The sequence below is a fragment of the Oncorhynchus gorbuscha genome, linkage group LG11 (assembly GCF_021184085.1).
Source record: "Oncorhynchus gorbuscha isolate QuinsamMale2020 ecotype Even-year linkage group LG11, OgorEven_v1.0, whole genome shotgun sequence".
Taxonomy (NCBI): domain Eukaryota; kingdom Metazoa; phylum Chordata; class Actinopteri; order Salmoniformes; family Salmonidae; genus Oncorhynchus; species Oncorhynchus gorbuscha.
This window is the reverse complement of record NC_060183.1, coordinates 49,051,039-49,290,023: the sequence shown is the minus strand read 5'-3', so window position 1 is coordinate 49,290,023 and position 238,985 is coordinate 49,051,039. Positions and strand designations below refer to the sequence as shown.

The following is a 238,985-nucleotide window of genomic DNA, read 5'->3' as shown; positions in this document are numbered from 1 at the left end:
ACCATACCCAGCAAAAAGAGACTGTACCTACGTTAATGTTCATACTGTTTCAGGATGTGAAGTAGCATGTAAGAGAATAATACTGGTTTCCAAATTACATTTCAGTTATGCTTCAGTGGTTATGCATATTGAGTTCTTGTTCATGGGAGAGGGGAAGATGTAGTAGGATGTCCCTTGTGGGTATCCGTTAGTAAACATGCTGGAGCCAGAACCTCGTTGTCGTGCGTCCTTATTTTAGATAATACTACACTGGGCATTGGTAAATCCAGAACGTTGTCAGCTTGCAAATTCAGAGCGTTTTGCTGTCTGAGCGTTAAGAGCACACTGAACGTGCTGGCCGAGGAGTAATGTTGATCCGAGCTTTCAACGGCAGTTAAGAACCCAAGCTAACTGGCTAACGTTGGCTAATTAATTCCAGACACAAATGAAAGAACACCTCACTCTGACCATTTCTCACCATAGCAGAGCTGTGGCGACTAACTGTGCTGCTGGCAACAATTTGTTTTTTTTTCCCCCAGAGGTTTACTGACACCGGCCATATTCAACCGTACGTGAGAGTGCTCTGAAATCGGAGTAGATAACCAGAATTAACAATGTCCATTGAAACGCACAACGACTATACCACTTAGCTATGAATGATGTGAATAATCAAGTCAATAAATGTTGGTTAGTTAGTTACCAGATAGTTAATATACTGCCTGACAAGTTCGATGCATTAGTATCTAACTAACGTTAGGTTAGCTAACATACCGGCACATATTGCTGTAATGCTATTCAGTTCGTAAGGTTAGCGTAGCTAACAAATTGTCAGACAACATAACGTGTAACTTATTTGAAAAGTCATTACTTTATAACATTGCTCAACATTTTCTTAACATTTGTCAATAGTTAGTTCAATGAATTTGTATTCGCTCTCATCAGACTTCGGTTGCATATTTTCTGCCATTTTCTTCAAATCTGAAAACATTGTGAAGCCACGCCCATTATCGGAAGAATTGCATTATGGGCCCTAAAATTACGGAAATAGTGTCCTCTGCGTGTGTACTTCGTATTTTGGGGAATTTAGTACGACATATGAGAACTTTTGGCATACTAACTATATCCATACTATGACCAATAAGCATACTATATACTCAATTCACGTCACAAATAGTGTGGTTAGTATGAGTATTCGAACACAGCTAATGTTTCATGTGAGAACGAGGCAAGTCTGATGCTGAAAAAGAAAGGAAATTATTGCCTACATCACCCATATTTTCTTTTTGCAAAAAAGTAGTATGTAGTTCCAGTAGTTAACTAGAGCAAAAAAGTAATTAACTCAACCAAGAATCGAATTTAGTTCAATTATCACCAAGCTACGGCAAATTTGTGTTTAATTACAAGTTGAACTACATAGTTCACTACTCGTACTCCCCAACACTGTTAATGTTAACTTCTTCCAGTGTGAAGTAATTGGTAGCTTGGTAAACTATATTTTCATAGTAGCTTCCCCAACACTGAACTTTACCCTAACCTTGTTAACCATAATCCTTGCCTTAACCATTTTAAACTTCAATGGGATAACGTCAGAGTTGAGATGTCCCAAGGATACCATGCTAATGCACAGTTGCAATAGCTAGGAAGTAATGCTAAACTAAAAAACACAGTACAGTTTAATCACTAAACAAATATTGTCGATTTCACTCTACTGCTCTTATGCAATTATGTACACAAGCTATAGGACTTTGGCTATACAAAAGAGAATACGTCTAGGTTCTTATAATATCATGCTTTTTTTGTGAACTAGGGTGAACAGTTATCCTTGATATGAGAGTAGCTAAACTACACTACAAAGGAAAGTAGCTGACTACTTTGAAACAAGTGAGGTGGCTATTGGTTAAGCATAATAATTGTTCATTTTGTGATAAAAGCACCACCCTTGGCACAGATAGATTTGTGTATAATTAAAATATTTACATGTTAATAGTTCAGTTGTTCACGCAAATTACATATTGGTCAGACTGTTATGATAAGATCAGACTTGAAAGGGTGGAGAACCATTTTTACAATGGAAAGCAGTAGGGGTAGCACAGATTTTTATTGACTTCCCTCTCTGGGAAAGCAGAGGGGAACATTTGACGATGCAAAATGTTTGCAGCATGTGCTATGCTCACATGCTTAAGCTAGTGCAGTGCCAATGTCTTCATCAAATAGCATCAGAATCAGTAATGTAGTGGTTAAAAGTAGCTCGGTAAACGCTGGTTGTCGTTCAATGTGAATAAGGTACAGGGATGTAAACTGGTGAGGGTCCAAAAAGGTGACAAAAATGTGCATTAAATTAGAAAATTTTCAGCGAATAACAATTACATAAAACATATTTGAACTATCTTAATACTCTGGAAACATGTTTATGGTAGGCTGGCATTGCTTCATGGATTACGTGGGTCGAATTTAATCCACAGAAGTGTATTGTGCCATATCACAAAGTGTTACTCTACTCATGTGCGGCTGGATTTTCAATTTCTGAAGCGGGCCTATAGGCCTAATTGTTTGGCAAGACAGCTGTACATGGCTGCATCTCACTGTAATAGGATGTCGGCTATATTTTGGTTATTTCATTCTCCATTCACCTTTTGTTTACTGCGTTTGTTTACTGTTAATGTAACTACCCTACATATAGATTGTGTCATGAATGTATCTATCTGATATTTTGTTTACTTGGCCTACTTGGTTCCACTATTTTGTTCTGTTTGCGTTCATTTGTTTGCATTCGATGTTGCCAAAATTCTAAACCAAACTGCTATTTATTATTTTTGTTTGCATCAATGAATAACTAAGCTACTACTTTCAGCATTTAGTTTGCATTATTTTAGTAAGACAGCTGTGTGTACGGTTGCATTCACTTAGGGTAATTCACCTATTACAAACAGCCTATCTATCTTGTAGCCTATATTCATTACCAAAATGGCCTAGCTTTAGTGTGTAGGGCGCTGTCCATTCGTCTGATACAGTGCAGTGAAGATAGGCTACAGATTTAAGTCATTAAGTCATCTTTGATCCACCTCTACGCAGACAATACCATTCTGTAAACCTCTGGCCCTTTGTTGGACACTGTGTTAACTAACCTCCAGATGAGCTTCGATGCCATACAACTCTCCTTCCGTGGCCTCCAACTGCTCTTAAATGCAAGTAAAACTAAATGCATGCTCTTCAACCGATCGCTGCCCGCACCTGCCCACACCTAGCCGCCTGTCCAGCATCACTACTCTGGACGGTTCTGACTTTGAATATGTGGACACCTACAAATACCTAGGTGTCTGGTTAGACTGTAAACTCTCCTTCTAGACTCATATTAAGCATCTCCAATCCAAAATTAAATCTAGAATCGGCTTCCTATTTCGCAACAAAGCATCCTTCACTCATGCTGCCAAACATACCCTCGTAAAACTGACCATCCTACCGATCCTCAACTTCGGCGATGTCATTTACAAAATAGCCTCCAACACTTCAACAAATTGGATGCAGTCTATCACAGTGCCATCCGTTTTGTCACCAAAGCCCCATATACTACCCACCACTGCGACCAGTATGATCTTGTTGGCTGGCCCTCGCTTCATACTCGTCGCCAAACCCACTGGCTCCAGGTCATCTACAAGTCTCTGCTAGGTAAAGCCCCGCCTTATCTCAGCTCACTGGTCACCATAGCAGCACCCACAAGTAGCAATGGCTCCAGCAGGTATATCTCACTGGTCACCCCCAAAGCCAATTCTTCCTTTGGATGCCTCTCCTTCTGTTCTCTGCTGCCAATGACTGGAACGAACTGCAAAAATCTCTGAAGCTGGAGACTCTTACCTCCCTCACTAGCTTTAAGCACCAGCTGTCAGAGCAGCTCACAGATACTGCACCTGTACATAGCTCATCTGTAAATAGCCCATCCAATCTACCTCATCCCCATACTGTATTTATTGATTTATTTATCTTTCTCCTTTGCACCCCAGTATCTCAACTTGCACATTAATCTTCTGCACATCCTACCATTCCAGTGTTTAATTGCTATATTGTAATTACTTTGCCACCATGGCCAAATTATTGCTTTACCTCTCTTATCCTACCTCATTTGCACATGCTGTATATAGATTTTTCTACTGTATTATTGATTGTATGTTTGTTCATTCCATGTGTAACTCTGTGTTGTTGTATGTGTCGAACTGCTTTGCTTTATCTTGGCCAGGTCTCAGTTGCAAATGAGAACTTGTTCTCAACTAGCCTACCTGGTTAAATAAAGGTGAAATACAATTTTAAAAAATAATTTTGATATGAGAAACATATACCATTATTCATTGAAGGGTGGTAATGTTAGATAACTAATGTTAATAACCTTTTTGTGTAATAATTTTTGCTATTTAAACATACCTGCAACTATAATTTTCTTCTCATCAACTATAATTGCAGCATTATTTATATAACTCAGGTTGCTTACCTCGAGTTGCATTCCAAATTTCCCAGTCAGAAACAAAGTTTGTTGAATGGAGTGCATGATGGCACAGGCACCAGAGAAAGTAATATTAGTGAGCACACAGTGGGAGAATCACACGGATTGCCTATTTTGAAATTAAAATCTTGAATATCCTCAAAAAGGGGCAAGTTTGTACCCCTGCAGGTAATGCTCCCTATATTTTTTATGCATTTTTCCACTATAGGTGGGTAAATGCTTGCAAAAAATAAAATAAAAGGTATATAAACAGGGTTTTCGTGCGTTTCCCCTCTACTACACCACTAATCAGAACATTCCCTCCCTTGTTTGGGGCCACATGCTAAAGGCTGGATAAAATAAATAAATAAACATATCCTGGAAGGAGTAGCTTACCATATTAACTTTGATGCAGGAGTAAACAGCACACGGCTGATAGGAATGACTCCTGGGTCCCCAGGGGGAAAATCTGTGATGGCCCAAAATCTGAATCTTGTACATCTACCTCTCTGTCAAATTTGGTGCTTTTATCATCAAATGAACGATCAGTGTGGATATTTGAGTTTAGCCTCCCCCCACTACACTTAACAACAAATACTGTAAGATTTGAATAAATATTAGTCTGAGCTGAAATGTAAGCTGACAAAGAAGGGATGTGACTCCAATGCAGATCAACCAGAAGGAGAATTGTCTATTTTCATAAAATGCATATCACAATTGCTTGAGAAATCATAATCTCTGCCTATCAAGTTGCAGTGATAAATTGTGATAAATAAAATTGAGATAAATAAAAAAGTATACCAGTCATTTAAGGACCCAAAAAATGACAGCTATGCAATATAGATTGCAAAAAAGTTGGGAAGAGATTTTCAATGTACCGATTCCGAGGCACATGGTTATAAACCGACACGCAAAAAAACACCGGATTCAAAACTTTAATTTGTTCAATTATAATTATTATACACAATTCTTGCAACCAATATAACTTTTTATATATATGTATCCCCATATATGGATACAACCGTCCCAGCTATGCAGATTTTGCTGCGAAGAGACAGAATCATTAGACCATTTGTTTTGGTACTGCCCATATGTAGCTTGTTTTTGGTTGCAGTTCCAGGAATGGTTGAAGAATTGCAACATTTACCTGGAGCTAACTCTGCAAAAAGCACTGCTGGGTGATTTGAAAAGTCATATTCAATTGATCAATAATTTAATAATACTTTTAGCAAAACAATGTATCTTCAATTTACAATCTGTAGAAACAATGAGAATAGAAAGGTTCAGAACTTTTGTGAAACAGCACAGCACAGTTGAAAAATATATGGCAAATATAAATAAAAAATGGATGGTGTTAAGAGGTAAATGGGAGGGGTTGAGTGGAGCTGAAGGGTGGGACTAAAAACAAGATAACTTATGTAAAATATACTGTGTCCGTAAAATGTGTATAGGTTCAGAACTTTAGTGAAACAGCATAGTTAAAATTATATGGCAAATAGAAATCAAACTGGATGGTCTTCAGAGATAGATGAGAGGGGTTGAGGGTATCTAAAGGATGGGATTAAAAACAAACAGGGGTGATAGGGTTAGGGAAAATAAGAAAGGAAAATGTATTTGACAAAATATATATAATGCAATTTCATTGATGGAAGCTACAATCTATCTACGCCCTAAAATTTATATATACAGTACCAGTCAAAAGTTTGGACACACCTACTCATTCAAGGGTTTTTCTTTATTTTTTCTATTTTCTACATTGTAGAATAATAGTGAAGACACCAAAACTATTAAATAACACATATGGAATCATGTAGTAACCAAATAAGTGTTAAACAAATCTAAATATAATTTATATTTGAGATTCTTCAAAGTAGCCAGCCACACTTTGCCTTGATGACAGCTCTTGGCATTCTCCTAACCAGCTTCATGAGGTAGTCACCTGGTGTGCATTTCAATTAACAGGTGTGCCTTGTTAAAAGTTAAGAAAAACCCTTGAGTGAATAGGTGTGTCCAAACTTTTGACTGGTACTGTATAAAAAAAAAGAAGTTGCAGTCACGGGAAGTAACGCATTTTTTATGAAGAAAAAATAATCTTAATGAAAATGTGATTTTGAAAAAGATAGGCCTACTCCACTGCGGTCATAACAGTGATTTTAGAATGAGTTCAATTAGGCCTCCCACATGCTATTGGAAAATGTGGGTCTTGCCCATTTTGAGTTTGTACAATCTATAACATTGCACTTTATTGCGTGGGATGCTGCCATGAAGGCCGTCATTGTAAATAAGAATTTGTTCTTAACTGACTTGCCTAGTTTACATTTTTTTTATTAAGAGCCACACAACAGAACACTTTTCATCAATGAATCATGAGGTTACAGTGTAGGTCGATGATTGACAGGTTTTCAGGATGGGGCTGGGCATGACGATGGGTGTTACCAAAGCGCCACCCTCTGATGCTCCATAAAGACTAGCATCCGAAATGTATAAATGCGTATATAACGGCTCTTGACGCAGTCAAACTCTGATTTTACAGGAATATAACAGACTAAACGGCAAGCGTACGTTAATATAAATTTTTTAATTTAGTTATATAAATATTTTAAAATTCAAACCACTCGTTTTCCGTGATTGTTCGTTTCCTGATCCCGCGCGCGCTACTGAGCAAGTTATGCGCGGGCTGAACATGTCCTAGTCTTCTTCAACATTGACAACTAACATGTGGTAAGTTAAACTTGTCATTATTTTTTTTAATAGTGCGGTTTTAATTGGTAACTAACGTTTTCGTAACGTTGGTTACGTTACTGTGACTGATATTTTTGTAAATAGCTTGCCGGCTAACGCTAGCAAACGTTTGTTCAATCATGACGATACTAACTAATATTAACAAAAAAAGTGTTCCTTCACATTGACCGTAACGTTACATCGTAAGGATTATAAAGTCAGCTACCGAACTATACTTAGGTTAATTGTCATTCATTTATAATAACGAAGCGTCGCTAACAATAGATAGCTAAACTTAGCTTTCTAGTATAGCTTATATGGCGGGTATTGACTATTACATTGGTAAACCTAGTTAGGTAGACGACTGGCAATCGCTAAGGTGAGGTGGCTACGAACATTCGACATCGCCGGTCATGTTGCGATGCGAGTCACGATTGAATGAATTCTGACACGTGCTCTGTGCGTCGTAGTTAGAATTAGATGTCTCTGCAGTTTTAACATTTTACCAACTTTAGATAACTAACGTTGTTACCCATGTTAAATGTCTAGGCAATAGTTATGAACTTCACGATACCCGATGTTGAGTGCGGAGGCGATTCGTTTTTTGACGGAGTGTAACTTTAGCCTACCTCTGACTATAATTGAGTCGGTATCAGTCGATACTTTAGGCAGGCAGGCCGGCCTGTATGTAAATTATTGCATTACTAACGTGTAGCTCACTACCTATGTTTGTCCTGTGTAGTTGCAATATTATTCGTTGGGTGCTGCAATCCGTATATATATATATTTGTGTTTTTTTTCAAATCTACAATTTTACACGACCTCGGCTAAAGGAGCCGGCATTATTTAACGCAGAATGGACAGCCCAGTCATCGCACGGCGCAATTTATAAGGTCACAAAGTTATCAAACTACGGATTGCAGAACCCAAAGAAAATAACTCCACTAGACACAGGACCAACAGGGGTACAAGTTAACGTTACGTATTAAATAATGGATATGTTTTACTGCAAGTATCGACTGATACCGACTCGGATGTAGTCGGAGGTAGCCTACACTCCGCCAAAACTCACCGCCTCCGAAGTCAACTCCATCGGAGTTGCGGTCCCATTGTGGAGTTGCGAATTCTTGGCTATCTAACGTTAGATGGCTAGTGTTATGTTGCATTGTCATGTATACATTTTTCTGCTACGTTACAAAGAGTACATTGTCAATTTCTGTTATGTTGTCTAGCTGCCTTTGGTTAGTCTCATCCTGCGACATTCACCCCCAAAATGGCTTCCTTATTGCATTGTCTTCAGGCAAGACAGACTGTATCTAGAGCGGTACCCATTCAGTCATTGCATGAAACATCCTGGGAACGACGTTGCCTCAATTGCACACATGGTAGCTCACCAGCTCATTTAGCTAAGTAGCGAGCAATGTTTTGGCGTTAAAGGGTGTTTTTCTTTTTTGTTCACTGAAATTCTTATTGAATGACCTGGCCACACTTTAATTTCAATAGAAGTGGATATGGTCAGGCTCCAGGTTTGCTATTGCTTCTACTGCTGTTTTGAGTAGTGTTGCAAAATGGTTAACCATGTGTGTTTCTTTCTGGTTAGTGGAACCCTAGTTGCTGTGGTAGGATTTGACCATCATATATTTACCTGCAGCTGGTCTCTGATTTTAAGATTGTATATCAATTAAAGATCTGAGGTACACTGTTCTTGCTTTGTGAAGTTGGAAGAAGGGATGTTTACTTAAGTTAGACATTTCTCCCTCTTATCTTTCAGGATGTTCTGTCATTCACCTACAGTGACTGAACAATGTGTCTGTTCAGTCTGTATGATTGCCCAAAGCCAAATAAACCCTAACAAAGCTAGTAAAATTACAGTATAGCAATACTTCACACTTTACCTCAACATTAATTTATTGTTGTTCAGTCAGGGACAGCACATAGGCTACTCTCAGTAGGTTCGGTTAACCCTCAACCTTGAGGGTTAGGGTATACACACATTAATACCTCATTTAATTTTTCTGTTAGCAAATATCACACTTGATATACATTCCCTTATCGTGACATCAATCTTTAGAGTAATCAATCACGCACAATGGTTTCGACAACTCTTGCCACCCTTACCCTGGTGGGCACCACACTAGGGATCACGGCCCAGGTCACTGGTGAACCGCTGACAGACTACATGTGGCTTCTCATAGTTGGCTTTATCATCGCCTTCATCCTAGCCTTCTCTGTGGGGGCCAATGACGTGGCCAACTCGTTTGGCACGGCAGTGGGCTCTGGAGTGGTCACCTTGCGGCAGGCATGCATCCTGGCCACTATCTTTGAGACCGTTGGATCTGTGCTTCTGGGAGCCAAGGTCAGCGAGACCATCCGCAAGGGCATCATTGACGTGGACATGTACAATGGCTCCGAACACATGCTTATGGCTGGCTCTGTCAGTGCCATGTTTGGTGAGTGAAACAAATTATTATAATACCATTTTGTAGGTAAGAAAATTATTTATTTCAATTTGGACATCTTGTGTATGGTTGTACTATGATGTAACTGAAATGGAGCTGGAACTGTTTAAATGGTCAAGTTGGCTTTTATGCTGCTTCTTAGGTTCTGCTGTATGGCAATTGGTGGCCTCTTTTCTCAAGCTGCCCATCTCAGGGACCCACTGCATTGTTGGTGCTACCATTGGCTTCTCTCTGGTGGCCAAAGGTCAACAGGGGGTCAGGTGGCTGGAACTCCTTCGGATTGGTGAGTCAGCAGCTTCCGTTGACCACGGCTTACTTTGTGATCCCCGTAGGAAAATTAACAGCTTCTATTATGTGCAATGTTTTTATTCAGACAACTTTGTACGAGTAATGCAAATGTGTGGTGTTCCTGAGAGCACTATGCAATGCTAATTTTTGTAATCTCCACAGTTGCCTCCTGGTTTCTCTCCCCCCTTCTGTCTGGCATCATGTCAGGTGTCCTTTTCTACTTTGTTCGTATGTTCATCTTGCACAAGGTAAGCTGACAAATCTGCTTCTATCTAAATCTAGATGTTCTTAAATTGTAGGAAGCTTCTAGTTGAAAATGGTTGTAGTCTGTGCCAGACCATAGATGTCCCAGACATCATAACAAGGTCATTATATTAAACAAATAAAGACACTCCTTGTTCTTTGGACAGGGGTAATATTCGCAGTGTAATCTCACAGGCCATTATGTTAGATAAAATGTACTGACACACCTTCTATTCTGCCATCAAATTTAAGCTGACAGTACAATGGGGAGCATGGTGTTTTTGATTTCTGTTTGTCCCTATGTAGAAAGACCCGGTGCCCAATGGTCTGAAGGCCCTGCCTGTCTTCTATGCTGTCACAATGATGATCAACCTATTCTCAATCATCTTCACTGGAGCTCCAAGTGAGTATCGTTGTCCCAGTCTACCTTCACCATGCATGCCTGCCTACAGCCTAAAATAATCTGCTCCCTTAGCCAGTCGGATACCTACACTTTTTTCAAGACTGAAACGGACTGCTTACTGTTCTCGGAGAAGGCCTGTTATTTTAACCTTTTGTGTTTTGGGTCTTTTCTTGAATGTATATGTCATCATGACATAATTAAATTACAGAGAAGAGCACTTCACAACAGGGAGCTGGAAATAGGATTTCTCTTTATTCTTGACGACAGTGTATGTCCCTTTCCCACACAGAGGAAGAAAAGTGGAAGTAAAGAGGTTAACTCTGCAACTGTGTGTCCTTTGCCTCTGTCAGTAGTCTCGTTGAGTAGGGCCATATAAAATCTGCGTTTCGGACAGACTCCAGACCTTAAAAATATATAAAGTATGTGTGTATTAATCAAGAGAAACAAAAGGCAACAGTGATTTGTATTTTCCTGTAACTTTCTGAAACCGCAAAAATGCCCCTGTCGTCGTGTTGTATGTCTGGTCTATACTTTGTGTAGCGGTTAGTGACAATGCTAATGATATCTGTCTGTTGGTAGATGGAAAGACATTCCCCAAAACTCACAATTAAATGTTAGCTACAATGTAGCATATGCCTACATAGCAGAATGAAATCATGATTACTTGCATCAATCCTTTGGCTATTTGTTTTGTAAACTCTGCAATCACGAGTGCTATAGAAACACTGCTAACCAAACAACGGTCTCTAGCTGGTACACATTTGCATTAAAGGGTAATTACACCCACATTTCTTAGCTATTTCTTTCCTTTCTCAGACACAAAGTAGTTTACTGATGTGGTTTAAGCATTGGTGTGGACTTAGTTTGTTCTATTAAAGTGTGCTTTCTGGGAGCAGAAACCTGGAAGAAATTGATTTCATAGGACCCTAATTGAGAGCACTGTGAATATTAAGGTCTGTTATATTGTTCACTTTTTAGCTTTGAAACTCTAATTAAATGAGCAACTTTTGCTCCTTGTTTTCTTCTACCTACAGGACCGAACAGTTCAAGAATTCAACTGGTCTGGGCCATTAAATGAAGGCTACAGGCCAGAGTATGACTTGATGTGTATATACGCACATCTGCACACCCACTCAGAGGAGACCACATGCACTCACTCACATAATGTACTGTTGTCAGTCACACCTACATGTGAGTGTACTGTACATGGGGACCTTTTACTCTGGGGTACCTCACATGAAGTTCCATACAGAGATTGCATTCCAGGAATTCTGCTCAATATATTCCCACACAACTGAGAAGAGCTCAGGGAGTGATTAATTGGAGAACCAGATATTACATAATGACATGTAGGCCTACTGTATTAACACACGTGCTGAGGAGGATGTATCTTTACACATACTAGCACACTTTTAGACTCTGGCCACTGCCTGTAACTGGAGCTGGCTTATTACGAGGCTAATCCTGATCTTTAGCCACTTGGTTGGTTAGTCACTCACTCATGTTATAAGCACCTGGATTAAGAATTCAAAACAAGATGAGTCCATGATTAGCCCGTTCCCCCACTTCCCTTTTTTTCCACAATTCATTCAGGTGCATTGTATCCAAATGGGTTGTACTATTTCAGAACACATTTCAACTGTCCTCTTGTGAGAATCTTTTGAACCACAGAAATCACAGGATAAGTAATGGATTATGTCACCTTTTTTTGGCTGTATTTGGCTCCGGAGTTGTTTAACAGTAGTATAGTGGTGACTGATCCGCTAGTCTATAATACAACTCCATTTAAACTCAATGGGTGAAGTGGAAGGTGGCCAAGACTGGGAACTGTACATTTCTTTTCCTGTTTTAGAACTCTGTTTCTTTTGGTTTAACATGGTGGTGTGAAGGCAATCCTGCAAGCGCGTTCCTATACACAATATAGCCAATCTTAGTGCCAAAGAGCTCAGTTGGAATGGGTCAAAAAAATGACTGCATCTCAGGCCTGAGACTTGAGGTCAAGAGTGGATCATTTATAGAAGAGTTCTTGGTGTTCCACACCTTGTAAATCACCCAAGTTATTTTAGCACAGCTCTATTTAGTCATTAGGAAGCTGTACTATAGAATGCTTTGCTGACAGAGGAAAGGGCAGTCACCATTTTATGAGCATGTCAACATTTAGCCTACGTTTGATTTGTAGAACCAACCAAGCAAATACTGGTCCCCTCTAGTTAGAGAATCAAATATATTTCTTCACTCACTTGGATAACCTGCCTGGCCTTCACTACAAACTATTCACTTTCAAACAGTGGACACATCCCATGTCCCTACATTTCAATATGCTTTAGCTAGAAGGCTAATTTTCTGCTTCGGTTACCCTTTGGAAAACAAACAGTGGGTGGCTTGGTTGCTTAGGTTACACTAAACAATTGGGAAAATGGAGATGACTGATCACAGTGGAGCAGCTGAGAAGAATGGGTTTAATAAACTGAACTCAGTATACACTGCATGCCAGAAATACGACAGTCTCTAAATGTCAATGGTACATCTTGATAATGCATATTGCCTGTTTACACCGATTCAACTTTTTGGTGGTGCTTAATAAGCGGACACCAGTTCATTATCTGAGTAAACGGCAATTGAGAGATTAGTTTATAGTTTTCTGTGGTATATGGCCCTTCAAATTACTGATTTTAGAACATGATAGATTCTGATAGGCAAGCAATGCTAAATGCAACTGAAATAGTTTGAGTAGCCTACTTTTATGTTCATATAGTTAGGAAAAGTTGTGCTTTGACTTTTTTTATTCTGGTTACTTTTTAGTTTATCAACATTGTTTATTCTACTAATGGTAGGAGTGACACGAACTGGGACCATAAAGAGGATAATTGGCCAAAGCCACCCATCCCAACTATACAATTAACGGTCATGAGTGCTGGGGCTGAAATGCTCTTGGGGGAAAAACGACTAACCATATTATTGTGTAATGTATGCCACAGGATACAAAGGTTTAGAAGGGAGGGGTTTGGAACGCAGCAGTTGTTAAATTCCACTTCCTGAGACCTCCATTATTCATCCCACTGGACGGAGTGGTGTAGACTTGCCCTTTTTTTGTGGGTGTGTTTATTACGACTGGCCTGTTGCTAGTTTTTTTAGCCTATTATAAAAACATCTCTGGAAATGTAATTTACTATAGGTCATCAACACGTACTGTCAACAAATGTCCCTCAGCACATACTGAATAATACATACTCCATTCTCCTCTTTCAGGGACATATTTTTGCCCACTGTTAATTTGGCACCAGCCACTCCCTCCTACCCCACACACATGTCTACTGGCCATACCTGTTTTGGGCTGTCCCACGGTCACTGAGTCATTCTAGACTAGTCTAATGGAAGAAGCCTCCGCTGTTCTTAGAAGAAAAACATTCTAACACCCCTTCCCATTTCCTCTCCTCTGCCTCTCCCCTCCTGGAGGGGGTGAGTTTGTTGCGTAACTAAATACTCATTGCTCATGTGGCACAGCCTGCAGGCTAGTGCTGCAGCATGTGAGGATGAGTCAGTAGACTACACAGGAAAGAGCATGATGGACTCTGCCCTTCAATGAACACCACGATGAGACACCGTTATCTCAGGGCCCTGGCCTTCCATTTCCTTGAGTTTTTCGCATCCCAGCATAGTTCATTTTTATTAATGCGCGGTCAAGGTAACCGCAAACGTGTAGCTTTAATTTTAGAGTGACACTTTTGTTATTTACTCTGTCTATGTTGCTGACTCTCCAACACGTCGTTTGCTGCTCCCCCCCCCCCCCAAACACTATCGCTCGCAGTCTTGGCACACAGATGTCTGTTGTGCTACTTGCGAACACTTAGGCTTCCTTCTGTTTAAGTCCTCTCCTAAACTTTTAAGGCACTCGCTGTGAGAGGAGCATGTGAATGCGACATCCCTCATCATTCACATGGTCCTCACCCACAGCATTGTGTAACTGTTCAGATCTATTGGCACGCTACCATGCCATATTTAACTGGAACATGTGCCACTTGCTGTGGCCCATTCTTGTAGCTAGTGGTGAAGGTGTGTGTTTTTGGGTGATATTTTCCCCTGGAAATATGACCATGTGCAATGAGTAGATAACCATGGATGTCCAAGGAAGCTTTCTAGCATTTCACCAACTTTTAAAATGTTTTTCTCTGTACTCAATGTTAATTTGTTATCCTAGTGAATCATTCTTTACTGTTACGGTTGATATTGTATAATTTAGAAATGTTTTTTAATGTGAATATTTATAATAGGAATGGGCTACTGTAATTCTACCAACTATAGATGAGGAGCCAGGTCCAGATAAAATATTAGTCTGAAGACTTACTGTAAACCTTTTAGAAAGGTAGCTTCTGCTGCCTTGTTTTTCAAAACATCTTTCCTCTTTCTCCTGTCTGTCACTGCTTGGTTACTCCAGTGCTTGGATTTGACAAGATCCCATGGTGGGGCACACTGCTCATCTCGTTGGCCTGTGGTGTGCTGACCGCCCTGTTGGTCTGGTTTATAGTTTGCCCACGCCTCAAGAAGAGGATTGAACGTAAGTACATTTTCTTTCCCCTTAAGTTTGGCACACCTCTTACAAAGCTGCTAATTTATGGTTTTATTTTATTAGAGAATTTGAAGTATTCCTTTCACAGTCTTACCTGGAAAATATGTTTGCTTGGGTGCTGTTAAACTGCTGCCTTACATTTGGGCACGGAAAGTGTCATAGGGATTAATACTGCATGTGTCTGTGGCTTCAACCATTCACGCTAAGGTTTTAATCCAGCAAATAGATTCAGGGTTGCAGATATGTTGTTTTACACTAATTCTGTGTTCTGGCTTGTCTTGGAAGTACTCAAGTCTGATCTTTTAAAAACAAATCTGCATTGAGCTTAAAATGCAGTGTGATAATTGTGCTGGTCAAAAGTAGACCTGTCTATTAATAGTGAAAAGGAGTCTCATCACATGATCTGAAATCCAGGATGAAAAAGTTAACCCTTTTCTTAAATATAGCCTCCCTTTGAATGGGTACAAAAAATGAAAAGTTAAATTTGATATTGTCTGTATTTTTATCTTAACTTCACTATGGGGCCAATGGTGGGTCTTGTGAAAGGTTAATACATTTGCGGCTGATGTACAGCTGAAATATCCGTGATAGATCTGTCTGGTAGGGTCCTATTCTACTAAATCGAGGCGCTTAATTGGTTCATAGTGATCCACTCATTGGCCTTTACCTCAACTAGAATAGCCATGGGTTGACTTAAAGTATTGACGTGAAGTTGGCACTGAGTCACAGGGTTAAGACTGCAGGTGACTACTGACGTGGCTCAAGTCGAAAACAAACTGCTGCCGCCTCCACTCCTGTCCTAACTAGTTTGGATGACGCAATCAGGTCAACTGGCTAGATAGCAGACCAAACCGTTCTTAGGACTCACGAGGTGGACAAGTCATACAGGATACATCCACTTTCAGACCTTATCTACATAGGTCTACATGTAAAGGTTTTAGTCAATGGCACAATGTAAATATGCTAAAATTAGTACAGTCATTGGCCCTTTTTACCTGTTCTTATGAACATTTTGTCTCTCTCAAATTTGAATGCATTTACCCCTATAGTAAATGCTTTTGTTTTTTCTCAGCTTAAATGTTGAGGTGTATACGAACCAAATGTGCATGTTTCCTCACTGTACCGTATTCGTTTTTGGTCTCAAGCCCAGGCAGTCTAACGCCACTCTTCCTCCAGGAAAAATCACGTCTTCCAGCCCCTCTGAGAGCCCCCTGATGGAAAAGAGGGAACTGAGGGAGGGGCCTGTACCCTGTACCATCCTGAAGCCTGTCCCTGAGGAGCCCCCTTCACCCCCCTCCCCTGCCTCCCACGCTGACCCAGACACTCTCTCCCAGCCTCCCCAAGAGGAGCGCAGGGTCACCTTTGGCATTGGAGATTCTGATGATTGTGACAAGGAAGGCAAGGAGTCTGAGACCAGCAATGGTGAGTCATGGCGGAGGTTTTGGCTGCCTTGGTATATCGGTTGGGAAAAGTTAGAAAATGGGATAAATATTCTGTGAATACTAATGGTAATCCACGACTGACTACACTATTGTTTACTTTAAAGTCTGTTTTTAATCAGTCCCAAAAGTGCAGTTCAGCAAGGATGTGCAGTTCAGCAACGGCCCGGCCCACATCCCCAGTAACGGTTACAGCCAGTACCACACGGTGCACAAGGACTCCGGACTCTACAAAGACCTGTTACACAAGCTCCACCTTGCCAAGGTGGGCGACTGCATGGGCGAGGCAGGCGACAGACCCATTCGCCGCAACAACAGCTACACCTCCTACACCATGGCCATCATCGGCATGCACGGGGACTTTCGGCCCAAAGAGGGCGAGTTCCACGCCAGCGAGGACAAAGGTACAGAGAAGAAGCGTGTACGCATGGACAGCTACACCAGCTACTGCAACGCTGTGGCTGAGCACGGGGCTCCTGAGGGCCTGGGGGAGGCAGAGGTGACTCTGGAGATGGGAGAGGAGGACGCTGGCAGCAGCCGCAGCTCTCTTGAAGAGGATGGCCATGACCATGACCGCCCAGAGGTCTCAGAGCTCTTCAGGTTCCTCCAGATCCTCACAGCCTGCTTTGGCTCCTTCGCCCACGGGGGCAACGATGTCAGGTAGGGAGATGTTCCATCTTGGATGATTTGTCAAGATGAATAGTCATTTTTATTGCTGTTTAAGTGTTTTTGGACTAGTAGTTTGGTTGCTGCTTGTATGTTCATGTAGAGGAACTTTTTGTACTTGGTTTGTATTTGCGTAACCTCGTCTCTTCTCCTGCAGCAATGCCATTGGTCCATTGGTAGCGCTGTGGCTGGTGTACAATAGTGGTTCTGTGAACTCCAGTGCCCCTACACCCATCTGGCTCCTGTTGTATGGAGGAGTTGGCATCTGCCTCGGGCTCTGGGTGTGGGGTCGCAGGGTTATCCAGACCATGGGAAAGGACCTCACCCCAATCACTCCCTCCAGGTATGAACCAGACTGACAAATCCAAGTCAGTCAAATGGCACCTTTACAACATAACATTCCCCACAGACCTGAGACTTGGACAGACAACCAACCGTTCACTCAATTCTGCATTTCTTTTCCTTGCAGTGGTTTCAGCATTGAACTTGCCTCAGCCCTGACCGTTGTGGTTGCCTCCAACATTGGCCTGCCTGTCTCCACCACCCATTGCAAGGTAAGCTGTTCAGCCTTGGACACGGTGGTCTGACGGGGAGGAGGGCTGGGTAATGTGGAAGGCAGGGAGCCGTAAACGGGATGTCTTCTTTTTTGGCAGTTCAAACTGGTTTTAATTTCCACTTTAAAACACTGAAAAGCAAGATAAAAAACAGAATCCAGTCAGCTACTGTTAGGGGGAGTGTTGTCCATGTCTTAATGCGCCATGGTTCCTAAGTGTTTAACAAAGGTCAGTGCGTCAATCGTGTGTGTGTGTTGCCAGGTTGGCTCTGTGGTAGCGGTTGGCTGGCTGCGCTCCAGGAAGGGTGTGGACTGGCGTCTGTTCCGGAACATCTTCATGGCCTGGTTTGTGACTGTGCCCATCTCTGGTCTGATCAGCGCTGCCATCATGGCCCTCTTCTTCTATGTTATCCTGTAAGCCCAGGGCTTCCTGCACCCCACAACAGGGGAGGAGAAAGAACAAGCGCCCACTCGCACCAGGGGAGAGGTGGAGTGAAAAGGAGAAGTGGTTGTAAAGGCAATTATATGCCCCTAACCAACATACCCGAAGGTAGAAATACATAAAGAAGAAATGTTAATGGAAAAAAGGATGTTGTGATATTGGCCTGTGGTTTTTGGTTGCGTCATTCTCAACCTTAAGTGATGGTTGTTGGTTCCGCCAGATTACTTCCAATGAGACATTAATTTTTCCGACTTCGCTGTATTTTTTTGCTTTTCAATGCTCATGATCTTGTAAATAACTAATCAAAGCATTTTTTGATTCTCCACTACTTCCATTTGTTTTATTGTGTAATTATGTACATACTACCATGTTCCTGTTCTTTAAAAAAAATCTTATTTTACAAGTTCGTATGACACAATTACAATGCAGTATTTGCCAATATTGAAAGATCTTTCTCCTGACCTACATATTAAAAAATGCTCAAAGTAACCTAGAATAAGCAGTATTTTTAGGTTGAAAGTGAAGTTATTGGGTGTTCTCCACCTTTACATGCCATGTCAAATGTGTTTGCGTGTCTTTGTCACTAAGTTTTAAGAATTGTGTGTGGAATTGGTTTTCCTCATGTGCAGGTGTGCTTGTTTTCCCCTCGCCCTTTCCTGATCGAACAGTTTGACTGTCATTCAGCCATTCAACAGAACCCTAGCCTGTAGAAGTACAAGAGACTATGCGCAAGCCCCTCTGAGCTGATTGTCTCAACTTGTTACAATGGTCCCTCAGATTTTCCTCTATTTTTTTGGTTATTTATTGGCTTAGCATTTATTCTAATGCAATAGATTGCTTTGTCAGACTACCTAATTTAACTGAAACGTGCTCAACATGAAACCAGACTGAGTAGAATCCTTTGTTCCCCTACTTACATATGCTCTTTGAGCACAGAGCAGGTGTTACGGGACCTGACCTCACCTAGGTCTTACCACACTGGCTGGTGGGACAAATGATAATTTATTCTTTGGGAAAATGGCACATTTTTCTAAGTAATGTTTTGTGGTCTGAAACAGTCACACTTTCACATGGCTAGTTATTTTAAGTACAATTGTTTTTAAAGGCATTGTTTTGAACAATCTTGTACCATACATCAGTATATATTCTGAGTCAGCTTTGGCATTATTCATGGTGATAGCGGACCTCTGAACATGAGGTTACCTGAACAAATTTGCTGGTGGAATGTTGGTGAGGGGAAACACTCAAATGAAAAGACCATATATTACCTGTTAAACTTGATTGCATCAAACTAGATGGTGCAATGTGTTAGTTCTGCTCAAGCCTTCTGTAGTCTTTGTTTTGCAATTTAACGTCAGAATTTTTACTTCCCTGTACTCATGCTCTGTGGAATGTACACTTGCATACACATCGAGTTACTCTTGCCACACCCTCTCAGCTAAATGTTTTTATATCTGGTTGATGAGATTAGTGTGGCAGGTTGCTACCCTAAACCTGGTTTGGGGACCTTGACTAGAGGCTCTGTTAGAAAAGGGGGGGGGGGCGTGCTGTGATGCCACTGAGCGTTGCATAGATGCTTTAGTTGCCTTGGTTTTTTTTAGGCACCAAAGAAAAGACTGGTTTGTTAAGCACAGACAGTACTCAGACTGGACAAAGGAAAATAAATACAAATTGAAAGCTATTGCCTTGTATTTTCATTTTCTATCTGTATTTAAGTTGTAATGTGCTTTGAAAGACTCACTTCTCATAAACCATGACCAGACCTATTGCATAAGGATAGTCACACAGCAGTGTAATAGAATGTTAAGATGTTTCTCTTTATTGACAGTAAACTGTTCGGCTGCAGTGTTCCTCTGGTTCTGTAATGGGTCTGCAGGCTCCGCCTCCTCACATGATGCCTCCTGCAGGCTCACTCTACCTCAGCTGTGATACAGAGAGTGAGAATTGCTTCCTTTAGGTTCTGACCATCACACACGTGTCCTACTCCCCCAGGAGTCTCAACGACACGTATGACTCATCAACCAACCCCCATCGTCTCCTGACCTGAATCATTCTAGCAGTGAAAAGTAATTGATACAGAACATTTGGGCTCTTTTTATGCCCAGTAAAGTGAATGTAAAGGGTAACCCCATGATCGAGAAACTAGTTGTAAATGATTACAATACATAACCATTTATTTTCAGGGATCAAGACCCAAAGCCTTGAACATCTTGGTCATGTTCTGTTATAATCTCTACCCGGCACAGCCAGAAGAGGACTGGCCACCCCACATAGCCCGGTTCCTCTCTAGGTTTCTTCCTAGGTTTTGGCCTTTCTAGGGAGTTTTTCCTAGCCACCGTGCTTTTACACCTGCATTGTTTGCTGTTTGGGGTTTTAGGCTGGGTTTCTGTACAGCACTTTGAGATATCAGCTGATGTACGAAGGGCTATATAAATAAATTTGATTTGATTTGATGGACTGAACATGCAGACAATGACCTTGGTCCTATATTTTGTCCAAAATGTGCCTTCGTTGACTCCTACAGGCTAGGAAAGGAACGGTGCATCTCTGGTCCATAAATAACCCAGGACACAGTAGATGATGCAGAACTAATCAAGCACATATGAGCATCTGGGGATAGGTGTCTTAAGAGTGCCCTGGATTTCTGTCCTAGAAAGTCTAAAAGCAAGGGGGCCAATGTTCAAACAAACAAATGTCGCTTCTGCTTTCAATGTCCTAGAAGTTGTGCAGTAAAACCTAGCACTTGTAGTTGAACTAATTTGACTAGTTTATTTTGTGACTCGTTCTAGGACAGTCTCCATGGAGTGTTTTGGTCATGAGGCTACTACTAAAGTGGTTTTCCCCATGAACTTACAGAGGAAATCTTGACCATATAAAGAATGCTTGACAACCGGTGTAAAACGTTTATTTTTTACAGTGACTCAGACTGGCTGGCATAGTTCACTTTTTTCACTGTCTTTTTGCAAAAGTAGCTTGTTAACTATTTAACATATGATGTTGATGTGCTCACTACAAAGCACAGTTTTTAGGACAACAAAGACGTCATTACTTGTTTGCATGAGTGTAATAACATGTTTTCACTGCCAGGATGCTATTATACAACTGTGGTAAATTTGTGCTTACTGTGTGTTGTAAGATTTCAGTTTCAACAGACTGTAACTAGAGGGTAAACCGATGAAGCTCATTCCTTACCCGTCTATTTCATCCCACTTGGGACAGTCTTTTCTGAATCAAGTTAAACCCCAGCATCCTCACATTTTATGAGTGGAAATATTCAACAGCTAGAGCAAACACATGCAGGCACACACACATTTTAATGGAACATGGATACTAGAGGGGTCAAATTAGGAAATTATCACCTTTGTCTCAAAAAAACCATTGTCAGTTGTTCAAACTATGACATGTACTAACAAGTAGATATCGGTCATATCCTACCTAAATTGCCCATTTCATTGGCTTCAACGTCGGCTTCAAGGTATTCTAGGAAGGGACAGAAGACTTTAAAATCGTATTTTTAACACTAAATGTAATACCAGTGAGTGATAGGCTAGTATTGGTTTCAAATGTGTTGTGGATATTTTGTGTTACATTGGATACAATCATCTTCACTGAGTAACTTGAGAAAACATGAGACTCATACCTGTAAGGAAAAAGGTAACCCAAGGTTATGAGGGTATATGTGTTTTTACATGACACACTATATACAGTGCCTTTGGAAAGTATTCATACCCCTTGACTTTTTCCACATTTTGTTACATTACCGTCTTATTCTAAAAATTGATGAAATAAAAAATTAAATCCTTAGCAATCTACACACAATACCCCATAATGACAAAAAAAAACTTATTTCCATAAGTATTCAGACCCTTTGCTATGAGCTTCGAAATTGAGCTCAGGTGCATCCTGTTTCCATTGATCATCCTTGAGATGTTTCAACAACTTAATTGGAGTCCACTGGTGGTAAATTCAATTGATTGAACATGGTTTAGAAAGGCACACACCTGTCTATATAAGATCCCACAGTTAACAGTGCATGTTAGAGCAAAAACCAAGCCATGAGATCGAAAGAATTGTCCTTAGACGGCCGAGACAGGATTGTGTTGAGGCACAGATCTGGGGAAGGGTACCAAATGAAAATAGGTTTGGAACCACCAAGACTCTTCCTAGAGCTGGAGGAAACCTGGCACCATCCCTACGGGGAAGCATGGTGGTGGCAGCATCATGCTGTAAGGATGTTTTTCAGCGGTAGGGACTTGGAGACTAGTCAGGATCAATGCAAAGATGAACGGAACAAAGTACAGAGAGATCCTTGATGAAAACCTGCTCCAGAGCGCTCAGGACCTCAGACTGGGGCGAAGGTTCACCTTCCAACAGGACAACAACCCTAAGCACACCGCCAAGATAACGCAGCAGTGGCTTCGGGACAAGTCTCTGAATGTCCTTGAGTGGCCCAGCCAGAGTCCGGAATTGAACCCAATCGAACAGCTCTGGAGCGACCTGAAAATAACTGCAGCAACGCTCCCCATCCAACCTGACAGAGCTTGAGATGATCTGCAGAGACTAATGGGAGAAACTCCCCAAATACAGATGTGCTAAGTTTGAACCGTCATACCCAAGAAGAATCAAGGCTGTAATCGCTGCCAAAAGTGCTTCAACAAAGTACTGAGTAAAGGGTGTGAATACTTATGTAAATGTAATATTGTGATGTTTTTGCTTCGTTATTATGGTGTATTGTGTGTAGATTGATGTGGGGAAAAAAAAACGATTTATTCACATTTAGAAAAAGTAAAGGGGTCTGAATACTTTCCCGAAGACACTATATACAAAAGTATGTAGAAACCCCATCAAATTAGTGGATTCGGCTATTTCAACCACACTCAATGCTGAAAGGTGTTAAAATGAGCACACAGCCATGCAATCTCCATAAACAAACACTGGCAGGAGAATGGCCTTACTGCCGCACTCAGTGACTTTCAACGTGGCAGCGTCATAGGATACCACCTTTCCAACAAGTCAGTTTGTAAAATTCTCTGCCCTGCTAGAGAGGTCCCGGTCAACTGTAAGTTCTGTTATTGTGAAGTGGATACGTCTAGGAGCAACAATGGCTCAGCCGCGAAGTGGTAGGCCACACAGCCTCACAGAACGGGTACAGCGTAAAAATCGTCTGTCCTCGGTTGCAACACTCACTGCCGAGTTCCAAACTGCCTCTGGAAGCAACGTCAGCACAATAACTGTTCAGTCAGTATCTGACTGAGCGGGAGCTTCATGAACTGGGTTTCCATGGCCGAGTAGCCACACATAAGACTAAGATCACCATGCGCAATGCCAAGCTTCGGCTGGAATGGTGTAAAGCTTGCTGTCATTGGACTCTGGAGCAGTGGAAATGCATTCTCACGCTTCACCATCTGGCAGTCCGACTGACAAATCTGGGTTTGGTGGATGCCAGGAGAACGCTAATCTGTCCGAATGTATAGTGCCAACTGTACAGTTTGGTGGAGGAGGAATAATGGTCTGGGGCTGTTTTTCATGGTTCGGGGCAGGCTAGGCCCCTTAGTTCCATTAAAGGGAAATCTTAACGCTACAACATTCAATGACATTCTAGACGATTTTGTGCTTCCAACTTTGCTGCAACAGTTTGGAGAAATCCATTTCCTGTTTCAGCATGACAATGCCCCGTGAACAAAGCGAGGTGCATACAGAAATGGTTTGTCGAGATCGGTGTGGAAGAACTTGACTGGCCTGCACATAGTCCTGACCTCAACCCCATCGAACACATTTGGTGATGAATTGGAAAGTAGACTGTGAGCCAGGCGTAATCGCCCAACATCAGTGCCCAACCTCTCTAATGCTCTTGTGGCTGAATGGAAGCAAGTCCCCGCAGCAATGTTCCAACATCTAGTGTAAAGCTTTTTCAGAAGAGAGGAGGCTGTTATAGCAGCAAAGGGGGGACCAACTCCATATTAATGCCCATGATTTTGGAATGTGATGTTCGACAAGTTTGTCGAGTATGTGATGTCCACATACTTTTGGTCATGTAATGTATTTTGTTAAAGATTAAGAGGTAAATACTCGCCATCTACATCCTCATCAGACTCGGACTCTGTTGGAAAACAGGAGAATTAGGCTTATACATATACCTACATGAATCTGAAATATATAATTTTTGTAATCTACAGGTGTGTCTTTGAACACCATGCATTCAACCCTTCCTTACCCTCATGGTCTGCATCAACGTTTCTGTCTCTGTCTGCTGGAAAACGACAGGAGTAAAGTTATGTCATCTGAACAAACTAAGCAAAAACCACATGCCCATCAATAACAATTTTTTTTCCTGTGAGTTTTGTAATAACATGTGCCACATGCTCTTACCCATGTCCTCCTCCTGAGTGGAATTCTGCTCTGTAATTTTTTTAAAATTAAATAAATTATGACACGGCACACATTTACAAAATCGTATGGTAAATCAAATTTTATCTGTCACATGCTTCGCAAACAACAGGTGTAGACTAACAGTGAAATGCTTGCGGGTCCTTTTCCAACAATGCAGAGTTAAAGATGAAAAAATAAAATAGAAAAATAGAAATATGGTTGATTAATAAGTATGCATATGCATACAGCAGAGTACAGTGCTTACCAGTATTTTCATCTTGAACAGGCTCTACAGTAGACATATGAAAAATAACATTTGTTAAAAGAAAACAAGAGGTCAAATCGTACTATTTCACAATCAATAGGCCAAATGCACAAAAAGACAGATAATGGCTCTGATGTCCCCTTATTTGTTTTTAGAAGGGTAGGATTCCCTTACCCAAGTAGCATATATCTGCACTATTTGCATCCTCTGTAGATGGAAGGAAATATGGATATGATTGTTCCTTCATCGTATTAATTCAAATGAATACAAATTATATGGCAAGGCAATTTCAGACAGGTCATAGACTTAAATCATTGCCCGTGTCACTGTCTTACCATTCATTTGCGCTGCTTCGAACTCCTCAGGGTCTGAGGACAGAGAAATGCAGGGAAATTATTTTTGCTTAATGCAGAGAGAGAAGTATAGTCAAATGAATTTCAGTTGTTACGATAAGGCAGTTGCTCTGCATGGAGCAGAAGCTCCTTTATCTTTGAGATATGGATCATTGTACCTCTCCTTTGCAGGTCACTTAGCTGCTCCAGCCCCACCGGAAAAAGTCAAAAACCTATATGAGTTGACAGGAATGCACTCAACATCATCATCATTATCATCCTCATTGTCATCATCCATAATGGGCTTCCTCACCATCCTCTGCAAATGTTCCTTTTTTTCTGCCGATTCCAGGGATGCAGTGAGAGCTGGGGATGTCAGAAAGCAATTTATTATCACATTTTAATATTATATTATATTATCCAACACAAATTATATGTGATTATATCCCATGTTATCCATCAAATGTAAGGATTCAATAGAAACCCAATCACATAAAAATAGGCTATAGGCCTTATTTATAGGCCTTATTTACATTACCATTGCATAATACAACATGAAACAGCATTCATCTCAGTACAATACTTCATCAAATGACACAACTGAGGGATATTTAAACACATATATTGGACATGTTATGAAATTAAGAATATAAACCACAAAATGATCATACCAGTATGGAATCCTGTTGCGGCCAGAAAGAGGAATATGGGCACCTCGACTCTCATCTTGGCTCTGTGGTTGGTTATAGTAGGTGTTATAGGGTCAGTCCAAATTGGGTATTGTTTTTTTGTCGACCAGTGGCCCTTTTATACCGTCTCTCTCATCACATGCTTTGCATGGACAGGCGGCTGTGGTACCATTGTCCCTACCTACCTGTGGGCATCTGGGTGGCATATCCCAGCCACAACACAACAGACGTGTCATTATTCTGGGTGTGAATGCCACCCATTGTCAGCTTCTCTGTCAGATGCCCCTTTATTTGGGGTGCTGGTGTGTGATTGGAAGGGGAGGGTGTTTGTAGGACGGTCTGTCCATGTTGTCAAAAGCATACAATTTCTTTTCTGGAATAAAAATATATTTTTATTGTGTATCATTGACACTGTGTTCTGATGTGGGGTACAGACCACCTCAGAGACACAATTCATCCGTTGTGCACAGACCTGTTATCATTTTTGGAACAGAGCATTCTGTTTTCATTCTAATTTGTTTGGGAAGAGTCAATGACATCTGTATGACATTTGAACACCTTAATAATCTCTCACAATATCATTGCTACTGTACCTTTTTTCAATAGTTTTATGTAGCAATGTCATGTTTACTTTTAGTGACCAATTTCAAAATATAAAGCAACTTTCAAAACATAGTTTACAAGGCGACCAATTACTTCACACTGGAAGATATAAAGCTACCCTTGAGAAATTGTTACTTTTAAAAAAGTATTTCACTACATCAAAACTACCTCATGAAAAATGAGATCTTAAATCTTTAATGTCATATAATACAACGTTATGAAACATGACTTCAAGAACACATCACTCTGGAGTCAATGTTAACAATGTAATGAGATCAGTGTTACAACCAGAGTGAGTGTGTGTTGACTTAGATTTAATGGGTAGTTCAAGTAGTTCTACTACCGAAAACACTACGTTGATTTTAATTTTGTTAACTACTGCCAAGCTAATGCAGAATGTAGTTAAATTACTAATTGAACTACATGTAGTGGAACTACCCCACAGCACAGGGCAAATGTCGTTATCTGCAAATAAGAAAATGTGGTTTGGGCTTTCAATGTCCAGTTTGTTGAAGAACATGTGGCTATTTGCACCTTTGGGGCCTGGCAGAGCATGTATTGCTTAATTAAAGATGACATTCATCACTTCAGTGTGTTATCTCTTTATTCTGAATGTAAACATTGATTTCAAGTATCCTATTTACAAAACAAAACAAAAAAATGGACAAAACAAGATTGAAGGCATTTAATTTTTCCTGGAAATCCATAGAAGACCATGTCAAATAGAGCATAAAACACATCGCAATTACAAACTCTGATTTCAAATGTGTTTACAAAAGCTTGCATTTCCGTGCCAACATTTGGGAGTCAAATCAGCTGATTTCAAAATACTGTCCCTCTTCAATCAATATAGTTAATGTCTAAACGTATGGGAATTTTGCTGTAATAGTCATATTATTCTATATATCAAAGTGCACCATTTTCTATGGTTGTACAGTATCTAACACATTATCAAACGCACAGAAACCCTAAAAACCTCAAAAAGTGTGTTAGAAAGGCTAAACCAACAACGATTATTTTCAGAGTCATTCTAGACAAATTACAGAGATGTGAAATTAACCTCCCAGAATAGAATAGAATATTTTCTGAAGGATACTTGTCACTCACAGTAAAAATAGATGTACTTTGTGTTCTTATATTTCACTTTGGTCACAATGGAAGACTAGTTTCATGGCACAATTTGCTCATCACATAGATGCCATAAACATACCAAAAACAGAGACTAAATATTTTCTGAAAGTAGAAAGGAGGATTCCCAGATATAAAAACCATTGCTTAGTAATTTAAAAAAAGGCACAATTTAGAAATATGTAAATAGACTACAGTACATTTTCAAATGACATCAAATGATCAGTGCGAATAGGGGTTTGTTCTTCATGGGTGTATTCATAATTGTATAACACCAAAAACTTTGCAATTATCTGTTGGCCAATTTTCCTTGCAAGAACTATTCAATTGCACAACCGCTTACATTTCACCAACCAATTTGCTTTACAACCTTTTCAACACTACGCCAGAGGTAGAGAGCTTGAGACGCAGCATGAAGACATACATGGGTCTAGAGGAGCCACAGGGTACATTATCCAGATGTTTTTGAAACATATAGAAACGCAGAAATTTAGCAACACCATCTAGTGCAGATATATATGTGAAAGCCCAATGCATGCATGTATTAAACAATAATTGTACTTTTACCCTGCAGTATAGCATAGCTATTGTCACAGTGATCATTCTATTCAGCACAGTATAAGAATATCTGATGAAAATGATTTGCTAATGTTGCAGTTGATTTATTTCAGTTGAATTTTTCAAATCAAAATATATCAATATAGTGGGTCAATGGATATAGCTTCATAATTGGGCAGAGCACCCAATACTACTGTTCACGTACGCAGGAGTGTTTTAGTGTGAAATATCTCTGACTGATATTATTGCTTTATATTATTACTTTTCTCCACCATTGTTGTCCCTCCCTCCCCTTTCAAAGCTCTCCTCTCAGACGTGTGTGGAGGTCCTCCTGGTCGACTCTGCCCACCTGGGAGTTCCAGCGGTGATGTGCCAACAGTGCCAGGTTCCTGGCTGAGATGGCGCTCATCTCCATGGCGCTGGCTGCCCACTCCACAGCGTTCAGGTAGTACAGGCGCTCATGGAGGATGAACGGAGGGGTCCTACGGTGAGGTGGATTATAAGCGGGGTACGCCAGCCACTTAGTTTCTGAGGTGGAGTCCCATGATAGGAACATGTCCCGGAGCTGCTCCTGGGACAGAGGCTGAGGAGAGAACACCTTCCACACCTTGCTCTCGCTGGCTGGCGGGCGTGAGTAGCTTGGTGGGATGTGAACAGGGTCAATAGAGCTCAGGCTGTTGATGATGGAGCCCTTGGTGTCTGTGGTGAGAACGTCTGACACACTGAAGGTAGAGGGCTTCTCAGAGGTCCCCAGGTAGGACACATTGAGGAGGCCGTGGACCAGGGTGGTGACAGTCTGGTGGTAGCGCCCAGGGTATTGGGAGGGGATGGGCGGGGAGAAGCCTGCAAAGGTGATGTCAGACTTTCCCTGATGGAGAGGTGTGGCCACAATCACTATGTCATACAGGGAATGGGCGGAGCCAGAGTCCCCAACATAGTTTACCTCATAAAGACTGGCTGTGATACCTGTGAACAGGAAAGAGAGACTGAAAAGATTTGGCATGGGTCCTCAGATCCTCAAAAAGTTCTACAGCTGCACCATCGAGAGCATCCCAGTTGCATCACTGCCTGGTACGGCAACTGCTCGGCCTCCGACCGCAAGGCACTACAGAGGATAGTGTCAAAGACCCCAGCCACCCTAGTCATAGACTGTTCTCTCTGCTACCGCACGGCAAGCAGTACCGGAAGACCAAGTCTAGGAGGTCCAAAAGGCTTCTTAACAGCTTCTAACCCCAAGCCATAAGACTCCTGAACATCTAACCAAATGGCTACCCAGACTATTTGCATTGCCCCCCCTTTTACACTGCTGCTACTCTCTGTTTATTATCTATGCACAGTCACTTTAACTCTACCTACATGTACATATTACCTCAATTACCTGGACTAACTGGTGGCAGCGCACATTGACTCTGTACCGATACCCCCTGTATATAGCCTCTATTTTTTACTTAACACTTACTTTTTCTTAAAACGGGATTGTTGGTTAAGGACTTGTAAGTAAGCATTCCACTGTAAGGTCTACACCGGTTGTATTCGACACGTGACAGTTGCAGCTCTTGAAACCGGTGCACCTGGCACCTACTACCATACCCCGTTCAAAGGCATTTAAATATTTTGTCTTGCCCATTCCTCTGAATGTGGATTTAACACGTGACATCAATAAGGGATCATACTGCTCTTTCCATGACATAGACTGACCAGGTGAATCCAGGTGAAAGCTATGGTCTTTTATTGATCTCACTTTAGTTATATTGGCCCAGAGAGCATGTACCTGCTTTAGATGGTCGCAACTTGACAGCGATAGCGGTGACTCGTGCTGGGATGAGCTCGGCCTTGCTGTGGTACAGGAGTCCTGAGCACACCTTCTTATTACCTCCGTCCACTGCCCACAGGCCTGGGTCTGCCCCTGCTAGAGACACCGCCCCTGGAGACAACATCACACCACACATTTCACAAGGATTAGTTCAGTTTCCTTATGTTTTCTTTTTTTCCCTTTTAGCCCCTTTTTCTCCCCAATTTCTTAGTATCCAATTATTATTAGTTACTATCTTGTCTCATCGCTACAACTCCCGTACGGGCTCGGGAGAGACAAAGGTTGAAAGTCCTGCGTCCTCCGAAACACAACCCAACCAAGCCGCACTGATTCTTAACACAGCGCGCATCCAACCCGGATGCCAGTCGCGGCCGGCTGCGAAGGAGCCTGAGCACGAACCCAGAGTCTCTGGTGGCACAGCTAGCGCTGCGATGCAGTGCCCTAGACCACTGCGCCACCTGGGAGGCCAGTTTCCTTATGTTTTCAAGATAAAAAAACATTTGATTGGATGGCCACATAAGAGCACTCAGAACCACTTATCACATCACCTTGGTGTGCATTTATTTTTGTTACCTAAAAACCTACCCACAAATCCATTGATGCGGACACTTTGGCCATAGTTCACACGGGTGACAGGTGCCACAACGTCGTTGAGGAAGCTCTGAGAAAAGCCCTCCCCCAACATGGCCTCCTCCAGTGTCTGATTGGCTAGTGTGAGGAAATCATCACCACCCATTGCATGCAGGAGCTTCTCCACACTGGTGAAGGAGTAGCCAAACTGCTGGTACTGGTAGATTCTGGAAAAACAAGAACCAAAACATCACATACTTACAATTAGCACTCTTCTCTCATTAATGATTTTCAAATGTTTTGACTGCTGAGTTGTAAATAGACAGGTAGCAGAACCTAAAGTCTCACCTCATGAACTTATCAAGAACACTTTCCACCCACATCTGCATCCGCAGGAAGTTGAACCCGTACCGCCAAAGCAGGCGCAGGAAGTTCACAATAAACCAGTTACTCTCTTCAAAGATGAGCTCTTTTCCATTGAAGATGGCCATTTTTCCAGGGACATCTCGCCTCTGGGAAAGGCCTAAGAGAAACAGGGGAGAAATAAAGATGTGTGTCATTAGACTGTCTGTGCATGTATACTGCACTCTTTCAAGAACAAGCAAGTGTATATCTCACAAGCCAACATGTCTCACCTAGTCTTTCAAGGAAGTGCTTCATGTGCAGATTTAGAGGGTGGATAACTGCGCCCCCCGTCTCATACTCATAGTCCCCCATGTTGTGGGTGGCCAGTCGTCCCCCCACAGTGCCTGGCTCAAACACATCGATCTTCACCGCTGCCCCAAACTCCTGTCTCAGGAAGTAAGCTGTTGCTGTGCCACCGATGCCCGCTCCAACCACAGCTGTTCATAGAATCAAACCGCAATGTCATTAGAAGTCCAAGGGGAGTAAAATGAACAATTCATAAGTGAAAGCATGTGTGTCATGTAAATATGTGTAATGTGAAATAGAAATGCTCTCTGGGCCAATATAACTAAATTCATGGAGATTTGTGAACACACCTATGCAGAACTGATGTACTACTGCGTAGCCACACAGCACTGGGTGCCATTGACAATGGAATGTGGAGTCTGGACTAAGATTGGTTTACCTATCCTCTTGGGTGGATCTTTGACTTCTGGAGCTGAGGCTAGACTCCTCTGTCCAGCTTGAAAGAGCCCCAAGAACAGGAGTGCCCTGATTGACATGGTCCTTGAAATCATCATGGGTATTCAATTCCTTCCAAGAAAGGTTATCTGAGTCGAGATCAAAAATAAAATGTTCAATTACAAAAATAACATAGGCTACACATTCACACCTGATCAGTAGTCAGAAACATGTCACTTTAATATGATTGTGTGAATTGCTGGGTCAATCAAGGACAGACAGCAGACTGCTGTTGGTGGTGACATGTGTACTATCAGTGTGTTAATCTCTCTGGGTCAAAGAGCAGCACACTTGATCTTTTGAGGAGCAGTCTTTCATTGTGATTGGCATTTTTTTTATTACTGTTTGATATCTTAAAAACATAAATGATATCACCCCTCTTGGTTATTTGGCTAAAATCAGACAATTAAAAAGGTCTGATAACTGATAAGTGTACACTGCTCACCATTTCAAATGTCAGTAGAGGTGAAGACTTCTCAAGGAGTTCACAATCAAGTTTTACTAGCTACGAGTTTACAAATGATTTTTAAAACGAAGCAAGCTATTTACTTATCTAACTCGTAATTTGGTCAAATAAGTCGCTGAGAAACAAATGTAGATCCCGCACAGTGTTGTACATTTAAAGTTAGGACTTCAAAGCGGAGACTTCGGTCACGTCGGTACCATATTGTGAACCGGAAATTACCAAGCTAATTCCGGAAGCTGGAGTGGATGTGACGTTGTTTGTATTAGAACGAAGAAGCATGCATTCACGGAGGTGACCTTACGTTGAAACAGTAATGTGACAAGGCTTCTAATCTTGCAATAACTTACTATATGTAGATGGTGTGGCTGTTATTCAGCTGTGCATCGTAGCTAAACGTTATCTTCTAACAGTTCAGTTTAAATAGTCACTACTGAGAGCAACATTTGAGATGGCAGAGGCACATCAAGCTCGTGTACTGAAAACCATAGAGGATATGGTTCAAAGTTTAGAACGGTACCACATTCGCAAGATGCAAGTAAGTGGTCATGTAAATGCAATTTCAGCTATGTTCAATACATCCAATATAATCCAGTATATTGTGCAGTGCATTATCTACAAATCACCCTCTCTTTTTCCATGCATACATCATTTGCAACCTGTAATTGTCAACACTTGGGCTTATCAGGTGCCCAGTTCAAATCTTTCTTGTGCATAATGTACCAAGGGTCTCATGTTCAAGTGCAGTGCAGAGTGCTGCGAGCGCTCCGTAGACTCCATGTCACAGGTGCACAATTGTATTGAACGCTGCCACACCCCTCTGGCTCAGGCCCAAGGACTAGTGACCAATGAACTGGAGAAATTTCAGGTGAGTATTTGTTTTAGTTGCTAACAACTTGAATATCTTGAGACAGCCGATACAGAGAATGTGTAACTTGATTGTGATTATTTCTCTGACTCCCCATGCCCAGGACCGGCTGACCAGGTGCACCATGCACTGCAATGACAAGGCCAGGGACCTGTTGGACTCTGGAGCCAAGGAGCCAGCTGTGAGGGCCCTGATGGAGAACTGTGTGGGCAGCTGCGTAGACGACCATGTCAACCTGATCCCAAGCATGACACACAGACTCAAAGAGAACCTGAACTCTATTCCACAGTGAGAAGGGGAGAGCGTACTGCAGATGCACGAGACATCTTGGGCTACAGTGACAAAGGGGTTCATAATGTTCTCTGACTGTAATAACAGCAAGGAAGTCTAAACCATTGGAAATGCAGTGTTTCCCCTATATGCATTTGTATAATAATGCAGATGTATGCCCAAGGAAGACCCCATAACCCCCCTCTCCACACTAAATGCTAGAAAAAATTCGAGGCGAAACACTGAAATGACAGATCCAATGCCTCAGTGAGGGAAAGGGACATGTGGGGTTTACAGCTTGCAAGGGTGAGATTTGAGTCCATGTCAGCGAGGGTGGTGGGGATATACCGCTGCTCAGTCAGAAGAAACTACAGATCCCTTGCAAACTGGTTGGCCTACATGTTTGTGTGGAGCACTTACTGTTTATTGGTTTAACTTAGACCAGAGACATGCCAGATGAATGTTCTCAGCAGGCCTGTGACATTACAGAATTGTCTAACATCAAAATACTGCTATGTGAACTGTGTGTGAGGGTAATTTATTACATTTCCTGATAACCTAGCTGTTGTATGATTGTCTTTATTCTGCCTCAGTGACTGTCTTCTTAATATCTGCAACCCGTTCTGTGATTCTCCTCAGTTTTTATATAAAAATGTCAACAATGGCAAGAAGGGTGGAATTGCATTGGTAATATCTTTCAGCCTGAAATTCTTATTCTAGCTGTGTCTTTTGGCAATTAATAAAAGTGAATAGTAATGCAACACACACATTATACAGCTTTTGAAAACACCAGTTTTAATAACTAACCATGTACAGCATAGTGAAACCTGTATAATGTACAAATGTATGCAGACACTAATGGTGAACTAATTGACAGCATTTCAGTGAGGATATTACAGCACAAGTTAGTCATATGTACAAGATACATGGTATACACTGTCCAACAAAATGCTTACTTGCAGGTTCCTTCGACAATGCAGCAATACGAATAGTACGATATGAATGACTGCAAAGTGTAAAGGTAAGACCCCACTGTTGAGGAAACTGACAGATCAGTAAACTTTTGTCAAAGACTGCCATGCCACTTTGGTCCAAAATAATCTTACAATACATTAAGGCAGGTATATTACAATTATCCAAAATGTAGACTAGAAATTAAAGTAATTTTGAAAGTTTAAAAGCAGCACCATATTCTGCCATAGGTATTTGAAATTCACATCTAATTCAGACCCACTAGTGGCCAACATACTCAATTAGCAATACTGTATGCGTTAGTAATTACATAAGAGGATAGTAATGGATGTACAGAACTAGTAACTGATCATTCCCTGGGAGAGATGACCATGGTCACACTTCTGATAGCACCACAGCCCACTGGTGTGGACTATTCATTGGCAGTGTACATTTCTTTAATTAAAAAAAGCCAAATAAATAATATAAAAAGGCATATCAAATGAATGAAATCAAATATTAACCATGACAACTGAAGAACAATTAATATTTTTGTAAAACAACATACCCCAAAACACAATAGATTGGGCTAAAGAGCATGCAGATGCCAGGGTTGTGTGGGGTAGAAGCTGTGGGCCACAGCCTGTGGTCAGAGAGGGGACTGGTTGAGGGTGTGGAGCTGATATCAGGATACACTGCGGGCACTGCTCTCTGGTTCAGGGGCATCAGGACGGCGGTCCATATGAGGAGATGTGTACTGGAAGTTACAGCACACGTAGAGGGGGAACGACAAGAGCCGACTGTCCAGGTTCATCACCACATACTCCTGGAAAAGGAACAGGAACAGAATGTAAGTTACAGCCATAATTGTTTCATCCGTTTCAGGCAATACTTGAGACCAAGGTGTTCATTTCAAGAGGGGAGGAAAGTTTCAGAACATGGATTGTGTGTGGTCTGACTGACCTGGTCTTTCTCCAGGGTGAGAAGCTGGTAACCAGTGGATCGACTACACACCAGCTTCCCACTGTTATCAAAGGAGGCCAGGCGTAACCTGAACATAGACGAACAGCGAATGACAGGTGAGGGCTAGTCCTGATAGAGCACAGGTAAATCACATGGCAGTTACACAGAACATAATTATACCATTACTACTACATACATAATGCATTGCCAACCTTTGAAATCTGTAGCTGTCCTATGCATGTTGTGCTGATCACAGCCTAGGTCCTGTCTGCAGCGGGGAACACTAACCTGTATGCTAGATGCCTCCGAGGCTGCAGACTCACAGCTCCCCCACATGGCTGGCTCAGTGTATTCCTCTTGAACACTATGAAGCGGTTGGTGTAGGTCACTAGCAGGTCAAAGCCAAAGTTGAAACCTGTCCACCGCCAACAGTACTAAGCAAGAATAAAAAGTTAACATCCTGTTATTTTATCTTTGCTTTTAAGTGCTTATTATATGATTCAGAATAAATCATAAATGATTTCCTTATTACACAGAGACTAATGGTTTGACTCACATCTCCATCTTTGGTCAGTTTCCTGCCACACCTCATACTGCTTGACTCAAACTCCTCCTTGTTGGCATCCTGTGGACTACAAACACACGTCTTACTAGAGAAAGAAATAGTAATGTCGTCTTTTTGTAGGCACCAACTCTGCCATGGTTCATTGGACAATGCCTACGTAGAAATTAATGTATTTTGGTTAAACGTGGAAAATAAGGTCTGTGGTATATGTTTTGTTCTGTGAAATTATCTTCGTCAGCTAACGTCACTTTGTGAATTCTGAAGCATTTATGTAATAAAAAAAACAAAGCACATAAAGGTCATAATGAATAAAGCTCTGATTATCTCAGAGTTTATTCCAAAACCCTATTCTTTCCCCATTAATTTCCGCCATAGGGACGGCCGAACGAACCAGAGGTAATTAATTTCCGGGTTTTAGGACTACAAGCTGTCGAGCTCTATTCTAGCGGAAATATATTTTCAGTAACTGAAAGTGGCAGATTGGCATTAATGTTGTCATGTTGCTGGTTTGGAGCTCCAGTTCTCACCCATTGTCATTGTCGTGCTCCGTCCGTAGCATGGCAAACCACTGGCTCTTGTACACAGAAGTCAGCCAATCTGTGGTATGAGGCGTTGTACAGAGTAGATCAAAAATTACTACAAAAACAGTTAAGTGAATGTGAAACATAAACCACTAGCCATTCATCAACCTTACCGGGTGGGAGAATATTGTCTCTCTCCAGGATGCGTGCAGACGCCAGGTCGTTGATGATGTATTGAAGGCGCACATGTCTGAAGACTGGAGTAAAGGGAGCGCCGTCCTCTGTTTTTAAGAAGGGCTCCTCCTCTCCCAACTCTGCAACAGCATGCATGTATGGTTCATTAGAAAAGACTGGTCAGTCAGCGTCTGTCTATTCTACAATCCCTTGTTCAGATAGGCTTGTAGCTCACTGTGACATGCACTGTGGAACAGAACGTACCAGTTCTACGTTTGCAAAGCCAGGTGTCAGCGTCAGCCAGCAGTTGCTTGATGGGACCGTCCCAGGATGGATTGAGCTGCAGGAACATCCACTGAGGAGAGGCAGAGTTACAAAGAGAGGGTATGAATGAGAACAAAAGAATGGGGAAGGGGGAGGTAAATCAACGGTCTTCCTTACAGTAGACAGCCCAAAACGCTGCAGTAGTACCTTTTTCAGGGCTGTGTAGACGTCCATCTCCACCTGCATGACGAAGAGGTCAGACGACTGGATCAGCGGTTCCATCACGTCCGCTCTGCAGATACAGCACACACCCTGCTCACTGACCACACAACACGTAGCCTCTATTACCAGTATGTACAACAGTTCTTGTGCTTACGTTGCTTCCAGAGGCAGCTTGGAACTCGTGGAGTGACTTACAGTTGACCGGGGTAGCTCTAGCAGGGCACAAATTTGATGAACTGACTTGTTGGGAAGGTGTCATCCTATGACGGTGCCACGTTGAAAGTCACTGAGCGCTGCAGTAAGGCCATTCTACTGTAAATGTTTGTCTATGGAGATTGCATGGCTGTGTGCTCAATTTTATACACCTGTCAGCAACAGGTATGGCTGAAATAGCCAAATCCACTAATTTGAAGGGTCCACATACTTTTGTATATATAGTGTATAAGCCTTAGGGAAGAATATGAAAACATTAAAGAGACGCACCCTAGCTCCTTCATCAGGTCAACATTCTGATGGGTCATGAGGTTATTGAGGAGCCATTCCTGACACCTGCAGGAGACACACAAGCATAAGCATGTAGAGAGCGAGACAAAAATAATTAAAATGTGTAATATTATTCAATAGGAGTGTAATGATGGGGCTTACTTCTTCATAACAGAGTCCAGGCCGTAGATGCTGGCAGAGGAGTAATAGCCACACACAGTCTTGACACTGACGTTCTCTTTCATTGTCTCGCCACATTGCTGGATCAGACCATCCTGCAAAGACACAAAGGCATGGCTTTGACTATCTATTATCATTCAGAAAATTCCATTCCAGCAACTTTCAACTCACACATATCACCATCATCACTACATTGTATACAGTTACATTCCATGTAAAATATACTGAAGTGTGATAATGACCATCTACTGACCAGTTGGAGCATACAAGCTGCTGCTAGGATACTGACCACCCTGCTGGGCTTGATCAGAACATCATCCCGGTACAGAGATCCAAACACTACCTGCAGAGCTAAAAACACACACAAAAGACAAATGTGTATAGTAACTGCAAAAAAGAAGTTCAGTGACATAAACAAAGCGATGTGTAGTATTTTATTCCTGACAGAAGTATTGTAGTACTCGAGTCCGACTCGAGTCCCGATTTTCATGACTTGTGACTCAACCATTAGTGACTGGGATTCTCCTTTCACGTGACTTGTATTTGCACTTAGACTGGCTACTATGATAAGCAGAATTTTAGCAGCATTGGGTGCACATATCTGCAAAGGTTCTGTTCTCTAGCAGTGGGAAGGATGCGCCACACCCGACACACGCAGTCGACATCAGCTGGTGAGCTGCAGGGCAGCAAGTGATGATTGTGGGCAGACAAGCAGCAGGCTCCGCTTCGATCATTGGCTAAGCGACACATCGCGCAAACGACTGTCTTGCACCAGTCAACTGTTTAGCTTTGCCTGGTTAAGAAACACAAAGTGCTTTAAGAAATTGAAAACAATACTAGTATCGAGTTTTAACTTGTGACTCGACCATTGATGACTCGGACTCCAGTCATAGGGACCTCTAGACTCAACATGGACTCAAGGTTTAGTGACTCGACGACAACAACACTGCCTGACAGTGACTTAAGTCCTCACCCTCTGTGTCGATGTTCTGGTCTGGGATCTCTAACGGTATGACCATCATGTTGGACTCCTTCCAGGATCCACTGAACATGCTGGAGAAATACCCCGACTACATAATTGAAACACAGGGAGGAGAGAGGGAGTGGAATGAGTCATAGGCATTGGCGTTGTTGAGACTTCAGTGTGTAGTGTACACAGAACAGTGCACTAACCTGGCACAGGTAGACTTTGTGCAGGTTCCACTCCTGCCCAAGGGCACAGATGCGGATGTCACTGTTCTCGCCGTTCAGGAACAAGGTCTGATAGATGTACTTAGAAGTGCTCTTTAGCTTCTTCCTGTTACAATTCCAAAACAAACCAGCAGAGGGCAGGTCAAGGTTAGAAACAGGCTGGCCATATGAAAGACGTGTGAATACCTCGCCTGTGCTGTGAAGGGCTCTCTACATAGTCTACGCAAACAGAGTAGACTGCGTCGCGTTCCAAAAATTCTGCCGCACACATGTACGTGGAACTATGTAGAGCATGCCGCAAACGGGGCTCCGTTTGTATAGACCTTTAGTGTGTTTTTCTCTTACTCTGTTTTGCTGTGTGTGTGTGTCACCTGTGTTCATGAAGTTGCGTGTGGCTCTTCTCACCTCCGTGGTGTGTCCAGTAAGGCATCTTCCTCATCAGGCTCACTGTCACAGTCACAGTGTGCAGTCCGTTTCCTCTTTCTGCACTCGCATCCATGCTTGCCACTGGCACATGCAGTCTCAACTGCTTCCTCCGGATCCTGGGAGGAGGCCTGCATGCGGCTGCCCAGGGTGCCCATCTCTCCCCTGCACACTACACTCAAAACAAGACCGTCAGCATGGATGAATTGTAATTCACAAGCTTCCCTACTCAGGGGTAAACTAGATTAGGTCACTTTTTTGTTGATGAGTAACTATTTCTTAAAGTTATCTAGGTTCAGACCTGGAGAAATTTTGCAGTTATTTATATACACTACATGACCAAAAGTATGTGGACACCTGCTCGTCGAACATCTCATCCCAAAATCATGGGCATTCATATGGAGTTGGACCCCCCTTTGCTGCTATAACAGCATCCACTCTTCTAGGAAGGCGTTCCACTAGATGTTGGGACATTGCTGCAGGGACTTGCTTCCATTCAGCCACAAGAGCATTAATTAGGTTGTGCACAGATGTTGGGCGATTAGGCCTGGCTCGCAGTTGGCTTTCCAATTCATCCCAAAGGTGTTCAATGGGGTTGAGGTCAGGGCTCTGTGCAGGCCAGTCAAGTTCTTCCACACCAATATCAACAAACAATTTCTGTATGGACCTTGCTTTGTGCACTGGGACATTGTCATGCTGAAACAGGAATGGCCTTCTCCCAAACTGTTGCCACAAAGTTGGAAGAAAATAATCGTCTAGAATGTCATTGTATGCTGTAGCGTTAAGATTTCCCTTCAAGGGGTTTAGCCCAAACCATGAAAAACAGCCCCAGACCGTTATTCCTCCTCCATCAAACTTTACAGTTGGTACTATGCATTGTGGCAGGTAGCATTTTCCTGGCATCCGCCAAACCCAGATTTGTCCGTTGGACTGCCAGATGGTGAAGCGTGATTCATCCCTCCAGAGAACACATTTCACTGCTCGAGTCTACTGGCGGCTAGCTTTACACCACTTCAGCCGACGCTTGGCATTGCGCATGGTAATCTTAGGCTTGTATGCGGCTGCTCGGCCATGGAAATCCATTTCATGAAGCTCCTAACGAACAGTTATTGTGCTGATGTTGCTTCCAGATGCAGTTTGGAACTTGGTAGTGAGTGTTGCAACCGAGGACAGACAATTTTTACTCGCTACACGCTTCAGTACTCGGTGGTCCCGTTCTGTGAGCTTGTGTGGCCTACCACTTCGTGGTTGAGCTATTGTTGCTCCTAGACGTTTACACTTCAATAACAGCACTTACAGTTGACATTGGCAGCTCTAGCAGGGCAGGAATTTGCCTAATTGACTTGTTGGAAAGGTGACATCCTATGACAGAGACACGTTGAATGTCACTTATTTCTTCAGTAAGGCCATTCTACTGCCAATGTTTGTCTATAGTGATTGCATGGCTTTGTGCTCGATTGTATACACTTGCCAGCAACGGATGTGGTTGAAATAGCCTAATCCAGTAATATGAAGGAGTGTCCACATACACTATATATACACAAAAGTATTTCGAAAGCATAAATGATAAACATAATTAAGTCCTGTCCTCTGACAACAACAATACTGCTGTAGCTAACTGCGGTAGCTAGCTAACAACCTCAGGCACTGTGTCCAGCTATCATTGTTTTTGTTGTTGCCACAGCTCCTTAGCTAGCTACCTACACAACACAGCTAGCTACTTTAGCGTACGACCGGGTAGCTAATAAATGTAATAGCTAGATAATTTACAATATACAGAAACGTAACTTACCTGATATATATAACAAGGCAAACCCGTCGTCTAGCAAGCTTTGTTGACAATTAATTTAAACACGCCTAGCTATGTTGCTAGCCAGCTCAGCTGTGACAGGTCACAGACGTAATTTATCTACTGTTAGCTAGTAAAGTATTTAAACAACAAGCCTTCTCAGCTAAAAAAAAATTGGGACAAAGAGGTAATTTAGCACCAGATATTGTGGAGCTAGTTAATCCGGCCAAATACGATCTACCAATAGCCTGAACATCATTAGCAATGTTTAAAATTATATTTCAAGAACCATTCTCAAATTGTCTTCCTATTTTCCATAGGTAAAACGATGCAGATATACCACAGGCTCACAATTTGTCTTCTTCTAGCCTGCTCACTATGATGTGCCTCACACGCTTCGGCGCATTATTGCCATCTACTGTACTATAGGTGATATGCAGATTTGGACAAGCTAACTGTTGCTAGCTAGTGTGGGAATATGTTTATATTGGATTATTGTTCAACCATATTTATATATTTAAAAAATGTGTATGTGACCAATGAACAATCACAGAAACAATGCAATGTTATTTCAGGAGGTAATTTAGATTTGTTTTATTAACCATCTACAAAGACCATTCTCATCCCAGCCGCTGTCGTCATATCATTTCCAGATCCCCACTAGCAGTAGTATGTGTCTCGTGAAAAAAAAGACGCTGAGCACGGTTTCAGGTTCCCAGACAGCCTTTCTTTGAACACGGGCTGACACGTACCCAACTGTTTACTTGTGTTGAAAAAACTCCCTAGGAAAAGGAGGTACCTTTTTCTGCTAGGTTGACATCCCTGTCCATATATCTAGTGTTTTTTGTGGTTGCATAACCGAGTCAAGTATGGAGGCAGGGGTGTGCGACAATGCTGCTGCAGGTATGTAACAATTGTTGCTTTGCAGCTCTGCTTTCAGTAAATTGTTACACTGTTTATAGCAAGGTGAGATTTAGCTTGAGTAATACGTGAATTATGGTACGTGCAACATACGCAATGAGTTTATAATCAGGATAAACAATTAAGTGTTTATATTTATATTAATTGCGTCTTATGGTTTATAGTGCATTGTGGAATTTACATACAGTACACAACACATACCTATTGCATTTTTGTGAACAGTAGGGTAAAGATGTTTCTCTTATGAAGTGTGAATTGGCTTAGGTGCTCCTTTCATTGAGTAGTCTTCAGAACAGGGGGGACTCTTCTGGGAGTAGTGATGAAGGGACCATGGACAAAGGACACAGCACCAACTGCAGATAGGGTAGTGGAAAGTGAGAGCAGGATGAAGCATCTGTTTGGGTTTGAGAAGGAGGACCTGTCCTCCTGGCATCACCTGGTGTATCTCCTAAACCGCCTGACTGACCCTGCTTCTCTGGGCATCTTCCACTTCCTGTTTGGTGAGCTGTCAGTCATTTTCACTAAGCTTAGTTATCCTGAGTCAAAAGGGCTGCGGGATCTGTCATTTTAATTTGTGCCTGAGAATGCTTTAGCCAACCTGGACTACAAGTGCCTGGATGGGGCTCCCGTGTGCCGCTTCCCTCTTCAACTTCCTGCAGCCGCTGCCTCTTGATTATATGTACCTGGTCTATGTGATGATTCTCTTTAGTAGGTCAAGTTCTGATTCAGTGATTAGAACAGCAACTGTATGCTATCCCCTTTGTGTGTGTGTCTTTTAATGAGAGCATCAATGTTCAATTTCCATGTTTGGGTCTTCTTTATGGGTGCTGTGGGAATCATGCTGGGCTGTTTCTACCACCTCTCCTGTCTCATGTTCATATCCACCTACTGGTACACCTTCTTCCTGGACAAAACAGCATGGAACAACCACTCTTACCTTTATGGCCTCATTGGCTTCCAGCTGACATTCATGGGATGCCAATAGATATTGGTGAGTAGTTAACCTCTTATGAAACCATTGTACTAAAGAGCTGTTAGGTATAATATATTTGGTTGATTGACATTCTTTTTTTTCTGTGTGTGTGTATATGTGTGTGTGTGTCAGTGTATGCACACTTATGTACATACGGTACCAGTCAAAAGCTTGGACACACCTAATCATTCAGGAGTTTTTCCATTCTTTATTATTTTCTACATTGTAGAATAATAGTTAAGATATCAAAACTATGAAATAACACACATGGAATTATTTTGCAACCAAAAAAGTGTTAAACAAAAATATATTTGAGATTCTTCAAAGAAGCCACCCTTTGCCTTAATGACAGCTTTGCACACTTTGACAGCTTTGCACATATGCTGAGCACTTGTTGGCTACTTTTCCTTCACTCTGCGGTCCAACTCATCCTAAACCATCTCATTTCAGTTGAGGTCGGGTGATTGGAGGCCAGGTCATCTGATGCAGTTCCAGATGGGATGGCGTATCTCAGCAAAATGCTGTGGTAGCCATGCTGGTTAAGTGTGCCTTGAATTCTAAATAAATCACAGACAGTGTCACCAGCAAAGCACCCCCACCCCATCACACCTCCTCCTCCATACTTCACGGTGGGAACCACACATGCGGAGATCATCCGTTTACCTACTATGAGTCAGTTGGAACCAAAAATCTCACATTTTGAATAATGTGCATTGCTCCTGTGTTTCTTGGCCCAAGCAAGTCTGTCACAGTTGGGAGTCACTGAGTGTACTGTCAGCTAAAGTTATTTCCCAACTCTACGGGTTACCAGAATAATTGCTCAATCAGTGTCAACACTGCTATCCGTCAGCACCAAACAGTAGCGTAGACTAGCTTGAGTCAGCAGAACGATGGGAGTTGCAGAGGGGTGTGGAACGAGGCTTTGTAGAAGTAAAACTGGTCCATACATTCTGCTGTCCTGATCTGGAGTACAGTTCTGTTTTTTATTTTACCTGTATTTAACTAGGCAAGTCAGTTAAGAACAAATTCTTATTGTCAATGACAACCTAGGAACAGTGGGTTAACTGCCTTGTTCAGGGGTAGTAGAAAGGGATCTTATACTGTCCCTTATAATATTCCTTACATACAGCTGAAGTCAGAAGTTTGCATACACCTTCGCCAAATACATTTAAAGTCAGTTTTTCACAATTCCTGACATTTAATCTTCGTAAAAATTCACTGTTTTAGGTGTTAGGATCACCACTTTATTTCAAGAATGTGAAATGTCAGAATAATGGTAGAAGGAATTATTTATTTCAGCTTTTATTTCATCACTACGTCAGTGGGTCAGAGGTTTACATGCACTCAATTAATTTTTGGTAGCATTACCTTAAATAATTTAAACTTGGGTCAAACGTTTTGGGTAGTCTTCCACAAGCTTCCCACAATAAGTTGGGTGAATTTTGGCCCATTCATCCTGACAGCTGGTGTAACTGAGTCAGGTTTGTAGGCCTCCTTGCTTTTTCAGTTCTGCCCACAAATTTTCTATAGGATTGAGGTCAGGGCTTTGTGATAGCCACTCCAGTACCTTGACCTTGTTGTCCTTAAGCCATTTTGCCACAACTTTGGAAGTATGCTTGTCCATTTGGAAGACCCATTTGCAAAAAAGCTTCAACTTCCTGACTGATGTCTTGAGATGTTGCTTCAATATATCCACAAAATATTCCTACCTAATGATGCCATCTATTTTGTGAAGTGCACCAGTCCCTCTCTCATCAAGCACCCCCACAACATGATGCTGCCACCCCTGTGCTTCACAGTTGGGATGGTGTTCTTTGGCTTGCAAGCCTCCCCCTTTTCCTCCAAACATAACGATGGTCATTATGGCAAACAGTTCTATTTTTGTTTCATCAGACCAGAGGACATTTCTCCAAAAAGTACAATCTTTGTCCCCATGTGCGGTTGCAAACCGTAGTCAGGCTTTTTTATGGCGGTTTTGGAGCGGTGGCTTCTTCTTTGCTGAGCGGCCTTTCAGGTTATGTCGATATAAGACGCGTTTTACTGTGGATATAGATACTTTTGTACCTGTTTCCTCCAGCATCTTCACAAGGTCCTTTGCTGCTGTTCTGGGATTGATTTTCACTTTTTGCCCCAAAGTACGTTCATCTCTAGGAGACAGAAGGCGTCTCCTTCCTGAGCGGTATGACGGCTGCGCGGTCCCATTGTGTTTATACTTGCGTACTATTGTTTGTACAGATGAACATGGTACCCGTTCAGGCGTTTGGAAATTGCTCCCAAGGATGAGCCAGACTTGTGGAGGTCTACAAAGAAATGTCTTAGGTTTTGGCTGATTTCTTTTGATTTTCCCATGATGTCAAGCAGAGAGGCACTGAGTTTGAAAGTAGCCTTGAAATACATCCACAGGTACACCTCCAATTGACTCAAATGATGTCAATTAGCCAATCCGAAGCATCTAAAGCCATGACATTTTCTGAATTTTCCAAGCTGTTTAAATGCGCAGTCAACTTAGTGACCAGAAAATAGCTGTGCAGTAATGCTCCCCATTCAACCTGACAGCTTGAGAGGATCTGCAGAGAAGAATGGGAGAAACTCCACAAATACAGGTGTGCCAAGCTTGTAGTGTCATACTCAAGAAGACTCTAGGCTGTAATCGCTGTGCTTCAACAAACTACTGAGTAAAGGTTCTGAATACTTATGTAAATGTGATATTTCAGTTTTTAGCTTGGTCATTATGGGGTATTGTGTGTAGATTGATGAGGGGTAAAAAATATTTAATAGAATAAGAATTAGAATAAGACTTATAACAAAATGTGGAAAAAGTCAAGGGGTCTGAATACTTTCCGAAGGCACTGTGTGTGTATATTGAGTATACAACAAATTAAGAACACCTGCTCTTTCAAGACAGACAGCCCAGGTGAATCCATGATCCCTTATTGATGTCATTTGTTAAATCCACTTCAATCAGTGTAGGTGATGGGGAGGAGACAGATGCACAAATTATTTTAATTTTATTTTTACGTCTGCCATTCAAAGGGTGAATGGCCATTACATAAAATTGAAGTGCCTTTGAACTGGGTATGGTATTAAGTGCCAAGCGCACCAGTTTGTGTCAAGAACTGCAGCGCTGCTGAATTTTTCATGCTCAACCGTTTCCTGTGTAGGAAGAATGTTGGCTGAATGGACATCCAGCCAACTTGACACAAATGTAGGAAGAATTGGAGTGAACATGCACCAGCATCTCTGTGGAACGCTTTTGACACCTTGTAGATTCCATGCCCCAATGAATTAAGGCTGTTCTGAGGGCAAAAGTGTCGGGGAGTGCAACTCAATATTAGGAAGGTGTTCCTAATGTTTGGTATGTTCAGTGTGATATATACTGAACAAAAATATAAACACAACATTGCAACAAGTTCAACGATTTTCCTGAGTTACAGTTCATATAAGAAAGTAAATAAATTAAGCCGTAATCTATAGATTTCACATGACTGGGCAGGGGCGCAGCCATGGGTGGGCCTGGGATGGCATAGGCCCACCCATTTGGGAGCCAGCTCTCAAACAATCAGAATGAGTTCTTCTCCACAAAAAGACAGACTGAAAGAAAGAGACAGAAATACTTCTCAGTGTCACCAGCTGTCTGGGTATCTGGTCTCAGATGATCCCGCAGGTGAAAGAAGCTGGATGTGGAGGTCTTGGGCTGGCATGGTAACACATGGTCTGCGTTTGGACGCACTGACAAATTCTCTAAAACCAAGTTATGATGAACATTAAAATCTCTGGCAACAGCTGTGGTGGACTTTCCTATAGTCAGCATGCTAATTGCAAACTCCCTCAACTTGAGACTTCTGTGGCATTGTATTGTGTGACAAAACTGCACATTTTAGAGTGGCCTTTTATTGTCTCCAGCACAAGGTGCACCTGTATAATGATAATCCATCCACCGGACAGGTGTGGCATACCTAGGTAAATGAGAAATGCTCACTAACAGGGATGTCAAAAATATAAACACAACATGTAATGTGTTGTTTCAAGAGCTGAAATAAAAGATCTATGAAATTTTCCATATGCACAAAATGCTTATTTCTCTAAAATTATGTGCACAAATGTGTATATATATATTGCTCTTTGACCTCTGGCTATAATGGCCTGTATGGGTACTCCTGGAATATGATGGTTCACTCTCGCTCCCACCAGCATGTCAAGATCACCTACCAAGATGGAAAAACAGGAGAGGTTGGATACCTCAACCCTGGGGTGAGCCACTGAACCATAACACCAATATAGAGTCATAGGAAAGGTCAGAAAGCAAAAGTGGAAAACATGGGGAATGTGACACTGAGGAGTATAAGCTCAAGTCGATTCATTAACCATTCAACATCCCATCTGAACAATGATGGCACTCTGGGTCTGATTTTAAGTGAACTACATACAGAGTCATCAGCCCTACATACAGTAGGACCTCAGATAAGAACACGTTGTGAATGGAGGTCGCCCATAATGTTCATTCATTCACTTAACACCTTTCTAGAAAATATTGATTGCGTACATCTTATTTAATTATGAACTTTTCTGTGACAGTATCTGGGAGAAGGTGGATCTGAGTACCTCATACTGCAATACTCATGAAGGTGTTATGACTGGTTCCATAAAGGTGTTGTGAATGTCTTATGTATACCCCATACATGTGGTGTTCATGTTTTGTGTGTGTGTATTTACATGTTCTGAAATAGTTCTGTGGTGCACCTGTAGGTGTTCACTCAGAGTCGGCGGTGGAAGGACCATGGGGACATGCTAAAGCAGTATGCCACCTGCCTGAGCCGCCACCTGCCTCACTACAACATCTCTGACCCAGAGATCTTTGACATCTGGGTGTCCATCAATGAACGCTTCCAACAACGGTACAACATAGCCTTTTTGTGATCTTTCACATCCTCCACATGGATAGAAATGTTCTTCGCAGTTTGGTCTTAGAATTCTCTTTTCCCTTCAGTTAGGATCTTTGACCCCCATGTGAACATTGTGAAGGCAGACTGGTCACCATTACGCCCAAATCCATGGCTCTGTTGGTGGACCTCTCTCCCTGGAGGACAAAATTTCAGGAGATAAGAGGACTCTTTGGACAACCAGAGTCTTCATCGCAGACTTCCCAGGTTCGGGGTCTCCCCCTCTCCCTCATTGTTTTCCATTGAGAGTAATTATATTTTAGTCATTTAGCAGACTCTCATCCAGAGCGACTTAGTGCATTCATTTTAAGATAGCTAGGTGGAACAACCACATCACAGGCATAGTAAATAGACCTTTACTCAAGGTGAGGAAGGAGGGGGATTATTTAAGATACTCTTTGAAGAGGTAGGGTTTGAGGTGCCTTCAGAAGATCGGCAGGGACTCGGCTATCATAGCTTCATGGGGAAGCTGGTTCCACCATTGAGGTGCCAGGACAGAGAAGAGATTGTACTGGGCTGGGGCTGAGCTGGAGCTGCCCTACTGTAGGAATGGGAGGGCCAAGAGTCCAGCGGTGGTGTAGGGTTTGAGCATAGCCTGAAGGTAGGGAGTGGCAGTTCCTCTTGCTGCTCTGTTGGCAAGCAGCATGGTCTTGTAATGGATGCAAGTTTTGCCTGGAAGCCAGTGGAATGTGCTGAGGAGCGGGGTGACATGGGAGAACTTGGGAAGGTTGAAAACCAGGAGGGCTGCAGCGTTATGGATAAGTTGCAGGGGTTTCATGGCACAAGCTAGGAGCGAGTCACTGCTTTGATGTTTGTAGAGAACGACAGGGTGTTGTCCAGGGTCACACCAAGGTTCTTTGCACACTCAGAAGCTGACACTGTGGAGTTGTCAATCGTGATGGAGAGGTCTTTGAGCGGGCAGGCCTTCCCCGGGTGGAAGAGCAGCCAAGTCTTGTTGAGGTTGAGGTGGTGGGCCGACATCCAAGCTGAGATATCTGCCAGGCACGCAGAGATGGGTGTCGCCACCTGGGTGTCAGAAGGGGGGAGAAGGAGAAAAGTAGTTGTGTCATCCTCATAGTAATGATAGGAGAAACCATGTGATGATATGACGGAGCCGAGTGGCTTGGTGTATAGAAAGAATAGGAAAGGGCCAACATGGTGATTACTGATTCCTCACCCAAAGTACATTTCAATCCTAATCATGCATGTGTTTGTTCGTCTTGCCTCTAGGTCTCCACCTAGATAACTATGTCAGTGAGGACCTGGGCAACACCAGTGTGCAGGTGCTGCAGGGCCTGCTGAATGTTAAGATAGTGGATGAGAAGGAGAACTACACGCTCCAACCTGGAGAGCAGAAGCAGGTATGCTCCTTCATCACCCTACCTGCTTCAGCCAGCCTGTAATAACACCCTTCAATGGATGACAGCTGTACTGTAGTCATTATAATGGTGTGGAACTTACTGCTAAACACAAGTTTCAAATTCCAGTTGCCATGATGTTGTTAGGAGTACTCATTGTATGTGTGTGTGAGCAGCTTCCTGCTGGGGCTGAGGAGCCGTCCTGCTACATGTACATCTACGGCAACTCCACAGAGGCAGCGCTACAGAGGAACTTCACTAAGCTGTTTGAACTGCAGGAGCGGGTCCGCAACGGAACAGGTCAGGGCTTAAATATACAGCGCATTCGGAAAGTATTCAGACCCCTTCGCTTTTTCCACATTTTGTACGTTACAGCCTTGTTCTGAAATTGATTCAATGAATGTTCCTTAAAAATATACACGCTACCTCACAATGACAAAGCAAAAACAGTTCTTTGTGTGACATTTTTGCCCCTTTTATTAAAAATAAACATACCTTATTTACATAAGTATACAGTCTACCTGTGGTCAATTCAATTAATTTTGAATTGAGCCATGAGGTTTGCCAAACGGCCAAAAGGCACCTAAAGGACTCCCAGACCATGGGAAACAAGATTGAACTATTTGGCCTGAATGCCTAGCGTCACGTCTGGAGGAAACCTGGCACCTTCTCTACGGTGAAGCATGGTGGTGGCAGCATCATGCTGTGGGGATGTTTTTCAGCGGCAGGGACAGGGAGACTAGTCAGGATCGAGGGAAAGATAAACGGAGCGAGAGATCCTTGATGAAACCCTGCTCCAGAGCACTCAGGACCTCAGACTGGGGCAAAGGTTCACCTTCCAACAGGACAACGACCCTAAGCACACAGCCAAGACAACGCAGGAGTGGCTTCGGGACAAGTCTCAATGTCCTTGAGTGGCCCAGCCAGAACCCAGACTTGAACCCGATCAAACATCTCTGGAGAGAGCTGAAAATAGCAGTGCAGCAACGCTCCGCATCCAACCTGACAGCGCTTGAGAGGATCTGCAGAGAAGAATTGTACAAACTCCCCAAATACAGGTGTGCCACGCTTGTAGCGTCATACTCAAGAAGACACGAGGCTGTAATCTCTGCCAAAGGTGCTTTGAGGTGGCGAATCGCATCTCTGCATGTCTGGCAGACATATCAGTGTGGATGACGGATCACCACCTCAAGCTGAACTTCGGCAAGACGGAGCTGCTCTTCCTCCCGGGGAAGGACTGCCCGTTCCATGATCTCGCCATCACGGTTGACAACTCAATTGTGTCCTCCTCCCAGAGCGCTAAGAACCTTGGCGTGATCCTGGACAACACCCTGTCGTTCTCAACTAACATCAAGGCGGTGGCCCGTTCCTGTAGGTTCATGCTCTACAACATCCGCAGAGTACGACCCTGCCTCACACAGGAAGCGGCGCAGGTCCTAATCCAGGCACTTGTCATCTCCCGTCTGGATTACTGCAACTCGCTGTTGGCTGGGCTCCCTGCCTGTGCCATTAAACCCCTACAACTCATCCAGAACGCCGCAGCCCGTCTAGTGTTCAACCTTCCCAAGTTCTCTCACGTCACCCCGCTCCTCCGCTCTCTCCACTGGCTTCCAGTTGAAGCTCGCATCCGCTACAAGACCATGGTGCTTGCCTACGGAGCTGTGAGGGGAACGGCACCTCAGTACCTCCAGGCTCTGATCAGGCCCTACACCCAAATAAGGGCACTGCGTTCATCCACCTCTGGCCTGCTCGCCTCCCTACCACTGAGGAAGTACAGTTCCCGCTCAGCCCAGTCAAAACTGTTCGCTGCTCTGGCTCCCCAATGGTGGAACAAACTCCCTCATGACGCCAGGACAGCGGAGTCAATCACCACCTTCCGGAGACACCTGAAACCCCACCTCTTTAAGGAATACCTAGGATAGGATAAAGTAATCCTTCTCACCCCCCCCCTCCCCCTCCTTAAAAGATTTAGATGCACTATTGTAAAGTGGCTGTTCCACTGGATGTCATAAGGTGAATGCACCAATTTGTAAGTCGCTCTGGATAAGAGCGTCTGCTAAATGACTTAAATGTAAATGTAAATGTGCTTCAACAATGTACTGAGTAAAGGGTCTGAATACTTATGTAAATGTCATCTTTTTACAATTATTTTAATACATTTTTAAAAATTTCTACAAACCTGTTTTTGCTTTTATTATGATGGGTTATTGGGTGTAGATTGATGAGGGGGAAAAAAACTATTTAATTTAATACATTTTAGAATAAGACTAATGTAACAAAATGTGGAAAAAGTCAAGGGGTCTAAATACTTTCCGTATGCAGTGTACATACAAATGGAACTAACACACACAATAGGAACTAGCACGCAACACAAAGGAAGTGCTAAGCCAGTGTTACCCAACTCTCATCATCCTGTACCCCCAACAGTACACATGTTCGTTGTAGCCCTGTACAAACACACCTCATTCAACTCATTAAGGGCTTGATGATGAGTTGACAAGTTGAATCAGGTGTGCTTGTCCAGAGTTATAATAAAATGTGTACTGTTGAGGGTACTGGAGGACCAGGGTTGGGAAACACTGTGCTAAGCTAACACATTGTCTTGCCCCCACAGAAACAGAGCCCCTGCTTCCAGAGCTCCTGCCTCCAGAGCTCCAGCCACTCATCACTGGAGACAACGATGAGGGGTCAGAGGTCAATGTGTCGGATCCCGTCATCCGGCTGTTTCTACGCCAACAGTGACGAAGTAAGGAAGTGAAGAGGCACAGGGAAGCCAACATGGTCGAAAGGCTGAACCAGTTTACTGTGAAAGTACTACATGCTGCGGCAAACGTGAGTGTTTTTTTTCATTGCAACTACCAAAACCCATGACAAAACTCGTACTTATGTCAATGTCCTTGTCCACAAACAATTTCCCCATGAGGATTATAGTCATTATCCTGTCTTCTCTTAAACCCATGCGATTCCTCCACTTTCCACTGGTATTGTGCACCAGCTTGGCGCGTTTCTATGTTTTGTAGTTAAAAGGATAAAGAGAAGCGTTTCCAATGACATCATCGGTATGCATCATATGATTTTAACCAATTGTCTACAAATTTGTTGTCACTTATCCTTTTTACTACAAAACATAGAAGTGTGCCATTTTCACATACATTACATGACCAAAAGTATGTGGACACCTACTCGTCAAACATCTCATTACAAAATCATGGGCATTAATATGGAGTTGATCCCCCTTTGCTACTGTAACAGCCTCCACACTTCTGGGAAGGCGTTTCACTAGATGTTGGAATATTCCGTTGGGACTTGCTTCCATTCAGCCACAAGAGCATTAGTGAGCACGGGGGCATTGTCATGCTGAAACAGGAACGTGTCTTCCCCAAACTGTTGCCACAAAGTTGGAGGCACATAATTGTTTAGAATGTCATTGTATGCTGCAGTATTAATATTTCCCTTCACTGGAAATAAGGGGCCTATCCTGAACCATGAAAAACAGCCCCAGACCATATTCCTCCTCCAAACTATACAGTTGGCACTATGCATTCGGGCAGGTAGAGTTCTCCTGGCTTCCGCCAAACCCAGATTTGTCCGTCGGACTGCCAGATGGTAAAGCGTGATTCATCACTCCAGAGAACGCTTATCCACTGAGTCCAATGGTTGAGAGCTTTACACCACTCCAGCTTACGCTTGGCATGGTGATCTTAGGCTTGTGTGTGGCTGCTTTTGGCCATGTAGTGTATCTTAACACCTCTTCTTCAATTTTCACCTAAAATGACATACCCAACTCTAACTGCCTGTAACTCAGGACCTGAAGCAAGGATATGCATATTGTTGATACCATTTGAAAGGAAACACTTTGAAGTTTGTGGAAATGTGAAATTAATGTAGGAGAATAACACATTAGATCTGGTAAAAGATATTTATTTTTTTGCACCCTTGTTGAAATGCAAGAGGCCATAATGTATTATTCCAGCCCAGGCACAATTTAGATATTGGCCACTAGATAGCAGCAGTGCATGTGCAAAGTTTTAGACTGATCCAATGCACAGCTGTTCAAAACGTTGTATCAAGACTGCCCAAATGTGCCTAATTGGTTTATTAATACATTTATGTCCTGGGATTATTTTGTTGTTGTTACTTACAACCTTATGCTAATCACGTTAGCTCAACCGTGCCGTGGGGGCACCGATCTCGTCAAGGTTAATGTTCAGATGGTGCTGGAGATTAAGTTAAAAACATTTGGAAATTGAATTCTATTTAAATGTAGACATTAGCATTTTAGGAAGGAGTACATGTCATAGATTGTAAATATAAGGAACATATCTTTGAGGGTACCATGAGCTCTGTGTTGTAGGTTTCTGATGACAGCCATAGCTATGGGTAACCTGGCAGTAGGCCTCCCTCCACCATGAAGGAACCAGAGACAAATCAGGACGAGGTTGGCCACGATGAGCTCTAGGAGTATTGTGTGTGTGTGTGTGAGAAAATGTATTAGTAAATTAATTAAATGTGTTTGAATGACAGCGAGAAGATGCTAGACTGTCAAGTTTGTTACAAAAACAAAGTCAGAATTATCAATTTTCCATCAATTAAATCCAAATAGACCTTCACAAAAGGTATCTCTTTGCTATGCCTAACTTTTAATGAGGTCATTTGATTGAGGGTAATAATTTTGTTTACTTGATAGGTACCTACACAGCTAGCAAGAATAAAATGTTATTCACAAGAAATTCATTAAAAGGCTTAAAAGCAATACAAATAAAGTTGTCTAGTAGTGGTGTAGCTGAACTTCATATGCTAGCTTTACTATGAAACCTATGGTATCAATGTTTGACTTGTCACCATTTGCATTCCGAAATGCAGCTGGTACTTTTCTAATAACATGATACAATATTCACATTCTCAGTGTTTTTTGAACTTGAACGCTCATGTAAGTTTCAGATTTTGGGTAAACCTTAAAACGGGGGAAATGTAAAAAGTTTCATGAATATGTAGTCCACACAAATGCCAGGAAGTTTCACTCATTAGTTGAGAAAAAAAGAGAAACCGGTATTGAAGTGTCATGCTTTATTGCGGTCTGTCTTAATCATGATATTTTACAGATTACTGTGCTCTGCCTAAAGTGCTACAGTACAACACCACAGTGTCATTAATGGTAGGGTGTCATGGCACAAGATACATACTGTACAGGACATACATATGCTATATACACAAGATTTAAAAAATAATAATTAAAAATCATTGGATTTGTTAACACCGGGCATGCTTTTCTCAGTTGAAGTGGACAATTCTATACATGGGTTAGTTTAACAAATGAAAAATGATTCGCTAAGTGTGCTAGTGTCCACCTGGTCTCAATTCAGAGAACACATTGGATAGAAATAAAGGATGGCAGAGAATTCTAGTCAATAGAATGCCCAGACCATCCTCATATTTTAGAGTATCTATAGTATTAACCATCCATAATTGTCTAACGAATGACAAGTGCAAAGTAAATGTTAGACCAACTAAACTCTTCAAAAAAGTATCCACTGTGAAATACGCACTGTGGAACATTACAGCACCGCTAACAGTTTAGCTCTGGAGTGCTTCAGTCGCTAAGTTGGATCAAAACTCTGGCATTTTTAAATGGCCCTTTGTTGTAGGTTTACAGCAGCAGTCCCACGTTCAGAAAGAGCAACAATGAACCACATTGTTCTTCTTTACAATAGAGACACACTAAGATAAGGCAGACAAACAAAATGCATCTTATTACACAGACAAGTTCAGCTTCCCTTTTTATATTTCAGCTTTTTAACCACGCATTTGATCGGTTGCCCTTCATTAATTCATAGCTAATATAGAGTTAAACCGTTTGACCTATTAAAGGTTATTTCATCAACCTATCACAGTGTAAAACCGCGAGGTCTCACCTTCATTTTAAGGGAAATACCATTAGTAGATGCATACAGCCTGCTGGTCCATAAGGCTGAGTCTATATGCATATGCCTTAGCTCCATTTACATTAACGGGGTAGTGTACCTAATAAACTTTGAATGTCAGTATAGTATTCATTTTATATATCTGTATCCATGAGTTTCTAGTGGATAGACCAATAGTTCAAGAGAAAATAGCCTCGTTAATGGAAAAAAGCATATTTCATATTAAACACCAATGTTGTTCACTAAATTGATGGTTAACATTTAGGATAATCTTTGACAGCGTTGTCCTAATTTTTTATTTTAAATGTGATAAGGCCACACAGAAGGCCAGAGATTAGACACCTGTGATAATCTGATGTACCCAAATGGGTAGTAGATTAAATAAAATCCTTGAAAATTACCAAATTCTGGTAGTTTACTGGTAACTTTTAAAATGTTCAGTAATATACCCTCCCTTTGCAACCATGTTACAGTAGTGTTCATCTTTGAGTAACAATACTTCCGAAAAGGCATCTCTCATCAACATATCCATTAATGCTGGGAAACAAACTACAAAATGACTATGAATAGATAAAAATGGTATATATCCACACACACACAACTTTTAGAATAATGTTCACAAAATTGAGACGCTTACAAGTTGTACATTTCTGAGTCATCCCTTTGTCGTCAAGAGTTAGTAGTAAGTCCTCCAAACTGGCATACAGTAACTCTACCTTGGTTGAAGGTCTGGGTAAAATATTCCATGTATCACTCCTTCTATGACAACATTTGAAAATGTATCTATGAAGAGAAAAAAAAGTCAAACTGATTTGTTCTATAAAATATTGCATTTCCCCTTCAAATGATTAGCTGTTGTATTTACATAATTAAATATTACATAAAGAGATCTCACTTTAATATTGCAACAATATTGATTGTCTATTCATGGGCAGTGTGAAGATGTGTAAAGATATGTTACCGTGGGTGGATGGGAGCAGGTAGGGGTCTCGCTGGTAGATCATGGTTGGCTGATGGGTCAGTTTACTACAGAGAGACCAGGGAGGAGAAGGAGAAGTCAAGGGGGTTAAGGATCACAAGCCTGATAAAGCCAGACCTCTGACAACATTATGATGAATAGTTAGCTATTTTGACATTATACTTTGGAATTGACCTACATCAAACTACTATAAACTAAATAAACTATACAAAAGGTAAAATCCACTAATTCACACTGTTAAATAACACTCATATGTGAGAAGAATATTATTTGAGAACAAATGTTTCATTTTGGCGTTTATAACAAGGTTGGTAGAAGCATAAGAAAAATCGCTGTGGAAATCCGTTGCAGCTCAAGTCGATTACAAAATCCACAATGCAACGCTCTGACTAACGGCTAGAAAACGTAGTGACACACAATAATACCAAAGACAATATCAGTATGTAATGGAGCTAGTTAGCTGTAAAAATCGCCTAAACTGCACTACCAATTTAGGAGTATACAATCTCACCATGTTCAACCTGCATTCCCATTGCCTTTCTATAATATCTCTGGCAACTGCACCATACAATGCACCCTGGACCAAAGAAGCAGACAAATAGGAAAAATGTGCTAGACCCTCGATTAAAATACAAATATCTCGAGGTAGGAATATCACTAAAATATGGTCAATGGCTCACTTGAGAGAAGACATCTTCCCGAGTTATGAAATCAGCTAGTATTGAAATCGGACAACGTATGATATAGGTTTTCGCAATCTAAAAGTGGTATTCCTGTTAAATTCCAGTGTAGTGAGAGCAACTATTATGGTGCTACGTAATACCGGACGGATTTCTGCCTGTTTGAACGGCAATAACACAGATACACATGAAAACATTAAATGACACAGGGAATTGATAGGAACAAATACAATATAACATTCAAAATGGATGAACCTTTCAAAATCACTTAACAAACCTTGACTCTTCAGATTCCATTTCAAATGACCTTTAATGAAAGAAAAACATACAAGATTCAGAATCAGTTTGGTGATTTTTACATAAAGGCAGGAACTCTATTCTTGCGGAGAGGAGAGATGTTCTATATAGGGCACACTGTATAAAAACTCACCCACAGCTTTCTGTTTTTGGCAGCGAGGGAAAGTGGCGGATGTTGAGGAAATCCAGGAATATCTTTGGGAGAACTTCATTCTCCATAATTATAGTCTGTTAAATAACAGACACAAGAAACAAAAGCAAATGGAAGTTGGGGGGAAAAAATGTAATTGTACCATTTTAATGAGCTGTATTTATACAAAATATGGGTTTGAGGAAATGGTCCGTGTAAACCTGTAGGTGTTCTGCATTACCTGTAGGTAGAGTTCCAGACCATGTCTTCTCTGCTCCAGAACTTTGGGAACCCAGTTACGTACATGCTTAGAGGGGATCTCAGGCAGCTTTATGCTCTTCTTCAGCTGAAAGAAGCAAATTTCAAATTGAGCATAGTCACAGGGCATGGATTAGGGTAGAGGAAAAATTAAAAGCCTAGCTCAAGCCTAATTCCAGCCATTATGATTTTCATATCCTTCACCCATAGACTAAGGCTATTCCACTAATTATCACCCCACTAACCTAGTCCAGCCGTATAACATTGTTGACAATGATGGCTCAATATATGTTCTGAAAGTATTGTGGGTTCAGTTCTTGCATCAGGAATATACACTATATATACACAAATGTATGTGGACACCCCTTCAAATTAATGGATTTGGCCATTTTAGCCACACCCGTTGCTGATGGGTGTATTAAATCGAGCACACCACCATGCAATCTCCATAGACAAACATTGGCAGTAGAATGGCCTTACTGAAGAGTTCAGTGACTTTCAACGTGGCACAGTCATTGGATGCTACCTTTCCAAAAAGTCAGTTTGTCAAATTTCTGCCTTGCTAGAGCTGCCTCTGTCAACTCTAATTCAAATTAAAGTTTATTCATCACATGCGCCGAATACAACAAGTGTAGACTTTACCATGAAATGCTTACTTACAAGCCCTTAACCAACTGCACAGTTCAAGAATAAAATATTTACCAAGTAGACAATAATAAATAGTAACACAATAAGATTAACGAGGCTATATACAGGGGGCACCGGTACCGAACCAGTGGTAGAGGCTAGTTGAGGTAATCTGTACATGCAGGTGGGAGCGAAGTGACTATGCCTAGGTAACAACAAACAGCGAGTAGCAGCAGTGTACAAAAAGGGGGGGTCAATGTAAATTGTCCAGTGGCAATTTTATAAATTGTTCAGCAATCTTATAGCTTGGGGGTAGATGCTGTTGAGGAACATTTTGGTCCTAGACTTGGCACTCCGGTACAGCTGGCTGTGCGGTAGCAGATAAAACAGTCTCTAACTTGTGTGACTAGAGTCTCTGACAATTTTATGGGTTTTCCTCTGACACCGCCTATTATATAGGTTCTGGATGGCAGGAAGCTTGGCCCCAGTGATGTACTGGGCCGTTTGCACTACCCTCTGTAGCACCTTATGCTCAGATGCCGAGCAGTTGCTACACCAGGCTGTGATGCAACCGGTCAGGATGCTCTCGATGGTGCAGCTGTAGAACCTTTTCAGTCTCCTGAGGGGGAAAAGGTTTTGTCGTGCCCTCTTCACAACTGTCTTGGTGTGTTTGGACCATGATAGTTTGTTGGTGATGTTGACACCAAGGAACTTAAAACTCTCAACCCGCTCCAGTACAGCTCCGTTGATGTTAATGGAGGCCTGTTCGGCCCTCCTTTTCCTGTAGTCCACGATCAGCTCCTTTGTCTTGCTCACATTGAGGGAGAGGTTGTTGTCCTGGCACCACACTGCAGGTTCTCTGACCTCCCTATAGGCCATCTCATCGTTGTCAGTGATCAGGCGTAGCTACCACTATTGTGTCGTCAGAAAACTTAATGGTGTTGGAGTCGTGTTTGGCCACACAGTTGTGGGTAAACAGGGAATACAAGAGGGGACTAAGTACACACCCCTGAGTGGCCCCAGTGTTAAAGATCAGTGTGGCAGATGTGTTGTTGCATACTCTTACCCCCTGGGGGCGGCCTGCTAGGAAGTCCAGGATCCAGTTGCAGAGGGAGGTGTTTAGTCCCAGAGTCCTTAGCTTAGTGATGAGCTTCGTGGGCACTATGGTGTTGAACGCTGAGCTGTAGTCAATGAACAGCATTCTCACATAGGTGTTCCTTTTGTCCAGGTGAGAAAGGGCAGTGTGGAGTGCGATTGAGATTGCGTCATCTGTGGATCTGTTGGGGCGGTATGCAAATTGGAGTGGGTCTAGGGTGTCCGGGAGGATACTGTTGATGTGAGCCATGACCAGCCTTTCAAATTACTTCATGGCTACCGACGTGAGTGCCACAGGGCGGTAATCATTTAGGCAGGTTACCTTCGCTTCCTTGGGCACAGGGACTTCTTGAAACATGTAGGCATTATAGACTCGGTCAGGCAGAGGTTGAAAATGTCAGTGAAGACACTTGACAGATGGGCCACGCATGCTTTGAGCACACGTCCTGGTAATCCGTCTGGCCCAGCTGCTTTGTGAATATTGACCTGTTTAAAGGTTTTGTTCACATCGGCTACCGAGAGCGTTATCACAGTCATCCAGAACAGCTGTTGCATTCGTGCATGCTTCAGTGTTGCTTGCCTCGAAGAGAGCATGACAGACATTTGTCTGGTTTGCTTGCGTCACGATTTCCCTTTGTAGTTCGTAATAATTTTCAAGCCCTGCCACATCCGACGAGCGTCAGAGCCGGTGTAGTAGGATTCAATCTTAATTCTGTATTGATGCTTTGCTTGTTTGATGGTTGGTGTGAGGGCATAGCGGAATTTCTTATAAGTGGCTGGATTATTCTCCTGCTCCTTGAAAATGGCAGCTCTAGCCTTTAACTTGATGCGGATGTTGCATATAAGCCATGGCTTCTGTTTGGGATATGTACATACAGTCACTGTGGGGACGTCGTCGTTGATGCTCTTATTGATGAAGCCGATGACGGAGGTGGTGTATTCCTCATTGCCATTGAATGAATCCCGGAACATATTCCAGTCTGTGCTAGCAAAACAGTCCTGGAGTGGAGCATCTGAGTCATCTGACCACTTCCGTATTTAGCGAGTCACTGGTACGTCCTGTTTAGTTTAGTTTTAGCTTGTAAGCAGGATCAGGAGGATAGAATTATGGACATATTTGCCAAATGGAGGGTAGGAGAGAGCCTTGTATGCATCTCTGTGTGTTGAGTAAAGGTGATAGATTTCTTTCTCCCCTGGTTGCACATGTGACATGCTGGTAAAGATTTGGTAAAACTACATTAAAGTCCCTGGCCACTAGGAGCGCCGCTTCTGGGTGAGCATTTTCTTCTTTGCTTATGGCCTTATAGAGTTGGCTGAGAGCGGTCTTAGTGCCAGCTTTGTTTTGTGGTGGTAAATTGACAGCTACAAATAATACAGATGAGAACTCCTTGGTAGATTGTGGTCTACAGCTTGTCATAAGGTACTCTACCTCAGGCGAGCAGTACCTCGAGACTTGTTTAATATTAGACATCGCGCACCAGCTGTTTTTGACAAAAGAAGACACACCCCCACCCCTCATCTTACCAGAGGTAGCGTCTGTTCTGCCGGTGCATGGACAATCCTGCTAGCTCTATATTGTCCTGCTAGCTCTATATTGTCCGTATCTTCATTCAGCCACAGTTTAAATGTCCTGTTGGTAGGATCATCTTAATTGTAGGTCATCAATTTTATTTTCCAATGATTGCACGTTAGCGAGAAGAATGGAAGGTAGTGGGAGTTCTCAGGATGCCCGATCTGCGTCCTCTTTTCTGGCGTCTTTTCTTCATGCAAAAGGCGTAGTTCCAGTTAAAGCAGGATATCCTTCCCGTCAGACCCGATAAAGGAAAAAGTTTATTCCAGTCCGCGGTGAGTAATCGCTTTTCTGATGTCCAGCAGTTCTTTTGAGTCATAAGAGACGGTAGCAGCAACCTTGTGTACACAAAACACACAAAAATATTACAAATAGCACAATTGGTTGGAAGAATGTAAAACATCAGCCATGTTCTTCGGCGCCATCTTAGAATGGCGTGTTATTGTGGAGAAGCGTTCTCTGGAATGATGAATCATGCTTCACCATCTGGGTTTGGCGGATGCTAGGAGAATGGCACCTTTTATTTGATTTATTTTTTATTTTATTTTACCTTTATTTAACCAGGCAAGTCAGTTAAGAACATATCCTTATTTTCAATGACGGCCTAGGAACAGTGGGTTAACTGCCGAACGACAGATTTGTACCTTGTCAGCTTGGGGGTTTCGAACTCGCAACCTTCCGGTTACTAGTCCAACGCTCTAACCACTAGGCTACGCTGCCGCCCCAATGCATAGTGCCAACGGTAAAGTTTGGTGGATGAGGATTAATGATCTGGGGCTGTTTTTCATGGTTTGGGCTAGGCCCTTAGTTCCAGTGAAGGGAAATCTTAACGCTACAGCATACAATAACATTCTAGACGATTCTGTGCTTCCAACTTTGTGGCGACAGTTTGGGGAAGGCCCTTTCCCGTTTCAGCATGACAATGCCCCTGGGCACAAAGCGAGGTACATACAGAAATGGTTTGTCAAGATCAGTGTGGAAGAACTTGACTTGCCTACACAGAGCCCTGACCTCAACCCCATCGAGCACCCTTGGGATGAATTGGAACACCGACTGCGCCCAACATCAGTGCCCAACCTCACTAATGCTTGTGGCTGAATGGAAGCATGTCCCCACAGCAATGTTCCAACATCTAGTGGAGAGCCTTCCCAGAAGAGTGGAGGCTGTTATAGCAGCAAACGGGAGACCAACTCCCTATTAATCCCCCATGATTTTGTAATGAGATGTTCAACAAGCTGGTGTCCACATACTTTTGGTCATGTAGTGTAAATCAGTCAGTGGTACACAAACTCACTATTTTATGCAGATTATGGAATTCACTGTAGCGTTTCTCCACTGTATGCTGTCTACCATTCATTAGTACCTCAATTTTAAAGACCTGGTGATGAAAAGAAAGTGATCATGGTTAGGAAATGTGAACGTATAGAGAGATATGCCTTGAATCAATTCACAATCGACAGTCATGGCCACTTAAAATAACATTTTTCAACACAATACATTAAATTACACCAAACTGCTCTTTAGTAACTTTGCTATCCTGTCAGTGTTATCGTCAAAAACGTTTTTACTGTCTGTAAAATTGGTGAAATAGAATGGATCGCGCCAACCGGGTCTTCTCTACTCTCACTCGGTCTAGTCACGTTAAATAAACGTTAGTTGACAGCATTGGTTGACAGTTTGCCTTGAGTCGCTAACAATACTCAAAGTGAATAAATATGCTATTGGTTTGTTTTCAACCATTTGTTGTAAATTTACAATGTTAGCTATGATTGTTGTTTTTCGGAAGCTTACTGGTGCATACATTCAATATCTTACCGTGTAACCTTTCTCCATCGGATTGTCCTCTGAACGGAACGATGGAATGGAAATCCTGACGTTATGCATTTTGGCAAAACAAACCCGAACCTAAATGCATAAAATCCCGAGTTATATATTAATTTGCAGACACATAGATGGGCTTTGGTAGCTAGCTACGGCTAGTGTTGGAATGAATTCTTCTTCTTGTTTCTGTAGAGTATGGAAGAGGCAAATAAGTCCACTGCTCCCATCTACTGGGGTGGAAAGTTATTACAACACGAGACGACCAATATGTTTCTAAAATCAATCAACTGCATGAAAAATCCATATTTTTGAAAAACAAAATCACAATGAATGTCAATGATTTATTCAAGTAGATTTCCTGGAATACATCAAAACGTTGCAGTTATCTTCTTTCATTGCATAAATATCAAACAGGATAAAAGAGACCGCTAGCAGACTAACCATAAGCACAAGCATTTCACAACACAACTAATGTTTTAGAGCACGGGCGCAGTATGTACTTGCTTATATCTAATCATTTTCCAACCCTTAGGGTCATAAAAATATTATATAGTTGTAAACATACAGTTGAAGTCAGACTTTTACATACACTTAGGTTGAAAGTCATTAAAACTCATTTTTCAACCACTCCACACATTTCTTGTTAACAAACTATAGTTTTGGCAAGTCGGTTAGGACATCTACTTTGTGCATGACAAGTATTTTTTCCAACAATTGTTTACAGACAGATTATTTCACTGTATCACAATTCCAGTGGATCAGATGTTTACATACACTAAGTTGACTGTGCATTTAAACAGCTTGGAAAATTCAGAAAATGTCATGTCTTTAGAAGCTTCGGATTGGCTAATTGACATCATTTGAGTAAATTGGAGTTATACCTGTGGAAGTATTTCATGGCCTACCTTCAAAATCAGTGCCTCTTTGCTTGACATCATGGGAAAATCAAAAGAAATCAGCCAAGACCTCAGAAGAAAATGTGTAGACCTCCACAAGTCTGGTTCATCCTTGGGAGCAATTTCCAAACATCTGAAGGTACCATGTTCTTCTGTACAAACAATAGTACGCAAGTATAAACACCGTGGGACCACGCAGCCGTCACACCGCTCAGGGAGGAAATGCGTTCTGTCTCCTAGAGATGAACGTACTTTGGTGCAAAAAGTGAAAATCAATCCAAGAACAGCAGCAAAGAACTGTGAAGATGCTTGAGGAAACAGGTTATCTATATCCACAGTAAAACAAGTCCTATATCGACATAACCTGAAAGGCCGCTCAGCAAGGAAGAAGCCACTGCTCCAAAACCGCCATATAAAAGTCAGACTACGGTTTGCAACTGCACATGGGGACAATGATCATACTTTTTGGAGAAATGTCCTCTGGTTTGATCAAACAAAAATAGAACTGTTTGGCCATAATGACCATCGCTATGTTTTGAGGAAAAAGGGGGAGGCTTGCAAGCCGAAGAACACCATCCCAACCATAAAACACGGGGGTGGCAGCATCATGTGGGGGTGCTTTGCTGAGGGAGGGACTGGAGCACGTCACAAAATAGATGGTATCATGGGGCAGGACAATTATGTGGATATATTGAAGCAACATCTCAAGACAATCAGGAAGTTGAAGCTTGGTTGCAAATGGGTCTTCCAAATGGATAATGACCCCAAGCATACTTCCAAAGTTGTGGCAAAGTCAAGGTATTGGAGTGGCCATCACGAAGCCCTGACCTCAATCATAAAGAAAATTTAGGATACAAACCTGACTCAGTTACTCTGTCAGGAGGAATGGGCCAAAATTCACCCAACTTATTGTGAGAAGCTTGTGGAAAGCTACCCGAAGTGGTTGACTCAAGTTAAACAATTTAAAGGCAATGCTAACAAATACTAATTGAGTGTATGTAAACTTCTGACCCACTGGGAATGTGATGAAAGAAATAAAAGCTGAAATAAATCATTCTCTCTGCTATTATTCTGACATTTCACATTCTTAAAATAAATTAGTGATCCTAACTGACCTAAGACAGGGAATTATTACGAGGATTAAATGTCAGGAATTGTGAAAAACTGAGTTTAAATGTATTTGGCTAAGATGTATGTAAACTTCCGACTTCAACAGTACAAGCTACTAATCGCAAGCAAATGTATATAATAATATTAACAATAACAGGGTGAAAGGGATGAGATGTTTGATGATATGTTTGACATAAAATGATGAGGGAAATGGCATGGTTGAAATCTGCATCTTACTATGCACATTCTGTGCTCTTAAAGCAAGCTGAAGAAAAATTGCATACAATGTGGTGCTGAATATTGTGTAATTGATATGTAAAAACAAGCAATTTCTCACTTGTGAGCTTTGAACGTCTGAAATTCCATTTATTTGATTTACACCATTTAAAACATGTCTAAACTATTGTAATGTAGTATAATGAAACCTATAAATGCAATTATTACTTTATTGCACTTATAGAATGGCTTGAGAAAAACATGTTTAATGAACCTGAAAAACAAAGGCCAACTTAACAAGAGTATGACCATTCTTACACATTTTCAGTTAGCCATGCGTGTCCACATTTTGTTCAAGATGTTTTCTTGGCTGTCATGGAGTTTTTACAGAAATGCTTCAGTGGTTTGGTGAATTACTTCCCCATCTTAATATCTGAGAAGAAAAGAAGAAAGCATTTCGTCACACACAGCATAATATATCTTGTAATGTGAGTTATGAGAAATCACGTGTTGAAGCATCATGGGCCCGTTTCCCAGACCTATGCCTAGTCCTGACTCCTGCACTAAAAAACATGCACAATAGTTTGTAGAATGAGAGAGTTTTAAGACTCACTGTGAGATGTGACATCCTGAAACATAGGCATAGTTGCCAGTATAGCGAACTTCACAGCGCACAATGTTGTTGCTGTAGTCAGACTCTGGAACCTGATAGCTGGGGTTCACACTGATCTAAAAGACAGAAAGAAAGGGATGAGAGTACAAATGTTCCATATTTCAAAAAGACAATGAAAATGTGGTCTAAAACAGTTGCAGAGTCGTAACAGGGGACGGATAAACATTGATTCCGAACACAGTCAAGGATTTTCAAATCAGCCTTTTTGCTTCTCAGAGCTGTTGTTTGAATACCGTGGGACACGTTGTTCAGCACCAAAGTGCCAATAATGTCATCTGTTTTTGTGACAAACCTTCAGGACGTAGTTCCCAGGTTTCACATCTGTAATATCGATCCACTGGCAGTCGATGTCTGCGTTATAGGTATCATAACATCCTGGACTCAGGCCCTATGATTAGAAAACAGTAAGCAGCCCTCTCATGCCATTACAGACAAGAGTATTCATCTGTAAGTAAGCATCTCTGCTGGATATCATAGCCTGGTTCTGAACAGCCATACAATCTACAGAAAAATAGTAAAAGTTGGATGTCCCTTTTGATTCGATTGGTCAACATGACATAAAGCAACACGTGTTGTGTCGGTAACCTGGGTGTGTGAGGTGCAGGCAAAGCGTCTGTAGTAGCCATAGTCACAGGAGCTGTCCTCCAGGCAGAAGCTGGCCTTGTGTCCCTCAGCCACACTCCTCCCACCTGAATCCAGCAGGTCATAGTGGCTGAACTCATCCATGCTGTGGTAATGCCTGGAGAGAAGCAGGACAATGGAGTTTGATCAGTGTTTAAATAACTGCTTCAATCACTTTGGCTGGCATTAAATCAAACATGTAGGTAGAAAACTGAGAAAATAATGTTGTTCCAATGCAGAGAAATACATCAAATCAAAGTTTGTCACGTGCGCCGAATACAACAGATGTACACCTTACAGTGAAATGCTTACTTACAGGCTCTAACCAATAGTGCAAAAAAGGTATTAGGTGAACAATATGTAAGTAAAGAAATAAAAACAGTGAAAAATAACAGTAGCGAGGCTACATACAGTAGCGAGGCTATAAAAGTAGTGAGGCTACATACAGACACCGGTTAGTCGGGCTAATTGAGGTAGTATTTACATATAGATATGGTTAAAGTGACTATGCATATATGATGAACAGAGAGTAGAAGTAGCGTAAAAGAGGGGTTGGGATGGGGGCACACAATGCAAGAAGTCCAGGTAGCCATTTGATTACCTGTTCAGGAGTCTTATGGCTTGGGGGTAAAAACTGTTGAAGCCTTTTTGTCCTAGACTTGGCACAGTACCGCTTGACATGCGGTAGTAGAAAGAACAGTCTGACTGGGGTGGCTAGGGTTTTTGACAATTTTTAGGGCCTTTTTCTGACACCGCCTGGTGTAGAGGTCCTGGATGTCAGGCAGCTTAGCCCCAGTGATGTACTGGGCCGTACGCACTACACTCTGTAGTGCCTTGCGGTCGGAGGCCAAGTAATTGCCGTACCAGGCAGTGATGCAACCAGTCAGGATGATGCTCTTGATGTTGCAGCTGTAGAACCTTTTGAGGATCTCAGGACCTATGCCAAATCTTTTTAGTTTCCAGAGGGGGAATAGGCTTTGACGTGCCCTCTTAATGACGGTCTTGGTGTGTTTGGACCATTCTAGTTTGTTGGTGATGTGGACACCAAGGAACTTGAAGCTCTCAACCTGCTCCACTACAGCCCCGTCGACAAGAATGGGGGCGTGCTCTGTCCTCCTTTTCCTGTAGTCCACAATCATCTCCTTAGCCTTGGTTACGTTGAGGGATAGGTTGTTATTCTGGCACCACCCGGCCAGGTCTCTGACCTCCTCCCTATAGGCTGTCTCGTTGTCGGTGACCAGGCCTACCACTTATGTCGTCTGCAAACCTAATGATGGTGTTGGAGTCGCACTTGGCCATGCAGTCGTAGGTGAACGGAGAGTACAGGAGGGGACTGAGCACGCACCCTTGGGGGGCTCCAGTGTTGAGGATCAGTGTGGCAGATGTGTTGCTACCTACCCTCACCACCTGGGGGCCGCCCGTCAGGAAGTTCAGGATCCAGTTGTATTGGAAGGTGTGTAGTCCCAGGATCCTTAGCTTAGTGATGAGCTTTGAGGGTACTATGGTGTTGAACGCTGAGCTGTAGTCAAGGAATAGCATTCTCATGTAAGTGTTCCTTTTGTCCAGGTGGGAAAGGGCAGTGTGGAGTGCAATAGAGATTGCATCATCTGTGGATCTGTTTGGGCGGTATGCAAATTGGAGTGGGTCTAGGGTTTCTGGGATAATGGTGTTGATGTGAGCCATTGCCAGCCTTTCAAAGCACTTCATGGCTACGGACGTGAGTGCTACAGGTCTGTAGTCATTTAGGCAGTGCTTTGTGCTCTTGGGCACAGGGACTATGGTGGTCTGCTTGAAACATGTTGGTATTACAGACTCAATTAGGGACATGTTGAAAATGTCTGTGAAGACACCTGCCAGTTGGTCAGCACATGCCCGGAGCACACGTCCTGGTAATCCGTCTGGCCCCGCAGCCTTGTGAATGTTGGCCTGTTTAAAAGGTCTTACTCACGACGGCTCACGACTCACGACGGCTCACTTAGTCGTCTGGAACAGCTGATCCACTCATGCATGTCTCAGTGTTGCTTGCCTCGAAGCGAGCATAGAAGTGATTTAGCTCATCTGGTAGGCTCGTGTCACTGGGCAACTCGCGGCTGTGCTTCCCTTTATACTCTTAAAATTGTTTAAGCCCTTCCACATAAGATGAGCGTTGGAGCATGATTCAATCTTAGCCCTGTATTGACGCGTTGCCTGTATGATGGGTCGTCGCAGGGCATAGTAGGATTTATTATAAGCTTCTGGGTTAAAGTCCCTCATCTTGAAAGTGGCAGCTCTACCCTTTAGCTCAGTGCGAATGTTGCCTGTAATATATAGCTTCTGGTTGGGGTATGTACGTACAGTCACTGTGGAGACGACGTCCTCGATGCACTTATTGATAAAGCCAGTGACCGATGAGGTGTACTCCTCAATGCCATCGGAAGAATCCCGGAACATGTTCCAGTCTGATAGCAAAACAGTCCTGTAGTGAAGCATCTGCTTCATCTGACCACTTTTTTATAGACCGAGTCACTGGTGCTTCCTGCTTTAATTTTTGCTTGTAAGCAGGAATAAGGAGGATAGAGTTGTGGTTGGATTTACCAAATAGAGGTTGAGGGAGATCTTTGTAAGCGTCTCTGTGTGTGGAGTACAGGTGATCTAGAATTTTTTTACCCTCTGGTTGCACATTTAACATGTTGATCGAAATTTGGTAGAACTGATTTAAGTTTCCCTGCATTAAAGTCTCTGGCCACTAGGAGTGCCACCTCTGGGTGAGTGGTTTCCTGTTTGCTTATTTCCTTATACAGCTGACTGAGTGCGGTCTTAGTGCATTTTATACGGTTACAGGTACAGTCAATGAGGCTGAGACAAACAAATCAGTTGTACAAAAACAAGCTGCAGGATGTAGGTCGATGTACCCCATACTTGATGTTGGTACAGTATGTGACTTACTTCAGAGTATAGCTATGAGCTGAGGTAATGTGAAATGCAGACTTCTGTGGAATCAAGATACTTTTGAATGTATTCATTAAGACAAGGTTAGAGACTTTTCCCTCTGAACGTTCTGGCTACACATCCAGCATCACATTCCTCATATGCAGCAGAAGTTATGGGTTGGAGTCAACTATTTTGAAGTGGAAATTGGAGTCAAAAACATTGACAGACTTTTGCTTTGCTATATATTGCCAGACAAATCTGTCTGATGAGATCAGTATGTTGCTGACCAAAATATGGACATTAATCCACTCTGTGTGAGAGAAGAAATAAGAAAGAGTGAAAGAAAAGTGTTTGTGTAAATGGCAGACAGAGATGGAGACAGAGAGACACACATTTCCAGAGCAAGGTGGAAAGGCATATAGACAAATAGACATTGAGACTCACTGGTGACAACTGTGCCATTCCCAGGAGTAGCGGGGTCTGCTTGGCAGGAAGTCAGCCGTCCCCTGGTTCTTCACACGTTGTGGGAACCTCAGCAGCATCCGGGTGTCATAGTCTCTGGCGCTGTAAGCCGAACTGCCCCCCCAAAACAACAATACACTTGAATACAGAACTGAATACACTTTGGACACAGAATAGGATTGAGCGCATTTATAAGCCATATACACTACCTCCTTTTTAGGAAAGCGTATGATCTTACATTTCTGGGAAAGGTTTGGAAGAGGGAGGAGTGGTTCCTTTCAAAAAGGATATGGCTGTTTGGGTTAGTTTTGATAATGAGTTTACAGTCTGGGCTAGTGATGATTTTTCCATGTAAACTGCAGAGCGTTTAAATGTTTTGTTGAATTCTACCACTCCACCCAATTGGTGGCAGGATTCTATTTATCCACAAAATGCATCCCACTGGGCACACCATGTCATTTCAACATGGACATTTGGGTAATATTTCATTGATGTTGATCAATGAGATTTCAACCTTTATTCACCCACTCAAAAATACAAACAGAAGTTTGCTGAGTTCCCAATGTTTTATCACAATGCTTTCAACCATCTATAAGCACAACCAAATTCCAATAGAAAAACAATGTTTGATTTTTGGTTTAGTTGTCACTTAAATGTGCTATCACTGCACTTTCAACCATTTAAAGGCACAACAGAGTAAAATGGTAATACGGTAATACAATGTCAGTTATTACAACAACTTAAAGGGACAGTTCACCCAAATTGCAAAATGACACATTGGTTTCCTAACCCTGTAAGCAGTCCAAGGACAAGGTATTACAGCAATTCATGCTTTGGTTTAGTGTCCTTGGGACCGATATAACAGTGCCATGACTTGAATGGGATTTGTGCAACAAATGTTAAAATGTTAGCATGTGGAAACAGTGCCAGGGAAACTAAACCAAAGCATGAATTACTTTCATCATGATTGCTGTCATAGACTTACCTTTTCTAAGTCAAAATCAGTTTGAGTCAAAATGCAAGCTGAGATATAACGCTAAGATGTTTTATTTTACATAACTTAAAAAACGTAAGCCTATGACACATTAACCTATTAAAAACAGTAAAACAGTTCTGTAGCAATGAGGTTTGTGCATTACGCTATAGGCCCAATACATTATCACTGCATATTGGCTTTGCTTGAAATGTCCTGCCAATGCGTTGTAGTTCGCACAATTAAAAAAAATTACATATCAAATTTGAGGTAGGCTATGTGATCACATTGGTAATAGATCAGTTGTTGTATTACTTGTGAGGCACAGCTGTGTGAGCGTACATTTGAATATTTACTGGGCTGATGATGCCTGCATCTGATGGTCAGTCTCAGTGGAGGGAGAGAGTAGGAGACTGGAGTCCGCCCCTCCGCTCTCCTTTGCTGACACTGACCAAAAAAAGTGTGTCTTCCAGCTGATAGCGAAACTCAAGTCCCACCACATTATTCCTGCCTCATACACAAATTCATGGTGTTACTCCTATGAACAGCGAAAGTTAAATATTAATCTAATAATAACGCAGGCCTATCTATCCACTTTCCTACTCATTACAGCTGCGGTGTTGGTTGTACTGCGAGTGGAAGTAGGAAGAGCACGCATTTTGATAGCCTATAAAAGTGTTGGATAAAAAGTGTTGACAGTGCTGAGTAAGAACTTAAACTCACTCAAAAGAGCAGCTATTTGCTGTGTTCGTTGACAGTCTCTCTCTAGTCATGGTTTTAAAAGATTTGTAATCTAAGTGACAATTTTGCTGTAGCTTTCTTTTAAGCCTGCTAATTTACTGCAGACATGGTAATCGTGAGCCATCCGATTGGCCAGCGGTAGGCCTATAGTGCACTTGATTTGTTCTCTGGGCCTGCTGAGAAGGTACAGTTTGTACCTTCAGACACATGAAATGGTTCAACATTGGATCACTTCACCTATCCGGAGCGCAGGGAAGCTGAATTGGGTGCATCTACCGCCAAGAGCTCGAGACAAATACAAAAAAACAGGAACCTAAGGCGTTATCTTTGTTGTTGTTTTTTACAGAAATATTTGGCAATCGATTAGGAATGCCTTGGATCGCGATCGACTGGTTGGTGACCACTAGCTTACATGGTAAGAGAACCAATATGCAATTTTGTAATTTGGGTGAACTATCCCTAATAGCACAACCAAATGACCTGTATAGCAGTTGTGATTACATTAAAAGTACATAGTGCAAGGGATCAATACTGTTCAAGATTATTACAGCAATTGTGAAGGTCAGACCTACGACCTTTGCATGATTATCTCGAACATGCACACCTATGATTACATAAGACATTTATAGTTACAGTAGGCTAACCTCAATGTGGTCATGGATGTATTACTCATTTTAAGGTAGAATAAATACTGTTACATTAGTTTGTAAGAGTCTCAATTTAAGGCTATTTCCTGTATTACAAAAATATTATTGAATTGTGTCTTGTTGACAACACTACCAAATACCAACATTTAAAGGATATCTAATGCTTGGATAGTTTAATCTGAGCCACTGGCTTAATCCTATTCTTTATCTTTTATTTTTGGTTTACTTGGAGACTTGAATCCAACATGTAATTTGTTAACTTGTCAAAAAGTTAATAGGCTTTTAATGTATTGCAGAAATTATATTGTGTTGTTGTCAACAAATTCCAGTATGTCTACAAATTAATCATTTATATGTTGAAGTCACGTCTCCATCTCAACCAAGAATCACAGTTAAAGAAAATGAATCAAATCAAATCATACTTTATTTAAAGTACATTTAAAGTTTGATTTCATTTGAGTTAGTCCTATTCACCATTTTGGTTGCGATTAAATTATTAATTTGTAAACAAACTGCAATTGAAGGCAGAATAGATTAGTGGCAGATATGGAACTATCCAATCAGACGATACATCTCCTTCAAATGTTGATATTTAGTTGCATTGACAACCAAACACAATTCAATATCCAGTTTGTCTCCATCTCAACCAAAAATGTAAGTTAAAGAATAGGACTAAATCTAATCAAACTTTAAATGCACTTTAAATTACGTTTGATTTAGTACTATTCTTTAACTTTGATATTTGGTTGAGATGGAGACATGAAACCAACATATTAATGATTAACTTGAAGATTAGATTTGAAATCAACAAATGCTTAAAACCCTTGGCCTATATACACTGAACAAAAATAAAAACGCAACATGTAATGTGTTGGTCCCATGTTTCATGAGTTAAAATAAAAAATCCCTGATTTTCCATATGCACAAAAAGCTTATTCAGCTCAATTATTTTGCACAAATGTGTTGACATCTCTGGTAGTGAGCATTACTCCTTTGCCAAAATAATCAATTTACCTGGCAGGTGTGGCATATCAAGAAGCTGATTAAACAGCATGATCATAACACAGGGGCACCTTGTGCTGGGGACAATAAAAGATCGCTCTAAAATGTGCAGTTTTGTCAGAAAACACAATGCCACAGATGTCTCAAGTTGAGGGAGCATACAATTGGCATGCTGACTTCAGGAATGTCCACCTGAGCTGTTGCCAGATAATTCAATGTTAATTTCTCTACCATAAACTGCCTCCAACGTCGTTTTAAAGAATTTGGCAGTAGTCCAACCGGCCTCACAACCGCAGACCACACAAGCCCAGTACAGCCCATTTATACTTAAGTAAACTGACACTTAAATATATTTTTAGCAATTACATTTACTTTTGATACTTAAAACGAATATTTTTACACGTTTACTTGAGTCATTTTCTATTAAGGTATCTTCACTTTTACTCAAGTATGACAATAGGGTAATTTTTCCAACTTTGAAATTACATGAAATTAGATTCAACCAGTTAGCGCCCAGTGGGATGTGTATGCTGCTCTAGGGTAAACCAAAACCGCAAACACTCAAGTGTTACGATTCACACACATTCTGACTCACAAGTTGTTGGACAATAACCTTCTTTAAATCCCATAGAGTTTGTTCCAATAATACCTTGACAAGCAATTCTCTTCGTTTGCACATCTGAGGTTGTACATTGGAACTCTCTGGACATATACGGAGGCTTGAATGTAGTATGCGTCTGGTACAAGATCAGGCAGACCTAGAGGGGATGCATTTGTTTTAATCACAAATTATTGTTATATCAAGAAAAAACTGACACAGACCGTATATTTTTAATCTTTTTACAGCTACATGTGGGCTACTGGACAAAATATTCCGGCACTGCTGCAAATGCATTCCAAATTCCAACCCTTCAAACACGCTGTCCAATAGTCCAGTCTTACCGTTCTGATGGTACCTTGTGCCATATCCAGGTCTCTCTCTGCGCCTGGGACTCTCGTACACGTCATAGTAATTGTAGTAAGGATTATCTGAATCTGAATCGGAGGTCTTGTATGGGTTGTAAGGATCATCCCCTGCCATCACGTCTTCTCTTCTCGGCGAAGGGGACGGTTTGTCCTGTGTCCCATTCGTCGTGCCATTTGCCTTAGTTTCTGCATGGCCACTTGGATGGACATCCTGATGCTGGTGCCCCTGTCCCCTCGGGGGCTTTGGAACTTGAGGTGGTAGCCAGCGCGGGCGCGCTCCTGCACGGGACACTGTGTGGGTAGACGAGAGAGACGGTCTTGAGGAGTCAGAAGGCTTGTTAGCTTCCCCATCTCTAATGATGGTGACAGGTCTCTCCTGCTCTTTATTGGCGCCTTTTTGCTTTGGTGGTCGATATTCCGAGCCGTGACTCAGAAGGCTAAAAACGTTACCATTGTGCGCCCATTGTATTGTCTGCCGTATACCTGGCACTTGGTTATTTACTTGTCTCGTCTCTGGTGGATGCCGCTGAGATTGGACAGTTTGCAGTATCCAAATTAATAAACATACGTGCCCACACGCATAAAAAATGCCAAATTTACACGCGCCCATAATACAATTAGTTCAACTAAATAGATGACTAATAATTACAAATATTTTAATTTCTGTGGTCTAGCATTTGTACTTTGAAACTAAAGTACATTAAAGTAAGTCTAATTTACACCAAATTAAATCCTGAAAAACTTGCACCAGTATTGCTATGTTCGCCACGCAACCTCACATCGTTCTGTTCGGAGTTTTGCAGATGCGCTAAGAGTGGGGAGGAGTTGAACATTTGAAGTTTCTAATTCGGTTTTTAGACAAGCCCGGTGCTCATGTAATAAATAGACAGAAAGGCTACTTGACACCGGCCCTCCAAATGGATCTGCTCCAGAGTTGGATAACAGAAAACCATGTGTTATGGTTTTTCTTGCACTGTCTGAAGTTATATAACTGTCTGACATAAGGCCTTGTGTAATGTAATTAGAAAGAGGTGAAGATGTGTAGCCTAAATACTAACCATGGAGTAAAATGTCAAATATTCAGCATTTATAAATTAAATATGAATGTTTAATTTTCTTTTAGATACATTTATCTAGGATACATAGTGGCTCAATGAATCAACATTTCAACTGGTCCCTCAGTAAATACCTATGTCACCCTGATATATTACAAATACGTATATGTTGAGACCTAGCTGGGTAATCAAAGTGGAATCACTGATGTGTAGACTTTCCTAATGACTGCTTCTGTCTTGGAAAAGCACATCACAGTCACAATGCCTTTCTGCAATTACCCCACCTAGGAATAGAAATATCCTGGGAGAAAACACCGCACACACACACACAGTATTTTATAGTCAGACATTAGTTGGGAAGATTCTGATGGCCTTTTATTCATAGTATGTGATAAGAAAATAAATTCCTCTGCCAGATCAACAAAATCTTATGACAAATAGCACTTACTCTGTCAGATGAACTCTGACGAAAGTGCAACCCATTGTACCAAAATCTCAGCACATCAACTTTCTCATAGGAGGAGCTCTGAAATGTAAACAGGAATGCATGATGGGTTTACATGTCATTGGAACATCCACTCCCAAGTTCCATAAACCTAAACTGAACAAAATATTCCAGTTATAGTTTTCCAATACCCTCTTTCTTTTTGGCCCTTCTTTGGCAATGTGATTATCTTATTTTCAAGCTTTGCAATATGATTTTATGTAGCAGTTATTTTATGCAATAAACACATTGAGGTCTGTGTGTTCTTTCAATTGGGAGTGTTTCATTGTGGCTTCTGGTTGCAGTATGACCACGTTGACCCCTAAAGCCCTGGACAAATCTAAACCTTTACTCTTCTCCTGCAGTATGCCAATGAAAACACGTCCCTGTTGTTAACACTAGGCCTAGGGACATAATACATGGTTGGGAAATCTTAATCAATGGTTTTCATTTCTCTGTCTAGCCGTCTTTATACGACTGACCACAGTAGCCACGACTGCACTGCAGTACCAGATGAAAAAACATTAGAACACAACACAATCTAATCTCTCAATCCACAGCCAACACTGCTGTACACTATCAAAATACACAACGTACAATGTACACTAAGAATCCTGAAACTAAGGGAGCAATGTTATATCCACACGTGACACTAGGGGACAGATTGTAGCAAACCAATATAATGTTTATTTTTATTTTTTTATCTTTCACAGTTTTGTAATATGAATGTTTTCCATTGGACACTGGACACTTTCTATTAGTCATTAATTCAACAGTATTGCACATTGCAGATTGATTAGTCTATGTGTCCACAAAGCTCTTTTCATCAACCACAGAGCGCTAAGAACCTTGGCGTGATCCTGGACAACACCCTGTCGTTCTCAACTAACATCAAGGCGGTGGCCCGTTCCTGTAGGTTCATGCTCTACAACATCCGCAGAGTACGACCCTGCCTCACACAGGAAGTGGCGCAGGTCCTAATCCAGGCACTTGTCATCTCCCGTCTGGATTACTGCAACTCGCTGTTGGCTGGGCTCCCTGCCTGTGCCATTAAACCCCTACAACTCATCCAGAACGCCGCAGCCCGTCTGGTGTTCAACCTTCTGAAGTTCTCTCACGTCACCCCGCTCCTCCGCGCTCTCCACTGGCTTCCAGTTGAAGCTCGCATCCGCTACAAGACCATGGTGCTTGCCTACGGAGCTGTGAGGGGAACGGCACCTCAGTACCTCCAGGCTCTGATCAGGCCCTACACCCAAACAAGGGCACTGCGTTCATCCACCTCTGGCCTGCTCGCCTCCCTACCACTGAGGAAGTACAGCTCCCGCTCAGCCCAGTCAAAACTGTTCGCTGCTCTGGCCCCCCAATGGTGGAACAAACTCCCTCACGACGCCAGGACAGCGGAGTCAATCACCACCTTCCGGAGACACCTGAAACCCCACCTCTTTAAGGAATACCTAGGATAGGATAAAGTAATCCTTCTCACCCCCCCCCTTTAAGATTTAGATGCACTATTGTAAAGTGACTGTTCCACTGGATGTCATAAGGTGAATGCACCAATTTGTAAGTCACTCTGGATAAGAGCGTCTGCTAAATGACTTAAATGTAAATGTAAATAAAAAGACCAAATATCTGAAATATGGAAAGCATTTGTTTTTAACCTCCTAAAATTATAATAAATGAACATTGTATTTTTACATAGATTGGCATAGAGTTTGTCATTGACCTAACACTGTGGAAAAATCCAACGTTATAGAATAGGCCAGCCAGTAGTGAATTCTAAAAGTCTGCTTTGCACATCTGCTTTCCGACAAGCGTCACATGACTTCACATCATCCCTTGTGTAAGCTCTCTAAAGGCAAATCAGAGCCAAGAGGCATTATTTGACTTCCCTAAAATGTGCCCTCCAACCGTCTTGGAATTGAATAGCAGACATTTGATCCCGTGAAGTGGAGTAGCCATTGGATTTAGTTCAATCTAAAATAAGCAACAAAGACAACTATGGGGATAAAATGAACTATTTACATTTACAGGGCTCTCAAAGGGAACAGTACACTTACTGAAAAAATAGGCTTCTAACAAACAGTTGTGGCAAACCTTTGGCCAATTTGCAGCAAACTCAGTACAAATATGCAAATTAGATCACATAGAACTTTAAATGAACTTGCTTCTCACAGAGAAAACTAAACATACTAAACGTACAAAATATACTAAACAACTTATTCAATGTCTTAACAGATACAAATAAATCCAATACAACTTGAAGTCATCAGCATGGTAATGCAGAAAAGAGCAAATACTGGATCTTCTCCACATAAATTGACCGTAGGATGTTTAAAGGGGCAATTACAGAATTTACATGAGCCAAGTGATAACTGAGCAATAGCTTTCAACCAATGGAAGTTTAAAAGATAATTAACACTGAAATAATTCAAACAGAAAATTCCAACCCTGTTCAGAACTATTGACTTTTGAGTGAACTTGAACTTTGAACCCTTTCGTCCAAAACTTGAAAGCATGCACTGAAACATTCAGAAAACACAAAAGAAAAACACAATTAGAATACTGAAAACATTTTTTATTTTGGCATCTTAAAAGGTAGATTCAGCAGCTAATGAGCGGGTTCGGCTTTTGAAAAAACAGAGTCAGCTGTTACGAAGTTACTTTGGCGTTGGTATGCTTCTCACTGAAACTAGATTTCTATATATTTTTCAGCAAAGAAACAACGTTTCTGCCGTTTACAAATGCTATATAAACAAACGATGTAGCTAGCATAAACTGGGACTTAGGCCTACTAAATCTCCCTTTAAATGTGTGGCCAACTGTTCCTAAGGAAGGCACAGTATACACGATTTTACTCCAGCCAAGCCTCAGCATAATTGGTTCAAACTAATCAACTAATTATGATAATCAATCTAGACTGGGGACTTCATCATTAAGAGACAGTTGTCTACTAGTTGTCTTTGGTTCCTGACTCAGGTGTATAAGGCTTGCATGGAAGAAAACCAACCAAAAATGGTGTTATGCCTAATATGGCAATTCAAAAATGAATGTATGATAGCTTTCATTTCAAAGCCATGTGTGCAAGAAGCTTTGACTTTGAACACATCATTCTCTGTCCTCAGATTGATTGAAGGCCAAAAAAACGTTTTGTCTTGTAGCTGATTGCTTCTAGCAAGAGAGAAGGAACACATGATCAAGATGTGCTAGCTACTAGTTCAAAGCAATAAAATATCTAAATTGTTACAAAGAATAAATGTATTGGCTACATTTATGAGAATAACACATGCATTTGCATTCCTTACCGAGCTTGAAGAGGACACGCTCATTTATCACTCAATAAAAGCGTTATGAGGGACTGCACCACAAACATCTTTCCAGGGAGTTGATGCAGCCTCTTCCAACACAACGGGTAGGTGTATCCATCTGCAAAAAGTAAAGTCTTGCTTTGACGTCAAATCAGCTCATATTGTTGTAACTGTTGTGCTAGCTAACATGCTACTGAACAGTGAAACTAGCATATTGATATCCATATTGGCATTAAAAGACAGAAACGTATTCACCTAAAAATAAGTGTTTACGCAAATCATTAGTTAGCTATCACATTAATTGTGCAAAAAAATACGATAGCTAACGTTAGATAAAAACTGGTATCAACAAAATGTGTTTCACTCTATACCATAAAACATGACATTGCTAACTGGGGATCAATTAGACAACAATGTTTTTGTTTATAGTTTAATTACGTTAGACACTCACCTGAACACTTTGATAGGTAGCAAGCTAAATAGTTTGGTTTCCATTTTCCAAAATATTTTTCTAATCTCCCTGATTGGTCATTAACGGTTACTTGTCTTGGAACTCATGTGTTCATCAGAAACGGCTTATGATAACCAGTTTGCCTCTAGTGGCAATAAAGGTTTGCCGCAGATTCACCAGTAGTGGCAAACATTTGCAAACTTGGAATATTTTGTGGCACACTATTTACAGTGCCTTCAGAAAGTATTCACACCCTTGACTTTTTCCACATCTCGTTGTGTTACAGCCTGAATTTTAAATTGATTAATTTGAGATGTTGTGTCAATAGCATACACACAATACCCAATAATGCCAAAGTGGAATGAGTTTAGAAAGTTTTACAAATTAATTTAAAAAATCAACAGCTTAAATGTCTTGAGTCAATAAGTATTCAACCCCTTTGTTATAGCAAGTCTTAACAAGTCACATAATAAGTTGCATGGAGTCACTGTGTGCAATACTGTTTAACATAATTTTTGAATGAGTAGCTCATCTCTGTACCCCACACATACAATTACATTTAATGTCCCTCAGGCGAGCAGTGAATTTCAATCACAGATTCAACCACAAAGACCAAGGAGGTTTTCCAATGCTTCGCAAAGGGCAGATAGATCAAAAAATAAAAATAAAGTAGACATTGAATATCTCTTTGAGCATGGTGAAGTTATTATCAATACAGCCAGTCACTACAAAGCTACAGGAGTCCTTCCTAACTCAGTTGCCAGAGAGGAAGGAAACTGCTCAGGGATTTCACTCTGATGCCAAACAGTTAGAGTTTAATGGCTGTGATAGTTTTTTCCTGAGCATGGATCAACAACATTATAGTAACTTCACAATACTAACCTAAACGACAGATTGAAAAGAAAGAAGCCTGTACAGAATAAAAATATTCAAAAACATGCAGCCTGTAAAACGGCAAAAAAATGTGGCAAAGAAATAAACTTCATGTCCTGAATACAAAGCATTATGTTTGGGGCAAATCCAACACAACATATAACTGAGTACGACTTTTCATATTTTCAAGCATGGTGGTGGTTGCATCATGTTATGGGTGTGCTTGTCATCGGCTAGGACTATGGAGTTTTTTGGGATAAAAATAATGGAATAGAGTTAAGCACAGGCAAAATCCTAGAGAAACCTGGTTCAGTCTGCTTTCCAACAGATACTGGGAGACTAATTCACCTTTCAGCAGGACAATAACCTAAAACACAAGGCCAAATCTATACTGGAGTTGCTTACCAAGATGACATTGAATGTTCCTGAGTGGCCTAGTTACAGTTTTGACCTAAATTTCCTTGAATATATATGTCAAGACTTAAAAATGGCTGTCTAGCAATGATCAACACAAAACTTGAAAGAGCTTGAAGTATTTTTAAAAGGATTATGTGCAAATATTGTACAATCCAGGTGTGCAAAGCTCTTAATAAATATGTACTCAGAGTTACAGCTGTTATTGCTGCTGAAAGTGATTTTAACATCTATTGACTAAGGGGTGTGAATACTTACATAAGACATTTCGGTATTTCATTTTCAATACATTCTAAACATCTATACATCTAAAAACATGTTTTTCCGTTTTCTTTATGGAGCATTATGTGTTTTTTTTAAATTCAGGCTGTAAAACAACAAAATGTGGAATAAGTCAAGGGATATGAATACTTTCTGAAGACACTAATTTGGAGCAAATTTGCAACAAACTTATGGGAGGTTTGTCACAACAATTAACTTTCCTGTCTTTGGAAAGTACATCAGTATCAAATTATGTTAATTGAAAAAACAAAAGCAGCCTCGAAAGACATGTAAACAATGGTAAATATGTTTCATTGTTCTCACTGGAGCAGGCTAGTACTCTTATCAACGTGGTTTTCCATTCACCTGTTAAAGCATTCAAATATAAAATGTGTCTTTTTCAGTTAAGTTATATATGCTATAGATTTATTATAAGTAGAGTCCTATTTCCAGTAAACCGAACAGATGGTCTATCTTTCCAGAGAGAAAGGAGGAAGGAAATGTTGATTAGTCATTTGAACAGGATTTGATTAGTTGGCTGTAATTGCCAATACTTTTGATTCAGCATACCAATAGTTCCCCAAAAAGTGAAAATATGCGTAGTTGTTTCTGGGTTGGTCCCTCTGTTCAACCGACCAGCAGAACCATCTGTACTGGCCACGGTTGTTTTTTGAGTATTTTTTTAAATCGCTCCATGCAGACTCCTCTGGTAAGGGCAGCACAGTGTTCCTAGCCAGTGGAACCACATATGCAAGCCATTAGCCAAGTTCCTTTGTCCACGTGGCTTGAATTTTCACTTTCCGACAGACCGCCTTGTGGACACGCTACGAATTATTCAAAGACAGCCACTTCTAAAAATGATTGTATAAGAATCTTCTGTCAGCAGTTGGAAATGAGGCAGCAGGAGCTGACATCAACTGCATCCCAATATCTCAAGCAAACAACTTCAACTGGTAGATCAGAGCCAGCTTGGATATAGGCTGTGGCAGAAATATACCAGTGTTTGATTTTTTTTTTCACCTTTCAATATCAAGACAAAGATATCTCACTGGGCAAAAACTGGTTGAATCAACGTTTAAATGTAATACAAAATAATATATATGTATATGTGTGATGAGTGAAAAACTTGAGACATCACTGTAAGGGAATGCATTTTTTAAAATCCAACTTTTAACCTAAATCCAATGACATGGTTAAATGTTTTACATTTTACTTTGAAATCACTTTAGTTGATAACTCAGACAAAATATAAATCAAAACTAGACATTAACATTATGATTTGCTCTGCTTAGTATGGGCTGCTTAGTGGTGATGATACTATTATGTCTTCCTCCTGTCCCTCACATACACCCCAACACAGTTTATTATTTTCCTCCCTCAAGTATTTTATCCAGTCACCGTTTCCCAATCCACATCCCCTTTGTAATATCAGTCAAATTATCTTGTGGTCATAACATAATTTCCAACACCAAGTATTTGAAACTAGGCTTCCACTTCTATACTGCAGACAAATAAACATCAAGATTGACCATTTCTATGTTTTTTCTTTCATAAACTGCTGGTTTCAATTACTCAACTCAATTTAAGAGTATAGAACTGCATCTTGGCAGCACACACATATACACATACCACAGGCTACGTGGCATTCTGCACGTGTAGGCTTCTAAATATCAGTAGGCCTATACACAGCATCCAGGAGGAGGAGCCCCTAACTGAGGCAGAGAGGAAACTCAGAGACCCCCACACTGTACTACCCCAGCCCACAACGGCACTGGAGCTGCTAGTTTCATTCCAACTCCATAATGATCAGTTCTTTTCAACCTCTTAAAGTCTGGCATCTGAAATACATGTGATTTTTGAATGTTGGCAAATACTAAACGTGTAAGGTAATGATGTCTCATTAAGTTATCTTCTTCCCAGGACAATCACCATAAACTGTGTGCATTGTCTGGGTAATATGGAAGCAAAGATTCAAAGAAATGGACAGGATGTAGTAAAATCAAGAAAGACATGTGAGGGGGGAGAGCGATATAACAGAGAAGCCAGGTCAGAATGTTAATCTGAAGCAAAATTACACTTAAATATATTTCAAGTTTCCTTTTTGTTGTCCTGTTCAGTTCTATAACTGCCACTGCATTAGCAGTGGTCATAATTTGCGGTCACTACAGCTCACTTCACCAAAGCTTATGAATAGCACACCGGCACCATCTACTGGGCATATAATATATTGCAGCCAACCAGCAAACAGGTGGTGGCACTTTATTTAGGAAGTTATTGGGTGTACAACACTGGCATTTATCTTGTGGAAGATGTTGCAGGTACCAAACAGAGAACCAATGGTATCTTGGTGGACATTTTACAGAGCAGTTGCATTTTAAAAGACCTACAAAACATTATTTGTGTGTCTCTAGTAGTGTTGTCTCGCCTTGTATTGAGGACGTGTAGAATATGTTTATGTTCTCCTCTGACCCTTGGCTTGCAGTCAGAGGCACATCCAAGAAACACGTTACGGACAGAAAGCTAAACGACAGGTAGCTTTAATCGTCATGCATGTCTTGCAAACACAGTGCCTTCTCACCCACCCTAAAACAAATCCAGTGAAATTGTACATGAAACACTGTACAACTACTATTTGAACACAGCCTTGACCTTCAACAAAGAGTAGCCTCTATCAATCAGAAACTGTCCAGGTAGGAGGAAGCACATTTTCCTTTCTTTCAAGGCTATGTACGGGATAGAAACAACAAAATGCAAGTTCAGGGCATAGGTACATTCATAGCTATCCTTTATAAGATATGATGACCAAGGAGGAAAACTCCAAAATTGAGCTGGACAACAGTGGAGGTAAAATAATATAGGAAAATCTATCAGTGTAGGTCAACATTGAAAATAATAATTTGTTCTTAATTTAATCAAGGATCTGGCTGTTTTTTTGTACCATCATCTTTGAAATGCAAGAGAAAGTCGATAATGTATTATTCCCACCCAGGCGCAATTTAGATTTTCCACTAGACGGCAGCAGTGTATGTGAAAAGTTTTAGACTGGTCCAATGAACCATTGTATTTCTGTTCAATTTTGCATCAAGTGTCACGGCAGATTTCCTCCTCTTCCTCTGAAGAGGAGGTGTAGCAAGGATCGGACCACTATGCAGCGTGGTAGGTGTCCATGTTATTTAATAAGAAAACTCAACATGAACACAAATACAAAATAACAACGTGAACTGGCAACGAAACAGTCCCGTGAAGTATAAACACAGGAAACGGTCACCCACAAAATACCCAAAGAACATGGCTTCCTAAATATGGTTCCCAATCAGAGACAACGATAAACACCTGCCTCTAATTGAGAACCAATCTAGGCAACCATAGACTTACATAAACACCTAGACTAGAAAACACCCCATAAACATACAAAACCCCTAGACCAGACAAAACACATAAATCCCCCATGTCACACCCTGACCTAACCAAAATTATAAAGAAAACAAAGATAACTAAGGACAGGGCGTGACATTAAGACTGCCCAAATGTGCCTAATTGGTTTCTTAATACATTTAAGTTCATAACTGTGCACTCCTAAAACATTAGCAATGGTATTCTTTCACTGTAATAGCTACTGTAAATTGACAGTGCAGTTAGATTAACAAGAATTTAATGTTTCTGCCCATATCAGATATGTCTATGTCCTGGGATATTTTCTTGTTACTTACAACCTCATGCTAATCACATTAGCATGTCTGGTCAATTCAATCTGGTCAGAACACCTGTTTCACATTAGAACACGGAATTCTCTGCCCGGAGAACCGACACCCTCAACGTCCACAGTGCCTGGAGAAGCTTTACAGACCCTGGTGAAAGTTTGTCGTTTGTGAAGTCCAGGGATGGCTGATGTGCAGTGAGTCTCCATCCCTAGCAGGGTCTCCTGCAAGTTTGAAGAATTCATTGACCAAGTACTCATTTGCTAAATCCTTGCAGAACTCCCCGTTTGCAGACTGGCCCCCCCAACCAGACAGCAGATTACTTGATGGGCAACCAGCAACAGCCACAAACTGAACACTCCCATGACACGCACAGAACTCTGCTATTACATACTTCACTAAACTGATCAATGCACACAACACATAGCCCAGGGACCTTAGAAACAGCTACTTAAGAACTCTGAAGATGTGTTTGGTTAAGCTACCACCCCAAACCTTAGCTGTATTCGAATACTCATAATAACCGCAGTATTTGTGACGTGAATTGAGTATATGGTATGCTTATTGGTCATAGTATGGATATAGTTAGAATGCCAAAAGTTCCCAGATGACGTACTAAATACTCCAAAACAGGAAGTATGCATGCAGTGGACTTCCGTGCTTTTAGGGTCCATAATGCAATTCTTCAGAAAATGAGCGGGGTTTCATAACTTTTCAGATTTGAAGATAATGGCAGAAAATAAGTCCGACGGCAGCGGATAAAAGTTTAGGCTACTCCTTGGATTTTTGCCTCGGAATGAATAAACACAAAAAGTAACAAAAGGTGTCGGCCAGCTGGACAGAGATGGCGGAGGGCTGCTGGATGGCGTTGCTGCTGGGCCCCTGGGATCCGGGGGGGCCTCACTTCAGGGGAATCTAGATCTAGAAAGGAATACAGAAAAAGAGGGTGATTTTTAGAAAGAGGGGTCGATGGGTTATTATCTGAATTTGAACCAATTACCTTGTTATCCTGGTCTGACTGCTCCGCCTCCTGTTCCGGCTCCTGGTTCTGGTCCTGCTGTTTGGTGTTAAGTTGGTCTCACAATCCAGGCTTGGAGGTTGAGTTGTGGGAAACGTTTGCAGTTGATGATACCGTTGGTCTTACGATTGGGGATCATGAAGGGGTTACTGGTGACTTTTAGAATGCCAGTGTTGTCACACATGATCCGAGCTAGAGAGGCACAACTAAGGGCAGCTCTCTGTGCCGAGGTAAAGACGCCTGGGTTTTCATACCACAGCCTGTGGATCAACAAGCATGATGAGGACATGAAACACATTCATACTCTGACTGACAAACAACCACTCCCTCACACTCACATATGCATGCTTGCACACACACAGCTGTCTCCCTGGCGAATCCTCTGGAACTGGGTGGCTATGAGGCAGGCGAAGAGAGGCCCGACGCGGCCTCCTCGTACAAAGGGTTCAGCCACGCCCCCCATCCACACGTCAATGTTAGCTGGTGTGCCGTAGAGCTGCAGTAGTCTGCGGGCCAAGTCTTTGTTGTTCAGAACCACAGCCAGCTGAGTCTGGTTCGTAGGAGTTGAGAGTCCACAGAATTTACGCCAAGCATTGTAGCCTAGGTTGGGTGACAGAAAGAAAATAATTAGTGCATGGAACAGATTGATAGAGCTATATTGAGGAAGAGAGAGAGATGAAGGACATTTTAGAGTTGGTGTTTACATGCGTAAAGGATAAACTGTAATATGAGTATAACGGTATAGATGTATTTATCTGTGGTATCAGTATAGTTTGTAGAGGGGATAAGGCAGGTATGTACCAGGCAGGCCATGGTCGCGTCCACGCTGCATGTTGAGGGAGCCCAGGTCCAGAGCCAGGTGTTGTACGAACTGGAAAAGTCTCTCCCTCAGAACGTCCACCATCATGTGATCCTTGGTGTTCAGCTTAGCAGGCCGACCCACCAGACCTCGGATCAGAGGGTCGATGCCACCTGAAAAAGGACAGAGAGAGAACTGAATATTTAAATGTTTATCCTTTTGTACCATCAATTGAAAGCAGACTCTCCTGTGCCGCACACGGGCGCTGATCGGAAGACCGGGATGCAGCTGTCTCGGCCAGTGGGCAAGCGTGGGTCTCTGGGAGGAATCTGGTCATGGAGGAAATAGCAGACGTTAAAGACCTAATAATCCATGGACCATGGATAGAAAAGGGCAAGATATACAGAGATGGCTGTATAGTCGTTGTGCTGTAAGTCAAGGCTGTGGGATGTGATGGTGAAAGTGATGACTGACCTGGATGGGGAAACAGGGTTCGGAGTGTTCACAGCTCTCATCACAGTCCAGGCCGTTGCTGTAGGAGCGAATGCTGGGGGAGAAGGGCGTGAACGTTAGGTCATGGTCGTTCCACTGCCCAAAGAGGGTGACCATGTGTGTGTACTTGCTATCACACTTAACACCAGCATCATTAGTTGCCAGGATACGGTTAGAGACCTGCCTTACCTGCAAACACAAACGGAAGGAGAGAAAGAGGGCAGAGGGAGAAGGATAAATACAATTATGTTACTTCATACATAACTTGTGGTAACATAGTAGCAGTTATTCCCACTATATTTTTTGTCATCATACCAGAGGGAACATAAAGTTGTTGAAGCGTGTGTTTCGGTCCCAGCCTTTGGGTCGAGAGATCCAGAATGCCAGTCTGTAGCTCAGTTGGTAGAGCATGGCGCTTGTAACGCCAGGTTAGTGGGTTCGATCCCCGGGACCACCCATACGTAGAATGTATGCACACATGACTGTAAGTCGCTTTGGATAAAAGCATCTGCTAAATGGCATATAATTATTATTATTATTATAGATCCCATCGTCATACTGAGCAGGCAGCCAACGAGTGAAGGGTGTATTTGAGGCTCCAAGACGAGGGTACTTCCTGATAAGCATGAAGAAAATACACAGAAACTTCACTTGAGAAACTCAAGGAATATGGCTACATCTCCTGAGGCCTATGCACTCAGCCCACCTCAGACATAGTGTACACTAACATGAACTTCCCCTTACATTCCACTCTCCACAACTTCTATGTGCAAGGCTTTCAGATTGTTGCGTGAAGTATTAAACCCGCCATGCCCTGGTGCTCTTACAGGTTGTTGCAGATGCTAGTGGCTGTGCGGTACTTGTTAATGTTGGGTGTGGTGTGGCAGGAGGGTTTGCTGACACGAGCTGCACAGCCAGTTACCCGGACGATGGTGTCTAGCTCCTCAGGTGTGAGCAGGTCTGAGAAACAAGAGAGAGGGATAACAAAGACTTGTACATGTACTTATTACAACGGTGCGTGTCTATATCTGAGTGAATATGTATTCTGAATTCCTCACAGAGTGAATGTGTGTGTATGTATGACGGTGTGTATTACTGACCTGTTGCGATGAGCGAGCGTTTGTGCAACCTGTGTGTGCTGTGGATTTTCTCATGGATCAGTCTCAAGGTGTTCTCCAGGTAGTCTGCAGACCGTACAGCAGAGCATGTGGCCCTGGCAGGCTGCTTCAGGAGATGCAGGACATCTGAGGGCCTGTTGAACTGCCCACGCACTCTCTCCAGACTCCTGACAAAAAGATGAAGTTATGAACAGAAACATGCTCCTGAAGTTGAATAAAATCTCAGTACAGAGGCAGATTTAGTACTAATGCCATAGAAATGTAATTAAATGTTTAACAGATGCCCCTCTTCCCTTCATCAAAAATAAAATACAAATCTGAAAAATGTAAACGTTTTACTGAAAAATTACATGGTTATGGCAAAAGTTCAGTCCTAATTCTTCCATTGAAAAGATACACAGCTTCCTCTCTGATTGTGACAGAACTATACCTCTTTTCGGCTCCCTCAAGAGGCTAGTATTTCTTGATTAGGTTGCTCAGTGTTGAAATAAGAAGTTAACACGAGGGTCTATCATTTTTTTTCTCTAGCCTCACTTTTCATTACATCTGTATGGCCTAATCATTAGAAATGATGAGAAATTGAAATGATTAAAACCATTGTTTTCTAAAGGAAATACAAAAGTAAAATAAATACAAAATAAAGAGGAATAAGAAAGACTTCCCTAGTGCAAATCCATCTGTTCGAATGAGTGAGACAATTATGCTAAATGCACACAGTGACACTAGTGCTGCCATCTACAAAGACAATTGTCAGATTCACTCACTTTTCTCTGGAGTACTTGTAAGCTTCATCTACGAGTCTCTCTGCCTCCTCCACTGAACTTTGAATGAATGGGCTACTCAAGCTTTCCTCTGTAGACAGATCTGGCTGGCTGAACATCAGGCACAACCCCAATGCCAGGAGGGAGGGAAACGGCTTCATCTCTGAAAAACAAAAAGGGGTTCATCAGATCATCTTTTGAAAAACCATGCTGCACTCTGAAATGTCATGTGGCCCGTAGCTGTTTTTCAGATTGTGTGAGAGAGAACTTTTCACAAAATAATACTTTTACACAATATTAATAACAGATTCATAGCACATGGATCAGAATTACCATGTATAACAGAGAATAAAATGGAACCTGATTAATAGACAAGATTGAAACATACTGCATAAAAAGTGTATACAATTGTCTTACCTTTGTTTTAACCACTGTGGTTGTGAAGTCTTGTTGAGAAGTCAACACTTGCCTGAAGATTAATAACTATTCTATTTATAGATAATTTTGCAAAGCCTCGCCTCCTGTCATCTGTCATTTCTGAGGTGTCTGAATTATGCACAGTGCCTTCAGAAAGTATTCATACCCCTTGATTTATTCCACATTGTGTGTTACAGCCTGAATTAAATCTACAATCTGCCAATCTACACACAATAACCCATAATGACAAAGTGAAAACATTGTCACGATCGTCGTATGGAGGGGACCAAAGCGCAGCGTGGTGTGAATACATTCTTTATTGAATGAAGAACACTTAAACAAAAAACAACGCAACGATTAAGATGAACGTGACCGTTATATAAACACTGTGCTAACATGCAACATAACATAGACAATAACCCACCAAATACCCAATGAAGATGGCTGCCTAAATATGGTTCCCAATCAGAGACAACGATAAACACCTGCCTCTAATTGAGAACCAATCTAGGCAACCATAGACCAACATAAACACCTAGATGAAAACAACCCAATAAATCTACAAAAACCCCTAGACAGTACAAACACCCTAGAATAAGACAAAACACACATATCACCCATGTCACACCCTGACCTAACCAAAATAATAAAGAAAACAAAGAATACTAAGGTCAGGGCGTGACAATACGCCCCCACAAAGGTGCGGACTCCGGCCGCAAAACCTAATCAAAAGGGGAGGGTCCAGGTGGGCCTCTTTCCCGGCGTCGGCTCGGGTGCTGGACGTAGACTCCACTCCACCTTAGTCTTAGTCCGCTTTTGTGGCCTCCGAGGAACGGCGACCCTCGCCGCCAACCTAGGACTGGCAACCCTATTAAAGGGCCCCACTGGACTGAGGGGCAGCTCCGGACTGAGGGGCAGCTCCGGACTGAGGGGCAGCTCCGGACTGAGGGGCAGCTCTGGACTGAGGGGCAGCTCCGGACTCGAGGGGCAGCTCCGGACTCAAGAGTAGCTCCTGGCTGGCTGACGGCTCTGGCAGCTCCTGGCTGGCTGGCGGCTCAGGACAGACGGGCGGCTCTGGCGGCTCAGGACAGACGGGCGGCTCTGGCGGCTCAGGACAGACGGGCGGCTCTGGCGGCTCAGGACAGACGGGCGGCTCTGGCGGCTCAGGACAGACGAGCGGCTCTGGCGGCTCAGGACAGACGAGGCGCACTGTAGGCCTGGTGCGTGGTGCCGGCACTGGTGGTACTGGGCCGAGGACACGCACCCCAGCGCGAGTGCGGGGAGGAGGAACAGGGAGAACTGGGCTCTGGCGACGCACAGGAAGCCCAGTGCGGGGGGCTGCCACCGGAGGGCTGGTGCGTGGAGATGGCACCAGATCGACCGGACCGAGAAGGCGCACTGGAAATCTGGAGCACCGAGCCTGCCCAACCTTACCTGGTTGAATGCTCCTCGTAGCCAGGCCAGTGCGGCGAGGTGGAATAGCCCTCACTGGGCTGTGAAGGCGAACCGGGGACACCAAGCGTAAGGTTGGTGCCATGTATGCCGGCCCGAGGAGACTCACTGGAGACCAGATGCGTAGAGCCGGCTTCATGGCACCTGGCCGATACGAGGAGCTGGAATGTACTGCACCGGGCTATGCACACGCACCGGGGACACCATGCGCTCCACCGCATAACACGGTGCCTGCCCGGTACAACACCCTCTCTCTCCACGGTAGCAGGTCTCCTACCTGACTTCGCCACACTCCCCGTGTGCCCTCCCCCAATAAATTTTTGGGGCTGCCACTCGGGCTTCCAGCAGCTCCGCTGTGCCGCCTCCTCATACCGGCGCCTCTCTGCTTTCGCTGCCTCCAGCTCTGCTTTGGGACGGCGATATTCCCCTGGCTGTGCCCTGGGTCCTTTGCCGCCCAGAATCTCCTCCCAAGTCCTTTGATTGCTGCTGCTGTCCGTTACCACGCTGCTTGGTCCATTGTTGGTGGGTTATTCTGTCACGATTGTCATATGGAGGGGACCAAAGCGCAGCGTGGTGTGAATACTTTCTTATTTATTGAATGAAGAACAAGAAGAACACTTAAACAAAAAAAACAAAAAAACAATTAAGACGACCGTGACCGCTATATAAACAATGTGCAACATAACATAGACAATAACCCAAGAAATACCCAATGAAGATGGCTGCCTAAAAATGGTTCCCAATCAGAGACAACGATAAACACCTGCCTCTAATTGAGAACCAATCTAGGCAACCATAGACTAACATAAACACCTAGATGAAAACAACCCCATAAATCTACAAAAAACCCTAGACAGTACAAACACACTAGAATAAGACAAAAACACACATATCACCCATGTCACACCCTGACCTAACCAAAATAATAAAGAAAACAAGAATACTAAGGTCAGGGCGTGACAAACATGTTTTTAGAAATGTTTTAAAATGTATTGAAAATGAAATATTAGAAATATCGAATTTACATACAGTAAATATTCACACCTCTGAGTCAATAATTTGTACAAGCACCTTTGGTGCATCTGTTAGTCTTTTTGGGTACGTTTTTAAGAGCTTTGCACACCTAGATTGTTATTATTTGCCCATTATTTGCCCATCACTTAAAAATGTTGCAAGCTTTGTCAAGTTGATTGTTGACCATAGCTAGACAGCCATTTCAAGTCTTGCCATAGATTTTCAAGCAGATTTAAGTCAAAACTGTAACTAGGCCACTCATCAACGTTCACTGTCGTCTTGGTGACAAGCATAGCCACAATATCATGCAACCACCACCATGCTTGAAAATATGAAGAGAGGTACTCAGTGATGTGTTGTGTTAAATTTGCCCCAAACATAACGCTTTGTATTCAGGACATGAAGTTTATTTCTTTGCCATATTTTTTGCAAGTTTACTTTAGTGCCTATTTGATCATGGTATTTGATTCCCTGCAGGATCATTGTCTTGCTGTAGCAAGCTGGCTCAAATTAAGATCCTACATCTATGTATGGCTTTAGTCTGTTGTCATCATGCTTTTGCTTAATGTTGTTTCCACACAGAAACTTTTACTTGAGAAGGGAAGTAAGAACATTAACTCTTAACATGACTAAGGTAATTAACATGACTACGCTAATTAACATATATAAGGTAATTAACATGACTAAGGAAATGAATATGACCAAGGTGATTAACATAAGGTAATTAACATGACTAAGGAAATGAACATGACCAAGGTGATTAACATGACAAAGGTAATTAAATGATGACCGTAATTTACATGACAAATGTAATTAACATGACAAAGGTAATTAAATGATGACAGTAATTTACATGACAAATGTAATTAACATGACAAAGGTCATTAGCATGACTAATGTCATTTGAAATAAAACAGCCACACCAATGCTTTGGACCTGGTTAAGAAATTGAAACATGTCCACCCTGATTTCAGAGAGTGACACTTATTGATGTTATCATATGGAAGGTGCCAAGACTTAGTAGTTTCATCATTTGGTAATGTTACATTAGCCTAGACTCACAGGGGTATTCAACTCTTACTCTACGAGGTCCAGAGCGTGCTGCTTTTCTGTTCTATCTGATAATTAATTGCACCCACCTATTGTGCCAGGTCTAAATCAGACCCTGATTAGAGGGGAACAATGAAAACAAGCAGTGGAACCGGCTTCGAGGTCCAGAGTTGAGTTTTAGGGGTAGAGGATACTTTGCACCATCACACATGAAGAAGAATTTATGGTATGTAGTATGCCATGTCTTTTTTCAACCCAAGATTCTATCAGTATAGAGTACAAGAGGTCAACACACCATGAACATAATGTAGCTATCTTAGTTATTAGTGATGCAAGGGTTGACTCATAACCCGCAGTCGGTCAGGTTTATGGTCATGAAATATTATGTGGATGAAGGGCGGGTGGGTGGCGGCTGGGTTGAATAAAGAGAAAACAATACCTTTAAAAAATCCATAAATGTATAATTTTTAGGCAATTTATAGGCTACATTGAGGTTTGGCATTAGTACGTAAGCCTACGCATTATTAGGGCCTAAAGGCGTTGAATGCTTTCCAGTCTAAACAGTTCAGAAGAGATTGTACATATATTATGATGACATGTGACATTATTGTTCGTTTAGGACTTCAGGCACAAACCATTTTTTCTTGGACCAACCCGAAGTCGGTAGATGAAGTCTAAGACCATTTCTCTGCTGATTGGTGAACAGTAGGGTTCCTTAAGTAAAATCTTTATTGTCATTCAACGAGAGATGACTCATTTTCATGCACATTTCTAATTGAGAAATACTGCACATAACATCTTAGGTGTAAAATTGAGCGACTAAGATCTCTGCAAAAACATCAAAATTAATGACAGATTTCTTGAGTAGGTTAGATGAATTATGACATCTCAAAATAGAAAAACAATACTATTGCCGCTTTTTTCTCTCTCGGGAGTATGCTAGCACACTCCTTGGGTTTGCATTGCTGACTTCGGCTAGCCGCCAGCCGAACTGAAGCATGCCTTAAATGTAGGCTATGTGCACCAAATATCCTACATGCAAATCGCCAAACGCTTTAGGGCACATATGTCAGAGTCAAGGCCCGCGGGCCACATCCGGCCCGCGAGAAGGTTTTTTACGGCCCCTGGGATGATCTTGATTTATTATTAGAACCGGCCCGCAGACCGCAGCAAGCCGGCAGCCCGCAGATCTTTTACACGCACCAATACTACATTTCCCACAATGCAACGGTGACGCACCGAGCAGTAGGCTGCTTCATTTCAATATTTATTGGCACAGCAGTTGTCAGCATCACAGTAAAATTAACTTTCAGATACCCATCAAAAATGGCAAAACGGTAGGTGGACACTGAGAACCGGGGGTTTCAAACAAGGTGGGAGTCGGAGTATTTGTTCACGGAGGTAGCTGGAAAACCTGTGTGTCTTCTGTGTGGAGAAAGTGTGGCGGTACTGAAAGAGTATAATCTGAGACGACATTATGAAACGAAACACGCGGACAACAACCATTTACGGAGGGGGATTTCATCAAAAACTGCATGATTAAAGTTTGTGACGAAGTTTGCCCAGAAAAAAGGCAACTCTTTTTAAATGTGAGTCTGAGCAGAAACACCATTGCCGAGAGAGTAGACCAGTTGTCCATCAATCTAAAAGAGCAGCTTGTGAAAAAGGGAAAAGATTTCATTGCATATTCCTTGGCTGTGGATGAGAGCACCGACATTTCTGACATTGCCCAGTTGTCAATTTTCATCCGCGGAGTGGACTCCAGCCTAAGCGTGACAGAGGAGTTTTTGGCTTTACGTCCTATGCATGGCACAACTACGGGGCATGATTTGTATGAAGAGGTGTCAAGATGTGTAAATGAGATGGAGCTGCCTTGGGAAAAACTCGTGGGTTTGACAACCGACGGAGCACCTGCGATGTGTGGACACAGGAGCGGACTGGTGGCGAAGATACGGGAAAAGATGCAAGAGGAAAACGCGACAGGTGAGCTGACAGCTTATCATTGTATCATACACCAGGAAGCGTTGTGCGGTAAAGCCTTGAAAATGGAGCATGTAATGAGCATCATCACGCGCACAGTTAACTTTATCAGAGCCAAAGGTTTGAATCACCGCCAGTTCAAGGCATTTCTGACGGAGTTAGAAACGGAGCATGGTGATTTGCCTTATCACACAGAGGTGCGATGGCTAAGCCAGGGAAAGGTGCTTCAAAGATGTTTCGAGCTTCGTGAGGAGATTTGTCTGTTCTTGGACAGCAAAGGGAAAGACACAACACAACTCAGAGACGAAATGTTTCTGTGTGAAATGGCTTTTCTGTGTGACATTACGAGTCATCTGAATGCAATGAACTTGCAGCTGCAGGGTCGGGATCGTGTCATCTCTGATATGTACAGTACAGTGAAGGCATTTAAAACCAAACTGACTCTGTGGGAGACGCAGATGCGGAAAGAAAATTTGAGCCACTTTCCCAGCTGCCAGACCATGAAAGAGAAGCTCTCTACCAGTGCGTTCCCGAGCGCACAGTTGGCTGATAAAATAGGTATGCTTGCCGCTGACTTTCGACGCCGATTTGCTGACTTTGAAGCACAAAAAAGCAGGTTGGAACTGCTCGGTAACCCATTTGCTGTTGACGTGGAAAGCTCACCACCAAACCTCCAAATGGAGTTGATTGACCTCCAATGCAATGATGCACTGAGGGCAAAATATGCGGCAGTGGGTGCTGCGGAGTTCGCCCGTTTCCTCCCCGACACAATGCCCCAGCTGCGCATCCAGGCTGCTCAAACGTTGTCTATGTTTGGCAGCACATACCTGTGTGAACAACTGTTTTCTTTGATGAACTTGAACAAAACATCACACAGAAGTCGACTTACTGCTGAACACCTCCACTCAATTCTGAGGATTTCCTCAGCTCAGAGCCTTACCCCGAACATTGATGAACTTGTGGAAAAGATGGGACACCACCAAGTATCACCCTCAACCTCAAACAAGTGAACATTACTGTGCAATCACATATTTAGAGTTTTTACTCAGTTCAAGTTTAAAAGTTAAAGTTTAATATTTGTTTTCACTGCATGTTACTTCTCCTTAAACAAAGTGTTGTTTTTGATTAATAGATTTTTGCACTTTATTTTATTGTATTTCAATCCAATTATATTTTAAAAATATTTCAGTTGAGTGGATGATAGAAAATTGCTATTATTGTTTTTTTCTTTGAAGTAAATTTAGCCCACTTTTGCTAAAATAGAAAATATAGGCTACTGATGGTGCCTTGAATACCGGTTTCTTTCATTTAATGTTCATGTTATGGGGATTTTTATATAAAGGAAATTTGTCTTTTGTGTCTGTTGAAAATTAAAGATTACTGACAGAGCCATAAGAAAATATTGCTTTATTTATCTGATCATATTGGAATATATTTGTTAGGTTTTCAGTAGGTTCAATTAGGTTCACTAGACTATATGCGTCATTTAAAAAATTTTCAATGAACATTCGAACAGTCCGGCCCTCGGCTTGTAGCTAAATTTTTTATTTGGCCCTCCGTCCATTTGACTTTGACACCCCTGCTTTAGGGAATGGTGTCACGGCTTTCTTCTGTTGAAGGAGAGGCGGACCAAAACGCAGCGTGGTTATTGTGATACATCTTTAATGAAGATGATAAATGAACAATATTCAAAACAAGAAATGTGAAAAACTGAAAACAGCCCTATCTGGTGTAACAAACACAAAGACAGGAACAATCACCCACAAAACAGGCTACCTATATATGGCTCCCAATCAGAGACAATGACTAACACCTGCCTCTGATTGAGAACCATATCAGGCCCAAACACAGAAACAGACAAACAAGACATCCAACATAGAATGCCCACTCAGATCACACCCTGACCAAACAAAACATAGAACATACAAAGCAAACAATGGTCAGGGTGTGACAAATGGGCAGAAAAAGTTCAAGTTGATCAAGAGGGGACAATGTCAGAGTTTAATTCAATAATAGAAAAGCTGTGAAATGGAGAGTTAAAAATAAAGAGAGGGAATGCCATGAAAGTGATATTTGTAGAATATTTGGTGAAGTGGTAAAAGAGATGATAGCAGTGCCAGCTATGTTATATGTGATGGTTGTGAGGGCTATACAAAGTATACAGTCACAACAGGAGGACTTCAAATAGGCCTATGGCACATCAAGGGAACTGTATGTAGGGGACCTGTATGTAGGGGAACTGTATGTAGCCTACTGTTCAGATGGGTTAAATGGAAACTGAAATTTGGACACTGACTGTAGGTCTATAACCTCTCACATTGCCTTAATATTAACTCCTGCAGAATTATACATTTCTTGCATAAAATTATACACCAAATGCAGGCAAAATTTGGAAACCATTTCTGTATGGACCTCGCTTTGTGCACGGGGGCATTGTCATGCCTAAACAGGAAAGGGCCTTCCCCAAACTGTTGCCACAATGTTGCAAGACCAGAATCGTCTAGAATGTCATTGTATGCTGTAGTGTTAAGATTTCTGTTCACTGGAACTAAGGGCCTTAGCCCGAACAATGAAAAACAGCCCCAGAACATTATGGTTCCTCCACCAAACTTTACAGTTGGCACTATGCATTCGGGCATGTAGCGTTCTCCTGGCATCTGCCAAACCCAGACTTTTACACGGTATGCATTTCCACTTCACAATAACAGCACTTACAGTTGACCGAGGCAGCTTCAGCAAGGCAAAAGTTTGACTAACTGACTTGTTGGAAAGGTTGCATCCTATGACAGTGCCACATTGAAAGTCACTGAGCTCTTCAGTAAGGCCATTCTACTGTCAATGTTTGTCTATGGAGATTACATGGCCGTGTGCTCGATTTTGTATACCTGTCAGCAATGGGTGTGGTTAAAGTAGCTGAATCTGCTAATTTGAAGAGGTGTCCATGTACTTTTGTATATATAGTGTATATAAACCCTGGATTGTTGATGCTATGTATTGGCCAGTGAGAGGCTTTGAAGGTACCGATTGGTCTTATTGGCACCATAGCCGCGAGAAGTAGGGGTGATGAGGGTGCTCCAGCACCACCTAAAAAATGTGAATTACAAAATTATATATATATTTTTTATTAATTATTTTAAAGTAGTGCACTGGGCCTTTACTAGTTCTGTACTAGCAGACCAGCATAGCTTCTGTAGCATGAGATACTTTTTTGTCAGCACCCCTCCTCAGCCGGTGAGAATTATGATTTTTTTAATCGCATCACCCTCAGTCCCAAATTATATACAGTGCATTCGGAAAGTATTCAGACCCCTTGACTCTTTCCACGTTTTGTTACATTACAGCCTTATTCTTTAATTGATTAAATTGGTTTTCTCATCAATCTACACACACCCTATAATGACCAAGCAAAAACAGGTTTTTAGAAATGTTAGCCAATTTATTTAAAAAACTGCAATATCACATTTACAAAGTATTCAGGCCATTTATTCAGTTTGTTGAAGCACCTTTGGCAGCGATTACAGCCTCGAGTCTTCTCGGGTATGATGCTACAAGCTTGGCACACCTGTATTTGGGGAGTTTCTACCATTAGTCTCTGCAGATCCTCTCAAGCTCTGTCAGGTTGTATGGGGACTGTTGCTGCACAGCTATTTTCAGGTCTCTCCAGAGCTGTTTGATCGTGTTCAAGTCTGGGCTCTGGCTGGGCCACTCAAGGACATTTGTCCCGAAGCCACTCCTGCATTGTCTTGGCTGTGTGCTTAAGGTTGTTGTCCTGTTGGAAGGTGAACCTTCACCCCAGTCTGAGGTCCTGAGCACTTTGGAGCAGGTTTTCATCAAGGATCTCTCTGTACTTTGCACCGTTCATCTTTGCCTTGATCCTGACTAGACTCCTAGTCCCTGCCGCTGAAAAACATCCCCACAGCATGATGCTGCCACCACCGAGATTCACTGTAGGGATGGTGCCAGGTTTCCTCCAGATGTGACACTTAGCATTCAGGCCAAAGAGTTGAGTCTTGGTTTCATCAGACCAGAGAATCTTGTTTCTCATGGTCTGAGAGTTTTTAAGTGCCTTTTGGCAAATTCCAAGCAGGCTGTCATATGCCTTTTACAGAGGAGTGGCGTCGGTCTGGCCATTCTACCATAAAGGCCTGATTGGTGGAGTGCTGCAGAGATGGTTGTCCTTCTGGAAGGTTCTCCCATCTCAACAGAGGAACTCTAGAGCTCTGCCAGAGTGACCATCTGGTTCTTGGTCACCTGCCTGACCAAGGCCCTTCTCCCCCGATTGCCTAGTTTGGCCGGCGTGCCAGCTCTAGGAAGAGTCTTGGTGGTTCCAAGCCTCTTCCATTTAAGAATGATGGAGGCCACTGTGTTCTTGGGGACCTTCAATGCTGCAGACATTTTTTGGTACCCTTCCCCAGATCTGTGCCTTGACACTGTCCTGTCTCGGAGCTCTATGGACAATTCCTTCCACCTCATGGCTTGGTTTTTGCTCTGATATGCATTGTCAACTGTGGGACCTTATGTAGACAGATGTGTGACTTTCCAAATCATGTCCAATCAATTGAATTTACCACAGGTGGACTCCAATCAAGTGGTAGAAACATCTGACGGATGATCAATGGAAACAGGAGGCAACTGAGCTCAATTTTAAGTCTCATAGCAATTGGCCTGAATACTTATGTAAATAAGGTATGTCATTTATTTTTTGCAAACATTTCTTAACACAACGTGCCTTTGGAACACAAGAGTGATGGTTGCTGATAATGGGACTCTGTACACCTATGTAGATATTCCATTAAATTATCTGCCGTTTCCAGCTACAATAGTAATTTACAACATGAACAATGTCAACACTGTCTTTCTGATCAATGTTCTGTTATTTTAATGGACAAAAAATAGCTTTTCTTTCAAAAACAAGGACATTTCTAAGTGACCACAAACATTTGAACAGTAGTGTACGTCTGAAAACTAATAGAGCGAGATACTGAGGTCCAACCACCATAGCTGCTGTCATTTTAGTTGTACCGCATATATAGACGATAACTTAATTGGCAACTTGCTGTAAAACTGATACAATCACTGCCTTCAGGAACTGATATGCATGGTTTATTACTGTGAAATAAAGTTATGGCCAGACTGGACATTCAGTGACGACCGAAAGGAATGTCTTTGTTCAGGGCCAGTCGAAAACAATTCCTCTTTATTTTGAGCAAAACATTGTGGAGCATACAAGAATGTCAGTGTAGGAGCTCCTTGAGTTTTTATGCTCCATGCAACTCGAACTACATAAGGTGTGTAAACAACCCTTTTGTATAGTGGTGGGTTAGGTCTATTTTGAATTCATGATTTGGTCTCACATCAAAGGTCCATAAGAGATTCTCCCCATTAGCAAATACTACAAATCAATACACTTCAAAGAACATCAGGCATCAAGTGAGACATATCCATTCATTGTAATATCTTATATCCTTTGAAGTTCATACTCACTTTGCCTTTAATTCAATATAATTCAGAGAAAAAAACAGAATATCCTGCCATGTTGGCATTGTTACTTGACATGATGTCACATCAATGGTTTATGACCTTTCTGGAACTGATTGTCATGTTTTGTCTTATTTTGTCTTGTCATTTTGCTTTTCCCTCTGTTCGTTTTCCCCCTGCTGGTCTTTTTAGGTTCGTTCCCCTCTTTCTCTCTTCCTCCCTCTCTCTCTTCTCTCTATCGCTCCGTTCCTGCTCCCAGCTGTTCCTATTCCCCTAATCAATCATTTAGTCTTCCCACACCTGTTCCCTATCTTTCCCCCTGATTAGAGTCCCTATTTCTCCCCTTGTTTTCCGTTTCTGCCCTGTCGGATCCTTGTCTATTGTTCACCGTGCTGTGTCTGTGTATCGCCCTGTCGTGTCGTGTTTCCCTCAGATGCTGCGTGGTGAGCAGGTGTCTGAGTCTGCTACGTTCAAGTGCCTTCCCGAGGCAACCTGCAGTTATGATCGAGTCTCCAGTCGGTTCTCGTCATTACGAGTGGAATTATGCTTTATGATTGTAGATTTACTTTACTGGATTAAAGACTCTGTTTTCGCCAAGTCGCTTTTGGGTCCTCATTCACCTGCATAACAGAAGGATCCGACCAAGAATGGACCCAGCGACTATGGATTCTCTCTACTCTACTCTCGAGTTCCAGGGAGCGATGCTCGGCAGACACGAGCAGGAATTGTCTGCTGCTCGGCATGCCGTTGAGACCCTGGCCGCTCAGGTCTCCGACCTCTCAGGACAGTATCAGAGTCTTCGTCTCGTGTCACCAGCTACTTCCGGTTCTTCCGAGCCTCCGGAACCTAGGGTTAATAACCCACCATGTTATTCTGGGCAGCCCACTGAGTGCCGCTCCTTTCTCACCCAGTGTGATATAGTGTTCTCTCTCCAACCCAACACATACTCAAGAGAGAGAGCTCGGATTGCCTACGTCATATCACTCCTTACTGGTCGGGCTCGGCAGTGGGGCACAGCTATCTGGGAGGCAAGCGCTGAGTGTACTAACAATTATCTGAACTTTAAAGAGGAGATGATAAGGGTTTTTGATCGCTCAGTTTTTGGGAAAGAAGCTTCCTGGTTCCTGTCTTCCCTATGTCAAGGTAATCGATCCATAACGGATTACTCTATAGAGTTTCGCACTCTTGCTGCCTCCAGTAACTGGAACGAGCAGGCGTTGCTCGCTCGTTTTCTGGAGGGACTCCACGCTAAGGTTAAGGATGAGATTCTCTCTCGGGAGGTTCCATCCAGCGTGGATTCTTTGATTGAACTCGCTATTCGCATTGAACGACGGGTAGATCTTCGTCACCGAGCTCATAGAAGAGAGCTCGCGTTAACTGTGTCTCCCCTCTCTCCGACACTACCGTCTTTCCCCACTGACTCAGGTGTTGAGCCCATGCAGCTGGGGGGTATTCGCATCTCGACTAAGGAGAGGGAACGGAGAATCACCAACCGCCTCTGTCTCTATTGCGGTTCCGCTGGTCATTTTGTCATTTCATGTCCAGTTAAAGGCCAGAGCTCATCAGTAAGCGGAGGGCGACTGATAAGCGCTACTAGACGGTCCTCTCCGTCAAGTACCTGTACTACCTTACCGGTCCATCTACGCTGGACCGGATCGGCAGCTTCCTGCAGTGCATTAATAGACTCTGGGGCGGAGGGCTGTTTTATGGACGAAGCCTGGGCTCGGGAACATGACATTCCTCTCAGACAGTTAGGGAGCCCACGGTCATGTTTGCCTTGGATGGTAGTCCTCTCCCCAGTATATTATATGAAACACTACCTTTAACCCTCACTGTATCTGGTAACCATAGTGAGACCATTTCTTTTTTGATTTTTTGTTCACCTTTTACACCTGTTGTTTTGGGTCATCCCTGGCTAGTGTGTCATAATCCTTCTTTTGATTGGTCTAGTAATTCTATCCTTTCCTGGAACGTTTCTTGTCATGTGAAGTGTTTAATGTCTGCTATTTCTCCTGTTTGTTCTGTCCCCTCTTCTCAGGAGGAACCTGGTGATTTGACAGGAGTGCCGGAGGAATATCATGGTCTGCGCACGGTCTTCAGTCGGTCCAGAACCAACTCCCTTCCTCCTCACCGGTCGTATGATTGTTGTTCTGATCTCTTCAAGAAGCGTTTTGCATCCGCTCCTATCCTTGTTGCACCTGACGTCACTAAACAGTTTATTGTTGAGGTTGACGCGTCGGGGTGGGCGTGGGAGCCATTCTGTCCCAGCGCTCCGATACTGACGATGGGGTCCACCCTTGTGCGTATTTTTCTCATCGCCTGTCACCGTCGGAACGTAACTATGATGTGGCTAACCGCGAACTGCTCGCCATCCGTTTAGCCCTAGGCAAATGGCGACAGTGGTTGGAGGGGGCGACCGTTCCTTTTGTCGTTTGGACTGACCAAAAGAACCTTGAGTACATCCGTTCTGCCAAACGACTGAATGCGCGTCATGCTCGTTGGGCGTTGTTTTTCGCTCGTTTCGAGTTCGTTATTTCTTATTGCCCGGGTACTAAGAACACCAAGCCTCATGCTTTATCCCGTCTCTTTAGTTCTTCTGTGGCTTCTACCGATCCCGAGGGGATCCTTCCTGTTGGGCGTGTTGTCGGGTTGACTGTCTGGGGAATTGAGAGACAGGTTAAGCAAGCACTCACGCACACTGCGTCGCCGCGCTTGTCCTAGTAACCTTCTTTTCGTTCCTGTTTCTACTCGTCTGGCTGTTCTTCAGTGGGCTCACTCTGCCAAGTTAGCTGGCCATCCCGGCGTTCGGGGTACGCTTGCTTCTATTCGCCAGCGGTTTTGGTGGCCTACTCAGGAGCGTGACACGCGCCGTTTCGTGGCTGCGTGTTCAGACTGCGCGCAGAAGAAGTCTGGTAATTTTTTTCTGCTTCTGCTCCTGGTCTTGCTGGGTCTCAGTCTGTTCCCTGCCATCGCATCTCTCCTGTTCTTGTTCCTGCCCTTGCTGTGTCTCAGTCTGTCCCTAGTTGTTACTCTCCTGGCCTGTTTGGTCCTGTTTGCTCTAAAGCTTTCAGTTCTCTACCCGTGTCTCATTTTTGTTTTTTAGAGTAGTACCCTAGTTTCCCTTTTTATCGTTTTTCGTTACGGTCCTGAGGAGAGGAGTTGGGTTCTTTCTCGGGACGTGCTGGACCGTTTGTGATCTATGATTTCCTCCGTTGCCGCCAGTGTTCCTCCTCGAGAGCGCCAGGAGGCGCTCGGTGAGTGGGGGGGTACTGTCATGTTTTGTCTTATTTTGTCTTGTCATTTTGCTTTTCCCTCTGTTCGTTTTCCCCCTGCTGGTCTTTTTAGGTTCGTTCCCCTCTTTCTCTCTTCCTCCCTCTCTCTCTTCTCTCTATCGCTCCGTTCCTGCTCCCAGCTGTTCCTATTCCCCTAATCAATCATTTAGTCTTCCCACACCTGTTCCCTATCTTTCCCCCTGATTAGAGTCCCTATTTCTCCCCTTGTTTTCCGTTTCTGCCCTGTCGGATCCTTGTCTATTGTTCACCGTGCTGTGTCTGTGTATCGCCCTGTCGTGTCGTGTTTCCCTCAGATGCTGCGTGGTGAGCAGGTGTCTGAGTCTGCTACGTTCAAGTGCCTTCCCGAGGCAACCTGCAGTTATGATCGAGTCTCCAGTCGGTTCTCGTCATTACGAGTGGAATTATGCTTTATGATTGTAGATTTACTTTACTGGATTAAAGACTCTGTTTTCGCCAAGTCGCTTTTGGGTCCTCATTCACCTGCATAACACTGATTATGGCTTTATTGCAGTACAAAGCATTACTTAGGAACAAGTAGTTTTCCTGGTGCACTACTAGTAGTGATCACCACTAGGCACATACCTTTCATCAGACCAGCAGAGAGCGTCACTTCAGCCCTCTGCAGCCAACCTCAACCGAACACAACATCCAAGCTGTGGCAATAACATCATATGGCACCGAGGTGCTGTTGAAGAGGCTAAATTGTCCCTAATTGAACCTACCACCAGCATTAGTCAATGATGCTCCTATGCATCTGTGGTGAGTTAAGAGGGTCTACACCAGAAGTGAATGGTTATTTGTAGGAGAAATGTATATGGTAGAGGCAATTCAACTTGGAATGTACTGAGTGCAGGTACTGAGTGCAGATGATCATATGTTGGCAGGCACTGATAAAGGTGGAGAGCTGTGGATTAGTGAGGAAGGGGTTACATATTAAGTATATTAAGTTTGAAGTTGTCCATGAGATTTAATAGGTTAATTTAGAACCTAACACTTTCAAGCATTCAGTCAGGGATGTCTAGTTGTAAATTAGTTTTGTTAGAGGATCCACATACTAAAATTACAGCTTCTATTGAATTGGGACCAACATTACATTTGTACAACTCAGTTCCGCAATACCAACGAGAATACAAAGAGCTTATCACACTTTTCTGTCAAGCTCTGATTGGTTAGGGCTTTATGTGGCAGGTGGACCCTGTCTATACCCCAGTTCTACGGTGAGAGGGTATTCATTTTTCAAGTAGAGTCTTAAAGGGAGAGTCTGACTTATGATGGCATTTTTCAAGCTTGTATTCGTTGTCTTAATTGCTTACCAGAACACAGGTACGAGTCCGCTATACAATTGCACACATTTTATGTGGTTAACTCTATGAATGTGATGTTATAGCATTTTTTTATTCAATGGACATTATTGACATATAAATTAATGTTTCTATTAAATTAAAAATGTAATTAAAATGTATAATCTTGTTCATGAGACTTTTAGAACCATAAATGGAGTGCTCAATTATTTAACAATGTTTTAATATTTCCACAGCTCTGGCGAGGGTTGTCACTGGGGAGGAAACACAAAACGCCTGGGACAAGCTGAACGTAAGAACTATTGTTATTTTGTAACAATGATTCCCCCATTTAACCCCCAAAATATAGCCTTAGTGTATGCAACATATTGTGTGTATGCAACATATTGTGTGTATGCAACATATTGTGTGTATGCAACATATTGTGTGTATGCAACATATTGTGTGTGTGAAACATATTGTGTGTATGAAACATATTGTGTGTGTGCAACATATTGTGCTGCCTACTGTAGGTTCAAAGCAGAAAGCTAACAAATATGGAGAGAAAAAACATAAATGTGTATTACTGGGAGAAAATTACCAGATAATGTGCCTCTCTCTCTCGCTCTCTCTCTCTCTCGCTCTCGCTCTCTCTCTCTCTCTCTCTCTCTCTCTCTCTCTCTCTCTATCTCTATCTATCTATCTATCTATCTATCTATCTATCTATCTATCTATCTATCTATCTATCTATCTATATATATATATATACATTTGTATATATCTATCTATCTATCTATATATATATATATATATATATATATATATATATACATTTGTGTATATATATATATATATATATATATATATATATATATATATATATATATATATATATATACATTTGTGTATATATATATATATATATATATATATATATATATATATATATATATATATATATATATATACATTTGTATATATATATATATATATATACATTTGTATATATATATATATATATATACATTTGTATATACATATTTATATATATATATATATATACATATTTATATATATATATATATATATATATATATACATATTTGTATATATATATATATTTATATAAATATATATATATATGTATATTTATATATATATATATATATATATATATATATATATATATATATACAAATATGTATATATATATATATATACAAATATGTATATATATATATATATATATATACAAATGTGTATATACACATGTGTATATATATATATATATATATATATATACATATTTGTATATATATATTGTATATACATATAATTCAAGAAATATACAGTAACAGTCAAAAGTTTAGACACACCTACTCATTCCAGGTTTTCGCTTTATTTGTGCTATTTTCTACATTGTAGAATAATAGTGAAGACATCCAAACTATGAAATAACACATATGGAATCATGTAGTAACCAAAAAAGTGTTGAACAAATATATTTTATATTATTCAAAGGAGCCACCCTTTGCCTTGATGAGAGCTTTGGACAGTCTTAGCATTCTCTCAACCAGCTTCATGAGGTAGTCATCTGGTAGTCACCGTTTAAATTAACAGACGTGACTTGTTAAAAGTTCATTTATGCAATTTCTTTCCTTGTTAGTACGTTTGAGCCAATCACTTGTGTTGTGACAAGGTAGGGGTGGTATACAGAAGATAGCCTTAATTGGCAAACGACCAAGTCCATATTATGGCAAGAACAGCTCAATTAAGCAAAGAGAAATGACAGTCAATCATTACTATAAGACATGAAGGTCAGTCAATCCGGAAAATTGAAAAAACGTTGAAAATTTCTTCAAGTGCAGTCGCAAAAACAATCAAGCACTATGATGAAACATGCTCTCACGAGGACCACCACAGGAAATGAAAACCCAGAGTTACCTATGCTGCAGAGGATAGGTTCATTAGAGTTACCAGTCTCAGAAATTGCAGCCCAAATAAATGCTTCACAGAGTTGAAGTAACAGACACATCATCAACTGTTCAGAGGTGACACCACCAACAAAAAAGACCAAGAAACAGGATCAATGGACATTCGTCTGGTGGAAATTTGTCCTTTGGTCTGATGAGTCCAAATTTGAGGTTTTTGCTTCCAAAAGCTGTGTCTTTGTGAGACGCAGACTAGGTGAACGGATGATCTCCACATGTGTGGTTCCCACCGTGAAGCATGGAAGAGGAGGTGTGATGGTGCTTTGCTGGTGACACTGTCAGTGATTTATTTAGGATTCAAGGCACACTTAACCAGCATGGCTACCACAACATTCTGCCGCGATATGCCATCCCATCTGGCTTGCGCTAAGTGGGAATATAATTTGTTTTTCAAGAGGACAAGTACCCATCACACCTCTAGGCTGTGTAATGATACCTCCAGGCTGTGTAATGACACCTCCAGGCTGTGTAATGACACCTCCAGGCTGTGTAATGACACCTCCAGGCTGTGTAATGACACCTCCAGGCTGTGTAATGACACCTCCAGGCTGTGTAATGATACCTCCAGGCTGTGTAATGATACCTCCAGGCTGTGTAATGATACCTCCAGGCTGTGTATTGATCCCTCTAGGCTGTATAAGGGCTATTTGACCAAGAAGGAGAGTGATGAAGTGGTGCATCAGATGACCTGGCCTCAACAATCACCCGACCTTAACCCAATTGAGACGGTTCAAGATGAGTTGGACTGCAGAGTGAAGGAAAAGCAGCCAACAGCTCAGTATATGTGGGAAGTCCTTCAAGACGGTTGGAAACGCATTCTGGGTGAAGCTGGTTGAGAGAATACCAAGAATGTGCAAAGCTGTCATCAAGGCAAAGGGTGGCTCCTTTGAAGAATATGAAATATTTGTATAAAGACAAAGAATTGTTTAACACTTTTTTGGTTACTACATGATTCCATATGTGTATATTCCAATTTCATTTCTGTATTCTTGTAAAAGAATAAGGTAGAAAACAGTAGGTTTATACAAGACAGGGAAATGTTTTGCAACACGAAAGAACAGTTAATCAAAATCAAGCACTGCTTTTCAGGTGGTACATTTTCAGGAATAATATAAATGTCCACTTATATACTGAGTAGAATAAATGGAGGTCTTTTCCTCAGTATCCCACCACAACTTTGTGTTAGCATTCTTCTCTTTTCCTCTCCTACGCTCAGAAATGGGACAGCTGCCAGGACTGTGCCCAAATAATTGAACTCCTTACAGTCCTTCTCTCCAATCCAGACATTCAGGTGAATATATCAGCAGAACACCCCTGAACCATACATTTAATAATTCCTAAAAACACCCATAACCATCAGATCACTACTATTTGCATTATGATGTCCATTCACCTGGTTCAGTTTTGGTTCCTGGTTGTCGAAGTAAGGTTGAGGATAGAGTCTTGAGGTTTCTTTTGAGCAAACCAGAAGGAAACACAGACTTTCAGTTCCTGATATGGTTTTCACCTGTAACACCCCTATAACGGCCATCTCAAACCCTCATTCTACACTAGAAGTGGTACAGTGTGTGTGCGTTTCTGTTCTGCACTGCTGGGGTATTAGAGACACCCTGTTTTCTATCTAAACATGAAAAGAAACTACTAAGTATTTTACTGTAGCTTTTGATACTTTCTTTAATATGTGTTAATGATTACAGAACACAATAAATATACTTAATGCATCTCAAAGTGATTTCAGGATCTTTCTCAACCTCTGCCACTCCTCCATCCCCAGACCAAGATCAGGAGCGAGCTGGAGAAACTGTGTGACCACATGCCAGGTCCTGCAGCACCTAAACTGTGCCGGGAGCAGGTGGATAAGAATCTCCCACTGTCCTTCGCCTTCTTGACCAGCTTCGCCGTAAGTGTTAGTGGGAGGTTGAGAAAGATCCTGGTTTGTACTTCTTCAAATAATTCTGACTGAATGAGCCTAAAGCTTCTCTCCTCTCCCACAGAAACCAGCTCAGGTGTGCTCCGTGTTGGGACTGTGTGGCTCCCAGTCAGAGGGCCAGCAGCATGACCTACTGAACAATCACATTCAAGACACTCTGAAGTCAGCCATGACAATGGTGAGACAGAAAGAACAAGATGAATGCTCTCCCTCTCTGACCTATTCTGTGTCCTGCTGACTGTTTTTGTCTGTCTGAATCTGAATGTCTGTCTTCATCTTGTTTTCTTTCTGTCTACCAGGTGCAGTTCTCACCACAATGTACGTTCTGCGTTTATCTCATCAAGATACTGAAGAATATGCTGCCAAAAGTAAGGCATGCATTAGAAATACAATTACTGTAGTGATTCCATTTATTTAAGGCATGTGCACACACTAACACACACATTCCCTGTATTGGTTTCCCCCCCCCAGATGGCTGTGATTGATATGCTGGGAAAGGTGTGTGGCATTCTGCCCTCATCTTACAGAGATCAGTGTGAGAACCTGATAGAGAAGTATGGTAAGATGCTGATGGACATGCTCCTGAGCTACATCAACCCTGAGGCCATCTGCACCCTCATTCAAGTCTGTCATGGCATGGAGACGCTTGTCAGTGGTGAGTTGATTACCACTTCCTCGTTAAGCTCTGCTGCCCTGCACCACCGTATAGTCACTTTTCTCTCTCTCTTTCCATTTCCTCTGTTTGAAATGACTTTCTCTCAGAGAGTGCTCCTCTGTCTGACTGTGACTCCTGTCTGACCCTGGCGGTTTTGACTCATATACAGCTGGGCTCCAATGCTTCAGAGCTCCAGACCGCCTCCTTCCTGGGCTCTGTCTGCCAGCTCCACCCCAATGCCCTCCCCAAGGTCAGCTCTGCCCTCTGGTCTACATCACCCCTCATCTCACGCCTTATAGAAGCCTCTGGGCTCATGTCTTATTTCTCTCTTTTCAGTGTGACGGCTTCACCAAGCTCCACGGCCACCAGCTTAAGGGGGTTCTGGGTAAACCAGAGTCTGCCCTTAATGTGTGTGAGGTGTGTCATATTTAGAGTCACTCAACTACATACTGTAACGTAACATGAAAGTCACTTAAATCCACATTTCTATGGGTTGGGATGTACTGTAAGAGTAACTGGAGACATTTGTTTCTCAGAGGGTGGGGCTGTGTGGGGGAGTGAGAGAGGACCCATGCATTCTGGGCACCAGCTACAGGTGCAGAGACCTCAAGACCGCCCTGGAATGCGGGGTAAGGCCACCAAACAAACCATTTTATTTGACCTTTCTTTTAGCAGGGAGTCCCATTGAGACTAAGGTCTCTTTCTCACTACATACATTACACAATATAAAATACAAAAAGTCTAGTACTGATTTCGTAACAAAGGTGTTTAAATCTTGCTATACAATTTGTCTCATGCAGACAGTGTCCTTCTGCCAGAAGTTTTTGTGGAAGTAAGAACCTTCACCCAGCACCTACTCACAAAGTGGACGGTAAGTTGACAAACAATATTTTGTTTCAGAAAAACTTGTTGCAACACACAACTCCGGTAAATGTGGGTCCACTCTCTTTTCAGACTTACAATCCCAAGATTTAGAGCCTGCAGCATTTGCTACGATGAATGATCCCAAAGCTGTCAACATCAAATTGTAAAAACTTGATATTTACTGTGTCAATATCAGAGAACATGTCCTGCAGACATGGAAATTGATTGCACGGAGTATTTTGCAATGATATTTTATAAAGCTCTTTTGTCCTTTTATCTGCTGTACACTGTATGAACTCCACAAAGCAAGTCAATGAATTCCTAGGGCTGGGGATTTATCACGAGATCAGTCAAGATATTGAAACTAGACATTCTTTATATTTGCTGTAAAGGTGGCCTAGAAAAGGTACTGGGGAAATGATTAGATTAAACTAGGGCTGAGATGTTGACACACCAACGATATGAAGAACTGACTTGCAACGTGTATGCTTGCGATTTTGGCTGTACATGTAGTCATAAAATCCTTCTCAAATATATTGGTGTTCATGCCCATTCTCCTCATTACCGAAATGTTAAATCAGGTGTGATCAAAGCTAAACAACTATATGAATTTACTCAAATAATAAAAACAGTTTCCTTTACAGCGACTGACCCTTGTCTAAATGGTGCAGTGCATTCCAAACACTGTACATTACATTGTCCTCATTAGGGACATTGTCCTCATACCTCTCCCAATTCAGTTGCTTCGCTGTTACATTGCCCATGGACGTTAGTGCTGCAAGAGTAGCATGTTGACCAGAACTATTTTTATTTTTTTAAAGACACTTACATACAGAATGCTAGAATATACTTTTATTCAGACTTCCCATGTGGGACAGCGTTTCTTTTGGAAATGGAACGTTTGAGAAAAGGGAAGGGGTGTTTCGGGGTCAAGAGACAGGCTATATCACATGTAATGGTTGGGGATGGTTAGCAGTAGGCAGGGTTTGGGTGGTGAGGGTGGGAAAAGACTAGAAAAGGCACGTTTTCACCTTCAGTAACCAGACTGACAAGTAGTGAAAATAAGACCCAGTCCACATAGACCCAGAGAGCATTGTAAACAAGGCCGGTTTCTCTGTACAACACCAGCCAGACTTTTGCTTCCATCTGTGGGCCTATGGGAACAAAAATATTACATTTGTTTTACTTCTGGGAGGTCAGTCATCTCAAACCCTCGTCGCTGAAATGTAAATAAAACTGGCGAATGCTTAGAGCACCACCTTGTGGCCGCAACCCAAAGTTTATATGTAGAATACTTCTAAAGACAGCCCCTCATCAGGAGTGACAAGCTGAGTTTCTCTGTAACCACAGTCTGAGGGGGAGTGCCTCACATTACATCTTCAAGTGACAAAGAACGAGATAGAGAACTAGAGACATGGAAGGTTCATCCCAACAAGCCAGAGGTCATTAGCAGCTTCTGACTAACACATCAGAAAACATGGTCTGAAGGGATTACACTTCCAAACAAGGTACCATATTTTACCACTCATATTCCTCTTCACCGGTTACATTTTTGGTCACGTTTAACAAAATGGCAAAAAGTTCTCAATTTTTATAATAGCTAAGGGGGACAAGAGTTGCATCCTAACTGCCCAATTACTCCTAGCAATCTTCAACCCTAAATGTGCCATGAATTATTTGACCCAATGGAGAAACATTGGGTGGGGGTTAGGTACAGAGAGGAGGGAAGGGAAATAGTAGAAATAGTATTTCAGCTAATTTGTCAGGATAATAAAACTAGCATTCCAGTCGGTGTCTATGGAAGGCAGCCACTGTGCAGTAAATCAACTCATTTTGGAGGAATTTCTCCTGCGACGGCTGGTGTGACTATTTCCTTGTCTGTTCAGATCGCTCTCCTGAGTGCAACCGCTCATGCGCCTTCAGAAGACGTGGTAACTTTAAGACCTTTCCACACTGGTCACAGGGGTAGTCTTTAGCTAACATTCCACTCCTTGGCACATGACATGGAGTACAGGGAGTGGATTAGCTTAAGATATGGGTAGACAGGCTAGGGTGAGAATATATTTCTGTGAAGTCAAATCACTACAGAACATTTCGAGGGAAAGACAGGGAAATGGAATTCAAGGAGTATGCAAGCAGTTTCAAGTGGGTAAAGAGGGGACAGAGGTGTAACATTTTTCAATAAGGGAGTAGATAGCGTTTGGGGGGGGGGGCATTCTTCCCTCCCAGAGTGTGTTGGTTTTTCTGTAGTACACCTACAGCTCTGGGTGGGAAGGTTGGGGTTCAGTATTTGAGCTTTTTGGGGACCTCCCAAGGGAAGGCCTCCCGCCCAAAGTGGCCATAGGCAGCGGTCCGCTGGTAGACAGGCTTTTTCAGGTCCAGCTCCCTGGAACAGAGAAACACAGTAAGGTGTTGGGTAAATAAATAAATGCATAGATTACCAGAGGGCAAACCAAGCTGTGTAACATCACCATTTAAATGTAGAACCCATCGGCCAACGAGAACCAGCTTTGACCCCATGGGACCCCTTGCTGATAAAGTGTTGCCGACGACCACCATTGTTCCACACTACCTGACAATGACACCAGGGCGGAGGTCAAAGTTCTTCTTGACAATGTCCAGCAGCTCCCTCTCGCTCTTCTGGGAAGTCCCATAGTGGAAGATGGAGATGGACAGGGGATGGGCCACTCCAATGGCATAGGCTACCTGACAACACAGTCACTTATTAACAAACAGGATCAAGATTTACATGACAGGTAATTATAACATATGCTACCTTTACTTTTCATCTCATTGCGATGCATAACAGCTAGAAAGTGAATGACTCTTATATAGCATTCAAAACCTGACTCCACAAGCTGAAGACCACAAAACAAAAGGCAAACCAAACCGTTAGGTAACAGCCATTAGCTCATTCCTCACCTGGACCAGTACACGCTTGCAGAGCTCAGCCTTCACCAGGGACTTGGCCACCCAGCGGGCAGCGTAGGCAGCAGAGCGGTCCACCTTAGTGTAGTCTTTCCCAGAGAAGGCCCCTCCACCATGGGCCCCCCAGCCTCCGTAGGTGTCCACAATGATCTTACGTCCTGTCAGGCCAGCATCACCCTGTGAACAGGAGAGGAAGAGTAAGCCAAGTAGCCCAGGACAGCCGTGGAAGTGTGTATCTTGTGTTGATAAAAAGAGTGCCTACTTTTTAAAATCTGACAGATAATGTACCTACTTAATCACATCTAAGGATAGATTTTTTTTCTTCCTGTACATTGTCTATGGGTCTAGAATACATCTCACCTGAGGACCTCCGATGACGAAGCGGCCACTGGGCTGCAGGTGGTAGATGGTGTCGTCGTCCAGGTACACGGTGGGCACCACTGCCTTCACAACCTGATCCTTCAGCGCGTCTCGCATCTCATCCAGGCAAATTACCTCGTCGTGCTGCACAGACACCACGACAGTGTGCACACGCACTGGAAGCATGGCCCCACGGTCCTGCCTGTACTGAACAGTCACCTAGAGAGGGGGAGACGAGGTATGAAATGTAATTCAAAGTGTACAAGCATGTCTTACAAGGTAAGGCACAAGGATATCTGCATACGAGTTGAGATAGCTGTGCCTCAAGTGCCTGAAAGGACTGCTTTATAACATACTTCTGGACAAGGAATTTCCATGAATTGTTTTGTGAACGTAGCCGTAAAGGGTTGCCCTATCACCCGGGGCAAGAGACCAGAGGGGTTGTACAACTTGAGCCTGCTCATTTGCCCCATTGGTCAGGAGATATATTTTTTAAACTTGATTACAGCCAAAATGCAAAGAATTCCACTAGACTGTTTTCTGGTTCCACCCCTGTGTACGGACATTTTTTATTTATATATTTTTTATAAATAGATGTCCTTTTCTCGCCAAGTGAACATAATCTTCTGGCAACCAAATAAATACACCCGCCTTGCCCAATTGGTGAGTGCATTTCAGACCTTAACCCATAAGAGTCTAAACCAGGAGCTATATGGAATGGTTATGGTTATACCAAGGATCATTTTGCTATTTGATTTAGAATTGTAAGACTCCTTTAAGTATATATACTTTTTAAATATATAAAAAACTTATTTGATGAAAAACTATTTATGGCCTTATTGCCATTAGCCCATACCAAAACCTTGAATAACAAATTCACTAAATGGAACAGATCGTCCCCCCAAAAATGTTCTGAAGAGTCTGTCCTATATCTGAGAAGTAGAAGATCAGGAATGTTTAAAATATATATATATATATTTAATTTGTTTTTTAAATACATGTATTTAACCCCTTATTTTTGGCACTAAACAGTCTAGGCAGGGGGTTCTACTAAGCTATGTAGAATTGCTTTAAGAAGGTCATACCAAGGACAATTTTGCCATTTGAATTTGAAATGTCAATCCCTACCGTTCTTTGTGTATAGACTGCGGTGCTGAATCTAACCTGAGTTTTGGAGTCTGGTCTCAGCCAGGGCAGGGTTCCGTTGCGGCGCAATTCAGCCATCTTGGCATTGAGTTTGTGGGCGAGGACAATGGTGAGGGGCATACACTCCTCAGTCTCATCAGTGGCATAACCAAACATCAGACCCTGTAACGCAAAACACAGTCAAGCACTTGGTGTGGAGACTAAAACCTTAAACACTGATATGCAATTGCGCACAAGGTCCAGTCGATTAGTCACTGACTCACAAACGGTCAACGACAAGAGCCTTCTAACCTGGTCTCCAGCCCCCACATCCTCCTCTTTGCGGTCCAGGTGAACACCCTGAGCGATGTCAGGGGATTGCTGCTCCAGGGCCACAAGGACGTTGCAGGTCTTATAGTCAAAGCCTATGGGAAGTGAATAGAGTCAAACCTCAGTGTTACTTACTGTCTGTATATCTTTTCCAAAGCTAACCCTGTGACTTCTTAAAACCATGTATTCAATTCAATGAAATCAGAGCAAATTTGCCATAATACCCTTGGATGAGTCATCATAGCCAATCTGCTTGATGGTGTCCCTGACGACCTTCTGGTAATCTACGTTGGCCCTGGAGGTGACCTCCCCTGCCAACAGAACCATCCCAGTCTTAGCGACAGTCTCTGAAAAGATGCAGACAGAAAGAGAAAGCACATGAGCAAAAGACTGGGGACAGATGGAGTGAAATCAAGTGAAGGAAAGTGGGTGAGACTAAGGTAAACATGTGCATTAGCTAACTAGGATGGGGGAGGGGCAAAGTAAGGGCATGTTACAGCATCAGACAGTGCAACATGGACAAACCTATAGAAACATTTTCTCTGTTTATAGATGTGATTGATCCTTACCACATGCCACTTTGGCATCAGGGTCCTGCTTGAGATGCGCATCAAGCACAGCATCGCTGATCTGGTCACAAAGCTTATCTGTCAAACAAGAGAAACAAGAGTTATGGGGTGTACCCTGTAGCAAAATAATATCCTGCTAAACAATTCCCCAGACAGGTTATACCTGCAAAACCAAGACCCGTATGGACCAAACTTGCAACACAAGCCAGACTCCGCAGCCAAGTATACAGTGCATTCGGAAAGTATTCAGACCTCTTGACATTTCCCACATTACAGCCGTACTCTAAAATGGATTAAATTGTTTTTCCTCCTCTCAATCGACACTCAATACCCCATTATGACAAAGCAAAAACAGGTTTAGACACTTGTCAAAAAAACTGAAATATCAAATTTACAGTTGAAGCACCTTCGGCAGCGATTACAGCAGCAAGTCTTGTGGGTATGACGCTACAAGCTTGGCACACCTGTATTTGGAGAGTTTCTCCCATTCTTCTCTGCAGATCAAGCTGTGTCATTGCACACCTATTTTCAGGTCTCTCCAGAGATGTTCGATCGGGTTCAAGTCTGGGCTCTGGCTGGGCCACTCAAGAACATTCAGAGTCTTGTCCCGAAGTCACTCCTGCGTTGTCTTGGCTGTGTGCTTAGGGTCATTGTCATCAGTCGGAGGTCCAGAGCACTCTGGAGCAGGTTTCCATCAAGGATCTCTCTACTTTGCTCCATTCATCATTCTCTCAATCCTGACAAGTCTCCCAGTCCCTACCACTGAAAAACATCCACATAGCAGGATGCTGCCACCATGCTTCACTGAAGGGATGGTGCCAGGTTACCTGCATACGTGACCCTTAGCATTCAGGCCAAAAGGTAAATCTTGGTTTCATCAGACAAGAGAATTTTGTTTGTCATGGTCAGAGCCCTTTAGGTGCCTTTTGGCAAACTCCAAGCAGGCGGTCATGTGCCTTTTAGTGAAGAGTGGCTTCTGTCTAGTCACTACCATAAAGGCCTGATTGGTGGAGGCCTGCAGAGATGGCTGTCCTTCTGGAAGGTTATTCCATCTCCACAGAGGAACTCAGGAGCTGTCAGTGACCATCAGATTCACCTCCCTGACCAAAGCCCTTCTCCCCAGTTTGCTCAGCTTGGCCGGGCAGCCAGCTCTAGGAAGAGTCTTGGTGGTTCTAAACTTCTTCTGTTTAAGAATGGAGGCCACTGTGTTCTTGGGTAAAATCAATGCTGCCAAATCTCTGTTGTACTCTTCCCCAGATCTGTGCCTAAACACAATCCTGTCTCAGAACTCTAGACAATTCCTTTGACCTCATGGCTTGGTTTTTGCTCTGACATGCACTGTCAAATGTGGGACCTTATATAGACAGGTATGTGCCTTTCCAAATCATGTCCAATTCACCACAGGTGGACTCCAAGTTGTAGAAAAATCAAGGATGATCAATGGAAACAGAATGCACCTGAGCTCAATCTAGAGTCTCATAGCAAAGGGTCTGAATACTGGTTTTTCTTCATACTTTTGCAATAATTTCCCAACCAGTTTTTTCTCTATGTCATTATGGGGTATTGTGTATAGATTGACGAGAAACAATTAAATAATCAATTTTAGAATACGACTCTAAAGTAACAAAATAGGGAAGGCGTCAGAATACTTTCTGAATGCACTGTATGAGCGACCGCTGCAAAGTCCTACAGTTGCCACATTCCTAACAGCAATACATTCACACCCTGGCCTGCAGCCCTGCAGGGAGACAGGTGCAGTTATTGGATCAAGCGTCTACAAGACCTCACAACACCAGCACTATGTTGACTTTATCATGTGCGCTGTATCATTAACAGTGACCGCTTTCTCAAAGCAGTTTCTTGTGCCAAAAGGTACATGAGACAGGCTGCCCACAGTTGCACTGCAGTCCCTGGAGAAGAGCCCTAGGCCTATATTAAGAATGGAGATAAGGCTAGATAATCATCTGCAATGAAGCGGTCCTCCTCCCCCATATGTGGAGTGAGTACGGCACTTAAACTGGCATTGGACAGCTGTAGCCAGAACACCTGGTTAGCTACTGTAATGCAAATGTAAATTTAGACTGACTTAGCATTAGCAAAGAAAAAAATGCGAAAACAAGTTTCAAAAAAAATATTTAAAAAGAAACCTTGTTCACCTAAGTACTCAAACCATTTGCTACAAGACTCGAAATTGAGCTCAGGTGCATCCCGTTTCCATTGATCATGCTTGAGATGTTTCTACAATTTGATTGGAGTAAACCTGTGGTAAAATCAATTGATTGGTCATGATTTGGAAAGGCACACCTGTCTATACAAGGTCCCACAGTTGACAGTCATGTCAGAGGAAAAACCAAGCCATGGGTTCAAAGAAATGTCCGCAGAGCTCCGGGACTGTAGGCACAGATCTGAGGAAGGGTACCAAAACATTTATGCAGCTTTGAAGGTCCAAGAACACAGGGGCCTCCAACAAACTTAAACAAAAAGTTTTGAACCACCAAGACACTTCCTAGAGCTGGCCAACCGGGCAAACTGAGCAATCGGGGGAAAAGGTCCTTGGTCAGGGAGGTGACAAAGAACCCGATGGTCACTCTGTGGAGATGGAAGAACTTTCCAGAAGGACAACAATCTCTGCAGCACTCTACCAATCAGGCCTTTATGGTAAAGTGGCCAGACACCACTCCTCAGTAAAAGGCACATGACAGTCCATTTGGAGTTTGCCAAATGGCACTTAAAGGACTGCCCATGAGAAACAAGATTGAACTAATTTGCTTGAAAGCCAAGCTTCACATCTGGAGGAAACCTGGCACCATCCCTGACAGTGAAGCATGGTGGTGGCAGCATTATGCTGGTTCTCACATCAACACCATTACCCCAGAAATCCTAGACCCCACTCCAATTTGCATACTGCCCCAACAGACCCACAGATGACACAATATCTATTGCACTCCACACTGCCCTTTCCCACCTGGATAAAAAGGAACACCTATGTGAGAATGCTATTCATTAACTACAGCTCAGGGTTCAACACCATAGTGCCCTCAAAGCTCATCAACAAGCTAAGGACCATGGGACTAAACTCCCTCTGCAACTGGATCGTGAACTTCCGGATGGGCCACCCCCAGGTGGTAAGGGTAGGTAACAACATTCACCACACTGATCCTCAACACAGGGGCCCCTCAAGGGTGTGTGCGCAGTCCCCTCCTGTACTCCCTGTTCACTCATGACTGCATGGGGTGGGGGGGGCGCACAACTCAAACGCCATCATTATGTTTGCCGATGACAACAGTGGTAGGCCTGATCACCGACAACAACGAGACAGTCTATAGGAGGTCAGAGACCTGATCGTGTGGTCCAGGACAACAACCTCTACCTCAACGTGATCAAGATAAAGGAGATGATTGTGGACTACAGGAAAAAGAGGACAGAGTACACCCCCATTCTCAATGGGGCTGCAGTAGAGCAGGTTGAGAGCTAAGTTTCTTGGTGTCCACATCACCAACAAACGAACATGGTCCAAGAACAGCAAGAGTTGTTTAGAGGGCACGACAAAAACCTATTCCCCCCCCAGGAGACTGAAAAGATTTGGCATGGGTCCTCAGATCCTCAAAAGATTCTACAGCTGCACCACCAAGAGCATCTGGACTGGTTGCATCACTGCCTGGTATGGCAAATGCTCAACCTCCGTCAGCAAGGCACTACAGAGGGTAGTGCGAACAGCCCAGTACATCCCTGGGGCCAAGCTTCCTGCCATCCAGGACCTCTATACCAGGCAGTGTCAGAGGAAGGCCATAATTGTCGAGGACCCCAGCCACTCTAGTCAGACTGTTCTCTCTGCTACCACACGGCAAGCAGTACCGGAGCACCAAGTCGAGGGCCAAGAGGCTTCTAAACAGCTTCTTCCCTCAAGCAATAAAACTCCTCGAAAAACCTACTCAAATTGTTACCCAGACTATTTGCATTGCCGCCACCCCCCCCCCTCCAATCTTGCAACCTTACAGTTAACTAGTCCAACGCTCTAACCACATGCACTCCACGAGGAGACTGCCTGTTACGCAAATGCAGTAGAATCCAAGGTAAGTTGCTAGCTAGCATTACATTTATAAAAAACAATCATAATCTCTAGTTATAACTACTAATCCAGGTTAGCAGGCAAAATTAACCAAGTGAAATTGTAATTTCTCTTGCGCTCATTGCACGCAGAGTCAGGGTATATGCAACAGTTTGGGCTGCCTGGCTCATTGCGAACTAATTTGCCAGAATTTTACATAATTATGACAACATTGAAGGTTGTGCAATGTAACAAGAATATTTAGAGTTAGGGATGCCATCAGTTAGATAAAATACCGAACGGTTCCGTATTTGACTGAAATAATTAACGCTTGGTTTTCGAGATGATAGTTTCTGGATTCGACCATATTAATTCGTCCTTATGTAAATAAGGCCTAAGTTTGTTTGATTCTCATGAATTTGCTAAAGTGTCTAAAATCCTGTTTGCTTTGTCATTATTGGGTAGTGTGTGTAGATTGAAGGAAAAAAACAATTGTGTACATTTTAGAATAAGGCTGTAGCATAACAAAATGTGGAAAAAGGTGTGAATACCTTCCAAATGACCTGTATTTCTATGCTTTGGTTATGTACACAAGCTTCAAACAACTTAACATAAAAGTATTTTCCATAACCAAACATATTGTAAGTGGTTTAGATGGTATAGTGATTCACTATACTTGCTTTTTTTTGTCAAACTGAAACCAGGCTAACTATTAGAATAGTAGCAACCAGGAAATGGCAGAGCGACTTTAATAATACGTTTGAGTTATTTTGGATAAAATTCCTCTCGTTTTAATTCCCACTAACGTAAGTTGAAATTGAACTGTTTTAAACTTCTGGCTTTCCACTATATTGTGTTTTTGTGCAGCCCAATATAATAGGGTAGGGTGTCCACTCCCACTGCCCAGTGGGCACTACCAAGACATATGATTCTTCATGTTCTGAATCATTCAGTGTGGTCTCAACATTTAATTACAATCATATCCCAAAAGTCTGATTTCATAACCTAATATATACAATAAGCACCAGTTTCCTGAGTGGTGCAGCAGTCTAAGGCAGTGAGAATTTTTAACGTTGTGGTGACTGTCTGCAAAATTGTTTCCGCAAAATTGTTTCCGCCGTCGCAAAAAGACAAATATCTTGACAAACTGAATTAAATGTAAATGGTACTGTGCTCCATTGACATTTCACAGAAATATGCTTGCATTTGTAAAAAAAAAAGGAATTTCATGTGCATAATGTGAAAAACATATACTAAAATACTACATGCGCTGTATCAAAATCAATATCTATGTTATCTGTATATTTGTTATGTTCTCCAGATTCGAGAAGATTAGTTCAGCCGTAAACCTGTCCATTTATCCTTAATTCTTGCGCAGCATCCAAGCCTCACTGACATAGTTTCCAGAGTTTTGACCACTTTTCTCTAGTTGGCCTCCATTGATTTAGTCACTAATTTTAACCATCCTACAAGGGTAAGAACACCATTACCATTTGAACGGATTATGGTAGAGACATGCAGTTTGGACCATTGGTTTTCTTAGAGTATCTACACAATAATCGTTTTTAACATTGTTCAAAAGATGCGTTTTTGAACGGATATCCTAAATAGGGAGCAATGTTGCCGTGTAAATACACCAGCGTTATTATGTTACGCGGCCCAATGCTTCTGCCATTCAAAATGTCACCGACAACTGAACCGCACTGTAATGAACTAAGATACACAACGGCAGTACTGACCGTTTGAGAGCTCAGCTTTACCCAGTGACCAGATAACAACAACCTACTGTACTCATCACGCGCAGTCGTGAAAGATGTGTCACTAACCGGCTCTGTCTATTGATGCAACACCGGTGTTCGACTCGGGCAAATGTACGAACACATGTACTGTAAGAAACGAATATATAAAAACAATATGGCATACATGTTCCGTTTTTCAACGAACGTGCCGTGCCACCTATCAGAGGTGGTTTAACAATCCAGACAAGTAATTTAGTGACCTACTTTTCTGGATTAGCATTATCGACTACTAGCTAGCTAGCTTGACACCACATGCTAGGGCAAAGGCATCCTGCGTGGCCTGAACATAAACTGGAAAGAAATGGGTCTGACCCTATCGCGTGTTCCCCATTCATAACATCGTCCGTCTCAAAGACCAGAAAATGTGAAAACATTGTCAATTAACTAGCTGGCGAGCCATACAAACAGTATATTAAGTAACGTTATGCGTGTTCGTAAAAATGACTGGCACCCATTTTTTAGCACTTTGTTACTGTAGTTGTTACTGAATCTACGCCATGACCTTGTCGAAAAATAGAAACTAGCGAACGTTGCCGAGCTAGCTAAAATAAGACCGAGGCATTGCAAACTCACCTGGATGACCTTCTCCAACAGATTCAGAGGTGAACAAAAAGCAGTCATCTTCAATGAGCGAGTTATGGAAACCATTCAATTGCCGGTTCATTTTAAAGGAATTATTTGCCGAGCTATAACTAGCTACCTAAAATGTGTCAACTGTGGTTTAACAAAATATGATTTCTGATATTAATTATAATTCCCAATAAACAAAAAATACCATTACCAGCCTCTGAAGACTTGTTATTTGGCCGATATTCTCGGAAAAACAAATTGGTGGTGTTGGTATTTATCCTTTTTCCTTTCGTCTTCTTCTTCTTCTTCCGGATTGGGTTGGCGGATCGCATTCAACTTTCAAGGTGCATACACTGCCACCTACTGGAGTGTAAGGCCAGTCACAGCCTAACTACATAAAATCATCTTCTTTAATCATGTTCCTCTAAGAAAGTAAAATAGAGCTCCTAGACACCACTTTCCTCCACCACTACACCACCCAAACCCCAATCCAGCCTCTCTAACCCTTTCACACAGTCGCTCCCTATCTACATCATACAATTCACAAATATCAACACGTGCTCCACCGTTTCCTTCTCTAAACACTCATCACACAGACCTGTTTCATGTCTCCCTATCATCCACAACGTGGCAATCAAACCTGTACTCCCAAACCATAGTCTACTCCACACAACGTCCTCTCTAGTACATCTCATACTGACCGATGCATGCAATACAATTGCCTCCCCTTACTACTAGTGTCCCATTCCCTGCCAACGATTGAGCCCGTTTGCCCAGATTAAGCACTTGACTTCCCTACGACCAAGTGGGACCTGAATAGCACAGGAGGTTGATGGCACCTTATCTGGGAGGATGGGCTCGTGGTAATGGGTGGAGCGGAATGAGTGGAATGGTATCCTGGTTTCCATGTGTTTGATGCCATTCCATTCGTTCTGTTCTAGCCATAATAATGAGCAGTCCTCCCCTCAGCAGCCTCCACTGGTTCATACCCAGCTTCTTGCCTATTCAACATGCTAAATTCCATAAAATTATGTCATGGCTTTAGAAGCTTCTGATAGGCTAATTGACATAATTTGAGTCAATTGGAGGTGTACCTGTGGATGTATTTCAAGGCCTACCTTCAATCTCAATGCCTCTTTGTTTGACATCAAGGGAAAATCAAAAGAAATCAGGTAGGTACCACATTCATTTGTGCAAACAACATTAAGCAAGTATAAAAACCATGGGACCACGCAGCCGTTATACTGCTCAGGAAGGAGATGCGGTCTGTCACCTAGAGATGAACGTACTTTGGTGCGAAAAGTGCAAATCAATCCCAGAACAACAGCAAAGGACCTTGTGAAGATGCTGGAGGAAACAGGTACAAAAGTATCTATACCCCACAGTAAAACGAGTCCTATATCGACATAACCTGAAAGGCTGCTCAGCAAGGAAGAAGCCACTGCTCCAAAACCGCCACAAAAAAAGCCAGACTACGGTTTGCAACTGCACATGGGGTCAAAAATCACACTTTTGGAGAAATGTCCTCTGGTCTGATGAAACAAAAATATAACTTTTTGGTCATAAAAACCATTGTTATGTTTGGAGGAAAAGGGGGGATGCTCGCAAGCTGAAGAACACCATCCCAACCATGAAGCACGGGGGTGGCAGCATCATGTTGTGGGGGTTCTTTGCTGCAGGAGGGTCTGGTGCACTTAACAAAATAGATGGCATTATGAGGAAGGACAATGATGTGGATATATTGAATAAACATCTCAAGATATCAGTCAGGAAGTTGAAGCTTGGTCGCAAATGGGTTTTCCAAATGGACAATATCCCCAAGCATACTTCCAAGGTTGTGGCAAAATGGCTTAAGGACAACAAAGTCAAGGTATTGGAGTGGCCATCACAAAGCCCTGACCTCAATCCCATTGAAAATTTGTGGACAGAACTGAAAAAGCATGTTCGAGCATGGAGGCCTCTATCTCTACTCAGTTACACCAGCTCTGTCAGGAGGAATGGGCCAAAATTCACCCAACATATTGTGGGAAGCTTGTGGAAGGCTACCTGAAATGTTTGACCCAAGTTAAACAATTTAAAGGCAATGCTACCAAATACTAATTGAGTGTATGTATACTTCTGACCCACTGGGAATGTGATGAAAAAAATAAAATATGAAATAATTCTCTACTATTATTATGACATGTCACATTCTTAAAATAAAGTGGTGATCATAACTGACTGAGTTTAAATGTATTTGGCTAAGGCGTACGTAAACTTCCGACTTCAACTCTATTTACAAAAAAATATATGTGGGATTGGAAATGATGCAGACAATTACGTTGATGGGATCCATAATCTATCTGCAACATTAAAGTTGATCTCCCGCAAAATAAAAAATCCTAATAACATCAGAAAAATTTGGAACATAAGTAGGTTACACCGAACATTGTGTGACAGACTGTGTGAAAAAGAAGAAGCTGACCAGGAGATGGCATTTACAGTTCTATATTAACCTTCTAGTTTGCTGAAGATATGACAATGACTTGAACCTCACATGTGCAATATGAAAATATCTAGATCATTGTGACAAAACCTGTGGACTCTTTGCACATAATAATTATGAGCTGTCCAATTGAATGTTCTGTGATAATGATAATACAAAATCAAGTCTCTTTTTCATGTTGATCATTTTATTTTCTTCAGACTCCCTCACACAACCAATGTTTCAACAACCAAAACAAACCACTAAACCATTAGAAGTCTTAACTCTGAAAATAAGACATTTTTTTCTCAAACATGTACAGTGCTACACATATACACACACAAGATGGGAAGATCCAGAAACAAACCACTTTAATAGAAATTGGAGCTTGGGAGTATAGAAAGACAGATATAGTACCACACCAAGTGATCCAGGCCGATAGGTAGAGCATATTTACAGACATCCCTTCAATTTACTATATAACAACAATAATGTACATTGCAGATTTACTCTTGCTTTGGTTTTACATTTGTGTACATACAGTATTGATACGAGTCTGTATAGCACTTGGGGTAACGCTTAAACTTTTAGCGATTTGGACTAGCTCCCTACAGGATGGAGTCACTGATAAGTAGATTGCTCTTAGATGTAAATTGATATTTAGGGGACTTTGAGCAGTTCTGGACCGATTCCGAACAACATTTTTTTGTACAGAGCGCTCTGTGAACGGCACAACATAAATCGCTGTGAACTCCGTGAAAGCTCTGGTTGTCTCCGCCCTCAGCTGACATTCAGTATGTGAAATTGCATGTGAAACGGATAGCCTAGCGATTGCAGATAAAGCAGTCTCATCTCGCTGTAATGTTCTCAAGTGGATTTAGAGCTCACAACATGAAAAAATACAAAATTATTTCGTAGAATTGAAACAATGTCACTTTCTCTTGGTCACATAGGGACGAAATCACTTTGTGCTTAAAGCTGGCGTCACGAGTCTGCTGGAATTTGAATGGCGTCTCTGCGTCTCTCAGAGGATGTTGGGGTGAAAAGTCTGTCGTCAATTATTTGAAATGGTGGCAATTTTGTATGCTCATATTTATTTTAGTTATAAGGTGAAATCTTAGAGTAAGTCGCTTATAATTTAATTGTTACTATATTTTTGAAAGCATTTCAATAATTAAAATCCATATTTCCCCACTTTTGTTGAATAGGAAAACAAATACATACATATATATAAATATATGATGTTTCATATTTGCACTGTGTACTTGAGCTTGTATTATTGTATCCTCCTTGTATCCTCAGCTAAGCATTAGCTGGTATTGTTTATGGCCCTCTCATAATAAATCATTACTTTTGGGTATGTTGGGTATATTTAGACGGAAATCTACATTTTGACATTACATTTAACAGGTATTAAGAAATAGAGACAACTGGTTGACCAACATGTGGAATGTTGTAAACTACAACTCGTACAATGCACTGCTTTTATGAGTGCAGTGACAGTGTGAGGTCAGATCAGCATAGAAATAATGGACCATATCAGCTCTAGATACTATCATCATATGGTGTTTACTGGCCCTCATTTCAACAGTCTTATCTTAGGGCTAGATTCAATCTGTATCGCAGAAACAAATTTAAGGGTAATTTTCTATTGAGCCGACATGCAGCGTTTTCCGTGAACAGTCTCCGTGAAAGCGGGAACATTGCCTTTAAATTTCGAGCTGTAATGCGGATCTTCCACAATAATTATTCGATATGGATTGAATTCAACCTTTAATGTCTCTGCATATTCATGACCCCACAGATAGTGTTGGTTGGGCTCCTCATAAACTTGTCTCTCCAGTCTTGCCTGGTGACCTGCCCCCTGTGGGGGTGACCTGAGTTGGTCTATGCTCCCCCAGGATGGCAGCGATTAGAGCCTCTGGGGCTGAGACCCCACCTCCAGGGGACACAGGGCTGCGGGGGGAGAGCGGGCTGATGGGCGATGGCAGGGTGTCCTGGGGGGACACCAGGCGCTCCTTCTTAGCAGCAGAGCAGGGCGAGCGGCTGCTTGGGAGCCCCTCTAGGGGACGAGGGTGCAGGCTGAGGCTCTGCAGGGAGGGCATGGGGGTGTTGGAGTGAGCAGGACTGTGGCTGCGGCGGTGGCGATGGTGGTGTTTTATTTTTCCAGGGCTTGGGCTGCGGGAGCTTGCAGGGGCCAGCAGGACCAGTGTGCTGTCATCCTCCGAGCTGACGTCAGAACTGTCTGAGCAGCATACTGTTGTGGCTGTCGGGCTGCGCACAGGAACATGGATCTACAGGAGATGGACGAAGTTTGGGTAAGAGAAAAGTGTGGTAGGGAACAAAATTAGGAGAAAAGTAGAAATATCCAGCAGAACTGAATGGCAGACAGCAACTGCTTTATTCTCTGTTCATTGAACAACACAGGAAGGAAAACGTCAGGAAGGGTCCTGACCTGAAAGGGCGATGTCACACCGATAATAGTGTTCATGTTATTACTGTAGAAACCCAAAATGTATTCCCCTGCATCCCTGGGTAAATCCTCCTCTGTAAATGTCACCTGAGAGAAAGGGGAAGAGAGTGAAGAAAACTACAAATAGAGAAAATGGAAACATAGTCAGTGGATGTGTGGATAAATGTTTTCTCATCTCAATGGATGTCTGAGGTTAAGTTTGTGGGAGTATGTTTGTCAGGCTTTGTACCATACCTGTGACCCATGATCTGCTTTGGCCCACACATATGTTACATAGTCCTTGTGATGTTTGAACCCAACCTGTGTAGACAAATCACAGACTTCAATTGACCATGGAACAATTATGCATAGCCCTAATAAACTATAGATATTGTGTGAGAGAAAATATTAAATCTCACTGCCTTGAAGTTGAAGTCACAGTTACCTTGTATATTGCAACCCAGTCCCATGAGCTGCGCTGGACGTTGGACATCACAGTGAACCTGACTGTAGCGTCAGAAACCTTAGTCCACTCCTTCACATACTCTAACGTTACAAGAGGAAGGTCCACTTTAAATGGGAACTGAGGGAGAGAGCATGAGAGTGAAAAATAAACTGAGATAGAAAGATCATTTCAGAGGGTGATTCTTATGTGATGACTTTCTAAGGCTATAATGTAACAGTAAAGGTTTTTCACCATATCTGGATAAACATCAAACATTGACTGCTGGGGTGAGAGTCCAGGGGTCACAGGGAGGTTGGACTTACATGTAATGAGAAGACAGCAGAGACAGGCTTGTGATCGCTGCAGGTGTAGCCCATGTGACTGCGGTAGGAATGTTGCACCACCTTGGTTGCCCCACCCAGCCAAGAGGTCAGGCCATGCTGCAGCGCAGCATTGTGGGTAGGAACAGGGGAGCCCGTACAACGCAGACGCCACAGGATACGGTCTGTCCATGCTGGCTTTCGCTTCTTACTGCTGTGAGAGGAACAGAGAGAGAGAGATAAGTGGGAATTGGAAGTCAGTGAATCCTTCAATAGAGGTGTTAATATGAAACCAATAACTTGACAACTGATTTTGCTGCACTCATTATGTCTAAGGCCTAGCTACAAGGTCTGTAACCTGATTTGATGTGTGCATAAATGTGAGAAGTAAGCGTATGTAACCAGGTGTTGAATGCATGTACCCAGGATACAGAAACCTTACCTTAGGTTCAGGGTCACCTCAGTCATGACTCCCATGGTCAGCCAAGCTGATTAGTATATGTTCAAAGTGGTAACCCAAAATATAATTAAAAGAAAAGAAAACTACAAAGAATGTATGAATGTTTACGTATATATATATATATGTATATGGGTATATGTATGTATATACCCCAAAAATATATGGTGCATTGGAAATGATGCAGACAATTACATTGATGGAAGCAAGAATCTATCCGCAATATTAAAGCTGACCCCCAAAAAAAAAAAGAAAACTACAAAGAGGCACGCCTAAAATAAAGAGGCTAACTAACACAAAACAACACCAAACACTGACAGGCTGAGAAGCATCTGGTCACACACACACACACACACACACACACACACACACACACACACACACACACACACACACACACACACACACACACACACACACACACACACACACACACACACACACACACACACACACACACACACACGTCATCCTTATTGCTCACACCCGTCAACTTCTCCAGGCTTCCTGGCAGAGCACAGCCCTTGACCCGGTTGGTGCTGCCACCTGGGGATGGAGTGTGGACGTGTATCCTGGTGGTGCGTTGCCTAACTGTGTCCTAACACTAAACTACCCCTTATATCATAGCAAGTCATTAAAAAGGGAGCGTCACATCAATCACACACCATTTATTGCTCTACACAGTATCACATACCTGGTGTCGTATGTGTGTGTCCCCACATCAAACTTATATGTGGGGGGGAATTTGAGAGGGCCTTCTAAGAAGCCGTCTAAGATGGACTCACTGTTTTTGGCTATGTTGAGCTGCAAAACAAACATGTGAGAATGAAGAGAAAGAGAGCAAGGGAAAGAAAGACATAGACAATACAATTGAATCATCAAAATAGTTTGCTTGACTTGATGCAGCCACTGTGATTGAATATTTTTGGGTGTATGTTCATTTTTGTTGGTGCTATAGCTATCTCTGCTGATAATTAACCAACAGTCATTATTTTCAAAGATAAACATGACTTCCATTTGGTACACTGTTTTCAAAGATAAACATGACTTCCATTTGGTACTCTGTTTTCAAAGATAAACATGACTTCCAGTTGGTAACATGACTTCAATTTGGTACTCTGTTTTCAAAGAAAATTCAATTTGGACTCTTTTAAAAAAATGTAAAATAACTGACAGATTTCTCACCTGGTCTCTCTCCCACAGCAAAGGTAGTTTATTGCTGTCAATGGCACTCTTCACCACATGAATGTCATAGTCCTCTATGCGGAAGTTAAGATCTCCAAACCAGAACACCACGCTGGGAGAAGAACACAGGACCATTTCACCACTCTATGAGCCAACAACTGATCATCAGAACACCAGGCTCAAAGATGTCGCCGGAGGGTAGGGCTGCCGTCTTATAGGCTCTTAAGCAACCATGCTATTTTGTTAGTTTTTCCGCGTTGTTCGTAACTTGTTTTGTACATAATGTTGCTGCTACCGTCTCTTGTGACCGATAAAAGAGCTTCTGGACATCAGAACTGGGATTACTCACCTCAAATTGGACGAGGAGTTATTCTTCAATGAGTCGGACGCGAAGGATATACTACGAACACCCGACCAGCCCCAGATCCCTGTGATTCGCTGGAAAAGGAAATGTAGGTTTCGCGGAAAGAGATCAGGATGCCTTGTGAGGATCAGGCGACGAGTGGCTAATCTGCCCTTGCCTTCCATTATGCTAGCTAACATTCAATCGCTGGAAAATAAATGGGACGAACTGAAAGCACGTATATCCTACCAACGGGACATTAAAAACGGTAATATCTTATGTTTCACCAAGTCGTGGCTGAATGACGACATTAAGAACATACAGCTGGCGGGTTATACACTCTTTCGGCAGGACAGAACAGCAGCCTCTGGTAAGACACGGGGCGGTGGCCTGTGCATATTTGTAAAGAATAGCTGGTGCATGATATATAAGGAAGTCTCAGGGTTTTACTCGCCTAAGGTAGAGTATATCATGATAAGCTGTAGACCACACTATCTACCTAGAGCGTTTTCATCTGTATTTTTCATAGCTGTCTACAAAACACCACAGACTGAGGCTGGCACTAAAATCACACTCAATGAGCTGTATTCCGCCATAAGCAAACAGGAAAATGCTCAGGCGGCGCTCCTAGTGGCCAGGGACTTTAATGCAGGGAAACTTAAATCAGTTTTACCTCATTTCTATCAGCATGTTAAATGTGCAACCAGAGGGGAAAAAATTACAGACCAGTTTTTCTCCACACACAGAGACACGTACAAAGCTCCCCCTCGCCCTCCATTTGGTAGAGCATGGCGCTTGTAACGCCAGGGTAGTGGGTTCAATTCCCAGGACCACCCATACGTAGAATGTATGCACACATGACTGTAAGTCGCTTTGGATAAAAGCGTCTGCTAAATGGCATATATTATTATTATTATTATTTGGCAAATCTGACCATAACTCTATCCTCCTGATTCCTGATAACAAGCAAAAATGAATGCAGGAAGCACCAGTGACTCGGTCTATAAAAAAGTGGTCAGATGAAGCAGATGCTAAACTAGAGGACTGTTTTGCTAGCACAGACTAGAATATGTTCCCGGGATTCCTCCGATGGCATTGAGGAGTACACCCCATCAGTCACTGGCTTTATCAATAAGTGCATCGAGGACGTCGTCCCCACAGTGACCGTACGTACATACCCCAACCAGAAGCCATGGATTACAGGTGACATTTGCACGGAGCTCAAGGCTAGAGCTGCCGCTTTCAAGGAGTGGGACTCTAACCCGGAAGCTTATAAGAAATCCCGCTATGCCCTCCGATGAACCATCAAACAAGCAAAGTGTCTATACAGGACTTAGGAAAAATCGTACAACACTGGCGGATGTGGCAGGGCTTGCAAACTATTACAGACTACAAAGGGAAGCACAGCCGAGATCCTGCCATCCATGACCTCTATACCAGGCAGTGTCAAATGAAGGCCCTAAAAATTGTCAAAGACTCCAGCCACCCTAGTCATAAACTGTTCTCTCTGCTACCACACGGCAAGCGGTAGCAGTCCAAGAGACTTCTAATCAGCTTCTACCCCAAGCCATAAGACTCCTGAACAGCTAATGGCTACCCAGACTATTTGCATTGCCCCCACCCCACGCTGCTGCTACTCTGTTATTATCTATGCATAGCCACTTTAATAACTCTACCTACATGTACACAATTACCTCAATTACCCCCCGCACATTGACACATTGATTCTGTACCGGTACACCCTGTATATAGCCCTGCTATTGTCACTTACTGCTGCTCTTTAATTATTTGTTATTCTTATCTCTTAATTTTTTAGGGATTTTCTTAAAACTGCATTGTTGGTTAAGGGCTTGTAAGTAAGCATTTCACTGTAAGGTCTACCTACACCTGTTGTATTCGGGGCATGTGACAAATAACATTTCATTTGATTTGATAATTATGACCAGGAGTATTTCCTGACCACACATGACCTAACCACCTGACCTGACCACCTGACCTTGACCACATGAAAAAAACTACTTGATTTAAAAAAAAAAAGTGTGAAACTTTACTTGAAACCCAGTTTCATAGCACGTTATGACACGGGCATAACCATGTCATAACTTGTCATAATCTGTCATATCGTTCTAACATTGTCATGACATATTTTTACACATATATTGCGTTATTTTATGGCTGGTTATGACACCTACATAAGAGTGTCAAAACCCATATTTATTCAAAATATTTTTTTCCCTGCCAAGACGTTTCCTTTATTTGAAAGTTTGTTTCTTAAATCATTTGTTGTTGTAATTAATGTTTTTTCATCATATTTTAAATAACTTGTAGAAAATACACTTTATGACACTGTCATGAAGCATTATGACCACCCTGTGTCACTTTACTTAGACTAAGAAAATACACTTTATGACACTGTCAAGAAGCATTATCACATATATCCTCTCTAGGTTTCTTCCTCAATTCCTGCCTTTCTAGGGAGCTTTTCCTCGTCACCATGTTTCTACTGTACATCTGCATTGCTTGCCTTTTGGGGTTTTAGGCTGGGTTTCTGTATTAGCACTTTGTGACATCTGCTGACGTAACATTTATAAATACATTTGATTGATTGAGATAGGCCTGTCACGTAAATGCTCTTATGTCAGTCATCAGTCAAAAAGAGGATGTCTTGTCCTGCTCCTGAAATATACTCCTGTATTCATCCCAGTCATCAGCAACAGTGCATTGGGGTAGGTGAACGTCTGATATCAATGGGGTGCGCATATACAATGCTAATTTAATATGGTCCAAAAAATAATAATGATATAACATAAACATACTGTTGACATGTAGGATGTGGTGTAATGGAATGTTTTGCCTTGTGTGGTAGGTTATGTGGGTTTTACACTCTTATGTAGGTGTCATAACCAGCCATATAATAACTACTGTGCTTGGTTTTGTGGGTTTTGACAGTCTTATGTAGGTGTCATAACCTGCCATATAATAACTACTGTGCTTGGTTTTGTGGGTTTTGACAGTCTTATGTAGGTGTCATAACCTGCCATATAATAACTACTGTGCTTGGTTTTGTGGGTTTTGACAGTCTTATGTAGGTGTCATAACCAGCCATATAATAACTACTGTGCTTGGTTTTGTGGGTTTTGACAGTCTTATGTAGGTGTCATAACCTGCCATATAATAACTACTGTGCTTGGTTTTGTGGGTTTTGACAGTCTTATGTAGGTGTCATAATCTACCATAAAAAATGCAATATATGTCACAACAGGTCTAAATATATGCTATGACAGGTTGTCAAGTAAAACGTCACCAAAAAAACTCCCATAGGTGGTCAGGTGGGATAAACTCCTGGTCCTAGACATACTGTTTACATCAGCCCTCTCCAATCAAAATGACCCACTCGTGGTCCAGCACACCCGAGGCGGTCCCGCCCTCAAACTGCTGTTGCTGCAGAATGCTTCCAAAGTCCTCCATGCGCTGCTCCAGGTTCCGCATGTGAGCCGGCAGATGACAGTTCAGAAAACACACCGGGTGGCCGAACATCGTCATCCTCGCACTTACACCCCCTTTATTACCCTGGGGGAGGGGAATAGAGAGAGAGTATGAAAATGTAACACACACTGATGGATAAAAGATGGATGCTCTACCAGCCTTTAATCAAACATCCACTGTGATAAGGATGAAAGGACAGGTGGCATTTTGGTATCGTCTGCATCAAAGAGCCAGACAGTCCTGCTGCACTGACCTCAGGGAGAAGGAGACTGCTCTGACAGCCAGAACTGATGCTGACATCAACACGCTCAGGAAGGTCACGCACGCACACGCATGCACACACACACACACACCTCTTTTCTCTCTCCCTGGCATATTAACATATTTTGATGCAATTTAAAAGCTACAGTGCATTCAGAAAGTATTCAGACCTCTTAACTTTTTCCATATTTTGTTACGTTACAGCCTTATTCTAAAATGGATTACATTTATTTATGTCCTCATCAATCTACACACAATACCCTATAATCACAAATCACAGTTTTTAGAAAGTTTTGCAAATGTATTAGAGATAAAAAACAGATACGGTATTGACATAAGTATTCATACCCTTTGCTATGAGACTCAAACTTGAGCTCAGATGCATCATCTTTCCATTGATCATCCTTGAGATGTTTCTACAACTTGATTGGAGTCCACCTGTGGTAAATTCAATTGATTGGACATGATTTGGAAAGGCACACACCTGTCTATATAAGGTCCCACAGTTGACAATGCATGTCAGAGCAAAAACCAAGACATGAGGTCGAAGGAATTGTCCATAGAGCTCCGAGACAGGATTGTGTCGAGGCACAGATCTGGGGAAGGGTGCCAAAAAATGTCTGCAGCATTGAAGGTCCCCAAGAATACAGTGGCCTCCATCATTCTTAATGGAAGAAGATTGGAACCACCAAGACTCTTCCTAGAGCTGTTCGCCCGGCCAAACTGAGCAATCGGGGGAGAACGGCCTTGGTCAGGGTAGTGACCAAGAACCCGATGGTCACTCTGACAGAGCTCCAGAGTTCCTCTGTGGAGATGGGAGAAGCTTTCAGAAGGACAATCATCTCTGCAGGACTCCACCAATCAGTTCTTTATGGTACAGTGGCTAGACGGAAGCCACTCCTGAGTAAAAGGCACATGACAGCCCGCCTGGAGTTTGCCAAAAGGCACCTAAAGGACTCCCAGACCATGAGAAACAAGATTGAACTCTTTGGCCTGAATGCCAGGCGTCACGTCTGGAGAAAACCTGGCACCATCCCTACTGTGAAGCAAGGTGGTGGCAGCATCATGCTGTGTGGGTGTTTTTCAGAGGCAGGGACTTGGAGACTAGTCACGATCAAGGGAAAGGTGAACAGCTCAAAGTACAGAGATCCTTGAAGAAAACCTGCTTTAGAGTGCTCAGGACCTCAGACTGGGGAAAAGGTTCACCTTCCAACAGGACAACGACCCTAAGCACACAGTCAAGACAACGCAGGAGTGGCGTCGGGGTAAGTCTTTGAATGTCCTCGAGTGGCCCAGCCAGAGCACAGACTTGAACCCGATCAAACGTTTCTGGAAAGACCTGAAAATAGCTGTGCAGTGACACTCCCCTCCAACCTGACAGAGCTTGAGAGGATCTGCAGTGAAGAATGTGAGAAACTCTTCAACTACAGGTGTGCGAAGCTTGTAGCATCATATCCAATAAGACTCAAGGCTGTAATCACTGCCAAAGGTGCTTCAACAAAGTTCTGAGTAAAGAGTTTGAATACTTATATAAATGTGATATTTAAGTTATTTTTTAGAAATTTGCCAAAATTTCTAAAAACCTATTTTTGCTTTGTCATTATGGGCTATTGTGTGTAGATTGAAAAACAACAACAATTTAATACATTTTAGAATAAGGCTGTAACATAACAAAATATGGAAAAAGTCAAGGGGTCTGAATATTTTCCGTATACACTGTACGTATTTGTGAACAAGGGTTTTTGGACTCTACATTTAACAACAAGCTCCTATTTTAGAGCAGGGGTTGCCAGGGTGACACTCACCCAGTAGCCCCCGAGGCCTGTGCGTGTTTTCTCTGTCTGCAAACCCCTCAGAAATGGAAGATGACAATATTTTGAGAACACCAGCAACAGCACCCCCTGCATACGCTGGGACGTCACCTATAGCGATAGAGGGGGAGGTGAGAGCGAGAGAGAGAGAGAGAGAGGGAGAGAGAGAAATAGAGAGTAACTGTATCCACAGAGATTGAGACAGTGACTGGCCTGGCACAACATTGCGAGTTAACTCTTTACTGACCATCACATATCCAAATCGACTCAGTGTGTCCATGCAGAGTTCACTCCACTGGTCGGTGAAGAGAGCGTCCTTCAGTCGCTTGTTAATCATAGAGTTCACTTCCTGTAGCCTGAGTGGGGAGGAAGAGAGGGAGAACAACTCATAACTCAGTGGGAGGAGAAGAGGAATAAGGAGAATGTTTGGATGATTAGATGAGGTGACATCAGTAGTAGATGAGAGATCAGAACAGTGATAGAGGTATGATGGAGGAGACATTGAATGCTGGCACCGTTTTGATTGGAGCAGAAGCTCACCCAATGATAAACATGTCTGTGCTCCCATCGCCAGCATGCGGCCCAAACAGAGAGCTGATGTCATCAGGAGGAAGAGCAGAGCCCACATTCCATGTGACAATGTGAACCCTATCAGAGGACGACACAGGGGGTAATGCACATCCTACATTATCAGTAAAACTACATACATTAGTTAAACTTTATATACACTACATGCCCAAAATTATGTGGACACCTGCTCGTCGAACATCTCATTCCAAAATCATGGGCAGTAATATGGAGTTGGTCCCCCCTTTGCTGCTATAACAGCCTCCACTCTTCTGGGAAGGCTTTCCACTAGATGTTAGAACATTGCTGCGGGGACTTGCTTGGGCGATTAGGCCTAGCTCTCAGTCAGCATTCCAATTCATCCCAAAGGTATTCGATGGGGCTGAGGTCAGGGCTCTGTGCATGCCAGTCAAGTTCTTCCACACCGATCTCGACAAATCATTTTTGTATGGACCTCGCTTTGTGCACGGGGGCATTGTCATGTTGAAACAGGAAAGGGCCTTCCCAAAACTGTTGCCGCTAAATTAGAAGCACAGAATCGTCCAGAATGTAATTGCATGCTGTAACGTTAAGATATCCCTTCACTGGAACTAAGAGGCCTAGCCCGAACCATGAAAAACTGCCCCAGACCATTATTCGTACTCCACCAAACTTTACAGTTGGCACTATGCATTGAAGCAAGTTGCGTTCTCCTGGCATCCTCCAAATACAGATTTGTCCGTCAGACTGCCAGATGGTGAAACGTGATTCATCACTCAAGAGAACATGGTTCCACTGCTCTAGAGCCAACTCTTGGCATTGCGCATGGTAATCTTAGGCTTGTATGCGTCTGCTCTGCCATGGAAATCCTAACAAACAGTTCTTGTGCGGACGTTACTTCCAGAGACATTTTGGAACTTGGTAGTGAGTGTTGCAACCGAGGACTGATGCTTTTTATGTGCTACGCACTTCAGCACTCATCGGCCCTGTTCTGTGAGCTTGTGTGGCCTACCACCTCGCTGCTGAGCCGTTCTTGCTCCTGGACATTTCCACTTCACAATAACAGCACTTACAGTTGACCGGGGCAGCTCTAGCAGGGCAGAGATCTGACGAACTGAGTTGTTGGAAAGGAAGCATCCTATGATGGTGCCACGTTGAATGTCACTAAGCTCTTCAATATGTGCCATTCTACTGCCAGTGTTTGTCTATGGAGATTGCATGTCGGTGTGCTCGATTGTATACACCCGTCAGCAACGGGTGTGGCTGAAATAGCTGAATCCACTAATTGGAAAGGGGTGTCTACATACTTTTGTAGTGTAGATTTGAAATCTTAACTGTGCAGTAATGTAATTATTGTGCAATAATGTATAGCTCAATGTTAAGTGTTGAACCCATACTGTACTCTTACTTGACTCAAAATGTCAAGTGACCAGTGAACATATTATAGCCAATCCCTTGACCCTAGGGTAAATGGAGACTATAAACTGCACCTACAGGAACAATCCAATCTAATATCAGTAAAAGTGGTTGTGAATGAACAGAAGGGGAGAGAGAGAGAGAACTGTCTGGGACCTCTGTCAAGGAAATGTGCAGCCTGTATGCATTCTGTCTAGTTCAGATGGTTCTTACTGAGATGAATGGCATTTGATTCATATGACACATTCTGGCTCGTATCAACCCATCATCCTGCAAATGGCTTCTATACCGGAGGCTGGGTTCTGCCTAGCTCGTGTGCCATGCCAAGGACGGAAAGAGAGAACAATCTCCATGGAGACAACAACATGTTACTGTATTTAGTCAGGGAGTAGAACAAAAACTTTAGAACAAATGTAATATACGGTGGGCATGCTACTGAAATAGTACTTGGCGTCATCATTCGTGATCTGTCTCACCTGAAGCCGTAATCTGTTTCTCCTTCAGTCTTGTCAGTCTGTAGCTGGTTCTTCACAGCGCCCCCAGGGGATCTGGTCCCCTGGGGTTGTGGACTGGAGCCTGGTTTGGGGCTGAGGCTGGATGGCGGGGTGAGGCAAGGCTGAGGCAGGTTAGGCTGTGGGATGAGGTAAGACTGGCTGGTGTAAGGCTGAGTGCTATGAGGACTCTGAGGACTGCGGGACAACTGGGAAGACTCTATGGGGGACTGGGACAGGGAGATGGGGCTGTGTGGTCCAGGAATGCGGTTTGGAATAAAGGCCTTATCCTTCATATCAGCCTCTGGACCTCTGGAGGAATTCAGTGCAGTAGGTCTGGGACGGCTGATGTTGACTGGAACTGCAGCACTGGACCCAGGCTGTACATGCTCCGGCCTCACCGGGTCTAGCATCTCACGTACACCTGAGGCCTGAATTGGACCCATTCCTGGGAGTTTCCCAGATCCCATTATAGGACAGGTCATAGAGGTGTCCAGGGCTGTTGGCTGTAGGGGTAGAGCAGGTCCTGGAACAGCATTCAATCCAGGTTGTCTAGAGACTCTTGCTGGATCTATACTGCTTTGTTTCTGCTGCATTTGATCCATCAACCTGATTAGTAACCACAAATCATGTGGCAGGGATGGAAGAGCGTTTGTTAGATAAAGAGATTGAACAGATGGGAGAGCAATTACAAGAGAGAGGAATGTGCAGTCTGCTGAGCTGGTTGTGTAACCGATGCAAATGTAGAATGAGAAGATGAGAGACCTGTGTTTGTTTTTCCTTCACAACCCCTTCCCTCATCTCCCTCTGGTCACAGACTGTCTCCATCTAACACCGAACCCTGTGGCCTGACTGGGAGGGGGAATTGGCATGGAGCCAGAAGGGGGTGAGGGAACTGGCTCACACCGAGTACCTGTCCACCTCCTGTCCCCCAGTCCCCAGACATCACAGCTGACATCATAACCATACTAAACCATAGGCAGTCGGTGGGAACCAACTTTCTACCCCAATCCATGTCTACTTTCCTGTTGCTTAGCAACACATTTCAGTCCCCTAGTCCAACCCCCTTTCTATCCCATTACTCCCTGCTCCATTCCCTCCTTGCATCTTCCCTTTCAACTACTGTATGTTATGGAGGGGAAGGGTGGGCTTTTCTACTCTTCAAACTAATCTATCGTGCCCCTCCGCCTCAGAAAATGCAGGTAGAGCAATGTATATCTCTAACACACACACTATGTGTGGCAGCGAGAGTCTCAGACAGAACACTAACCCACTGCAGCAGTAGATATAGCACAAGAACACAATGGGTCACATGACATTAAGTAGGCTACATAGTAGCCCTCACTCTATGAGAATCAGCCAATAAGATGCCAGTGACAGCAAGAACAGCTCACTTACCAAAACATATTGTTTGTCCGCCAACCTCCATAAATTAAATACCTCCCCTGATTTATTCAAGACATTCAGAGGTGGCTCTGGAAACGGAAGGGTACATGTGACCACTTGAATGTGCAAGGGTAGCCTAAACATAATAGATTGGTTGTGGTCATGGAAGGTGTGTCACTGTCAATAAAGCAATTTATTGGAAAGAAAAAAGCCATCACAAATGTTGTTGTTAGTGGCTATATACATGTTGATTCAGCCAATGAATGGACAGCCATCGATCACATGACACCAATCATTACTATGTGAAGACTCAATAGCACATTGAAGCCAAATGGTGTTGGTTAAGATGGCATCTCATGGATACATAACATGCACAGTTTGAGGTACTCCAGGAAGTGCGGTTGCAGGCTAGCTCAGTGCTACCCTTTCTCATTGAGTAACTCAAGTTGAAGGTGGCTGGGGTACTGCAGGCTGCTGTTAGCAATTCAATAATCCTTATCATTTATCTTGTGTGCAATTTTGAAATAAAATCGGTTGAAGAGCATACATCTGGTGTATTAGAAGCAATTACGTACCATGATTGTCTTTGATTTTTTTCCCCACAAAGATTGCCATTTTTTTCCATTCACTACAGTGTTTGCTGACAATGCCTGTAGTACCGTGGTCGGCCTTGAACATCCGTGGCTTCAATGAGAGGGAAGCCACGGAATCCCTCATTCTCCCCTGGAAGCCCTTGTTATCCCCTAGTTTCAGAAGAGGTGGAGTCATATAGGTGGACTACAAGTGACCTACAGCAGCTGCAGGAAAGCCTGTCCCTTTAAGAACTCAGTGATGATGTCACAGCTATCACAAGCTGGCAGAGTGTTTAGTTCATTACCAAGCAGAGCTTGCCACCTACAGCTGTGAACACAACTCTCAGTTTTGGACATTATTTATTTTATATTGCAGACGAAATCCTGAGAAAATCCAATCAGGAAGTGACTCTTATTTTGAAACCCCTGTCTTTCTATGCATCCCTATTGACCATTGAAAGGGATATGAACCAGATTCCTTTTCCCGTGGCTTCCCTAAGGTGTCTACAGCCTTTAGACATAGTTTCAGGCCTCTATTTTGAAGAATGAGCGTAAACGACTACATTCCGTAAGTGGCCAGCTGAGGGCTCTGAGTGATTGTTGCGTAAAAGACAGAGGTAGTCATTTTTCCTCTCGCTCCTACTGAAAAGCCAATTGTCCCAGTTGATATATTATCGAATAGATATTTGAAAAACACCTTGAGGATTGATTATAAAAAACATTTGCCATGTTTCTGTCAATATTATGGACATAATTTTGATTTTTTTCCCAGCGTTGTTGTGACCATTATTTCCGGTGGATTTCTCAACACAAGGTGACCAACAAAAGGAGGTATTTTGGGTATACAAATAATCTTTATGGAACAAAAGGAACATTTGCTGTCTAACTGGGAGTCTCGTCAGTGAAAACATCCGAAGATCATCAAAGGTAAACGGTTAATTTGATTGCTTTTCTGATTTGTGACAAAGCTTCCTGCTGCTAGCTGGACATAATGCTATGCTAGGCTATCGATAAACTTACACAAACGCTTGTCTTGCTTTGGCTGTAAAGCATAATTTCAAAATCTGAGATGACAGGGTGATTAACAAAAGGCGAAGCTGTGTTTCACTATATTTCACTTGTGATTTCATTAATATGAATATTTTCTAGTCATATTTTTGGACCGTTGCGCTATGCTAATTAGTGTAGTTGATGACAATTCTCCCGGATCCGGGATGGGTAGTTCCAAGAGGTTCTCCAATCAACATTAAAGAATCCTAAACTGAGGAACTGTCTCTCTCACCATCACTCTAATAGGAGTACAATCTCCATAACTTCACCTACTCAATCACTGAATAAATTCCAGAGGCATCATCCTCTAATTCATGGTCCTTAGAGTTGGATTGAGTAAACAACCTGAAGATATGGATCCGACACATACGGACCCATCCAATAAAGACATCCCCCTAGCTCACCTGGGTGATTATGCTGTTGAATATCTCCCCACCACTCAGGCACCCCCATCAGTTGGACGAAGGAGTAGTTGAGCAGACATCCGATCAGAGAGGGGTGCTATCAGATCCAGATAAAGTGCCAGCTTATCAGTGAGGCGCTTCCCAGATCTATCCCACTTCCAAGCAGCTATGTTGGAGGAAAGAATGAAGCTCATGGAGTTTAACGCCAGCTAGAGCAAGATCACAACGTCGACGTCGTGTCGACGTGTAGCAGCCGAAGCCAGAGAAGCTCAGCGACAACAGGAAGAAACTCAGCGTCGACAGGAGGAAGCTCATCGGGCCGGAGAAGCAATAGCTACACAATTGAACAGGCAGCAGCATCTACAGAAGGTAGCTAATGAGCTAGATCTAGCCAAGCTTGTCACATCCTTTCTTAAAGAAAGAGATGAAGGTGTTGATGCAGCCAGAACCCAGATGACTCAATCAGAGCAGAGGAGCCCCTCACCAGCACTGTCTGATGAATCAGGTGACAGCTTTGCATCTATCCCACTCACACAACGACAACACGCCAACCTAGGAAAAAGAGGCGGAGCCTATGAAGACTCACATCATCTTTCCCTGCCTACCCGAGGCACTCATCAGCAGCTCCCGTGGTTCTGCACCTTTCTCCATCTCCCGTGGTTTAGCATCCAGCTCCTGTGAGTCTGCACCCTGCTCCAGCTCCCATGGTTACGCTCCTGCTCCCATGGTTACGTACCCTGCTCCAGCTCCCATGGTTACGCACCCTGCTCCAGCTCCCATGGTTACGCACCCTGCTCCAGCTCCCATGGTTACGCACCCTGCTCCAGCTCCCATGGTTACGCACCCTGCTTACAACTCCTGTAGTTCCACACCCTGCTTACAGCTCCTCTGGTTCCTCACCCAGCTCCAGCTTCCGTGGTTCCGCACCCAGGATCAACACCTATGGCTCCATACACCGGACCAGCACGTGCGGCTTCATACCCTGGACCAGCATCCACAGCGCCATATCCTGCACCAGGATTTATACCATACCCTGTTCCAGGTGAACCCTACTTAACTGTGGGACAAAGCATACCTTATCCAGTCCCAGCAGCACCAGGCTTCCATCCAGGTTTAAGCGTGCCCTATCTCAACCGATCAGCGAAAGTAATGCCACAGGCTGTTCAACAACTTAATCTCAATTCTAAGCCTGAGACCTTCACCCTCAGGACAGTTCGACAAAACGTTGTGCAACTGCAAGGTGCCTCAGTTACCTTTGATGTGTTTCCCCTGCTCAATCCTTTCAAGAAGTATCAGATATGACCGCAGACAACCTAGGTCTTTCCAAACACTCCCACCAAAAGCAAAACGACCACCTCCATAAGCAGCATTTGCCACGGGTAGCCCAAACTCAACCTCTGCTGCTGATTGGTTCAGACATGCCTCACCTGTACAGGCCCGCCTGGTGGACCCATTGTCGTCCACACCGAACTCGGCTGGTCCTTGCAAGGCCCTACTAGCTTAGTCCACACAGCACCAGCGGATTTAGTTTTTTTCACGTAAAATATATTTGTGGTCATATTTGCAGGGAATATAACCAATTAAAGGCCTATTATTATTGTTAAAAATGTGTTTGTGAAAAGTAATGTCAAATAGCTTAACACTATTATACTTCCTAAACTGTTATTTATTTTTGGAAGAAAAAATTATCTAAAAATAAATATTCTCTAAAAATAAAGAAATTAAAACAATTCACGGACCACCTGCAGTACCCCCATGGACCACAGGTTGGAAACCACTTGACCTCGAGATTATTTTCTACTCAACTGTCACATATCAGAGATTACATATGATCTATAATATCACTTGATACAGGTCTACTCAGCCATGCACCTCTTTGCTATGGCACGCTGAACTATGAAAATTTAAAAACCAAGAATGCATGATCAATCAACATGCAATAATAATCACATACAGACATGCTGTGGGGTTGCGCACACTCTCTGTGACAAATAATTTACCTTTCATCTGCAAGGTGAAATGCTTCGCCAGTGAATCGGTCTCAATCTGGCGCAAGGCAGGGCATGATGAAATACTTATCCAATTGAATTAGTCCATGATATGGGACATATCTACAGGTTTTCAATCGTCAAAACACCAGCACTTTACGGTTAACGGCTTTCTTCTAGACTCATCTGAAATATACTACGCCCCGGGGAATGACAAATCGATACCCTGGCGAATGACAGCCCGTAAGTGACACTAGCGCGACCTGTCAAAGGTGAAAAACCGGGCGCTGTTCCCGGTACGCGAGTTTAGTGTCCTAAAACGTGAAAACAAGTAGATTCGTGCCTGATGTCCAGTAAACACAGCATCCTTGAGATAGACTACTGATGGAGCTTCTGTGCGCGTGATACCGACTGTTCAGTTTACGGGACAGTTGCCTGCGCCTCGATCCTGCTTACCTGCCATCTGACCAGTGCAACTGTTTTCCTAGAGAGGAACCAACATCACTTACACACCGTCCTGAGACTGTCTGATTAAGAATAGAGTCAGAGCTGGCGACCGTAATAAAGGAACCCAAGATGAATCTCAACCCCCAAATTCAATTGACGTTGTGACTAGGATTACATAAATTAATTGAGCATCTGTCGTGTCGATTATGTAATTAATCCGAGAGTTAGTCTTACACCACCATACAGAGAATTAAAATGTCACAACGTCAGGCAGGTTGCTAGGCTACCTTAAAGCGCAGACTAGTGTAATGATAACGTTATTACAGGACACTGCGCAAGAGCGCCCGGAATTGGTGCCCCACGTGACCACTATGCTTGAGCGCAGTTAATCATATTTCAAGTAAAATCATTCTGACAGGATTGGCAGAGATGACATAACTTTACTGTTAAGTGAACTATTATTGCCCGTTTAAACCGTAAAATGTAGGCTACTGGGATGGATCTGATCTCGTAAAACAGAGTAGGCTTATGTCATTAAACAGATTTTCAACATGTTGATGCTACCTTTTATAATTATATCAAATATATGCAACAAATTATCCACCAACAGGTTGTGACAATGCACCACACAACCAATAAGCAAAGCATGCGGACTTCGGGCACGTCAACATAATTGTTTGCGTTTTCACCACCAACACAATCAAATAGACTATGTAAATTTCAACAAACAGAAACTACATCCCTCCCTTGTACCCAGTATCAAAGGCTTGGTTTGACAATCTCTTGACGTGATATTTTTTTGCTGTTTTGTAACAGATTTCTATTTTATATTTCCATTCATCAAATGACGTTTGGATGCTGGAATTATATTTTGGACAAAAGTGCGCAGGTAACCTACAGGAGACTTTTGAAGTAGCCTAATCAGATTAAAACATGGTTACTGGTTGTGTTTATGCCACACATAAAAGGTAATACATAAATGTGAAATGACAAATACTTAGGCTATATTGAATATTTGGGTTCTAAGGTGCTCAAACTTTAGGTATTAGTTTCATTAGTGTCACAGTATGATGCGTTTAGCAATTTCTGTATTTTGAAAGTTCTATATCTAGAATATTGATTGCTGATAACCAAAACAATGTGGGACTGTATCAATACTGAACTAATGAAACAAATACCAAGAGTGATATTTTCTTATAAAGATCCAATGCAGTCGTTTTTACTTCAATATCAAATAATTGAAGTACCTTACTGTGATAGTTTTCAATAAAAATAGTTTAAAAAAAATAAGTTTAAACAGCTTCTTTGCAAAGAGCAATTTGTCAAGCAAGAATTTTGCTAGGACTGTCTGGTAGTGATCTGAGTGTCACCAGGCAGGCCAAAACAGGCTGAAATGTCAGTCCGCCTTTTAAAACAGCTCATGCACTAATCGAGAATTATAATAATTTTCACAATTTCACAGTATTATTCAAACCTCAAGAGTGTGCAAATATACATAAAACACAGGACAATCTAGATTGACTGCACTGGGCCTCTAAGCTTTACTGAATAACTGGGCCTTCTGGGATATGTCAACACATTATTAAAGGACGACTTTTTGGGAGAATGATGATTTGCAACAGACAGTGCATTTCAGTATCACAAAATCAAAATACAGCCAGACTGGCCTGCTACTGTCCCTTTCTAGACCTTATAAACTGTCGAGGGTACACCCACAACTGATCCAAATGGAATGAAACAGTCAAATCACAGGGCGTTGTCCCATTATTCAAATGACATTTTTTACTGCAGTTTACAGCTTAGAGTAGACTTTTGTACTCACCATAATACAAGTATTCATTGCATTGTGGCATTCTAGGCTACACTAGTTACTTTTATTGTCCCTCAACAAGATCAACAGGGGAGCTTTTGAGCTGCATGTCTTATCTTCACTGTTCTTTCATACACAATGACACACCTGGCCTCTTCACTGCCAATCAGCTATTCCTCCTTGTTCTTGTGGATTTATATTGAAAATGTATGCAGCTTTGAATATTTGTCTAGTTAACCTATTGCAGATCATGACAAACGATCCACCTAACACTATTGTCACTGTGAATGGTAGATAGAGGGCAGGATATACAGTTAGACTTGGAGACTATATTAACCTGTGGTATAGTTAGCTGGCGGAAAAGTACCAAACCACCTTGCTAGAGGGGGTGCATGCAAGCAGAAGAGTAAATGACCCTCCCTTGTGCCCAATAAAAAAAAACACAACTCTCCCCAAAACAAAACCCTCCCCTATTTTGCACCCCCAACCCATTCACAATGAAAATAAAGATATTGCAACTCTGTGTTTGTATAGTATGATTCTAGTCTGTTCCTGAGCACATGGTGGTCCCGAGTAGTTTAGAATTAATCAGTCTTACTGTGAGCCACAGCCTTAGAATAGACTTCAGTGATATTTGCCATTTTTTGAAGTTACCAAACACAGTAATGATTGGGCAACAATCAGGCTTTCAGGCTGAAAATGGTATGGGTTCCCCATAATAGAAATGTGGTAGGCTAGGCCTACTCTAAAATGTGATCAGAACAAAATAAATGTTCACAAATCAAATCAAATCACATCATTCACATTATATTTGACCTCATGCACAGTATCTTTAATCCATACATAGCCTACACACAAAAAGGCATGATAGTCAGGGCACAGCACCCCAGCACCCCAAAAAGCCATTCACAGATTCCCTATGGCTCTGACTGAGATTAATGTAGATGTGTAATCTTAGTGGAATGTACAGATCCTAAGTGCCAGCTGTCTTCTGAAAACATACACATAAGTGTAAGCTCGCACAAAACAATAAAAAAAGACTAATCAAAATCCCAGCTATGTGCTTACAAGCTGCTGCAGCAAATTGCAAACGTTTATATCCCCTCCTCATGGCACGTGGACGCAACATGTATTTAAGTATACTGTGAAACAGTGTATTTAGAGTTTCTTTTTAGTTTTAACTAGGCCTTTCTCCACCAGGCATCGGTAGAACTCCTGGATGTATGTGTACACACACTTCCAGTCAGGCTCACGCATCCGCAGCAAGTCTTCAACGTCCAGCAGAGGGGGGCAATCTGCCAGCCTCCTGCAGCCAAGAGAGAGAAGAGAAGAGGAGAGAGACACAGGCCTGAGCAATCACAATCCGTATGTCACCAGGCAGGATCTACTGGCAGCTGAGTTAGAGGACACTACAGGGGAGTTCTTTTCAAAAGCGTTTTTGCCAAGTATAATCTATCCCTGCACAGCCCTTGGGTCCTTCATGTGCATAAAGTAGGAGAAGGCACATTTTGTCAGAGTAGGTTTCTGTGGATATGTGTGTGTTTCAATGTTTGTTTAGAACAGAAATAGGGAACTTACTCTGCAGTGCTGAAGGCCAGCTCAAAGTTGTCCTTGCGTGCGTTGGGGTTGAGGATGGAGTACTCAAATGCATCTGGGAAGAACCTGTGCACCAGCGCACAGAACGCTATGCCATCACTCCAACTGGAGGAGAAGTTGTGGATTTCCACCCCCTGCATGGAATAAGGGAGGAAGGGACAGAGAAAGAGAAAAACAAAGAGCGCAGGGAGAGTGTGGATTTACAAAGACAATTATATAGTGAAGTAAGGTTGGTATGCTGGGGACACAACAGAACATTCATGTAGACATAAGATGGAGAGTGTACATATTCCCTGCCGTTCTGGGTGGCATCCTGCTTATGCACAACATTTGCATGTCCTCCGGTGAGAACCTGCCTGAACTTGTTGAGTGCTCAACACATTTCCCCCTGGTGCACCTTGCCTTTTGTTGTTTCCTTACTGATAATAACTTTGTACATGTGTGCGTTCATGCAACAACCACACACACACCATTTGCCATTAGACATAACTGTCTGGAACTGGAGTTGTTGACATCTTTTGTATGACTAGCAACAGTTAGTGAGCATATGCTCCTTTACAAGTGATCCCTAGAGACGGATTAGTACATCAGCTGCACTAAGGCATACTCCAGTGACTATTATGATGGAAAGAAACGGCCAACACAGAGTCCCCGTCCCAGCAGGGCCCGATGAGTCCGACACATCTGGATGACTATGTGTTGATTTTCTCTCCACATCAAGGGCTCCCGAGTGGCACGGTGGTCTAAGGCACTGCCTCTCAGTGCTAGAGGTGTCACTACAGACCCTGGTTTGATTCCAGGCATGTTTTTTAAACAACTAATTGACCTACGTTGGTTCAATTATTTGAATTCCATTTCATTCGTTTTTTTCCTGTGAGCTCAATGTGCAGTCTCTCTAGAGTGAAATCAGATCATGCCCGGACTGTGCAACGTAGTAGGGAGTTGTAGTTTCTAACAGGCCAATATTCTACATTGTTTAGGGCATAAAACGTCTTATGCACTAACGTTGTATGGGAACGTTGTAGGAACATTTCTCTGTATCAGTTGTCAGTACAACGCCTGATGGAACCAAAGAAACGTTCTCCCCAAAAAAGTAATATTCTGAGAACATTGTAAACAAGTAACGTCTACTTGACATTTAGGGGATGTTCTCCTAACTTCAATGACAAAACATGCTAAAAAGGATCTCAGAAGGTTTTTTACTAACATAGATAGAATGTTCCCCTAACTAACGGAAAACTGGACACTCAAACATTAGGGGAACATGACTGGTAACATTGCAAACATGTTCTCTCGCCCTAGAATTGTTAGCTGGGCAAATCCTTCCAACGCAGAGGAACTCTTTTTCACAGCCCTTACCTATACCTAACCAGCTCCATTGTTGGTTGAGTTAATCATGTACAGCCCCCCAGAACTCTGTGGGAACTTTACATTTAATTACAATATGCCTATGTAATTGGGGGCAGCTGTATAATATTCCCTGCTCTTCTGAGTGCTACCTCACTCACCTGTTTCTGTGCATGAGTAGATATGTTGTTGCATATCCTTCGGTCAGAACCTGACAAAACTTCTTGAATGCAGCAACATATCCCCCCCCGGCGCACCTTGCCTTTTCTTGTTTCCTTACCGATACACGTGTGTGTTCAAGCAACAAAACCACACACACAGACTTACACACAGTATTCAACATCATTTGCAATTAAACGTCATAACTGGAACTGGAGTTGTTGACGTCTTTCCTAACTAAGATTGAGGCCAGCTTTTGTTTGACTAGCAACATTTAGTGAACGTACACTCCTTTACAGAGAGACCTCCGATGCTTACCTCATATGGTTCGGTTTTGGCCCTGCACCAATCCAGTAACATCTGCTTGACATTTTTCATGTTGGGTGCTGCAGCGACAGGGGAAGACTGATGGGCTGTTGCGATAGCTGGGTTGGCCATGCTAGGGAGAGAGGATAAACACGTTATTTAACACATTCTTAGTGCCACCATGCTGAACAGACGTAGACATGCAGAATTGGATCAATCACACGTGAAGCATGGTTGACTGTTAGCTCAATGACTCACTCACCTGCTAGTTGTCTTAGACAAGGAGCTGGTGGTTGACGCAGGAAATTGGCTGTGCACTGTAGAGAAACAGAAGGGGATAGCAAGAAAGAGGCAGGGCGTGATTTTGAGTAGGGGAAAAGTTAATCTCTCACAATTCTACTTTGATTTGAAAGCTTGAAGCTTGAAGTGTATGCGTGTATGTGGCATGCATGTGTGTGTGTGTGTGATGTGTTCTGGTGAGGATATGATACTCACTGTGGGATTTAGGCTGGTGATTGCTGGTCTGGCCCCTGTTCATTCCCATTCGTCCTGTGCCTGCTTTACTCAAAGCCTGCTGTCTCAGGTCATCTTGCCGTGACCCCCGCTCTTTCTCTCGCTTCTCTTTAGAGAGGAGAGATGTAGAGGGAGAAATAGCATTGTAGTATAGAAGAAGGACAGTGAGTAGACATTAGAAATTATTGTCAGTAGTTATAGGTACTAGAGGAGCTGTGAGTGAGAAACAAAAGATGTGATCCTGTCAAATTTCACATTGAAGTTCTCTCTGACCTTACCTCTCTTCTTCTTGAGCAGGTCCCTCAATGCAGCGCGGATCATTCGCCTTTCATCAAAATCCACAGCCTTATCCAACTGTCAAAGGTAAACACACGTAAAAACCAATAGATGAGAAGGCCAAAATCAACCCAACTACTGCACGTCTATGTGAAGTACGCACCACGAGTGCCCCACCAGTTTATTCAGGACTTCTTCATCCTCAATAGCAGCTAGCTGCTGACTGGTCAGTGTGCCTGACGACGTGTCGCTGGGGGTCGTCTCGGAGGCCTCGTTGGCAGACGCAGCCCCCACTGCTCCCTCATCAGGTCCCGCCTCCATGTCCAGTATACTGTATGGGGCTTATAAAGGAGGTGGATAATGGAGATAATAAGGGGGCTCCAATGGCAAGAACTCCTAGACAAATATCTAAAGAGCCAGAGCGAATAACATTGTTAGTTTGATTATCATCCATCATTGATGGATCCATGGAAAGCAGCTGCATAGTTGGCAGACATACATGGGCCTACATAAAACATAGGATCATCCATCTCTCTTTTCCCATGTGGCAAGACACGTGGTCAGAGGAGGAGGACAAAGTATAATCATTTGGTGGGGGCTTATATTGGTCCTCTTTCACACATGCACAATTGTGTATTAATATACCTGTGAATTGGAAATATCCCAGAGAGACCCTCAGAGAGTGGGGTCAGAAACAGGGTCTGCCATTATCAATGGTGACCCTGGAGCAATTAGATGCCTTGCTCTATTGCACACCAGATGTGCAACCTTTTGGTTACTGGCCCAACACTCGTACCGCTAGGCTACCTGCCACCCTGTTAGTGTGACACGTGTGCGTGTGTGTGTTTACAGTATTTGTGTGCTAGAGAGGAAAAAGATGTGTAGGTGTATGGAGAGGAGAGGGATAGTTCTATCTATAGTAGCAATTATCAGTACATACTGTACCATCATTCATAAAATATAGTTTAGAATTACCTCCATAAAACTAACAGGGTGAGGCAGCATTGGCATTTTAAGTTTCAACACCCAGTGATGTGCAGAGAGCAGAATTGTCATAATGTAAATGTGTAATACCATCTGTTCAACCTGTAGTCTGTTCAGCAATCTGAACATAAACACTGGGGGGGGGGGGGGGTCTAAACAGACTTTTTTTTACCCGTTATTTTACCAGGTACGTTAACTCAGAACACGTTCTCATTTACAGCAACGACCTGGGGAATAGTTACAGGGGAGAGGAAGGGGATGAATGAGCCCATTGTAAACTGGGGATTATTAGGTGACCGTGAAAGGTTTTGAGGGCCAGATTAGGAATTTAGCCAGGACACCTGGGTTAACACCCCTACTCTTACGATAAGTTCCATGGAATCTTTAATGACCTCAGAGAGTCAGGACACCCGTTTAACGTCCCATCCGAAAGACGGCACCTTACACAGGGCAGTGTCCCCAATCACTGCCATGGGGCATTGGATATTTTTCTGACCAGAGAAAAGAGTTTCTCCTACTGGCCCGCCAACACCACTTCCAGCAGCATCTGGTCTCTCATCCAGGGAATGACCAGGACCAACCCTGCTTAGCTTCAGAAGCAAGCCAGCAGTGGTATGCAGGGTGGTATGCTGCTGGCCAGGACCAGCCCTGCTTAGCGTCAGAAGCAAGCCAGCAGTGGTATGCTGCTGGCAACTGGATGCTGCCGACATAAACCATGCTGCTCTCGAGAACTGTTTGATTTAACTCTGAAGTGCCCTTCTTATTCTCTCAGCAACCGGCCTAGAGCAGCACACAAACAGTATAAAACAAATATAGTAATAATATGTACAAATATAGTAACGTAGCGTCGCTAATTTAAACATCAATCATCCATGAAATTTGCACAAGTACATAGAATGAGAAAAATAGATGGATAAAACACAGACGCACAGACTGACATAAACATCCAAAAAGTAACTACACATACAGTACACAAAGCATAACGTCAAATCATATAGAGGAAGATAAACCCACTGGGCACACCACGTTATTTCAACATGGATAATTGGGTCATATTTGGTTGAGAGGTTGATCAATGAGATGTGAAACCAAGGTATATAAAAGCCATTTTTCTCAGTTCCACTCTATGAGCAGTTACTGCCTTTTTGATTCGTAGGGCATCATAGACCTGCGATGACCTATGCCTGCTGTCTTGAACATGCCTGCTTTATATGATAACATAAGAAGATTTATAGTTACAGTAACCTCAAAATGTGACCATGGATGTGTTACTCATTTTAAGGTTAAATGTTTAATTTGTTGGTAGTTTGCCTTAACCTCAGGCCTTTCACTGTATTAAAAAAGTAATATTGAATGTGGTTGTCAACGCAACCAAATATCAACGTTTGATGAAGATTCATCTTCTGCTTGGATAGTTCCATCTATAGCACTGACTTAGTTTGGCTTCAATTCCAGTTTGTCTACAAACTAATAATTGATATGTTAGATTCAGGTCTCCATCTCAACCACACATCTAAGCCCTTTCCTGCAGTCAATGACCAATTCATTCATATTCTTCATCATTTTATAATGAATAAATATATATTAACAATGAATATCTGGTGTTTCTATGTCAAACAGTTTAGTTATATTTCAGTCTTCTGTGATGTAGTATATAAAGTGTAATATTGACATGCAAACTCAACATTGAATACATTTGAACTCTATATCTGACATAGTAAACGTGTCTTCTTTTCATAAGCCCGTAACCATGTGTGAGGTGTATACTTTTGTTTCCAAATAGATTTGTTGAAGACCCTGATTTAGCCCACTGCAGTAAAAAGTTAAAGAATCGGACTAAATCAAATCAAAGTTTAAATCCACATTAAATGCTACTATGTATATAGGCCTAAATAGCATCATTGATGATGCATGAGTGGTAAAGTAGTCACATTTCATTTGCTCTGTTAACCCTAGCCTTTGGAATGACTTAAAATAGCAACAATTAATCTATTTCATTCTTAAGCAGAGATTTCACAACAATCATTCTCCTCATAGAACATAGACAATCTGTGTTAAACATCATGGCTAAGCAGGGCTGAGTTTGGTTAAAACCCTGGACGGGAGACTAAATGGTTCTATAGCTGTAGATACAGTGCCTTGCGAAAGTATTCGGCCCCCTTGAACTCTTGCGACCTTTTGCCACATTTCAGGCTTCAAACATAAACCAGTACAGGTGCATCAAAGCTTTGACCGAGGGACTGGAGAACAGCTTCTATCTCAAGGTCATCAGACGACTTTTAAGCAGCCATCACTAGGCGGCTTCCACCTGGGTTACGTAACCCTGCACCTTAGAGGCTGCTGCCCCATATATATATAGACTTGAAATCACTGGTCATAATGGAACACTAGTCACTTTAATAATGTTGACATATTTTCATATACTGTCTATGCCACTCTGACATTGCTCATCCTAATATGTATATATTCCTTAATTCCATTATTTTACTTTTAGGTTGTGTATTGTTGTGAATTGTTAGATATTACTGCACTGTTGGAGCTAGAAACACAAGCATTTTGCTAAACCCGCAATAACATCTGCTAACCGTGTTTGACAAATACATTTGATTTGATTTTGATTACAAGGTTTTTGTATGTTGACATTTGGTTCCCATGACATAATCCTGTGGTTGAAATTTCACCATTAAAACAACCATTGCTTTTAAAAGTTTTTAAAATCCATATATTTTTTCACAATATGTTGACAAATGACATGGAAACAATGTTGATTCAACCAGTTAGTGCCCAGTGGGAAGGCTGTTATAGGAATTGAGACTAGAAGAGACAGCATGGGAGTTAGAGTGAAAGTGTCACAGACCTACCTGTTCACTGGGTTCTGTCGGTGTCTTTAGGGGACACAGCAGCAGCTGTTTGCGGCAGGTGATGAAGACTTGCGTTTCCCCTCGATGTTCAGTACCCCTGTCCCGCTCTCTCCTCTTCCTCAGACTTGCACAAGGGAGTGCTGAGCCCTAACACCACACCCCCTGCCTCAGCGTTGGACCAGAATGGATGTTTTGGGGGGGAGGAGAGGGGTACTGGTGAAAATAACTACTCAGGGCAAGGAGGAGGGAGGAGAACAGACTGAATCGTGGGACTGTCTGTCCTCCTCTTACTACTTCCTTCAAAGCTCTTCTCCTCAATGGACTCTTATGTCATGTAAAACTTTATGAGGCTTAACTAGATAGATTACCATGTCTTTGTAATGACACCGTTTTGACACAAAGCTCTTTATCAACTCAGGGGGGTGAGTGAAGTGTTGTTTAGAGAGCCCTATATACAAATGATGTGAGAGTAAGCGGAAGGGTGAAATGCTGAGCAGAAGGGGGAGCAACAACACTACCTTATTCAGGCAAAAAAGCCAAGGAGTTGTTCAGCGACATCACTCTGTTTGCAGAGCCAAGACATCCCTGTATGGGAAGAAAGAACACACACATATTTGGCAGAGAATTTAGATAAAATAATCTACTCTCATTATGTTATTTCATACAACAAGGTTGACTGTGGGATTTTGAGGTCAAACATATCAGTAACCAGGGAAATGGCCCCACCATGTATGTGGTAAACTGAATAAAATTCCTACAGTATTGTATACCGGTAGTCTGGCTATTTATTTTACGACAGTGTGTTTGGGCTGTTTGTTCAACTGTACTTTGTGTGTTTGCTTAATGTGTCTAGACATGCCATTGTCCATTTTGCTAAACTAAAATAAGACCGGAGACATGTTTTTGAACCAGTATATTTGAGCCAACCTTCCATGATTGTAAAATCAATACAATAAAATAATTATTTTTACATGTAACGTTTTCAGACAACATCAACATATACATACATATACATAAGAGCCATACGCTGTAAAGGCAGCATTTCCATAACTCGTCAGTGCAATATGTGCGTTGCTCTGCCCTTATAGCCAGTCAAAGACAACCTCTGTGTGAACAAGCAGCCTGACTAGTCAAACCCAGAGTTGTCAAACTGACCCAGTCTGACAAATCAAACGCAGATCTGTGATGCTGGTACAGTTTAAATAGGTACTCTTAAGGGCTGTGTGATTAAAAAGTATCTTATCATAAATTCAAAGTTGCTAAACAAGATTGGCCTTTCGATCAGTAGGCTATTTAACAAACAGATTATAACAGTTGACCAGGAGACAAACCGTGGTTGTGGGCAGACATGCTTTCAGCTATTTGATCTCGCTTCAACTGCCAACTTAAGTCATTAAACAAATGGTCTGCAACAAAACTGTTGAAGACTGAGGTATTTAACTACCATCAATAACATGATCCTCTCGTTAGAACTCTGTGTTAAAAAATGTTTTGGAATGGCATTCATCTTATCTTCATTCAAATTACTAATTTATCAGGTTGAGGCTGGAACAAATCATTGTGTCTACTGCTGTACATATGACAACATATTGGGGGAAAAACATCAGGCGGGTATAACAAAAAATATATAACAATTTCCAAATAGTCTATCAAAGGCTAAGGGGGGCTAAGTCTCACACCTGAAGGTTCTTTGACTGGGAAAGGAAGATTAGAAACAACTTCATTCAACATCTTCACTCAACATCTTCACAAGGTCCTTTCAGTAGCACTAGCCTTAAGATGGGTGTAATTGAATGACTGTATATGAATGGACAAAGCCATTGATCACGTGACACTATTCATTCCTATGTGAAGACTCAATAGCGCACTTGATGCACCCATCCCATTAGCGGGATAATTTGTCAACATCCTCTGAATTGCAGAGTGCCAAATTCAAATTAAATTACTAAAAATATAACATTTTCATGAAATCACAAGTGCAATATAGAAAAACACAGCTTAGCTTGTTGTTGATCCACCTGGCGTGTCAGATTTCAAAAAAGCTTTTTGGAGAAAGCATACCAAGCGTTTATGTAAGGACATCTCTCAGACAAAACATTACAAACGGCTAGCAGCCAAGTAAATTGGTCACGAAAGTCAGAAAAGCAATAAAACGAATCGCTTACCTTTGATGATCTTCAGATGTTTGCACTCACGAGACTCCCAGTTACACAATAAATGTTCATTTTGTTCCCTAAAGATTATTTTTATATCCAAAATACCTCCATTTGGTTGGCGCATTATTTTCAGAAATCCACAGGCTAGAGCGGTCACGACCGGGCATATACTATTCCAAATAGTATCCGTAAAGTTTGTTGAAACATGTCAAACGTTTTTTATAATCAATCCTCAGGTTGTTTGTACAATATATAATCAATCATATTTCAACCGGACTGTACCTTCTTCAATAGGAGAGAGAGAAAATGTCTGCTCCAAGCTGTTGCGCATGCAAAACACTGCTGGCACCCAGCCATACAATGACGGGATGTGATCTTTCTCGCTCATTTTTCAAAATAAAAGTCTGAAACTATGTCTAAAGACTGTTCACAACATGTGGAAGCCATAGGAAAATGAATCTGGTTGATATCCCTTTAAATGGAGCGAAGGCAGGCAATGGAACAGAGAGCTTTCAGGAAAAACAGCACTTCCGGGTTGGATTTTCCTCAGGTTTTTGCCTGCAATATCAGTTCTGTTATACTCACAGACAATATTTTGACAGTTTTGGAAACTTTAGAGTGTTTTTTCGATCCTAATTATATGCATATTCTAGATTCTGGGCCTGAGAAATAGGCAGTTTCATTTGGGTATGTTTTTCATCCAAACATCAAAATACTGTCCCCTACACTCAACAGGTTGAGTCAGTTAAAGGGCCTCCCGAGTGGCGCAGTTGTCTAAGGCACAGCATCGCAGTGCTAGCTATGCCACTAGAAGTTCTGGGTTCGAGTCCAGACTCTGTCGCAGCCGGCCGTGATCGTGAGACCCATGGGGCGGCACACAATTGGCTCAGCGTCATCCAGGTTAGGGGAGGGTTTGGACGGCAGGGATGTCCCTGTCCCATTGCGCACAAGCGACTCCTGTGGCGGGCCAGGTGCAGTGCACACTGACGCGGTTGCCAGGTGTACAGTGTTTCCTCCGACACATTGCTGCGGCTGGCTTCCGGGTTAAGTGGGCATTGTGTTAAGAAGCAGTGCGGCTTGGTTGGGTTGTGTTTCGGAGGACGCACGGCTCTCAACCTTCGCCTCTCCCGAGTCCCTACGGGAGTTGCAGCGATGAGACAAGACTTGGGGAGAAAAAGGGGTAAAAAAATATATTTTTAAAATTAAGTCAGTTAAGATGGCATCTCATGGAAACATATCATATCATATCTATTCTGGTTAGTGCCAGTTTGTGCTGAAGGGAGTAGCTCACAGCGTTGTACGGGATCTTCAGTTTTTGAGAATTTCTCGCATGGTATATATAGCCTTCATTTCTCAGAACAAGAATAGACTGACGAGTTTCAGAAGAAAGTCTTTGTTTCTGGCCATTTTGAGCCAGCAATCGAACCGTCAAATGCTGATGCTCCAGATACTCAACTAATCTAAAGAAGTTAGTTGTTCTTTCAAAAGCAAGGACATTTCTAAGTGACTGCAAAATGTTGAAAGGTAGTGTACATTAGTTGGCCAAGTGACAGACCAGTTGACTAGACCTCCAGTTACTGAGTGACTTCTGACCTATGTCAGTGCTCTGGACACATCATGCAAGAGCTTTCCAACTTCAAATAAGTAGTTTTAGTTTCTGATCAAGGTCAATTCTGGTAAGAGACATACTACAGCTTTTGTATTCAATTTAGTAAACAGAAATCCAATAACTTCCTCTTTGTACTGTGTAAGAATCATAAAGAGGACAAAAAAAGTGTTACTTACAGAATAAAAAATAAATGAAAGAAATAACACTGCATCATAAATATTCAAAAATTCAAATGGAGTTACAATAACACTGTCCAGCAGAGGTCAGTTATAAAGACTAAATGTAATGTGGCACCCTCTGAGTGGAGAAGACATTTCTGTTCGAGTGGCGGTAAGGAGAGAATGATGAAATACTTTTAATGGAGTGTGCTAAAGATGAGTGAGACTCCTTAGAGAGTGGATAGGCCTTATAATAGACATTTGCTGCAGTGAGAACTGCTGTAAAGGTAGGAGGTTATTAAAATGATTATAATAGGTTCCTTTTATTAAGAGGAAATGAAGGGAAATGCAATAAGGGGTCGTTGAGTGGGACAAGGTGGCTCCCCTCAGATCTATGCCTCACTATGCAGTAGATTAATAACATTGTGGCTTATTGGCCGCCATGCCTACAAACAGCCAGGAGATATGATATGCTGAACCTGTTAGCTTGAATGTTTGTAAACTTCATCTAGACAAAAGCTATAGCACTATAACAAATGCGGAACACCCATTTTAAGATCCCCAAATAAAAGCTGCCAGAAAACCTCTTTCCCAGTGATACGAGACCAGGGGAAGGTTAGGTAACATTACCATACGTTTTTAAAACGTATTTGTTTCTATCCATAAGAGCAGTGTTCCTAGTCCTTCCCACCCAACCATCCCACTGAGCACTCACTCAGAGAGAACATTTTCACAGTGGAGTAGTGTGAGTAACAGTGCGTGATATCTCATGAGATGTATCACATAGTTTGTGTTCTCATGCATGCATACCAGTATGTGTGCATGTATGAGTATTAGAACAGTACAGACTCAACTGTCCCTTTCCTAAAGGCATCTGTTTTTTTAGTCAGCTGACTTCTGTTCCATGAGACCATGGCTGAAATAAATACATTGGCACAGTGAAGAGGTAAAAACAACCAACCAAACAAGTTCTGTCACTCATGTCGTCATCATCAACTATGACATCATGAGGTCACAGACCATTTCCTGAACCTCTCCACAGAACCACCTGACTTAACTAACCCCAAGGACAGGAAATCTCTCTCTCCCCCTCGCTCTCTCTCTCAGTCCATCTTGTCCTCTCGTTTCCCGGCAGCGTCTACCCTCTCCTGCTGGTTTTGGGGGGGCGGTTGGAATGCAATATCCTCCTCCCTCACTCGGCTGAGCTCCCTGGCTTTAGCTCGCCGTGCATCCAGGTAGTTGGAGATGAACTCAGAGTTCTGGTAGATGAGCATGCCAGAGAGAGTAAGAGCCACACCGGCACAGCTGAGCGCTGACATCTCGTTGCCGAACAGCAGCTGGGAGAGCAGCAGGTTGCCCACCACACTCAGGTTGCCCAGGATGTGCAGGGTGACGGCGGAGGTGAGGGTTATGACGCAGCAGCTGGCCAGGTTGTACATGACAGAGCCCAGGCAGCTGAGCAGAATGAAGAGCCACAGGTTGTGGTCGTAGTGCATTGGAGACTCCAGCACGGCCCAGTTCTCCAGGGCCAGAGCAGCTACGGCCAGGATGCAGAAACTGGGGATAGACATCAGGTACAGCAGGAACACAGAGTTGATTTTCTCCTCCTGGAGCAAGATACCTGAGAGACACACACAAAGAAAAGCACATAGAGAGAAGCAGAATACAAACAAAGCAGTCTCATGACAGACTAAACATTATAGCGCAAACACAAGGTTTGGTTTTGGGTGGCGGGATTAAATACAAAGATAAGAGAGGATAGAGAGAAATAAAACAATCATACAAAACAACACTGTAGTTCCACATTCATATCATTGAGATGTGTTATATTTGTGAAACAACACGTCAGCTAATTGCATGGATACCAAGGAAGTGAGCCTCCTTTAGCAAAATAACAAGACACGTGCACCACTGATGTGTCATATAAAGTAAACAAGTGAGACCTTTGCGAAGGTAGTTTGAAAATAGCTGCTGAAACACGACACGACACCATCCAACAACATTGGTATTTCAGGGTGGTGGTTCTGAGTGAGTAGAAAATATTTTAACATAATGTCAAATCTGCCATGTTCAGAACATGGACATGTCATAGGTTTGTTTACTTAGAATGGATTTCACATCATGAGACTAGCAGGTTCATTATCAGTACAGCACTATACAGTACACTAACAAAACAAGTAGAGAAAATATATTAACAGATTCATACTGTTCAAATACAGGAAGGAAATTAAGGAACTCTAGAGAGTTTTAAACTATATTTTTCATAGCTGTCTATTTAGCACCACAAACCGATGCTGGAACTAAGACATAAACAAACGAGAAAATGTTCATCCAGATGCAGCGCTCTTAGTGGCCAGTGACATTAATGCAGGTAAACTAAAATACATTTTACCTAATTTCTGGGACTGAGCTCCCTGCCATCCAGGACCTCTATACCAGGCAGTGTCAGAAGAAGGCCCTAAAAATTGTCCAAGACTCCAGCCACCCAAGTCATAGACTGTTCTCTCTGCTACCGCACGGCAAGCGGTACTGGTGCACCAAGTCTGGAACCAACAGGAATCTGAACCGTTTCTACCCCCAAGCCATAAGACTGCTACATAGTTAGTTAAATAGTTACCTAGACTATCTGCATGGACCCTTTTTACACTAACTTTTTTGACCCATCACGTATGCGCTGCTGCTACTGTATATTATCTGTCACTTTATTCCTAGTTATATGTACATATCTACCTCAATCACCTCGTAACCCAGTACATCGACTCGGTACTGGTACCCTGTGTATATACAGTAGCCAAGTTATCGTTACCCATTATGTATTTATTATTACTTTTATTATTATGTGTTTTATTCTTCTATTATTTCTGTATTTTCTTTCTCTCATCATAGTTGGGAAGGGCCCGTAAGTAAGCATATCACTCTTAGTCTACAGCTATCATTTACAAAACATGTGACATAATTTGATTTGAAAGTATGACAGTAACAAAGTTATAGGACTAATTCCTGGTAAACAGGATGGAACTCTGCCACAGAACTAGAATGAGCTCTCTGCCTGGTTTACCTGTCAGGAATGAGTCCTTTTGATAAGTTTTTATTGGGTCAGCCCTGTCAGTAGTTTTGAAAGTGTCCTTAGCAACAGGCAACACAACACCTCTAGCTAGACTGGGTGTGTTACTTGGTAACTCAGGGCAGCAGTAAAAATGTCCAGCACTGACTGCAGTGTGGGAAGTTTATATGGGATTGGAAGAAACACCAAATATACACTCTGACTGATGTCAGAGAATTTCGGTTAGGGGACATATTTTCCACTCTTTTGAAAGGAAATTATTTAAGTACACAGGGACATTTCTGATTTGTCCTCCAAAATCTGATAGCACCCATATGTTCATATTGCTTAGGGGTCGTTCCATATAATTTCCATGACTTCTGACTGCACCCCTTTTGATTTGAACAAAACCTTCCGTACATGTTTGCTCATGGTAGAAGTAGTCCGAAAGTGACTTTTTGGACCTGAATACCAAAAAACAATCAAGAGAAAAAAGAGGTGCTTAAAGTTGACACATTTTGCATACCCCACCCGAGCATGAGACATGTCTTCATCACTGAAAAAATGTAACGGTTGAGTATAATATCATTTGAAAATGTACAAACAGGGTTGTCAAATGTTTTAAGTTTTAACGTCAATTATCTAAAAAAGCGTAAACTAAGATTGTGTTTATATACATTTTTAGCTTTGACCATATTTTACATCATCTGCGGTGTTTGTGTTGTGCCTGCCATCAGTTGAGACACAGCATACTCTTGACTACAGGGTGAGTGTCATGTTTTGGCTGATAATGTACTAAAATGTGAAAAAAGTTGAAATGTAAACTTTCAAATGGTAGAGTATCAGAAAGATGATAAAAGATCATAAAAGCACAGCCTCCCCTATTCCCTACTAAAACGTACAGCACACAACGAACCATCGAACATTGTCCAAATAGTATTGTAGGCCTACGTAAATCCATGACTCTTATATTTACCATGCGACTCACATAGACCTACACATAATAAACCATAGGCCTATAATTAAAAGACTATGAGACTAGAACATAATTGACATTTTAACACATCAAATAACGTTGACTTGAGTGAGAATATCCATTGTTATAAATTAAATGATCAATCTTCCATTGGAAACCTATTGAAATCCTAGAAATATAGATAATAGGATAGACATTCCCATTCAAGTTGACATTCGACAGTGGGTGGACCATCAGCCATCTTACTGGTAGTAATTAGAAGTTTCAATTCAATTTGAATGTCAATTGTGTAGCAGCTAAATTGTAGCAAAGATGGTCTATTATTCAGTATTAACAAGATATTCGAGTGACCGCTCTAGCAATGGAAATGCATGTCCTCAAACATAGAAAGCAGGTGAGAACAGGTGGGACCATTCTAGCCAATGAGAGGGCAGATATGTGTGTGACTACCAGGCCAAAGAGATTACTCATCTTTCTGTGTGTCATTATAGCATGGGCGGTGCCATTGAGGCTAGCTATCTCCATTTTAAAGAAGTACATTTTCTTCTCCATTTGCTGATTGCTCCCAACTCATAGGAATCCCCACCCAGTGTACTCCTTTAAAATGGGTGAATTCCTCAACAGCAATGTCCATGCTAAAACAGGTTATATCCATGATGAGTCCTCTATCTCTCCCTCTATGACAACAGGCACAACTCCAGTATAATGTTTCTTTCAAATTGCCACATGGGTCCACCTATATCAGTGCATTCATAATTAACAACCAAACCATAACAAAATGTATTTATTTGCTCAAATAAGCCTCACATAGCAGATTAGCAATTACATTTTCCTTTGACCAAATTCAACACTCTTTCACTGACCTCCATACAAAAATTCCTCACTTCGTGGGCTTTTTTCTTGGACAGATTTTGGGTGGAGTAAAACCTTTCTCTTTGCGTCTTCTGATTGCAGGGGTCTGAAGGGATAGGTCCATTATATTAATTATATTTCTATGATTGTAATTATACCCAAGAGTATGCTGTCGCTCAATCGATGATGGGCACAACACAAATACCTCAGATGATGAAAAATAGGGTCTAAGCTACAACATTAGTGAAAATGAGAAACATCTGAGTTTACACGTTTTTAGATAATTGATGTTAAAACTTTAAAATGATTGATGTATTTTTTTATATTTCTAGAAATCATAAAACAGTTTGACAACTCTGTATGTAAACTTCCAAATGATATCAAACAATCTTTTTCAGTGATGAAGACATGGTAGGGTAGGGTAAGCAACATGGGTAATCTTTGAACACCTAATCTCCTAAATGTTTTGGCATTCAGGCCAACTTTCTGACAACTTCCACCATCGACAAACATGTAAGAAAGGTTATGTTCAAATCAAAAGTCAGAAAGTGATTGAAATCCTTAGGAACGACCCCTAGGGTGACAACAGAAGTTTATTATACAGTTCAACATTTATAAAGTGATGACCAATATGTCAACCACCATCAGAGATGCAACATAACAACTATCATAAAGACAATTTGAAGGTAGCAGCTGTGACTCACCTTGCTGGATGGATTTGACACCTCTCAACATTGTCGCAGCGAATACGAAGAAGCAGCCTGTCTGGTCGTACTGGACCTCGCCCATGATGCTGAACGAGGCTCCCAGACAGATGGGCATCATGGCTGTGTATTTGAGGATGTGGTGTTGCTTGCCCAGGATCAGAGTGGAGATGGCCAGGGTGAAGATTGGCGTGGTGGTGTAGATCATTTGGGCAAATGATAGCTGGACATAGTTCAGACCCACGTTGCCAAATGCGATGCTGGCACAAAATGTCAAGCTCAATAGAAACACCTTGCATTTGGCGCTGGTGGTAAGGTCCTTCTGGTTGTCAACCCCACCGTTTTGCTGGAGCATTCGCAGTTTAATAAGCCCATAGTCCACCACTATCGCTGTCAACATGTGCAGGGCCGACAGCAGTAAGGGGTACCTGAAGTTGTACACTGCAAAAATCCATTTGTTAAGACTGGAGATGGTTGTCCCCGTCACAAGCCAGACAATGACAGCGGACAGAAGGTGCAACATCTCCGCCTGTGGCCTTTTCCCAGTCTCGCGCCAGGTCGCCTTGCATTTAGGGAGGCCATCGGTGCTAATCATGTTGATTTCATCCTCGTTTCTGTAAGGCAAACACATCTTGACTTGGTTAAGCAATAACTAGCCAACTAAACTCCACTCCATGATTCACGATGGAGTTGAGCAGTGACTGTGTGGGCGGGCTGGAGTTCCAACATCACATAAAATGAAGTTTTTATCAAAAACTACTGTTTTCAGCACCCAAAGAATAGCCCGCAATTACACAGAACAATTCTTTGGGTGCTGAAAACAGTCGTTTTCAATAAAAAATTAAATTTGTCATTCAATCTTTCTTGGAGGAAGATTGAAAAAGTTAAGTTTATTCCCTTGAAATACAGTGCCTTCAGAAAGTATTCACACCCCTTCACTTTTTCCACATTTTGTTGTGTTAGAAAGTGGGATGAAAATGGATTTAAATGTTTTTAGTTTTTATTATCTACACACAAAAAATCTAACATTTGTAAAAATAAAAAAATATGAAAAATAAAACACTAATATATCTTGATTACATAAGTATTCAACCCCCTGAGTCAATAGAGGTTAGAATCACCTTTGTCAGCAATTACAGCTGTGAGTCTTTCTGGGTAAGTCTCTAAGGGCTTTGCACAACTCGATTGTACAATATTTGCACATTATTCTTTTAAAAATGATTCAAGCTCTGTCAAGTTGGTTGTTGATCATTGCTACACAGCCATTTTTAAGTCAATTTAAGACAAAACAGTAACTAGGCCACCCAGGAACATTCAATGTCATCTTGGTAAGCAACTCCAGTGTATATTTGGCCTTGTGTTTTAGGTTATTGTCCTGCTGAAAGGGGAATTTGTCTCCCAGTGTCTGGTGGAACACAGACAGAACCAGGTTTTCCTCTATGATTTTGCCTGTGCTTAGCTCAATTCTGTTTTTGTTCATCATAAAAACTCCCTAGTCCTTGCCAATGACATGCATACCCATAACATGATGCAGCCACCCACCACCATTCTTGGAAATATATAGAGATGTGCTCAGTGATGTGTTGTGTTGGATTTGCCCCGAAAAGAAAGCTTTGTATTCAGGACATAAAGTTAATTTCTTTGCCACATTATTTGCAGATTTACTTTAGTGCCTTGTTGCAAACAGGATGCATGTTTTTTTTTAAAATATTTGTATTCTGTACAGGCTTCCTTTTTTTCACTCTGTCAATTAGGTTAGTATTGTGGAGAAACTACGATTTTGTTGATCCATCGCCAGATTTTTCATATCACAGCCATTAAACTCTGTTACTGTTTTAAAGTCCCCATTGGCCTCATTGTCAAATCCCTGAGCGGTTTCCTTCCTCTCTGGCAACTGAGTTAAGAAGGATGCCTGTATCTTTGTAGTGACTGCGTGTATTGATACACCATCCAAAGCGTAATGAATAACTTCACCATGCTCAAAGGGATATTCAATGTCTGCTTTTTTATTTTATTTGACCCATCTACCAATAAGAGCCCTTCTTTGCAAACCATTGGAATACCTCCACGGTCTTTGTGGTTGAATCTGTGTTTGAAATTCACCGCTCGACCGAGGGACCTTACAGATCATTTTATTTGTGGGGTACAGAGATGAGGTAGTCATTCAAAAATCACGTTTATCAATATTATTGCACGCAGAGAGAGTCCATGCAACAAATGATGTGACTTGTGAAGCAAATGTTTACTCCTGAACATATTTAGGCTCGCCATAACAAAAGGATTGAATACTTATTGACTCAAGACATTTCAGCTTTTCATTTTGTAATAATTTGTCCAAATTTGGAAAAACATCACTTCTTTATGAGGAACTTTATGAGTCAAAATGCAAGCCAAGTGCAATTCTCTGCAAGGCGCGGGAGATCAAGTGCAACTACAATGTATTGTGTGATATCAATTCAATGCATGGGCGAAGTTATAGTGGGCAAAGTTCGATTTACAATAAAATGACTAAAAATTATAGGCTCATTACATTGACTGGAAATAAATGGGCAAGACAAAATACTTATTAAGTGCCTTTGAATGGAGTATGTTAGTAGTTGCCAGGTGCACCGGTTTGTGTCAAGAACTGCACCGCTGCTGGGTTTTTCACGCTCAACAGATTCCCGTGTATCAAGAATGGTTCACCACCCAAAGGACATCCAGCCAACTTGACAAAACTGTGAGAATCATTGGTGTCAACATGGCCAGCATCCCTGTGGAATGCTTTCGACACATTGTAGAGTCCATGACCCAACGAATTGAGGCTGTTCTGAAGCTGTTTAACTCAATATTAGGGAAAGGGGATACCTAGTCAGTTGCACAACTGAATGCATTCAACCAAAATGTGTCTTCCGCATTTAACCCAACCCTTCCGAATCAAAGTGTTCTTAATGTTTTGTACACTCGGTGTAGTGGCGACCCGTCCTTCAGGGCAGGTGGAGTTGCCTGTTTTGCGTGTTATTTTGGCATTAAAAGGTGTCACATATCAGTTTGCAAACAATGTAAAATAAAATAAAAAACATTGAGTTAATAAAGCCACATACAAACATGGTCTATTTTTTGCTTTCTTGAAAATTCAAGCCCATTGGGTGCTGCCATAGAGTTACATTAGGAGTGCCCATCCAAAAAGGCTCAAGGCAAACACCACACACAACAAAACACCACTCCAACGAGTGACCACGGGCAGACGGCGCTGTGAGTGGAATTAATTACCCTCACAGCAAGACCAGCAGCACAAGATGTACAAGATGAGAGAGAAACCCGTTCTTCTTCCAGAACAGTCGTAATGTTCCTGAAGCTGAAAGGAGAGGAAACTGAGAAGTTAACACGGGAGATACTGGAGCTATCGGAAGAGCTAAATTAATCCGCTTCAATTGATCCCAAACAGTTCAAGCCACTAACTACCCAGGCTGACTCGCAACAATAAGGATGGAGCCTCACCTTCATTAATAATGGCCAACTCACCGGCCACCCATAGCAGGCACATCTCGACTAGTCAGCCTGAGTGGGAAAAGCTGGTGACAACCAGAGATGATAACCTTCAGTCACAAAGGCAGTGTGATAAGACAGAGCAGCTCATTGAAAACCTTAGGATCAGAGGGCTCTCCTTCTCAGACCAGTCATCCTCATCATCATCATCATTTACTAAGTCAACCCCTCGACATCGTGAGTCATCGCACCAGTGAAACCAGTCGACTTCTCATTTCAGAACTCGGAGCCCTAAAGCATCACCCAGAGGACTGACTTCATAGGATCACCAACGTCAGCCCTAACCTAACCGCTGTGGTCAGCCTACACTTGATTGCAGTCATCAGCCCACACCTGATTGTCGCCGTCGTGACTACTCACCTGACCGTTACGGTCAGCCCACACCGGATTGCCGTCATTAGCCCACACCTGACTGTCATCGCCGCGACTACTCACCTGACCGATGCTGCTGCGACTACTTACCTGACCGCTATGGTCAGCCTACGCCTGATTGTCGTTGTAAATCCTCAACTGATTGCCATTGTCATCCCACGTCGGACTGTCGCCCCCGCAACTACTCACCTGACCGTCGCCACCACGACTACTGACATGACCATTGTCATCACCCCTCAACCGACCATCGCCACTGCGACTACTCGCCTGACCGTCGCTGCCCGGCCTACTCACCTGATCATTGTTGGCACTCACCTGTCCACTACCGCACACCTTCTCCACCCAGCCGGGAGTGTGTCTACCGTGGACCAACTCCTACTATCCCCAACTTCATCAATGAAGACCCACAAGAGTTTGCAAGGCTGAAGTTGGCCCTCGACAATGTGCTGCCTGTAGATACAACAGAGTGCTTCAACTTTCAGATATTGGTGGACCACTTGAAGTTGGAAGAGGCTCTGCTAATTTACGACTCCTACTGCAAAGCAGGTACCCATACAGTGACACCATGGATTCCCTCACAGAACTGTATGGCCAGCACCACCAGCTTGCCCTCAAATACACCACCGGGTCAATGGATGGCCCCAACATCAAGAGCGGTGACACCAAGGCATTCCAAAGATTCGCTCTGACGGTGTGTCATCTTGCGGAGCGGCAACAAGTCACTTTACACGTACACCCTGTTGAACGACAAGTCAGAGTGCACAGGCCTCCTAGGCAATCCTGAGGACTTGGCACGGTGCGTCAAGATATCCTCGTCGTCCATGGAGCTTCTGTGTGAGTTGCCCCTGTTAGTCAACCAAACAGGTCCTTTTACATTCACAGAGCGTTCACAGCTGGGTGTTGCACCGCATAACCTACCGGACAAAGCCCTTCAGAAAAGATACTGGCACCTCAAATGCCTACCCCTTCAACTGCTGGATCAGGTGCAGCCATTAATGCACATCAGATCAAACTATCCCCATCTAATCACCCCAACAGAACCAGTGCATTTGGGTCACCCTTGCAAAGCTGCCACCATCAAGACTGAGCTCAGATGGACCCTTTATTTCACTGCACAAATCACTTAAGAACAAATTCTTATTTACAATGACAGCATGTTGGTTAACTGCCTTGTCCAGGAGCAGAACAACAGATTTTTACCTTGTCAGGCCAGGGATTCGATCCAGCAACCTCCCGGTTACTGGCCCAACGCTCTAACCACTAGGCTACCTGACACCCCTTCAAGGGCCTTCAAAGGGTCTTCAAACTTCCACAGATGTCTCAGGTCACACTGCTAAGGTGTTACGTCAGGTATTCACGTCTTCAGTGATGCCTCAGAACATGCGTACGGTGCCGTCACGTACCTCCGTACTGAAGACACCAATGGACTGCATTCCTTGCAGCAAGATCAAGAGTGGCCCCAAAACGAGAACAGTCAATGCCAAGACTCAAGCTTTGTGCTGCACCCACCGGTGCCCAGCTGGCCGTGGTCATCAGAAAATAACTCACCTTGGAAATCCATGAGGTCATGTGTAACCGATGTGAAATTGCTAGCTAGTTAGCGGTGGTGCACACTAATAAAGTTTCAATCGGGTGATGTCACTTGCTCTGAGACCTGAAGTAGTTGTTCCCCTTTGCTCTGCAAGGGCTGTGGCTTTTGTGGAGCGATGGGTAACAATGCTTCAAGGGTGTCAGTTGTTGATGTGTGCAGTGGGTTCCTGGTTCGATCCCAGGTAGGGGTGAGGAGAGGAACGGAAGCAAAACTGTTTAGGCCAGTGCTTAACCTCCTCAATACTAGGTTAATACTTTTGAGATAATATTCTATTATTCTATAGGAGATGCAGAAACTCATGCAGAAGACAATTTGAGGTGCCGGTACTCAGTTCCGGTGAGCTCTTGCCCGAGTCAAGTACAGTGCTTAAGTAAAAAGACAAATAATGTCCCATTTAGAACACTGACAAGTAGAACATAATTTGTTTTTTTTGTTTGTTTTTCTTGCTTAGTCTGCGCCTACACAGTCCCAAATCTCTACGTCAGTTTACACTTCTTGTTCCATTTATAATGTGGGGAGGTCAAAATAACTAAAAACGACCAAATATATGAATTTTTAAATGCTGATAACCTCACCTTGCCATTATCATTCACCTGATGATAAGACATGCAGGGCCGGCTCTAGCCTTTTGGGGGCCCTAAACTAGATTTGGTTGGGGGGCCCCCCACCAAGCGGAGGGAAACATTTACGTTTTAAAGTACATTTCCTGCAGTTCTACACATTTTGCCATGGGGCGGACAAAATATTCTGCAATATTATAACACATTTCATGCAATTCTACCCATTTTGCCATGACTTGTGCCATCTTAATATCTGAGTGAGAGTGACAAACAAAATCAACGGGGGCCCCGTGGAGGTCAGGGCACCTGGGCACATGCCCGGTGTGCCAGGTCGGTATTCGACCATGATTACTACTGTACAAGTTTAGATAAATGGATAGACTAACTTACCAATCTACAAATTGTAAGCTGACATGGCCAATTACCTGATTGTCAGGGACTTACAAAAGAAGAGAAAAACTGCTGATGCACAACCACATTTCAAACTTGCACCTTGTGTATTCTACTATTCTAAAAGCCAATTTAGGCTTGATCCAAACATGTATGGAGGGTGTGATGCAATTGCGGAGCCATGCAGAGACCAGATCAAGCTCTGTACCACATCGCTGTGCACCTCTCAAATTTGGTAAAAATGCAGGGGGCTCCGTATAGCTCCGCCTTGACATGATTGGTTGATGGTAGGTGGGGGCGGTACATCCTGTATAAACACAAACTTCCTTCCTTGACAACTCTCTTCACAATAGCTCTGCTAATTGCAAGAAGTATGAAAGCCCTGAAGTCTACATTACAGTATTAATTGTATCTTTACTTAACTAGGCAAGTCAGTTAAGAAAAAAACAATTATTTTCAATGACAGTCTAGGAACTGCCTTGTTCAGGGGCAGAACGACAGATCTTTACCTTGTCAGCTCAGGGATTTGATCTGGCAATCTTTTGGTTAGTAGTACAACACTATAACCACTAAACTACCTGTCACCCAAAGGCTACCTGCCGCTGTATGGCCACTTCAGACGTTGGATTGGCCATGAAAAGCATTTTTACTCTCAACAGTAAGTTGAGACCCGACTGAGTTCCTAAAAAAATAATTATATATATGAATGTAGGTTTGTGAGCCCCATAGCAGCCAGGGGCCCTAAGCGACCGTTTGTCGCTTATGCCTGGAGCCCGCCCTGAATATATTATTGGGGGGTCCCTGGGTCACCAGTTTGCCTGGGAGGGGGTTTCCTGGGCAAGAAAAGGTTTAAGACCCCTACCATATAAAACTCCAGACTCTTCTACAGGTGAGTCTGTAATTGGTTACAATTTCAAATCCAAAAGTTATGACAGAGAAAAGTTTCCAAAGAGTATTGCATTTGCTACATTCAGCTGCATAGCCAGCGGTGGGGATGCTGTAAATATTTTTGCCTGAGCTGGCCTTGCAAATTGATATCTGTCCTTATCTGTCATCTAATACAGGACTATTAAAGTCCCAGTGCCAATTTGTTTTATTAATAATACCCCCCCCCCCCCCCCCCGATTTTTCAGAGGGCACAATTACTTCCCGCGGCTATATTTAGCTGGCTACATATCTCCTACTGTTGTTAGCCAGAATGAAGTCGCCAGCCAGGAATGTAAGCAAGCCTCCGCTCTGTAGCTGCAGTCGCAAGTAGCTATCGAAGATGAATTCATGCGAGGGGTCTCATGATTAAATAGTAGCAGAACTACGGCGATTCATTTAACCCGCTCAACAGCTAGGCTACACAAGAGACATGAATCAGAAGGGGGTAATTGTTCACTTCATTGACCGTGGGTCATTACGATGCAAATAAATTGTTGTCGGCCCCGCAGAGTCCTACACAGCGTATTTAGTGCACGGATCTAGCTTCATCATGCTTTCCTTCATCCAGCGCGAGCGCGGTGTAGAAAACCATGATGTGTCTATCAACTGAAGTTATTATAACCTACTCTGTCCTCTCCGTATACATAGGGCGGCAGGTAGCCGTCCTAACGGTTAAGAGCGTTGGACAATAACAGGAAGGTCACTTGTTCAAATCCCCGAGCCATCTGTCGATGTTCCACGGAGCATGGCACTTAACCCCAATTGCTCTGGATAAAAGCGTCTGCTACATGATGTACATGTAAACCTAAAACAAAGTCGGAATAAAATATTAGACCTGATAAACGACGAAACAGAATCGTCAGCTACCACTGCAATGACAGACCAGATTAAACAGCAAGTGAAACATCCTCACCATACGCACATTTAACATCACGCGGCAGCCTAACGCTATTGCCTATGCTTTTTGGTTACATTTACCTCTTTCTTTGTGGATCTTTGGCTTGGTAACATCACAAAAACATCCCGGGCGCACATAGCGGAATGCTTGTCTGCCTCGTTATCGCCCGATCAGCTGTGCGGTCACGTCACTGCAATCACCCTCTCTTCATTCACTGGGACAGTCACTAAGAAAAGATGACCTCGGCGAGGACAAAAGCTGACCGCGGAAGAAGAAGCATTACTCTATTATGCAGTGTAAGCACACATGGCACACCTCTGAAGGCGGTTGTTTTTATATAACACTTCATAAAACATGTCTGCACACATTTGAATTACATAACCTAAAGAGAGCACTCAAAGTACACAATGAACAAATGTCGACCTACTGCTGACTATCAATTAAAAATTGGTAGATTGCTATGTAGAGAATCAAAATTAGTTATTTAAGTTATGTGTATTTCCATTAATTAACGATGAAACAACTTGATAATGTATTATTCAGTGGATGCTACAACCCCTAAAACAACACCAGACTCTACTTTAGCTAAAGGGTCTCTTTCAGCGTCAGTGGGACACTTTAGTAAATGAACTGGGACACTATTTTCTCATTAGAAATACATTAGTGTCCCCACTTCACCTCACACTTGTTGTGATTTCATCAATATGACTTTGTAGAAGCTTGTAGATAACACACTGTGAGGGAATTACACTCCTATTTAACTAGTCTGTGACTCACTGAAAACCTTTCCTGGTCAGAGGAATAAGGCAACCTCACAGAGTCAACACACACAGGAACTTCATTGCCAAACAGGGGTATGGACATGGAAATGGTTTTTATCCATGCACTCCATGAACACACTGCCATATATCCTTCTCTGATCTCGCACTGGAAGGTTCAAGGCGATTGGCAATATGTTCTATTTATAGGGCTAGCTGCAGGACCAGCTAGATGTCCTTAACCAATCAGAGGGTGCATGATCAGCTAGCTCATGTACAGAGTGTGGGGAAAGTGGGACCCCAGCTGATTTAGCTGAGACCACTGGCCATGCCCTGATCGATATCTCCTCACTTGAGGAGAGCTGGACTCAGCAGCCAAACATAAACAGATGTGCACATAAACAAGCAGAAATGTGAAATAGGGTCCCATAACCCCTTCACACTCTGTTTTTACAATTTTATGACAATAACCTTTAACTAAACCATCTCCGTGACCTTGGAAAATATATTTGGGGACATTCCAAGGTCTTGGTGAAAGTTTGCACAGCTTTTACTTGATTCTTGATTCTGAAACACCTCTACTATTCCCCAAATTCTGCCCCCTTTCATAAATGTACCCTCTTTTCTATCCCCCCTTTGTTATTACATCTCATTGTGCTTCCTTTCCTACCCTTGTTATTCCTCTCTAATTTCTTCCACGGTCATCCTATGCTTTTTATTTGCTATATAACATTTACAATTGTTTCAGAGATTTTATGAACAACTAAAACAACACATTTCAATGTATTTTAGAATATCAAATGAATGAAAATACATTTACATTGATTAAAGGTTCATTTTGTGCATTTTAATAGCTGAAATGGTCCGTGTCCCACTATCCAAACACCATTCAGGGGAAGTGGGACAGTATTCTCCATCCGATTTAGTAGTGTGTGTGGCGTACAGCAGGTCAGCCACCAGGGAGAGACTCGAGTATACATCACGAGGCGATGGCTCCATCTGCTGGACGTGCTAGGTCTCGACGGGCTCTCCAGCCAGGACTAATTGGGGCTGATTGGGGATTGGTGGGTAATCAAGGGCTGATTGCTCACCAGCTGTACAAGTTCCATACAGGGAAGAAAGGACTCCCGTATAGTTTGTACGAGACCGGGTTTATTTAAAAAAAACATTTTTTTAAATTTTTTTTAACCTTTATTTAACTAGGCAAGTCAGTTAAGAACAAATTCTTATTTTCAATGACGGTCTAGGAACAGAGGGTTAACTGCCTGTTCAGGGGCAGAACGACAGATTTGTACCTTGTCAACTCGGGGGTTTGAATTTGCAACCGGTTACTAGTCCAACGCTTTAACCACTAGGCTACCCTACCGCCCCAACAGGTAGCAGGAGGGTTTTCAGTTTTTGATCCCCACAGGATACAGCAAGACCCGGAGCCCTGAAAACGGTATCCTGGATGGGGTCTCTTGGGGGAGACCTATTATTTTATTTTTGGACTATTATTTTAATAAACACCTTTGAAACTAATCTTACTCTGTCCGTGTCTGATCTGTGTAAACGTTTTGACCCAACCCTCTGGTCTGCCACATATGATAACTGTTTACATTAATTATTATAATATTTTAAAACCACCAAATACTATTAATTTTAACACCAACAGGTAGATTGTTGAATTATAATTGACAGAATTACAGCCATGTCATTATAGCGCAAGGTTTCATATGTAGTGTTTTTTTCATGAGTTTCAACTGGTTACCCATTACATTTACATTTACATTTAAGTCATTTAGCAGACGCTCTTATCCAGAGCGACTTACAAATTGGTGCATTCACCTTATGACATCCAGGAAACCTGGACCTTACCCCATCTAGGAAACCTGACCACACACACTACAATGATGTCACACTAACCAAAACCATTTTTCAAGCACAAAAAAACATTCAGTAACAAGTCAATAAAATGTGTTGTGGTTGGGTTGCAAAATGATCACAATATAGTACCCTCAAACACAAAAGTACCACTACACCTGATGTCCCAAAAACAAATGCAAACTGGATTGCATGACACTGCCTCAGTTTGGAACATACAGTACATTGCAGATATGTCACATAGTCAGGGAGCACGATCAGCTTCGGTTTTATTTGCACAAACAGGCCTAAGTAAATGCATTTGCCACCATGGTGTACTTAGGCAGTTTACAGTAAAGACAACTGAATTGCAGGGCATCTTACATAAGATACTAAACGCATAAAAAATATTACAATGTGATCTACCCCATTCAATGTCCATTTAAAAGAGTAATCAGCTACAATATGTGCTACTTTCAGATAAAAGTACTGTAATGCGTAATTTCAAAATATCTTTCATAAGAATAAATACTAATACTGGGATATTCTATTCTCTAAATTTATGGTAACCATAGATTGTGAATCCTCAACTCTGAGGATTACATAATTCTGTGCCATATCAATGAGGTAACATAAGGTTGTGTATATACAGTACCAGTCAAAAGTTTGGACACACCTACTCATTGAAGGGTTTTTCATGATTTTTACTATTTTCTACATTGTAGAATAATAGTGAAGACATTAAAACTAAACAATTTTTAAAAAACAAATTAGTAGCCACCCTTTGCCTTGATGACAGCTTTGCACACTCTTGGCATTCTCTCAACCAGCTTTATGAGGTAGTCACCTGGAATGCATTTAATTTAAAAGTTAAGTTGTGGAATTTCTTTCCTTCTTAATGCATTTGAGCTAGTCAGTTGTGTTGTAACAAGGTAGGGGTGGTATACAGAAGATAGTCCTATTTGGAAAAAGACCAAGTCAATATAATGGCAAGAACAGCTCAAATAAGCAAAGAGATATAACAGTTCAGTATTACTTTAAGAAATGAAGGTCAGTCAATCCAGAACATTTCAAGACCTTTGAAAGTTCTTCAAGGGCAGTCGCAAAAACCATCAAGCACTATGATGAAACTGGTTCTCATAAGGACCGCCACAGGAAAGAAAGACCCAGAGTTATCTCTGCTGCAGAGGATAAGTTCATTAGAGTTAACTGCACCTCAGATTGCATCCCAAATAAATGCTTCACAGAGTTCAAGTAACAGACACATCTCAACATCAACTGTTCAGAGGAGACTATGTGAATCAGGCCTTTATGGTCGATTTTGCTGCAAAGAACCACTACTAAAGGACACCAATAATAAGAAGAATCTTGCTTGGGCCAAGAAACACGAGCAATGGACATTAGACCAGTGGAAATCTGCCTATTGGTCTGATGAGTCTTAATTTGAGATTTTTGGTTCCAACCGTTGTGTCGTTGTGAGACACAGAGTAGGTGAACGGAGGACCTCTGCATGTGTGGTTCCCACCATGAAGCATGGAAGAGTAGGTGTGATGGTTTTATTTTATTTAACCTTTATTCAATCTTTATTTAACAAGGAAAGTCAGTTAAAAACAAATTCTTAATTACAATGACGCCCTACCAAAAGACAAAAGGCCTTCTGCGGGGACGTGGGCTGGGATTAAAAATAAAAATATACAACAAAACACACATTACGACAAGAGAGAAAACACAACACAACATAAAGAGAGACCTAAGACAACAACATAGCATGTCAGCAACACATTACCACATATATTGTCAGCATTGTAGCGGGGTGTAGTGTGGGGGTGCTTTGCTGGTGACACTGTGAATTATTTAGAATTCATGGCACACTTAACCAGCATGGCTACCACAGAATTCTGCAGCGATACGCCATCCCATCTGGTTTGCGCTATCATTTGTTTTTCAACAGGACATTGACCCAAAACACACCTCCAGGCTGTCTAAGGGCTATTTGACCAAAAAGGAGTGATGGAGTCCTGCATCAGATGACCTGGCCTCCAAAATCACCCGGCTTCAACCCAATTGAGATGGTTTGGGATGAGTTGGACCGCAGCGTGAAGGTAAAGCAGCCAACAAGTGCTCAGCATATGTGGGAACTACTTAAAGACTGTTGGAAAATCATTCCTCATGAAGCTGGTTGAGAGAATGCCAAAGCTGTCATCAAGGAAAAGCGTGGCTACTTTGAAGAAACTATACAAATAAAGAGAGTCGCACACTACATATATAAACTCCCAGTAATTTATTGGGTAAATCACCAACATTTCGGCATCACTGTGCCTTCTTCAGGTGTCACGCCCTGACCTTAGTTTTTTTTGTTTTGTTTATAATTTTGGTTAGGTCGATGTGTGACTAGGGGTTTTTGTATGTCTAGGGTTTTTTGTATATCTAGGTGTTTATGGTTGCCTAGATTGGTTCCCAATCAGAGGCAGCTGGTTATCATTGTCTCTGACTGGGGACCATATTTAGGTAGCCATATTCCTTGGGTATTTTGTGGGTTATTATCTATGTGTAGTTATCTATGTCAGCACTCGTGTTTATAGCGTCACGGTTGTGTTGTTATTTTTGTTAGTTTGTTTAGTGTTCTTCGTTTAAGTAAAGAAGAATGTATTCATCTCACGCTGTGCCTTGGTCTCCTCGTTATGACCAACGTGACAGAACAACCCACCAAACAAGGACCAAGCAGTGTGAAAAGGAGGAACAGCACTTAATGGAGATATGGACCTGGGAGGAGATATTAGATGGAGCAGGACCCTGGACACAGCCGGGGGCGTATCGCCGTCTTAAGGAGGAGTTAGAGGCAGCGAAAGCGGAATGGCGATACTACGATACTACGGAATGGCGATACTACGATACTACGATACTACGGAATGGCGATACTACAGGAGAATAGAGGAACAGCGAAGATATGAAGGTACACGGCTAGCATGGAAGCCCGAGAGGCAGCCCCAAGATTATTTTTGGGGAGGCACACGAGGAGATTGGCTGAGTCAGGTAGAGACCTGAGCCAACTCCTGGTGCTTACCGTGGGGAGCGTGTAACTGGTCAGGCACCGTGTTATGCAGAGATGCGTAAGGTGTCTCCAGTGCGCTATTCTAGCCCGGTGCGCTCTATTCCAGCTCCTCGCATTTGCCGGGCGAGAATGGGCATCCATCCAGGACATATTGAGTCAGCTCTATGTTCTGGATCTCCAATGCGTCTCCATGGTCCAGTGTATCCTGTGCCTCCTCCCTGCACTCGCCCTGAGGTGCGTGTCACCAGCCTAGTGCCACCAGTTCCAGCACCAGGCTTCCTGTGCACCTCCAGAGCCCAGTACGCCCTGTTCCTCCTCCCCTCACTCACCCTGAGGTGCGTGTCACCAGCCCGGTACCACCAGTTCCGGCACAAGGCCTCCAGTGCGTTTCCAGGGTCCAGTACGCCCTGTTCCTCTTCCCCGCACTCGCCCTGAGGTGCGTGTCACCTGCCCGGTACCACCAGTACCGGGACCACGCATCAGGCCTCCAGTGCGCCTCCAGGGTCCAGTACGCCCTGTTCCTGCTCCTCGCACTCGCCCTGAGGTGCGTGTCCCCAGCCCGGTACCACCAGTGCCGGCACCACTCACCAGGCCTACAGTGTGCCTCGGCAGTCCAGAGCGTCCGGCGACAGTACCCAGTCCAGAGCGTCCGGCGACAGTACCCAGTCCAGAGCGTCCGGCGACAGTTCACAGTCCGGAGCGTCCGGCGACAGTACCCAGTCCGGAGCTCCCGGCGACAGTTCACAGTCCGGAGCGTCCGGCGACAGTACCCAGTCCGGAGCGTCCGGCGACAGTACCCAGTCCGGAGCGTCCGGCGACAGTACCCAGTCCGGAGCGTCCGGCGACAGTTCACAGTCCGGAGCGTCCGGCGACAGTACCCAGTCCGGAGCGTCCGGCGACAGTACCCAGTCCGGAGCGTCCGGCGACAGTACCCAGTCCGGAGCGTCCGGTGACAGTACCCAGTCCGGAGCGTCCGGTGACAGTACCCAGTCCGGAGCGTCCGGCGACAGTACCCAGTCTGGAGCGTTCGGCGACAGTACCCAGTTCAGAGCATCCGGCGACAGTTCAAAAAGGTCCAGAACCTCCAACGACGGGCCACAGATGCAATTTCCTTTTTCCATTCATGTGTATAGCCTAGCCCATTAATACTTGTAATTCAATTATTAGACTACCTGAATACTGAACTTGTAGCCACACCAATCAGCTCAATAAAAAACTATTCTTGGACAAAAAATGGACACGATGACCATAGATCTGTACTCAAAGGCATGCAAAAAGTCTGTACAGTGCCAGTTAATTTCTTACTGTAGTGGGCTAAATTAGGGCCATACAGAGTGATTCTTAGTAGTCTTCAACAAATCTACTTTGAAACATAACCTCACAAACATGGTTATGGGCTTAAGAAAAGAATACATCTGTGCCCTGTCAGATATAGAGTTGAAATGTATTCCATTTTGAGTTTGCTTCACAATATTACAGTTTATATACATCACAGATGACTGAAATATATTTAAAAAACTGTTTGACATAAACACCAGATTTCCATTGTTAGAAAAATAATATATATTTATGAATACATTTATGAATAACATTCCACCCAAGAGGCCAAAGACGGAGCTTTCGGTCATTGACTGCAGGAAAGGGCTACACCCCCCAGATTAGATTAGCAGGTTCTTTCTTACAGTAAGTGAACATTTCATTACAGCAGCAATATTAGAATATAAACTATGTGGCATCTGCTGTACGTAAGTGCTACTGCAGCAACAAATACATATTGGGTGGGTGCTTATATTTGTCCTATTTCACACATGTGAAAGTGTAATATGCATGTGTGAATTAAGGAAAAATATGTTTTTGTATATCACAATTCTCCTTGAGACACCCTCTGAGAGTGGAGTCACGACCAGGGTCTGCCATTATCAACGGAGACTCTGGAGCAATTCGGGGAAATTTCAACATTTTCATATTCATCATCTCCATCACCACCCCAACATGTCATTGGAAACGACATATATATTTTTATTTACGACAAAACATAGAAACGCACCATTTTTTCCACATATGTAGATGTTGGAGTGGTGCTGGAGATGATGAATATAAAGTTACAAATTGTGAAATGTCCCTTTAAGTGCGTTGCTCATGGGCACCTTTGACAGATTTTTTCACCTTGTCGTCTTGGGGAATAGAACTAGTGGCCAAACACTCTAACCTTCAGAGAGGTCAGTTGAGGGTGAAACATTGATCAAGATAAGCCAATAAAGTGCACATAGGTCGATTTATTTGGGTTTATTGAGTGTTACACCTTGAATACATGTGTGTGCTAGAGACAAGGTGACATCAAACAAGTAGCCTAAAGTGGAGTGTGCAGCCCTCAGTGTCCTTTCACTACCCCATCATGAGACCCCAGAGCTTCTGCTGCAAGCCCAGATCAGACAGATGGATTTCCCCGTGGAAATCTCCTCTTGGCTATGGGTCTTCAGGGGACATCATCCTTCCTGAAGGCTTATCTCATTTATTTCTCATCATTGTCTTGATTTGAGAAGTGACACCAAAGCCGATTACAACATTATAGACCATCTCTAATGACATTGCGAGTGTTTGAAAGACTACATTGAGACGCTTTGTGTGTTTGAGCTAAAATAAAATATATGTCCGAAGGCCTAGGGCACAAAAGGTGAATTCACATGATGTTCTTCTGTGAATGAAGTCTAGAAACAACTAATTGATACTAATCAATGCCTAATTAATACTAGATAACAGTGTATAAGCACACTAAACCATGCATGAGCTACCCGTGGTGCCACAACACTCGTTTGAGTTCATTGATGGTGCATGTTTAAATGCCTGCAGTCAAACACAAAAATGTGTAATACTTGAATTACCCACCTCAATTGCACTGTGAAACTCGCCATTACACATGTTATATTATAATTCATATGATTTCTTAATATTTAAAAAAATATAAGACATTTCATCGCACAGGGAGGAATCATGAAACAATTTAAGATTTTGTCTGTACACAATTAGGCGCTCAAACGAGTGCCTAGTGTAAGTCTACATACCCCTTATAAAGTCTTCACATTTTGCTGCCTTAAAATACAGTACATCTAAAAATGGATTAAATTGGGGTTTTGTTCTTACTGATGTACACAGCCCACTCCACATTTCCAAAGTGAAAGAAAAATGATAGAATTTTCCAAATTACAAAAAAAAAAAAAACTAGAACAAAGATGTCCTGATTGTGTGTGTCTTTAGACCCCAGAATTAATACTTGGTGGAAGCACCTTGGGCAGCCATTACAGCTGTGAAACATTTAGAATAATATTCTACCAATTTTGCACAACTATTAGGGCAACATATCCATGCTTTGTCAAAATTGCTTAAGCTCAGTAAATTTGGTTGGGAGTCGTTGGATGGACAGCAATATTCAAACCTAGTCTTAGATTGTTAAGCATATTTAAGTCAGGACTGAGACTGGACCATTCAGGAACACTCAAGACCTAAAATCCGACCTGGTGTGTCTTTCCTATTAACATTAACTCCTCAGTCCCTGCCAGTTACCAGCATACCCATAACATGATGCTGCCACCACAACACTTGAAAATAGAAAAGGATCAACAATATTGCATTCACATCCACATTACTGACCTGTATGACAAAGTGAAAAGAATAAAGCCTGTTTTAAAAAATCCACTCCAAATCATCCATTCTGTTTGCAACAAGGCTGTTAAGTAATACTGCAAGACAACACAGCAGACATGGACTTTTTTGCCTAAATTAAAAACTACAGGCTTGGGTCAAATCCATTACAACACTGAGTGAAACCCTCAGTTTTTTAAAGTGGTGGTGGCAGCATCATGTTATGGGTATGCTTGTCAAAAATACCAGAATGTATTTCTAAGAGGTGTTGAGTGTTCCTGACTTAAATTTGCTTGAAAATCAGAGTTTTGAATATTGCTGTCCATCAATGACTCCCACCCAAATTTATTGTGCTTGAGCAATTTTGACAAAAACAATGGATAAATGTTGCCCAAAGGTGCTTCCGCCAAGTATAAACTCTGGGCTGTGAAAACATACGCAATCAAGACATCTTTGTTTTTTATTTAGTACTCATTTGGATATTTTTCTAGAATTCTCTTGAACTTAAAATGTGGATAAGGTTGTGTAGATCGGTAGGAAATAAATAAATGTATTCCCTTTTCAGATTACATTTTAAGGCAGCAAAATTAATTCACAAAATGTGAAGACTGTGCAAGAGGTGTGTAGACTTTCACTAGCGACTGTATGACCAACATTTGAGAAATCAAGACATTTGAGCAAAATCAATATAATCGTGGGTAGCTTGTTACAACCTCAAAATTCCCCTAACTATTTTAGGTCTGTACTAATCTCTTGTGGACAGACACACGTAACATAACTGGTATAGATTTTAGTTCTGGATCTCAGAGATGATGTCTGTACAGATATTAAATCAAAAGTACCCATAGTGATACCAGCGTCCTCTACACCTGTGTTTTCATGCACTGCAGAAAAGCAGTTTGTTACAAACCTGGGGAGTGCCTAGTTGTTGCATGGAAGGAAACATAATGTTACATATAGATATGTAAAGTATATTGGAGATACTTGAAGTAGAAAATAATGTCTGTTCTGGTTACTCTATTTCCATGTGCAGCTTTTTGTTTCATAACCTTTCAGTTAGACAAACCTGGGGGAACTTTATCTCCTGACATTCCTATTGGCCAGTGCAACATAAATGCAGGCCCTTATATCTCCAGCAGGAGGAACACTCTGTTCCTAACCAGCTCAGAGGAACAGGACATCCTATCCTAGCACCAAAACACAAACTTTCACTTTCCTTCTGGCCTCTGCCTATTATTGTATAATATTATATACTTACGGTAGTTATTACCTTATTACCAGATCAATGGGGCACCAGGCACCACCATACACACCAGCTCAAATAAATATGGTTTTCCATGCATTAGCTATTTTCTAACTCTTTCCCTCACACTCAAAATATTCTGTCATAAATAGTTATTTATCTCATTCACTCACTCTGTTGCACACACACTCACTCAGTGTTTGATTAGAGAACTACATCGGGGAGGGGGACAGATTATGTTTATATCTCAGTTCTTGAAGTATGGGAAGTTTACATTATTCTCAATGGAGGGCTTTGTCTTTCTGGAACACACACAAATACACATACACAGACAAAGAGCTGTCCACATCTCCATGTGTCTTCAGAGTGTGGATCCTCCCTCTGCTTGTCAATCAGTCCCTCAGCTCGGCCCTCCAGTGATGATGTCACAGTCCCAGGGGCGGAGTCTTAGAAGATATCAGGGCATTGGCTCCAGTCCTGTCTGTCTTTGGACTCCCAGTATCCACCCCTGTACATGTAAGTGCTCTCCCCCGTTGAATCATCTGTCCTCCTCTCAAACCACAGTGGCTGGAAGCCCTCAAAGTCTTGCCCTAAGGAGTCAGAGACACAAACATACACAGATGTTCCTCAATATGGGTAACATTTTGCTGACATACACTGTATCACAATTGTCAAACTTCCTCTTCCTAGTTTCTATACTGTAATCTCTCTTGAGATGTCTTATCTAGTCCTTTCACACCCCTCCTCACCTTCTTCCAGGGCCTGTGTGGCCTGTGCCTCCCTCTTCCTTCTCTCCAGCCTCTGTCGTTCCTCCAGGCGCTGTTTGTGGGCGTTGGCCTCGTCCCATAGCCCCGACTCCATCAGCCGTTGATCGGGCCTCAGGCGGCTGTCAGTGGGGGCCACGCCCTCCTCAGGCTCGTTCAGGGTCAAGGCCAGGGAGGAAAAGAAGTGCATGTTCTCAGCATTCTCCCTGGTGGGTGGAGAAGGCACTGAGGTGAGACAGATAGGATGGACAGAGAGGGAGAGGGCGAGTAGCAACGGGTAGAGAGGTGGAAGTAAGATAATGTGCGAGGATGCAAGAGGAATCAAATAACTTGTATAAATAGGTTAGCTTGCATTATGTGCTATAAGGCTGACTTCATAATATGCAGGCAGGCTGATCTTACGGAAGTGGGTATTTCTTCCACAGCAGTTTGGGCTGGAGGGTCTGGTAGACAGTCTTTTGTTTGCCCTCTGACCCTCCACATCCCCGGCTGCTTTCTACTATCTTGGCACTCTCCATCTTCTCGTCCCAGGTCCCAGACAGGATGTGGTGGGCCGTGCCCTCGCTGTCTGCTACCACACCTGTCACCTGGAGACACAACACCAGAAGAGGGAGGAGACATTGAAGATGGTAAGGACTGCTAGTTTGTTTCTACATGAGCTTTTTTAATTGGTCCGCATGCAGCACAGAGACCCAGAGGGCAAACCATGGATTCACCTTGCGTGGGAGGTCTCTGGAGAAGTAACTGTAAGGGACAAACTTGAGGTGGCAGGTGTCCTTGGTCCTGTGGTTGATTATTTCAATGTCCCCAGACTACAGAGAGAAAAACACAGGCTATTTATCCCAAGCCTCAGGCTGATGATTCTCCTAGCTTTAGCATTATTTACATACTGTCTACAACATGCAATATTTCTAGTTTATCAATGTTAACAGTCTATCGTAATCATTTACTATGGATGTCAATAATCACAGTACGGGACACTGTTAAGAGTGAGAATAGCAAAGCCGTACATAAAGGGATGGAGACAAATGGGAGAAAACAGATACAATGAGTATTGCCGACATTTTATTCATTTTTTATTTTACTAGGCAAGTCAGTTAAGAACAAATTCTTATTTTCACTGACGGTCTAGGAACAGCGGGTTAACTGCCTGTTCAGGGGCAGAACGACAGATTGTACCTTGTCAGCTCAGGGATTCAAACTTGCAACCTTTCGGTTACTAGTCCAACGCTCTAACCACTAGGCTACCTAATGAGAGACAGTAGAGGAAGGCAGAAACCGCGGGGCAGATTCTGCAAAACACCGCACACATCTACAAATAGATCAAACACAAATATACAAATACACATTAAATATGAGAGACACACACCTGGTCAATCCACAGTTTTCCTACGATGATGTTGTGCACCGTGGAGGTGACTTTGCCCCACACATAGTGATTCCCACTGGAGTGGAACTGCAGGTGGATACAGCCTAGAGAGAAAGAGATAATTAAAATAATCAGCCAGTGGAGGCACCTTTGAGGAGGAAGGAATGGACCATCCTCCTCGGAAATTTCTTCTTTAAAAAATAATAATTGTGAAACATAAACAAAGTTATCTGTTTTAGATAAAACAATACTAAATATATTCAAATGTCACCAAATAATTGACTGAAAAACACTGAAGGTGTACAGTAGCCTCAACAGCACTCTCTGGGGTAGCACCATGGTGTAGCTGGAAGACAGCTAGTTTCCGTCCTCCTCTGGGTACATGGACTTCAATATAAAACCTAGGAGGCACATGGTTCACACCCCCTTCCATAGACTTAGACAGTAATTATGACAACTTCCGGAGGACGTCCTGCAACCTATCAGAGCTTTTGCAGCATGAACTGACATGTTGTTCACCCAATCAAAGGATCAGAGAATGAAACTAGTACAAAAATCATAAGCTACAGCTAGTACTGCAGTGCTAAAATGTGGTGAGTAATTGACTCAAAGAGAGACAAATACAATAGTTGAACAAATTAATTTCTTCACAAATGAAAGAGAAGCGAGAGAGAGAGAGAGAGAGAGAGAGAGCTAGCTAGCTAGCTAGCTATATTTTGTTTAATTTTTTATACTTTCACTTACTTAGCTAGGGAATGCAGCTAGCTAGTTTAGCCTACTCAGCTATGTTGACTATGACATTAGCTAATATGGTGACACAGCGATGTAGGCTGTGTAGCAGTTAGCGGTTATGATATGAAGGATTGGCTTGATTACAGACACAGCTGTTGTGTTGGGCAATGAGTGAAGTGAAGGAAAAAGGTAAGCGGAGGAGAGAGCGTAGAATCGAGAAGGAATTATACAATGAGCAAAGTGATCATGCTGTTCTGTATGTAGCTGCTATGAAAGTGAACTGTGTTTGCGGGTGATCAGGGGTGTATTCATTCCGTCGATTCTGTTGAAAAACGTTCCTTAAATGGAAACAAATGGAACGGGGATAAACATACCTGAATTTGTCCAATAGAAACACTCGTTAGCAACTGTTTGGATTAATGATTACACCCTAGGTCAACTAGATGCAGGCAAGCGTGTGCAAGGCGGTATTGAATGTGTCACTGTTTGTCATCTTGATTACTCACATTTTTCTCTCGACCTGTGAACCTACATTGTAAACTTTCATTCGTAGGCTAGGTTGTAACAACCTCATGATGGGTCTAGGGAATATTTGAGTATCATGTACAGTAGTAGCCTAAACCTATCGATGTTACATTGAGCTGGGTGAATGGAATATGAATGGCAGTCATCCAATATGCTGTAATAGAAATAAGTCCATGCTCATTAAAAATACATTTGTCCTCCCTAATCTTAAACGGCACTGACCATCACTTGCAAAATGTGAATATTTTGAAATAGCTGTGTGACATGCTTTTGTATGTGTAACCAGCAATTATTGCATATCGGAGGAATATTCATGTACTGGGTATGCATGGCTCACCTAATGGCATGACAGAGATGTATTTCCCTCTGAACTTGCTGTCGATAGTGATCTCCTGCCACAGGGTCCAGCCTCGCTGTGACATCACATGGTGGGCGGCGGCTGGGGGGTGGTGACTGACCTGAGAGAGCAGAAGGAGGAGGATGACATCGTCAGTACGTAGGGGTGTGAACATTGAAATAAAATTGGGATCCTTAACATTAAGAAAAATCTCTGAAAACAATGTTTTTTGTTTTTTTTCTCCCAGCAAATCACAAAACATTATTTTCCGTGTTATAGCCCAACTAGACGATAAGCTATAAAGGCCTGGGGAAATGTGTGTAATTGAAATAAAACCAGAGAGGAAGAGGTGAACTTTAGGCTACTTTGGTGAATCTGCGGGGCTTCCAAGACATATGCCACTTCTTCTCTCTCCCTCGCTCTGGCACCTGCTCTTTCTTTTCACTAATGATGCGAGTGTGTGTTCAGTCTTCAGTCTTGCGTGTAGAATATCCTATTCATTGATGAAAGGCCATGCTTTACTGAAGCTGCGAGCCAAGAAATTGCGGAGTTACAGCATTCCATTACGAGATACTGGTTTTGATTACCGAAAGATATGCCTAGTGAATGGTCCTGACTCAGTCTGCCTGGTGGCTGACCTGCCTATACTGTGCGACTCCCTTCTCTCTATGAAAGATGCGAGGGTTTGTGTTCTCGAAAGTCTAGCAAATAATCTGTCTTCTCCGTTCCAAAAACACTGAATCTTAGCAGTCGAATCCAAGTGCAATCGAATCTTGACACTCAGAAATGAGAGTCGATGTACACGGAGTCGAAGAATCAATTATTTTGGCGTCGACTCTCCACCAATACGTCATCGTCGTTAAGAGTTGGAAAAAAGATAGAGAAAGGCAAGCGACAGCAGCGAAGTCCTGTATGGCAATACTTCGAGAAGTTAAATTCTCGAAGTATAGTACAGGTGTTACAGCATTTAATAAGTTATTGATAAAAAATGTCATGTCATTACATTAAGATAAAGGGGGGATCACAGCTATATTCAATAAAAGTCACGAGTTGATTTAAAACCTATGTTTAACCCTTTATCATGGTGGGTGTCTTGATGGATTTTAACAGAATTGGATGACATAAAACATGACTTTTCTGTCCTTGCATTTATTGTTGTCGAAATATCATACATGAATCATTAATCAGTTAAATTAGACATTGAACTTGAACCCTGTAAGTATCCTGGATCTAGCTTTGGGACAGTTTTGAAAATAGTGAAAACAGTTTTCTTGGGCACACAAATCTGAAATAATGTATGCGATTGCAAAATCGAAGTCACCTTTCCTTGATACTTGATACTTAAAACCTAAATCGATACTGTCGTTAACGAGGGTCTTCAATAATTATGCATAATACTTGTTGGATGCGCATTTGGTGTCCAGCTGATTAGTTACAGCGTGAAGATCCCTGGATCAGGAAGGAATCTTCCAAATGACAGTCAAGTGACAAAAAGCTGTTGTCACAGCACAAGTGCTGGAAAAAAGGTGTTTGCGAAGAATGTCCAGAATATTTTGGTGTCTCATTGCTTACGCTGGTGAAGACAGTTGTGGCTGGATCCACGCTGGATCTAATATCGCCAGCGAATTGATGTTGGTCATCTGTTATTTTCTGCTTGATTTACAGCAGGGTTAGATTTATCAGGGAAAGCATCAAGGTAATGAGTTCGTGTTTTCATATGTTTTTGTCTACTGTGCGCAATTGTTAGGATTGACTCTAATCCTATTCATTATTCTGGATATATTGACAACAAAATAAATATCCTAGTGGGCTTATTCACAATATGATCTGGTAAGGTAATAACAAAATTCAAGTACTGAAACAGACATTTCCTCAATTTGGTGCTTAAAGTTCTTGGAATAATTGTTGCTGTCACGTTCTGTCCATCGTTCGTATGTGTTTTCCTTGTTTTAGTGTTGGTCAGGACGTGAGCTGGGTGGGCATTCTATGTTGTGTGTCTGGTTTGTCTATTTCTATGTTTGGCCTGATATGGTTCTCAATCAGAGGCAGGTGTTAGTCATTGTCTCTGATTGGGAACCATATTTAGGTAGCCTGTTTTGTGTTGGGTTTTGTGGGTGATTGTTCCTGTCTCTGTGTTTGCACCAGATAGGACTGTTTAGGTTTTCACTTTTCTTGTTTTGTTTAGTCTGTTCATGTATAGTCGTCTTTATTAAAAACATGAATAACCACCACGCTGCATTTTGGTCTGCCTCTCTTTCACCAGAAGAAAACCGTTACAGTTGCCAATTTATACGTTCTCCTGCTCCTTTATAATTATTCATGATTTCATTTTTTATCTGTTTTTGTGAGAGATGTGGCCACTTTCATTTGTTTCCCGCAACTTCAATATTGTCGTCCTCATATTAAGTGCTTGAAAAAGTTCCATGAAGTCCTTGAATTTGACTTACCAATGTCTGTATGAACCCTGCTTAAAGGATGTATAGACCTTGTTGTATAGGTGAAGTTATCAGCCAGTTTGGATATATTTTCACTTTTAGTACATGTGGAACTGCATGAAAATCCCTTTTATTTTCATTTCAAACCATTTAGAAATTGTCATCCCAATGTCACCCATTGGCCCCATTATTTATAGAAAGATCCCTCTGTGCACCTGAGACATATGTTTCAGAGAGAGAGAGAGAGTCTGTGTGCGTTGTGTCTGACCTGCTCGCAGATGGAGCGGTAGCCAAAGTCGTCCAGGCGGTCCAGCTCGTAGGTTTCCCCCAGCAGGGGGTTGAAGGGCTTGGCAGTGCGGTGGATGGTGGTGGAGTAGGAGGACACAGAGAAGGCTGCCACCAGACACATCTGTTCCAGGGACGATTCGCAGCGAGCCGCCCGGTCCAGCAGGTCACTGTACTCCAGATCCTCAGTCAGACGCTGCAGCATCGACAGGGGCTCGTTGAAGTTCACCTGAGGTTACACACACAGGAACGCGCGCGCGCACGCACGCACGCACGCACGCACGCACGCACGCACGCACGCACGCACGCACGCACGCACGCACGCACGCACGCACGCACGCACGCACGCACGCACGCACGCACGCACGCACGCACGCACGCACGCACGCACGCACGCACGCACGCACGCACGCACGCACGCACGCACGCACGCACGCACGCACGCACGCACGCACGCACGCACGCACGCACGCACGCACGCACGCACGCACGCACGCACGCACGCACGCACGCACGCACGCACGCACGCACGCACGCACGCACGCACGCACGCACGCACGCACGCACGCACGCACGCACGCACGCACGCACGCACGCACGCACGCACGCACGCACGCACGCACGCACGCACGCACGCACACGCACGCACGCACGCACGCACGCACGCACGCACGCACGCACGCACGCACGCACGCACGCACGCACGCACACACACACACACACACACACACACACACACACACACACACACACACACACACACACAGGAGCGCACACACACACACACACAGGAGCGCACACGCACACACACACACACACACAGGAACACACACACGCACGCACACGCGCACACACGCACACACATTGGAGTTAGACCCAACCGAGTTGCTGAACTGTTCCACCATCCTCCGTCCTCAAATTCAAATCTGGACTTGGAAGCCAGTTCCACTGCTTTGTTTCATTAGTCTCCTCTAATCAGGGTCTGATTTAGACCTGGGACACCAGGTGGGTGCAATTAATTATCAGGTAGAAAAGAAAACCAGCAGATTTGAATACTTGTGCTCTATTGCCACCATGGTTATTATTTTAACCTGCTGGTCAACTATGAACCAGTCTTTAAATCTCCAACCGGTACAGCCAGAAGAGGACTAGCCACCCCATGGAGCCTGGTTCTTGCCTTCTACAGTTTTTCCTAACCACTGTGCTTCTGCATCTGCAGTACTTGCTCTTTAGGGTTTTAGGCTGGGTATCTGTAAAGCTCTTTAGGGTTTTAGGCTGGGTATCTGTAAAGCTCTTTAGGGTTTTAGGCTGGGTATCTGTAGAGCTTTTTAGGGTTTTAGGCTGGGTATCCGTAAAGCTCTTTAGGGTTTTAGGCTGGGTATCTGTAAAGCTCTTTAGGGTTTTAGGCTGGGTATCTGTAAAGCTCTTTAGGGTTTTAGGCTGGGTATCTGTAAAGCTCTTTAGGGTTTTAGGCTGGGTATCTGTAAAGCTCTTTAGGGTTTTAGGCTGGGTATCTGTAAAGCACTTAGTAACAACTGCTGAAGGCTTTCTAAAATAAATGTGATTGATTGCTAGAGCTTGCATTTAATGCGCACAGACTACATAGTGCAAATACTAGTACAGACCGCAGAATCACTTCTCGTTTCTCTTACAGGCATGGGAATCTTGGACAGCTCCTTGCCGATGCAGTTCTTCATGATGCTCCACAAGTTGAGGGAGTAGTTGGGTTTGTCTGGGATGCGGCTGCGTCTAACTCTGCGCCGCTGCATGTTGTCGGAGCCAGGGTCCTGAGAACAAATACATGTCAAACAGTCAGGTAAGCTGAGGTATTATAGGATAGATCTCACCATTAAATATTGTATCATACACTCCCTAAGGTAAGATACAGTTGTCCATGGTTTACTACGGCTGGCTATGTAAAGGTGTGGTAAAGAACAGAAGCCTGCAGACTCACCTTCTCGTCGTGGCTCCATTCATTATTGGGCAATCGTCCGCTCATGATACTCTGGTTACTGGCTGAGCGTCTGAAACACAAACACACTATGACTACTGTATACACAAAACACAGTATGATGAATTCATTAGACATCAAGAAGTATAATGAATTATACTAGCATCGTCATATTACATAGCTATATGAATGAACACTACTTGGCCCCATGATCAGTAGAAATGAGGTCAGCGACCCTGACTGAGAAAAGAAAAGCCATATACTCACAGTTCCGATGCAAAATATATTAAACTAATGTTTCAACAGCAAACCTTCCTTCAACAGGGTTTCATCCCAGCGACCCTGACTGACCTGTGCTGGGTGTGGTCAGTGGCAGTCACTGTGATGAAAGCAGGGGAGTCCTCCATGGCATCAAAAAATTCTGGGTCCTCATTCTCATCACTGGCATCCCCCTCCCGCCTCCTCTCACCCCCGTCTGCCAGGGACACAAGATCATTCAATTCAAATCAAATCAAATTATATTGGTCACATACAATTGAAGTCGGGAGTTAACAAACACCGTAGCCAAATACATTTAAACTCAGTTTTCACAATTCCTGACATTTAATCTCAGTAAATATTCCCTGTCTTAGGTCAGTTAGGATCACCACTTTATTTTAAGAATGTGAAATGTCAGAAAAATAGTAGAGAATTATTTATTTCAGCTTTTATTTCTTTCATCACATTCCCAGTGGGTCAGAAGTTTACATACACTTAATTAGTATTTGGTAGCATTGCGTTTAAATAGTAGACCTCCTTGCTCACACAGACAGCGTGTGGGTGGACCATTTCAGTTTGTCCGTGATGTGTACGCCGAGGAACTTAAAACGTTCCACCTTCTCTACTGCTTTCCCGTTGATGTGGATGGGGGGATGCTCCCTCGGCTGTTTCCTGAAGTCCACAATCATCTCCTTTGTTTTGTTGACGTTGAGTGAGAGGTTATTTTCCTGACACCACACTCTGAGGGCCGTCACCTCCTCCCTGTAGGCCGTCTCGTCATTGTTGGTAATCAAGCCTACCACTGTAGTGTCATCTGCAAACTTGATGATTGAGTTGGAGGCGTGCATGGCCACACAGTCATGGGTGAACAGGGAGTACAGGAGAGGGCTGAGAACACACCCTCGTGGGGCCCCAGTGTTGAGGATCAGCAGGGTGGAGATGTTGTTTCCTACCCTCACCACCTGGGGTCGACCTGTCAGTGATTCTGCGGTCTGTACTAGTATTTGCACTATGTAGTGTGTGCGCAGAAAGTCCAGGACCCAGTTGCACAGGGCGGGGTCATGTTTTGTGTTTTTTGTTTGTGTAGATCTGATTTTCTAACCTGAGTGTGTGTATGATATAAATGAAATTCTGAAAGACAAACCAATGACATAATCAAACTGATACAGTGCCAACTTTGCGTGCAGTGCCAGGGATGACCAGAGGAGGGCCAGCTTCTTGTGAGATTCCAATCCATACCAAGCAATAAACTGCACCAAACTACCTTCACAGTAAGAGCTTAAACCAGTGGTTCTTAACCTGGGTTCGATCGAACCCCAGGGGTTCGGTGAGTCAGTCTCAGGGGTTCGGCGGAGGTCAAGACACACATCCGATTCATGTGATTCGTGATGACACGCTCCGCTTGGCCATCATTGGCTGCAGGTGATCACGCTACATCGCTTGGCCTATCTGTGCTGCAGGGAATTTGGTGCGCTCAGTAGTCGACTTGTGACTGTCGTGATGTAACGTCTTGTGATTTCTTTCTTAATGTTCTCGGCTTTGTACCCATCAACAAACCGATCCTCACAGCATTGTACGAAGTTGCTTACCTGGTCGCAAAGCAGGGCAAACCACACACCATTGGTGAAACACTCATAAAAACAGCTGTGTTGGTGATGGCGAATATCATGCTGGGAAAAGAGGCTGAAGTTAAGTTATCCCAAATTCCTCTTTCAAATGACACCATCAGCGACAGAATAGAGGACATGAGCAAAGACATCTTGGCTCAAGTAATTGCAGATCTGATTTCAAGCCCGGCAAAATTCAGCCTTCAACTCGACGAGACCACAGACGTTTCCAATCTAAGCCAGCTTGCTGTATTCGTGCGCTATGTGAAAGACGACGTAATAAAGGAAGATTTTTTTTATGTTGTAAGCCTCTTACAACAACAACTAAGGCAGCCGATGTGAAGAAACGTGTGGATGACTTCTTCAAAGACGGCAATCTTTCGTGGGATATGGTTTCTGCAGTTTTTTCGGACGGAGCTCCAGTCATGCTGGGAAGAAAGACTGGTTTTGGTGCGCTAGTGAAAGCCGATGCACCACACACCATTGTTACGCATTGTATTCTGCACTGGCATGCGTTGGCAACAATAACCTTGCCTCCAAAACTGGCAGAAGTATTAAAAATTGTAGTGGAATGCGTGAACTATGTGCGAACTAGTGCTCTGCGGCATCGCATCTTCAGTGAGCTGTGTAAAGAAATGGCCTCTGAATTCGAGGTACTTCTATACCATTCTAACGTTCGGTGGTTATCCTGGGGACAGGTGCTGAATCGTGTTTTTGCCGTGCGTGTGGAATTAGCCCTGTTTTTGTAAGAGCACCAACATTGTCATGCAGATTGCTTCACAAATTCTGAGTTCATTCTCATTTTAGCGTACATGGCCGATATCTTCGCAGCTCTCAATCATCTCAATCAAAAGATGCAGGGCGGTGGAGTCAACATCATCGAAGCGGAGGAAAACCTGAAGGCTTTTTAAAAAAAGCTACCGTTATGGAAACGCCGAACAGAGAACAATAACTTTGCAAACTTTCCCCTGCTGGACGACTGTGTAAGTAAGATCGAAGATGTATCTGGAATCGGAGACATTTCTGTACCCGCGGAACTGAAGCAAGCAATTGCCACGCACTTAGATGAGCTTGCAAAGTCTCTCGACGGATACTTCCCTACAAGAGTCATATCCAGCATGGGCGAGACAGCCGTTCACGTTTAGTGTTGAGACAACAGATGTCAATGATGAATACCTTGATGAAATCATTGAAATTCAGCAGAGCCAGGTTCAACAACAACTCTTCAGAACAACAACGCTTTCAACGTTTTGGTGTCAACAAATGGTAACGTACCCTGTTATTGCTAAGAAAGCTCTGGAGATGTTCATACCGTTTGTTACAACATATCTTTGCGAGCAATCCTTTCCGAGGATGCTGGACATAAAAACGAGGAAAAGGAACAGACTTTGTTGCGAAAATGACATGAGAGTGGCACTTGCCAAGGTGAAGCCGCACATTTCTGAACTGGTCTCTGAAAGGCAACAGCAGAAGTGACACTGATTTGCAGTAAATATTCATTATTATGTTTTTATGTGAAAATCATGTTTTGATGATTTTGTTCTTTGAACACAGTGATGTTGATGCACGGTTCATTTTGTGCACCAGCCAAATATATACCTATGTTTTGAATTTGAAAAAAATCATTGTATTTTTCCAATTAAGAAGGGTTCGGTGAATGCGCATATGAAACTGGTGGGGTTCAGTACCTCCAACAAGGTTAAGAACCACTGGCTTAAACCATTGACAGTGTTTTCCAATCAGTTGCACTATCAAATATGAGAGGAGAGAACAAACTGCTTGTGTGTGTGTGCGTGTGTGTGTGTCTCTGACCTGGGTGTGTGCTGGGAGCCTCTCTCCAGGCCCTCTCCAGGCTGTTGTGTTGCTTGGCTAGCTGTTCAATAGTCTCCTCCAGGTGGTGGCGCTGTTCTCTCTCATACTGCAGGGCTCTCTGCCACTTTCGGCTGTGTGTCTCTGCTACGTCCAGGAAGTCCCGACAGGCCTGCAGCCACAGAGGTGACAATACATCCATAACACATCTACATCTACAGAGCTTAGCTACACCACACAGTCAATATGTAATAAACACTTCTATTGATCATGGCATTGAGAGTTTTTATTGTTGTATTGATTAAAGCATTAGATTGACTACTAGCATTGGTCATACAGAAAGATCGATTGAAGTAGCCAGTAGGCGTTGTCCTGAAATGTTAGCAAAGTGTTAGCAGCAGTGGGTCGGTCCTCACATTGATCATAGCATTGGAGGTGATGCGGAAGAGCGTGGCACGCTCATTGACGGTCTTGAGTTTGTCGGTGCCGTCGGTGGCCGTGCGTAGGTCCTCGAGCTCGCTGAGGGATCGCTGCAGGGCGGTGCCGTGTTTGCCGATTAGCTCGTTGCAGGTGCTCAGGTCGTCCAGCTTACTGGCCAGGGTCTTCAGAGCCCCCTGGGTCAGGGCCCGGTCTGGCTGGGGCACGGGGGGCCTCATCTCCAGAGTCATCTGCAGACCAGCCACAGTGGAAGGCAGAGTCAGAGAGTGCAGCACTGAGTTACCATGCATTCAGGCATTTGCTTACGAAGCCAGATTCTTAGAATAGCACTTATAGCTTGATTCAGTCTGTAAGTGGAAGACATTATGATTGATTTTGAGGGTGGAAAGTGTTTTTTTTTCATGCTGTAGGACGGTCACACTCATTTAAGTTTCCATTATGTACCAAGAAGGTGAGGCATAGATACTGTGGACACTTATAATTGTGACGTACGCAGATATAAAACAACTTCACACTGACAAATAGACATGGAGACAAAGGAAAGGGAGGGATCGATGGAGATCTATTACGTGAAGTCATGTATGGGAATAGATGGAGAGTGTGAGGGATGGAAAGATATATTAACTCTACACACTGTCGTTCCCCCCCCCCCCCCCCTACTCCCCAGCGGAAAGCTGTGAATGACATTTCCACCGTTGCCGTGGAAACACAGGCCCATGCAGTTGCAGGGCTGGGTTATTTTTAGCAGCAGGAGGGAGAAAAAAAAAGATGACGCACTTCACTTCCCTCCGCTCCTCCCCGTGTTGGTATGAACGGGGCCATCAGTCACAGGCAGCTGAGAGGAAATAAATAGGCCCGTACCAGCAGAGACAGACATAATCCTGGGGAGGGATCATTATATGGACCTTAAGGCACCCAGAGACAGGGAGAAAGGACTTCTCTGTGAGAGAAAGAGCAGCAGTGTTACAGTCATCTAAGAGCTGCTGGAGTCTGGTGTCTGACGACCCGCCACGGTCACCTAGGTCCCCCCGACCTTACCATCTGCATCTGACAACAACAACAGCGTCACCTGGAGTCTACATCATTGTCACCTCAAAACTCTTACATACTAATGACACTACAAGTGATATCTGCAAATAATGTTCTAAAACCATGACACTTTAAATAGAGCGATATAAATAGTAGGCTTCTCATTTCCATAGGGATATTTCTACAACTGGATCAAACTGTTGTGACTCCAATGGTTGTGAGTAAATTTGAGCATAAACAATGTAAGTATCCCAAATGCCTACAGTAGATCCTACTGGGCCAAATCCATCAGCTTCTGCATTTGCCTGCTTCACATGACACATGCATTCATATATAAGCTACAATCTCCCATTCAGGCAGGTAGGTTTTCTGAATCTAGGTCAGTGTCAGGCAGAGCAGCCGTGGAGCTCCAGTGCACAGTGAAGCGGGTTAACTCCCATGGTGTCCAGATCACCAAAAAACTAACATGGTCCAAGTACACCAAGACAGCCGTGAAGAGGGCACGACACAACCTAAGATTTGGCATGTGTCCTCAGAAGCTAACAGTGGGTTAATAGGCAGTTAACCCGCTGTTCCTAGGCCGTCATTGAAAATAAGAATTTGTTCTTAACCGACTTGCCTAGTTAAATAAAGGTAAAATAAAATAAAGATCCTCAAAAGGTTCTACAGCGGCACCATCGAGAGCATCCTGACGGGTTGCATCACTGCTTGGTATGGCAACTTCTCGGCCTCTGACCGCAATGCACTACATAGGGTAGTGCGTATGGCCCAGTACATCACTGTGGCCAAACTTCCTGCCATCCAGGACCTCTATACCAGGCGGTGTCAGAGGAAGGCCCTAAACATTGTCAAAGACTCCAGCCACCCTGGTCATAGACTGTTCTCTCTACTACCGCACAGCAAGCGGTACCGGAGTGCCAAGTCTAGGTCCAAGAGGCTTCTAAACAACTTCTACCCCCAAGCAATAAGACTCCTGAACATCTAATCAAATGGCTACCCAGACTATTTGCATTGCCCCCCCCCCATATTTTACGCTGCTGCTACTCTCTGTTATTATCTATGCACAGTCACTTTAATAATTCCCTCAATTATCTCGACTAACCGGTGCCCCCACACATTGACTCTGAAAATGTCAGTCACACACACACACACACACACACACACACACACACACACACACACACACACACACACACACACACACACACACACACACACACACACACACACACACACACACACACACACACACACACACACACACACACACACACACACCTCCGACAGCTACTCGGCATGGTACTGCTATGACACCAGGTAGTTTACAACTGCATCTACATAGTCATCAAAACATGTCTGTATGAATAGGCACACCCCTGCTAAGACACAAACTGTGATATATTAGTCTAAATGGACTGTGAGTAATATCTGCGATACAGAAGGACAGGAGGAGGGCTGCATGGTATGTTTGTGTGTGTGCGAACGTTAAGTACCCATCATCACTGTCATGTGTACCATCATCACTGTCATCTGTCATGTGTGGGTGTCAGAGGGAAACACGTCAGCAGATAATTGTTCGAGATGGCCCTTGTTGGCCCTGATTCTGAGACATCTCTCTATGATCCACCCCTGCAGCTGATGGAGAGGGAACCCACAATAGGGACGGCGACAGAAAAGATGACAGGAAGAGGAGAGACAGCTACTGTTAGTAGAATACAATAAGACCCCGACAGATGATGGAGATCGCAGCAGAGCTACCATCCAGTTAAAACAACTGGCATGCCAATCTATTGTCACCTATGATGTCATTACTGAAGACCTCTGTAGTTATAATAATCAATCACCCAAAGGCCGATCACACACAGACACACACATAGCCCATACAATCTCTCGCTCGCAAGTACGCTCGTACACACACACACACAACAAATTACTTCAGTAAACCCAAATCTGGTGAACTTCTGATGGGACAAAACAATACTAGAACAATATCAGTCACTGTTAGGATGTACAACTCCTTAATATGGCGGCAGCTCTTTACTGGTGCCCAACCTCATTGACTAGGGAATTAGAGCAGAAATCACAAGACTGATACTGAATTAAAATCCACAGCTTTGGTAGAGTAATGTAGTTAGTTACCTTTCAGTCGGTCAACTCGGTATAACACAGCTTTGGTAGTGTAATGTAGCTAGTTCTCTTTCAGTCGGTCAACTTGGTGTTGGTCAATTCGGTACAACACAGCTATGTGGAGTTTGCACACTATAGCGCCCTCTACTGAAGAACATTGGAATCATGCCTGACAAGGCCAATGGAAGCCCCGGCTTCCACAGGTGATAAACCCACTTCAGGGTCTACAAATTCCGAATGCTCACAAACAACCGGTTGTTCTCGTCAGCGGTTGGTTCATCTCCATCATCCTGAAGGACGAGTACTGTCATGTGGCCATGTATCCTCCTCACAGGAAAGATCCTGAGGTTCTATTTCGAGGCTGTAGCCTACGAGTTCTGTTCCTCCCTTTTGGGATTTCCCTCCCGCCTCACACTTTCACTAAAGTTGTGGAGGCGGGTTTGGCATCTATGCAGAGTCTGCGGCTCAGCATATTGGACTACCTGATCAAATGGCTGGTGGTAGCGGAGTCAAGGGAGCATGTGGTGTTACATGCATCATTGCTGGTTTCCCATGTTCAGTCTCAGGGTTTCATAGTGAATCAAGAGAAGAGCTGTTTGACTCCATCTCAGTGCATTCCGTCTCTGGGTCTCGAGTTAGACTCAGTCGAGAATCATGCCCTCTGTTTCCGGCTTTGCTTGGTCAAATTTTGGCTAGGTCACCTGGTGCATTTTCACCAGTGCCTGCATCTATTAGGGATGATGGCATCTATGATAGCAGTGGTTGGCTATGGGCTGTTGCGACCCTTCCAGCAGTAGGTGATAGCGCAATACGTCCAAGAGAGTGTCTATCTAAACCGCTCACCCCGTCATGCCTACAGGCTTGGTGGAGGGACCCGAGGCTGTTGTCACTGGGGACCCCCATGGTTCGAGTTATATCCCTCAAGGTGATCATGACAGACGCATCCCCTCGAGGGTGGGGTGCGCTGTGCGAGGGAAGCTTAATTTGAGGGTTGTGGACAGGGTCGCAGAGCGTTCTGCACATCAGTTACCTGGAGCTTTGTCCCATTGTTGGCCGGCCAGTAGGTGCTGGTGAGGACCGACAGCGGGACAGGTCAACAGATAGGGAGGGAGGGGTGCGTTCTCGCCCCGTCTTATCCTTAGCTCGCTCCCTACTGCTGTGGAACGGTGCACACTTTCCCTCGCTCCTGGCGACGCATCAACGCGGGTGCGAATCTGATATCTAAGTTGGATGGAGGGGGGTCCAGTTCTCGGGGGTCTCCCAGATATGGGAAATGTTTGGCAGGGTCGGTATAGACCTTTGCGTATTGTCGGCTGTTTTTCTCAATAAGGGACCTGAGTGTTCTGCTGGGAACAAATGCTCTCGCGCACCAGTGGCCTTGGACCCTCCTTTGCACGTTTCCCCAAGTTGACCTGATTCAGCCCACGCTGGAGAAGGTGAGTCTGGAGGGCTTGTCGTTGATCCTTGTGGCTCCACATTGGCCCAAATGACCGTGGTTCACGGAGATCATTTGCCTTTTAGAAGGGGACTGGTGGCAACTCCCATTGTGCAGGGACCTGTTGTTCCAGGCACATTGGCAGGTCTGGCACCCACAGCCAGAGATTTGGAGTCTGGGGGCTTGGCCCCTTAAAAGGTCCAATCTGATGGCAAAGGGATTACCTTTGAAAGTTAGCACATACAGTCCGCAAGGGCACCCTCCACAAGAGGGTTGTATGGGTATACGTGTTTGAGTTTTGGTAACAAAATAAAGGAATTGTTCCTTTTCAGAGCTCTCTAGTGGGCATTTTTATGTTTCTACAGGGGATTTTCGAGCAGGGCAGTTCATTCTCCACCCTGAAGGTATATATGGCAGCTATTTCAGCATATCATGTGAGAATCGATGGTGCCACTCTAGGGGCTCATCCCCTGGCGATGCAGTTTAAAAAAAAGAAGGTGTGAACTGTCTGAGGCCGGTTTGTAAACCTATTGCGCCCACATGGGATTTGGCTTTGGTTTGGGATGTGCTGGGTGAGCCCAATCTCAACCGATGGAGTCTGTATCTGAAGATCCACTCCTACAAGGCCCTCTTGCTCATGGCTTTGTCCTCGATAAAACGCTTTGGAGATCTCCAAGCATTATCCATTCACCCCTCCGGTATGAAGTTCGCCCGTGGCAACTTGAAGGTGAAGTTGTGTCCTAATGCGTCCTTCGCCCCTAAAGTCATGACTATGTCCTACAGCTTTTGAGCTTTTCGCTTCCTCAGTATGCTTCTGAGGAGCAGTGGAGGTTACATGCCCTGTGTTTGGTACAAGCGCCACGCATGTACATTTTCTGGTCTGGTGTGTTCCGTGACTAACTTTTTGTCTGTTTTGCTAAACTGACTCATGGTAGAGTGCTTTCTAAGCAGCATCTCTCCCACTGGATTGTGGAGGCCATTTCTCTGGCATATGATGTGTCCACTGGCATATCAGTGTCCACTGTACTGTAAGCACTTTGAGCCATAGGCAAATGTAAAACCATCTAAATGGGCTCAGACCCTTCAAATCCGGTTGACTTAAATAATAAATGGTTAAATGGTTAAATAAATAAAATAAATAAAGGTTGAATAAAGAAACAAAGGACTTTAAAGTTTGAACCCATGTTCATAAACACACAAGCATACACAGACAAACAAACCTTCCAGAGGGTAAGACTACTGGGGACAGAGGCAGAGGCCCACCCCTCTCCTATGAATGCAGAGCCTGAGAAAATCTGTCATATACCCTATCTGTAGAAAAACATACTTTACATTTAATAGACATATTACCACCATCTGTCAAATTTAGGTCAGTTCAAATCAATAAGGAGGAAAAAGTAAGAGCTTCGACTCAGCATTTCCGCCAAGAAAAGCGAACATATAAAAGATGCCAAATAACAAAGTAGCAGGTAAATCACACTTGTCCCATTGTGCAGCTAAAAATTTAATAAGAGGCCCAATGAGGTTGATTGGTGTTCAGCTCATCAATCTTGTGAAACACTACTGGTAAATCTGTCATAGTTCATAAACACACACTAGTAAAGTCCCATCCAGAAATAAGTCTACCCCACTTACTGTCAAAGTGAATTAGCATGAGGACAAAAGAAAAACACCTTACATTACAATACAGGGCATTCACACACACTCACACACACACACACACACACACACACACACACACACACACACACACACACACACACACACACACACACACACACACACACACACACACACACACACACACACACACACACACACACACACACACACACACACACACACACACACACACACACACACACACCCCCCATTATAGCTTACTTGACATTTCTGTCCTCAATATAATTATAGCAGGTAATACTTACAGAGGAAAATTCATTACAGAGGCTGCATTCAATCTCTTTCTCTTCTCCTTACATTGCAGACGGAAAGAAAATTCTCTCAATGAAAATATGAAGCAACCCTCCCTCTTACTCCCCTGCCTCTCTCTCTTTCACCTTCTCTTGCTTCCTCCTCTCTTTCCCTCTCACTCTCCATAGCAGAGTGGGAGGAGGAGTTAAAATGCTGGAGGATCACTTCATTCAGCTCTGGCTGTCGTCATATTCAGAAAAAAGGGAGGGGGAGGGAGAGAGAGGGGTAGAGAGGAAAATAGAGAGCAAGTATGTGAGGGAAGATGGAAATGAGATGTGAAAGAGTGAGTAAGAGAGAGATAGAGAGACTGGGCCGCCATTACAATCTGTACCCTTGCACCATCCTTGGCAGTCACCCTCATTTCCACATGCCCACGAAGTGCAAATCAGAGACCTGGACTGAGACCAGCAATTGGTGGAGACATAGCTCAGAATTAGACTGTTCAATCAAGCCCATTTATTTTAAAGGACCCTAGAGTAGTGTGCCCACTTAGCAATGCAATGTGCAGAAAGGTCACATGATAGCACTGGAAGATTTTAAGAGAACAGACAACAAACCGCCAAAGTGAAATTATATTTAAATGTTGCGTTATACGTATATAGAGAAAACATGGTTACTTGTTCCATTTGTTTAGCACGTGCACCACCTTGTGGTTGATTCATGAATAACATTGATAACCTTGACATTGAATACTACACTAAGATTTGTTTACCTCGGGTCCTTAACCTTATAATTTTCAGAAAAGTAGTGGATGCTCTAAAGGTTAGTCAACGTCGCAATATACATTCTCACCTTGAATGAGAAGAAAGCCCAAAGGTCAAATATCCCAGTGAGTTTCATATTGGTTTGATATAACCTATTCATAATTTATATTCCAATTCCTTTCAACAGGGTCACAAATCACTGTGTTCTGTACTGTAGTATGGCCACAATTCCTACAGTTTTGTCCTACTTACGTTATTTCTAAATATATACGAAGCTAAGAATTCTTTATCCACTCTCCCATTTAAAACCTCCCAATCCACCCAAATATGATTTTCCTCTTGCTCGCACCTGATTGGTGCATCATGTGAGTGGTGTTGGCCTTAGCCTGTTGGAGAGCCGAGACCCAGCGCTGACTCTCCCCATCGGAAGTGGCCTTCAGGTGGTAGTTCCGCCCTCCACTGGTCAGCACCAGGTGGCAGGTGTCACCCACCTCAATGTGTGCCGTCGCCAGGGTGATGGTGCCACGGCAAGTGTGGGCCATCTCTGCCTGAGTCCTAATGCACAGGGACACGTTCACACACAGACACACGTACACACACAGAGACAGGAGAGAAGAGGCTGCTGACTAAATCTAGTTCTACAAAGACAGAAATGATACATAACAGGGCATGCATACTCTTGCACACATACAAATCCACACACATGCAATTGTTTAATATTTCATAGAAGTATCTCACTTGAGCATAGCTGATGTGAGTGCTTGGAAATGTGTTCGTGTGTGCGTGTCGGTGCAATGTGCATGCGTTGGTCAGGGCATAAACTCTTTATACAGTGGTAGTACTCGAGAGTACAGTTACATAAACACACATGCCACAGAGGAGAGTGGAAAGAGAGGGAAAGCAGAGTTGAATCTACAAAGGAGCAGTGCATAAAACCCATTAGGCTCTATAAAAACACAGTGAACACGACAGCTCCTACATTAGGCTCTAAGTCTAATGTGTTCAAACGGTATGCGCCCCACAGCCTTGGGGAGGCTACAGCTGCTGGAGTATGTCTGTGGTACTGAATGACTGAATGGACGTTTTTGCATTCACCACCAGTCCTTGCCTATATGCTTTTCAGTTTCTCTATCTGTGTCCATCTCTCTTTGTTGTGAATGACGTAACAGCAGAGCTGTGCATTCCCACCCGAGACTGTAGGGCAGCCTGTAGGGCAGCCTACACACACACACACACACACACACACACACACACACACACACACACACACACACACACACACACACACACACACACACACACACACACACACACACACACACACACACACACACACACACACACACACACACACACGCCTCTGACTAATGCCTCACAATTAAAGTGCATAACACTGACTGACATCACTCACTATTCACTGGTTTTAGGGAAATGTGCCTAACAACTGGCCATTACTGAATCAGTGGACACATTCACACATTTTTAAAGCATCATGATGCATCAGGTAGATCATGTCCTACATTATCATCATCATAATGAAATGTTAGGACCTATATAGATCCTCTACTTGTTAACGTACATAGAGCATACTACACTACATACAATGACAGTCGTTCCTGGAATAGAACATATCTAGGCCTAAATAAATAAAGTATATGTTCCAAAATATGATCTAAACTAGTATTCACAGGTTCATCTATAACAATTATCTACATGACATTGGCAACAAATATCAATGACTACATCATATAGGCGAAAATATATATTCACTCATTTGGAGTTTGATACGTTTCTAGCAAACTAGATATTTTGGGGGGTTATGCTAATTGTGTCCAGCTAGCTCATTCTGCATTTATGCCATGTCATTGAATGTGACTAGAGAATTGCCTTCCTGTGGGAATGGGATGGACGAAGCTCATGGTATGCAGTTCTTAATTGCCACATAACGTTAGCTAAACCTATTAAGATACTTGTTTTGATGAGTAATATTGGCCTAACTAGCTAGCTAGCTATAATAGTTAAAAAGCCACGGCATTTATGTAAATTATGAACGTCAAGCACATTCTATAGACTGTCAACTACACGTGTAATCTAAAATAACAGTCACTGTGGGATTGGTTTGATACAGCACTTGATTTTGCCAGGATTCATGCAGAGCTAGCTAGCCTGACTTGACATCTACAGTAGATAGCTAGCGCGTAGCTAGCTGCTAGCAAATATTACCTGTAATATGACAGAAGGCCGTTGCTAAGGACGAACCACCGGCGTTGGTAGCCCTTCAAGTAGTTTGTCCATTTATACAGCCAGCCTTTGTAGGTATCAGACCCCGCAGGTTGCCCCCCTGAAGAAGTAGGGGAAGGCAAACTCTTCACCGGTTCACTCATTTGCCCCACTGTCAGCGGTAGATGGAGTCAGAGCAAAGGAATCAACACAGCTGTAGGTAGCTCTGTGTGGAGGGACGATACAGCTAGCTAGCTTGCCTATGATTCATAGTACGAAAGACCAACACCGCACCTGTTTTACCCATCATGTAACGTTAACGCCGATGAGGTAACCCACTGTAATAGCTATTACTCGTTCAGCTAGATGGGGGGGTTACCACAGGGATGGAGAGCGTGTTTAACCTTCTCCCTCTAACCTAGTTGAGCATTCAGCACGGGTCCTGATGAGAGGAAGGGGAGCGTGTGACGCAAATAGTGGATGGGGAGTCGACTCAAAAATAATCGATTCCCCGACTCCTTGACCGTCGATTCCCGTTGTCGACTTTCATTTATGGGTATCAAACTTCGATTGCGCTAGGAATCGACTCCTCAACTCCTAACATTCTTTATTTTTGCAACGAATGAAACTATTTACCGTAGTCTACTTCGAGAACACAAACTCTAGCATCTTTCACAGCAAAGAAAAAGCGAGCTAGTGATGGAGAGAGCGAAAAGGGAGGGGCACAGCCAGGAATGTCAGCTGAGCTATTCTACGCACAAGAGCACAAGAGCGAAGACCAAACACACACTCGTTTTTTTATAGCGAAGATGAAGTGGAGCAGGCGAAAGAGAGAGAGGATCGGGGCAGGACGGGAGACAGCCAGAGCCCGAGGGAGAGAGAGGATCGGGGCAGGCAGGGAGACAGCCAGAACTGTGCGCATAGTCTATATCTTGGTAATCTGTATCTAGCAATGCTTCGTAATTTAAAGTATATATTCGTCTATCGATGAGTATTGCTAAGCTATCCTTCATAGTGCCAGTGAATTGAAGTTGAACATCTCCAAATGCATCAGTTTAATTATGCCTAAATGTGCAATAAAAGTCATTGTCTATATCTTATTTGATGAAACCCCCTCTAAACTTTTTTGGAAATGACAAGTTCACTTTCTCGTCCATTAAACACAGCCAGGTGCAAATACGGTTCAGCAGCTCAAATCAACAGGATGTGGTGCATTGTTATTAGGAATGACGTTTACTATGGAGGGATCTCTAAAATAATGAATATAAGCACACTTCATCAATTTAAATATAATGGGGAGACCTATACATTTAGCAGCCAAGCAAGAGTTGGTCAGTGTAGCCTATTATCGTCTAGACATGGCGTTGAAATATATTCACGCCTACAATAAAAACATCCAGGCTTCCATCATAAGGGTCAAAACATTTTTAAGTAAGAATGACAGGGGGCAGTAGGGAAAACGAATCATGTGTGAAACATCCTCTGAAATATGTACATACTTGGATAATAAATACAAAACCAAAAGTGTGCAACACCAAGAGTGTGCTGCATCATCCCATGGGATCTGTCATAGGCAGCACCATTTGGGCTCCCGAGGCATCACTAAAGACCCTAGTTCAATTCCAGGCTCTATCACAACCGGCAGTGATTGGAAGTCCCATATGGCGGTGCACAATTGGCCCAGCGTTGTCTGGGTTAGCGTTTGGCCGGGGTAGGCGTCATTGTAAATAAGAATGTCTTCTTAACTGACTTGCCTAGTAAGATAAAGGTTCAAAATCATTCTCATGTCAGTCCTCTAGAATGCAAATGTCTTCCCAATAGGACTCTGTAATAATGAGATGGTTATCAATGAAATTGATTTATGAAGCCCTTCTTACATCAGTTGATATCACAAAGTGCTGTACAGAAACCCAGCCTAAAACCCCAAACAGCAAGCAATGCAGGTGTAGAAGCACGGTGACTAGGAAAAACTCACTAGAAAGGCCGGAACCTAGGATGAAACCTAGAGAGGAACCAGGCTATGAAGGGTGGCCAGTCCTCTTCTTGCTGTGCCGGGTGGAGATTATGACAGAACATAGCCAAGATGTTCAAATGTTCATAGATGACCAGCAGGGTCAAATAATAATAATCACAGTGGTTGTAGAGGGTGCAACAGGTCAGCACCTCAGGAGTAAATGTCAGTTGGCTTTTCATAGCCGATCATTCAGAGTATCTCTACCACTCCTGCTGTCTCTAGAGGGTTAAAAACAGCAGGTCTGTGACAGGTAGCACGTCCGGTGAACACGTCAGGGTTTGATAGCCGCAGGCAGAACAGTTGAAACTGGAGCAGCAGCACGACCAGGTGGACTGCGGACAGCAAGGAGTCATCAGGCCAGGTAGCCAACCCAGACAAGAAGATCATGTCAGTGACTCAACCCATTCAAGTGAAGCACCCCTCCTAGGGACGCACCCCTCCTAGGGGCACCAGTAAGCCAGTAATAGGGTTTGAGGCAGAGAATCCCAGTGGAGAGAGGGGAATCGGCCAGGCAGAGACAGCAAAGGCGGTTCGTTGCTCCAGTGCCTTTCCGTTCACCTTCACACTCCTGGGCCAGACACACAATCATAGGACCTACTGAAGAGATGAGTCTTCAATAAAGACTTAAAGGTTGAGACCGAGTCTGCGCCTCTCACATAGATAGGCAGACCATTCCATAAAAATGGAGCTCTATAGGAGAAAGCCCTGCCTCCAGCTGTTTGCTTAGAAATTCCAGGGACAGTAAGGGGGCCTGCGTCTTGTGACTGTAGCGTATATGTAGGGATGTACGGCAGAACCAAAACGGATAGATAGGTAGGAGCAAGCCCATGTAATGCTTTGTAGGTTAGCAGTAAAACCTTGAAATTACCCCTTGCCTTAACAGGAAGCCAGTGTAGAGAGGCTAGCACTGGAGTAGTATGATCACATTTTTTGGTTTTAGTCAAAATTCTAGTAGCTGTGTTTAGCACTAACTGAAATGTATTTATTGCTTTATCCGGGTAGCCGGAAAGTAGAGCATTGCAGTAGTCTAACCTAGAAGTGACAAAAGCATGGATTAATTTTCCTGCATAATTTTTGGACAGAAAGTATCTGATTTTTGCAATGTTACGAAAAAAGCTGTCCTTGAAACAGTCTTGATATGTTCGTTCAAAGAGAGATCAGGGTCCAGAGTAATGCCGAGGTCCTTCACAGTTTTATTCGAGACGACATCAAGATTAATTGTCAGATTCAACAGAAGATCCCTTTGTTTCTTGGGACCTAGAACTAGCATCTCTGTTTTGTCCGAGTTTAAAAGTAGAACATTTGCCGCCATCCACTTCCTTATGTCTGAAACACAGGCTTCCAGGGAGGGCAATTTTGGGGCTAAACCATGTTTCATCGAAATGTGTCATCCGCATAGCAGTAAAAGTTAACATTATGTTTCCGAATGACATCACCAAGAGGTAAAATATATAGTGAAAACAATAGTGGTCCTAAAACGGAGCCTTGAGGAACACCGGAATTTACAGTTGATTTGTCAGAGGACAAACCATCCACAGAGACAAACTGATATGTTTCCGACAGATAAGATCTAAACCAGGCCAGAACTTGTCCATTTAGACCAATTTGGGTTTCCAATCTCTCCAAAAGAATGTGGTGATCGATGGTATCAAAAGCAGCACTAAGGTCTAGTAGCATGAGAACAGATGCAGAGCCTCGGTCTGACGCCATTAAAATGTCATTTACCACCTTCGCATGTGCAGTCTCAGTGCTATAATGGGGTCTAAAACCAGACTGAAGCATTTTGTATACATTGTTTGTCAGCAATAGCTTTTTCCCAAAATTTGAGAGGAATGGGAGATTCGATATAGGCCAATTGTCATGCAGGTGAATGAGGACCCAAAAGCGACTTGGCGAAAACAGAGTATTTAATCCAGAATAAACTTTACAAAACAAAAAGCATAATACTACACGTAAAGACGAGAACAGACTGGAGACTTGATCGAGAACTGCAGGTTGCCTCGGGAAGGCACTTGAACCTAGCAGACTCAGACACCTGCTCACCACGCAGCATCTGAGGGAAACACGACACGACAGGGCAAAACATAGACACAGCACGGTGAATTATATATGAGGATCCGACAGGGCAGGTACGGGAAACAAGGAGAGAAATAGGGACTCTAATCAGGGAAAAGGATCGGGAACAGGTGTGGGAAGACTAAATGATGATTAGGGGAATAGGAACAGCTGGGAGCAGGAACGGAACGATAGAGAGAAGAGAGAGCGAGAGAGTGAGAGAGGGAGGGGGAGAGAGAGGGATAGAAAGAGGGAAAGAACCTAATAAGCCCAGCAGAGGGAAACGAATAGAATGGGAAGCACAGGGACAAGACATGATAATAAATGACAAAACATGACAGTACCCCCACTCACCGAGCGCCTCCTGGCGCACTCGAGGAGGAATCCTGGCGGCAACGGAGGAAATCATCAATGAGTGAACGGTCCAGCACGTCCCGAGACGGAACCCAACTCCTCTCCTCAGGACCGTAACCCTCCCAATCCACTAAGTATTGGTGACCCCGTCCCCGAGAACGCATGTCCATGATCTTATGTACCTTGTAAATAGGTGCGCTCTCGACAAGGACGGGAGGGGGGAGGGAAGACGAACGGGGTGCGAAGAAAGGGCTTAACACAGGAGACATGGAAGACAGGATGGACGCGACGAAGATGTCGCGGAAGAAGCAGTCGCACAGCGACAGGATTGACGACCTGGGAGACACGGAACGGACCAATGAACCGCGGAGTCAACTTACGAGAAGCTGTCGTAAGAGGAAGGTTGCGAGTGGAAAGCCACACTCTCTGGCCGCAACAATACCTAGGACTCTTAATCCTGCGTTTATTGGCGGCTCTCACAGTCTGTGCCCTGTAGCGGCAAAGTGCAGACCTCACCCTCCTCCAGGTGCGCTCACAACGTTGGACAAACGCTTGAGCGGAGGGAACGCTGGACTCGGCAAGCTGGGAAGAGAATAGAGGAGGCTGGTAACCCAGACTACTCTGAAACGGAGATAACCCGGTAGCAGACGAAGGAAGCGAGTTGTGAGCGTATTCTGCCCAGGGGAGCTGTTCTGCCCAAGACGCAGGGTTTCTGAAAGAAAGGCTGCGTAGTATGCGACCAATCGTCTGATTGGCCCTCTCTGCTTGACCGTTAGACTGGGGATGAAACCCGGAAGAGAGACTGACGGACGCACCAATCAAACGACATTACTCCCTCCAAAACTGTGACGTGAATTGCGGGCCTCTGTCTGAAACGGCGTCTAACGGGAGGCCATGAATTCTGAACACATTCTCGATAATGATTTGTGCCGTCTCCTTAGCGGAAGGAAGTTTAGCGAGGGGAATGAAATGTGCCGCCTTAGAGAACCTATCGACAACCGTAAGAATCACAGTCTTCCCCGCAGACAAAGGCAGACCGGTAATGAAGTCTAGGGCGATGTGAGACCATGGTCGAGAAGGAATGGGGAGCGGTCTGAGACGACCGGCAGGAGGAGAGTTACCCGACTTAGTCTGCGCGCAGTCCGAACAAGCAGCCACGAAACGGCGCGTGTCACGCTCCTGAGTCGGCCACCAAAATCGCTGGCGAATAGACGCAAGAGTGCCTCGAACACCGGGATGACCAGCTAACTTGGCAGAGTGAGCCCACTGAAGAACAGCCAGACGAGTGGAAACAGGAACGAAAAGGAGGTTACTAGGACAAGCGCGCGGCGACGCAGTGTGCGTGAGTGCTTGCTTAACCTGTCTTTCAATTCCCCAGACTGTCAACCCGACAACACGCCTGTCATGTTTGTCATTTATTATCATGTCTTGTCCCTGTGCTCCCCATTCTATTCGTTTCCCTCTGCTGGTCTTATTAGGTTCTTTCCCTCTTTCTATCCCTCTCTCTCCCCCTCCCTCTCTCATTCTCTCGCTCTCTCTTCTCTCTATCGTTCCGTTCCTGCTCCCAGCTGTTCCTATTCCCCTAATCATCATTTAGTCTTCCCACACCTGTTCCCGATCCTTTCCCCTGATTAGAGTCCCTATTTCTTCCTTTGTGTTCCGTTCCTGTCCTGTCGGTTCCTTGTTTAGAATTCACCGTGCTGTGATTGTGTATCGCCCTGTCCTGTCGTGTTTTTGCCTTCATCAGATGCTGCGTGTGAGCAGGTGTCTCTGTCAGCTACGGCCTGCGCCTACCCGAAGCGACCTGCAGTCTGTGGCCGCTTCTCCGGTTATTCCCTGTTTGGACATTTCCTGTTAAGGATTCAGGATTTGTCGTTTTCTGTTTGGACTTGAATAAACTCTGTTTCTGTTAAGTCGCTTTTGGGTCCTCTTTCACCTGCATGACAGAAGGAACCGACCAAGGAATGGACCCAGCGACTTCAGACGCTCGTTACACTGCCGTCGAGATCCAAGGAGCCATGCTCGGCAGACACGAGCAGGAATTGTCTGCTGCTCGCCATGCCGTGGAGAACCTGGCCGCTCAGGTTTCCGACCTCTCTGGACAGTTCCAGAGTCTACGTCTCGTGCCACCTGTTACTTCCTGGCCTGCCGAGCCTCCAGAACCTAGGGTTAATAACCCACCTTGCTACTCCGGGCAGCCCACTGAGTGCCGCTCCTTTCTCACGCAGTGTGAGATTGTGTTCTCTCTCCAACCCAACACATACTCTAGAGAGAGAGCTCGGGTGGCTTACGTCATTTCACTCCTTACTGGCCGGGCTCGAGAATGGGGCACAGCTATCTGGGAGGCAAGGGCTGATTGCTCTAACAAGTTCCAGAACTTTAAAGAGGAGATGATTCGGGTTTTTATAATTATTATAATTATAATCTCTACCCGGCACAGCCAGAAGAGGACTGGCCACCCCACATAGCCCGGTTCCTCTCTAGGTTTCTTCCTAGGTTTTGGCCTTTCTAGGGAGTTTTTCCTAGCCACCGTGCTTTTACACCTGCATTGTTTGCTGTTTGGGGTTTTAGGCTGGGTTTCTGTACAGCACTTTGAGATATCAGCTGATGTACGAAGGGCTATATAAATAAATTTGATTTGATTTTGATTTGATTTGATTTGATTTGATTTGATTTGATTTGATTTGATTTGATTTGATTTGATTTGATTTGATTTGATTTGATTTGATTTGATTTGATTTGATTTGTTTTTGACCGTTCAGTTTTTGGTGGGGAGGCTTCTAGGGCCCTGGCTTCCTTATGCCAAGGTGAACGGTCCATAACGGATTATTCTATTGAGTTTCGCACTCTTGCTGCCTCTAGTGAGTGGAACGAGCCGGCGCTGCTCGCTCGTTTTCTGGAGGGACTCCACGCAGTGGTTAAGGATGAGATTCTCTCCCGGGAGGTTCCTTCAGATGTGGACTCTTTGATTGCTCTCGCCATCCGCATAGAACGACGGGTAGATCTTCGTCACCGGGCTCGTGGAAGAGAGCTCGCATCAACGGTGTTTCCCTGCTCCGCATCGCAACCATCTCCCTCCTCTGGCTTTGAGACTGAGCCCATGCAGCTGGGAGGGATTCGCATCTCGACTAAGGAGAGGGAACGGAGGATCACCAACCGCCTGTGCCTCTATTGCGGAGTAGCTGGACATTTTGTTAATTCATGTCCAGTAAAAGCCAGAGCTCATCTGTAAGCGGAGGGCTACAGGTGAGCGCAACTACTCAAGTCTCTCCATCAAAATCCTGTACTACTTTGTCGGTCCATCTACGCTGGACCGGTTCGGTGCTACATGTAGTGCCTTGATAGACTCTGGGGCTGAGGGTTGTTTCATGGACGAAGCATGGGTTCGGAAACATGACATTCCTTTCAGAGAGTTAGAGAAGCCTACGCCCATGTTCGCCTTAGATGGTAGTCATCTTCCCAGTATCAGATTTGAGACACTACCTTTAACCCTCACAGTATCTGGTAACCACAGTGAGACTATTTCTTTTTTGATTTTCCGTTCACCGTTTACACCTGTTGTTTTGGGTCATCCCTGGCTAGTATGTCATAATCCTTCTATTAATTGGTCTAGTAATTCTATCCTATCCTGGAACGTTTCTTGTCATGTGAAGTGTTTAATGTCTGCCATCCCTCCCGTTTCTTCTGTCCCTACTTCTCAGGAGGAACCTGGCGATTTGACAGGAGTGCCGGAGGAATATCATGATCTGCGCACGGTCTTCAGTCGGTCCCGAGCCAACTCCCTTCCTCCTCACCGGTCGTATGATTGTAGTATTGATCTCCTTCCGGGGACCACTCCTCCTCGAGGTAGACTATACTCTCTGTCGGCTCCCGAACGTAAGGCTCTCGAGGATTATTTGTCTGTGTCTCTTGACGCCGGTACCATAGTGCCTTCTTCCTCTCCGGCCGGGGCGGGGTTCTTTTTGTTAAGAAGAAGGACGGTACTCTGCGCCCCTGCGTGGATTATCGAGGGCTGAATGACATAACGGTTAAGAATCGTTATCCGCTTCCCCTTATGTCATCAGCCTTCGAGATTCTGCAGGGAGCCAGGTGCTTTACTAAGTTGGACCTTCGTAACGCTTACCATCTCGTGCGCATCAGAGAGGGGGACGAGTGGAAAACGGCGTTTAACACTCCGTTAGGGCATTTTGAGTACCGGGTTCTGCCGTTCGGTCTCGCCAATGCGCCAGCTGTTTTTCAGGCATTAGTTAATGATGTTCTGAGAGACATGCTGAACATCTTTGTTTTTGTCTATCTTGACGATATCCTGATTTTTTTCTCCGTCACTCGAGATTCATGTTCAGCACGTTCGACGTGTTCTACAGCGCCTTTAGAGAATTGTCTCTACGTAAAGGCTGAGAAGTGCTCTTTTCATGTCTCCTCCGTTACTTTTCTCGGTTCCGTTATTTCCGCTGAAGGCATTCAGATGGATTCCGCTAAGGTCCAAGCTGTCAGTGATTGGCCCGTTCCAAGGTCACGTGTCGAGTTGCAGCGCTTTTTTAGGTTTCGCTAATTTCTATCGGCGTTTCATTCGTAATTTCGGTCAAGTTGCTGCCCTCTCACAGCTCTTACTTCTGTCAAGACGTGTTTTAAGTGGTCCGGTTCCGCCCAGGAGCTTTTGATCTTCTAAAAGAACGTTTTACGTCCGCTCCTATCCTCGTTACTCCTGACGTCACTAGACAATTCATTGTCGAGGTTGACGCTTCAGAGGTAGGCGTGGGAGCCATTCTATCCCAGCGCTTCCAGTCTGACGATAAGGTTCATCCTTGCGCTTATTTTCTCATCGCCTGTCGCCATCTGAGCGCAACTATGATGTGGGTAACCGTGAACTGCTCGCCATCCGCTTAGCCCTAGGCGAATGGCGACAGTGGTTGGAGGGGGCGACCGTTCCTTTTGTCGTTTGGACAGACCATAAGAACCTTGAGTACATCCGTTCTGCCAAACGACTTAATGCCCGTCAAGCTCGTTGGGCGTTGTTTTTCGCTCGTTTCGAGTTTGTGATTTCTTACCGTCCGGGTAGCAAGAACACCAAGCCTGATGCCTTATCCCGTCTGTTTAGTTCTTCTGTGGCTTCTACTGATCCCGAGGGATTCTTCCTTATGGGCGTGTTGTCGGGTTAACAGTCTGGGGAATTGAAAGACAGGTTAAGCAAGCACTCACGCACACTGCGTCGCCGCGCTTGTCCTAGTAACCTCCTTTTCGTTCCTGTTTCCACTCGTCTGGCTGTTCTTCAGTGGGCTCACTCTGCCAAGTTAGCTGGTCATCCCGGTGTTCGAGGCACTCTTGCGTCTATTCGCCAGCGCTTTTGGTGGCCGACTCAGGAGCGTGACACGCGCCGTTTCGTGGCTGCTTGTTCGGACTGCGCGCAGACTAAGTCGGGTAACTCTCCTCCTGCCGGTCGTCTCAGACCGCTCCCCATTCCTTCTCGACCATGGTCTCACATCGCCTTAGACTTCATTACCGGTCTGCCTTTGTCTGCGGGGGAAGACTGTGATTCTTACGGTTGTCGATAGGTTCTCTAAGGCGGCACATTTCATTCCCCTCGCTAAACTTCCTTCCGCTAAGGAGACGGCACAAATCATTATTGAGAATGTATTCAGAATTCATGGCCTCCCGTTAGACGCCGTTTCAGACAGAGGCCCGCAATTCACGTCACAGTTTTGGAGGGAGTTCTGTCGTTTGATTGGTGCGTCCGTCAGTCTCTCTTCCGGGTTTCATCCCCAGTCTAACGGTCAAGCAGAGAGGGCCAATCAGACGATTGGTCGCATACTACGCAGCCTTTCTTTCAGAAACCCTGCGTCTTGGGCAGAACAGCTCCCTGGGCAGAATACGCTCACAATTCGCTTCCTTCGTCTGCTACCGGGTTATCTCCGTTTCAGAGTAGTCTGGGTTACCAGCCTCCTCTGTTCTCATCCCAGCTTGCCGAGTCCAGCGTTCCCTCCGCTCAAGCGTTTGTCCAACGTTGTGAGCGCACCTGGAGGAGGGTGAGGTCTGCACTTTGCCGTTACAGGGCACAGACGGTGAGAGCCGCCAATAAACGCAGGATTAAGAGTCCAAGGTATTGTTGCGGCCAGAGAGTGTGGCTTTCCACTCGCAACCTTCCTCTTACGACAGCTTCTCGTAAGTTGACTCCGCGGTTCATTGGTCCGTTCCGTGTCTCCCAGGTCGTCAATCCTGTCGCTGTGCGACTGCTTCTTCCGCGACATCTTCGTCGCGTCCATCCTGTCTTCCATGTCTCCTGTGTTAAGCCCTTTCTTCGCACCCCCGTTCGTCTTCCCTCCCCCTCCCGTCCTTGTCGAGAGCGCACCTATTTACAAGGTACATAAGATCATGGACATGCGTTCTCGGGACGGGGTCACCAATACTTAGTGGATTGGGAGGGTTACGGTCCTGAGGAGAGGAGTTGGGTTCCGTCTCGGGACGTGCTGGACCGTTCACTCATCGATGATTTCCTCCGTTGCCGCCAGGATTCCTCCTCGAGTGCGCCAGGAGGCGCCGGTGAGTGGGGGTACTGTCATGTTTGTCATTTATTATCATGTCTTGTCCCTGTGCTCCCCATTCTATTCGTTTCCCTCTGCTGGTCTTATTAGGTTCTTTCCCTCTTTCTATCCCTCTCTCTCCCCTCCCTCTCTCACTCTCTCGCTCTCTCTTCTCTCTATCGTTCCGTTCCTGCTCCCAGCTGTTCCTATTCCCCTAATCATCATTTAGTCTTCCCACACCTGTTCCCGATCCTTTCCCCTGATTAGAGTCCCTATTTCTTCCTTTGTGTTCCGTTCCTGTCCTGTCGGTTCCTTGTTTAGAATTCACCGTGCTGTGATTGTGTATCGCCCTGTCCTGTCGTGTTTTTGCCTTCATCAGATGCTGCGTGTGAGCAGGTGTCTCTGTCAGCTACGGCCTGCGCCTACCCGAAGCGACCTGCAGTCTGTGGCCGCTTCTCCGGTTATTCCCTGTTTGGACATTTCCTGTTAAGGATTCAGGATTTGTCGTTTTCTGTTTGGACTTGAATAAACTCTGTTTCTGTTAAGTCGCTTTTGGGTCCTCTTTCACCTGCATGACAACGCCCATAAGGAAGAATCCCCTCGGGATCAGTAGAAGCCACAGAAGAACTAAACAGACGGGATAAGGCATCAGGCTTGGTGTTCTTGCTACCCGGACGGTAAGAAATCACAAACTCGAAACGAGCGAAAAACAACGCCCAACGAGCTTGACGGGCATTAAGTCGTTTGGCAGAACGGATGTACTCAAGGTTCTTATGGTCTGTCCAAACGACAAAAGGAACGGTCGCCCCCTCCAACCACTGTCGCCATTCGCCTAGGGCTAAGCGGATGGCGAGCAGTTCACGGTTACCCACATCATAGTTGCGCTCAGATGGCGACAGGCGATGAGAAAAATAAGCGCAAGGATGAACCTTATCGTCAGACTGGAAGCGCTGGGATAGAATGGCTCCCACGCCTACCTCTGAAGCGTCAACCTCGACAATGAATTGTCTAGTGACGTCAGGAGTAACGAGGATAGGAGCGGACGTAAAACGTTCTTTTAGAAGATCAAAAGCTCCCTGGGCGGAACCGGACCACTTAAAACACGTCTTGACAGAAGTAAGAGCTGTGAGAGGGGCAGCAACTTGACCGAAATTACGAATGAAACGCCGATAGAAATTAGCGAAACCTAAAAAGCGCTGCAACTCCACACGTGACCTTGGAACGGGCCAATCACTGACAGCTTGGACCTTAGCGGAATCCATCTGAATGCCTTCAGCGGAAATAACGGAACCGAGAAAAGTAACGGAGGAGACATGAAAAGAGCACTTCTCAGCCTTTACGTAGAGACAATTCTCTAAAAGGCGCTGTAGAACACGTCGAACGTGCTGAACATGAATCTCGAGTGACGGTGAAAAAATCAGGATATCGTCAAGATAGACAAAAACAAAGATGTTCAGCATGTCTCTCAGAACATCATTAACTAATGCCTGAAAACAGCTGGCGCATTGGCGAGACCAAACGGCAGAACCCGGTACTCAAAATGCCCTAACGGAGTGTTAAACGCCGTTTTCCACTCGTCCCCCTCTCTGATGCGCACGAGATGGTAAGCGTTACGAAGGTCCAACTTAGTAAAGCACCTGGCTCCCTGCAGAATCTCGAAGGCTGATGACATAAGGGGAAGCGGATAACGATTCTTAACCGTTATGTCATTCAGCCCCGATAATCCACGCAGGGGCGCAGAGTACCGTCCTTCTTCTTAACAAAAGAACCCCGCCCCGGCCGGAGAGGAAGAAGGCACTATGGTACCGGCGTCAAGAGACACAGATAAATAATCCTCGAGAGCCTTACGTTCGGGAGCCGACAGAGAGTATAGTCTACCCCGAGGAGGAGTGGTCCCCGGAAGGAGATCAATACTACAATCATACGACCGGTGAGGAGGAAGGGAGTTGGCTCGGGACCGACTGAAGACCGTGCGCAGATCATGATATTCCTCCGGCACTCCTGTCAAATCGCCAGGTTCCTCCTGAGAAGTGGGGACAGAAGAAATGGGAGGGATGGCAGACATTAAGCACTTCACATGACAAGATACGTTCCAGGATAGGATAGAATTACAAGACCAATTAATACAAGGATTATGACATACTAGCCAGGGATGACCCAAAACAACAGGTGTGAAAGGTGAACGAAAAATCAAAAAAGAAATAGTCTCACTGTGGTTACCAGATACTGTGAGAGTTAAAGGTAGTGTCTCAAATCTGATACTGGGAAGATGACTACCATCTAAGGCAAACATGGGCGTAGGCTTGTCTAACTGTCTGAAAGGAATGTTATGTTTCCGAACCCATGCTTCGTCCATGAAACAACCCTCAGCCCCAGAGTCAATCAAGGCACTGCATGTAGCACCCGAACCGGTCCAGCGTAGATGGACCGACATAGTAGTACAAGATCTAGATGAAGAGACCTGAGTAGTAGCGCTCACCAGTAGCCCTCCGCTTACTGATGGGCTCTGGCCTCTTACTGGACATGAATTAACAAAATGTCCATCAAATCCGCAATAGAGGCACAGGCGGTTGGTGATCCTCCGTTCCCTCTCCTTAGTCGAGATGCGAATCCCTCCCAGCTGCATGGGCTCAGTCTCAGAGCCAGAGGAGGGAGATGGTTGCGATGCGGAGCAGGGAAACACCGTTGATGCGAGCTCTCTTCCACGAGCCTGGTGACGAAGATCTACCCGTCGTTCTATGCGGATGGCGAGAGCAATCAAAGAGTCCACACTGGAAGGAACCTCCCGAGAGAGAATCTCATCTTTGACCACTGTGTGGAGTCCCTCCAGAAAACGAGCGAACAGCGCCGGCTCGTTCCAGTCACTAGAGGCAGCAAGAGTACGAAACTCTATAGAGTAATCCGTTATGGATCGATCACCTTGGCATAGGGAAGCCAGGACCCTAGAAGCCTCCCCACCAAAAACTGAACGGTCAAAAACCCGAATCATCTCCTCTTTAAAGTTCTGGTAATTGTTAGAACAATCAGCCCTTGCCTCCCAGATAGCTGTGCCCCACTCTCGGGCCCGGCCAGTAAGGAGTGAAATGACGTAAGCAACCCGAGCTCTCTCTCTAGAGTATGTGTTGGGTTGGAGAGAGAACACAATCTCACACTGGGTGAGAAAGGAGCGGCACTCAGTGGGCTGCCCGGAGTAGCAAGGTGGGTTATTAACCCTAGGTTCTGGAGACTCGGCAGGCCAGGAAGTAACAGGTGGCACGAGACGAAGACTCTGGAACTGTCCAGAGAGTCGGAAACCTGAGCGGCCAGGCTCTCCACGGCATGGCGAGCAGCAGACAATTCCTGCTCGTGTCTGCCGAGCATGGCTCCTTGGATCTCGACGGCAGTGTTACGAGCGTCTGTAGTCGCTGGGTCCATTCCTCGGTCGGATCCTTCTGTCATGCAGGTGAATGAGGACCCAAAAGCGACTTGGCGAAAACAGAGTATTTAATCCAGAATAAACTTTACAAAACAAAAAGCATAATACTACACGTAAAGACGAGAACAGACTGGAGACTTGATCGAGAACTGCAGGTTGCCTCGGGAAGGCACTTGAACCTAGCAGACTCAGACACCTGCTCACCACGCAGCATCTGAGGGAAACACGACACGACAGGGCAAAACATAGACACAGCACGGTGAATTATATATGAGGATCCGACAGGGCAGGTACGGGAAACAAGGAGAGAAATAGGGACTCTAATCAGGGAAAAGGATCGGGAACAGGTGTGGGAAGACTAAATGATGATTAGGGGAATAGGAACAGCTGGGAGCAGGAACGGAACGATAGAGAGAAGAGAGAGCGAGAGAGTGAGAGAGGGAGGGGGAGAGAGAGGGATAGAAAGAGGGAAAGAACCTAATAAGCCCAGCAGAGGGAAACGAATAGAATGGGAAGCACAGGGACAAGACATGATAATAAATGACAAAACATGACACCAATAGTTTCTATATTTATTGGGTCAAGGTTTGGCTTTTTCAAGAGAGGCTTTATTACTGCCACTTTTAGTGAGTTTGGTACACATCCGGTGGATAGAGAGCCGTTTATTATGTTCAACATAGGAGGGCCAAGCACAGGAAGCAGCTCTTTCAGTAGTTTAGTTGGAATAGGGTCCAGTATGCAGCTTGAAGGTTTAGAGGCCATGATTATTTTCATCAATGTGTCAAGAGATATAGTATTAAAAAACTTGAGTGTCTCCCTTGATACTAGGTCCCAGCAGAGTTGTGCAGACTCAGGACAACTGAGCTTTGGAGGAATATGCAGATTTAAAGAGGAGTCTGTAATTGGCTTTCTAATAATCATTATCTTTTCCCTAAAGAAGTTCATGAATTTATCACTGCTGAAGTTATCACTCAATTGCACTCCACACTGTCCTTTCCCACCTGGACAAACGGAACACCTATGCTGTTCATGGACTACAGCTCAGCGTTCAACACCATAGTGCCCACAATGCTCATCACTTTGCTAAGGACCCTGGGACTAAACACCTCCCTCTGCAACTGGATCATGGACTTCCTGACGGGCCACCCCCAGGTGGTAAGGATAGGTAACACCACATCTGCCATGCTGATCCTCAACACTGGGGCCTCTCAGGGGTGCGTGCTTAGTCACCTCCTGTACTCCATGTTCACCCACAACTGCGTGGCCAAGCACGACTCCAACACCATCATTAAGTTTGCTGACGACACAACAGTGATCACAGACAACGATGAGACAGCCTATAGGGAGGTCACAGACCTGGCAGTGTGGTGCCAGGACAACAACCTCTCCCTCAACGTGAGCAAGACAAAGGAGATGATCGTGGACTACAGGAAAAGGAGGGCCGAACACGGCCCCCATTAACATCAACAGGGCTGTAGTGGAGCGGGTCGAGAGTTTTAAGTTCCTTGGTGTCCACATCACCAACAAACTATCATGGTCCAAACACACCAAGACAGTCGTGAAGAGGGAACAACAACAGCTTTTCCCCCTTAGGAGACTAAAAAGATTTGGCATGGGTCCCCAGATCCTCAAAAAGTTAAACAGCTGCACCATCGAGAGCATCCTGACTACTTGGCATCCAATCATAAGGTGCTACAGAGTGTAGTGCGTACGGCCCAATACATCACTGGGGCCAAGCTTCCTGCCATCCAGGACCGATATACTAGACGTGTCAGAGGAAGGCCCAAAAAATGTCAAAGACTCGTCACCCAATTCATAAGACTACCGCACGGCAAGTGGTACTGGAGCGCCAAGTCGAGGTCCAAAAGGCTCCTTAACATCTTCTACCCCCAAGCTATAAGACTGCTGAACAATTAACCAAATCGCAACCCAGACTATTTACATTGATCCCCCCTTTATTTTTTACACTGCTGCTACTTGCTGTTTATTATCTATGCATTGTCACTTTACCCCTACCTTCATGTACAAATTGCCTCGACTAACCTGTGTCCCCGCACATTGACTCCATACAGCCTCGTTATTTAATTTTGTGTTGCTTTTCATTTTTATTACTTTAGTTTATTTAGTAAATATTTTCTTAACTCTATTTCTTGAACCTCGTTTTTGGTTTTGGGCTTGTAAGTAAGCATTTCGTAAGGTCTACACCTGTTGTATTTGGCGCATGTGACAAATAATTTGATTTGGTTTGTCTGTATCCTTTTCGGTGTGTTTTGGGAGTCAAGCAAGAGTAGTGTAACGGTTCTCCTCGTCATCTGAGGAAGAGTAGTCAAGATCGGACCAAAATGCAGCGTGGTATGTGTCCATGTTAATATTTAATAAATCAACTGAACACTGAATAACAAAACTACAAAGAGATTGAAAGAAAAAGACCTTGAAGGTGAAATACAAACACAGAACAGAAAATAATCACACACAACTCAAAAGTGAAACCAGGCTACCTAAATATGTTTCTCAATCAGGGACAATGATAAACAGCTGCCTCTGATTGAGAACCATACCAGGCCAAACACAGAAATCCCAAAACATAGAAAAAGGAACATAGACAACCCACTCAACTCACGCCCTGACCGTACTAAAACAAAGACATAATAAAAGAACTAAGGTCAGAATGTGACAAGTAGACTCCTTTCGACTACAGTCACAGGAGTCGGAGTCGACTGCAAAAATCTTGGAGTTGTATGTCGAACACTGGTATAATAAAAATTCCAACCTAAATTAAGCTGTGTGATAAACAACTAAATTCCAGTCACATTTCGGCAAAATTAAGGATACTGCATTCATTGCTTCAAATGAAGAAAATCAACCATGACAAGAATGCTTTATTGCATTTCCAGTGTATGAAGCATGATGTCGCCATAGGATAAGAGGAATCAATATATGTAGCCTACAACTCATTTGAGTAAGCATATGCCTAGGATCCCAACCTGGTCTCAGAGCATTTCATATGATTCTTTACGTAAAATCAGGGACACTCCACTTCAAAGGGAAAGGGAAAGGGGGTACCTAGTCAATTGTACAACTGAATGCATTCAACTGAAAAGTGTCTTCCATTTAGTATGATATGTTAAGTTTTGTATGATATGTATTAATTTGTGGATGTTCATCACTCATTCCGTATGATATATTCCTACTTAAAATTCGTATTATGTGTTATGAAAATGCAAAACATACAATATTTTAAGAATTTGAAAAATGTACAATATGTTCAGATTTCTAGCTAGGTTGCTACGGGTTAGGGTTAAGTTTAGTAGTTAGGTTAAATGGTTAAGGTTCGGGATAGCTAAAAAGGTTAAGGTTAGCTAACAGGCTAAGTAGTGCCAAAGTAGCTTGAAAGTAGTTGAAAAGTTGCTAATTAGCACAAATGCTAAAGTTGTCCGTGATGAGGTTCAATCTCACAAGCTTTGTGTTGCTAGATGTTCACGTTATACGCCCACCCATTAACCATCAGTCTTATTTAAGTGTACCAAATGCAACATATCATACTAAATGGAGTGGCCCGGATTTAAAACATAATAAAACTAAATGCTCTGAGACCAGGTTCTGCATAAATTCTGCATAACTATTACACATCCAGTCCATAGAGAGCTCATAACCAGTTAATCCACAATATTCCATTAAATCTTGAGTGAAAAAAATTATAATTCCATTACTAAACCAGTAATACCAACCTATCCTTTTCCGATAAAAGATAAAACCAGTGACTACATTTTACTTTTTTTTATTCAACATTGTCAGAGAAGGGAGGGCATAAAAGGTTTAAAAAACATTTGCTTATCACAAGGTTTCACAAAAAACTAATCTCCCACAATTTATCTGTACATGAGACTGCATGTATTTGCCAACAGTTCACAAAATGTTCAACCAGATCCCCAACATTTTTAAATAACACTACTGGTATAAAATAAGAAGGTTGCTGATGTTTAACTACCAAGACATCAAATTCTTACCATTAACCATTTACAAATATTGAGTTACAAGTTGAAAAGGTTAAAAAAATGTAACCTGTATGATATGAGAAATTATGCAAGCGTTGCATCCTTCAGTAGGGACGGTCTCTGCTGTCCTGGCAATGGTCTCCCCTGGAGAGGGAATAAACATTTCTGTTAACACATTTGTCCGACTTATTAACCTACATCTTTCTGAACCTATTTTGTATTTTCCTTTTTGTTCACAACTGTGCAATCGAGTCAGGACTGCTTACAGTGCTATCAATGCCATGCAAAACATTCAAAACTCTATGAGGGGGTAAAATGTGAGAAGCCCAAGTGTCCATTAGAAGCTGGCTTGTTTGATGGGAGCTAGCTGAGGATGTGGATAATTCTTTACTCACTTAATTTCCACCAACTTGCCGGAGTGTCCCATTCCCACCCTGCCTCGGCCGCCCATGTCATCCATGGGAGGGCCACCATGGACCCTGCCTCCGAAGCCTCCTCTTTCCATGCCACCACGTCCTCTGAATCCACCCCCACGATCACCACCCCTGCCTCCATGGTCCATTCCTCCACGCCCGCGCATGCCTGGGCCACCCCTACCATAGTCACCACCTAGGGACATGACAAAGAGAATGCGTTGGTTGGAAGGAAGACAATTTACAGCCTTTGAAGACATGCTCCGGTACTTTGGCGACACGTAAGAATTTTTGTAACCTCCCACTTTTGGATGGAGGTGTCACTGTGTACAGTTGTGGCCAAAAGTTTTGAGAATGACACAAATATTAATTTCCACAAAGTTTGCTGCTTCAGTATCTAGATATTTTTGTCAGATGTTACTATGGAATACTGAAGTATAATTACAAGCATTTCATAAGTGTCAAAGTCTTTTATTGACAGTTACATGAAGTTGATGCAAAAAGTCAATATTTGCAGTGTTTACCCTTCTTTTTCAAGACCTCTGCAATCCACCCTGGCATGCTGTCAATTAACTTCTGGGCCACATCCTGACTGATGGCAGCCCATTCTTTCATAATCAATGCTTGGAGTTGGTCAGAATTTGTGGGTTTTTGTTTGTCCACCCGCCTCTTGAGGATTGACCACAGGTTCTGGGGAGTTTCCTGGCCATGGACCCAAAATATCAATGTTTTGTTCCCCGAGCTACTTAGTTATCACTTTTTTCTTATGGCAAGGTGCTCCATCATGCTGGAAAAGGCATTGTTCGTCACCAAACTGTTCCTGGATGGTTGGGAGAAGTTGCTCTCGGAGCATGTGTTGGTACCATTCTTTATTCATGGCTGTGTTCTTAGGCAAAATTGTGAGTGGGCCCACTCCCTTGGCTGAGAAGCAAACATGAATGGTCTCAGGATGCTTTACTGTTAGCATGACCCAGGACTGATGGTAGCGCTCACCTTGTCTTCTCCGGACAAGCTGTTTTCCGGATGCCCCAAACAATCGGAAAGGGGATTCATCAGAGAAAATGACTTTACCCCAGTCCTCATCAGTCCAATCCCTGTACCTTTTTGCAGAATATCAGTCTGTCCTTGATGTTTTTCCTGGGGAGAAGGGGCTTCTTTGCTGACCTTCTTGACACCAGGCCATCCTCCAAAAGTCTTCGCCTCACTGTGCGTGCAGACGCACTCACACCTGCCTGCTGCCATTCCTGATCAAGATTTGTACTGGTGGTGCCCCGATCCCACAGCTGAATCAACTTTAGGAGACGGTCCTGGCCCTTGCTGCACTTTCTTGGGCGCCCTGAAGCCTTTTTCACAACAATTGAACTGCTCTCTTTGAAGTTCTTGATGATCCGATAAATGTCCTTGCCTGTGAAGCCCTTTTTGTGCAAAGCAATGATGACAGCACATGTTTCCTTGCAGGTAACCATGGCTGACAGAGGAAGAACAATGATTCCAAGCACCACCCTCCTTTTGAAGCTTCCAGTCTGTTATTCGAACTCAATCAGCATGACAGAGTGATCTCCAGCCTTGTCAACACTCACACCTGAGTTAAAGAGAGAATCACTGACATGATGTCAGCTGGTCCTTTTGTGGCAGGGCTGAAATGCAGTGGAAATGTTTTTTGGGGATTCAGTTCATATGCATGGCAAAGAGGGACTTTGCAATTAATTGCAATTCATCTGATCACTCTTCATAACATTCTGGAGTATATGCAAATTCACGTCATACAAACTGAGGCAGCAGGCTTTGTGAAAATTCATATTTGTGTTCTCAAAACTTTTGGCCTCGACTGTAGTTCATACATGTATCATCTATGAGCAGAATGACTGTCTTACCTCAATTAGCCCCGAAATCCCTAGTTTGAAAGCAACTGTTTTCTGGATGCTGTGCAGTGCGATTTTCCATACATTTACCCCCACGTGGGCCAGCTCCCTAGCAATTTGAGTTGCAGCCAATGAACTTCAACCGGTTGTCATTTGAGTGACAGCTAGCAAGACGCACACACAGTGTTGCATGGTATACCAAAACCTCTGTACTTTTTTGATACTAGAACATAAAAAAATAGTTTTGGTACTTCTGTCAAATGTGTCTCACGGATCAAGCCTATCAGCTCAGCCGGTCCCTTATTGGGCAGGGCAAACCAGTTTTGTTGATTTTTGATACCATCAAAATAAAATCAACTGCAGCACATTGTTGGACTCATTCAGCAGTTTTTACCTGATTAAGTTCAATACCAATGGAAATGAATGTTGAAAGCTAAATTTATATTCCTAAATGCTGTGGCTGCTTTGTGTTGAGAAGACATTTTGACGAATAGCCCAATGCTAAAACACAGTTAACTTGTCCAACTCAACCAATATGCAGAAACAGTTTGTGATATATTGAAATCTAAACATAAAATGTACCATCTACACATGCATGTGCAACAATAGTAATCATATTACTTATATGTTTATGTTTTTTAAACAAACACCATATCTACACACCAAAAACCCTTGTTTGACAAGTGGCAATAAATCACTGAAATCGATTAAGGGGGGACAATTAGGTTGTATACGCTGTTGAAACGAACACACAAAAAAAGAAACTGGAGAAATATGTTTTTAAATGCGTCACTGGTTAGACAACAACCTGCAGAAGACAGATACATTTTGGAGTAATGCATTTTGATACAAGTGCTTCGCCAATGCGGTAAGTGTAATGTAACCACATTGGACTCTGGAGCAGTGAAAATGTGTTCTCTGAAGTGATGAATCACGCTTCACCATCTGGCAGTCCGACGGACGAATCTGGGTTTGATGGACGCCAGGAGAATGCTATCTGCCCGATTACATAGTGTCAACTGTAAAGTTTGGTGGAGGAAGAATAATGGCCTGGAGCTGTTTTTCATGGTTCGGGATAGGCCCCTTAGTTCCAGTGAAGGGAAACCTTAACGCTCCAACATACAATGACATTCTAGACGATTCTGTGCTTCCAACTTTGAGGCAACGGTTTGGGGAAATCCCTTTCCTGTTTCAGCATGACAATGCCCCTGTTCACAAAGAGGTCCATACAGAAATGGTTTGTTGAGATCAGTGTGGAAGAACTTGACTGGCCTGCACAGAGCCCTGAACCTCAACCCCATCGAACACCTTTGGGATGAATTGGAAAGCCGACTGCAAGCCCGACCTAAATTGGCCAACATCAGTGCCCGACCTCACTAATGCTCGTGGCTGAATTGAAGCAAGTCCCCGCAGCAATGTTCCAACATCTAGTGGAAAGCCTTCCCAGAAGAGTGGAGGCTGTTATAGCAGCAAAGGGTGGACCAACTCCATATTAAAGTCCATTATTTTGGAATGAGATGTTTGACAAGCAATCCACATACTTTTGGTCATGTAGTGTATAAGATCTCCTAATCCTGTGTTAACATCAGACCTTATTTTCAGCATTAATCCCAAAACCTATTCTTTCTACATTAATTTTCACCATAGGTGTGGTTGAATGAACCAGAGGTAACTCATTTTTAGTTTTTTAGGACTACAAGCTGGAAAACCGGCCACGTGAATAACGTTATTACTCGTTAAAGCGAGTGTATATATTTTTAAAGAAGCTACTTCTAATGGGTTCCTGAGTGGCGCAGTGGTCTAAGGCAGTGTATCTTAGTGCTAGAGGCGTCACTACAGACACCCTGGTTCAAATCCAGGCTGTATCACAACCGGCCATGATTGGGAGTCCCATAGGGCAGCGCACAATTGGCTCAGCGTCTGGTTTTGGCCGGTGTAGGCTGTCATTGTAAATAAGAATTTGTTCTTAACTGACTTTTTTTTGTTATGTCTTTGTTTTAGTACGGTCAGGGCGTGAGTTGGGTGGGTTGTCTATGTTCCTCTTTCTATGATTTGGGATTTCTGTGTTTGGCCTGGTATGGTTATCAATCAGAGGCAGCTGTCATTTGTTGTCCCTGATTGAGAAACATACCACACTTTTGAGTTGTGGGTGATTATTTACTGTTTAGTGTTTTTGTCTTTCACCTTACGGGACTGTTAGTTTGTTATTTATTGTTTTGTTAAGTGTTCTAGTACGTCATTAAAAGCTATGAACACTTACCACGCTGCGCATTGGTCCTCCTCTCTTTTTCCCAACGACGAATGTTACACTTGTTAAATAAATGTTGATCAGTACAATAAAATAGGTTGCAAATGGAAGGGAAACCAATTGTCACCTGTAGCCCCGTGAAAAAACAGCCAAAACAAGCTTGATAACTCAATTATTTCACCTTCCTATTAAATATGCATTCACCTGTAATGTGGATAGGCCTAGACTACATCTTGATTTACCCAGTTAATTAATAGCGATATACCATTCAAATAAATTACCATTACATTGTTATGTAGTTAGATTGTTTTTAACAAAGTCAAATGGATTGTATGATTGATTCATTAACGCATACATGGCTGTCTCAGAATTAAAAAAAAAATATATACACATTTTAATGTTGAACTCAAGATGCCCAACGATTAATCAGAGCAGTAGCTGAGTTTGTCTGGAAACTGCTATTCTGTGACTGGCTAATAAGTCTTTTTTCTTTGCTGTGTTACCGTGAAGGTATTGAGTATTGGGATACTAAACCTGGTATTGTGATAACATTAAACACACAGTAGAGCAAGAGAGTCAGTCACTAGCTTCATTAATAAGTGCACCGACGACATTATCCCCACAGTGACCATACTGTCATGCAGGTGAATGAGGACCCAAAAGCGACTTGGCGAAAACAGAGTCTTTAATCCAGTAAAGTAATTCTACAAACATAAGACATAATTCCACTCGTAATGACGAGAACAGACTGGAGACTCGATCAAGAACTGCAGGTTGCCTCGGGAAGGCACTTGAACCTAGCAGACTCAGACACCTGCTCTCCACGCAGCATCTGAGGGAAACACGACACGACAGGGCGATACACAGACACAGCACGGTGAACAATAGACAAGGATCCGACAGGACAGGAACGGAAAACAAGGGAAGAAATAGGGACTCTAATCAGGGGAAAAGATAAGGAACAGGTGTGGGAAGACTAAATGATTGATTAGGGGAATAGGAACAGCTGGGAGCAGGAACGGAACGATAGAGAGAAGAGAGAGAGGAAGGGAGAGAGAAAAAGGGGAACGAACCTAAAAAGACCAGTAGGGGAAAATGAACAGAGGGAAAAGCAAAATGACAAGACAATCTAAGACAAAACATGACAGTACCCCCCACTCACCGAGCGCCTCCTGGCGCACTCGAGGAGGAATCCTGGCGGCAACGGAGGAAATCATCAATGAGTGAACGGTCCAGCACGTCCCGAGACGGAACCCAACTCCTCTCCTCAGGACCGTAACCCTCCCAATCCACTAAGTATTGGTGACCCCGTCCCCGAGAACGCATGTCCATGATCCTACGTACCTTGTAAATAGGTGCGCTCTCGACAAGGACGGGAGGGGGGAGGGAAGACGAACGGGGTGCGAAGAAAGGGCTTGACACAGGAGACATGGAAGACAGGATGGACGCGACGAAGATGTCACGAAAGAAGCAGTCGCACAGCGACAGGATTGACGACCTGGGAGACACGGAACGGACCAATGAACCGCGGAGTCAACTTACGAGAAGCTGTCGTAAGAGGAAGGTTGCGAGTGGAAAGCCACACTCTCTGGCCGCAACAATACCTTGGACTCTTAATCCTGCGTTTATTGGCGGCTCTCACAGTCTGTGCCCTGTAACGGCAAAGTGCAGACCTCACCCTCCTCCAGGTGCGCTCACAACGTTGGACAAACGCTTGAGCGGAGGGAACGCTGGACTCGGCAAGCTGGGAAGAGAACAGAGGAGGCTGGTAACCCAGACTACTCTGAAACGGAGATAACCCGGTAGCAGACGAAGGAAGCGAGTTGTGAGCGTATTCTGCCCAGGGGAGCTGTTCTGCCCAAGACGCAGGGTTTCTGAAAGAAAGGCTGCGTAGTATGCGACCAATCGTCTGATTGGCCCTCTCTGCTTGACCGTTAGACTGGGGATGAAACCCGGAAGAGAGACTGACGGACGCACCAATCAAACGACAGAACTCCCTCCAAAACTGTGACGTGAATTGCGGGCCTCTGTCTGAAACGGCGTCTAACGGGAGGCCATGAATTCTGAACACATTCTCGATGATGATTTGTGCCGTCTCCTTAGCGGAAGGAAGTTTAGCGAGGGAATGAAATGTGCCGCCTTAGAGAACCTATCGACAACCGTAAGAATCACAGTCTTCCCCGCAGACAAAGGCAGACCGGTAATGAAGTCTAGGGCGATGTGAGACCATGGTCGAGAAGGAATGGGGAGCGGTCTGAGACGACCGGCAGGAGGAGAGTTACCCGACTTAGTCTGCGCGCAGTCCGAACAAGCAGCCACGAAACGGCGCGTGTCACGCTCCTGAGTCGGCCACCAAAAGCGCTGGCGAATAGACGCAAGAGTGCCTCGAACACCGGGATGACCAGCTAACTTGGCAGTGTGAGCCCACTGAAGAACAGCCAGACGAGTGGAAACAGGAACGAAAAGGAGGTTACTAGGACAAGCGCGCGGCGACGCAGTGTGCGTGAGTGCTTGCTTAACCTGTCTTTCAATTCCCCAGACTGTCAACCCGACAACACGCCCATAAGGAAGAATCCCCTCGGGATCAGTAGAAGCCACAGAAGAACTAAACAGACGGGATAAGGCATCAGGCTTGGTGTTTTTGCTACCCGGACGGTAAGAAATCACAAACTCGAAACGAGCGGAAAACAACGCCCAACGAGCTTGACGGGCATTAAGTCGTTTGGCAGAACGGATGTACTCAAGGTTCTTATGGTCTGTCCAAACGACAAAAGGAACGGTCGCCCCCTCCAACCACTGTCGCCATTCGCCTAGGGCTAAGCGGATGGCGAGCAGTTCGCGGTTACCCACATCATAGTTGCGTTCGGATGGCGACAGGCGATGAGAAAAATAAGCGCAAGGATGAACCTTATCGTCAGACTGGAAGCGCTGGGATAGAATGGCTCCCACGCCTACCTCTGAAGGCGTCAACCTCGACAATGAATTGTCTAGTGACGTCAGGAGTAACGAGGATAGGAGCGGACGTAAAACGTTCTTTTAGAAGATCAAAAGCTCCCTGGGCGGAACCGGACCACTTAAAACACGTCTTGACAGAAGTAAGAGCTGTGAGAGGGGCAGCAACTTGACCGAAATTACGAATGAAACGCCGATAGAAATTAGCGAAACCTAAAAAGCGCTGCAACTCGACACGTGACCTTGGAACGGGCCAATCACTGACAGCTTGGACCTTAGCGGAATCCATCTGAATGCCTTCAGCGGAAATAACGGAACCGAGAAAAGTAACGGAGGAGACATGAAAAGAGCACTTCTCAGCCTTCACGTAGAGACAATTCTCTAAAAGGCGCTGTAGAACACGTCGAACGTGCTGAACATGAATCTCGAGTGACGGTGAAAAAATCAGGATATCGTCAAGATAGACAAAAACAAAGATGTTCAGCATGTCTCTCAGAACATCATTAACTAATGCCTGAAAAACAGCTGGCGCATTGGCGAGACCAAACGGCAGAACCCGGTACTCAAAATGCCCTAACGGAGTGTTAAACACCGTTTTCCACTCGTCCCCCTCTCTGATGCGCACGAGATGGTAAGCGTTACGAAGGTCCAACTTAGTAAAGCACCTGGCTCCCTGCAGAATCTCGAAGGCTGATGACATAAGGGGAAGCGGATAACGATTCTTAACCGTTATGTCATTCAGCCCTCGATAATCCACGCAGGGGCGCAGAGTACCGTCCTTCTTCTTAACAAAAAAGAACCCCGCCCCGGCCGGAGAGGAAGAAGGCACTATGGTACCGGCGTCAAGAGACACAGATAAATAATCCTCGAGAGCCTTACGTTCGGGAGCCGACAGAGAGTATAGTCTACCCCGAGGAGGAGTGGTCCCCGGAAGGAGATCAATACTACAATCATACGACCGGTGAGGAGGAAGGGAGTTGGCTCGGGACCGACTGAAGACCGTGCGCAGATCATGATATTCCTCCGGCACTCCTGTCAAATCGCCAGGTTCCTCCTGAGAAGTGGGGACAGAAGAAATGGGAGGGATGGCAGACATTAAACACTTCACATGAAACGTTCCAGGATAGGATAGAATTACTAGACCAATTAATAGAAGGATTATGACATACTAGCCAGGGATGACCCAAAACAACAGGTGTAAAAGGTGAACGAAAAATCAAAAAAGAAATAGTCTCACTGTGGTTACCAGATACTGTGAGAGTTAAAGGTAGTGTCTCAAATCTGATACTGGGAAGATGACTACCATCTAAGGCAAACATGGGCGTAGGCTTGTCTAACTGTCTGAAAGGAATGTTATGTTTCCGAGCCCATGCTTCGTCCATGAAACAACCCTCAGCCCCAGAGTCAATCAAGGCACTGCATGTAGCACCCGAACCGGTCCAGCGTAGATGGACCGACATAGTAGTACAGGATCTAGATGAAGAGACCTGAGTAGTAGCGCTCACCAGTAGCCCTCCGCTTACTGATGAGCTCTGGCCTTTACTGGACATGAATTAACAAAATGTCCATCAAATCCGCAATAGAGGCACAGGCGGTTGGTGATCCTCCGTTCCCTCTCCTTGGTCGAGATGCGAATACCTCCCAGCTGCATGGGCTCAGTCTCTGAGCCAGGGGAGGGAGATGGTTGCGATGCGGAGCAGGGAAACACCGTTGACGCGAGCTCTCTTCCACGAGCTTGGTGACGAAGATCTACCCGTCGTTCTATGCGGATGGCGAGAGCAATCAAAGAGTCCACACTGGAAGGAACCTCCCGAGAGAGAATCTCATCTTTGACCACTGCGTGGAGTCCCTCCAGAAAACGAGCGAGCAGCGCCGGCTCGTTCCAGTCACTAGAGGCAGCAAGAGTGGGAAACTCTATAGAGTAATCCGTTATGGATCGATCACCTTGGCATAGGGAAGCCAGGGCCCTAGAAGCCTCCCTACCAAAAACTGAACGGTCAAAAACCCGAATCATCTCCTCTTTAAAGTTCTGGTAATTCTTTGAACAATCAGCCCTTGCCTCCCAGATAGCTGTGCCCCACTCTCGAGCCCGGCCAGTAAGGAGTGAAATGACGTAAGCAACCCGAGCTCTCTCGCTAGAGTATGTGTTGGGTTGGAGAGAGAACACAATATCACACTGGGTGAGAAAGGAGCGGCACTCCGTGGGCTGCCCGGAGTAGCAAGGTGGGTTATTAACCCTAGGTTCCGGAGGCTGGCAGGCCAGGAAGTAACAGGTGGCACGAGACGAAGACTCTGGAACTGTCCAGAGAGGTCGGAAACCTGAGCGGCCAGGTTCTCCACGGCATGGCGAGCAGCAGACAATTCCTGCTCGTGTCTGCCGAGCATGGCTCCTTGGATCTCGACGGCAGTGTTACGAACGTCTGTAGTCGCTGGGTCCATTCTTTGGTCGGATCCTTCTGTCATGCAGGTGAATGAGGACCCAAAAGCGACTTGGCGAAAACAGAGTCTTTAATCCAGTAAAGTAATTCTACAAACATAAGACATAATTCCACTCGTAATGACGAGAACAGACTGGAGACTCGATCAAGAACTGCAGGTTGCCTCGGGAAGGCACTTGAACCTAGCAGACTCAGACACCTGCTCTCCACGCAGCATCTGAGGGAAACACGACACGACAGGGCGATACACAGACACAGCACGGTGAAGAATAGACAAGGATCCGACAGGACAGGAACGGAAAACAAGGGAAGAAATAGGGACTCTAATCAGGGGGAAAAGATAAGGAACAGGTGTGGGAAGACTAAATGATTGATTAGGGGAATAGGAACAGCTGGGAGCAGGAACGGAAACGATAGAGAGAAGAGAGAGAGGAAGGGAGAGAGAAAAAGGGGAACGAACCTAAAAAGACCAGCAGGGGGAAAATGAACAGAGGGAAAAGCAAAATGACAAGACAATCTAAGACAAAACATGACACATACGTACATATCCTAACCAGAAGCCATGGATACAGGCAACATCCGCACTGAGCTAAAGGCTAGAGCTGCTGATTTCAAGGAGTGGGTCACTAACCCGGATGCTTATAAGAAATCCCTCGATGCCCTCCGATGAACCTTCACAGACAAAGCGTCAATACAGGACTAAGATCAAATCCTACTACACAGTCTCTGACACTCGTCAGATGTGGCAGGGCTTGCAAACTATCACAGATTACAAAGGGAAACACAGTTACAAGCTACCCAGTGACGCAAGTCTACCAGACAAGCTAAATGCCAGCAACACTGAACAATGCATGAAAGCACCCGCTGTTCCAGACGACTGTGTGATAACGCTCTCCATAGACGATGTGAATATGACCTTTAAAAAAAGTTAACATTCACAAGGCAGCAGTGCCAGACAGATTACCAGAACACATACTCAGAGCATTCACTGACCAGCTGGCAAGTGTCTTCACTGACATTTTCAACCTTTCCCTCATCCAGTCTAATACCCATGCTTCAAGCAGACCACCATAGTTCCTGTGCCCAAGAACACCAAGGTAACCTGTCTAAATGACCATTGCCCCATTGCACTCACATCTGTCGCCATGAAATACTTTGAAAGCTGGTCATGGCTCAAGTCAACACCATCATCCCAGACCCACTCCAATTTACATATCTCCACAGATTCACAGATGACGCAATCACTATTGCAGTCCACAATGCCCTTTCCCACGTGTACAAAAGGAACATTTACATTAGAATGCTGTTCATTGACTACAATTTTTGGGGATCACCTTTGGCTCATGGGTGCTACTTTCAGAACTACTGGCTAAAAAGTATACAAAAATACTAGAGAATATCTTTAACCTACTGGGGAGTAGTTTATCCTTGATGAAGTAAGAATTGTTAACAAAGCATTTACCTGGAGGGAGGAAACGTGGTGGTCCAAAGCCTTCTGGTTTGGGTGATTTACACTCCATTCTCCAGGAAAAGTTTTCATTACCACAGCCCCTGCGATCATAAGCCTCAGTCAGGACTACCCCAAACCATAGAGAAAGGGAGTCAATGACTCAACTATGAATGATTTTTTTCCTTTTGTTGTTAGTATTTACGCATTAGGGCATTCCCAGTCTCCTGCTCTCTGGTGCACGTTGGCCCCTGAGGGCCCACCTCTGCCCATGCCACGAGGACAACCCCTGAGGATAAAGCCTCCGCGCTCCCCATCTCGACCACGGCCCATCATTCCTGGCCCTGTGTGACCGGGGGAGGACAGTGTTCAGAATGTTACACTAAGTTAGAGATCTATCAACTTTAACCACCATCTACTAATTGCCAAGTATATGGCTCAAATGTATTTATGTACCAAGATATCCTAAAATGCTGAAACTGTTAGAGTAGGTTGGATATGTCCATTTCAGATGTGTGGAACAGGATTGGCAGATTCATCATGCTTCCCTTGTCACCCCTCATGGGCATGTCTCCTCGCATCATCACGTAATGGGCTTATGGCGAGCCTTCGACACCTTCAGCTTCTTTCCCTGAAAGTCTTTGCCTTGGTAGGATAACGGGAAGAGGTGCATATTCAATAAACATTCATAGAAAGAACATTGCCAAGACTATGCATGAAGCCCTATTGATTCTTATCAAGGGGCTATCAGAGGGCCTCCATTACTACCCAAAGTAAAATAGCAAAACGACACTCACCATCAAACCACGCCACTGCCACTTTGGCGCATGGGGGCTCCTCATAGCAGCGTACAACCGCCCTTTGGTTTCCCTGAATCTTTGTCTGTGTAGATGTTGATAGCAGGCAAACCTGTGCGCTTGTTGATGTGAAAGACAGAAACCAGTTAATCACCCAATTCATCTATCCCTTACTTTTCAAAAGTCTGTTATAACATTTAAGGAAGCTCTCCAAACTGTATCATAGTCAAGTACCAACCCTGATGATTCCACTGTGCTTGAAAAAGTCAGTGTTGCGTTCTCTGTCAGGCCAGTGATGTAAATGGTGCTGTTCTCAGTCATCCTGCTCCTCCGGGCGTCCCGTGGACAGAGTTAGGGCTGTTAAGCATTTTATTTTCACATTGATGCACACAAATCTGTTGCTGGGTTTGTTACATGGCATGCTGAACTTACCCATGTCTGGATCTGGTTTTGTTGCCCATCCACAAAGAGGAGAGAAGACAAGAGATCCAACATTAGTATGCACATTTGCCTGATCTACCCCATGCATGCAGCAGTTTGACTTTACCCAGGCGCACATGCTCCTCTGAGCCTTCCCTTTTGCTTATGATTATATTCCTGAAACCCAATGTATCATGAATAAAAAAAAGTGGTTCCAAAACCCCTGAACACACAAAACACCAAAGGGTGAAAAAGCCTAATTTGAAAGTTGTCGATCAAAAGACCACATTACTAAAGCAAGGACATATTTAGAAAAGTCTAATGGCTTGGGGTTGTATACCATGAACATATCAGTGGGAACACTGTACAACTTGGAAGTAATTGAGTGGACGCCAGACACTGAAAGATTGAAAATACCGTCAAAGCATCGTATGTGAAACACCCAAATGAACTGTCAATGTCATATCTGCTTTGTTTTCCCCCATTGGCTAGAAAATATTTAACGACAAGTAGAGAAAACTATCTAAACGTATAAGGTGGTCTAGTGTAGTGTGATATTGTAATTGTCATTAAACTCATTAAACCACCAGGCTTACTGAAGCCACCTCTGTCCCCAGCGATGCTGGGGGAATAAGCGTAGATATGGAGACAATTTCCCTTTAACAGACACTTTTGTGGGCACAGTTCTGAGTAGCTCTCATTTAAAACTCCCAAAACAGACTAACTTCGCTCTAAAGCCACTTTGAATCTTAAAAGGAACTAAAGATTCTTAAAAATGGGTAGGGGTCTATACAATGTTTGTGGTCTATGGGTTTGCTGAACACAATATTCTTTCTGAATGCAAAACTAGCATAACTTTATAGGAGTATCAATGTTTCGTATAACGGGGTGGCTTCAATCTTTATTACCTCTGGAGTAGAAAAGCCCCGACTTTTACAGAACAGGAAATATTGGAATTGTTTCAGATGCAGCTCAAGTTAAATACAAACTTCTCAGGCTTAGAGGACGAGGTCAATATACAAAGTAAAATTCACACTCCCCTTTCCCCACAAAATGCCATAACATGTATGTCAGTGTTCTGCTGAGGCCTTTACTATTCAGAGCTGTACCTGAGACAGTTGTTACAAAGAACTTGAATGATACATGCAGCCATTTCATGTAAAAATTTAGCCAATTAACACATTGTTTTACACAATTTGATTCAAGTTCTCTTCCCCACTACCAATAATTTATCAAATTACATTTGTTCAAAAACAGTGTTTTTGTCCTCTCGATGACATTGACAGACATTTGACACCACCGATTATGTCCCCTTTTCAAAAGGCTGCCGGCCCAGACTCAGAACTGAGAAGTGGTACTGTAAAAGTATTGGTGTGTTTACACGGCTCTCACTTTGTTACATGTAGCATAGAAATGTGACAAAGCATGTTAAAAGTGCACTTTAGCAATACATTAAGTTACCATTGCACACTTATTTGTTTCTTACCTATGTACCATTGCACACTTACTGTCATGTTTTGTCATAGATTGTCATGTCTTGTCCCGGTGCTCCCTCTTCTATTCGTTTCCCCCTGCTGGTCTTATTAGGTTATTTCCCTCTTTCTATCCCCCTCTCTCTCGCTCTCTCTCTCTATCGTTCCGTTCCTGCTCCCAGCTGTTCCTCATTCTCCTAACTACCTCATTTACTCTTTCACACCTGTCCCCTATTTTGCCCTCTGATTAGAGTCCCTATTTCTCCCTCTGTTTCCGCTTCTGTCCTTGTCGGATCATTGTTTGATGTTTGCTGTTCTGTGTCCTTGTTCCGCCCTGTCGTGTTTTTGCCTTCTTCAGATGCTGCGTGTGAGCAGGTATCTATATCAGCTACGGCCTGCGCCTTCCCGAAGCGACCTGTGGTCGCATCTCCAGTTGTTCCCCTCTACTGACTAGAGGATTTCAGTTTTCCTGTTTTGACTTTACCTGAGATAATATCCAGGATTATCGTTTTTGTTAAAGACTGGAATAAAGACTCTGTTTCTGTTAAGTCGCTTTTGGGTCCTCATTCACCAGCATAACACTTACTTGTTTCTTACCTATGCGTAAAAAGTGAATGCAATGCACTTGTGGATACTGGGGTAATTAAACCAATTATTTTAAAAGTTCAAACTAAGAAACTAAAAATGTGCTTCTGCTTTGACCAGTACAATAACCGCACGGGTAGAATCCATACATTTATACATGGCCTTGAAGTGACAAAGCAATGCATTCACCTTCTTTAAAAAAATAAAAATAAAATAATAATAATAATAACCTCCCAAATCTGAAAAGCTCTTCACAACGATTTATGGCTTTAGACCACTTCACTCTATAAATGTTTTATTGATATACCCATCTACTAATTAATATTATTAATACCTAACATGGCTAAATAATTGTTACTGTACGTTTTCAGGATTGGAGCGATACGTTCCCGAAGTGGATGCACGGCTCACACACTATTTATCTGTATTGTCTACATCTTGAATGTTTGTGAAGTCTTGATTGTGGTTGTTTGAAATGTCTTGTTAATTGGTGTTGGACCCCAGGAAGATTAGCTAGCGTTACAGCGTTAGCTAAATGGGGATCCTAATAAAAATCACACACACACAACTTTAGTATTGTATTACCTACTTAAAGGGGAAGTGCCAAAGTTGTAACACAAACGAAATACCTTTCAAATGTAGCCAGGGTTTATGCAGGAACCCTATAGCAATTATTTCCAGAATTAAAAAAATTAACCAGGGAACCCATAGACTACCTGAACCTCCCAAAATAAACAAAATCTCTGGTTCCATGACCTCACTATTTATTATCCCAACTGACTTTGGCTCCTTTTTAAAACATACTTCTACAGGCAAAAAAAACCTTCTACATCTCTCTGGGTAGCCAAACTGGTATTTCACTGACATAGTTCAGTTGAGTGTGTCTAAGTGGCCAAATTAGAAATGTTTGCCGATGGTCTTTAGCTTGTGGGTACCTTCTTACCTTTAGCCATACAGCCAATCAAAATGTTTTTATAAAGCACGTCTTACATCAACTGATGTTACAAAGTGCTGTACAGAAACCCAGCCTAAAACCCCAAACAGCAAGCAAATGCAGGTGTAGAAGCACTGTGGCTAGGAAAAACTCCCTAGAAAGGCCGGAACCTAGGAAGAAACCTAGAGAGGAACCAGGCTATGTGGGGCGGCCAGTCCTCTTCTGGCTGTGCCGGGTGGAGATTATAACAGAACATGGCCAAGATGTTCAAAAGTTCATACAGTTGAAGTCGGAAGTTTACATACACCTTAGCCAAATACATTTAAACTCAGTTTTTCACAATATTTGACATTTAATCCTAGTAAAATTCTCTGTCTTGGGTCAGTTAGGATCACAACTTTATTTTAAGAATGTGAAATGTCAGAATAATAGTAGAGAGAATGATTTATTTCAGCTTTTATTTCTTTCATTACATTTCCAGTGGGTCAGAAGTTTACATACACTCAATTAGTATTTGGTAGCATTGCCTTTAAACTGTTTCACTTGGGTCAAACGTTTCGGGTAGCCTTCCACAAGCTTCACGCAATAAGTTGGGTGAATTTCGGCCCATTCCTCCTGACAGAGCTGGTGTAACTGAGTCAGGTTAGTAGGCCTCCATGCTCGCACACGCTGTTTTCAGTTCTGCCCACAAATTTTCTATGGGATTGAGGTCAGGGCTTTGTGATGGCCACTCCAATACCTTGACTTCGTTGTCCTTAAGCCATTCTGCCAAAACTTTGGAAGTATGCTTGGGGTCATTGTCCATTTGGAAGACCCATTTCCGACCAAGCTTTAATGTCTTGAGAAGTTGCTTCAATATATCCACATAATTTTCCTACCTCATGATTTCATCTATTTTGTGAAGTGCACCAGTCCCTCCTGCAGCAAAGCATCCCCACAACATGATGCTGCTACCCCCCCCCCCCCCTTCGGCTTAAAAACCTCCCCCTCTTTCCTCCAAACATAACGATGGCCATTATGGCTAAAAAGTTATATTTTTGTTTCATCAGACCAGAGGACATTTCTCCTAAACATACGATCTTTGTCCCAATGTGCTGTTGCAAAACGTAGTCTGGCTTTTTATGGCGGTTTTGGAACAGTGGCTTCTTCCTTGCTGAGCGGCCTTTCAGGTTATGTCGATATAGGACTCGTTTTACTGTGGATATAGATAGTTTTGTACCTGTTTCCTCCAGCATCTTCACAAGGTCCTTTGCTATTGTTCTGGGATTGATTTGCACTTTTCACACCAAAGTACGTTCAGCTCAAGGAGACAGAATGTGTCTCCTTCCTGAGCTGTGTGGCCCCAGGGTGTTTATACTTGCTTAATGTTGTTTGTACAGATGAACGTGGTACCTTCAGGCGTTTGGAAATTGCTCCCAAGGATGAACCAGACTTGTGAAGGTCTACAATCTTTTTTCTGAGGTCTTGACTGATTTCTTTTGATTTTCCCATGATGCTAGAGGCAGTGAATTTGAAGGTAGACCTTGAAATACATCCACAGGTACAACTCCAATTTAGTCAATAAGCCTATCAGAAGCTTTAAAAGTCATGACATCATTTTCTGGAATTTTCCAAGCTGTTTAAAGGCACAGTCAACTTAGTGTATGTGAACCTCTTACCCACTGGAATTGTGATACAGTGAATTATAAGTGAAATAATCTGTCTGTAAACAAT

General features: G+C 43.2%; 11 protein-coding genes, 3 long non-coding RNA genes and 1 pseudogene across 23 annotated transcripts; 3 read left to right on the top strand and 12 right to left on the bottom strand.

Annotated features, from left to right (window-relative positions):
* The first annotated feature begins 6,772 nt into the window (after positions 1-6,772).
* Positions 6,773-19,912, top strand: LOC124048855 (sodium-dependent phosphate transporter 1-B-like). The gene is made up of 11 exons (XM_046369977.1): positions 6,773-7,171; positions 8,943-9,621; positions 9,773-9,913; positions 10,081-10,166; positions 10,468-10,564; positions 15,000-15,119; positions 16,308-16,553; positions 16,693-17,230; positions 17,394-17,579; positions 17,706-17,790; positions 18,052-19,912. Exons 2-11 carry the CDS (start codon positions 9,261-9,263, stop codon positions 18,205-18,207), a joined length of 2,016 nt encoding a protein of 671 aa, XP_046225933.1. The 5' UTR covers positions 6,773-7,171; positions 8,943-9,260; the 3' UTR covers positions 18,208-19,912.
* A 4,387-nt stretch (positions 19,913-24,299) lies between these two features.
* LOC124048856 lies at positions 24,300-25,235 on the bottom strand. Its single transcript, XR_006841319.1, has 6 exons — positions 25,201-25,235; positions 25,040-25,072; positions 24,866-24,889; positions 24,601-24,630; positions 24,446-24,481; positions 24,300-24,331 (listed from the first exon to the last, which is right to left on the bottom strand). It is a non-coding gene; the product is annotated as an uncharacterized LOC124048856 (long non-coding RNA).
* Positions 25,236-25,376: 141 nt separating this feature from the next.
* Positions 25,377-26,006, bottom strand: LOC123989623. The gene is made up of 3 exons (XR_006830580.1): positions 25,869-26,006; positions 25,511-25,563; positions 25,377-25,398 (listed from the first exon to the last, which is right to left on the bottom strand). It is a non-coding gene; the product is annotated as an uncharacterized LOC123989623 (long non-coding RNA).
* Positions 26,007-27,075: 1,069 nt separating this feature from the next.
* LOC124048853 (prenylcysteine oxidase-like) lies at positions 27,076-32,397 on the bottom strand. The gene is made up of 7 exons (XM_046369974.1): positions 32,150-32,397; positions 31,649-31,793; positions 31,194-31,400; positions 30,907-31,081; positions 30,574-30,785; positions 29,947-30,099; positions 27,076-29,141 (listed from the first exon to the last, which is right to left on the bottom strand). The coding sequence occupies exons 2-7, from the start codon at positions 31,761-31,763 to the stop codon at positions 28,471-28,473; spliced, it is 1,533 nt and encodes a 510-aa protein (XP_046225930.1). The 5' UTR covers positions 31,764-31,793; positions 32,150-32,397; the 3' UTR covers positions 27,076-28,470.
* Positions 32,373-34,070, top strand: LOC124048854 (protein FAM136A-like). Of its 2 annotated transcripts, none has more exons than XM_046369975.1 (3): positions 32,373-32,705; positions 32,895-33,035; positions 33,139-34,070. In XM_046369975.1, exons 1-3 carry the CDS (start codon positions 32,619-32,621, stop codon positions 33,325-33,327), a joined length of 417 nt encoding a protein of 138 aa, XP_046225931.1. In that variant the 5' UTR covers positions 32,373-32,618; the 3' UTR covers positions 33,328-34,070. The 2 variants fall into 2 exon arrangements, with proteins under 2 accessions (XP_046225931.1, XP_046225932.1); XM_046369976.1 differs by having other exon boundaries at positions 32,376-32,705; positions 32,856-33,035.
* A 9-nt stretch (positions 34,071-34,079) lies between these two features.
* LOC124048851 (germ cell-less protein-like 1) lies at positions 34,080-41,415 on the bottom strand. Of its 3 annotated transcripts, none has more exons than XM_046369973.1 (15): positions 41,035-41,415; positions 39,191-39,414; positions 38,802-38,925; positions 38,602-38,698; positions 37,882-37,979; positions 37,611-37,723; positions 37,449-37,514; positions 36,951-37,062; positions 36,744-36,834; positions 36,479-36,619; positions 36,312-36,381; positions 35,776-35,851; positions 35,508-35,653; positions 35,220-35,307; positions 34,080-35,082 (listed from the first exon to the last, which is right to left on the bottom strand). In XM_046369973.1, the coding sequence occupies exons 2-15, from the start codon at positions 39,316-39,318 to the stop codon at positions 34,942-34,944; spliced, it is 1,491 nt and encodes a 496-aa protein (XP_046225929.1). In that variant the 5' UTR covers positions 39,319-39,414; positions 41,035-41,415; the 3' UTR covers positions 34,080-34,941. The 3 variants fall into 3 exon arrangements, with proteins under 3 accessions (XP_046225929.1, XP_046225927.1, XP_046225928.1); XM_046369971.1 differs by having other exon boundaries at positions 39,225-39,414; XM_046369972.1 differs by having other exon boundaries at positions 36,951-37,035; positions 39,225-39,414; positions 41,035-41,414.
* A 6,503-nt stretch (positions 41,416-47,918) lies between these two features.
* LOC124048848 (prosaposin-like) lies at positions 47,919-110,596 on the top strand. Of its 2 annotated transcripts, XM_046369968.1 has the most exons (16): positions 47,919-48,072; positions 49,096-49,226; positions 49,400-49,523; positions 51,838-52,055; positions 71,550-71,618; positions 104,769-104,824; positions 107,719-107,793; positions 108,277-108,402; positions 108,497-108,610; positions 108,732-108,800; positions 108,904-109,087; positions 109,195-109,337; positions 109,424-109,504; positions 109,624-109,716; positions 109,888-109,958; positions 110,042-110,596. In XM_046369968.1, the coding sequence occupies exons 5-15, from the start codon at positions 71,573-71,575 to the stop codon at positions 109,921-109,923; spliced, it is 1,023 nt and encodes a 340-aa protein (XP_046225924.1). In that variant the 5' UTR covers positions 47,919-48,072; positions 49,096-49,226; positions 49,400-49,523; positions 51,838-52,055; positions 71,550-71,572; the 3' UTR covers positions 109,924-109,958; positions 110,042-110,596. The 2 variants fall into 2 exon arrangements, with proteins under 2 accessions (XP_046225924.1, XP_046225923.1); XM_046369967.1 differs by lacking the exons at positions 47,919-48,072; positions 49,096-49,226; positions 49,400-49,523; positions 51,838-52,055; positions 71,550-71,618 and adding an exon at positions 104,455-104,554.
* Positions 54,276-62,783, bottom strand: LOC124048849 (sorting nexin-24-like). 2 transcript variants are annotated; one of them, XM_046369969.1, is made up of 7 exons: positions 62,596-62,783; positions 62,075-62,158; positions 57,472-57,576; positions 57,234-57,328; positions 57,081-57,110; positions 56,106-56,170; positions 54,276-55,927 (listed from the first exon to the last, which is right to left on the bottom strand). In XM_046369969.1, the coding sequence occupies exons 1-7, from the start codon at positions 62,662-62,664 to the stop codon at positions 55,857-55,859; spliced, it is 519 nt and encodes a 172-aa protein (XP_046225925.1). In that variant the 5' UTR covers positions 62,665-62,783; the 3' UTR covers positions 54,276-55,856. The 2 variants fall into 2 exon arrangements, with proteins under 2 accessions (XP_046225925.1, XP_046225926.1); XM_046369970.1 differs by lacking the exon at positions 62,075-62,158.
* Positions 64,948-74,673, bottom strand: LOC124048845 (protein-lysine 6-oxidase-like). The gene is made up of 7 exons (XM_046369964.1): positions 73,795-74,673; positions 73,502-73,610; positions 69,472-69,603; positions 66,082-66,235; positions 65,789-65,884; positions 65,437-65,552; positions 64,948-65,256 (listed from the first exon to the last, which is right to left on the bottom strand). The coding sequence occupies exons 1-7, from the start codon at positions 74,426-74,428 to the stop codon at positions 65,250-65,252; spliced, it is 1,248 nt and encodes a 415-aa protein (XP_046225920.1). The 5' UTR covers positions 74,429-74,673; the 3' UTR covers positions 64,948-65,249.
* LOC124048850 lies at positions 77,359-79,380 on the bottom strand. Its single transcript, XR_006841318.1, has 3 exons — positions 79,114-79,380; positions 78,660-78,780; positions 77,359-78,525 (listed from the first exon to the last, which is right to left on the bottom strand). It is a non-coding gene; the product is annotated as an uncharacterized LOC124048850 (long non-coding RNA).
* A 139-nt stretch (positions 110,597-110,735) lies between the features above and the next one.
* On the bottom strand, positions 110,736-122,040 carry LOC124048846 (S-adenosylmethionine synthase-like). 2 transcript variants are annotated; one of them, XM_046369965.1, is made up of 9 exons: positions 121,892-122,040; positions 115,264-115,341; positions 114,919-115,041; positions 114,677-114,789; positions 114,404-114,547; positions 113,240-113,458; positions 112,874-113,056; positions 112,524-112,657; positions 110,736-112,337 (listed from the first exon to the last, which is right to left on the bottom strand). In XM_046369965.1, exons 1-9 carry the CDS (start codon positions 122,010-122,012, stop codon positions 112,235-112,237), a joined length of 1,218 nt encoding a protein of 405 aa, XP_046225921.1. In that variant the 5' UTR covers positions 122,013-122,040; the 3' UTR covers positions 110,736-112,234. The 2 variants fall into 2 exon arrangements, with proteins under 2 accessions (XP_046225921.1, XP_046225922.1); XM_046369966.1 differs by having other exon boundaries at positions 121,684-121,994.
* A 3,400-nt stretch (positions 122,041-125,440) lies between these two features.
* On the bottom strand, positions 125,441-143,540 carry LOC124048841 (inositol polyphosphate 5-phosphatase K-like). Of its 2 annotated transcripts, none has more exons than XM_046369960.1 (13): positions 142,770-143,540; positions 137,343-137,966; positions 135,445-135,552; positions 135,152-135,260; positions 134,899-135,015; positions 132,741-132,916; positions 129,004-129,115; positions 128,513-128,622; positions 127,365-127,575; positions 127,042-127,179; positions 126,852-126,917; positions 126,600-126,704; positions 125,441-126,438 (listed from the first exon to the last, which is right to left on the bottom strand). In XM_046369960.1, exons 2-13 carry the CDS (start codon positions 137,960-137,962, stop codon positions 125,968-125,970), a joined length of 2,343 nt encoding a protein of 780 aa, XP_046225916.1. In that variant the 5' UTR covers positions 137,963-137,966; positions 142,770-143,540; the 3' UTR covers positions 125,441-125,967. The 2 variants fall into 2 exon arrangements, with proteins under 2 accessions (XP_046225916.1, XP_046225915.1); XM_046369959.1 differs by lacking the exon at positions 142,770-143,540 and adding an exon at positions 139,319-139,697.
* A 2,282-nt stretch (positions 143,541-145,822) lies between these two features.
* On the bottom strand, positions 145,823-153,442 carry LOC124048844 (smoothelin-like). Its single transcript, XM_046369963.1, has 8 exons — positions 153,057-153,442; positions 149,389-149,552; positions 149,214-149,289; positions 148,918-149,043; positions 148,685-148,739; positions 148,435-148,555; positions 146,593-146,744; positions 145,823-146,320 (listed from the first exon to the last, which is right to left on the bottom strand). The coding sequence occupies exons 2-8, from the start codon at positions 149,530-149,532 to the stop codon at positions 146,173-146,175; spliced, it is 822 nt and encodes a 273-aa protein (XP_046225919.1). The 5' UTR covers positions 149,533-149,552; positions 153,057-153,442; the 3' UTR covers positions 145,823-146,172.
* Positions 153,076-171,130, bottom strand: LOC124048843 (solute carrier family 35 member E4-like). Of its 3 annotated transcripts, XR_006841317.1 has the most exons (5): positions 170,901-171,129; positions 162,555-163,168; positions 158,042-158,600; positions 153,575-153,641; positions 153,076-153,218 (listed from the first exon to the last, which is right to left on the bottom strand). XR_006841317.1 is itself a non-coding variant. In XM_046369962.1 (4 exons), exons 3-4 carry the CDS (start codon positions 163,147-163,149, stop codon positions 158,083-158,085), a joined length of 1,113 nt encoding a protein of 370 aa, XP_046225918.1. In that variant the 5' UTR covers positions 163,150-163,168; positions 165,807-165,891; positions 170,901-171,130; the 3' UTR covers positions 156,290-158,082. The 3 variants fall into 3 exon arrangements, 2 of the variants coding, with proteins under 2 accessions (XP_046225918.1, XP_046225917.1); XM_046369962.1 differs by lacking the exons at positions 153,076-153,218; positions 153,575-153,641 and adding an exon at positions 165,807-165,891 and having other exon boundaries at positions 156,290-158,600; positions 170,901-171,130; XM_046369961.1 differs by lacking the exons at positions 153,076-153,218; positions 153,575-153,641 and having other exon boundaries at positions 156,290-158,600; positions 170,901-171,128.
* A 7,600-nt stretch (positions 171,131-178,730) lies between these two features.
* LOC124048840 lies at positions 178,731-204,038 on the bottom strand (annotated as a pseudogene).
* Between the last annotated feature and the right edge of the window lie 34,947 nt (positions 204,039-238,985).

Excerpts from the sequence above, each read along its gene's own strand:
- LOC124048848 (XM_046369967.1), top strand. The coding sequence starts at position 104,500 with ATGATGGCATTTTTCAAGCTTGTATTCGTTGTCTTAATTGCTTACCAG. Across the intron at positions 108,403-108,496 it reads CCTTCTTGACCAGCTTCGCC|AAACCAGCTCAGGTGTGCTC; the intron begins GTAAGTGTTAGT and ends CCTCTCCCACAG. Across the intron at positions 109,717-109,887 it reads AGACCGCCCTGGAATGCGGG|ACAGTGTCCTTCTGCCAGAA; the intron begins GTAAGGCCACCA and ends TGTCTCATGCAG.
- LOC124048845 (XM_046369964.1), bottom strand. The coding sequence starts at position 74,428 with ATGGGCGCGTGTAAATTTGGCATTTTTTATGCGTGTGGGCACGTATGT. Across the intron at positions 73,611-73,794 it reads CACAAGGTACCATCAGAACG|GTCTGCCTGATCTTGTACCA; the intron begins GTAAGACTGGAC and ends CATCCCCTCTAG. Across the intron at positions 65,885-66,081 it reads CCTGCACCTCACACACCCAG|GGCCTGAGTCCAGGATGTTA; the intron begins GTTACCGACACA and ends TTCTAATCATAG.
- LOC124048843 (XM_046369962.1), bottom strand. The coding sequence starts at position 163,149 with ATGATTAGCACCGATGGCCTCCCTAAATGCAAGGCGACCTGGCGCGAG. Across the intron at positions 158,601-162,554 it reads TGTCAAATCCATCCAGCAAG|GTATCTTGCTCCAGGAGGAG; the intron begins GTGAGTCACAGC and ends TGTGTCTCTCAG.
- LOC124048854 (XM_046369975.1), top strand. The coding sequence starts at position 32,619 with ATGGCAGAGGCACATCAAGCTCGTGTACTGAAAACCATAGAGGATATG. Across the intron at positions 32,706-32,894 it reads ACCACATTCGCAAGATGCAA|GGTCTCATGTTCAAGTGCAG; the intron begins GTAAGTGGTCAT and ends TAATGTACCAAG. Across the intron at positions 33,036-33,138 it reads ATGAACTGGAGAAATTTCAG|GACCGGCTGACCAGGTGCAC; the intron begins GTGAGTATTTGT and ends CCCCATGCCCAG.
- LOC124048844 (XM_046369963.1), bottom strand. The coding sequence starts at position 149,532 with ATGGAGGCGGGACCTGATGAGGGAGCAGTGGGGGCTGCGTCTGCCAAC. Across the intron at positions 149,044-149,213 it reads CCTGCTCAAGAAGAAGAGAG|AGAAGCGAGAGAAAGAGCGG; the intron begins GTAAGGTCAGAG and ends TCCTCTCTAAAG. Across the intron at positions 146,321-146,592 it reads CTGGCCTTCAGCACTGCAGA|GAGGCTGGCAGATTGCCCCC; the intron begins GTAAGTTCCCTA and ends TCTTGGCTGCAG.
- LOC124048841 (XM_046369959.1), bottom strand. The coding sequence starts at position 139,368 with ATGGAAAAAAATGGCAATCTTTGTGGGGAAAAAAATCAAAGACAATCA. Across the intron at positions 132,917-134,898 it reads CAGGCCTCGGGGGCTACTGG|GGTAATAAAGGGGGTGTAAG; the intron begins GTGAGTGTCACC and ends CCCCTCCCCCAG. Across the intron at positions 126,705-126,851 it reads AAGCAGATCATGGGTCACAG|GTGACATTTACAGAGGAGGA; the intron begins GTATGGTACAAA and ends CCTTTCTCTCAG.
- LOC124048853 (XM_046369974.1), bottom strand. The coding sequence starts at position 31,763 with ATGATGATTTCAAGGACCATGTCAATCAGGGCACTCCTGTTCTTGGGG. Across the intron at positions 30,786-30,906 it reads GTTCTTGATAAGTTCATGAG|AATCTACCAGTACCAGCAGT; the intron begins GTGAGACTTTAG and ends TTGTTTTTCCAG. Across the intron at positions 30,100-30,573 it reads CCGCATCAATGGATTTGTGG|GGGCGGTGTCTCTAGCAGGG; the intron begins GTAGGTTTTTAG and ends TGTTGTCTCCAG.
- LOC124048851 (XM_046369971.1), bottom strand. The coding sequence starts at position 39,400 with ATGGGCACCCTGGGCAGCCGCATGCAGGCCTCCTCCCAGGATCCGGAG. Across the intron at positions 37,980-38,601 it reads CCAGAACATCGACACAGAGG|CTCTGCAGGTAGTGTTTGGA; the intron begins GTGAGGACTTAA and ends GTGTGTTTTTAG. Across the intron at positions 37,063-37,448 it reads GACCTGATGAAGGAGCTAGG|TGAGCAGGGTGTGTGCTGTA; the intron begins GTGCGTCTCTTT and ends TTGTGTGGTCAG.
- LOC124048846 (XM_046369965.1), bottom strand. The coding sequence starts at position 122,012 with ATGCGATCCGCCAACCCAATCCGGAAGAAGAAGAAGAAGACGAAAGGA. Across the intron at positions 113,459-114,403 it reads GACCAGACTCCAAAACTCAG|GTGACTGTTCAGTACAGGCA; the intron begins GTTAGATTCAGC and ends CCCCCTCTCTAG. Across the intron at positions 112,658-112,873 it reads GCAAGCGTGTACTGGTCCAG|GTAGCCTATGCCATTGGAGT; the intron begins GTGAGGAATGAG and ends CTGTGTTGTCAG.
- LOC124048855 (XM_046369977.1), top strand. The coding sequence starts at position 9,261 with ATGGTTTCGACAACTCTTGCCACCCTTACCCTGGTGGGCACCACACTA. Across the intron at positions 9,914-10,080 it reads GCTGGAACTCCTTCGGATTG|TTGCCTCCTGGTTTCTCTCC; the intron begins GTGAGTCAGCAG and ends TAATCTCCACAG. Across the intron at positions 17,580-17,705 it reads ACCCCAATCACTCCCTCCAG|TGGTTTCAGCATTGAACTTG; the intron begins GTATGAACCAGA and ends TTTTCCTTGCAG.
- LOC124048849 (XM_046369969.1), bottom strand. The coding sequence starts at position 62,664 with ATGCATAACGTCAGGATTTCCATTCCATCGTTCCGTTCAGAGGACAAT. Across the intron at positions 62,159-62,595 it reads CGATGGAGAAAGGTTACACG|GTCTTTAAAATTGAGGTACT; the intron begins GTAAGATATTGA and ends TTTCATCACCAG. Across the intron at positions 57,329-57,471 it reads GTCTGGAACTCTACCTACAG|ACTATAATTATGGAGAATGA; the intron begins GTAATGCAGAAC and ends GTTATTTAACAG.